The sequence below is a fragment of the Cibotium barometz genome, chromosome 30 (genome assembly GCF_041138505.1).
Source record: "Cibotium barometz isolate CiBa-2024 chromosome 30, ASM4113850v1, whole genome shotgun sequence".
NCBI lineage: Eukaryota > Viridiplantae > Streptophyta > Polypodiopsida > Cyatheales > Cibotiaceae > Cibotium > Cibotium barometz.
This window is the reverse complement of record NC_141075.1, coordinates 37,293,884-37,582,241: the sequence shown is the minus strand read 5'-3', so window position 1 is coordinate 37,582,241 and position 288,358 is coordinate 37,293,884. Positions and strand designations below refer to the sequence as shown.

The following is a 288,358-nucleotide window of genomic DNA, read 5'->3' as shown; positions in this document are numbered from 1 at the left end:
AAAAAGCGAACTCCAATTGAAGCGTCGTAGAAGAATTCCTCTTGCATGCACGAAAATCGAGAAGAAATCACCACTCGAGTCGTCAATCAACACATGCATGCAAAAAAGTGTGTTGCATGTAGCATGTTGTTGAAGATCCGTCCACCAAAAACTTCCAAACTTGGAGCATAGAAAACTCCTCTCACAAATTGAAAGAAGGAAAGTTGAAGGTGAAAAGGTCACTTTCCTTGTAGTTTGTGTCCTCCCTTGAAAGAATAAGTAGAGTTCTTTTGAAGAGAAGAACAACACAAGTGAAAAGGTGAAGTAGCTAGCACACTTGCCTTGGAGCTTGAGGTGGTGGGTTCAAAACCCTTCACTCCTTGGATGGTGAAGCCTCCCCCTTGTGCCACTCAAGTAAGGGAGAATTCTCGCGCGCTCGCCAACGGCGCGCCAACGATCGCTCACCGATCGCCTTCTAGGACTGCCGGACTGCCTTGGTCGCCGCCTTAGGCGTCCGTTGTTGTGGCGGCGGGCGTACACATCGACCACGCACACATCGACCAAACCCTAACGCCCATTAACCCCTGAACCCCGCTAGCACTAATAATACTCTCGAGACTCCGAAAGCTATTAACTTATGCTAGGGCTCGACTTCCGTAGGACCATAGTCCTGACACAAGCTCATACAATATCCTATTAGATCTTCTAACTAAGCAACTAAGAGCCATTTTGAGATCACTTAACATATCTTTGAGCTCATGTATGTGTGTGTATGTGTATGTGTGTGTGTGTGTACATTACATATATATATATATATATATATATATATATATAATTACTTATATGTATCTACCCCTATTTGGAGCATTGCATATATATGTGTGTGCGTGTGTGTGTATGTATGTGTGTGTGTGTGTGTGTGTGTGTGTGTGTGTGTGAGAGAGAGAGAGAGAGAGAGAGAGAGTGAGTGACATGTCCATGATTTCCTAGGAGACTAAGAGATCTCATGGAAACTCTTAAGAATCCTTACACGAACTCGCAATTTATCTTAAATGATCTTTAAAGGGTTCTGAGTGGCTCATCTAAAAGATCTTAAAGGATATCGTATGAGCTTGTTCTAGTGTATATGAGCTTATACAAGCTTTTAACATGTTTGGGTCTTATGAGGGCTTATGAGCTATGTAAGAGTTCATAAAACCTTATAAGAAGAGGTCATACAAGATCCGTGCTCTCCTATGAGCCTAGAAGATTTCGAGAGCCTATACACGCGCGCGCATATACCAACAGTTGCCAAAAGCTGAGCTCCCTTTAACAAGGTTCAATCAAATGGTAAGATGCAGCAATCTGATGATCAGAGAGTTTCTATGAGCCAGGGAACTATATTCATGAGCTTGGGCGGTGTTTACTTCAAGATGGGGCTAATCTCGGTGCTTGTGTTGATGGCTTTGTTAGCCAGTTTCCAAAGCATGTCACTTTGCCTTTTTAAGGGGAAGCTAAGCCCAGGATCTTATCAAATACAGACTTCAATCTTCTAGCTTTTATTGTAGTTGGAATTCTAGATTTTTCTAGCTTTGAGACTTGAAAACTTTGTTTGATTAAGGTGGCTACTATACACAAAGCGTGCATCAGCAGCAACTTGGAAGTTCTATGTATTCATGTACATTATATTGCTTTGTTGCGTTTTTTCTTTGGTTTGTTGTAAATGTTTCACCCGGCTAAAAGATAGAGGCTACTTTATACATAGAAACTTTAGACTTAGAAACTTTATACATGTGCATGTGTATACATAGTTCACTTATGTAGCATGCATGTATCTATGCATCAGATTGATGAGGGATGGAATATTTCAGTAGCACCATTAGCCTTGATGTGGACAACATCTAGGATCTTCGACAGAGTAGCATCACAGCATACATCTAATGCCATTGGATGAGGTTTGTAGATGGGAAGATTGGTGGAGAGGAGGGATTGTGTGAGCCATGTATATTCAAGAGATGGTAAGGGCATATTAGATGGAGCGGGTATGTGATTATAGTCATCATGATGAGGCATGCCTAGTGAGCATCTAGTTCATACAATTCATGGACTAAGCACTTGCAGATGCATGTGAACATCATAGGTAGCATGGGATGGGCCAATAGAGGGGGTTTGGTTTCCTACAGCTTGGTCTCCATATAGAGGACTTGCCATCAGAGTCAAGGTGTAGGAGGTAGGTTATTTAACCCATGGCTGGGTGTCCATAAATGGGTATACTTAGCTCCTACAAAAACAAAAATCAGATCAAAGTGTAGTAGTAGGCTATTGAACCCATAGCCACCCACAAATGGAGATAACTAGCTATTGCAAACAGAAAGCGGGTCATCCTTCAAAGGTTGGGGTAGGATATAGAGTAAGGCTAATGGTTTAAAGGATGGCCAAGAAAGTGGAGTATCAAGGAAAATCTGTTGAACATCAAGGGTATCTACTGCTGGCGATATGGTGATACAAAGTCATCATGATTAATGATGCAAAAAATATTAAGAACATTTTTATGGATTTTGAAATGTTTATTGAATGTTTGGCATGTAGTATATTAACAAGATTCATAGATAGATATATCTATCTATGAAGGTAAGCTTCTAAGCAATCCTTACATAGTGCTACAATGTATTCAGCATATAATTTCCTAAGTACAAAGAAGGATAATTATAAAAAGTGTAAACTAGGGAAAATGGAACACTTTTCTTTATAGGTAAACTACATGAAATTTTCCTATATAGAGAAATCCATGCACTGTATATTTCCTAGTTAGCTTATCTAAGAGAGTGTTCCATTTTCCCTAGTTTCCACTTTTCCTAGGTATGTTCATTTATATCTAAGAAATTATCTAGTGAATATTTTTTGTTTTCTATGTAGAGAATGAACAAAAGCTCTTTGTGTATTACTTAGTGTAGTTGCTAGCCTATGAATCTGGAAGGAGCTATGTTGGATCACACATTTATTTTCCACAAAAATGCCTTCTTTCACTCCATCACAAACATAGATATTATAACATTTAAATAATAGATAATGATTCTCGACCAAAGAATTTAAAATATATGTCATCCCTCTCAATGGGAGAAAAATTTGCATTAAAAACATCTGACAAGACCCATAGTTAGTAATAGTATAAAAAATGAGCATCATTGTATCATAAGATGGTTGACGAACCAGAACCCCTGCCCCAAACATTCTTCTACATTAGACAAATCACCATTTGAGAGCCAAACCTTGAAAATTAATCTAAGTCGATGATAAAAGTGCTAATATGTTAACGCATGTGATGCTCTCACAACAATGCTCAATCAAGTACAATCCCAAACATCTCTTGCAACAGCAATGTGTAATCACCCATGTATCTCATAGTAGAATGGGCATTTGCATATGAAATGCTCCTACTCCTTAACACCTCTAGTTTTGCATACCCATGTCTCTCCTCAGCTTTCCTAGACTCAATCTAAAGGCGGTGGGAGGATATGCTAAACTAGATGATGGTGATCCTCATCACATAGGACGTGTGTCTCTAGAGATCCTATAGTGCCTCAATGAAGCCATCCTTAGGAACCCTCGAGAAGTTCTCTATAGAACTAGGGCTTCATATTAGGCTATGGTAGGGAAGCCCAAGTCCAATTCATGAGAAGCATCTCTCTCACTTTGGGGAGAGAGATGCTTCTCTTTCCTTTGTAGTTTGGAACAGGTGTTGTCAAAGTGACAAAGCTCCTTTACCTTAAATATCTTTCCACGAATACACTCATTGTGTATTTTAAAATGTATGTATGTACTCTCTCTCTCTCTCTCTCTCTCTCTCTCTCTCTCTCTCTCATTCACTATTTTCTCATTTATTACTCTGGTTCAACACTGATAAAGATCACTCATCACTCATCACCTTGGAAAAATTAGGTGTTCCTTTTTGCGTCAAAATTCAAAGATGGAATTTCAAACCCATCTCTCTTCTATATCTTCTTTTTCTTTACGAATGTAGGTACTCCATTGGATGAGCATGTGGTGTTGTGTAGCTGAGAGAAAGAATCGAGTCATATGTGAAGTGGCAAGGGCAATGCTCAATGAAAAGAGCATGCCAGATTACTATTGGGCAGAAGCATGTGCTACTGCAGTGTATATCCTGAACAAAACACCTACAGCAGCCATTCATGGAAGCATGCCAGAGATGCGGCTTACAGGTTACAGGCCAGACATTGCAAACAAGCACACTTTTTTTGCTTGTATGGTACACAAACTATTAACACCACTCATTGTACAACTTAAGGGAGGGGGGGGGGGGGTGTGGTTGGAACATTCTACTATGCACAAAATGTTTGAGCTGTGTGGAGCATGACAACCAATATACATGTGTGGCATATGGCATATACAATAGCTCAAGCTTTGTTAGGCTCCTCTGCACCAATACAAACAAAGCCTCAAGTGAACCTCTCAGTTGAGCAACTGACCAAGAACCTTCAAAGTTCCTGTTTTTCACTTTATCCATAACCATCAATACAAATTAGTATGACAGGAGCCAGTAAATGATTTCACAGCCCCCTTCGTGTAAATGCCAACTGGAAATGCACTGATTTGCTCGGAAGGACTCAGGTGCCAGAAGCTTCAAGGTCAGCCTTTCGAATCTCTTGGCCCCAGGCCCAGGTTTGAGCACACTAGGATCTCCTCTCTCTGCACAGGGATCTCTATTGTCTTCATTGCCACCAACACACCAACCTCCAGGTGTGAAGTGGTCACGATGACGCCCAAGAAGTTCTCTGTCAATCTTGTCAAGCACTGGATTATCCCTCTCAAATTTCCTTGCAAATGGAGCACCACTATTCTTCATTTTACCAAAATCTTTCAAGCTCAAGGAGAGTGGGTGCTGCTTGGGAGGGGTATCCCATGCAAGTCATGATTGACTGTAGTATTTCTATATTCTCTTGCATTGCAGATAACCGTGTGAAAGTAACCTTCAGGAGATGACACAACATTTGCATAGTACATTAAAACTGTTCGGGGGAGGTTATCCCAACCCCATATACAATATTCAATAAAACTACGTGTCAAAACAACCCAAGCTGACCCTGTAAAGTAAACAGATCCAATGCTTAGAATTCAAAAGGCAACCCTTGAGGAACAAATCTTAACAACAAACAGGCATGCATTGGAACAGCGAAAACAGTAAACAAGACCATCTTTGCTTGCGGATGTGTATATGCAAATTCCCAACCTCAATACCCACCTCTGACCTTGCAGGTACAACGCTCTGGACAGCTATTTCCTTCCCCCTTGCACCCCCCTAGGATTGCTGGGATAAAGTAGAAAGCAGCCCCTACTTGATTCCCACACTGCATGGATAGAGCAAAGAGCAGCCCCTACTTGATTTTTACAGTGCAGGACAATTTCCCACGTCTTCTTTAGTAGGTTTTAAATAAGCCCACATTTTGCATGCTGGTTGAGATACTCATGACGTCCTTTTTCTTACAATTAATATTAATTTGCTTGCTGAAGTTTAACGCTTACGCTTTCACCAACATGGGTTCACACTCCATGCACCCATATGTCAGCTCCCTATCCAAATGCCATCCAACCTACCTTACTCGGATGCTATTTGACCAGCTTGCACCCTTTCCAACCTGCATGAGCTTTGTCCAGACCTGGTCCATCTTGCACATGCACAAAGCACTGAACACTTTGTTCTTGGGCAGCCTGTTCCTTTGTGAGGCTGCTTGTCGTTTCTGACCCGTTTCCTGTGACCGGGCGCCTAAAATATGCCTTTATCTGAACGGTTTGGACATTGTCTGAGGCAAAATGCATCACACTAAGACTGCGTCTGGCCTCAGTTTGCTTAGCTTCCAGAGGGCACTCAACAATAGAATTGACAAACTCAAATCTGTTAGGTACTTCATGCCTGAAGATCTGCATTGAAGCTATGTCTCCCTTTGTGAAGCAATTGCACACTGGCACAGTCAACACAAGAACCTGCAGTTGTATCTCCCAATAGCACCTGATCGTGCACCTCGTAATGAAGTACCTGCCATGGATAAGAATCCTTCTCTACAAGCACGTGTTGGAAAACCTCTTTCAGAAACTCTTCTAATAGACTCCATTCTAGAGTCACTAAATCACTAATGCAAATGCTTAGAAGGATCTCAAAAACTCCCTGTACAGAATCCAAAGAGGTCCTGCTGATGAAATTCCCAAAACTGGAGATGCCCCCCTCAGAACCTCGCAGTAGAAAATGCAGCCACCTGTACTCCCTTTGCTATGCATGCGCAGATCAAATTCCATCAACTCCTCTCTAGATTCAAAAAGTTGGTACTTACTTCTATGGAACATAATCAAGGAAATAAAGTCAATTACATACAAGCAACCACTGCCTTAACAGCTTCTCAAATAACCATGCTCCTGTCTATGGTGAGGATACATTGGTGAGCATGTCTTGTTTTGCTGCAATTGCTGAAGAGAGCACCAATGATGTCGAAAACTCTCCTCCAATCTACAAAACACTAAAGCATACACATCCACTAATGCAAATGCTTAGATGGATCTCAAAAATTCCCTGTACAGGATCCAAAGAAGTCCTTCCAATGAACTGGAGATGCCCCCCTCAGAACCTCTCAGTGGAAAATGCAACCTCCTGTACTCCCTTCGCTATGCATGCGCAGATCAACTTCCACCAACTCCTCTCTAGAATCAAAAAGTTGGTACTTTCCAAAAAGACTTCTATGGAACATAATCAAGGAAATAAAGTCCATTTCATACAAGCAGCCTGCCTTAACAGCTTCTCCAATAACCATGCTCCTGTCGATGGTGAAGATACATTGGCGAGCATGTCTTGTTTTTCTGCAGTTGCTGAAGACAGCACCAATGATGTCAAAAATCCCCTCCATTCTAAAAGGCACTAAAGCATTACTAATGCCAATGCTTAGATGGATCTCAAAAACTCCCTGTACAGGATTCAAAGAAGTCCTGCCAATGCAATATATATATATATATACCTAGATGAATCCAAGAACATGCCCAAATTCACCTCTTAGGAACCAAATTCCCAAAACTAGTGATGGCCCTCCTTGGAACTCTCAGCAGAAAATGCAGCCACCTGTACTCCCTTTGCTATGCATGCGCAGATCAACTTCCACCAACTCCTATCTAGATTCAAAAAGTTGGTACTTCCCAAAGAGACACTTCTATGGAACATAATCAAGGAAATAAAGTCCATAACATACAAGCAGCAACTGCCTTAACATCTTCTCCAATAACCATGCCCCTGTCCATGGTGAAAATACATTGGTGAGCATGTCTCATTATGCTGCAATTGCCGAAGAAAGCACCAATGATGTCAAGAACTCTCCTCCATTCTAAAAGTCACTGAAGCATACCCATCCACTAATGCAAATGCTTAGACGGATCTCAAAAACTCCCTGTACAGGATCCAAAGAAGTCCTGCCGCTGAAATTCCCAAAACTGGAGATGCCACCCCTCAGAAGCACAGTGTGGAAAATGCAGCCTCCTTTGCTATGCATGCACCGATCAACTTCCACCAACTCCTCTCTAGATTCAAAAATTTGGTACTTCCCAAAGAGACTTCTATGGAACATAATCAAGGAAATAAAGTCAGCAGCCACTACCTTAACAGCTTCTCCAATAACCAATACAAATGTCCAATAATAATAAACGTGTCCACACTGGGCTGCCCTTTCCAACACCTAGACAAATACCATGGAATGGATAAAACGCCCCAAATTTGCCAAAATTGAGCACGAACACGCCCTTTGAAGTGGCTAAATGCTAGAGACGTGGCCAAGTCACACCGTTGGAAGGTGTGCACTTGACATCCCCTCTTGCTTGATGGTTTAGGGTTAGGGTTTACATAGGTGCACCTAAGCTAAGGTGGATAGAAGATATCCATGGTGAATGTAGTGTCACGGGCATCCGTGCAAGACTTAGAGTGGTAACTCACCCTTTGTGAGCCCTTGTCCAACACATGTCAGCCAAGGATCCACTGTAGAGGGTCATGGTCATGTGTGCATGTCCCGCACATGAGGTCAGTGTATGTCCCGCACATCTGTAACCCTCTAGAATGATGTAGAGGTGTACCGAGCATTTATTAGGCTTCCAACCGGATGCACGAGCACTAGTTTAGGTCACGAGATAGTCTGTAGGAGTCTACGTCATGGACAGCCATGCAATGCCTATCCAAGAGCCACCAAGGCCTTAGGCCAGCCCTTAAGTACATGGGACAGCCCTATGACAGCTTTGAAGTGTTGTCGGCCAGCAAACACTCACACCTGTGAAATGCTTCATTAAATGTTGTTTTACTCAGTCGTAAGCAGGCCAAGAGCACCAGCAGATGTAGGGCATATATAAGCGATGGGCAGCAATAAGCATAAATCATCTCATTATCTCTGCAAGTGCTGAAGTCCAAGGCCTAGAGCAAGCCAAGAAAGGGCCAAGCAAGGTGGAAAGTGTAGATCAAGGGACTATCTTCAGGCTGAAGCTATCTCAGCCAAGGGAAGGTATCCAAGTCAATTCAGTCCTAGTTATTTACAGCCAGCACCATGTCAGTCTACTCATTCAATAAAGAAAATACACCATACGTGGTGGGGCCCTTCAAAGGGTTCTTGGGACCCAATAATGTGTATTTGTCTCTCCTCTCTCTCTCTCTACACTATTATCTTCTCTACATTGTGCTATTCATCTTCAAGAACCAAGGGCTGAAAGTATTTATCAAAGTATAATCCTTTTCTGTAAGCTTACGCATGTTACATGTAGAGAGACATGGCCAAGTCACACCATTGGAGGGTGTGCACTTGACAAATCCTCCTCTTGATTGTTTAGGGTTAGGGTTTACACAGGTGCACCTAAGCTAAAGGTGGATGGAGGATATTCATGGTGTGTGTAGAGAGAGAGATTAGGCCTCTTCATGTCAGGCTCAGAATTGTGCAATCCATAGTGATGTCTTATGTTCAGTTCTATTTGCCTTTATTGCATTGGTCCTCCAGGGATATTTCAGCCTTTATGTCTCAAGCTATGGAGATATTATGGAAGACAAAATCTGCTGTTAAAGCTTTGAGACTGATGAAGATGGAAATGGTGTGTTCCCCAAGGATGCATGGTGGACTCAATATTCTCAATATAAGATATCATGTACTTGCAAGGAAGGCTACTATGTTGCACACTTTCTTCTGCCAACAACAGCCATGGACTTGTATGTTAGCGTCCATGTGTGTCAACATGAGGACTTCAGCTTATGGTCATTGGATTACGGATCATTGGGAGGTTGTTATTGGGAGATTTCAAGGCAGGATACCTGGCTGTCCTTTTTCCACTACCTTAATACTTGACTGGAAACAAGTTCTCTCTAAGTTCAAATGGGCTCCTCGTAATTGCTTGGGGATGAACTCCATGAGGAAGGAAAGTATTCATTGGAGTGCCATTTTTGACACTCCACTTGCCTTGCAGGAACCTGTTCGGGCATACAATCTTATGAAACTGGGAATTAGGTACATACATGATGTGGTGGATGATCGAGGATATGTCTTATCCTTTCCTCGGGCCACTGCTACCTATGCATTGGGAATGCATCATAGGCCAATATGGAAGAAAATTGCTGATATATTGCTTCCTTTTTTACCTATTCCAACTATGGCTGACACAGACAGGCTCATGGATTGGCAATTGTGCTCATCTACTGCAAGCACTCATCCTGTTCCCCTTCCAGCCTTGACCTCCATCAAAGCTTACAGGCTTTTTCAGCCTCCCCCATGGATTCAGCAACATGCCAATTCTTTGTGGCATATGAGAAAGCCTCTCTCTTGGTGGCGGAAGAATCTCCACATGTTATGGAAGTGTAAAATGCCACTGAAGCAAAGACTCTTTCTTTGGAGATGTTTGACAGGCACATTATCAGTTCTCTCTCTAGCTTTTTGGGAAGTGTGCAAGCTCTCATGCGTGGAAGAGAGGAGAAGTCGACTGCATATGTGGGCTGCTGGTTTTTGGCTGCGCACAGAAGAGCCCGTGTGGATCTGTGCGATTGCAGTACAGTGTACGGCTGCTGCAGGTACAGTGTACGGCTACTGCAGGTACAGGCGGCGCAGGCAGGAACAGCTACAGGTATAGTCCACGAGTTCAGCTGTACGACTGCAGATTCAGGTGTACGACTGTACGACTACAGGCATATGTGTACGGATAGGTCTGGCTTGTACAGGATTCTTCTGTACGACAGCTGATACAGGAGACAGCTGCACACTATTTGGTACGGGTGGCTGCTAGTGTTGACCTGTTCGGATAGGTGGCTGCAGGCGTGTGCTTTTTTGAAGAACGCCGTGTTTTTGCAGAAAGGAGGGGCTGGTTTTTCATGAACATAGACATCATGTCGATGGCGTTCAACTGATGGAACTTTCAGCTTCTCTTTGCTTTGGTTCGGGACTGTTTTGGAAAGGGTTTATGGACTGTTTCATAGCAGTGCATGTGGCTATGAACATGAGCAATGCTCGGGACTGTTTTGAGATTGTTTATGGGCTGTTTTTGTTTGGCTGCAAATTCAGCTATTTTTTTGGGTTTCTGGCTGCAAGTACAGGTCACTTGGTTATGTTTCTTGGCATGGGAGTGATGCAAGCTCGCATGGCTGTGTGCTCATGGAGCAGATTGTTTTCTTCCTGCTAGAAAGGAACAGAGGGACCTACAGTTATGGGCATCTATGTTTCCAGATGTTTCATGAGGGAACACGTAACTAGATGTATGCTGTTGTTGGCACTGTTGTTGAATGGTGCCATGAATGGTTCTGTATGAAAACAAGACAGAAGTTTCAAAGGGAAACAAGCCTAAGGAGGAAACATGTTTTTGGGTTTCTCCAGGAGATAGGTCACATGCAGGCAGAAGGTACAGGAATGGACACATGTTTGGTACAGCCTTGCTACTGATTGGGCAAGGGTCAGGGAATCCATGACAGAGATGGATAGTACCCTTGGAAGGTTGGTACAAGTGTGTCGACTGCATGGTATGCTGTGCTGTGATGCGAGTTCTCTTTTGAGAGACAGTTTGGGAGTCTGTGTTGTGATGCAGAAGCACTGGATGTGTCAGGGTGTGATGCTGTTCATAGTGTGAGAGGCTATGGATGGTTGTGGCAGCCCTGATCATAGGAGAAAGCTTCTGTATGCAGACTCAATGTGTGAGAGTCTTTTGAGGTGAAGAATGGCTGGACTTGTTTGTGGATGCCGAGTGGACAAGAAGCCATGATGCAGATTCTTTGCAGGCTACAGGGGTTCTACTATGACGGCTGAGTTCCCAGCCTTATTGTAATCAAAGCTCTTATAATCAATTAAAGAAATACTGCAAGGGACACCACTGCGTTTTGGGGCCAATCGGTGTCTGTGTACTGTTTGCAGGAGCACTCTAGCTCCGCTTGTTTGTTTTGCTTTTCTAGGTCCTCAATGGCGTTTAAGTGTTTTATGTGCGAGTGTTTGTTTCACCGCCCGTCAGGCCGGTTTCAAGGTTCCGTTGCCGGGACATCGTCGACTTTCTCAAGGAGGCGAGCCCGTGGTTGTCACATGAAAAGCTTCAACATGAGGAAGTGAAAAGGAAGTGCAGGAGACAGTGCAGGGTTGTGTGTCTTTGCCTATATGAGGTGAAGAGCAAGAGCTGAAGATGAAGCTCAGGAGAAAAGACACCAAGGACAAGAAGTAGTCGGCCAGGAACAAGAAGCAATTGAAGTGTTATGGTGCAAAACATTCAATAGTTTGTCACCGGCAAAACATTCAATAGTTTGTCACCGGTGGTATCTTCACGGAGGCTTCATGGGTTCGGAAGACAGTTACAGGGTAAAGTTTCCCGTTGCTATCCTATGAAGTTCAAGAGCTGTTCACTGATGGATGCGAAGTGGATGGAGGAGGTTCACTGATGGATGCGAAGTGGATGGAGAAGGGTGACTTAGCAGATTCACCTCAGGATTTGCAGCTTTATCTTGATGCCTTAGAGTTGGAGTCGACTCTTGTTACGGCTCATTCAGGTTCAGCAGAGCATAGGTCTGGAGCATTGCCTGATGCTCAAGAGGGGGGTAGCACCTCCGCTCCCTTGTTACAGACAGGCTCAGTTGTTATCTAGGAGTCGCTTGGTGACATCTTTGTATTCACCCGAAGGTACTGAGGCTGACAGTACATCTGCTTATGGGACTTCTATGATCTTGTGTTCTAGACACATGAGATGATGGTTGAGTATGGTTCACAGTCGCGCGCCCCTTGAACTATAACTGCAACTATGGATAACTCTATGGAGGGCATAAGTCTTGCGAGCAGTCCTAGAGTTGATTTGGTTCATATATGGATTGAACTCTATTTGTGCATGTATGCATACACTTTTTGTGGTATTATTGTATTCTGGTGCCATTGGATCCTGGTACCATTGAGAATACATTGGGTAATACTTTGGATTGTGTCGTGTGCTGCATGTATATTGGTATGATACATCAAGTGCTTTATTATGTTCATGGATGCACCACTCGATGTGACTCCTGCGGGATGGCCATGAGACATATGTGGGAAGTACTTAGTGGATGTAGTGTTTGGATGCATTGAGTGCTTTCATATGCTCATGTTGTATCATCAGTCCTGGGTCCTGCGGGATGCCCATGGGCGTAAGGCTTGCGAGCAGCCCTTAGACTGTTACTTTAGAGTAGGTAGAGCAACTTGAGGAGCATATTGTTTCCAAATGCATGTGTGTGTCATGCATATGTGTGCCATATGTAGAATGATGCATGGTTTTGTTTTTGGCTAACACAGTTAACGTGTTTCCACTTGGTTTTAGACTTTTGCTACAGGTTCTGAAGGAACAAGCAAGAGTGGTGTGTCACTTTGATGTGACAGTGTGGCCTATTGTGCAGGATGATTGTTTTATCATCCAAATGCATTGGAGGACCATTGTCTTTGCCATATGGGGTGTCTTTGCTCATAAGATGCCTTACTGTGCCATTGAGTGCAATCGAGGACGCTTGCCATTTTTCAAGAGGGGGGTATGTCACGACCCTGTGTTTTTCTCTAGACAGTATGCAGGTGTGCACGGGGACATGGTGGACAGTGTGAATGGCATCAGGTTGGAGTCAAAAAGGAAGCCCATGTGTGGACAACCCCAAGTGTGAAGGGGGCAAAGATACTTTAATTTAAAAAGGTTTTATAACCTTTGGTGGGCAAAAAAAATTTAAAGTATTAAAGGTTTTAAAACCTTGGGAGGCCCCTAAGCAATTTATAGAGGCTACTCCACTTTTGGAGGCCCACAACTCTCTTCTTTCTCTCTCTCTCTAGCTTTTTGGGAAGTGTGCAAGCTCTCATGCGTGGAAGAGAGGAGAAGTCGACTGCATATGTGGGCTGCTGGTTTTTGGCTGCGCACAGAAGAGCCCGTGTGGATCTGTGCGATTGCAGTACAGTGTACGGCTGCTGCAGGTACAGTGTACGACTACTGCAGGTACAGGCGGCGCAGGCAGGAACAGCTACAGGTATAGTCCACGAGTTCAGCTGTACGACTGCAGATTCAGGTGTACGACTGTACGACTGCAGGCATATGTGTACGGGCAGGTCTGGCTGGTACAGGCGGCTGCTGTACGACAGCTGATACAGGAGACAGCTGCACACTATTTGGTACGGGTGGCTGCTAGTGTTGACCTGTTCGGATAGGTGGCTGCAGGCGTGTGCTTTTTTGAAGAACGCCGTGTTTTTGCAGAAAGGAGGGGCTGGTTTTTCATGAACATAGACATCATGTCGATGGCGTTCAACTGATGGAACTTTCAGCTTCTCTTTGCTTTGGTTCGGGACTGTTTTGGAAAGGGTTTATGGACAGTTTCGTAGCAGTGCATGTGGCTATGAACATGAGCAATGCTCGGGACTGTTTTGAGATTGTTTATGGGCTGTTTTTGTTTGGCTGCAAATTCAGCTATGTACTTGGGTTTCTGGCTGCAAGTACAGGTCACTTGGTTATGTTTCTTGGCATGGGAGTGATGCAAGCTCGCATGGCTGCGTGCTCATGGAGCAGATTGTTTTCTTCCTGCTAGAAAGGAACAGAGGGACCTACAATTATGGGCATCTATGTAACTAGATGTATGCTGTTGTTGGCACTGTTGTTGAATGGTGCCATGAATGGTTCTGTATGAAAACAAGACAGAAGTTTCAAAGGGAAACAGGCCTAAGGGTTTCATGTGGAAACAGGTTGTAGGTTTCTTGAGGAAACATGTTTTTGGGTTTCTCCAGGAGATAGGTCACATGCAGGCAGAAGGTACAGAAATGGACACATGTTTGGTACAGCCTTGCTACTGATTGGGTAAGGGTCAGGGAATCCATGACAGAGATGGATAGTACCCTTGGAAGGTTGGTACAGGTGTGTCGACTGTATGGTATGCTGTGCTGTGATGCGAGTTCTCTTTTGAGAGACAGTTTGGGAGTCTGTGTTGTGATGCAGAAGCACTGGGTGTGTCAGGGTGTGATGCTGTTCATAGTGTGAGAGGCTATGGATGGTTGTGGCAGCCCTGATCATAGGAGAAAGCTTCTGTATGCAGACTCAATGTGTGAGAGTCTTTTGAGGTGAAGAATGGCTGGACTTGTTTGTGGATGCCAAGTGGACAAGAAGCCATGATGCAGATTCTTTGCAGGCTTCAGGGGTTCTACTGTGACGGCTGAGTTCACAGCCTTATTGTAATCAAAGCTCTTATAATCAATTAAAGAAATACCGCAAGGGGCGCCACTGCGTTTTGGGGCCAATCGGTGTCCGTGTACTGTTTGCAGGAGCACTCTAGCTCCCCTTGTTTGTTTTCCTTTTCTAGGTCCTCAATGGCATTGAAGTGTTTTATGTGCGAGTGTTTGTTTCATCGCCCGTCAGGCCGGTTTCAGCACGAGCTACGTAGGTCAGTATCTGAGGCTTAGAGGTCTCAATCAAGTGTCAGTCCTCTTAACCCACTTCGAGAAAGCATCATTCAAAAGCATGTAGTTGTCAGCCATAGTCGTAGTTGCATTGTCAGATCATTTCACATAGAAGGGAGCTAGCCCTAAGGCTAGCCCAAGGCAGCCCAACATGGGCTAGCCTTTGCCATGTACATAATAGGCCATGCCACAGCCCTTTGGTGGGCCTAGCATCCAGTCGGCTAGCATAAGCACCCAGTCCGGCAGCAGTACCAGTCGGCCAACAAATAGCACAGTCGGCCAGCATTCAGTCAGCCAGGATCATGGGAAAAGCATGCGCAGCATTTAATGCTCAGAATTTGCAGCTTTTGTCCAATGATAGCAGGCTGACAGCCCCCTTTCTGGCCAACCAGCACACTGAAGGCATATATAAGCAAATGCTTCAGTCATCAATTAGTCATTCAGGTATTCAGCGAAGTACACACAGTTTCCAGCATCCAGTCAACTCCAAGCTAAGGAACGAAGGTCCTCTTCACATTTAGCCAACATATGTGCAGTCCTACAGCTATCTGGACTTGCATCAGTGGCCAAGGAGAGTCTTCAGCAGAGCCTCGGACTAGGTGGATACTCAGCCGACGTACGCTCTTCCTCGTCCTTGCGTTGGGCATTCATATCTCTTGTGCTCAGCATTGTACAGCATTTCTCCAAAGAATAATATATGCGAATACTTCTGCTTGCAGGGGGGGTATTGGGACCCAATATTGTGTGGTCTTCTACATTCTCATTCTCTCTCTCTACTCTCTAAAGTTGATACTAAAGATTCTCACCACATAAAGGTATAAAGGCAGCCCTGTTGTGCGTTATCACGATCAAGCCCAGTGGCATGTAACACCCAAAGCGTTTAAACCTTAAAGGATTAATTGGCCACATGGCAAGCGTTGGGCAAGGGGGTGGTGACTTGTCATGCGCAAACACGTGCATGGCTAACTATCCAAGGCTAGAGGCAGCAAAACAGACAGTGTAGCAGCTGTTTAGGATTTAGACCAGCACCCAAGAACCGAAGGCATAAGCAGGAGTTCAGCCTGCATCAATTCAGGTCCACACATGTAAGGCCAGCGCTATTTAATGCTGATTTTCTAGGTCGCTTTCAAGCTGGCCGACTTGGTAAGCATGGTGCTATATAAGCAACCCTGAGCATAGACTATTATTCATTCATTCCTTGTGGGGATTGGATCATAGATTAGGACTCTTTGGAATCAAGACTACCTTTTCAAGGGCATGCCTATGGTTGCCAGAGTTATGTACTTTTTGTACTATATGAATATACTGAAAATACAGCTCTCTCTCTCTCTCTCTCTCTCTCTCTCTCTCCTCTCCATCTCTTCTTTCCGTTTTGCATCATGATGTTCCTATGAAAGGTGCTTAGGGTTGAAACAAGGCACAAAGCTTCCGCGCATGTGACATGGCTTGTCACATGAAAGTAGCAATATTGTAGGAAATACCAACTATGGTCCGGAAAGTGTCATGCATGTAGAAGCCATACGAAGGCTGAGAGGTGAATGAAGGAAGCAAGCCCTCTTTTGAGTTAGGGTATCGGATGTTTATGCATCTTTGCATAGTTACGAATCGCTACAATTAGGGTATCACATACAGAAGAACTGCCTGTATTAAGAATTGTGTGAAACACAAAGATAACAAAGAAGAGAGAGAGATGTTGCTGTGACAGTGTTTTCAGTATACATGTATCAATATGTACAATAGATCCAAGCCAACATGACCTCCAAAGGGAAAACACCTAAGTCTATGACCTCTCCCACAAACCTGGGATCAGATGACTAATATACTAGGCCTTGTTATTTATAGGCTCCTAGAATTGCCCCTACAACCACCCAACTGTTGTTGGCCAAGTACTTGGACAGATAAATACCAAATTTCCCATAAAAAGCTGGTCAATGCCTAAAAAGGTTCCTAAACATAGCCAAAATAGGAGATTACACATGTCCACATGTTGTGCATGTGACATCCCCTCCTGCTAAGCTTGATGACGGGAATCCAACTGATCTTGGATGACTGACATCATCCCTTTACTCCATGTGGACTCCATCCTTGGCATCCTGCTTCCAAAACCTGAGGCAATCTTGACCACTTGGATCTTGTCTTGAAAACCTTCTACCGCAACCTTGGATTGCTTCAATTTCTGATGCTTTGTTTTGCGTTGAGGAACGTGCACCTATCTTTCTTATCCCGTCCTTGGACTGAAGACCTATACCTTTTCTTGGGTTGAGAGTTTGATACCTTCTTACACCTACAACTTCTTATTCCTCCCCACATCCTTGTACCATGGCTAGTCCAGCTTAGCATATGGGGGCTTCATACCCCATGATACCCATCTGGGGGCTCTATACCCCATGGCTGCCCTCATTATGGCACCACCGGGATGCCTGATGTTGAAGAACCACTTGGGGCTGCATTCTCTTGCCGGACCAAAAACAGCCACCTTTGTATCATGTGTTTTCCAAATATGCACCAATTCAGCACCTCTAGGACGTCTGCCAGGCTCTGATACCAATGTCACATGCCGAAGAACTGCCTATAACAGTGTTTTCTGTATATATGTTTTAATATGTACATAGATCCTAGCCTAGACCATCTACTCATCAACTCTAAATTTGAGACATTCTCCGGCACCACTGAGCGGCTACCCTCCAGACAGTGGACATTGCTACCACATACACAGTAGTCATCAAAGAGGATGGCACATGACAAGTCCAAACACATGATTTTTTTATGCCGACTCCATCATATACACAAGGCACTCACCCTCTTTTTCTTTTGGCATGTTGGTTTTCTTTTTCATGTTGTCTTGACAATCAGTCTACTCACGAATCATATGTTTAACTTCTTTAGGCTTCATAGACCCTTCAGGTCTTTTGTAGATGTTTAATATAGGAGACATGGAGTGGCCAACTCTCAAGAAAGTGTAAAGCATAGCATGAAGCCACATGAGCAAAGGGATATATCCCACATTGATGTACAAGCCCAAGGGTGTAACTCCTCATATAAAAGGGGGTCATTTCAAGCAATGAAATCATATCACTTGTACTTATCTCAAGTCTCTTTATGTATCCAAGCTAATTCATCTTAGTGTCTAATTGTACTTGAGTGCATCTTAATTAGCACACACTCATTATGAGTTATGTTCATTTCTATCCACCTTATATTAGTATAGGATTAGTTAATGATTAGGTAGATATCTTGAAATTAGGAAAGCTCGATCCATATATCTCAACATGGTGTCAAAGTTTAGGTCTAGCTCTCCTAGCTTAGCAGTTTTCTAGCAAGTAATTATCTTAAGATTAGAGAGTATTTAATGATGAGATTAAAGATTATTGAGCTAGATCATATTTTTTTGCTAGCTTAGTGTTTAGAGTTAGCACATGTATCTTTGAGAGAGAGAAAGAGAGGTTCTTGAGAGAGCAATGAAAAAAGCCTGCAACTAGTACATCAAGAAGGCCTTTGACAAGCTTAGGTAGCAACAAACTCGTGGTGGCTACATAGAAAGTTCCAGGCAACCCCCAATACCTGCAACAACCGACAACTGGCCTCGGCACCAAGCGGCCTTTCTTCCACGTTGTACTGGTTTGAGATGAGAGAGGGTAATCGAGCACTGGGAACATTTGCTGTGTTTATAAAATACAAGAACCCTCTGTGCTCATTTATAGATAGAAAGAAGTATAAAAAGCCATCTTGGATGAGAGGTGTCGTAGATAACTCTTTCATGGCCGTGCACGAAATGGTGATGCAATCACCAAGCGTCTTGAGCATTAGATGGGTTCGGCAAGACAAGCGCAAACTAGTTTCAGGAGGAGACCTAGTCTTAGCCGCCGTCAATAGCACGTTCAGTGGCCAAGTTATGGAGCACGTGAAAGAGTGAGATATGTCGGCCTCATTTCCACCAGCTCAAGCTTATTTTTGGACTTGGACTTCAAGGCTCGCTTACTCAACTGTGAAGAGTCGGAAGGACGCAGCCGCGGCCGAAGAAGGCCCTGCTCAGCTATTACAAAAGAAAGATGAGGATAAGATGGGATCTGCGGGTGGGAGACGCTACCAAGTTTTTTCCAGATGTATAACAATCCCTAGACGAGATAAGATTGTAAAATAGTAATTTTAAAAATTTTAAAAAAAATGACCTAAGGGTTAAAACCTTCTCTTAAAAGTGTAGTGTAAAAGGACCCTCTATGAGCATTTCACATGGAATTTAAAAGCTAGCATGGATTTTACCAAATGGGCTTCCGCAAGATAAATCATCAATGTTCATCAAACGCTATTATCTAAACCTTGTTGTAAAAGCGATCAAATGAGTACGCTAATGTTTGTATGTGTGAAAAAGAAGTGTACAATTTATGTAAAAATGCCACAACCAAATAAGTAGACGAGAGTATATAAGCAAAGCATAATTAGCAAAGAGCAAGAAGATCTCAAGCAAGCAGGAGCTACCAACCACTACCCTAACCTAGATGATATGTTGTAAAGACCACCAAATGAGTAGGCCAAAAATCATTTGTTATGTGTATCTACCCGACCACCTGAGAGTAGCTAATTAAGCACCTAGGGAGGTAATGATTGTTATAACCCTACTATATAGAAGAGACCTCTAGACCTTAAAGATAGGTCAAGTCTCTATCAAAGGGGAGACCTCACTCTTAGAGATAACCTCTAGGCCTCAAAGATAGGTTAAGTCACCATCAAAGAGGGATGAAAATATGTTGTAAAACCTCGCATCCGATCACCTTGAGTAGCCCAAAGATTTAGCACCAAGGAGGGTATTGAGAAATGTGGTGCCAAAGAGCACAAGGAAGAGGTAAGAAGTGAGTTAAGTGGCCAAGAAAATACAAAGCATAGTATGAAGCCAAGTGAGCAAAGGGATATATCCCACATTGATATACAAGCCCAAGGGTGTACCTCCTCATATAAAAGGGGACCATTTCAAACAATGAAATCATATCACTCACACTTATCTCAAGTCTCTTTTATGTATCCAAGTTAATTCATCTTGGTTTCTAATGGTACTTGAGTGCATGTTAATTAGCACACACTCATTATGAGTTATCTTCATTTCTATCCACCTTAGATTAGTGTTGTCATTAGTATAAGATTAGTTAATGGTTAGGTAGATATCTCGATTCATACTTCTCAACATAATGTACCTTTCTTTGCTAAGATAAGAAACTGTACAATTCTGCTAGCATCAAGATAAAAAAATCTATAAGTTACATTGAGTGCCAATTTTTATTGAAGTCTCATGCCACTTTGGGAGAAATTTTATAGCTTTAGGGGCAGCAACATTACACATATAAAAACAATGATGTACTAGAAAACCCTGGCATAACATGAGCATCATCAGACTTCACCCACAAGACTGCATATAGGTCCTCCATCACATGGCTTCACAGTGGAAACTTTTAATTGGTCACTAGTTCCACTGTACAATATATCTGGTAGGCTATGCCACATGTACAACAAGACCGCTTACAACCCACCCGCAATGTCAGTGACCAGTAAGATGATAATAAATATAACATAAAAGAAAGATGATCTAGCCAAACTTAAGCATATTCTTTAAGTACTGCAAAAATTTTCATCACCCTTTCCAAAGAAACCTTGTGGATATGAGATGTGCTTGAGAATACCTAGTAACAACTTGAATGCACCGGGTATGACTCATGAGATGTGCTTGTGGATATGAGATGTGCTTGAGAATACCTAGAAACAACTTGAATGCATTGGGTACTGCCCTCCGCTGAGTGGCCCAAGAAATGTCGGTCTTCTTTGCCAGGTACAAGCCAGGGTCTATGATAATAGGCTTGACCCTCTGAAATCTGTGTAAGTATACACAAGGTTAAAGTAAGTAGTCAACTCATCAAATATAAAGTCAGATATAACCTACTAAACTTGATTGCAATAAAAAGCTGCAATTCTAGACATTTACGTACTCTTTCCAACCAAGGTCACTGGTGTGCTCGATAAAGTTGAGGTCCCTTGGCAGGTATGAGAGAACATGAAGCAAATCTGCATAAAAAGACCAGGTTGCAAGGCATAGTAAAGAAGACAAGTGAAAACAATCGCGCACATTTTTACCTCACATTAAACAGGGCCTGTTAAGACAAGTAAAGAAGACAAGTGAAAACAATCGCCCACATTTTTACCTCACATTAAACAGGGCCTGTTATTCAGGATGCATTGAAGAGCAGCCAAGGCTTTTGATGGTATCCACCCATACTTTGTAACAATATTGGGCATCGCCCATGCATTGGATTGGTAGTCAACATAGATCAGCCATAATTCATATACTGACTCATAATTCAACACAAACAATTTTATTTTACTCTTTGAATGCACTGATCATCACCCATACAAGGATATAAAACATCACACATTTGGGATGCTTTCAGATGGACTTGCAAATCACCATACAAACATGCAAAGATATCAAACATCGCCAATCTTGCGCATCACCATACAATGCATGCTATAATCACCCATACATGTAAGGATATCAAACATCACAGATGGACTTGGCCATCACCATACATAAAAGTTATAATCACCCATACATATATTGAACCAACTCAACAAAATTTAGGCAGAGAAAAACACAAATAAATGGACAAGCCAGCACACCATCTTGGGTCACTAAAGGTTAATCAGATGCACTGATGTTGATGAACCAGTCCCATTTGCAGCCCTTCTTGAGCAGGATCGCAGCAGCATGTAGGGTACATGCCGTCATGGTGGGCCCTCTGTATGTGACAAGGTTGGCCTTGCCGATGACATCAACATTAGCCACGTCTACGAATGTAGGGTGCAGTTTGACATATCTGGCAAGATCAATCCTTTCCGTTGGGGGGGCGTCAAGGTCCAGGTGCAAAATGTACTGGTTGTTGGGATGATAAACAGCTTGCAAACCTCTCTTCATTCTATGGCCATCCCCTTTCGTCCCAGAAATCAAATGAGCTAAACTTGATGTAGCAGGCATGGATGGAGTGGGTATTTGCCCTAACTCTGCTTCTATGTAAAAATCTGGCTTTTCATCAATGTTACTGCTTCTTAGACCCACTAGATGATCAAACAGAGATGACTTAGCCCTCTGAGATGCCCCAGAACTCACTGTTGCTGCCAAAATTAGGGCTAGTGACACCAGAGAGCTTGCCAAAAAGGGCAACAGCCATTTCCTCTCTGTCACTGAGATTAGGGTTCTTATCTTCATACCCAAATGAATATTTGCAGATTGCTTATTTGATGATTAGAAAACCCTATGTGGGACTATGGCAAAAGCGGGAAGCCCTCCTCTGTGAATCGTATTTACTTACAGCTCATGGAAACCGTCGCTGTGTTTCATCTTTGAGAGCTCTCAAGTTATGGCCAAACAGTACAACGCAAGCTCTGGCTATGGCGAATGCTAACGGGTGTGAAAACTGTGAACAGTTTTTTTAGTTCAATTCATCGAGGAATAAACTGTCGGGAACATTCTCTAAAATCTTAAGTGGACATTGAAGTGTGTCATTCGATAGTCTTTCATGACTATATAATGAGGCTTCAAACATACTCGGAAGGGACTCCTAACCCTTGGCTTGATGTTGCAGATGAGTTTATGTGAAGGATGGAAATGCATATTACCCAGATTTGGACCTAGAACTAAAAGGTGGTACAGGTGAGTTTCTGTGAAGGATGGAAATGCAGATTACCCAGATTTGGACCTAGAACTAAAAGGTGGTACTTCAAGGAAAAACAAACTGATCACACATTTGTTGCTTTTATAGAGAACTCGTTGGGAACTAGACTCAGTGAAAATATGGTCAAAGAAAAGGCTAGAAAAACAGTCGCCAAGACGCTACACTACTAATGCAATGATGGAAGCTTGTATCATGCTTGGATATCAGATTTCTTGGGAGCACTCCAGCTTTCTATTGGAAGAAGAAAGATGGTCTTTGTTGTGTAAACTTTTAAATGAAGTCAAGTTTGAAATGTAAGGGAATGCAGGGAAAATTTAGAACTTTTTGTCATTAAGTGTACTTGATCTTTTCAGTTTATATATATAAATACTTATTATTGATCCCAAAAGAAAAAAAGTCTTTCATGAAAAAAGGATATATAATCTTCATAAGGACACTACCATAGCATCATGAATCAATGATTTATTGAGTATTTTAAGGCCCTTTCATCCACTTTGCTTTCCAAGCAAGTTGTAAGCCTTGTTGTGTAACCTTTCATGATAAAAGATCTCACAAGCTCATATTTCTAAGATCTTAAGTGCGCATTGAAGTGTCTCATTATTGTCTTCATAAGGACACTACCATAGCATCATGAATCGCATCATGAATCAATAATTAATTGAATATTTTATGGCTCCTGTTAACCTATGGCGAACATTGAGACGTATTTAAGTATTCTGAGTCATGGACCAGGCTTGTCGGCACCACATGTAAAGGATAAAGGGATTGGGTGATCGCCGATGAGAGGCGCACCTCGAATGTCATCAGGATAAGTGTTAGGATCGGCCGGCCATGTGTGGGCGTCCATGTGTGAACGGCTAGGTCACATATAAGAGTCAAATATAACCCTAAAACCTCTCATTCTCAATGTGTTGAATACAAGGAGTGCTCTTGCCTTATCTTCTTCATCCCCTTCTCCTGTGTGTGTGTGTGTGTGTGTGTGTGTGTGTGTGTGTGTGTGAGAGAGAGAGAGAGAGAGATAGCGATCGAGCACTGCATGGCGGCACGGCGGCGGCGCGAGAATCCTTCGCGATGGCGGTCTGAGCGGTGAGTAACACACCTTTGCTCCCTATTTGAGCTTGCTAGTTTTTGGTTGTATGCTTGCAGCCATTCGTGGCTCGCTTACGGTGCCTTGCTCCGACACGTGCGTCAAAAGCGTACATTTTTGGCGTCATTGCCGGGGACATGCCCTGCACCAAGCTCCAAATGCAGCTCGGGCTGCTGCTTGAAGTGAAATTTATATAGTAGGAAAGGCATAGAGAGGTGTGATTGTGTGTATGGTGTTCACATTTTCGTTTCCTACAATTCATTTTCTGCAATTCTATTTTACCCGCTCATTTCTCCGTTTTGCGCGCAGTGTGTGTGTGCTCTGTTCTCTACGCTGTGTACGTGTGTGTGAAAACGGACGAAGTGCTTCTCTCTCAGTTCTGAGCATCGCGTGGGCGCGTGCGTGTGAACACGGAGGGCAAACCTAAAACATTTTCCCAAAAAAAAAAAAATTTTACGAAAACGAAAACGAAACCCGTGTGGAGCGAAAAGAGAAATTTTTTATTTGAAAAAAAAAATTGAAAAGAAAAAACCCCCAATTGACCCCGGCCTCGATCTCGATCTTTTGATATATATATATATATAGGAGAGTGAGCCTCCATAGTTTTCTTTCAAGTGAAAGCCTAAGGGGAGTAAAGTTCTATATGTAGTCTACCTACCAAAGAGTGGAGTGGGCATGTGGGATAAAGCCTTCACCTTTCCCCCCACAAGCAAATAGAGTGTTCTGATAAGGACCACGGGAGCTCCGGATAGGCGAACACTATGCTGTAAAGCACGCTAGGACCCCTTGAACGATATGCTCTTGAGCTATCACACGCCCTAGTCCAGGTTCGACCATAAGTAAGGGGGTAAAAAATGGATTGAAAACAAGACAAAAACAAGTAAAAACGGGGTGCGAAACACCTGAGAAACCACTTGGGTGGGCTTCAAGGGTAGTTACTAACGCCCATAGGGTATCCACGTCACATGCATCTACGCTCTGGTCGGGTGCTAGAGTCTCAGCAAACTAGAAAGCGTTTTAGTTTATGCAGGCTCACACCATCCCTCCACGTTAGCATCTTGGCCTTCAAGTGGAACCCAAGGAAGTGCAACCCAAGATCCACGGATGACTTGTCCTCTGACTCTGAAGTCAGGGAAGGGCACCCTACCAAGAACTTTGAGGAATCAAGCTAAAACGTGCCAGTTTGGGCCTCACAACCCGGATCTAGCATGTTTAGTCGTCTAATAGAGACCTTTAGTAGAGCTACACGCTCTGAACATGCGATAAGTGAAGTAAACGAAGGAGGAGGGGAAGTAGATTCGCCATTCACATCTCATGTAGACCCTACCCTCCCAAAGAGTGTCCATGTGGATATTCTACCCACTTCGTTTAATGAAGGCCCTATTGAGCTACCACCTTCTGATGCTCTTCCTAAAGTAGAGGTCCCTTAGAAGTCAATCCATAAGAAGTGACATTGCGTCCACTTCAAGAGAACCTTTTGGCACGCCAAGTTTAGATGGGATATTTCTCAATGAAAATTGGGAATATGATCTACACACGGAGACTCTGACTGACCTATACACGGGTTACACATACCATGTAGGTTGCTTAGAAGTCATACGATCTACATCTAGTGCCACCAATCTAGATGAACAACAACAAATGATATGTGAAGTTATCCATAGAATTATCCAATTTGAGAGGTAGAATAGGGGAGTGAACCTGGTTTCCACTGGCCCTATGAGGATTTTGGATTTTGGATACGGGCAAGGCTAAACAACCAACCCTGTCGCAATTGGAGACTCCCTCGGGAGTGAACCTGGTTTCCACTGGCCCTATGAGGATTTTGGATACGGGCAAGGCTAAACAACCAACCCTGTCGCAATTGGAGACTCCCTCGGTGAGTCCCGTAGATCCTTCGTATGTTGTTTTGCGTGGAGTCTCAATGCAGGTTAAGCCCACGAGCAGTAACTTTAGTTTTCCAACTTTGGCTCAACTTTCCATTAGGGAATCCACAATGCCTACTTCGATGAGCATGACGGAAAGTGCACCCGTCTACTGTAGTTAGTACAACACCGCTACCTACTACTAGTGGTACAGTACCTACAACAGTGCGTACTAGTGCATATCGACCATATGTACCTATCGCTACTCATGCTCATGTAGCTCCTACGCCTTCTGTTATACCAATGGCGTATGCTCCACGAATGCCTTATCACAACCCTTATCCAAGAGGAGCTATGCCTAGTCACATATCATATCCTATGAGACAGCTGCATACATATCAAGACCAATGCCAACTCCTGTCAACCATGCCATCCCAGAAGTGCCTCCACCAGCTATGCCTGCTCACTTAGGTGATCTAGTAGCGTTTGCTCAAGCGATCTAATGATTTATTACGAAAAACATGTGTGGCATGCCTGAGGCAGAGCCTAGAAGAAGCAAGGCGGTACAAGTTGCCAAGCTCACTCAGAACTTCAGTGGTAACGAAGATGTTAGGAAGCACATTGAAGTTTTTGAACACGTGTGTGATTCCTTGGAAGAGCACAATGAGCTACATAAATGTAAAGCCTTAGGCTTAACCTTGAGTGGAAAAGCCGGAGATTGGGATCGAACTTTAAGGATTGAAGAGCGTACTCACTATCCCACTCTCAAGAGATTGTTCTTGAAAGAATACATATGTGAGGGTGTGCTTTGGGGAGTAGCATCTCAACTCCAAAAAGCTTAACGTTAGGAAGGAGAGTCAGTGAGAGACTTTATTAGTCGACTAAAGCATCTAAATTCTCGTTGTACTCCTAATGAGCGCTTCAATAACAACCAACTTCTTGATAGATTCATCCGAGGACTGCGCCACGAGGACATATACAATGGCCTAGTCATTAGAGGTCTTACGACGTGGGAAGTAGTCACTGCCAATGCAATCCAATTAGAAGACAACTTGATGATTGCAAGTAAAAAGGTGTCTTCGGAGACAAAGTCTATCAGTTCGCAAGTATATGGGCACAAGCTAATGACTATAAAACCTATTGCCAAGGAGCCCAATATATCCGAAATGTCTATAGCTGGCCTTACTAAGGCTCTCCAAGAATACTTTAGGGGTAATCGAGCTCCTCAAAATAGCCATATGTACCAAGACGAGAGCAACAGTGGTGTTTGGTTTGCTTAGGACCACATAGCACAAGTGAATGTCCCACATTCAGAGTTAAATTCAATGGGACTTGCAATGCATGTGGTAAGTATGGCCATCAATCTAAGGATTGCCTACTAGTACTTAAGCGTATGTTAGCAAATTAGGCACCACTAGCCTGGTCAAACACACCTCAAGTACCCGCACTGATGATTGCACCACCTGTCGAGCAACCTTCACACAACACATAGTTCCAAGGAACCCAAATTTAGTCCAACCTGTGCCGTTACCACCGCCAATGCTCGGACCACAGCCTCCACATCCAAGGATTACCCCTATAAACCAAATGGGTTGTGAGTCACATAGTGTGTGGGGATTATGAAGAGGATATAGACCCCACTGTTCCATATGGGATTGATACGTTTGAAATGACTCCCCAGTACTACATGGAGGATCATTTCGGGCAAGTCAAGCCTGTATATCAAGCGGCTACTCTCGCTACGAGAGGGCAAAACCTTAATACCGTGGCTAGGAGACCACCTATTCAATGCTATGATTGTGGTGGACCACATCGTGCTGCGGAGTTTCCTAATAGGCTACAGAAGATCGCTACTCAAATGCAACCAAATCAAGGAAGCACATCGGGAATGCAACCAAATCAAGGGAGCACATCGGGAATGCCGGTACTTACATGTAATCGTTGTGGCATAGATCATTTGATTGCTCAATGTCCACATAATCCGAGTGCACCCAAGATTACGCCATTGAATTTGGTTGAGGTCACCAATAAGGCACTAAGAACCACACCTGTTGTACCCGCGAATGTAGTCACACGATCAATGCTTCAAAATCAAAACTACATTCTTGAAGAGAGGGATACTGCATCAATTGCTCGAGCAAAGAAAAAGAAAACGTGACGGAAGAGATCGCTTAATGCCACAAGCTCCAAACCTAGTTCAAAGAGGAGACGGCCCGGTGTATATGAATGATCCTGAAGATGATTCTGATTCAATAGAAACCATGGGGACCAAAGCCACTACTTTAAGGGAGGAACCCACTCGGGAGCTCAATGAAGGAGAATCAAGCGAATACATAAATCAAGGGAAACAAAGGGAAACTCCTCCGGCCCCACAACCAAGTTAGCTAATGCCCTCTCGGCTACCCAAACTGACTGAGACTCCCAAAGATAAGCCACATGGGCCAAAAACCCTCAGGAAAAATATTGGAACTTACCCAAACCCAGTTGAGGAGATTGAACAAGTGCAACACTTAAGGGGTTTGGTGGAAGAAACACAAAGAGAACTGGAGACAGCAGACCCTAGAAGAATCAAAATTCCAGACATAGTGTTTCCTACACAAGTTCAGCCTCACAGGAGCCATAAACCGTTAGCTATACCTAGTATCATTCGGGAAGAAAGTGAGGATAGGACATCAAGAAGTGGGCAGACACCCTTCTTGCTTGAAAGAATGTTTAATGAGGGAATGGCTGACCCCATCGCGAAGAGGAAGTGATTCCATCTTCACCAGTCCCTAGTCAGGGGCCGACATCTCGAAAAGTACCGTTGAATGTGTCCAAACTAATAGATTTCATGTCCTTTGAAATCAGAACCACGATCATATCCAAGTTATACGGAGATCTTGAGCTATTCTTAGCTCTTTGGGCATTTCTCGATGGAGAACTGAAGGCGGGGTTACCACAATTTGTAATATATGGATAGACTCGACACGCTTCAAGATGAGGAGGAACATTTGGATATACAGTCCAACCTAGATAAAGACTCAGTCGTTGAAATACCTGTTAACAAGTTGGGACAATACTTTGAAGGTGACGAATCTAATGCAACCCTCCCCATTACTACCAAGGTGACAAATCTAATGCAACCCTCCCCATTACTACCAAGGGATTGACTCTAAAGGGAATCCTTGATGGTGGTGCTGGAGTGAGCATTGTGACTAAAAATTGTTGGGAATCTATGGGAAGACCTCACCTAGAAGTCACAAACATAGTGGTTAAGATGGCATATGGAACTATAGCTAAACCTATCGGGATGTAAAGGGACCTTAAGATCAAGGTTCTAGGATACAAGGTAAGACATACCTTCATTGTAATGGATTTCTCTAAGCATCCTATGTCATATCAAATGATCTTAGGACGCCCCTTCATGAGGGAAGCACAAATGGTACATGACTGGTCGAAAAACCATGTCTACCTACAATTCCAAGACTTTGTCATTCGGTTTGATCTTGAGAATGGTCGCACGCATCCTTTAGGAAGCAAGGTTATCATTGATAATCGATCGGATACCACTATTCACTCAGCCCCATTAAAGTATTGCTATACATGCAAAAAAGAGACTGATGATGGGAAAGATTCTCCTTATATGGATGTCCTACCGGGTATGACTGAGTCGGATAACGTGGATTGGGTACACCTAGCGGCAACCATAGACACATGGGGAAATAGAGGCACAAGTTGGGTAATGCCTAAGGGGCAAGATATGCCACCATTAGTGCCAGTAAACATGTTAGGTGTTATGCACTTGACTCCTGATGGCAAGAAGATGGCAAACTCCCTTGACACTGAAAGTAGCGAAGACTCTGACCAATGCGACTCCGAGTCTGAATCTCAAGAAGAAACTGACTCTGAGCGTGATAGGGGGTATGAATCAAATATTCACCCAAGTGTGGAAACAACGTGCTCAAGGCCTAGGACAATGACCTCTTGCAGTTCATCCGAGAGTGAGGGGGACACAAGTGAAGATTGACCAAGTGAGTTTGAATCTGATAGAAACAAAAATCAAAAACTAGGTAAGAAGAAAACAAGACATAAGCGACAACGCTATCGAGCTAATGTACAAACTAGAATAAACAAAGAGAGATCCACTGCAGAATGGCTTAGTTATGTAGGAGCATATGATGCTGATCGGAAGTTAGCGGATAATTGGAGACAATACCTGACGTTCATGACAATAGAAACACTGAAGTGTTTGATTAACTGCTTCCTGAGTAGTTTCTACCCTTTGGACTGTTTCTGTTTGGTGTACGGGAGATGGAGGTTTTGAGTCAATTGTGAATGAAGCGGGACACTTTTTAGTATCATGGTCAAAGGTTTTACAATGTATGTAGTATAGAGGAACAGGTGCCTTGTATGCACAATGAGGATTGGGATAGTCGTAGTGATTGCATTCAACACAAGGCATTTCGTTCCTCACTTTTAAAGACATTAAGAATGTCTGGTTTTGAAGGTTTTCATTCTCTCTTAGAGATGTTGGCTGCATAAAATTCTGGGAATGTCAATTCCAAGATCGATCTTTCTTTTGCCATTGCTTCACTTGGTTTAGATGAGAAACACCTCATAGCATGATCATCTTCTAGCATGTTGTCATCTGAACATATTGCTTCTTTACAACATTGATCGAATGTTTCCGGATTGGTTACAATGATCAAGTTGTGTAAGCTGTTATTCTTTAAGTCCATCATGAAACATCTCTTCAATTGAACATCGTTTAATTTTTCCCATGACTCACAACATGAGTCCAAGAGTTTTATCCTAAGGATAAAATTTCTAATGGATTCATTTGGTTGACGCTCAATTGAATAGAGTTCTGTTACTGCACTCCATCGATCACCTTGTCTGGAAAAGCCATGTATAAAGGCTGATTTCAAGGTTTTGAAGTTGGTCTTGATCGCTGCTGGCATCAATGCGATGAACCCATTGTGACTAGCTTTTCCCTCTAAGCATAAGTTTAACGCATGTACCTTAGTGGGGCAGTTGGGATTTCCAAAGGTTTCACATCTCTGTTTAAACATTTTGAATGAATTGAATAGGGTCTGTTGTTCCGTCATATTTTGGAAATTTGTATGGCCGTATTTTTGTATGAGTCACTGAGGCCATATGTGAGTGCTCTTATTGGAAGAGACTCATTGAGTCCTTGGGCCACCCCCCTTCCTAGACTAGTTAGTATGTCCAAGGTGTGGGCATCCAGGAAAGGGTTGGTACTTATAGGATTTACGGGAATGTTAGGTAAGGAGCCAAAGCCCGGTGGGATGGAAGTAATAGGGGTGTAAAACATGATGACACGCTTGTTATAGGTATGGCAAGTGGCATTGGGAGGTGAATTTTTGGCATAGATCTCAATGGCTCGAAGATGTCAGCCATTGGGTTTAGTCTTTGTGTGATCCCTAGCAATCCCTCTATCATGGCCATGTCAAAGTGCCTAAATGCTCCTTAATAAGCAATCATAGTTTTTTTTTGTTTGCTTTTTATACTTTTCCACAGCCCATTATAGCCTTAAGAGGCTTGGCGTACTCTTCGTTGGATCAAACGGGTGTTCATTTGCCCTAATAAGCTTAGGCACTATACGCACGTGAACGACAGAGATATTTTTTTTGAAAAAAGCGTATGCTAGGAACTTCCCAGATGGAAGAGGAGGTCCTAAAACCTATTTTCCATCACTGTCTCAAGACGAAAAAAAATTTTGAGATTTTTTTTTCTTGTTTTGCAGCTCGTTTTTTAGGGTGTTCCAAGAAATTTTAAAAAACTCTGTAGGGAGTTGTAGTATTTTTGGAGTATTACAACTTTGTTTCCCTAAGTCGTCCATGATTTTGTCGTTTAGACCCTCAAAAAGTAGCTCGAATCGTCGTCATTTTTGCGCTAATTTTTATGATTTTTCATAGTTTTTGGGTTGTTTTTTGCCTTGATTTTCGAGTCGAATTTTGAGGCTGTTGCTTGGAGGCCAAAATGGTTGATTTTGACTTCGGACGACGTTCAAAGTCGAAGAGCACGATGTCAGCTTTTCTATGAGCCCTAGAGTGCCTTCATCGGATATATGGTTTAGGAGATACGGGCCTCCAAAGTTTCATGCAGTGAAACTTTAAATTCACGTCGTGAATCGGACCACGGAAAATTCTTTTTTTTTATAACGCCAGATTTTTCACTGTCGAAATTTTTTTTTCACACCCAGAGTTTTTTGGCGGAATTTCCTTCACGGCCGAAATTTTCTTTTACGCCCGATTTTTTTTCCACCAGAATTTCTTTCACGACCCAATTTTTTTTGCCGAAGTTTCTTTCACGGGGCCGGAATTTTTTTGTCAGAATTTTCTTTCACGGCCAGAATTTTTTTGTTGGAATTTTCTTTCATCGGAATTTCTTTCACGACCGGAATTTATTTCACGGTCGAAATTTCTTTCACGACCGGAATTTTTTTTGCCGGAATTCCTTTCTCGGTCGGAATTTCTTTCATGGCTAAAAATTTTTTGCCAGAATTTTTTTACGGTCGGAATTTTCACGTCGAAATTTTTTCCACATATGGAATTTTTTCACTGAATTTATTCTTTCATGGCCGGATTTTTTCCACAAGAATTTCTTTCACAAGCCGAAATTTTTCACCGGATTTTTTTTCACGACGGTCAATTTTTAAATTTTTTTTTGGAGTCTAGTGAGATATACGAATTTCCTTTTTTGGGGGAGGAATATTTTTTGAATTTAAAATGAAAGGGGTATGGGCATTTTTCCAAAAAGGTATGTGGGAATAAAAAAAGTCAACCTTTTAATAACACCCCTTACACCCTTCATAAATGACTCCAAAATGGACAATTTTGATAACTCATGAGCATCTATTCATTGAATGCTCATTAGTCTTAATGAGTTATGTAAAAAAGTGATTAAGAATTAGTCTAAGATTAATCTTTTTACTAATTATTTCCTCTTTTATACTAATCAAGGACTCTAATTAACCACTAATCTCTAATTAATTCACACAATTGAGCACATCATTGGATAGAGCAAGGGAATGCTAATCTTTGTGCATCAATAATTGTGTAAATTAATCTAAAATAGGAGATTAATTAGACTCTTAATTATGGTCTCCTCTTTTAAGGTAAAATTAACCAAAGAGAGTCAAATTTCTCTAATTAATGAAAAAATTGATGTGATTAGGCGTTTTGATGCAACTAGATGCTCTCAAAACACTCAAAAACACCAATTTCGACTACTCATATGATCAATTTCGATCCCAATTAACACATTTTCTAATTTTTTGGCCTCTTGAACAAGATTATCACCCTTAATGACAAAAACTAGTCCATTAAGAGAAATTAGTCAAATTCAAGGATTTTTTGATGGTTTTAAGATTTTTTTGAAAGATTAAGCTACTCTTAATGCTTGCTAACACTCTAATCTAAACAATTTCAACAACAAATACATAATTAAACTAAAATTAATGCTCTTAGTTCTATGTTTTAACTAAAGAGAGCTAACATTCACTAAGAATTGCATTCTATTGCATTGTTTAATACAATGGATGCAAATTAAGCCTAATACAAACTATGTGCAAGCCCTAAGAATACAAAAAACCACAAAAACAACAACAAAAACACAAATTAATCTAAAAATTAAGTAAAAAACATTCTTAAAAAAGAGAGAGAGCTATTCTACACCAAATCTCACACAAATCACCATCAAATCCACATCTTTTTCATGGGAAATCATTAATCAAGATAATGGCAATGGGTTATGCATAGATTATAGGCAAAACGATGGAAAAAGCCAAGGGATGGCTCCTCGGCCGGCAGCGGTGCAAAAAATGTTATGGCTCACCCTAACCCTCCTTGGAACACATCCAAAAAGAGATTACCTGGAGAACCCCAACTGTCATAAGGATCTTTCCAATGGCTGAGCTCGTAACCCTTGAGGTCTCCAAGGACTACAACTCCTTGAGAAGCAATTCCACCGCGTCTCTCGCCGCGAGCGTTGTCACACCGCCGCATTGCACTACGGGTCCTCGTCCCTCCTCTCACCTCACTTCACTCACACACACTCACTAGCATACATTAGGGAGAGAGATTAGCAAGAGGATTAGCAAGAGCAAGACTCAATTACACAATGGGAGAGTCTATTGTATTATGAGAGAAATTCACTTATATACATGGCCATAAGTGTTCACACTCACTTAAATTGTGGCCGGTTGGGCACTTTAGGCTCATAAGAGGCCTAATGCTATTACAAGACTCAATTTGTGAGATCCCTCTGCCCCCTCTGCGCGTCGGACTCCTGGTAGCTGAAACAGCGGAAGCAGCCCTCTCATGCGCAGGGCAGGGTTTCTCACTCGGGGCCTGGCCCTCGAATGTCCGGGCACGAGACTAGGCTGGTGGTCACTCCAAAAACCAAAACCGGGAAAAATTCCCATGCCCGGAAAGCGGGGATGCTTCCACCTTTATGATTTTTATTTTTATTTTTTTTAAACGAATTTTTCTAACGTGATCAATTCTAAGCTATTCCTCAACTGAATAAACTAGATAGAAAGAAACTATCACTGATATAATTTGATCATTTTAGTAAATTCAACGCTTTTTTCCTGATCCAGGCCAGGCACAGCCGTTGATCCACTTATTGAAAAATTTATTAGGGAATTGTCTAATTACTCGAATCTTAGCGTAATCCTAAGATTTTACAGTTTGATTATTAAAACTCCACTGATTCCAGCCTAACCCCATCCGGCCCATGGGTTAGCCACCACCCTACCACTGGAATCGGTGGAACCAAACAAGTACTCACCCACCCATAATTGAATTACCTTTCTTAACTTTAGCTTTAGAAAACAGATACGCACACACTCCTCTTTATTAAAACTTTAATAAAAACAACCCTTGATAAACAATTTACGGTTTATACATGTCATACTTCAAAATTTTCATTGAGTCCTTGTTTCTCAACAAAATGGTATCACTCTGGACTCTCCGTTGAGACCAATAAGTCAACAACGAGATCCAGTGATAGATTATAAAAACATAGGTCCATCATATAATATCTTCCTCGACATACGCATGGATGTCCTCGACACCGCAAGCCCGTGCATCACCTGGTCAGAACCCTCCAAGATCCTCCTTAGGTGTCCTGGCACTTCACTCAGGGACCGCTTCGTCGGCCCTCGTCCATCGTATCGAAAGCGCACCATTTTAACCATACTGAGGCTGGTCAAGACCTCGGGAGGTTTTGCCGCGTGAGCTGTCCCTCGAACACTCCCCGCCAGCTGTTGCAACCGAACTTCCCTTAGATAAACATATATGCCAAATGCTCCCTCCAGCATTCTGGCGTAAGATAGTCTTTTAAGAAGGCAGGGTTTCTATGCAAGTTTACAGTTTTGATTTTTGTTTGAATACCATGAGTATATCGTAAATCCCTATCTCAATACTTCTAGATCCAATTTTCAATTCCAAACAAAATTCTTCAAATTCTGTTAACTTGATCCTTAGATCAAAGTCACAAGTCTTAACTTAGTTTCAGATTCAATGGGTGATTGAATACATTTTCCCTGAACTGGGCACATCGTCATTGATTAAAACTAACGAAGGAATTAGGTCTTGGTCAATAGTCTGAGTCAGAGTTTAGGTCTGAAAGGTTCTTTCTAAAATTATCTTCTCGAAAGGTACTATCTCAGTTTCTCTTTTTCTAAAATTTCTTTCTACGAATATTTATTTACAAATTCAAAAACATGGATTTCTCGAGGAATATTCATTTATGTCGATCTCCGATTAAAATTTATCTTTTATGTATACCTCTATACATTAAAATTGATTATGATAAAAATAACAATTTTATAATAAAAATATATCTTTATGCATACTCCTATGCATGAAAATAAAAATGATAAAAGTAACACTTTTGATATAAAAATTTATCATTATGCATACTCCTATGCATGAAAATAAAAATGATAAAAGTAACACTTTTGATATAAAAATTTATCTTTATGCATACTCCTATGCATGAAAATAAAAATGATAAAAGTAACACTTTTGATATAAAAATTTATCATTATGCATACTCCTATGCATGAAAATAAAAATGATAAAAGTAACACTTTTGATATAAAATTTATCATTATGCATACTCCTATGCATGAAAATAAAAATGATAAAAGTAACACTTTTGATATAAAAATTTATCATTATGCATACTCCTATGCATGAAAATAAAAATTTATCATTATGCATACTCCTATGCATGAAAATAAAAATGATAAAAGTAACACTTTTGATATAAAAATTTATCTTTATGCATACTCCTATGCATAAAAATAATACTTGGAATATAGAAACCCTAAAGATTAAAGAAGAATTTTGTTTCACTAATTTCAACAAATTTCGCCATAACCTCTGTTGTAGGGTTGACCATTTTTCAACTTTCTAAGTCTAAAAAAATAGCTAGAAGTATTAGATTTATCCTAAAGTAAACAATTTCCTAAAACAACATTATAAAAAAAAGCTTGATAATTTATCATTAACCAATTACCAAGGATAGAGAATGGTTGGCTTTGCTAGAGAAGAGAGGGGAATGCCTTTCTGTAATGAGCCATAACATTTTTAGAGAAGACATAAAGCATAAAAATCATTTAAACCATAAAAACCATGAAATAATTGAAAAAAAAGAAGAGTCACTAACTTACTAAAGACTTTAATAGCTTTCCTTTGGATTGAGGGTTTGAGGGTTCAACTCTTGATTGAACAAGAGTGGCCACCTATCTTTGGAAGAGGGAAATGTCAAAAACTAGTGAATTATTAATGAATTCACAGTTCTTGGCTTGGGTGGAATAGAGTAACAATGCATAAACATTATTGAGTTTCAACAAAGGGGAAGGCCTCTATTTATAGGAAAAAGTGAGCTCCTAACTAAACAAACTGATTCTAGAATTTTCCAATTCAGTTTGGTCAATTTTTGACCATTTTTAGGTCAGTTGAGCTAACTTTTTGCAACTAGACTTGAATTAGGAGAGAGGAGAGATGAAATATCTGAATTTATGATGATTTAAAACTCAATTAATCATGTGAAGTAGGTGCCTCATGAAATGCTCTCCCCCTTCCTTACATATGTGTCAAAATGGCATCATTATACCCAAATTATCTTATATTTTGATATTACTCATAGCTTTTTTACTAATAAACCTTGTACATATTCAACTCTTCACCTTATGTGAGCATTGAAGGGACTCCCCTTCCTTACATATGTGTCAAAATAGAATCATTATACCCAAAATATCTCATATTTTTAATATTACTCATAGTTTTTTTACTAATAAACCTTGTACATATTCAACTCTTCACCTTATGTGAGCATTTACTCATTTTTGGGTATTTCCTTTTACAAATTGAATTTATCTCCTCCTCACACATGGATTGATCCTATTGGCCTACAGAAACCTTAATTGGACCATAGTCCATAAATTTCTGAAAATCTAGACCCTTAGGCTAAGGTCCTTTATACCCAAGTCCAATAAATTCCAGTTGCCTCGTCTCATACCAAAAATTTATATATTATTAAATTTTTTGAAAGAGAATTGACCACAGTTTTCTCGTCTCATACCAAAAATTTATATATTATTAAATTTTTTTTGATTGACATTATCCACGAGATCCTAGGACTTAAGAGTTTCGGAAAACAATTTCTTAAACAAGACAATGATCTCATTGGAGGTCTATGACATATGTCCGATAACGGATTTTTTTCTTTATCAGATCGTCTATAAGTAATCACTTATACAACAGGGAATTTTTCTTCAGAAAACCTTCTTATATAAAAGTTGCAAATTATACATAGAGCAGCTTGGCTCCAAAATTCAAAATCTCCTCGGGAGATGCATAAGAGGACCGTACTGGGCCATAGTCATATCCTGTTACATAAGTTCTCTAACTCTGAAGGGAGCTATTATTTTCTCATTAGGGATAAATCGACTAAGGAGTCTATAAATTCGGTATGAAAGTCTGAAATTTCGAGGTGTTGAATGATATAGAATGACACCACGTGTCATTTTCAGCTTTAACAGAATCATAGCCAATGAGAGGTTCTCCCACAGCATTGCACGGCGGTCGCAAGGGGCGTTGACATATTGCCCTGCAAACCACTTATGTAGTCTCGCCACTAGGTTAGGAAAATATAACTCCTCGAAATGGCGTGCGAGTCTTGCTCGGCTTGCTCGAGTAGAAGCGGAAGAGATGAGATGCTCGAAGGCGAACGCAGTAATATCTTGAGACTGGGTGAGGTCGGGAATACCAGATAAATAGGGGACTTCCATCTATAAAAACAATTTCTTTGATTAAAAATTCTTCCTTAAAGAAGCCTACGGAATGAAATACATTAAAAAAAAGCTTTTTCTGAGTTCTTATTTATCAATTTCAGATAAGAATTTATTTATCCTTATTAGCTTTCAATTTGGCTCTGATACCAACTGTGAGATCCCTCTGCCCCCTCCGCGCGCCGGACTCCCGGTAGTAGCTGAAACAGCGGAAGCAGCCCCCTCATGCGCGGGGCAGGGTTTCTCACTCGGGGCCTGGCCCTCGAATGCCCGGGCACGAGACTAGGCTGGTGGTCACTCCAAAAACCAAAACCGAGAAAAATTCCCATGCCCGGAAAGCGGGGACGCTTCCACCTTTATGATTTTTTTTATTTTTTTAATGAATTTTTCTAACGTGATCAATTCTAAGCTATCCTTCAACTGAATAAACTAGATAGAAGGAAACTATCACTGATATAATTTGATCATTTTAGTAAATTCAACGCTTTTTTCCTGATCCAGGTCAGGCATAGCTGTTGATCCACTTATTGAAAAATTTATCAGGGAATTATCTAATTACTCGAATCTTAGCGTAATCCTAAGATTTTACAGTTTGATTATTAAAACTCCACTAATTCCAGCCTAACCCCATCCGGCCCATGGGTTAGCCACTGTGAGGTGAAAAAAAGAAACAAACACCCAGCCTCTATAGCCTTCCACCTCGCAACTTTGGAATACAACAACAATATGGGGGCACCAAAGAGGATATCACACACGTCTCACTACACTCAACTCACTCTCAACCTATGGGAACGGCCAGGTCATCGAGGCCGGAGCTCGACAGCTCAACGTATCCTCTCCTGCAGCCGAAACCATAGACAATGGGGCACCACAATCCCCAACACAACACACTTTCTTCACACTTCACCCTTCCCAAACCACCCACAAAATCACTCCTTCCATTAAACACATAGACAAGAGCCCACACAAGTTGCCATCCAAAATTAAACTCACACACATACCCGCAACGTGCCTCTTCTCTGCTTTAGCACCTTCACATGTTGGCACCACAGTCCTCGCAGCCCCCACAGCTAGCTCAAAATTCATGAACCTTGCACACCCAGCTTTTCCTTTACCAGCCCGTCGCCAAGGCCTCTAACTGCGCTCCTCTGTCTTCGCCTCTGTTCTGCTCTGCTGCAACAGTACTCGCTCGGCGATCCACTCCTACGAGGCGGCCTCTCTTTTGACTGTCTTCAGCAGCCACAGCTACCCAAGCAACCTTACCCAGGGCTCCTTCTCATCTTGTCACCAGCAGCAGTTGGCAGTCAACCCCAACTATCGCCAGCACCAACTACGTCAAAACCACCTGCTCGCCAGCTTACTCCTCTCCGTCGCCAGTCACCGCAGGTCTATTAGCAGCATGAAGGCGACTCCCACGCCAGTCGCCTGCCACCAGCCAACACCCAAAAACCTATGCTGTATCCCCAGCCCAACACCACTGAAAGGAGACGGCGACCCCTTCTGCTTCAGTCAACGCCAGCAGAGCAGCCCTCTCTTTTGTGCCTGTCAGTAGAAAACACCCACGGCCACTTCATCATCGGCTCTCCTCGCCGTTTGCTGCTGCTCAACCACCCTTCGCCTCTCTCTCACAAGGCCTGTCGAATCACCTTGGTCCCCCCGTCTGCAGAATCCCCAGCCCTCTACAAGGCGGCTGCCACCTTCTCTGTTCCTCGCCTCAGCACCCAGTGCTTCACACACGCAGCTTCGCCAGCTCCTTCGCCTCTCTCTCACAATCACTGTCGAGGCGACCACCAGAGAGCGACCACTCCACTCTTCACGCCCGTCTGCCTGCAGCGCCTCTTCAAGGCAGTCTCTCTTACACTCCCGGCTCTGTCTGCACAAGCGCCCAGCCAGCTCTACCTGCGCACCTTGAGGCCCCCAGCTAGCCCAAGGCCACGCATAGCACACCTCTTCTGCAGCTCTCCTGCGCGCATGTGTACTCACACGCCCCGTTCCTTTTTTTCGTAGAATCACCAGCTGGGCTTCTTCTCATCAGGCGGTTAGCACCTCCTCGAATCTTCGCCAGCCTCTAGAGGGAACCCGCTGGCAGCTACAAAACCTTCCATGTGGACCCTATTCACATTGGCCACCTTGTATAGTATATTTATTATTATTTTTTTTAAAGCTTCAAAATGATGGCCACACACTGCTACAAGGGCCCCTCCTTCTCCTTAAACTTCAGGTTAACACGGCGCGCCCACGACCTTCCAAAATTATGCGAGAGCTGCCCACACAAAAATCGGCCGCATCATAACTTACCAAACATGACAGTTACCATCACAGTCGGTGCCATGCATTTGGCAACCACCCGCACACCACACTGTTGCAATATAAAACTTCCAAATCTCCAGCATCTGCTCCAAAAAAAAACCGACATGTATACCAGCTCACTGCGAAACCATTCAGCCTGTACATTTGCCAGGGCATTCACAGCAAAGCTTATTCACACACCACGCATCCCATATGTACACAGACTCAAAATATCTTTCAGATTTTTGCCTGACACCACCACCCTACCACTGGAATCGGTGGAACCAAACAAGTACTCACCCACCCATAATTGAATTACCTTTCTTAACTTTAGCTTTAGAAAACAGATACGCACACACTCCTCTTTATTAAAACTTTAATAAAAACAACCCTTGATAAACAATTTACGGTTTATACATGTCATACTTCAAAATTTTCATTGAGTCCTTGTTTCTCAACAAAACGGTATCACTCTGGACTCTCCGTTGAGACCAACAAGTCAACAACGAGATCCAGTGATAGATTATAAAAACATAGGTCCATCATATAATATCTTCCTCGATATACGCATGGATGTCCTCAACACTGCGAGCCCGTGCATCACCTGGTCAGAACCCTCCAAGATCCTCCTTAGGTGTCCTGGCACTTCACTCAGGGACCGCTTCGTCGGCCCTCGTCCATCGTATCGAAAGCGCACCATTTTAACCATACTGAGGCTGGTCAAGACCTCGGCAGGTTTTGCGCGTGAGCTGTCACTCGAACACTCCCCGCCAGCTGTTGCAACCGAACTTCCCTTAGATAAACATATATGCCAAATGCTCCCTCCAGCATTCTGGCGTAAGACAGTCTTTTAAGAAGGCAGGGTTTCTATGCAAGTTTACAGTTTTGATTTTTGTTTGAATACCATGAGTATATCGTAAATCCCTATCTCAATACTTCTAGATCCAATTTTCAATTCCAAACAGAATTCTTTAAATTATGTTAACTTGGTCCTTAGATCAAAGTCACGTCTTAACTTAGTTTCAGATTCGGTGGGTGATTGAATATATTTTCCCTGAACTGGACACATCGTCATTGATTGAAACTGACGAAGGAATTAGGTCTTGGTCAATAGTCTGAGTCAAAGTTTAGGTCTGAAAGGTTCTTTCTAAAATTATCTTCTCGAAAGGTACTATCTTAGTTTCTCTTTTTCTAAAATTTCTTTCGATGAATATTTATTTACAAATTCAAAAACATGGATTTCTCGAGGAATATTCATTTATGTCGATCTCCGATTAAAATTTATCTTTTATGCATACCTCTATACATTAAAATTGATTATGACAAAAATAACAATTTTATAATAAATATATATCTTTATGCATACTCCTATGCATGAAAATAAAAATGATAAAAGTAACACTTTTGATATAAAAATTTATCATTATGCATACTCCTATCCATGAAAATAAAAATGATAAAAGTAACACTTTTGATATAAAAATTTATCTTTATGCATACTCCTATGCATGAAAATAAAAATGATAAAAGTAACACTTTTGATATAAAAATTTATCATTATGCATACTCCTATGCATGAAAATAAAAATGATAAAAGTAACACTTTTGATATAAAAATTTATCTTTATGCATACTCCTATGCATGAAAATAAAAATGATAAAAGTAACACTTTTGATATAAAAATTTATCATTATGCATACTCCTATGCATGAAAATAAAAATGATAAAAGTAACACTTTTGATATAAAATTTATCATTATGCATTCTCCTATGCATGAAAATAAAAATGATAAAAGTAACACTTTTGATATAAAAATTTATCATTATGCATACTCCTATGCATGAAAATAAAAATGATAAAAGTAACACTTTTGATATAAAAATTTATCATTATGCATACTCCTATGCATGAAAATAAAAATGATAAAAGTAACACTTTTGATATAAAAATTTATCTTTATGCATACTCCTATGCATAAAAATAATACTTGGAATATAGAAACCCCAAAGATTAAAGAAGAATTGTATTTCACTAATTTCAACAAATTTTGCCATAACCTCCTTTGTATGGCTGATCATTTTTCAACTTTCTAAGTCTAAAAAAATAGCTAGAAGTATTAGATTTATCCAAAAGTAAACAATTTCCTAAAACAACATTATAAAAAAAACTTGATAATTTATCATTAACCAATTACCAAGGATAGAGAATGGTTGGTTTTGCTAAAGAAGAGAGGGGAATGCCTTTCTGTAATGAGGAATAACATTTTTAGAGAAGACATAAAGCATAAAAATCATTTAAACCATAAAAACCATGAAATAATTGAAAAAAAAGAAGAGTCACCAACTTACTAAAGACTTTAATAGCTTTCCTTTGGCTTGAGGGTTTGAGGGTTCAACTCTTGATTGAACAAGAGTGGCCACCTATCTTTGGAAGAGGGAAATGTCAAAAACTAGTGAATTATTAATGAATTCACAGTTCTTGGCTTGGGTGGAATAGAGTAACAATGCATAAACATTATTGAGTTTCAACAAAGGGGAAGGCCTCTATTTATAGGAAAAAGTGAGCTCCTAACTAAACAAACTGATTCTAGAATTTTCCAATTCAGTTTGGTCAATTTTTGACCATTTTTAGGTCAGTTGAGCTAACTTTTTTGCAACTAGACTTGAATTAGGAGAGAGGAGAGATGAAATATCTGAATTTATGATGATTTAAAACTCAATTAATCATGTGAAGTAGGCGCCTCATCAAATGCTCTCCCCCTTCCTTACATATGTGTCGAAATGGCATCATTATACCCAAATTATCTCATATTTTGATATTACTCATAGCTTTTTTACTAATAAACCTTGTACATATTCAACTCTTCACCTTATGTGAGCATTGAAGGGAATCCCCTTCCTTACATATGTGTCAAAATAGAATCATTATACCCAAAATATCTCATATTTTTAATATTACTCAGTTTTTTTACTAATAAACCTTGTACATATTCAACTCTTCACCTTATGTGAGCATTTACTCATTTTTGGGTATTTCCTTTTACAAATTGGATTTATCTCCTCATCACACATGGATTGATCCTATTGGCCCACAGAAACCTTAATTGGACCATAGTCCATAAATTTTTGAAAATCTAGACCCTTAGGCTAAGGTCCTTTATACCCAATTCCAATAAATTCCAGTTGCACATTGGAAGTTCTTTTTGAATTTCTGTTTCAGGGGAACTTATTTTAAGAAGATGAGATATTTTTCTATCCAAAAATATTAAAAATCTGAATATTCTCTCTCTAAAATATTTTCTCTCTCTAGACTAAAACAGTTAGAAACAAGATCTTTTATATTTCTAAGGAGGGATTTGATTACACGGGAAGATGCTGGACATTTTGAGAGGCTGGGGAGGAATCTTACACAATTGCACAATGGGAGAGTCTATTGTCTTATGAGAGAAATTCACTTATATACATGGCCATAAGTGTTCACACTCACTTAAATTGTGGCCGGTTGGGCACTTTAGGCTCATAAGAGGCCTAATGCTATTACAATGACTACTCTCATAATATATCCGTGAAGTACATCACTTAGGACTTCATCCTATCTTGCTACCATACGCTCTTGAAGCGGGAATCATCATAAATACTCCATCACACCATTACGGGCGCTCCTTTAAGTTGTAGCTTTAGACACTATTGCTTTATATCTTGAATGTACGACCCTTTGGTGTATGTACCGTGACTCCTTGATGTAAGATAATAGCGGTAGCTCTTATTAATCTTAGAATTAGATTAACAATATGCAAGCTCTATAGGTTTACCAAAGTTCAAAGTTGATGGAATGCACATAGTATGTGAAGCATGCCAATTGGCAAGCATCCTAAGATGCATTTACACATAATAAGTATGTAAGTCAAATACCCTTAGATGTGTGTATTCTAATGTTTGGGGAGACCAATAAAGAAGACATTAATATAAGGATGCCATTATTATATATCTTTTATTGATAACCACACTAGGAAAGTGTGGGTGTATTTCATGAAAGAAGACATCAATAAGATGCCATTATTATATATCTTTCATTGATAACCACACTAGGAAAGTGTGGGTGTATTTCACAAAAGAAAAATGTAAAGTGTCTACTTACTTTCAAAGCTTCAAAGCTATGGTAGAGAAGCACAAAGGCATGTGTGTACTCACTTTCAAAGCTTCAAATCTATGGTAGAGAAACACAAAGCATGTATATAATGCCTAACGCCAGATGGTGGGAGAGAATATTTCTCTAGAGGGTGTGAGATAAGGAGGAAATTTACATGTAAGTACATCCCACATCAAAATGGGTTTGTAGAAAGGGAAAACAAGTATATTGCAAAAGTTTCACGTGCATTAATAAATGAAAAAGGGATACCTCATTATTTTTTGCTAAAGAAGTAGTAGCAATTGAAGTTTATATCATGAATAAGATGCTTACTATAGTAGTTCATGGCATGACACCCACTGGTAACATTTTACGGCATGATGCCTAAACAAAAATTTATTCGTATAGAAAATTAGATTTGTTACACTTGAAAGCGTTTAGGTGCATTGCTTATATACGTGTACCAAATAAGGTGAGAAGTAATCTGAATCCCAAAAGGTAGAAAACTGTATATTCAATGGTTATTTCCTTGAGTAGAAAAATTATAGATGCTATAATCCCAGTACGTGTGAGATACAAGTTGAGCAGGGATTTTGTGTTTGATGAGATGAGTAGTTGGGTATATGGCTAGTGATGGATTCTATAGAGACTATTAGATGGGTGCCTTTAATGTTGAGAAGTAATCACTCAAACACTTAGTATTGAGGAAAAATGTCAGGCATTCTAATGTGTCATGTGGTGGCACTACCGATGTTAAAAATTCAATGAGTGTGACATGTACTATGTAAGGGAAAAGAAAAGGTGAATTGGCCTTTTATAATGCATAATATTTCAGCAGGTCACCTCTTTGATGTGATGCACATAGAGTGACTTAGAAAGAGTCTTGAGTGGATGAGGACTTTAGGATCCCAGGTATTGTTACACCTGGTGTACAAAGAGCTAAAGCAATGTTGAGAACATTGCTAGTAGTAATCTGGTAGTGATCCAGGAGGACAACCATTTTGTGAGCGCAATCCCATGAGTGGGTCGAGTGATGGAAAAAAAACTAGTCACTTTTTTTAAAAACACACCAAAAACTAAGCATTAACCAAAATATATTTCATTAAGAAAATAGAAAAACACAATTCTACAAGATCCTAGATAACTTTCCTTGGTCTTAATAGTAGTCAAAATCATATTTGCATGTAAATACAAAGTTCCTCTATATATTTTGGAGGTTTAATATAGCAGCCAAAGATCTGCTTTAAAAGCAAGCCCAAAAATACAAGACTATACTCGCAATTATTAAATTTAATGTTGTAGTACTGAACACCCAATTGTGCTCAGACAAAAAATTTCATCAAAAGATGAAAGGATCAAAATTTCAACCTATAAGCCTAAGTTCTTAATGGAGTTCTCTTTTAGTCCATGTTGCTTCGTGAAAGAAGCTTTTGGTGGACCACATCCTACCCAAGTTGTTTCGCGTAGACAAAGTAAAGATGTTTATAAGGCCTATATTTTTTACCCTCTCGAACATGCTTCTAAAAGTCACAAGTGTAGGAAGGAAAAGTAGACATGTTAACCACATTGGTTAACATTATTTTTTAAGTGTGGCTACACTTCTTGTAATTCATTATTATGTAACCATGCTAAGTGCTTCATGTAAATGATGAATGGGATGACCGAGCTTATGACATGTGTAATGTTGGCCATAAGAAGAACCCTAGGTGTACATAGAGCTAGGAAATTAGTTTTGGGTCCCCAATTGTTAAATGGGAGGCCGGCCATTGTAAAAAAGTGAGCTCATGCCATATAAGTGACTTATGAAATATGAAAGGGGGACAATCCCATTATCATAATTGAGTTTGCCTTCTCTCTCTCTCACTCTCTTGTAGATATGTTGGTAGGCTTGTGTGTGTTCATGCTTGCTTACTTGATTGTGGTTATGTGCATGTAGGTGATGGTTCTTGTCTTGCTTCCTCTTCTCCCTCTTTTTTTCTTTTTCTTGATATCACTCTTGTACATACAAAGGCATAGAGTAGAGGTTAAACTCTCCATAGCTCCCTTCCTCTTTGCTCACTACCTAGCTTGTGGGGAAGCTCCATTTGAGTGATACAAGTGGAGGTGGAGTGAGCCCCTAGTAGCCTCACATAGGGGAGTTAACCCTCGTTAGGGTTGGCTAAGTGCTAGCCCCTGGACCACCGACCCTTGCATGGTCTTCCTTCTCTTTCTCTCTCCCTCTCTTCCTCTCTCTTCCTCTCTTCCTCTCTCCCTCTCTTGTGCAAGGTAGCATGTTAGATTTGGTTAACAAGACACCAATACCAAATAGGTCTCTTCATTTTTCTTGCTTCCTTCAGTTGATAAAGTAAATTCCACATGCTCATTTGAACCACCAAATTATAGCCATGAATTGTGCACATCAACTCTACAGCCCTATTGATTCTTGCCTAGTCACCACCCTAGTCACCACCACTACCTTACCATCACGCTGTGTGAGGTGCACATCAACATCACCAATAGTGTGCAATGCAACTATCCTTGCCTATTGTTGTGGTTTGGTTTCAATATTTTGTAGATCAAAGCATGCATCTTACAATGCTTCTCTTTCTACAAAATTCAAGGATGTCCCAGTTATAATTGGCCATAAACATGACGTCTTGCAGGCCTCTCCTTCATAATTTCTATCGTCTCCCATGTATGATCAATGTTGCTACCACAAACCACACAAATTATTATTTTTGGACTTGAAGGGATTTTAATGTGACCCTTAAAACAGGGGGCTGGTACCCCTATTAATCCCCCTATGCCCTTTTTATCAATTAGCACATTGCATTTTCTTTCCTCGTTATGTAAGTACCCTCGACACCGCACTCCACTACCTAGTTTTGTCCTTCAAATAGTCCACCTCCACCTTTCCTCTTCTTCCATCCAAGCTATGACAAGGGTTTGGTTAGTGTGAAGTTTGTGTAACATACTCAAATTCAAGCCGATGTGAATCTCCATCTCTAATAGGAGTCCGAAACCCCCCTTGTCATAATTGCCTCACTATCCTTGCATCACCATCTATTGAAAGCCTTTTGTTTGTAGCATTGAGCTCCATAGTTGCCTCATTAGTAAGGTCCACCACATGTTTATGTGCTCCATCTTTTTTAAATTTTCTCAATGCTTGGACCACATCCAAGGTGTTTTCCCTTAAACTAGGAGTCACACTTTGATTGTTATATGAGTTGTCATAAGATCACCATAGCAGACACTATATAAAGAATATATTTAACCCCATCAGTAGAGGCCATCTAGGTGCCATGCATAGACTCTGATTAGTTTGCTTGTGGCATCAGGTACGTCCAAAGCCTATAAAATGTTTATTTATTAAATTATTTCAATTGAGATTATCTTCATTGATTTACCTTGATCATGTATTCACACTAATGTGTAACTCTAGCATGCCACCACACACAGGCCATGTCTCAAGGATAGAGATTTTGGACAATAGTAGCACTAGAATCCTCATGTTCTTCTTGGCCTTTGTTGTAGATAATGGAACTGGGTTGCTCTAGTTTCCATCTCCCATCTAGTGCATTGGGATGATAGATAGTTGTGATACAACTTCTAATTGCATCTCCCATCTAGTGCATTGGGATAGATAGTTGTGATGCAACTTCTGATTGCTTTGATTTCTACTGCTATCAAACCTTGGAGTTTTAATAAGCATTTATAGAATTTGTAGATGTGCCACAAACATCATAATACTTGGTGAGCTTGTAGTATTCCTTAGTGTGGCCGTGATTTGAACACTTGGTGCAACATAGATTCGGGGGGGGGGGGGGGGACCCCCAAACTTCATGCAGCACTGCTAGTTATCTTGGAAAAAGCGACTATTAAACTAATCCTTGGTTTTCTTGTCAGCCATTTTCTTGTCCTTCTTCCTTTGGGACTTTGCTTGTACAAATCAGATTCAACATCATTATCTTCATTAGAGTTAGAAGAATTGGATTTCTATGAGTATTGTTGCCTTTTCTTCCTCTTCTTCCCTTCACTATTAAGTCATGAGAGAGATCCAAGATGTATTACAATCAAATTGCTGCTACCACAACCTACTCAAAAGTTTTGTAGGAAAACTCCTTAAAGACAATAGAGACTGTGAAAGATTTTTGAAGGCCCTGAACAAATCATTCTGCTAAAATATATTCATCGATAGGCCAAAAATTGATATCTAGGCAATTTGAATCATCCAGACCTTTGTATTAGATATTTCTTAATTGTCACATATTTTTTTTAAAACAGACTAGACTATAATTTCTAAAGTAGCTACGTAGTGGTTTTATTTATCTACACACTATCCAAAATGCAATTTCAAAATTATCAAAAGTGGTGAAATGAGTAGATCCATGTATTAAGTATACAAATACATTGTAGCCTGTTTAAGTGTGGGTAGTAACTATTCCAACTTCACTATGTCCATTACCATTTGATTAGCATGCATACTATTAGGAATGTTGCAATATGCATATCTAAATCCTCATGGCCTCTGGCTCACCACCTAGCCATAGAGGAAGAATGAAGATTGCCCCTCATCCCCCAGGCTATATGGTGTGTGGCCCCCCCTTAAGAAGAGTTTTCGTCCTCGAAAACAAACTGGGAAAACCTCTTGGAAATCGCACTACGGCGTTCCCAAGTAGCTGCCTCCTCATCCCTGTCTGTCCATTTAACAAGTACCTCCTGGTACACTTTATATCGGGTTTGTCTGTCATGATACTCTAGAATCTTTTGAGGTTCATGTGGTATCCTTGGTGGCTCTATCAAGTCCACCAAAATCTCTGGAGAAACTACGTTCTCTCTAACCAGTGAACTGATTTCTTCAGTTTACTGACATGGAAGACAGGATGGACTTGAGAACTCTCCGGTAACTCAAGTTTATATGCTACATCCCCAATGTTCTTAAGGATTTTAAAAGGACCACAATATCTCGGAGAAAGTTTATCACACTTTCTCATTTTCATGGTTTCTGACTGTGCAGGAACCTTAAGGAATACAAAGTCACCTTCTGCAAAGGTCACCTTTCTACGTCCTTTATCCGCATAAGTTTTAGCGCGATCCTGAGCGCTACGAATGCTCTCACGTGCGGCTTTGAGCATATCATTCATATCTTCAAGGAAATCCTTGACAGATTGAATCTTCTCCTTTTCTAGGTCTACAGCCATCAGAGATCTTGGCTGAAATCCATACATTAACATGAATGGTGTAAATCCAGTCGTCGTTGAGTGTTTGGAGCTGTTATAGGCACTCCAATAAGGGCAAGTACTCTTCCCAATTAGATTGCTTCTTACTAACATAAGAATGCAACATATCCTCTAAAATTTGGTTCTCTTTCAGTTTGACCATCAGACTCCGGATGATCTGTTGTACTCATACTCAGAGTAGTATCCAACTTTTTGAAGACTTCCCTCCAAAAATGACTGTTGAACTTTCTATCTCTATCCGACACTATATCTGCGGGCTGGTCATATAGCCTGTAGAGATGTTCAATAAAGAGTTTTGCCAACTCTGGCGTTTTGACAGTTTTCTTCGTGGCGATAAACTTTGCCATTTTAGATAACATGTCCACTACCACCCACACCGAGTCATTCCCTCGACTAGTCTTGGGTAAACCGGTAATGAAATCCATGGAAATGCTTTCCCATTTTCCCTGAGGAATCTTCAGCGGATGGAGTAGTCCTCCAACCTTAAGACGTTTGTGTTTATTGACCTGGAACTTACTACATTTCAGCACATAAGTCTGGACGTCCTTAAACAAACTAGGCCAATAAAACTGTCTTTTTACTAGTGCATAGGTCTTCTGAATCCCGGGATGACCCGCACTTGGACTATCATGACTTTCTTTAAGAATTTGGGTCCGAAAGTCACCAATAGTTGGTACACATATTCTACCCTTGTAGAGTAAGTACCCGTCGTCAATGGAGTAATTAGCATATTTCTCCCCCCGACGAAGTTTATCACTCCCCTTTGGAGCTGTGGCAGTCAAAGGTGATGAAGGGCCTATGCCAGAGCTCTCCGGCTGCAAACTATACCCAGAAGACACGGCTAGTCTCTCCGGACTAACTCTTGCTTCCCTTCCCATTGCACCTTCGGCCAGTCTCTCTGGACTAGCAATCCGTGCCAACGAGGGAGGTGGTCGCGTCTATGAAGAAGTGCGTACGCGTACAGCGCGCCCGACCTATGTAAAAGCTGGATCGTGTGCTCACATAAACCACGTAGTGACTCCAAGAAATCATTCTTGAAGACTTTGAAACTAGGTTCATTAATCTGTGGCATGCGACTAAGTGCATCTGCCACCACGTTATACTTACCTTTTTGGTAACGTATCTGAAGGTCAAACTCCTGTAGAATCTCCACCCACCGAGCTTTTCTACCTTTCAGTTCATTTTGACTTGAAAGCCATTTCAGACTTTCATGGTCCGTTCGGACCTCAAAAGAAGCACCATATAAATAGTGTCTCCACTTTTTCAATGCATGAACTATTGCTAGTAACTCGCTCGTAAGTCGAGTAGTTACGCTGCGCACGATCTAACTTTTTACTTTCAAATGCAATTGGGCGTCCCCTTTGCATAAGTACGGCCCCAATGGCCTCATTACTAGCATCTGTTTCCAAGACAAACGGCTCATTTGGATCGACAATAGTCAAAACAGGTGCAGCTGCTACGGTCACCTTGAGCTTATCAAAGCTCTTCTGTTGGGCTTCCCCCCAACTAATGTTTTTAGTTTTTAACCTTAATTGGTCAGTCAACGAGACTGCGATCTTCGCGTAGTCCTTCACATATTCTTGGTGGAACCCCGACATGCCAAGAAAAATCTGCAGTTCCTCGAGATTCTTCGGCGCTGGCCATTTAAGAATAGCCTCTACTTTTTCTGGCTCCATCCGCGTACCATCGGTGGATATAATATGGCCAAGGTAGTGAATTTTTTTTAAAAAAAATTCACACTTGCTCTTCTTTGCAAATAGTTTGTGCTCTCGCAAACAACTCGAACACTAGACGCAAATGCTCTATGTATTCTTCTTGTGTCTTACTGTACACAAGAATATCATCTAGAAAAACTACTACGAATTTTCCCAGATATGGACGTAAAATGCTGTCCATCAGCGTCATAAACGTCACTGGAGCATTGGTTAGCCCAAATGGCATAACCAAAAACTCAAAATGTCCAAAACGGGTCCTAAATGCTGTCTTCGCAACATCTTCTACTTTAATTCTAACCTGATGATACTCTGATCTCAGGTCTACTTTTGTAAAGTATCTCGATCCATAGAGTTGATCAAACAACTCATCCATGCATGGCATTGGATACTTGTTCTTAATCGTTATCTGATTAAGAGCCCTATAGTCTATGCACATCTGCATAGGTCCGTCTTTCTTCTTTACCAGAAGAATAGGCGATGCCCACGGACTTGAACTAGGCCGAATGAATCCTTTGTTCAATTATTCCGTCAATTGTTTTTCCACCTCTTGTGCCTCAGAGTGGCTTAATCTATAAGCAGGTTTGCTTATAATTTTGATGCCATGGTCTACTTCTCTAGATGGTGATAAGCCATCTGGCAAATCATTAGGAAAAACATCCTGAAATTTCTCTAATAAATTCATTAAAGTATCTACGTGCTTTTTCTTTAATGTCTCTTTCACCTTGGATGTTTTCTTGTTTGAATCGCATGCATGCTAAACAAGGTTTTCAAATAGTGGGTCTCGTCCAAGGCTATTTTGTTTTCCTTGTTTGTCTACGTAAACATCATTTATAGTTTCATCTACGGAAATAGAATTTAAAAGAGGGTAATAAGCATATACCTCTGCTATCTGGTCTCTGCGGACCATTGTGCACAGCTCTCCATCATCAATAAAAACTGTGACTCTACGGCCACCTATTGTGCCATACATGCGCACCATGTCATGCGGACCTACAGTAGGCTGCCACATCGCTGGTGTCACCGAACAAGCGTGATGCTCATCACAATGACACACTGTCACCTCTCTGAACTCTGCAGAACTGAGAGGGAGTCTCTACACTGTATGCAACTGCCTAGAGGATTTACCATCTCTTTTGGACTCGTTGCCACTCATGCTGGATTTAGGCTTTAGACACTTAGCCTTCGTGTGCCCTACCTTGTTGCAATTAAAGCAGCGATTTTTCTTTCGCGCTTTAATATACTGCTCTTTCTTTTGGACTTCGCTGTCTCTTTTCTTCCTGGAGGATGGTCGCAGTTTTTTAGACCTGACCACCCTGTCCTTCCTGGTCCATCCTATTCCCCTACTTATCACTGTGGAACCCTTTTCTTTTAAGTCATGACCTCCTCTACTCACTACTCTCGGCCCTGCTCGAACCACTACGTGCACTACGGCGCTTGATGTCATCAAATATCTGCGCATACTTAAATTGCCTCTGCTAAGTCTTTAGGCTGTAAGGGCTCTACGTACGCAAGGTAATCATCTTTGAGGCTAGCCTTGCAATGTCTTGAATGCATCGATCTCCTTTAGCTTGAGTACTATCTCCCTATAGTCTGAGATGTACTGAGTCAGAGATTTGTTCTCCATCGAGCACTTGTCCCATAACTCCCAGCTTCTCTCTACCTCATTAACAAGCAAAAACTCTTTTTGGAACATCGTTTCAAACTCCGTCCAAGTGGGAGGATGAGTTGTCAAACTCATCCACCACTTGTACGCTTTGCCGCGGTTAATGAGAGGCTAGCCTGTAGTACAAGCTATGTCCGGCTAGGCTGCTGTCGCAGCGCGTGCAAATCTAACCACTTCGCTAGAAACATGTTGACTGAGTCCTTGTTTCTCTCCTTCTCCTCGCCACCAAAACTAGGCGGCTTTAAGTCTTTCAATAACGACGAAGCTGTCTCTACTACGGACGGTCCCGCAGGTGCATCGGCCTGTACTCCTGCAACCACTGGCGAGGCTACGCTCACCTGTGCCGCAGGAGCTCGGCTACCATGAGGAGTCAGAGTACTAGCTGAGGCGGCTCTCAGTGCATCTAACCGTGTGGAGATGCTCTATAGCATCGTGACTAAGTCAGCCTGGACTTTACCCATATTGTTCAGTTTTGCATTAAGATATTTAAAAAGTCCACTAGAGAGCTCCGTCTCTGTCAGGACGTCAGCAGGGTCCAATAGGTCATAATCGTCGTCATCATATTCCAAGAGGTCCTTCTCGGTCCCCTTGGCGACGTCGGTGTTCATGTCATCTGGCTCATCGGCCAGAAAGGGGTCATCTGCTGCTGCGGTGGCCGCTGCGGTCTCGCTGGGTCCTAAGGCAGGGTCAACAGACGAGGAGGGCGCTGGCGGATCACGCGAGCGCACTCGTTATAAACTAAAAAGTGTAAAGTATTATTTTGTTTATATTTTAAGCTAACATGGTTTATGTTAACTTAGAGGTTCATGTGGCTGACATCTTAACGAAGGCATCGGGTATAAATAAGCTTCAGAGGTTTAGAGTGTACGGTATGGAGTTGATCTTGAGGAGGAGTATTGATATATCAAGCTTAACGTAGAGGATCAGGTGGCTAACATCTAGAGAAGCTTCACAAGTTTAGAATGTAGGGTACGAAGCTAATCTTGAGAAGGAGCATTGAGATATTAAGCTCAACTAGTATACACCTAGATGATAGCTCTATACTTATGCCAGTAGCATGGTTGGTGAGATTATGGTTGATATGTTGCTAGTAGTGGTTTAGAGTTATGGCATAATTATAGCGTTAGCTCATATAGTTGGGTTTACACTATGGTTTGTTGTATGTTTTAATGGCAAAGGACTTTCCCTTGTAGTATGGATCAATCTCACACAAGTTGTGTTGGAGACAACACATGTTCTTCTGCTGTTTATCATTGTAGGGGTTCCAATGTTAGAGGGCAGCGTATAGCCATAGCGTGTGAACACTACTTATGAATGTAGTAGCTTATTTATGTGTGAATAGTGTCTTAGGCTTGGATAAGATATTATGCAAGTGTGCAAGTGTGTAGGATGCTTCCTTGGGAAGAACCAGTCCAAGTTTGATAAAGTTAAAAGATAAGGCTTTATGCCTATAAAAGTATGTATTTGGTGGGAGTTTGAATATCAATCAATCACTCATTGAGAGAGAGAGAGAGAGAGAGATGTAACAAAGCTTTGTCTCTCTTCACCACACAGTAGCTATGGATCTCTCCGAGCCTCCATAGGTGAAAACAATTAATGCTACCTCCTCCTAGTAGTGTTCTCAATTGGTATCATAACTATACCGTTGCTAGGAGTCCGTTGGAATACTATGAGAGAACCTATGCCTAGTTACGACCATCTATCACAGTAAACGTTGCTTATGCTGCCAACATCGCCTGCTGTCACCTCCAATAGAATTCCCAACCCATTGTACCCAATGCTGGTGCCTTGACTGGACCTCATTCATCCTCGCTTGCTCATCACCAGCCCCCTGTTGTTGTGCGGCGTACAAGCAGCGAACAGCACCCCAACAGCTGCATCCAAACAGCTGCTATTGGTATCACGTGACTATATACTTCGCTGGTCGCTTTGACCCCCTTCTTCCCTACAGCCACCTGTCACTCTACTAATGCGAACCTAGCCGCCACACCGGCCTACTTTGTGCCCATGTCTCCACCTGTTGCTCACCACTACCTGCTCTACCTGCTGGCATTGCCCATGCGCACATCTGTAGAGAGCAGCCGGTCAATGGTGATCACAAAGCCATCTCAGCAGAACCAGACATCCGTTTGTTGCTCCCTCTGACCCACACGATGCCACCTGGACCAGCCACCGACATACCACCGCCTCCAACGATCACGAGGAGTTGGCGGCTGGAAGCGAACGATCAGGAGTTGGCGGCTGGAAGCGAACGATCAGGAGTCGTCGGCGGGCGGGCTGTAAGCAAGCGACATCTTCTAGATAAGGTTTTTTATCTTCTATTTTTTTTAAGGAAAAGAGTGTTAAAAAAGAAAAAAAAGAAAAAATGAAGAGAATTAAACACCTTCACAAGGATCTTAAAAAAAGAAAAGAGAATTAAAAAGCCTCACAAGACTCACTACAGGACATTCTACGAGGAAGAAATTTTGACATGCATTAATTTTGGGCTAAAAGATTTTTATCTTTAATATTTTAAGTTGCTCTTTCATGTGAACAGGATATACATTGGCTATCATTGGCTAAGACTCCCGTATTATCTTATGAGTACTTCAAGCTAAAAGTAAGACCCATCCTCTTCATTAATCATGGCTTCTCAAGTAAAATTCGATAAATTTGAAGGAGAAGACTTCCATACCTCGTAAACAAAGGTCGAATTCACCCTTATGAGAAAAGGGATATTCAATGTGGTAAATGGAAAAGAAAAAAGAAATGAACAACTCGAGACAGAGAAATTGCTTGGCTAGTTAAAGATGAGAAGGCCCTTGCTATCATAGCCTTAGGATTAAGTGACTCATTCATCTAATATATTGATGGGTGCGATACATCACATGAGGGTTGGATACATTTTGAATCCGTGTGTGGTGCACAAGGAAAGTGCTCCAAGTTTAGCTTGCTAATAAAGTTTTATCAAAAGCATGCTAACACAATTGGCAAGCATCAAAGCTGCCATAGGACGAAGACATCATAATTGGAGTCTTACTAAAAGTCTTCGAGATGAAGAGAAGGTAATATTGTTACCACTTTGACAAATCTACCAACATTAAAATTGGTGGATATTGAAGCTTCTCAGTTAGAAGAGGAAATAAAGATCAAGAAAAGAAATTCCAGCTCCAACTACAATGAGGGGGGAGGGGGGAGGGAGGGAGGAAGGGGCTTACTTCTTGAAGTAGAAGCAAAAGGGGTACACCAACACTAGGAATCTCTCCAAGGGCTTCACCAATAAAACCAATAATGGATATGGATTTTGTGATAAGAAGAATCAGAAGAAAAAAAATTGTTTCTTGAAGCAAAAAACCAAAGCTTTGATTGTTGAAGATAATCAAGAAGAAGATGATGAAGTGGAGGCCTCACCAGAAGAGGCCAATCTTATGGTTGACTTAGATTGGGATTTTAGGCTACTTTTACTACGGAAGACCTCTTGGCCTGACATTTGACAAGCAACCTCCAACCAAGATTTGTATAAACCTATGGGCATTAGATCCCTAATGTATCTAGATATGTATCACTTGATACAACATTTGTGTATCTAGGCACTAGGACATCTGTTGTTGTAGGGGGGATGTTGGAGACAACACATGTTCTTCTTCTATTTATCATTGTACGGGTTCCAATGTCATAGGGTAGCATATAGCCATAGTGTGTGAACACTCCTTATTATGAGTGTAGTAGCTTATTTATGTATGAATAGTCTCTTAGGCTTGGATAAGATATTATGCAAGTGTGCAAGTGTGTAGTAGGATGCTTCCTTGGGAAGAACTAGTTCAATTTTAATTGAGGCAAAAGATAAGGCTTTATGCCTATAAAAGTATGTGTTTGGTAAAGGTTTGAATATCAATCAATCACTCATTGAATCGTGCAAATCCTCTCTTTTTTGAAGCTTTGTTAAATCTCTCTCTCTCTCTCTCTCTTCACACTGTAGCTATGGATCTCTTTGAGGCTCCATAGGTGACAACAATTCTTGCTGCCTCTTCCTAGTGTTCTCAAGTTGAAAGAAAGAGGGAAAGCTCATGCACGAGCGATATTACAACCAATCCTATCCAAGCATGCATCCAAAGAAAATATAGATTCGAATAAATACAAGAAGAGGAAAGAGAGGGGAATGATTATGTATTCCTTAATGTCAAAATTACCTTTTATACAAGTGGCTATTTGCACACTTGGCTGGTCATAACTTAAAAAATAGTCCATTGCTACTATGTATAGCATTAAGTAAGTACATGCACAAATTCATAGACACCCCCCCATTTGGCATTAAGCCTAGAGTAAGGCTGCTTCATATATTCAAGCAGAGATACGTTTCCCATACAACAAGGTAAGATGGCAAAGCACCTTTACAAATTTAGGATAGGTGAGGATCTATTGATCAGAAAGGTTAACATATCCCCTTCCTAAAGGTGAACATGTCCTCATGTCACCAAGCACAGGTGGAGAAGATGATGCTCTAGTTGTTTAAACGATTGTGTAGTTCCTCTTTGCTTGAGTGCTTGTGGAAGAATCTGCCCATGCCATAGAATTTGATCAAATTTTTCCAAAAAATTCCTTTGTTGAGGTCAAAGACCATGCTTTCTTGATTATACCATTGGTTGTTTTGAGTAGAAGGATAATGAGGTTTGGTGGGGGGGGGTGTTGGCTCTTGAGTGAAGGCGGTCCACTACTCTCAATTCTTGCTTAATCATTGGGGGTGGTGCTGGCTCTTAAGTGGAGAGGTAGAGCAACATTGTTCTATTCTTGCTTAATATTTGAGGGGCATCGGCGGATGCAAAGAATGGAGCAATGTTGCTCCATTCTTGCTTAATCTTTGAGGGGAATCGGATGCAAAGCTTTGGGTCTCCATTGGTACTTGATGGAATCTTTGGAATCTTTGAAATGTTGTGGAGCTTATAAGAGGGTTCCTTAAGACCTCGATATGGGGGATCCTTTCATAGAAGCAGCTTCCAATAGCTTTATTTGAGAACCATCCAAATAGGGTGTTGCTTGGAATGGAGCTAAGGTCTCAGGCTTCCTCGACTTTCTATATGATCCATTATACTCTAATGACTTGCTAATTTGAGAGCCAATAAATGTGTGGGACAATGATCAATGTAGGACAAGGCATAAGCATTGACAAACATACATACACATAAATTCTAGTGATAATATACAATAAGATCCTTCGACTCAATGAGGCCGTGGATGATTGCTCTTTTAGTGGGAGAGGGGTAATCTCCTAACGACAAATCTATGACAAAGCCCTGAGATTTTAAAGGCAAAACCTAGAGCACGTTGGGACATAGATCGTAGTGGGATTGAGCAAAAAAAAAGTGTCAATGGCTGATATCCAACATGAAAAGATTAACATATTAATCAAACAATATACAGACAAATAGATAGGCTATCAATTATCATCATATCATAAACAAGAGAATGTAGATAAAGGTTATGCGGATTGTGAACATCCATATCTCTGTGTCTTCATATATGTACGTTTGCACTTTATGCTTTCAAAGATATATCCTAGGTGATACAAGATGTCATGTGATTAACTCGGTGCAAATGTTAATAGCTAAAATAGTAATGATAAAGCTATGACTAAGGTATAAACTGAAAAGTGTAAAGTATTATCATGGATTATATTCAAAGCTAAAATTTTAATAAGAAATCTACGACTAAGTTATAAACTAAAAAGTGTAAAGTATTATTTTGTTTATATTTTAAGCTAACATGGTTTATGTCAACTTAGAGGTTCATGTGGCTGACATCTTCACGAAGGCATCGGGTATAGATAAGCTTTAGAGGTTTAGAGTGTAGGGTATGGAGTTGATCTTGAGGAGGAGTATTGATATATCAAGCTTAACGTAGAGGATCAGGTGGCTGACATCTCCACGATGGAATTGGGTATAGAGAAGCTTCACAAGTTTAGATTGTAGGGTACGAAGCTAATCTTGAGAAGGAGCATTGAGATATCAAGCTCAACTAGTATACACCTAGATGATAGCCCTATACTTATGCCAGTAGCATGGTTGGTGAGATTATGGTTGATATGTTACTAGTGGTTTAGAGTTATGGCATAATTATAGCGTTAGCTCATATAGTTGGGTTTACACTATGGTTTGTTGTATGTTTTAATGGCAAAGGACTTTCCCTTGTAGTATGTATTCTTATTTTTATGTTATGGTTTAGGGATATATGAAGAAGATAGCGGAAAATTCAGCCATCCATATTGCTTATCTATTCTTATGTATGTGTGAAGAAGAAATCTTGCAAACATGTTTTGTTTGGGAACTTTGCAATAGAGCTGTAATGAAACTTTACATGGTTGTGGGTGTGGTAGGCTATTGTCTAGATTCTCACTTCATTGTCACACTAGAGGGCTCCATATCCATGGGTGTGTGGAGGAAGAGCTTGAACCACCTTGATGGATGTGAGAAGGTTTCCCACACTATGGATCAATCTCACACAAGTTGTGTTAGAGACAACACAACTTGTTCTTCTGCTATTTATCATTGTAAGGGTTCCAATGTCAAAGGGCAGCGTAAAGCCATAGCGTGTGAACACTACGGATCAATCTCACACAAGTTGTGTTAGAGACAACACAACTTGTTCTTCTGCTATTTATCATTGTAAGGGTTCCAATGTCAAAGGGCAGCGTAAAGCCATAGCGTAAAGCCATAGCGTGTGAACACTCCTTTATGAATGTAGTAGCTTGAATCGTGTGGGCAAAAAAATAAAATAAACTTAAAAAAAATTGAAATTTAATTTTCGCGTGAAGTCCGGTTCATGTGTGAAAACCGTTTCACGACAAAAATTAAACGATATTCAATTGAGGAGATGTTTCATGATGGGCTTACAGGATAACAGCTTACATAACTTGATCATTGTATTCAATCCGAAAACATTCGATCAATGTTGTAAAGAAGCAATACATTTAGATGACAACATGCTAGAAGATGATCATGCTATGAGGTGTTCCTCATCTAAACCAAGTGAAGTAATGGCAAAAGAAAGATCGATCTCAGAATTGACATTCCCAAAATTTTATGCAGCCTTGCTTAAAACATTATAGCAGACATCTATAAGACAGGATGAAAACCTTCAAAACGAGACATCCTTAATTCCTCTAATAGTGAGGAGTGAAATGCCTTGTGTTGAATGCAATCAATACGACCATCCCAATCCTCATTGTGCATACAAGGCACCTGTTCTTCTATACTGCATATATTGTAAAACCTTTTGACCATGATGGTAAAAAGTGTCCCGCTTCATCCACAATGGACTCAAAACCTCTATCTCCCATGCACCAAACAAAAATAGTCCAAAGGGTAGAAACTTCTCAGGAAGTAGTTAATCGGACACTTTAGTGTTTCTATTGTCGTGGACCTCACAAGGTGGTAGATTGCACAGTTTGGAGTACTTCCATGCCCATAGTCACTGACAACTTGCGACCAATGTGTGAACGATGTGGCATCGATCACATGTTCCAAGATTGCCCAAGGTGAGTTGCTTCAATGCAATTTGTCTCACAAAATATAACTCTTAATATCTTAAGCATACAAAATGGGAAACTGGCCACATTGCCATTGAATGTGCTTACACGTTTATAAGCCAAGGCACGACAAACAGTCAAAAAGAACGTAAAAGACAATACCTCAACATGGGTAGAAGAACATGCTTTAAAACAGAACGCAAAAGAGAAAACAAAACCTTCTAAACGCAAGAAAAACAAAAGACAACAAATTAATGAAACCAAGGTCGAATTAAAAGACAAGGAAAAGGAGTCTGTGAATGGACATAAACCCAAAAGGGGACATAAACATGAAAGAGCCAAAAGGGGACATAAACATGAAAGAGCCAAAAGCTATACAGGATGCAGAAGCATCCACATCAAATACCACCACACAAACCTTCTAAACCCAAGAACTCAAAAGAGACAACAAAACCTTCTAAACAAGCCCAAGAAAAACAAAAGACAATAAATTGTCGAAACCAAGGTCGAATTAAAAGACAGGGAAAAGGAGTCTGTGAATGGACATAAACCCAAAAGGGGACATAAACACGAAAGAGCCAAAAGCTATACAGGATGCAGAAGCATCCACATCAAATACCACCACACAAACCTCAACACCCATATGTACGACACAAGATACAAAAACCCAAAAGAAAATTTGATCTCGTTGCATGGGTAAGCCTGGGTAAACATAATAAAAAACTGACAAATCAAAGAAAGTCAGAGAATGAAACAAGTTCTAGTACATCGCTAGAGGATGAAACAAGTTCTTACTCTTCTCTTAGTGCACCACATAGACCAATCAAGAAACTAGAACCCACCCAACCACCCCAAATGGATAATGATGATCACATGGTAAACATATGGGAACGCAAAAAGCAAGCTCAGGAGAGCATGCTTAGCTTGGTTGAATGTCTTACAGGGTCACCGGTTGTGATTGAGGCTCATAATGCCAAACCTAAAAAACAGCAACCAAGATACAAAGCCTAGAGGAGTACCGCATTCCCTTTCAAGAGGAAGACATACTCTCTACAGAAGAGTCATTTGAAACAGACTGTACGAACTATAGACTTGAGAGAAAGCACGTGAGGAATTCAATAATTCTCTTACAAGATTAAAACAGTCTCTCAAAACCTCATTCGAAGGAATGCTCTTCTCTCATGATAAAGCCAACATCACATCAACACTTGCACCTTTAATGGCTCAACCTGAGTTATACAAGGACATAATGAACTACATAAAACAGGAATGTTACGATTCACACGTTTCCAAAGAGTCCTCATTAAGAATTGTCAGAGAGCCAAGTGTGCCATTGTACGCATTGGGTACTCTTGAAAAAGATGAGATCCAAACAGAGGATGAAAGTGAATGGGAATATGAAACAGACACAGGATCTGAAAGCTGAAACAATAACTGAAACACGCATGGTTCCTTTGGAAGATTCTATCATGGTATGGTTGGATTTTCCTAAAGGCAATGATGTTCAGCGCAAACGTGCATTGATTAGCCCTCGAGCAAGTCATAACATCGTGACAATTGGGACAACCTAAACTCACCCCGACAAGCAATAGTCTTGCAAAAGGAACCAATGAACAAAACATTAAAGTTTCAGGTTACTTTAGATACACTACTCGAACAATCGATGGCGATATGGAATTTACATTTCATGTTACCCTAGATTCCTTTGAGTATGATGTCATCATTGGCGAACCTTGGATAAGTGAATCGTTGTATTCACTAGATGAATCCATGCAAATAGTCACCTTGAACACTCCTGCATGCAATGTACAATTGCTATTACGGGAGGAAGAAACCTTGCAGGAGCTGGAACTTCCAATATATCTTACTGAAAAGATCCCGAGGATTTTGGTTGGATTAGAAATTGCAAATAAAATCACCATAGCTCAAGCACAGCTTTATCCAACACGAGAACACAATCTCATGACCCTCGAGCTATGGGATTTGTTAGGTTAACCAACACTTACGGCACATCCTGAAAGGATTACCTCTACACAAGCCTTGAACATGCCAGGTCTGGGGTACTTTGAACATACAATGTTTATTGAAACTAACCCCCTCACTTGCAAGTTTTTTGTGGTTGAGTATGTGTTGGAAGCAAATTTAATCTTGGGACATAAATGGACTGTTGTTGCCCAAGCACCACTGTGCTTTGCTAGCGATAGAGTCATCATGATGGTCAACGACAAAAAGTTGACAATACCATACTACTAGGAAGAGAATCCAACTTTAAGGGATCTATGATGCTGAATGCACGAGGATACAAGCCTCTTCCACAAAAGCCCCTCTACACAATGACCTACCATATGTGTCAGCAACAACCAACTCCGATAAAGCCTCTACTCCTTCAACCCCATCCTCACCTACGAAGTTCGATGACAAAACCTCGCAATGAGAAGCTATTCCTGAAGAAGTTCCCATAGCCAAACCATCTATCTCTAACTAGGAACTCAAAAGGAAAGACCCCGGAGCCTATGTATCTTCATCAACAAACCTCACCAATGGAGATAACCACATGCTTAAAGGCCTCGTCAAATCGACAACCACTCCACAAGAGACTCTAACCTCATCATCAATAATGCCAATGAGTCTCAAACCTACAGTCTCAGCGCCAACAAAAGTCAAGGAGGGCCCCAAACCTTCCACATCAGCCCTAAAGAAAACTCCACCAAGACTCCCACAATCACGATATCTTAATAGTATCAAAATGTGGTTGGAGAAGCAGTTACTTGTAGCTCAAGGCTACTATGAAGGTGCTAATCAAATTTGGGTAACTCGATAGTCAAAACCTCTTCCTCAAAACGAAGCACTCGAAAGCCAAGGAAGAAGAAGAGTACTCCCTACAACACCGTCCACAAAAGCCTATGCGAGTTCCTCAAAGAACTCAACCAATGCAACAAGTGTGGGTACTAAAAACATTGCTGCAAGCACAAGGGTTCTACCAAAGAAATACTAAAGCTTAGGTCCCCAAGCGTATCACAAAGTCCCCTAAGTTTGCACAAAGACAAAAGCCTCAGCAGCACCAAGTACATCGGCTACCAAATTACAGTGTTTGTCTCACAGATGGGTACCTGTGCATGTACTTCAACAACAAGGATACTATGATGGTAATTCTCTCATATGGTTGCCACAATCGAACAATGTGAAGAAAACCTCACCACCGACTTCAACCCCAACAACTTCACCTATAGTTCGACAATAATGGAGGCCCAAACAACAACAAGCAAATTTTTCCTTGACTACTCTCATGCATCCATCACCAAAACAAGAGCTTGTCTATTCAAGCAAACAATCAGTAGTCTTTCCTACTGCCTCAACATCATTTTAGCAACAAATTCAAGATCAAATATATAGAGACTCGAGAGTACATCAAGAACAAAATAACAATGCTCTTGTCTTTTGGCTAAATTAATGTAGCAGCTGTTCCATGAGTACAAATCCATACTCATGCACTGGAAAACATTTGCACCAAAGCCTCACTATCAACAACTTCCAAGTACATCTCTGGATATGGGGGGGCCATGGTGGGCGAAAGCCTGGTTAATGGTACAACCCATCACCACCTGGAATTTTCCTTCAAATTACAAATCTCTCCAAATGATGCCACCATCTTCACAAATCAATGATCTTCAATCCTTAGTCAAGATATCTATATTAGCCTCGCAAGTCGACGTAATTCTTTTAATCCTCAGCAACAAGTGGCTACTTCAACACAGAGTAGTTCAATAAGAGTCTATATGACTCAATTCTTGTACTTCATGAAAATGTGCTTCTAAGAGCACTTAAATATGCATAAAAACATAAAAGCACATGGGTAGAAGAAGACAGGATTAGGTCCTATTCAATAACATTTGACAAGAATCCTGCCACACAAAGGGACATCATCACAAGCCAATTACTTCAAATGATGTATGTCGATGAATCAAATGAGGAACTAAGAATCACCATCTCGTTCTGATGATTAAGCTACGTCCCTCCGGATCCTTCTCTCTCATCTCTCCCATTATTAACATCTCTTAGTGTCCCCCCACTAACAAAAATCACATGTAACTTTGTAGATGATTGCCAAAAACAAAGTGGGCCAAAAACAAAACGGGGCTCACACAAATATAAAAATGCAATCAAATCAAATGAGGAACTAAGAATCACCATTTCGTTCTGATGATTAAGCTACGTCCCTCCGGATCCTTCTCTCTCATCTCTCCCATTATTAACATCTCTTAGTGTCCCCACTAACAAAAATCCAATGTAACTTTGTAGATGATTGCTAAAAACAAAGTGGGCCAAAAACAAAAAGGGGCTCACACAAATATAAAAATGCAATCATTTGCAAGAACCCCCCACCCCGTTAGGAATTCTCCCAATACACCACTAACCTCTTCATTCATTAAATAGCTTTTCTTATTCCTTCCGGAGGAGGAACAAAGACCATTTAACATCATTCAACATCAAAGCCATCGACAAAGCTTGTTCATTCTCCCCACACAAAGGTCTTCACTCAACGCGATCACGTGGATGCGATTGTCATCTCAGCACAGGAAGGGGGGAATGTTAATCCAATTCTAGGATTAACAAGAGCTACTGCCATTATCTTACATCAAAGTAGTCATGGTAGATACACCAAAGGGTCATACATTCAAGATATGAAGCAATAGTGTCCAAAGCTACTGTCCAAAGCTACAACTTAGACGGGTGCCCGTAATGGTGTGACGGAGTATTTATGGCAATTCTCGCTTCAAGAGCGTGTGGTAGCAAGTTAGGATGAAGTCCTAAGTGATGTACTTCATGGATATATTATGCGAGTAGTCATTGTAATAGCGTTAGCCCTCTTATGAGCCTAAAGTGCTCGGTCGGCCACAGTTTAAGTGAGTGTGAACACTTATGGCCATGGATATAAGTGAATTGAGTCTTGCTCTTGCTAATCTCTCTCCCTAAGGCATGCTAGTGAGTGTGTGTGAGTGAAGTGAGGTGAGAGGAGGGACGAGGGCCCGTAGTGCAATGTGGCAGCGTGACAACGCTCGCGGGAGACGCGGTGGAATTGCTTCTCAAGGAGTTGTAGAGCTTGGAGACCTCAAGGGTTATGAGCTCGGCCATTGGAAAGATCCTCAACGAGAGTTACGGTTCACCAGGTAATCTCTTTTTGGATGTGTTTCAAGGAGGGTTAGGGTGAACCATAACAGGAACAAATGAGTATCAAGAACATTCTCCGTTTGAAATTTCACAAAGGTATCAAAGGTGATCGGCATAAACATGCACACGTGCACAAATCCCTTTCTCACTATGATGTTGAAGTTGAATTTACAAAAAATCAGCAATGCCAACAAGTATGTGTAACCTCTTCCTTGGTGGCATCAAGTGACCAAGATGCCCCTTTCACCTCCTTCCAAATCCCACTCACCAAAGCCTCTACCAACCCTCAAACTTCATCTTCCACTGGGCAACAACCCATCACTTACTCCTTCCAAATCCCACCCACCAAAGCCTCTACCAACCCTCAAGCTTCATCTTCCACTGGGCAATCATCTACGACCACATTCATCAACACCACCCTTCTACCTCACCGTAATCATCTCATCACCAAGATCCACAAGCCCCCCTAGCATGAAGGGCCTGACCTTAATGAGGCACCACCACCAAACCCACCAGGAAGAGCCCATTGAGGATGATGGCAAGGACCTAGCATTGTCCTTGCCTATCCACCATGAGCATTAGTTATCATATCCACCATATTCCTAGGAACTAATAACTTCCTCGACACTCTTAATAGCCTCTTTGATACAACAAAGTCTACTTTGGTAACTCAATACAAGATGGATATATGTGAAATGGAAAACCAAGAATACCAAAGGCACCTGGCATTATATAGATCCATATGGTACTATAAAGTAAATGATCATATAGAAGTACAACCCGATGGTGGTAAAAGCCCTACCTCTTAAACCATTATGAGATGTGGGAGGAGTACACAATCATGCTAAAAGAAGTTTGGTTCGGCCCAATGTTCATGCCCATCAAGAGAAGGTGGTCTTGGCATAAGTTCCTTAAATAAATGGCAAGGGCCCTTCTACAACTTACCTTACTTCATCTATGGGACCACACCACTTACCACAACAAAGGTGCCTGATCACCAAGGTCCACAACATCCCTGTGTGCCTCGCTAGTTGGAAAAAGGCAAAGGCTCAACAAGTGAACCAATGAAGTCACCAGACATGGTATCGAAACTTTTTTTGTGGGATGAGCAAGAGATTTTCCTCCATCGCTCATTAACCTCAGTGTGTAACCCTCCAAAGTCCATGCTTCACTTGTATATATATGTAACGTAGCCACCCACCATCAAAGTGTACAAACAATATATACTTGGGAAAGATTCAACCCCCCTGCTTCTACAACGCCACCACCCGGCATATTCTTAAGAAGCCTATGGTGGAAAAGTTCTTGAACATTGCCTCCTTATGGAAAGTTTTTATGGATTGCATCAAAGTGGGATGCAAGTAAGCACGTGTCCTTGGCATGGCCATCTCCATCTCCATCTCCATCTCCATCTCATGTGCGAGGAGAATTACAAGTTCAGTGTGGCACTTGTGTAGCTAGTTTCTCTCTTATGCAAGAAGAAGAATAATGTCAACGACATACTAGCAGCTTCTCCATGAGGTGTATTCTCTATGAGGCATCTGTAACTTGCACCATCTATATCTATCTCTCTCTTCACCCCCATGAGGTACCATGACTCACACCATGACCGTCTCACTAATGGTGGCCAGCATTCGGGGCCAAAGTTGTACAATTAGCAAGATGAAACACCTAAGCTGAAATGTTTGAGCTATCATTTTTAAGAATCTTGCAACACAAATATTTTTCCACTAAATGATAATTTTATTAGCAAGTCCAAGCACATTGGTAGATGATAAAGAAGAAGAATTGCATACATAAACCAATGAAGAGTTTCAAGAGAGTAATTTCATTTATAAATCAAGACTTTGTGAATATCAAAATGTAAATGACATAGCCACAAATGAGACTTTGTGAATATCACAAGCCAAATGACATAGACACAAACCATGAAGTAAATATCTTATCTTGATGGAAAAGAGCACGTGGCATAGTAAATAGACATAGACATAAACCATGAAGTAAATATCTTATCTTGATGGAAAAGAGCACATGGCATATTCACAAATGAGACTGTGAATATCACAAGCCAAATGACATAGACACAAACCATAAAGTAAATATCTTATCTTGATGGAAAAGAGCACGTGGCATAGTAGGTTGCTTATGGCATAAGATGGCATAAGTAGGAAGGGGCTCTCGACATGCCATGAATATTTTCAAATAGCCACAAGGCTTGAGGGTCTCTACACGCCATAACATTTTCAAATAGCCACATGGTTTGAGCGTCTCAACATACCGCTATGTGGGGGGGAGGGGTCCATGCCCCCCAATGGGTGGGAGGGCATGGGGGCCTCCCAAACCACACCATCTCAGCCACTTAGCCACACCTTACAAGTTCTCATCTCACTCTTAATCAGGTAAGTGCCTATGTTTCTTATTGCTAACTAGTACTATGACTGCTAACTAGCTTGTGCTAGGCACATGGAATCCTGGGTATCTATCCCACTCTTTTTCACACTAGATACACTTTGGTTCTTACTACTAACTATTATTGTGATAAATAACTAGCTATGTGACTGGCACTATAATTATAGTGACTAAGACATCACAAAGAAATCATCAAGAAGCTTTCCACCAAAGGCTATAAAGAGTTACAATGATCAGAAACATGTGTCATAAAATTTGCTTCATGTTTGGTCTTATCTAGATCTTTTATTTTATTGTTCTTTGAGGAGCCTTTGTTGTTGTTGTTGTTGGATTCTTCTTTGTCCTTCTTCCAACAATCCTTCTTTGTCATAAAATTTGCTTCATGTTTGGTCTTATCTAGATCTTTTATTTTATTGTTCTTTGAGGAGCCTTTGTTGTTGTTGTTGGATTCTTCTTTGTCCTTCTTCTTCTTCCAACAATCCTTGATGACATGTCCCTTATTCTTGAAATAGTAGCAAGGCTTTGGAACCTTTGTCTCCTCCTTCTTCTCCTTCTCTCTGTAGCTAAGAAAGAATTATCTTCTTCCATCTGTGATGGAGGAGAGGAAGCTTTGCTAGATTCCAATCATGTATCCTTCTAAATGAGTGAATATGCATATGAGGTGAGTGTAAGAATAGGTTGATTAACAATAGGCAACGCACATTGTTCATACTTGGTGGCATACTCATAAGCAAAACCTCATTAATGTTAACATGACAATAGCACTTTGATCACATCTCACATTGCAACACTCACATTATTTGCTTTCTCTACTCTACATAGCTTCTTCCTTAAAAAGAGACAATGAGTTGAATTGGTTTGCCCAAAAATAGACTTGACTCTAAGCCAAGCCTGTCTAGAGCCCTTATCCAAGCTCAACTAGTGAATTTGATTACCCCAAAGGCTAAAAATGATCATAGACATTGCCTTGGTGAGTTGGGGGCATTACTTTGGTGAGTTGGGGACATGTGGTATCTTTGGCACCTAATAATCCCATATTCGAGGGTGAAAAGGTTCGTGCACCACCCTGTAAGAGTAGGGATTATAGTAGTACTTTAGTATCTCCCTTGGACATTGACTTTTTGATGGGGGGTGATGGGGGAGAGTAGTAGATTGGACCAGGAGCCCAATCTTGTAAAGCTACCTAGTGCTCATTCTTGTGGATGGAAGTCACCATGTTACCTAGTCCCATTCATGTGGATGGGAGTCACCGTGCTACCCGATGATTTCCAACATGGTTATGGGTCCACACATACATTCCATTACCAGTCCTTATAAAATGGGATGTTGACTATGTTTGTTGGGAAGCCTCTTGTATTGGACACTGTGGTCACATTTACGATGGGCATGATATGATTGAAGGTCCTAGGATATCCATGTGGTCATCAAGGAGCCATTGGTGGTTGCACTTTTGGTGGGAAATGTTGGGGGCAAGCATCCCACCTCCTAGGTAGCTATGATATACGTGGCAGTTTGAAGCCTGCCTTTGCAAGGCAACAGATGTCATCTCTCTCTATTTTAGACAACTCTAACTCCTAGCGAATGCACTAGAACTAGTATGTACAAGTAGTTTGAGTCTTCTCAATTTTGATCCAACTTTTCGTTTAAATATTAGATTCATTCAACTAACCTTGATTGCTTCTCAAAATTGATGATGGTATCAAAGCAATCCCTATGTCTTTGAGGTAAGAATTACAATTCCTAGCTCATGTCCATTCCTCTACTCATCTGGGCGAGAGAGATTCATTTATTAAAGGGAAATTGAGAGAAAGAAAGTGAGCCTTAGATAGCCTATTATTCTAGCTCATGTCCATTCCTCCACTAGTCTTTGAGGTTAGAATTACAATTCCTAGCTCATGTCCAGTCCTTCTTATCAAAGGGAAATTGAGAGAAAGAAAGTGAGTCTTAGATAGCCTATTATTCTACAATGGCCTCGAATGAAATTCTCCCTTCTTAGTGATTCAAGCAAGATCAACAAGAAACAACTTCAATGCATGGAAGTTCAAGACACAAACATTGATAATGATCAAGAACATGTGGAAGATTGTGAATGGTGACAATCGATGTTGTGGATAACAAAGGATTGAATGGGATAGAAGAGTAAGCTAAGCATAAACCATCAATGTCAATGAGGTCATAGCTAGATATATTCGGTTTGCTACAAGTGCATAGGAAGCATCTAGAAAACATGTTTGAAGGTAAGAACATCATAAGAGCTATGCATTTAAAAGCATAGCTCAATGATACTACAAAGAGGCAAAATGTCAACTTCACAGGCATAAATGAAAGAGGTAGAGCTTAACTCGACTTTAACAATTTAAGGAGCCCAAATCAAGATGCAACTTTAACACAAATGCAACTTTATCAACACACTTTCAAAGAGAAAGCGAGAGCAAAAAAGGATCTAGAGGAAGAGCATGTGGAAAAATAAAACCATGTGTATGCAACTTTTATGAGATTCTCGGCCATTGGGAAAGAGGCTGTAGGAAGAACATGACTAAAATGAGTCAAGCTACCAATGCAAGGCTTCAAATTACAAATGTACTAGCCAATGCCCAAAGCTCTAATTATATAGCTTCAACTTAAAACAAACCCGATGATGAAGCTTCAACTTCTCATTCAATTTTTTATATTTTCTACGTGCATGATGGCATATATACTACATGTATGATGTCCAAAGCTCTAATAATGTAGCTTCAACTTAAAACAAACCCAATGATGAAGCTTTAACTTCTCAGTCAAATTTTGATATTTCTACATGCAGGATGGCACATATACAACAAAAGTTGCAAGATTATTTGTATGTTGACTTGGGAGATTTAAACCATATGACTCTTCACTTTGATTAGTTTAAATTAGTTTAGCCTAAACAAAAGAATGCATTACAAGAGGTGATTCTCAAAATGCTATTGAGTTAAGATGTTGTTTTTGTTCATACACGATAGATCAAGCCAAGTGAAGTGTGTTAGAAAATACAGTGTTACATATTTATGTAATCGAGGAGGCATATTGAAAGTAAAATTTGGGTAATAGTAATACTATAATGTTGGAAAGATAAGCACATGGGTAGGTGCTATCTTAGAAAGGTGACAACTCATGGATAACGATGCCACATGACAAAGAGTCTTGGCTAGAGGCTATCTTTATTAAAAGCCTCTTATTTGTATGGTTGATAACATATTGCAATACATTATGCTTAGTGTGATCATAGGTGTTCGAGTTTCTTAATCATAAATTATCTTGATTATTTTGAGCCTTTCAAAACTAATCTCTCTCGTTTTGTGCATCTCTCTACTAAGCCTATCCCTAACACCTTAGATTCTCCATACAGTATTAGAGCCATGTTAGGTTATTAGGATTTGGTAAAGAGTTTAGAGTAGATTGCTTATTAGTTCATTTGATTAGGATTTTATGTTTAAAAATAAAAAATAAAAAATTAGCACATTCATTATCTTAGGAAGAGATTATTGTGAGATTGCCAAAGGAAGGATTGGAGGTTTCGGAAAGCTACCCATGGAGTAAGGAAGTAAAGATTTTAGCAATATAAAGATTATCCTCAATTTGTGCCTCAATAGAGGTTGGTTTTGTGCTTTTTTGCCTCACGAAGAAGAGTTGGTTTGAGCATAGATTATGCTCAATGTGAAGAAGGGATGCTATGTGATGGGATGTTTTATTCCCATGGTTCTTTACATTTGGCAAGGAATGAGAAGAGGTGCAAGCTTGTGTAAGTAAGGGACAAGGATGCAGCTCATCTTGAGCACACCAAAATGAGGAATGTATTAGTTAAGTGGTTGTGGGCTAAGGATGCAAACCATCTTGAGCACATTGAACAGAGGGATGTGGATGTACTTGTTAAGTTTGCTCATGAAAGATGAGCAAAATGGTGTGAAGGGGGTTGTGGGCTAACGATAAAGCCCATCTTGAGACACTGAAAGGAGAGACATGTTGGTTAAGTTTTCTCATGAAAGATGAGCAAAATGGTGTGAAGCCTTTCATATCGGTTTTACACCCACATGGTTTCTCAAAAGAAACCTATGAAGAGCACCCTTGAAGATTTGGCATGAAAAGAGCAGAAGCATGCACGTAATGAGAACCCTAGTTGTTGTAGCAAAGAAGAAGAACTCACGACCAGAAGGAAAAAAGGAAGTAGCTTGCCCAGCTCATCATCATCATCATCAATAGTCCCAACACAGGGAGATAGCACAGTGGTGGAGATGGTCAGAGATGACGAAGAAGACCCATACTTAGGGTATCCACCAGTGAAGGCTTGTTGCAAGAGACGGATGGGAAACCGCTGCCCCCACAGCTAGCAAGACTAGAATCAGCAATGCGAAGCGAGCCATGGTAACTCTACCACCTCCACTACCCTAAGACTACCCGCCAAAAGAGAAGACAGTGAAGTAGTAGGCTATGACCGCCACTGCAACAGCGCAGAAACAAGCGTCGGCGGCATCGTCCAACAATCCGCAACGGCAGAATCCTCATAAGCGAAGAGCTCAGTTCAGACCCCGGGATTAAAAACCCTAAAAGATAAGTTTTTTAAAAAAACCCTAGGATTGTACCTCATAGGCGAAGAGCTCAGTTCAGACCCCGGGATTAAAAACCCTAAAAGATAAGTTTTTAAAAAAAACAAAACCCTAGGATTTACAATCGTTGGTGTGAAAAGGCCCCAATAAGAGGTAGTTCACATGCCGTTGATAAAAAAAATGTATGTGGTGTCATATTTGCTCAAAGATGCCCAAGGAGGTATGTTTTTGTTTTTTTTGTGGTCATACAGAACCACATGTAGCGTTGATATATTTTTCAACTTTTCTTTGGTGATTAAGTGGAGTCACATGGAAGATGTGGCGACCATGGGAGTCATTAGCGAGGTGCAACCATTTCGATAGAACCTTTTGAAATTGAAGTTGATGAAGAAACTAATGAATTTTGTATATAAATTGTGGATGTGTTGCTCCTCTCATTCTTCCCAGTGAACATTAATTTAATTACTTTTAGATAATAATATATAGAAATGACACTTGTGACGAGCGATATCGGAACTGATGGGTACGAACAACGATACGAGCCAAGAGTTCGAGATTCCTCTTGAAAACATAATCCTAGCGGCAATTTATCAGTTATGGGAGTATGTGATCCTAGCGAAGCTAAGATCACAGCGCGTGATTAAGCATGGGAGCTCGTTGCCCACTACTTCATACTATTTTGTGACCATGTTGAGCAAACATTTTTGACAAGCCGAGTGGAGCCCGAGATTTCGTGCTCGTAATGTGGCACAAAATGGATAAGAGATCCATATTGTTGTGTTTGCCCTAGTTGAGACATTGATGTATTGTATATGAGGGTGCTCTACGAAAAGCCTTAAAATGGAAATTTTCCCAATAGAGGCATATATGTGTATATGAGCCATGAGAGAGGCACGTGTAGTTCTTGTAAGCATAGGGGAGTGTCCAATTACACCAAGGGTGAGTGCTGAAGAATATGGTGTTACATAGTCTCTTTTGGGATTAATGAAGTGTTTGCATATTCATGAAATGTGACATCAAGGGGGAGTGTTATAAATAAAATATTTTGTCACATATTTATGTAATTGAGGGGGACTATTGGAAATATAATTTGGGAAATATCAATTGTATAATGGAATGTGACATCAAGGGGGGAATGTTAGAGAATATGGTGTCACATATTTATGTAATTGAGGGGGAGCGTTGGAAATATAATTTGGGAAATATCAATTGTATAATGTTGGAAGGATAAGCACATGGGTAGGTGCTATCTTGGAAAGGTGACAACTCATGGATAAGGATGCCACATGGTAAAGAATCTTGGCTAGGGGCTATCTATATTAGAAGCCTAACATTGTATGGTTAATAACATATTGCAGTACATTGTGTTGAGTGTGCTCATTGGTGTTCACATTCTTTATAATGGATTACCTTGATTATTCTTACCCTCCCTAAACTAGTCTCTCTCTTTTTATACATCACTCTACCAAGCCTATTCCTAGCACCTTAGATTCTCTACAAAGTACTTGTTGGTAAATGTTCTTTTTGTTTCGGCATTACTGAAAAACCAATTTTTGTGGTCAAATTGTAAAGCAATGTATACAAATATAGTTTAATGAAAATGGTTATTTTATTGAAGAGTTTAAAGATAATGGGGAAAACTTTTGCTCAAGAAGAAAGAGTTGGAAGACTCTTTAAGCTACATTATGCAAATTTCTCACATAGATTACTTACATGATGGCATAAGAGATTAGGACATGTGAATTGTAATAGCATTAAGAGGTGGTCTTTTAGTAGGGTTGACATTGGAACAGTTTAATGAGGTCTTAAGAAGCTACATGACCATCTTGTCTATCTAGGAAGCAACAAAGAACCAGGTACAACAAGGGTACTTATAGAGCAAACAAAAGGTTAGAGATTTTATATATACAGATTTATGGGGATCACGTTAAGCAACTTCTATTGGATGATCTCACTACTTCATGACATTTGTGGATGATATGATAAGCAAGGTATTGGAAGTACTTACTACTTCATCACATTAGTGGATGATATAACAAGCAAGGTGTATGGAACTTACTACTTCATGACATTTGTGGATGATATAACAAGCAAGGTGTATGGGTTTACTTTCTTAAGAAAAAATATGATGCTTTTTTATTTTTAGGAATTCAAAGCTTTAGTAGAGAAAGTTCACGCATCAAAAATCTAAGGGGGGAGAGTACATGTTAAAGGAGTTTGAAGAATTTTATTGGCATTCATGGAATACACTCCACAATAAAATGGGATAGCAAAAAGGCAAAACAAGCTAATTGTGTTGAGCATGCTGGGGCTATGCTAAATAAAGAAAAGCTTCTAAATCACTATTGGGGTTGAAGTAGTTAGCACATTAATATATCTTATGCATAGAATTCCACAAAAGCTCTCATCAACCTCACTCTAGATACAAGGAGAAAGACAAACATATCTCTTGAAAGTCTTTGGTTGTATTGCATGTCTCATATGAGAAGAGAAATAAACTAGTGCAAAGCCTTAAAGATGAATATTCATTGGTTATGAATCACACATGCCAAAGGTTATCAATTATATCATCTAAGTTTAAAATAACTTTTTATAGAGATGTTGCATGAGCATGACATGTGATTTAAAATCAGACCCAATAAAACAAGAGTGGATTTCAATAATGAACACATCAGCACTCATCCTTGGTAACTTGCACATTTGCGCCAAGGTAAGAAGATTATTAGATATAAGTGGGTCTATGAAGTGAAGGTCAATACAAATGGTTCTCTTAGATATAAAGCTAAGGTTATGTGCCCAATATTTTTCCCAAACATATGGTGATGACTATGATGACAACTATTAGATGTGTGTTTATATTATGAGCTCACTATGGATGACCACTTTATTAAATACATTTCAAAAATGCTTTTTCGAATGGAGATTTGTAAGAGGAGGTGTATATGTAGCAACCCCCTAGTTATGTTGATGCTACCTTTCCAAACAAAGTATGTAGGCTCAAAAAATTACTTTATGGCCTCAAACAAGCTCCAAGGGCATGGTACAAACAACATCAACAAGTTTCTCACAAAATATGGCTTTCATAGTCGCACATCCTCCTTCCTTTACATCAAGCATGAAGGTATCATCATTTTATATGTTAATGATCTAATACTCATTATTAGCAACTTTGAAAGTTTGAATGCAATCAAGAAATAGTCTTTAGAGAGCTCCATTATTTTCTAGAATTAAAGTGTTAAAGATTCAGATAAGATTATTCTCTTACTATAGAAGTGTGATCATGATATCTTAAAAAGTTTTAATATGCTTTGATGTAAACTTGCCATTACTCCCATTGAAGCTAACTTGAAGCTTTATTAAAGATGATGATTCAAAATTGCAAACTTATACAGGTAATTAGTCAAATATTTGATCTATCTCACAATCACAAGATCAATCATTGTTTTTGAGTATTATGAGTTAATTTATGGGGGTACAAAACCCTAAGCTTTGCAAACAAGATACAAGAAGAGGATGACTGTTATGCTCGAGAAGCCCTCAGATCTGATAGAGTACAAAACATCACCAGAGGTGCTTGATGATAGCTTGCAGTATGAGTTATCGAAAAAGCATGTAGCTTATATAAATAAATAAATTTAGATAATATAAAAAAGAGTTAACAAAATGCCTTTTTAAAAACATGAAGTCAAATAATGTAGATGAAGACAAGGACAAAGATAATATAGGAAGAAAGGGCAAGGGCAAGGGCAAGGACAAAGAAGGCAAGCATAATGAGGATGCAAGGTAACAAGGCTTACAAAAAGGTTAAGAATGGAGTGAAAAATGGCAAGCTCAGTGCATGAGTTATCAAAAAATCATGTAGCTTACCTAAACGAAGATTAGATAAGATAAAATGGAGTTAACAAAATGCCTCTTTAAAAACATGAAGCCAAATGATGTGATGAAGATAAGGATGAGGATAAATTTGGACGAAAGGACAAGGCCAAGGCCAAGGCCAAAGAAAGCAAGTTTGACAAGGATGCAAGGTGATAAGCCTTACGACAAGACTAAAAATAGAGTGAAAGACGGAAAGCTATGTACATCTAACCAACCCTTACCCTCTACTTTAACACGTATCCTCTTAGTTTCACTGTGGGCTGTGTATATTGTAGAGCTAAAAGATGAAGTATATGCATTGGCCTTAGGGGAGTCACTACACACATCAGACAACACCATTGAATAGGTTGGAGCTAAGTTCTTAGAGCTCCTAAAGGAAATCCATCCTTGGTCAATGAGATTGAAGAATAGCACCAAGCTACTAGCATGCTTTTTGTGCATGGAAGTGTTGATGTGGAAATGGTAGTGCAAGAGACAACCATAGAGCCAAGAGAATAAGATAAGATCGACCCTCCACATGGAAGTGGTACAACCCCACTCAACAAAGGAGGTCCTTAGAAGTTTAGAGACATAGTAGAGGGACCGATTAAAACTTGGTATCCAAGATTTTGGAGTCATGATTGTAGCCAAGGACATCATAAGGTTCTTCTTATAATGGATGCATAGACATCTAAAAGAGGAAAGAGGGACTATCATAAACCCAATTGCTTCTTGGATGTGGTGATAACAGATGTAGATGTGGCAGGCACATGTGAAAATTCCAAATTCTTTGAAAATGATGATCTTCCAAGATCTCTCATGCCTTTTGTGCTATTGAGTTTAAGATCACTATCCATATCCATACTTCTACAGTTAAGTTTCATTAAAACTTATTGATTGTCCACAAGAGCCCCCACTATTGTTTATTCATATATGGAAAGATATTATTATAATCATGATAAGATCATTCACATATGCAAATATTAATGAAAAGGCTAGTTACAAGGTCTTGATATACACATTCGTCATGTGATTCTTGCCCAGTGGAGCCAGATGAAGCCCCATCACACAAATCTATAACCTCAAGCAAGAGAAGAGTGAAACAATGCGAGACTTTATTCACCTATAGGGAGATAATATTATAATCATAATAAGGTCATTCACCTATGCAAACAACAATTTAGAACATGGCATCCATGACATAAAAAGGCCAGCTATGCTGTCTTAAGACAAACATTCATCATGGGATTCTCACCCAGTGGTACCAAATGGAGACCCATCGCATAGATCGATAACCTTCGAGGGTAAAACAATGCGGGACATGAGATGTAGCTCCCACGAGAGACTAGATGACTTATCGTTCATTGATTGATTTATGATTGGTCTCAAGAGCAAGATGATGCTTCATGACCATCTCTATAGGTCTAGACACATCATCTTTGATGGGTGTTGCTGTGAGGCAATAGACCTAGTAGACAATCTCCAAGAAAAGGATGTAGAAATCGTCCACCTCGATCCATGATGACACGAAACCATATCCACCTATATTATTGCTCGATTTATGATCTGTCTCAAGAGCTTATTTATCGATTTATGATTGGTCTCAAGAGCAAGAGGCTTCATGACCATATTTACAAGTCTACACAATACATCTTTGATGAGTGTTATAGTGAGGCAATGGACCTCGTAGACAACCTCCAAGATAAGGATGTAGAAGTCCTCCACCTCGAACTAAGATGACACAAAACCTTACCCACCTGTGGATAAGCATACCTCACCTCAATAGGTCAACAAGATCCATTACCCCTAAATATGATAAGGATTAAAGAGATTGTGCTAATACTTTTTATTTAAAAAAAGCACAAGCATGAATGAATATAATTCTTGTCTCTCTCTAACTGATAATCTTACTATATACAAAAGTAAGAATAATTTTTTGGTCATAATTAAAAAAGGTCGTGAGTTATTCAATCATAATGTAGGTAACCATGATACAATGTAGTGGTTTTGCTAGTGTCAATAGGCATAAAACAATGGCCTAGTGATAAGTGCACCACTTGTTGTGCAACTAATTACTGCAAATGTAGCCCGAGCCATGCCAACCCAATGCAATGAGGCATTCTAAGGGTTCTAGAAGTATCCCTACCTCGACCAGTCATAGTTGCTAGCTCCACTCCTATGAAAAAGGTGGCTAGAAGATGTAATACCCAATGCAATGTGGCATTCTAAGGGTTCTAGAAGTATCCCTACCTCCACTAGTCATAGTTGGCCAACTCCAGCCCTATAAACTAGGTGGCTATTAGAAGAGATGTAATACGAAGAGGTAACAAACTATAAGTACCATAACATTCTTAAGACAAAGATATTACGTTATTCTTTGGTAGCAGGGGGTGCACAATCAAAGGAAAGGGACATTAATAGCATGGCAAGGTGGCAACCACTATTGTGCTAACATTTCCAAGGGTTTTTTAGAGTGGAAAAATGCCTTGCCAAGCACATGCTCACCACTCTAACTCCAAATGTATCTCCCTTAAACCCATGGATGCGAAAATGGCCACCTCTACAAGGGCTTTTTAGAGTGGAAAAATGCCTTGCCAAGCACATGCTCACCACTCTTAAAAGCCTTGCCAAGCACATGCTCACCACTCCAAATGTATCTAACCCATGGATGCAAAAGTGGCCACCTCTACAAGTACAACACCCAACATGTAGTGCCGCACCCAATTTAATGCCAAAATGACTAAGCTTGAACTTACATTATACATAGCGTCTAGCATGTGTACATTATGACCATACCTTTGAATGTGGTCACAAGGCTGCATCTAAGAGAAGGGTAGCTGCACAAACAACGAGTGAAAACTTTTGACTTTGAAAGAAGCAAAAGCTCAAGGACCAGCTTAGGGTTCAACCTAAATCGAAGCAAAGTGCACTGAAGTACCTACAGTCAAGAAGCCTAGCAGGAATGCCGAGAGGCAAAGAGCAAGGCACATATGCAAAGGCATCAAAGTCACACATAGAGCTAGGGAAGACAGAAAACGAGTTAATAACCTTGCTTTTAGGACTATTTTGCCTGGAAGTATACAAACATGAAGGAACTAACCCCATAAGGGGTCAAACACATGATTCCTATCATGGAGAGAGCATGACCCATAAAGCAGTGATCATATCCAATCAATCTCAAATACTCATTATCAAAGATAATGTGCAAAAGTTAACAACATAAAATTCACATATAAAATTGAACACACTAAGTGGGTCTCACCAATTGGGATCATCCCCAAAAAGAATAGAACAGGGTGTATATACTTACAAGGTCATGCCATTTAGCCTATGTAATGCCCTTCGTAACCTTCCAATGCCTAATGAGCATTATGTGCAATGACTACCTTCAAGAGTTTCTTGATAGTTCCTTGATGATCTATGCACAATTTAAAGTTTGAAATATCACCTAGCATGTTTGTGTAAGGTGTCTAGGAGGCTACAGCCAGCATGTTACCTCCATCAGAGCATCACAATTGTCAAATCACCCTCCTCCCACTAGCACATGAGCACCATGATGACAAATTTACATCTATTATCTTCACTTTAATACTCAAGGGTAATGTACCTATCTTTGCTATCAAGAATAGCAGATTTCCATTTTTTATAAAAGGGCCATCTGATGATGGCGAAAAGTGTACACTAGATTTTACACATGGATGAAGGGCACATGCGGAAAAACATCTGTGAATGCATTACTGAAAAGGACCAAATCATGCATATTTTAGTGCATTGCTCCTTTGGAGTCTAAAATCCCAACATTTTGTTTCAAGGTGATGCACCCTTCAAGCAAGCAAAGCATAACTGCAGACATGTTGCAAACACCAAATGCAAGAAAAGTAGAATTTGCAGACGAAGGCACATCAAACCTAGTAATGCATCAAAACAATTCTTCTACCTAAGAATTCTACCAGACAAACGCGCGGTAACAATTGCTGGCGCTTGGACACCAGAAAAACTCTAAACCTGATGGCTACTCATCTTCAACAGGTAAGAAGCCACGACTCCTTTTTTCTCTGCACATCACTTCCTTTGTGTGGTTTCTTAACCAATCATGCCATGCCTACTCAGACAATCAAATAGCAAGTAACAAGCTTACTTCCCACAGCCTGATGATGGTCTCACTTTCTATCAACTTCATATCAGCATTGCATGCAGCCCCAATCAAATGCTTGATCAATCTGCTTGCAATCCCACCAAAACAATTGCACAATTTGGTAACAGAGCTGCTGGCATGTGATGCCATCAAAATACCCCAAACAAACACCGATCCGACCTGTGATTTGAGAGCTTAATCTGTTTTATGACTAGAGTCGTCTGCTCCTAAGGTAACACTAGTATTAGCACAGCCACTACTGTAAAAGCTCAAGGTTTAACAGAACCCCCTACATCCACATTAAAGATAACATGTAAGGCACAGATGTAGCAAGGCAACTGCAGGGAACTACCACAAATTTAACAATATCCCATTCCACTGAGGGCACTCATGGCATCTTGCAAATAAGGATGGAATATGCAAATATAACACCAGCATTTTACGCTACGCACAGATGAGATCTTGTCAAACAAGACTACCAAATGATAGCCAGTGTTAACAGAACCCCCTACATTCACATTAAAGAGAACATATACGGCACAGATGTAGATCTTGTCAAACAAGACTACCAAATGATAACCAGTGTTAACAGAACCCCCTACATTCACATTAAAGACAACATATAAGGCACAGATGTAGCAAGGTGACAGCAGGGAACCACCACAAATTTACCAATATCCCATTTCAGTGAGGGCACTCATGGCATCCAGCAAATGGGACAAGTACAGTACGCACAGATGAGATCTTGCCAAACAAGACTACCAAATGATAAATGGGAGCAGGGAGGAGAGTGGAGGGGAGGGGGGGGGGGAAGATTAATTTTGAGCATGATAAGTTGAAGACCATGAAAAGAATGTAAATCAAGGACTCTGGATCTGTATTCATTAAGATCTTAACACGCCTGAAACATGAAAAACTGGAGATAGAGAATCACAAAAGGCCAAGAAGATAAGGCAGAAAAAGGTGCAACTTAATCTACCAGGTAAACAACATCGAATAGAACTTCTAAGCATTATATTAGATTCTTTTATGATGCTTGCCAAACGCTGACTTGTAAATTTGGAACCACCAAAAAGGTAGATATGGTTAGTCTTACCGATCTAAATATCCAGCAGTAGTAGTGCAAAGCCAATCTGGCTAGACCTTTCAAGCTTGGGAATCCATCTTCCCTCCCACATGCTTGCCCTCTTCATCTCCCTCCCTGGATTGTTCAAGCAACCTTCCGGCTTCCTCGTCGGCCTCAGGATCCTTCTTTTGTGCTTCCTTTGCCTTAAGCCCTTGAAGCTTGCAGTGATTGTAATAGCACACTGCCAGGAAAGCCAACCCATAACCAATCAAATTGATGGTGGTTACCCTGTCCTTGATCACTGACCATGAGAAGGCAATGAGCAGCCAGTCTTTCACCACTCCAGCAACATTCATTGTCAGGGCAGAGGTCTTGCCAATGAGAAGAAAGACAGCCAAATTGAGGGCAAAAGCACATGCTGAATTTGTTCCAAAAACCATGTAATCCAGGTTCAACGATGATGTGGCTGCAAGGGTAGGGTACTCCACAATGACCCACGGGATGGAGAGAAAGGCAAAGCAGCATGGGGCTATGTAATACAAGGATGTGATGGGGTTGAGCGTGATGCCTTTGGATGTGAGGAGAATTTGGATCAGCACAAGGCGAGTTGCTTCAAATACCACAGCACCGAGCTGCAGTATAACCCCCCATGCATTGAACAGGGCCTCACCATAGGCAGCAATGGCGACGCCAACAGAGATGGCCAGCATGTTGATCATAGTCTCTGACTTGAAGCCCTCTCTTTTCATGAGGACTCCAATGGAATAGACAGCCACAGGCATGAGGGCTTTAAGCATTTGTATAAACGAGACAGACAAGTAGATATATGCAGAATTGGAAAGCCATAGGCTAAGGGAGTAGAGGGCACCTATGGGGACGATGGATGACATGTACATCTCCTTGGACATGCCCACAGGCTCGACGAGCTTGAGCACACGGACAAGTATGAAAGCAAGGGCGGAGCAAAAGCCCATGTGGATCATGGTGAGGCTAATGGGGTAAGGCCAGTCATACATCTTCCTGTCCAGGATATACTTGTTGAAGACAATCACAGTGAAGCTCAAGAAGATCCAGATGGCAACATAGAGGTAGCTGAGCAAGATCTTTTTGATAAGGCCGGAGCTTCCTGCTTGCCCAAGACCCATGGTACCCTTCCCCATGAGAAATTGTATGTGTACGGCAAAATGTGGGGAAGAAAACCCTCTTGAGGGCTCGCTCTGTGCTGCAAATTGACCTCTCTGGAGCTCCCTCTCTGTGCTGCAAAATGTGCAGAAGAAGAAGCCTTAACGGGCTGATCTAGCACTGCCGGGTCCTGTTAATGCAGAAGACTGAGGAGAAGGGTTCACAAGAAGAGCCGTGTTTGGGAGAGAGGATTGCTATGGTTTTGACAAGCAAAGAGGAGAAGGGAAAGCCAAGAAATGGTCCAAGAGAGTGACCCTTAAGCTTGGCTAAGTCTCGACTCAAACGTTCTTGGATCCATTCATTATAAGTCAAGGTTTTGAAACTTGGAGGTGTGTGAGCATGTTTTACTTTTTGGCCTGCCTTTAGGCTTTGTAAACAGTGTTCCAAAAAAAGTAATTTCCAAAAAGTGGAAAACCATTTATAAAAGAAAATTTTGAAATGTAAAGGTTTTTGTTCTATAACTTCTCAAAATTTGCAAGTATTTGTACCTTCGAGTTTTAAATTTGAAGGTATTTTTCAAAATATGTAGCTGCAAACTACACTAAATTGTCCCCAAGGTTGTCACCTACTTTGGACTATCTACGGGAGGTCTTGGGTTTAAATCCACTTCGGGACATCAAATACTAAGGGTATGTTCCCGTGCAAGCGGGCATGTAGGCAGCCATCCACACTCCTTACGCTGTCAGTGTTCGATCGCCATGGCACTTGCTTCCACCTTCCTCTTCCGCGATCCTACGAGCGGTGACAATAGTGTGCAATGCTTGCCCTTCAAGCTCACGCTCTGGATCAGGGACAATGGTTTCCATGGACATCAAAGATTGTGACTCGACTTACGACGCCTAGTTCTACTAAAGCTGTGTAGGGTGTTCACTCCATTCAGTCAAGCGACTAACTTGTGGGGTTCGTCCCTTAGCTTGTCCACTGCCTACTATAAAGTTGCCAAGGGTGGTACCCCTTGTGGTACTCGGGTATGTGTGGTTAGTATGGTGTGTGTGTAGCCATGTGAAATTCCAATGCACAACTAGGAATGGAATAAGACCTTATGAAAACAAAAACTACACTAAACTCAAGTTTTTTTCGAACACTGTTTGTAAAAGGTAGATTTACGAGGGTTTTCCTGTGGGCATAGTTAACTGTGCTGCAAACAAGGGGGCCAGTTATTAATGCAAGCTTTCCTAAGATTGTGGCCAAGTGCACAACTTACAAGTGATTTTTCAATTGTGCTAGAATTGGCCAAGTTTTGCACTTAATGCTAATTAACTATACCTTTTGGGAAAAGCATGTAGTAAGTGGTGGTTTTTATTTAGTATTGAAAATAATTACTCTAACATACGAAACCCATATTTAGTATTATCCTGTCTCTCTCTCTCTCTCTCTCTCTCTCTCTCTCTCTCTCGTCATGATTTTACACGAGTCTTTGGGTCCCATGGACCATATTTAGCCTCTATAGACATTAATAATGTCATCATCATCATCATCCTCTCTCTCTCTCTCTCTCTCTCTCTCTCTCTCTCTCTCTCTCTCTCTCTCTCTCTCATGGACGTTAATAAAGTCATCAGCATCACCATCATCTCTCTCTCTCTCTCTCTCTCTCTCTCTCTCTCTCTCTCATGGACGTTAATAAAGTCATCATCATCACCATCATCTCTCTCTCTCATGGACGTTAATAAATTCATCATCATCATCACCATCTCTCTCTCTCTCTCTCTCTCGTCAACAAAGGCACGTACCCCTAAAGAAATTCTTTTCTTGTTTAAAAGGAGGGTATTAGCTGTATGTTTTCCAAGAGACATGCCTTTGATTAAATAATTGTTATCCTACTCTCAACTTGCCCACTATCATTTCCATCACTAGCAATCTTTCACACTTTCTCTTGGGGGGACGTTTTATACATAAGCATCTCAGGAAAGGTTAAAACCATATCAAGAAGGGCTAAACACAACTACCTAGAATGTGACTCAACACCTTTTTCTAAATGCATCAAAAAGTGTTTCATCCTAGCTAGTGAGTAATTTCTTCTTCTCTACTGTAGTAAACTAATAGTGATCATCCTTCCTCTACAAACTCATTGCTCCATCATTGTTATTCATTATTACAAACTCCTAGACATTTCTCTATACATATAAATCCTAGCTTCTACCAGAAGTTACCTCCAAACATATTATTCCTATAGAAACACATCACTATTCCTTAATATTTTTACCAATATTCCTCAATATAGTTCTCATTATAGTTCCCTATTATCTCCCTATTTCTTGTTATTCCCATCCATATACTTATAATTTTCTTGCATTTGAGGAGTGAAAGACTTGAACTAATGATGCATAGTCTTTACACTATCATATAGTGATGGAGCTACAAAAAGTTGCTAGCCCAATATGGTACCTTTTCACATCTCAAGAAGTCACAAACCTTGGTATACCCCCTTGGAAACCTATAAATAAAGGAGGTGGAGAGCTCATTTGACACACCATACCTACACGTGATAGCCTCGTAGAGCCATAAGTCTAGTTGCTCTCCCTCAATATTCAATCATTAATCATCATCAATGATGAGGTTAGTGATAATCCTCCTCTTGAAGACATGCAAGTAAAGTTAAAGTTTTAAGACAAAGACTTTTAAAGAGCATTGAAGACTAAAAGTCAAAGTTTTAAACATGAGATCTTCAAGTGAATCAAAGTTATGAATGATTCCTTTGGAATTATACCAAGGACCACACATAGGAGCTATTCCCAACCATAGTTATGAATGATTCCTTGGAGCTATTCCCACCCAAATTACAATTGGAAATGTGAATGATCATCCCGTGAATGTTCTCCCACTCCTAATCTTCAAAGGTGAGTAAAATGAAGACCACCCCAATATTCATGTGGCAAAGTTCCTCATAGCAAGAATAGCTACCCCTACGCATTAGCTACTCATATTCCCCACCATCCTAAAAGGCATGGCATTTCAATGGTATGAGAGACATAATGATGGAAGATTTGAGAACTAGGATGATTTAAATCAGGAGGATTCGTGGTGGATAGGATGAGGGATGAGTTCATAAACCTAGTACAACTAGAAGGAGAGAGGGTAGAATCTTATGGAATCAATCTTGAAGAGATGGGGAAATCACAATCTTGATGAGGGAATCCAAAAGGGAGTGTTCTTAAGAGGATTGAACCCAATGATCAAGAAGTTTGTAGAATTAGAAAGGACTTGCACTCTACAAGATTGGACCCAGTGATTAGGAAGTTTGTAGAATTAGAAAGGCATTGCAGTCTACAGGAGGTAGAACAAGAATTAGAAAGGCATTGCACTCTACAGGAGGTAGAACAACCACTCGGCTATATGATGAAGTTAAGACAAGAATCTCCCAATCAAGAGGAAGAGGAGTGTTACCCACACCTACCAATGAAACAATAACTCTTGGCCCCCCCAATCCAAAAGCCAACCTTCTTTAACATCACTTCATAGTTGGAAAACCCATCCAATCACCTGTAGCTTCATAGTAGCTACAATGGAATCAACCTTCTTGGAATCAACAACAAAGTCCTTTAACCTAACAAAGTAAAATGCCAAGGAACTCTCCTACATGCCGTCCAGTTTATGTAGTGAAATAGAGAACCCCCAGGTTTCAACCCCCAATACCCCTCAGGAGAACCCCCAAGTTTCAACCCCCAATACCCTACAAGAGAACATCAAGGATTACCTAGCAGAGAACATCAAGGATTACCTAGCAACTTCCTTATATCCCTAGTACCCCACAAGAGAACATCAAGGATTACTTAGCAACTTCCTTATCCCCAATACCCCATAGGAGAACATCAAGGATTATTAGCAATATCCTTATCCCCAGTACCCCATAGGAGAACATCAAGGATTACCTAGCAGCTTCCTTATCTAACATGAAGAAGGACCTAATGGTGGGTACGATGATGGATCAAATGATTCATGAAGTGGTAACAATGCCACTTCCTTGAACCCATCTAGACGAGTTGGAGACACACCCTAAGGGCTAACACATGGTGTGAGAAATGTCAGGAAAGCAAGACACTTAGCCACATAATATACCAGGAAGCTGACTATTCTAGGAGCCTTTTGTTCTTATTTCTTAAGAAAGAACCACGCTTAAGAAATTTGTTCTTTGAAGCAGATGCATGAAAGAAGAAAGAATGAGGAAGATCAACGGTTCAACTTTCTTAAATAAAAAATGATAACACAGGATATTGGCCCCAAGCAGTGACTCGAGAAGGTACCCTCAAAAACACCTAAGCCAAAGGAGACTCACACAATCTCGTTTCCAGGATCTTCCATGGGAAGAACCTCTCCAAATATCTCTTCCTTCCAAAGAGCATCATGTCTTTGTTCCACCCTTGAAAAACTCCCAAGTCATCAAAGTAGGAGTGGCTCCCTTTCCAAAAGGTTGGAGCAACCTATAGAGCAAGTCATCAAAGAGTATGATCTTGTCAGAGACTTGGATACTTTCCAACCCAACATCACCTTTAGGCAACTTTTCATCTTGTCTCCACGCAGGAAGAGGTTCAAAGCTCTTCTCTCTAAATGAAGAGGTTTTAGATCAAGAATGACCTCACCTCCAGAGAACCCTTCCAAGATGGACAAGAGGTTTAAAGCTCTTCTCTCCAAACAGAGAGGTTTGAGACCAACCATGACCTCACCTCCAGAGAAACCTTCCAAGATGGACGAGTACTTTAAATATCTTCTCTCCAAATGGAGATGATTGAGACCAAACCTGACCTCACCTCCTGAGAGGAAGTTCGTGAAGTTGATGCCTTCATTGACCTAGACCCTGTAAAAGTGGGAGTATGGATTGAAGGATGTTACATTCCAAATGCCTTGGTGGATGGAGGGTCAGCAGTGGACATAATGATAGATAAGACAATAAAGGATTAAGGTTTGGAAGGATCATAGCAACAAACCAATTAGCTTATTCGAATGGCCGACCAAAGCATAATAAAACCCTTAAGTATCCTACCCAATGTGAAAACACCATGGCATGAAAGGATTATTAGCTTGTGTATTTCGTGGTTCATCCAATATCATATGGAACTTCCAATCCTCTCTTTTTTGGAAGACTGTGTCTATGCCAAGCAAGAGGAAGGACAGATCGGTATAAAGGCACTCATATGGTACTTCCTATCCTCTCTTTTTTGGAAGACCGTGGCTGGCTATTCTGAGAAAGAGGAAGGACAAATTGGTATAAAGGCACTCTTACCATTAGAAAAGGAATAGAAAGAGTGATCTTAAGACTCTATAGAGGAAACCTTGGAATATTCAACATGTCACCCCAAGTGACACCTCCAATGAAGATCAAAGAGTGAAGTGGATGCTGTCGAAATTCCATTCACAAGTGAGATGGTCTCTTATTGGATTCAGAGATTCAAGGTAACTCCACCTTCCTAGGGGGGTACCTTGCCCCCATAGGAAATAATGAAACCTTTGAAGTAGCATCAAGCCAGGACATTGAGGAGTGGATGAATCCCAAATTCTCTTATGTCACTGAAAGTGATTCCTCCTCTTTTACCATAAGTGAGAAAGATATAATAACTCCGCAAGAAGGACATATTCAGGAAGAACTTTCCCCCAACTTTAAATCAAGAGAACCATCCACCAAAGGATAAGAAGTGGAAGAAGAAGAAGTGAAAGATCTAGAAGAAGAACAAGACTCAATGTGGAAGAAACATGCCCTCCTCCTAAGGAGCATAAACTAAAACCATCACCTATTAAAGGTACCTTCATCGAAGAGCTAACTTTAAAGGCCAAAGATGGGCAAGAAAGAATTCTCAAGGTGGGTAAACCTCTAACTCAAGAAGAAACACAGGGGTTTAAGGAAGTCTTAGAAAGAGACTTGGATGTGTTTGCTTGGTCATATGGAGATCTGAAAGGAATATCCTTAGACATATGTCAACACCATATTGACTTAGAGGCAGATACCAAGCCAGTAAGGTAGAGACAAAGAGACTTGGATGTGTTTGCTTGGTCATATGGAGATCTGAAAGGAATATCCTTAGACATTTGTCAACACCATATTGACTTAGAGGCAGATACCAAGCTAGTAAGGTAGAGACAAAGAAGGATGAACCCTAATTACTATACCTTAGTCAAACCCAAACTCCTTAAACTACTAGACAAGTTTCATATATCTAGTGGGTGGGTTGCACCTATTGCGGTAGTACCAAAAAAGAATAGGAAGTTAAGAATATATGAGTTTTTAGTTTTGGTATTTGTGTATTTTATGTTCTAGTTAGTTCATTGTCAATGCATCATAGATCTGACATGTTTTTGCAAAATACCTTTTATAAATTTGGTGCTTGACATGATGAATTATTCCTAAAGTGATTCCCCATTCAAATATATGAGTGGTGTTTTTCTAAATCCAATACATGCAAGGCATTTTTTCAAACAACACATGTACTATAGGGAAGGTTATAGGGAGTTTGAAATATGGTGCAAATTATAGTGAGGGTTATGGAATATATTGGATATTATAGTGAGCTTATGAGGAAATATTTGTGAATGTAGGATTGTGAATATAGTGATGACTATTTTCTCGCTATAGTGATGACTGTAGTGAGAAAATAATGAAATGATAGTGTAGAATAGTCTATGGTACTTAGATTTTTGAGATTATTTTGATTCTATTGGAATACAAAAAGTATATTTTTATAGACATGTTTTAGAGGAAATTATGTTTTTCATGGCAATAAAACAAAAGAAAAGGGGTGTGTAATTATGTGTATTTATGGCATTAACATGCCTTCAAGGAAAAGTGTGAAAGAACATATCTTGGTGGGATCATCAATCCTCCCCATGGCCTTGCAAATCTGATTTTATTTTGGGAATGGCATGAATGATTAACATTTTATCATAATGGTTTTTATAATGTATAACAATAATTTAATAGTATTTTTTTAAGTTTTCTTAAAAAGCTATAAGTTGATTATAATTGTCTTTTGGGAATGCTATAAACAACCAATGAATAATTTGTTGTAAATGGTTATGTAATACGGAGTGGTACTTAATTATTTTTATTTTGAAGTTATCTTAAAATGTTGCAAGATTTTATTATCTTTACTAAATTAACATAATCAATTATGGAAGCAAGGGTGCTTAGATAGAGCGACTTTTTATCATCATGACTTTAAGAATTTTGCACATTTAATAGTTGTTGCATGGGTAATAACCTATCATAAATAATTTATCATCTCTTCCTAGCACATCACTAGGTGTATCTAATTGGGACATTTCCTTTGTAAAAAGTCTACATTTCTATACTTTTGGCAGTAATAAACTTGCATATGTAAAGGATAGTGGTTTCTAAAAATCCTCTCAAAAAATCTTACCATGTTTAACTTTGTGATAGAAAATCTTGCAAGGAAATGATCGCCAAAAAATTAAACCCTATAAAATTACATGGTCTCACTTTGCCAAAAATGCCTAGAATTTTGCCCAAGTTGTTGTCCTTGCTGCCCTTGGGGTTTCTTTTGCACTATGATACTTGGGTTTTATACTTTCCAAGTTCCTAAAAAATATTCCTTCTTCTTAGATGGGTTTAGTGGGTACAACCAAGCCCCAATAGTTGAAGAAGATAGAGAGAAGACTACCTTAAGCACTGAATGGGGCACTTATGCTTACAAGGTGATGCCTTTTGGCTTATACAATGCTCTAGCTTCCAAATAGTAATGATGGCTCCCTTCCAAACCTTTCTCCATCACATCATTGAAGTTTACTTGGGTGATTTTTACATCTTTGATAAGAAAAATACTTGCAAAACAACAATTCTTTGATAAGTTTAGGGAGTATGGGATTTCTCTTAACCCAGAGAAGTGTGTTTTTGGAGAATCCTTGATAATCCTTTTAAGCCATGTGGCCTCTAATCAAGGTATAGTAAATGTCCTAGCTAAGGTGGAGAAGATAACAAGTTCCAACCTCAGTAGCTTAGAGGTTTCCTGGGCCACATGGATTATTATAGGAGATTTATAGAACGAAGGCCAATCCTCTTCATAAGTTTCTAAGAAAGGAATCCCAGTATTGGCGGACACCTAAATGCAAAAAAGCTTTCTTGGAACTTAAAGAATGCATAGCAAAGGCACCTATCCTTGTACCTCGAAATTGGACTAAGGAATTCCAGGTACATACAAATGCATCCATTGAAGGACTAGGAGTAGTCCTCTGTCAGCTGGCACTTTCCAAGGTATATCAACCTATCTTTTATGCCAATAGAGTTTATGACCGCAAATTGAATTACACCATTATTGAGCTGGAGTGCTACCATTACCTTCTCGCCATGCACTTCAAGTTCCTTGTGGATCATGATGCATTTCAAGTTCCTTGTGGATCATGAAGCCTTAACCTTTCTTCTCAATAAACCAAATGTCAAGGGCTGTGCAATGAGATGGATAGTCTTGTTTCAAGAGTTTGACTTTGAAATGGTCACAAAGCCAGCAAAAAATGCTCATGTTCTTGTCGACCACTTATCTCGAATTCCCCAAGATGATGAAGAGGATATTATGAATCCACTCTCTTTTTGGTAGCAACCAACATCCCATGGTATGCCATTATTGCTAACTTGCTACCTAACAATTCCCCAAGTAGCTACAATGACAAATCCCTTCCCACTACCATTTACAAGTTCCCTACTATGGATGTAGTAGTGGGTCATGAGATGTACTCTTTTCTTGATGCATTCCAAGCGTACCTCCAAACCAAGTGAGCACGAATATCACTCAAGAAACATAATAAGCCTTACAACGTTCTTGTCCTTGGAAGTTTGAGTTTTAATAAGTTCTCTTTTACAAGGAAATTCTCAACTTTGAAGAGACTTATCCAATTGGATGACTGGGAATTTGACACTTAAACCTAAAGAGGAGGAGACGAGTCGTGCCACATTGAACACCCTCCCTTCATATCCAAAATGAAGGGAAAACCAAAAGTGCCCATGAACAAGCTGGGACACTATTTTGAAATTTGCAGTCTTCACAAGTATCTCCATCCAGGTCCAAAGTTTCCAAAAAGAGAGGGCTTTCCAAATCTCCTATAGCAGTTACAAAATCATCTAAGAAAGTGAAGGAAACAAGCCAACTCTCTCCAACAAAGCCTACTAGGTCCTCAATACTTTCCCTTAGTGCACTAGATACCCAATCAAAGTCTAGTGTATCCAAAGCACGTGGAAGGATTACAAAGTCTCCTATAGCATCAAAAAAGTTTAAGTCATCACCCAAGGCTTCTGGTCTTTCTGAGATAGTAGAGCTGTCTCCTACAGAGAGAATGTTGGATTTTCTTATTGAAAGTGGAATTGAGACCTCTTTCTTTCCAGTTGCTAAGGATATTTTTAAAAGCGATGAAATAAATGATGTGTTTTACCCATTGTTTATAAAGGAACAACAATCTCGACAATCTTGGATGGTGGTGCTAATCACCAAGGATTGCTAGGAGGCCTGGGGAACTCCACCACTCGTAGGCACAAGCCTCGTGGTTAAGCTCAAAGCCTCGTGGTTAAGCTCACCGATGGGAATCCTCGAAATTCATCTCGTGGAAGGCATTCGTCATCCTCTGCCTTCTGGATCCACTCTTCCACGTAAAGAACTAAGATGTGCCTGCCACCACAGCATTCAGGATCCGACCACTAAAAGCACCGAACCAGAGGTCAGCGGCGGCAACGCCTGCACTAGTTGTGATCAGAACTTGCCTAGAGGCTAAAAGGCATCTAACATTCTGGAAGACGACAACCTTGTGGGTTCGAGTCCTCGGATTGGAAATCCGACCCACTGAGTGTGCTAAGTGTTAGCCGTAGGCTAGCCTGAGCGCAGGGGCACCGCCAGCAGGCAACCAGACAACCAAATGTCAGAGCCAACCAAATGGTAGCTAGAGTACTTTATTACAAGAATGACGCTTCCTTAACACCCAACCTGCGCATCTTATCACAATACTGGTAGAGACTACAAGCAGGCAGTATAAAACGATGGATCCTAAGATTTGTAAAGGTTCGCTATCGATTGTATCATTTTACTTTTTGGGTTAATGTAAGCAATACCGCTTTGGGCATCCTTGATAACGGAAAAATTAAGACCTTTGAGCTATAAGCTTCCACCACATATTTGTGGTGATGAAGAGGTCATACACCATTATTCTTGGAAGGCCTTACATTAGAGATGCAAGGATGGTTCACAATTGGGAAACCAATCACATTTACATATGCAAAGGTGGTTGTTCACAATTCGAAAACCAATCACTTTTACACAAGCATTAAATGCTTATGCCCATATTTTCTTTATCTCCCCAACGTTCATGACATAGAGCTTATCTAATTTGCATAACTCGTTCTACCTTGTAAAGGCCCATTTAGAAGCAACCATGGTTGAGCACTGCTGTACTTGGCTCCCAAGTTTTGACACCACACAAGGCCATGTGACATGGATAGTCATGCAATCTTTGTTAAGGTCTAGCTCATGGAAAGATGGGTAGCATACATCGTTGGGCTAGTGCTTAATACAAAGAACATGTTCAAGTATATACTACATTCAAGGGCCATAAGGCCTATACTATCCCAAATGAGGTCAAGAAGCCTACCAATGCAACTTTAGGCATTTTATGGAGAATATTTTTGGTTGTATGAGCCTACCCCGTATTTTGGAGGTTGACCAAAATACCCAACTTGGCTACTAGAGGACCTATTTAACAACCCTGCATTTCGGAGGTTAACCAAAATACCCACCTTGACCACTTGGGGGCCTATATAAGGACCCCTTATTCCCTGATTTGCCCTCCATATCTACAAGTTCAACAAAACCATCATTTTGCTGCTGCTTTTTTAAATCTCCTTGTTAATGTGTAACCTTTCTTTCAATCCATCTTTTAAATGCATGCTTTTGTATTGTGTTTACAACCAAAAAACATTGATAATGCAAGCCACTTGTTGAATAAACTGAGCCATAAATGAACATCAACACAAATATGTATTGTATGGCAACTCCTTTTTTTTCCCCACAATTTTTGATGGAAACAATGTACACAAGCTGGCCACACCAATAAGGGATTCCAACGAGCACGTTTAACACATAAGATCACAAGCGAGCACAAATGACTAACGTTTGAAGTAAATGCAGACATAGTAGGCGGAGAGACCATGTATCTTATATCTCCATAAGGAGCAATTATCAATCACAGGTGTGATGGTACAATTAAACTGCTCTCTATGAGCACAACACAATCACCCACTACTAACGAACTTGACCTTGTCCCTGTTTATGAAATCTGCAAGCAATTGTTACCAACTCTCACACGTAGAGTTGATACACGTAATTTGGATCATTTAGATGTGATCCTTACATGAAATTTATGTCTAATTGCATGTGTATTCACTTGCTTTTGTACAATAGAAATTCCTCTTCCTTTTTAGTCCTTTTTTATCTTTTTGCAAGTGACAGGTAACTATTGAGATATTCCTTGTATGAATCCTTCTTGTCACCATTTTGAAGGAGAATGAGACTTTCTTATTACAGTCATGGGCTGCTTTTCTCACTGGCATATCTGGAACACATGGAAGTATACTCTTGAAGGTGCACTTTCCTCCATTCCTGTAAAGATAAACGTGTTGATGTAAGTCCTGGATAATAACAAAACCATCTCTCTCTCTCTCTCTCCATGATGCCACACGGTCTGTGGGACCGCAGATTGATTGCACACCCATTGCACAGCTGTTGGCTGTTGGAGTTGCCAAGGCAAGCTATGGTCAGAGACATACAAAGGAATTTTACACAGACACGAGAGTGAGAGAGGGGACTACTAATAGTTACTTGATATGTTAGGCCTCAACATTGCAGCAATAGATATACACATCTGATGGAGTTCAAGGTTTAGGGGCTGTTGCCATGTTCTTCATATCGCTTGAAGTTTGTGTCTCTAGTGAAGAGGGAGCCGAAGCACAGTACGTGTGGGTGAAATAGAGGAGAATCTCAGCCAGTATTTGTAGTCATGCGTAATTTCCAACCCAATGGATCATCTTATATGAGTCAAGCACACTACATGAGGACGTTATAGATTTTTCACTAAGGGATGTCCTTCAACATTCTCTGATAAGTGGATAGAATAAGTGTGCCACGTGTCTTCTAGTGTGTATACACACACCATTGATATCTATAGCATGCTAGACAGTGACTGCATAGTGAGCTGCATATGACTAGGATTAGCTTTTCATTTCAGTTTTTCTTTCCATGATACTCAGGACCTGGACCTGTATACAGATTTGTCTCATAGGCCAATTTGGCCTTCCGTAGACGTTATATATCGTTTCTTTTCTTTTCTTTTCTTTTCTCTCTCTCTCTCTCTCTCTCTCTCTCTACACACACACACACACACACACACACACACACACACACATCATGGATATCCTCCATCCACCATAGCCTTTTAGCAAACCTTAATACCATCAAATGGTATCAGAGCCTGCTATCTCAGCCACCACCATCGCCCTCTACCTCTACCCATGCTCCCACCTCCTTTGCTGCAGCCACCATCACCTGCTACCTCACGTCTCTAGCGAAGCAGTTACTTGGTGGCAATAGGCTACATGTAGACCCAACCACAAGGGCTCCTCAATATGTGTGGAACACCTTCATTTGCGACCTCAAAAAAGGTTTCTTCCTCCCCAATACATGACCAACCTTGAGGATGAGTTCTACAGACTCCCAAAATGGGTCTCCAATATTGACATACTCTAACAAAGTTATCCTATTAGTAGCAATTGGGGATATTTGAGGAGGATAAATTGAAATAGTTCAATAGGGGGTTGGATACAAACATTAGGTTCATCGTATGTAGTTTTGCACCACAATCATATGATAGGGCTCTTACGCTCGCTTGGAATCAGGAAATAATGTTGAACGGAGGTAAGTCCAAGGAGATCCAGGCTAGCTCCAAACCCCAAGAGGAATTATCTACCACCCAACAGTCATCATCCCATTCGGGGAAGGGAGCTCACAATAGCAAGGATACAAAGAAAGATTCCCAAAGCACCTAAGGAGGCAAGAAAACACCCGAGGAAAAGGCCAAGGAGGGCTTTATTGGTGGATATCTCCAACCAAATGAGCAAACGCAGTACAAGGGGGAGAATCCAAGGTTTCTTTTGCCACACTGTGGGGCATGGTAAGCAAGATTGTACCAAGTGGCATGCTACACAAGCTTGCAAGATGGTATTTGACGATAAGCAAGAGGGTGATGTTGAGGGGCAAAAGAAAGCCCTCGTTCGTGCCTATGACATGGTGAAGGGACAACAATTCATTGTCCTCTTCGATATGGGCAGCTCTAAGGATGCCTTTTCTCCTCAGTTGGCTAAAAAGATGAGTTGTACACTTGTACCCCATTGTCTGGACGTAGACGAGTTCACATCCAGTCTTTGCACTCACATTTCCCATTAGGATTAGCACTTTGGATTCAAAGTTCAATAGGCCACATTTCAGAAGGACTTCATCGTCTCACTTGTTTTAGGGTGTGTTGGATCTTTACGACTGACATTCCAAAAACAATATCTAGGATTGAATGTGGCCACTGAGTTTGTGGTGGTGCCATTCAGACTCCGCGAAGTTTAACAAGATGATGTCTACGGTTTTTCATAGTAAAGTGTGTGTTCATCTTTTTAGATGATATATTCATCTTTTCTACTACTACAAAGCAGCATGAGCAAGATGTTGAAAAGGTCTGGCAACTATTGAATGACATAGAGATGAATTAAGTAGTGTATGAAAAAAAGTTACTGGGGGTGATGACAACTCTTAAGCATTGGAAACCTTTCCTTTATGGGAGGGAGTACACAGTTAAGACAGATCATCAGGCACTTGAATGGCTGCAAACCATGCCTAGTGCCCAATGGAGTGATAGACAAGCCAGATGGAGTCAAATCTTCTAGCAGTTTGGAGGTATGATTGAATACATCCCTGGCAAGAATAACCCCATTGCTGATGCTCTAGGTCGCAAAGGTACCATTCAGACTCTGTAGGAGATTCTTTGGAATTCGGGACTCAGTATAGCTTGGCCCTTCAAATAGAACCAGATCACTATACCATTCAAGATGGCTGGTTGTTTTACAAGAACCGGCTATGCATACTAAGGAAAAAGTGACATATACTTCTTCACGATGCCCATGACTCTCTTGTCGGAGGTCATCGTGGCATCAACAGTACATCGGAGAAGTTAGAGCATTCATTTTATTCGCCATAAATGAGAAGGGATGTCTATCAAGATATCCAATCATGTTAGATTTGCCAAAAGGTGGTTTCTCATATACCAAGCAAACAAGGTTACTACAGCCTTTGCAGTTTCAGAAGGACCTTTCCAGGACATCGACATAGACTTTGCAGGACCTCCTCCAGCAACATTTGGATCTAGGAACAAACAATGCATGACTATTGTTGACTGATTCCAGTAAGTTTTGCATGCTCATTCCATGCAAGCAAACGGCCACAACAGAGGATATCGTTGGCTTGTTTCTTCGTCTTTGTTATTCTGTATGTGGTTTGCTAAGGACAATTATATCTAACAAGAATCCAAAGTTTATTTCACATTTCTAGAGAATATTATTCGACAAATTTGGAACCAAGTTACAGTTGTCAGCACATTCCATTCTCAAACAAATGGCCAGATAGAGATATATAATCAACTGGCATTTGATGTTGTTAAGTCGCATTGCCATGATCTGCAATCGAAGTGGAAATGTTATCTTCCTTTGGTACTCGCAATCCTACACGATGCTCACTCATCCTATATTGGTTGGACTCCTTATGAGGTAGCATTTGGCCGCCGGTTCTTGTCACTTCTTATGAGGATAGTGTCACCTTCCTTGGAGGCCAACAAGACCACATAAACATTTTCAAAAATCATTGAGTCAGTAAAGGAGCACCTCACCAAAGCTCAACAAGTTTAGACGAGATGTCAACTACAAAGAAGGGGATTGGGTGTATCTCCGGATCATGAGACCGAGATTGAAGCAAGTGGGCAAGCATTGTCCCATGCTCTTGTTTCGAAGCTTTGGCCCTTTTTTGATCTTCCAAAAGATTAGTGATGTCTCCATGAAGCTAAAGCTACCAGACAGTGGGTCTATGCATAATGTCTTCCATGTTTCTTGGTTGAAACCCTATGTTGGACCACCATTGCAAGTGGTTTCAGATGAGCGATAGCATGAGATGGTTGTGATGAAGCTGAAGTCATCAAGCCCGATAAGATTCTCCTCCACAAATGGAAGCATGATTCCGGTCACAGACAAAGACAATTCTATACGAAGTTCAAGGTCCAAGGTACTCGTTAAGCCTCATGGCTAGACGAACAATTCTTCTAGGAGTACTTACAGATATTGTCGGACTACTTGGAAGCCATGAACCTGCCACCAAGCTAAGTAGGAGGGAATGTCTCATGCACCCTCCACCCTGGTGCTATGTGACACACTAGCTCAGCATTTTATGTAACTTCATATAGTATTAAAACCCTTTTTTAGGATTATTTGTCGTATGTCATGGCCCCATTGTGAGCCCCAATCTAGGACATGTCAGGCATGAGCTATGTACGTCATTCTCCCAGCCATAGGTGTCAGGGTCAATTCCTTAACCCACTTAGAGAATAGGAGCATGTAGAGTCATCTTAGGTTAGGGCATGTCAAAGTCAGTCCATAGATGCATTACACAAGCATATAAGAAGCAAGTAGATGTAGATGAACATGGGCCAGCCCATGGGGCTATTAAAGGCATGTATATGCCTTAGCATATCGTGACAAGCATCATATGGGAACCCATTTACCTATCGGCCAGCATTGAGGGTTGATCATAGGCATTTTCCAGCACACAGTCGACCAGCACTAGATGTCAGTCGGCCAACATCTCATGTCATGTCGGCCAGCAGGCATAGCATTTAGTGCTAAAAACCACAAGTCGTGGGCTGTAAAAACTGACCGACAGCAGCATATTAGAACCGACCCAGCAGCACCTCACTCATATATAAGCAGCCCATAACCCCTTGCATAAATCACTTCATTCATCAGACTTCAGCAAAGAAGTTCAAGAGAACATGTGTGCTTGAGATCCCCGATGGTTCTTGGAGCATACAGTCAGCCTCAAGCACTCAGTCCAAGGCAGCATAGAAGATCCTCTCATCTTCAGCCAGCACATGTACCACTGCACACGTGATATCAAAAGATCACAGTGAGCAACGCCTAGGCTTGCATGCCAGGCCTGATACGGGGCTTGACCACACATGATATATGTCAGCCATCCTAAACTAGGGATAAATTGAAGTATTAGAGCCTTTTATAACGCAACGCAATTACAAACACACAATCATGTTTTGGGGGACACGTCAGGCACAGAACCCTTATTGACACTCTTTTAACACTTAGTAGGCCGAATCAATATCTATCTCTGAAGAGGACCAATCGGGATCAAAGTCAGAGATCTTTGCTCGCTGAAGCTCCCGCCCCTCCCTGCTCGCGCTACCTGCACACCTGCGCCCCCCCGCCTACCTGCCTGCTCGCCCCCTCGCGCCCCCCTCATCCTTCGCGCCCCCCCTTGCCCCCCCCCGCCTGCCTTCGCTACTGCGCCGCCCGCCCCCCTCCCTCGCTGCACTGCCCGCCGCCCCTCCTCGCCTTCACGCCCCCCCCTCTTCTCGCGCACCTCCCCTCTGCAGCGCCCGACCCCCCCCCCCCTCCGCCAGCTCTTTCTCCCCCCCACCCCTCTTGCGCGCAGCTCCCGCACCCCGCCGCCCCCCCCCCCCCCCCCCCAGGGTTACTCCTTCGCCGCTTCGCCCCCCCCCCTCCCTTTTCTTGCTGATTTCCGCCCCCAGGGGGGTTTTTTCCTTTTTTCTCCGGCTTTCGTCTTCCGCCTCTCTGTGTGCAGCTCGGTTCTTGCAGGATCTCCGCTTTCGCCTCGCCTTCGCCATAGCTTCAGACTCTGATGGAGGCTCCTCCCGCCCTGCCTCAGAGGGACTCCCCCGCAGCCCCCTCGCCCGCCCCTGAGGACACCCCCATCAGGCTTTCTCTTTCGCTGGAAGAGGAAGCGAGCCTCACCGCAGAGGTGGAACGCCTCCAGGCTCATTCCACCATCTGCCGTATAGTCGGCACTCGCCCCAGTAGAGGGGAGATCCGGGATCTTCTCCAGGCCCGCCTTCTTGCAGATGTGGGCAAGATCCTGGACGTACAGCTACTAGGCCGTGCACATTACTAGATTGAGTTCGAGACCGCCCAGAGCGTGGCCAAGGTCCTAGCCATGAGTCCCCTTGACATCAGGGGTGCTCGGGCTTTCTTCAGACCTTGGCAGCACGGCTTTGACCCAGCAGCGGCTGAGCAGGGAGAGCGCCTTTTCCATGTTACAGTTTGCTTCCCTGGACTCCGCCGGGAGTATCTTCCGCTCCTCTCGAGGCTAGGAGCATTGGTGGGCTCGGTACCAGAGACTGGCCCCACAGCAGCTTCAGTGGTGGCCAGAGCAGCTGGGCTACCGTCGGTCAGAGTTTTGGTGTCTGACATCTCCTCCCTTCCTAAGGTCATTCAGCTACCTAGGATAGGGGGGGGATGGATTGATCAGAGAGTGGAGTTTTCGGGGCTCCCGAACCAGTGCTTCATTTGCAGGCAAGTCGGTCATCTGGCCAAGGCCTGCCCTCGCAGGAGACCCCGACCCTCACCACAGCAGTAGGCCCCTGATGGCCCGCCCACAGATGCGGCTCGGCAGGCTGCCTCCGGGACACCTGCTCAGGCCACAGAGACCTCGGAGTGGCAGCCTGGACAGGGGCGCCGTCGAGGGAGACAGCCACAGCAGCACGCCCAGAGACCGCTGCAGGCAGCAGTAGCCACAGTCTCAGCATCACTGGGTTCCCGTGAGGAACAGCTTTGCTCCCCTCCAAGAGGAGACCCCTGCGACGACTGAGGACCAGGAGATGCCAGCACCCTCTCTTTCACCCCCCCCACCCCCGTCCCCTCCCACCGCCTCGCTTCCACCTTCGCCTCCTCCCGTCCCCGCTCCGGTTTCGGCAGCGGCTCCCTCTCCACCCCCCTCGCCCCCCCCCTCCTCCCCCCCCGCCCACTTCACCTTCCCGGGAGGCCCTGGCAGTCCCCTGGCGTTCACCTGCAGTCCGGAGGGCGCTGAGCACCGACCTCGCTCGAGCACCACCGAGGAGACCTACCATGCCGATTCGGGCTTCACGGATATCATCTATCCGCAGTCGGCTGAGTCGTCTTGGCATTAGACAGCGCTCGGAGGCTTTTGATTACGCCTTCACACGGGTTTTTGGAGCAGAGGGCCCCCATGAGCCAGCACCCATCCGAGTTCATGTAGTGATACCTCCGGCCCGCGGGGAGGAGGCACTTGATTCAGCGGTGGCCTTCTCGTTCCCTCTCTGTGGCCCATGCGACCGGGAGTGGACTCTAGAGCTCGCTCTTAGCACTTTGAAGACTCAGGCAGTTGAGTTTTCTCATCATGTGAGCGATCTGGAGGTGACAGATGTGATAGGCCGACTATGGGAGTTGGCTCATTTTTTCTTGGATCCCGGGAGTGTGGATGCCTCAGGGATTCGTCATTTGGGCGTTCGCATAGTGGCAGACTTGGCAGAGCACATTTTATACGCTATCGTGGATGCTTGAGGCAGGAGCTTCAGAGATGCCTGGTTGGTGGCAGCATTGATATTTTGATGATGCAGGAGCACCACTTGGGTGAGAGCAGGATCCGGAGATATGGTTCGGTGCTGCCTGGTAGATGGGACACCTTTTGGTCTGCAGGGTTTGGTCCTTTGGGTGGACAGGGAGGAGTATGCATGGTCATTGCAGATGTATGGCGGCAGGCCATTGTGGATCGTGGGATCATTGTGCCTGGTAGAGCACAGTATGTCATTCTGAGGATACATGATGAGCTATTGGGCGTGCTCAACGTCTATGCGCCTAACCATGCTAGTGCCAGAGCAGAGTTCTGGACCCAGGTTACGGATGCATTGCCAGAGGCCGCACATTGGTGTGTCGGGGGAGACTTCAACATGCTTGAGGACCCGGCCAATAGGGTGGGAGGCAGTCATGTTACAGTGCACGGCACGGAGCTTGCAGCTTGGGACCGGTTTTGCATGTCACTGAGGATCACTGATGCATGGCAGCATGGGGCCTTCTCCCGCTCTCAGGACAGTCTTAGTTTCTCTCGGTCGGATCACTGGCAGGGAGGGACTAATCTATCACGGATTGATCGCTTTTATGTGGGCGACTGGTTAGGGGAGCAAGGGGGCTCCGTCGGCATTCTCGCTGGCACCTCATTTTCAGATCATGCGCCAGTTATCTTGACATTGGAGGAGAGGACACGGGAGCCCAGCTTGCAGTTGAGGATCCCAGAGAGGGTACTTACAGATCCCAGTCTCGCTGAGGACATTGAGAGGATCTGGCATGATAGTCAGTGCTCTGACCAGGATGCAGCAGGCCAGTGTGCCCAGGGACTCATTAAGCTTAGCTCTTTTTTACACGCTGCAGCTTTAACACGGCTGGGAGAGATTCGCGAGCGGGAGCATCGGCTAAGACGCAGCCTTGCTTCGCTTCAGCGCCTTCAGGAGCAGCAGCCTGCATGTGAGTGGGTGGTGTCCCAGCTGAGCCAGGCACGCCAAGAGGTTAGAGAGGCAGAGGAGCAGAGACATGAGATTTACTATCGTCGTCAGGCCTCTCAGTGGACGCAGCTTGGTGATAGAGTGACTGGGGAGTTTTTTGAGATCACTGGACCCCGCCATGCTCGGGCAGGAGTCCGTCAGCTTGGTAGGCCGGATGGATCGGTAGCTACTGAGCCCGGGGAGATCAGAGCCATTGCCACTGCATTCTATAAAGACTTGCTTTCAGCGGAGCCAGCCACTGAGGATCGGGATGCTTGCAGACAGACTGTGTGGGCCCATGTGCAGAGGAGGGTCACAGATCGTATGCGTACAGTTCTTGGTGCGCCTCTTTTAGAGATTGAGCTTGCCGAGGCCTTGAGGGTCCTGCCGCGACATAGTTGCCCAGGGGAGGACGACGGACTGACGCCGGCCTTTTTTATGCGCTATTGGGACCTTTTGGGACCAGGCCTCCGCAGGGGCTTTCAGTATGTTTTGGACACTGGGGTGATGCCACAGAGCTTTTCAGAGGGCTTGATCTTTCTTATCCCCAAGGGGGAGGGAGTATCAGATGATATTCGGCATTGGAGACCTATTACGATCCTCAATACTGTCTACAAGGTCTTAGCCAAGGCCTTGAGTTTGAGGATCCAGCCCTTCCTGGGGGAGTTGATTCATGCTACCCAGATAGGATTCGTCAAGGAGCGCAGTATCCTTGACAACATCTTTACTTTCTGGGAGGCGACGACCCGAGCTAGATTTCTTGGTGAGGACTTGGTCGTGATGCTTCTCGATTTTGAGAAGGCATACGATAGAGTTGATTGGGGTTTCTTAGAGGGCACCATGCTTCGCCTGGGCTTTGAGCCAGGCTGGATTAGAGGGGTGGCGGCTCTGTATTCCACAGGTCGTAGCCAGGTGTTGATTGCAGGAGGACGTTGGCCGAGTTTTGAGCTGACCAGATCAGTCCGTCAGGGGTGTCCCCTTGTCCCTTTTCTTTTTCTCTTCTTTGCGGAGGCTATGAGCATGTATTTGACGGCAGAGGAGGTTGGTTTGAGAGGACTCCAGCTCCCAGTCCGGGGGGAGGACTTGCTCGATGCTGAGTTTGCTGACGACACGGGCTTATTTTTGCATGGCCAAGAGGCCAATCTTCTTCGGGCAGAGCAGTCGCTCCAGGTTTTTAGTGCAGCTTCGGGAGCATTGATCAATTGGCGCAAGACAGTGGCCTTTTGGATCTGCAGCGCTCCCACTCCGGCATGGAGCCCGGACCCCGGTTTTAGATGGATTCCTCCTGGCACAGCAGTGCGGTATTTGGGATGCCAGATTGGACTAGATTTGTCACCTGAGCAGCAGATTGCCCCGCTTCTTCTGAGCATTCGGAAGAAGCTTTTGTATTGGAGTACAGCTCGACTATCCTTGGCTAGGAGGGTGGTGGTGGCAAATCAGGTGCTGTTAGCGACCATGTGGTACATTACGTCTTGCTGGATCTTTTCGAGCTCTTGTATCAGCCAGGTGCAGAGGCTGATCAAGAACTTTCTTTGGTTTGGGCGGGACGGTCAGCCAGCCCGGGCAAAGGTTGCATGGGCAATTATTACACTTCCGCTGGCTCAGGGAGGCTTGGGCATTATAGATCCAGTCGATCAGAGTAGAGCCTTATTGGGGAAGCTTATTGTTCGGGGGCTGCTTCCAGGCGCAGAGCTGTGGAAAGAGCTTCTCTTGCAGCGGCTGTAGGCTCGGGCCCCCCCAACAGGGGGCACTTGGGCACCAGAGATTCGCTGGATCTTCATAGAGATGAGGAGGACAGGCCTCAGTAGAGGATGGGAGGACAGAATTTGCTTTGAGCATCCTGAGAGCTTGGGAGCTGCTGAGACCGGGGCTCTCTCAGCGACCTCCTTCTTGTGTTGAGGAGCGGGCCAGACAGCCGCTCATCTGGAGCCCAGCGGTTCGCACAGAGCAGGGTCATATGCTGGGTTCTCGGCCTCGTCTAGCCTGGGGACCTTTAGCGGCAGGCCCAGCACGTAGTTTTGGAGACTGGCAGGCCTTCTACAGTCTCCCAGAGGAGATCCAGGTGGAGAGGCTGAGTCACTTCAGAGGGGGGTTGATTATGAGGGATGATATTTAGGAGGCACTCACAGAGGAGTGGTTCACGCCTTTCGTGATAGTGGCCCCACGGTGGATGGGAGCCTTTACACAGTTGGACATCCTGATTGCTGTCAAAGCTTGCACTGAGGATGGCAGATGCCTCTACTATGAGATTCAAGATGAGGGCAGACTTCAGAGAGTGGAGGTGGAGTCGCCTTTGGTTGCAGAGTGCACCTTTCAGAGGATACGGGTAGTGGCCGCCGCTTCTCGGAAGTGGCATATTGACGCCGACCCTGCAGATGTGCTCCTGGATTGGCGCATATGGGCATATGCAGCGCGCCCCTTGGCCCAGCTACAGTGGGACCCTGGGGAGTACGAGTGGCATGATCCTTATGCATCCCTTGAGGCCACAGAGATCACCTTTTTCCAGTATACTGTTCGGCTGGGGCGGCATATTTTGACGGCGAGGAGGATGGTATCTCCAGCTGCAGCGGGGCACTGGCGGCTACAGGGACTCTCACAGGAGTTCCTGGAGGATTTTTGGGCTCGGCTTTGGGCTAGTCGACAGGCCCGCAGGATCTCGACTTTCCAGTGGCTGGTTGCCCATGTTGGGTGTTGGACTCACACACTCACACACACAAACCTGCACATTAGGGTTAGGTGCAGGGTAGACAAGCTCACACACAGAAATGAGAGAGAGAGAGAGAGAGAGAGAGAGAGAGAGAGCCAAAAGTGTGGTATCCACAAAATGCAAGTCAACCCTTGCATGTGTGCCACATCCATATAATATAGAAGTACAAAATATTATATGTTAGAGTGTCCTTTCACACTTGATGTCCAAGGGGAAAAACCACATGTCCAAGGGGAAAAACCACATGGGAAAAAGTGCCCTTGGTTAAGCCCTGTTCACACATAGCACTACCATAAGTGAGCATATGCCTACAAATCCCCCCTGTAGTGGAAGTGTGAACCTGTACAAGGTAGCAGATCACTCTCTGTATGAGAGTAAGCCCAAAGCTTTGCGGAAAGCTTCAAACTTTTCTCGAGGTAAAGCCTTTGTGAATAGATCTGCAACATTATCCTGTGTAGGGCAATAAGATAAACTGATCTCCCCTGCATGTAGCCTCTCTCTGACATAGTGATAATGAATCTCTATGTGCTTGGTACGTGCATGAAATACTGGATTTCGTGCCACGGCCATAGCACTCTGGCTATCAGTGAGAATGGTGGTGGGTGTCTGCTGACACTCATGAAGATCAGTCAATAGTCTCCTCAACCATACACAATCTACTGTAGCTGTAAAGACTGCCCTGTACTCAGCCTCACAAGTAGATGTAGCAACAGTGGGTTGCTTTTTACTCAACCAAGATATGCATGAGCTGCCAAGAAAAAAACAATTCTCACTGGTGGATTGCCTGGTATCATAATCACCAGCCCAATCTGAATCACTGTATGCATAAAGCTGCAAGCTGCCCCCCCTGGGATAGAACAAACCAAGATCCAGGGTACCCTTAAGATATCGAAAAATGCGTTTGACTGCTTGCCAATGCTTTGTGCCTGGGCTGTGCATGAATTTGCTCAACAAAGACACCCCAAAAGATATGTCTGGCCTCGTGTTACACAAGTAAATGAGGCATCCCACTGCCTGGCTATAAAGGCCGGCCTCAAAAGGCTCTCCAATATCATGCATAGTAAGCCGTACACCTGATTCTACCGGAGTAGAAATGGGCTTACATTCATCCATGTGAAACCTTTTTAGCAAACTTTTTATGTACTTAGTTTGCTGCATAACAATGCCATCATCTGTATGCATAAACTGTATGCCGAGATAGTAGTGTAAAGGCCCCAAATCTGACATATCAAATTCAGCTTTCAAATCAGCTTTGAAATCTGAAATTTGTGCTTTGCTTGTACCTGTAATGAGCATGTCATCTACATACAAGATGACTATGAGAATATCGGCATCGGTTTTCTTCACATACAATGTGCTTTCAGCTGGACTATTCTCATAACCTTGGCTGGTTAGATGAGCATGTATCTTATCATACCAAGCTCTTGGAGCTTGTTTTAACCCATACAATGCTTTGTGCAACCTACATACTTTATGTTCCTCACCAGGAACTACAAAACCAATGGGCTGATTTACATATACTTCCTCCTGCAAATCCCCATTTAAGAATGCAGTTTTGATATCCAATTGATGCACTTTCCATCCTTTATGGGCAGCCAATGCAATCACTGATCTTATTGTGGTCATTCTCGAAATAGGAGCAAACGTCTCTTCATAATCTATTCCCTTTTTTTGGGAGTAGCCTTTAGCCACAAGTCTTGCTTTGTACCTGTCAATAGTACCATCTGACTTTCTTTTGACTTTGTACACCCACTTTTTTCCAATTACATGCTTGCCTTTAGGCAATTCCACAAGATCCCATGTATTGTTCTTCATGATAGAAGAAATTTCAGCTTGCATAGCTTGCAACCAATGCTCATTCTCATGTGCTTCTTCATAAGAAGAAGGCTCTTCTGAATCAAAGAGACCACCCATTGCGAATGCAGACTCCCCACAATATACATTCAAAGCATGGCTGGAACTAGCCCTTGTTCTACCTGTGAGTGGAGCTGCAAGTTTGCTTTCTTGCAAAGTTTTCAGCAACCATCTTGGCACTGACTTGGCTGTGTCTATGGCTGTTTGCTCTTCCCTGACAAGATCTTCCACTTCTTCCACAGAAGGGGGCTGAATGGCTGGCTGTTCCACATGTTCTACATGTGGATTTTCTTGTGTAGGGGCTGGCTGATCTGAATCCCCCCTAATTGCAATGGGTAAAAGTCCATCAAACATGTCCTGTAAGCCTGTATCATTGCTTTTATACAAGTTGACCATGGGCTGTTCTGAATTTTCAGCAAATACCACATCTCTACTCACAAAAATCCTTCGTGTAGTTGGATTATAAAGACGGTATCCTTTGCTTTCATTGCTGTAGCCCACAAAAATGCATTTAATTGCTTTGTCATCTAGCTTTGTTCGGAGTTGTTCTGGCACATGTGCATATGCCAAACACCCAAATGTACGCATATAATCCACTGTGGGCTTTCGGTTATACCAAGCCTCAAATGGTGTTATGGTTTTCAAAGCTTTTGTTGGACACCTGTTCAACACATGAGTTGCACACATTATAGCTTCCATCCAAAATTTGTGAGGCAACTTTTGTGCTTTCACCATGCATCTGGCCATCTCCATGAGAGATCTATTTTTCCTTTCAGCTACACCATTCTGCTGCGGTGTATAAGGCACAGTACATTGGTGTTTGATGCCCTTTTGAAGCATATAATCCTTGAATGCATTTGACATGTATTCTCCACCTCTATCTGAGCGGAGTGTTTGGACTTTACATGCACACATATTTTTCAGCCATTGCTACAAAGTGTCGAAAGCATGTAAACACATCTGCTTTTGCTTTCAAAGGGTAAGCCCAAGCAAACCTGGAGTAGTCATCAATGAATGTGACGAAGTAAAGATGCCCCCCTATGGATGGTGTCCGCATTGGACCACATACATCACTATGTATGAGCTGTAATTTACTTTTAGCTCTAACAGCTCCATCTTTGGGGAATGGTTTTCGTTGCATCTTTCCCAAAATACACCCCTCACATACATGTCTTGGTGGAGACTCAAGAGGCGGCATATTATCAACCATATGATGCTTCTGCAAAAGCATCAAACTCTGAAAATTTACATGCCCAAAACGAGCATGCCAGAGCTCTGCATCATGCATAGCAAGAGTGTGGGCAGCCACTGTATTTACATCATAAGTGCGCTTGTCATAGCTGTCCAGCTTATACAAGCCTTTGTATCGTGTTCCAGAAGTGACTATTTCATAACCCTTTGATGGGTCTTTTACCAAACACTTCCCGTCTTCAAATTCAACCTTGAAACCTTGGTCGTTTATGGCTGAGACGGAGAGCAGATTTTTCTTTATCCCTGGAACATACAATACATTTTTCATACATATATTGGCACCATTGGCTGCAATAAGTATGACATTACCAATTCCCTTTACTGGATATGTGGTATGATCTGCACATGATACAGTGCGCCCATTTGAAGCATAAACCAAGTGCTGAAATACATCTTTGCATGAAGTGATGTGGCTCGAAGCACCACTATCAAAATACCATGATGCATTCTGTCTGTCAGATGCAATGCAAGACATATCAGTGTCTGAAGCACCTGGTGTGTCACTAGTGCATGTGACCAAAAATGTGTACTCTTCCTGGATTACATTAGCTGATTGCTGTGCTTTGTCATCCGAAGAGTCTGCTACTGCATTGCCTGCTTCTTTCTTTTTCTCTTTTGCAATCCTTTTCCTACATTCACTGATGTAGTGTCCAAGCTTATGGCAGTAGTGACATTTGCCCTTCTTTTTGGGCTTGTTTGCATCCCCTTTGTCAGACTTTTCACCACTAGAAGAGGGCTGTCCATGACCAGCCTTGCTAGACTTTTGTCCCCCATGCTTAAAGCTCTTTGCTTTACCCTTATCCTTGGCTGTAAATGCCTTTTCTCCACCACGGTTGCTCGATATGTTTGCTCTTGTTTGCTCTTCCCGCAAGAGTAAACCCACGAGCTCTTCAAAAGTGACGGGATCACCACCTCCTCTCATCGAGAGGTTGAGAGAGGTGTGAAAGCCCAAGTAGGAAGGCGGTAAAGAATGAAGAGTGTTGGTGACCATCTGTCTGTTTGGGATAACCTCATCAATGTTGAGCAATTGTTCCTGCAAATCTTTCACTTTGGTGAGATGATCTGCCATAGAGTCACCCTCATCCATAGAAAGAAGATCCAATTGCCTCTTCAAGTAGGCAACTCTTGCCTCGTTGCGTACCTGATACATTGCTTCCAATGTGTCCCATGCAAGTTTCGATGTCTTGCATGAACGAATGTGCGGAATAATAGTCCTTTTCACTGAAAGGGCTATCAATGACATGGCCTGTGCATCTCTAGAGTCCCATCTCTTTTGCTCTTGTGTGGGAGCAGGATCTACATCAGGAGCTCTTTGAGCACCTCCCCTTTGAGGCGTGGCTGGCTGAATGGTATGTGGGCGTGTGTCATCACAACACACGATGCCCCAAAGCCCTTTGGCTACCAGCAAATTACGGATCATAAAACTCCAGAGGGAGTAGTTAGATCCATCCAGCTTGTCCTCCTGGGTGAGCACACCAAATACATCTGTAGCATTCTGTGCCATGTCAACAAAGTATAACTGCAAGCAAACCAAGCACCAATGTGCACTGCCAGGCAACCAAATGGCCTGTGCAAATGTATGCCTGCAAACCAAAGCAAGTGTAAACCTGCACCAAATTGTCCAATTACACACAATGTGTATACATACGCGACAAATCGCAGCTGTAATGCCCAATTACATGCTCCAATCAGAAAATCCCCAATTTTTATGCACTCCAATCGCTTCAATGTGCATCTAATTGGCCAATTTTCACAAAAGCCCCAAATTTCTGCAAATGTAAGAGCTCCAATTTGCCAATTTTGACCTCAATTTTGAAAACCCCCAAATTTCTGCAAATAAGAGAGGTTCAATTAGCTGATTTTGACCTCAATTTCAAAACCCCCCAAATTGCAGGCAAAGCAAAATGCCCAATTTTTTCAATTTGTCCAGAAATTGATAAATCCCCCAAATTTCTTGACTCCTGTACCACCTGCAAATTCAAATCTTCCTGGCAAACCCCCAAAATTTGTTGAATCTGCCTACCTTATTTTGTTTACTGAAACAAAGGTACCTGGGCAGCAATGTTGCACAGCCGGGGAGACGTTGCAGGTGGAGACTCAACAATGAGGACGACACGAAGATGGAGGCTGCTGCGTGTAGCTGGCAGCAAGGTGGAGGCGGAACCGTGCAGGTGTCGAGGAGAGCTGCAGTGGTCGAGGTTTTGTAGAGCATGGGCCTTGAGCAGTCGAACAAGTGGGAGGTGTGCAGGTGTCGTGCGAGCAGAACGGCGGAAGCAGCACGGCGCCTAGGCGCTTAGGCGTCGGGCGAGCAGCACGGCACTGAAGGTGACGGGGCCCAACTGCAGGTGTCGAGCGAGCAAACACCCGCCTGCAGCTCGTTAAGGCTGGTGCGAACAGCACAGGCGATTGGAGTCGGGCAGGGTGTGCCGGCGGGCTGGGACCAGCGCGGATGCGTGGAGTCGACGGTGGAGGCCAAGGCAGAGCAGAGACGGCCGGCGGGCCTTGGACCAGCGCGGGTGCCTGAAGTCGACTGGTGCCGGTCGAGACGGAGCAGGACCGGCGAGCGAGCGAGCCGGTGGGTCGAGATGGCCTGAACGTAGACGTCGGCCCCGTCGGCTGGTGTGACGGAGCGCAAGGCGGCGACTGTAACGGAGACGGGAGCAGATGGCGGCGACTGTAACGGAGACGGGAGCAGATGGCGGCGACTGTAACGGAGACGGGAGCAGATGGCGGCTGGAACGAAGACGCCTGACGTCGACGGCCGGAAGGGAGCACCGGCGGGGACGGAGCGTTGCTCTGGGCGGTGGCAGAAGCGAGCGCCGACTGGAGATGGAAGAACCGCCCGCGAGCTGGGCGAAGGTGGTGGGCTCCCCACTAGTGCCGCCCGTACTTGGCGGCCGGACGGTGGAGCACCTGGACGGAACGGGCAGACGGAAGCCACGGACGGACGGACGTCGACGGAAAAACGCAGCGTCGACGGAAATTTGCAGTCGACGGAAAAAACACAGCGTCGACGGAATTTCACAGAATTTTCTGCAGATTCTGCACAGCCACCACTCCAGGGCCAGCTCCCAGCTCTGATACCAAATGTTGGGTGTTGGACTCACACACTCACACACACAAACCTGCACATTAGGGTTAGGTGCAGGGTAGACAAGCTCACACACAGAAATGTGAGAGAGAGAGAGAGAGAGAGAGAGAGAGCCAAAAGTGTGGTATCCACAAAATGCAAGTCAACCCTTGCATGTGTGCCACATCCATATAATATAGAAGTACAAAATATTATATGTTAGAGTGTCCTTTCACACTTGATGTCCAAGGGAAGTGCCCTTGGTTAAGCCCTGTTCACACATAGCACTACCATAAGTGAGCATATGCCTACAGCCCACAGGGGCTCAGCAGTTGGCTCCTGGCTTGTTTACAGCGGTCTTCCGGCGGCCTGCGTCCGATGCGGCCACCCTATGGAGACACAGAGACATTGCCTATGGGATTGCCCTCAGGCACAGCAGATTTGGCTGCGGACGCTACGTATTCTGGTCCCCCTCTCTCCAGAGGGTATTTTTACGTGGGGTGCCGCTGCTTGGTCGACTTCGTCAGGGCCTGCTATGGGCTATGAGATGGAGCAGGATAGTCAGGCCATCAGATTCATTAGGGGCCAGCCTCGCCTGGTTCCGTCACTGGATTTCTTGTCCTCCAGCTGGACACAGGAGAGGGATTTACAATGGGAGCTCCTCAGCAGCCTTACCATCTGGTTCACCTGGAGGGCCCGGTGTTTCACGGCCTTTGAGGGGAGACTGGAGCCACCAGCAGAGACTGTACGGGGGATTTGGCAGGAGTTGATCCACACCCTGCAAGGACAGTATGACCGCATCCGGGGCGACTCGGATGAGGCGATCTTGCGGCACCAGGCCTTTCACACCACCTGGCGCAGCGGCCCCTTCTATACCTTACACACGGGATCCCCCCGTTGGCATTACAGGCCACCTGTTTGGCTGTCCCCCCCTCCTATTGTATGATTTAGCCCCTCAATCCTTTGTACTGATGTTTGTATTTTGTAGCACCCAAGGAGAGTCTCCCGGGCTGCCTTGCTGTATTCACTGCTCTGTTTCTCTTATGAGCAGGAGAGATCTTTTGTAGCCCTACGGGCGTTTTTATATAACTAATGAAAGGATCTTTTCTTGGAAAAAAAAAATATCTATCTTTGAAAGAGATAGATCAAAGAATGTGGCAGTGAAGCATTTTTCAAGTGCTGAAGTAGAGGTTTCTGGTGCATCTTCAAACTCTTCCAGCAAGTTGGAAGTTGACCTGGCATCAGCAGGTTAGAAGCTAACGACATGGCATCAGTAAGTCGAAAGATGACAAAATATTTTTTCCTAAAAAATAAATGTATTTATTTCTTGGGCAGAATGGGATCTTTAAGCATGAAAATTTAGTCTAAAATCAAAACATAAGCAATGCTCGTATTAAATATTTTGAGTGGAAGAATGAATGCCACAGGAGATGAAACAAAGCATAGACCCATACCTCATAATCCCAATCCCCAAAAAGCTTGTCATCATCCATATTAGCCCAAACATACACATAAGACGGCCGCTTACAGCACTCCTCTCCTTCAGTTGGTGGGCATTTAAACCCATTCTGTTTCAGCACAATGATCGATTAAGATAACTCAAGGAAAATATATAAGGCAAAGTAGACCAATGTAGTGTGTTGAGGACAATAATTACAAAATTTCAAATGCATATATTGATGCTAGAGACCTAGAGTGTGAATGAGAAGACAACTCCTGGATATAGCCATGTTACCTTTGGGCACGGATCAAGAATAGAACATGGAAAAATAGAAATGGAGACTAACTCGTGTGGTGTAGCATGCAACCGATATGATTGTGTGACACACAGCAAGGACTTCTTTATAACCTTATGGTTTGCAATCCACTTTAAGAGAGACAGCTGTAGAGATAGAAGATGGAGAGTCTACACTAGATTGGGTCCCAAACTACCCAACGAAGGCCCCCCTCCCGCAAGCAGGAGTATTACTTTGGAGAACTTCTTTGCAATGCAGACTTTACCAAGAACTTACTGATGACGGTTGACTGAGGAATGCCAAACGCAAGGACGAGGTAGACCAAACGTTGGCTGAACCATAACTGGTTTGTAGACAACTTAGAAGCACTTTGAGAGCCAATATGCACACCCAGATCTGCTGAGGGGTGCAGGACTGATGGCTGAATGCTGATGATAACTTTTGGCTGCCTTGGACTGTAGCACACAGAGGTGCTCTGTACAAAGAAAAGCACAAGTCAGAAGACTCAAGCATAAGAATGAGATGATTTTGGATGGGGCTGAGGGGCTGCTTATATATGCACCCCTTACTGCAAGTCGGTTTTCCTACATGCTGTCGGCCTGTTTATATTGCCCATGACATGCTGAAAATAGTCTTTAATGCAAGCGCCTTTTACACGTGTGAATTGTGGGCTTCTCCTGCTGGCTGCAGGGGCTGCTGCTGACTGGCAGCTGCTCTCCCATGTTTGGCCATGCTGGTCAACTGTGCCAAGGGCTAAGCCAGACATCATTGTCTTGGATTTGAACAAGTTCCAATTCTTGAACTTTTGCAAGTATCCACCATGAAAGACATATCAGCCCAAAGCTTCTATAACTAAAAATAAAAAATGTAATCTTTTTTCACATCACAGGTGTTGGGGGATCAACTCTAATCTCCAAAGAATCACTACCATACTCGAGATATGTTATTGGAAACCAAAAATAAAAACACTACAATGTATTGACAAGTTATCACCGCAATTAATCCTAGGGATGATAACTTATCACTATATTCGTTTAAGTCAATGCTTGAGTTCCCGGGTTTGTTTTCTCTTTCTCTTTTGCAAGTTTACACCTCCTATCATGTCTGTCTACGTTTGTGGCCATGTTTAGCATACAATTAGTGTAAGTGGTTATCCTATTAACACATATTTCAAAAGAAAAAAGGGTCTCTCCGTAAGTATGCTTAGTAGCATGCCTATTTTGGTGTACCTTTAATCCGAAGAGTCTTTTCATGGTGTCGGGCTAACTTATTAAACTAAAAGAACAAGTGACCATTGTTTCCTACATTGGCACCGAGTGTTCTGTCTACAGATAGATCAGGTATAGGGTCATTATTCATGGCAGCGTCTCTGGCTGTAACCACAATTTATGGATGCACCCTACAAACTCACATGGTCTGCAGATAGATCAGGTATAGGGTCATTTTTTATGGGAGCATCTCTGGCCGTAACCACAATTTATGGATGTAAATCTGTCCAATGTCATCTCTGATGACTCTATTGAGTACTTGCCTCAATAATGCATGGTGTGTCTAAGATACTGAAATGTTGGCAAAGCATGTATAGAAAGACCACTGTTATCATCCACTTCGTAGTTCTCGTATACCAACAATTCTCAGCCCCTTGCAATAAGAATGCATAAATGAGGATAGGGCTAGCCACAAGGGAGTCGTCTACCAGGTGTCATGGTTTTGAACTTGCATACCCTCCCTCTGTATGTAAGTAATCAACCCAAATGAGGCATCTATGTGGAGATAGCAGGTTGCAAACTTTACTAGAAGGATGTGGTGCAAAATGGAGGATTTATTAACTATGAGTCACGAGAGCATCATGGCATGTAGTCTCTCTATTTAAAGAGAGAGGGAGGGAGCAGTCCACATTATAAATGCAACTCAACCCTAATCTTCATGCATCCAACCACTGTAACTCTTGTGTCGATTTAACTCCCTCATTTATCGTGGGTGGAGTTTACTATTTGTCTACACAATTATCTCTTTAATATTTGCACAAGATCCATTGGTGTCTCCACAGGTTCACCTAGGAATATGTAAGATTTGATACGAGATTTTTTCGGTATACTTTCCTTTTGAAGAGATTTTGTCACATGCACTCATGCAGTGAGATGCAGTGTGACAAGAGCATTCATTTGCATAGTTGCGGTGAGAGTGTAGAGACCGCTTAGCTCCCCGAACCTTGGCCTGCGCCCCTCTGCCTCTGTGCCTGTTTCGCCCCCATCCTTCCTCCGCCTCCCATCCTTCCTCCACCGCTGTTCGCCCCTGCCTCTGCCCGCCCTTCTTCCTCCCGCTGTTGTCTCCTGTTTGCGCTGATTCGCCTCCCCTCCTTCCTCCGCCTCATCCCTCTGCGCAGCCCTTGTTGTGCTGCCTATCCCCGCCTCCCCTCCTTCCTCCGCCTCATCCCTCTGTGCAGCCCTTGTTGTGCTGCCCTTCCCCCGCCCAACTTCGCCTGTGTGTCCAGGCTTCCCTTTCCTTTTTGCTTTTCCCTTTTCCACCCTCCCTTCCTTTCCTCTGCCTCTTTACCTGCCTCTTCCCCTTGGTTCGGATTGCTCCTCATCCGGGTTCAAGTCGGCCTTTTTCTTCAATTAGCATCATGGCTAATCATTCTCCCTCGGCGGCCGGGCAAACTTTGTTTTTTCTGAAGCCGAGCTTGCAGTCCTCTTCGCCGAAATCGAGAAAGACTCCAAAACGACCCTCATTGCCAGAATCTTTGGATCTCACCCTTCCCGACTCCAAGCTCGGGATTGGGTCCTGGTTGGCGGCTCTGCCTTCCGACCTCGCTCCACACTTTCGAGATGTCAGGTTGCTTGGAAGAGGTTTCTTCCAAGTGGATTTTGATTCTGAGGATGCAGCCTCAGAGGTTTTGAAGGGCAGCCCTTTGCCATTGGGCCGGAGGAAGGTTTTTTTTCTTCCCTACTCTAGCTATTTTGACCCTATTGAGGAAGACTGGAACCGTTTCCCAATTACTCTCAGATTCCCAAGTCTTCCTCGCGCATATTGGCCTCTGCTAGAGGCCATCGGGTCCGCCTTTGGGCTGGTTCTTCAAGTGCCCCCCCTCTACGCCTTGCCGACATCTTCTGCCCCGGTGGTCACTGCCTCGGCGGATGCTGTCCCCAGGGTCATGGTTCTTGCCTGTGACAGTGAGCTCTTTGAGGACTATGTTTTGCTTCCGGGCCCTAGTGGTCCTTTGAAGCAACGTATGGAGATTGCAGGTAAACCCGATCAGTGCCGGGTATGTCACCAATAGGGCACTTTGCTCGAGATTGCCCTCGGGCTCGGGGTCGCAGGAGGCCTCGCAAGTGTGCTTCTCAAGCGCCACCTCCCTTGGATCCTTCCCATCCTACAGTCCGCCAGGTGTGGCGAGCGGTCTCTCACGCCCACCCCCCTAGTGCGATTGATGGGAAGACCTCCTCGGATCTTGTACCTCAGATAGATGATGTTTCTAGGTAGAGGGATGTATCAACTCATGCATCTTTGAAGGGAGATGATATATCAGATCAGGATGATTTTGTTGAGTCCTCTCTACTTGGAGGGGGCGATATGCAGGATGTTCAGCGCACTGGGGATCATGTATTGCAGGATTTTCAGCATGATGCCATTGCCCTTGATGCCCCGCAGGGCGCACAGGTTTCTCGTACATATGCAGGTACTGTGCAGGGCCTCGGACAAGGGCATGTCAGTGGACTTTGCCCCGTGGATTATCCCGTCCTCCAACATTATGAGAGGCGTCCTCAGGCTGCCCATCGTCTTTTTAGATCGGGGGTCAAACCCTCTTCTCTTCCATGAGAATCGTCTCATGGAATGTTCAGGGCCTTGGAGGAATTCCCACCCGTGGTAGGAAGCGCCTTCTGAAGGACCAGCTTCACCCTGTTGTTACAGGAGGGTCTATGGATATACTTTTGTTGCAAGAACACAAATTGGATAGATCTCAGTGTGGCAAAACTGGTAAGATGCTTTCTGGCCACACCTTCTGGTCCTCGGCTGTTGGGACTAGAGGGGGTGTTTGCATTTCAGTGGCAGCATCTCTTATGCCTCATGTTATTGGGCACGGTGTTATCATCCCTGCTAGAGCGCAATGAATCTTGATCATGCATGAGGGTCAGAAATCGGGAATCTTGAGTATCTATGCACCTAACGTGAGAGGTGAAAGGGTGGCCTTTTGGGACACCATTACAAATGTCATTCCCTAGGTTGATCATTGGATAGTGGGAGGAGACTTCAATATGGTTGAGTAACCTTCTGGCAAGAAGGGTGGACGCGAAGGGGGTTTACACCCTTTGGAGCGAACCTCATGGGAGAGGTTCACACTTTCTTTTTTTGGCAGGGATTGCTGGACTGAGGATGACTTCCAGAGAAGGCCAAACTCCTTACCTTTCTCTTGGCATAACCGCAGGAGCGGGGATGAGAGCATCTTTGCACGTCTGGACAGATTTTATGTGGATGATTGGTCCCCGGACACAGGAGGCACAATTGCTATTATGCGTGGCACCACCAAATCCGATCATTGTCCTGTCGTTTTGTGTCTCGGGGAGCCTTGGGCTCGCTCGGCCTCTCCCCGTGTCCGTATCCCTGACTCTCTTTATCTAGATGCTGACATCTCCCTCGAGATCAGAGAGATACGGAGATCTTGTAACGGTCCTGATCCTCGTCATAATATTGCGCTGGCGCTTGAGAGGACCAACCATCATTATCATAGCGCTGCCTTGTCCAAGAAGGAGGCTCTGGACAAGGAGAGAGCTATTTGGCCTACGATTGCTGCTGTTCAGAGGGAACATGAAAAGCATCCACATGCGTCGTGGATTACAGACCTCTTGACCACCACTAGAGCAGAGCTGCAGTTGGCCATGGACAGGAGGGCTGAGTTCCCGTTTCATGCAAACGAGGCTTTTTGGACTCAGATGGGTGGCAAATGCAACAAAGAGTTTTTTTCAGCGCACAGGCCTTCCCATAGCAGGGATTCTGTGAGGTACTTGCAGGATTCACAGGGTGAGGTTCAGATTGAGCCTGATAAGGTAAGGGGTATTGCTTCAGATTTTTATCGGTCTTTGTTGACTGCAGAGGTGCCCTCTCCTCCGAGAGATGTGGCACGGCAGAAAGTTTGGGAGTGCATGCCCACGCTCATTACAGATGCTATATGTTCTTCCTTGGATGCCCCTTTCTTTAAGGATGAATTCCTTCACGCACTACATGCTCTTTCCAGTGGTTCATGCCCAGGGGATGATGGTCTTTCTCCCGCCTTCTTTATTCTTTTTTGGGATCATATTGGAGATGCTATCACTATTGCCCTTCAAGAAATGTGGCTGTCGGATATGATGCTGCCATACCTCACGGAGGGGCTGATTCACCTTATCCCCAAGAGTGGGGACAAGACTGACATCAAGCAATGGAGGCCCATCACTCTCCTTGGATCTGCATATAAGATCTTAGCTAAAGCCTTGAGTATAAGGTTGCAGCCGATTCTCCAAAGGACTATCCATAATACACAGAATGGGTTCCTCCAAGGAAGGAGTATATTTGATAACATCTTTTCTTTCTGGGAAGCTGTCGAGTGGGCAAAGTCTAGTCAGCAGCCTCTTGCCATTCTTTTGCTTGATTTTAAAAAAGCTTATGACAAAGTGGATTGGGATTTTTTGGAGGGCACTATGGCACACATGGGGTTTTCCCAAAACTGGATCAGAGGGGTGTCCTGCCTATACAGGGAGGCTCATAGCACTGTAGGGGCTTTCTTCCAAGCACTGAGCTGTGGAAGGACTTTCTCATGCAGCAGATCACGAAGTGTGCCCCTATTCGCGAAGGTGGCTGGACTCTCAGATCACGCTTTATTTTTTCAAATGCAGTTCACCGCTCCGCTTCGTCCCCCCTGGTTAGGTCCCTCCTACGGGCCTGGGACTGCTTGAGGAGTTTTTTGGTACACATTCCCCCGCGTTCAGCGGAGGAAGCTAACCGGTGTCAGGTATAAATTTGAAAGGTGTTTTGGGCTTGTGTACATATGGGATGCATGGCATGTGAAAAAGCTTTGCCCTGAATGCCCTGGCAAATGTACAGAGTGGGTGGTTTTATGTTTTTTTTATGAGCTCTTGGTGATGCCTTCACGTGAAAGTATTACGGGAACCCCGAATGTGATGATGGTTGGTCAATCTAGGGCTGATTCTGGATGCAGAGATGGCGCTCCATTTTTAGCATGAATGTGATGATGACCGGCAGTGCATGGCACCGACTGCAATAGTCATGTTTTGGTAAATTATGATGCAGCTGATTGAAGACGTGTGGGCAGTTCTTGCATTTGTTTTGGAAAGTCGTGGGCGCCCCATGTTAAGGTGAAGCATAAGGAAGCAAGGGGCCCTCTAAGCATTGTGGCCATCCTTGAGGCTTTAAAGAAAAAAAAATATATATATATACACTATCAAAAAAGAGTCCACGTGGCCAGCAAAAAAGAGTCCACCTGGCCGCTTGCCTTTCTGCCAGCAACTTCGCAAACACAACGCAGTCGCCTAGAAGGTTGGCGAAGAGGGAGAAGCGCAGGGAAGAAGGGTGGCGTTGTTTTTTGGGGTCTTTGGTCCGCCAGAGGAGCTGAAGCAAAGGACTCTGTGTGTGTGTGGCCGCCTCAGGAGAGGGAGGATTGACAGAGAGAGCAAGAGTGACTGGCGACGTGGAGGAGACCGCCTGCAAGGAGTTGCCGCCTTGGGTTAGCTGGCGCGTTGGTGGCTGGCGACTGGCTGGAGTGGAGCCAGGCGAGCAGATGGATTGGTGCAACTGCTGGCGTCGATTGCAGACGGCTGATAGGCTGGGAAGCGGGCGTTAACAGAGCCGGTGGGCTGGTTTTGCCTTGAGGCTGGTTGGGTTTTGCTGGGAGGCAATGGCTGGCGATGACAGAGAGGGCTGGCGACTAGCGAATGGCTGGGGAAGTCGCCCAGGAAAAGGTGTTGCGCTGGTTTTGGGTCTGGGCTAGCTGTGGCTGCTGAAGACAGGTGGACAGGGACGTCGAGGGTCTCTGGTTTTGAGGCCGCTAGTGGTAGCTGAAGCAAGGAGAGAGGGAGCCGCCAGGGAGAGAAGCGAGCAAGAGTATTCGCTGTATTGCTGGCTGGGGAGTGCCTTGCTCTTGCCCCGGACGCTACTGGTGGCTTCGCCGTCAGTTTTCTGAGCAGGTGATGCGAGAGGGTACAAGAGGTGTGAGCTGTGGTGGAGCTTTTGGTGAGTTGAAGAAGCTTTTTTGGTGTGGAAAAAGCTTGTTTGAGCGGGCTGTTTTGGAGCAAGCGGTGGAAAGAGAAAGCACAAGGTGCTGAAGCCGAGAGAGGAAGCTTTTGGAAGGAAGTTTTTTTGGGAGTGAAGGAAGCCGAGTGAAGCCTGCTGATTTGTGGAGGAATTTTTGTATTATTGTGGATAAGTATGCGGTCTTTGATTATCTTGTGGAGTACAGAGTTTTGAGGTATCTCTATGTGGTGTTTCGTGTTGGTTACTGGTACCCCTTTGTGCTGTCTTTCTGGTGTGGGTGGTGTGGTGAACTGTGAGAAGTGTTCCAGCCGGTGGCTGGTGGTGCCCCCTTTTGTAGTCGTTGTATCCAAAGTTTGGGAGGTGAAGGGCTATAGAGGTATGGTCTTTCTTCTTTGTTTTCACCTCACACCTTTCTGGTGTCCCCACTGAGGATAGCTCAGGTATATTTCTCTTGCCTACGAGGGTGTATGCCCCAGAGTAAGAGATTGAAGGAAGGTGTTTCCAGTTTTTTTCTTTGGTTTGAAGGTGAAGCTTGGAGATCAAAATGATGTCGTATCCAGAGTTTTTTGGTGGTCCTAATGAAGATGTAGCAGATTTTCTTGAAAGAATGGAGGTTGCGTGCATAAGCAACCACATCAATGAGCCGGTACAGGTATTGCGGTTGCTGAATATATGTTTGAAGGGAGATGCGAGGGCATGGTCCAGAACTTTTGAAGAGTCGTTAAAGGATGCTGAGCCACGCATTCCAATGACGGAGGATGGATTGAAGACTGCACTTTTGAACAGGTTCAAGAAGATTGAGGATCCAGACAAAGTTAGGCATGAAGTGCAGGGGTTGACACAGGGCGAATTGGAGCCAATTGATGATTATGTGAGGAAATTCTCTTTGTTGTGGGAGACCTTGTGCAGGGCTTTGGGGGAGGATCAAGTACCTCCGGACATGATGAAGAAGGATCGTTTTGTTGCAGGCACATTTGATCATCCAACTCCAACTCGGGTTCCTCATCCTGCAGACTTTCTATATCCCACTCATCCCACAAAGGTACATCATCCAAAGACTCAAAAGCATACTCTTTCACATCACATGCATACCTTTGCTCATGATTCACTTGTACCTTAACCATAGCATCCAAAGGAAGTACATCAGGATCTTGAGGGAAATCTGCCTCAAAAAACATATACTCTTCAAGGGCATCCTCTGTAATAAAATCAGTCCTCGCTACTTCCTCGCATTCTTCCTGTATGGCCTCTTCTTTTTGGGCAACCTCATCACTAAGCACTTCCTCATCACTAAGCACTTCCTCATCAATAACCAGGGCAGCCATGTCTGCATCCTCCTCAACACTGGATGAAGTGTCATCTGTTCCCTCACTAGTAGTAGTGCTACTAGTCGTATCATCAACACTCAAATCAGCTTCATTTTTCCCTTCATCAAACAACAGGCTTCTGATTATCCATATTAAACTGCTTTTTATCCCCTTGAAAGGAGGCATTCGCTGGAAGGTGGAATTAAAGAAGCCCAAATCTTATGAGGATGCAGTGGAGATTGCCAAATCAAAGGATTGGAAGTTGCAACGGATGAACCAGCTGGGGATGGTTCCAGTGGCAGTGAGGCCTGAAATTAGAAGGGTAGAAGCGGTACCGATGAGAACCATGCTGGAAAGAGTGCAACCGGCAGAAGCTCAAATGAATAATGTCACACCACAGGGGACAAAGGTGGCACCCACAACTGTTACAGCTTCTGATGAAGGGCTTCAACAGGACATGAGGCAAATAGTGGATTGTATGAAGAATCTGAGCTTAAAAATGATGGGGAACACAGGTGGTGGACGTGGTCGAGGCAGAGGTTATAATTAGGAAGGAGTTGAAGGTCAGACAGCAGGCTATGTACGTGGCCGTGGTTTTGGCAGGGATAGACGGTTTATTCCTACATGTTGGAATTGTGGTGAATTGGGGCATATAAGTCCTGACTGTGATAAGCCTCAGCGACTGGGGGGTGATATGTATCCCTTACCCTCTCAGATTCCCAATAGGGCAAATGATTATGGAATTGAAATTAAAGGTGAAGCAGGGACCAGTGGGTTGACAAATGAGGAGAAAGGTAAAACTAAGGTGATAGATGTGGTCACCCTTGAGAAGACGAAGGAGACAGAAGCTGATGTAATGCCTTTGGGGAAACGGACGCCACAGGAAAGAGAAAGCAAGGATGCTGTAGGGCCTAGCAAGAAGAAAGGTAAAGTGAAGGAAGGAGGGGATGTAAAGGTCAAGCGGAAGCAAAAGTCTCGTAGGAAGTTTCAAGTGACTGATTTTCCACTAGGGGTTGGGCAGGATAACTACAATTTACAGGAGGACATGGCTGGAAGGAAAGCTGATATTACTTTTGGGCAATTGATAGAGTTAGCTCCCAAATTGAAATGTCAGTGGAAAAGACTTGTGAACCCGAGAGAGAAGGAGCCTACCAGAGGGATAGTGACTGTTTTATCTGTTGAGGAATTGCCTGATATATGTCTTGTGGTGGATGTATGGTACAAAGGGAAGAATCTGGGAGAGGCATATATAGATGGTGGTGCACAAATTTGTGTAATCACACTAGCAGCTGTGGAAAGGCTTGGTCTTAATATTACTGAAGCGTCTGGTTTCCGTATTCGGTTGGCCAATCACCAGAAGGTCAAATGCTTAGGTGTGATCAAGAAGTTAGAATTGCAGGCTTTTGATGTAAAGGTGCTTGTGGACTGTCATGTTATGCCGGCAGGAATGGGTGCATTCCCCATCATTTTGGGAAGACCATGGCTGAGAGCGGTGAAGGCTGTTCAAGATTAGAGGAAAGGGGTCATTACTCTGTATGACAGAGGAGGGGATAAAAAGCAGTTTAATATGGATAATCAGAAGCCTGTTGATGATGAAGAGGAAAGTGAAGCTGATTCAAGTGTTGATGATATGACTAGTAGCACCACTACTAGTGAGGGAACAGATGACACTTCATCCAGTGAGGAGGATGCAGAGATGGCTGCCCTGGCTATTGATGAGGAAGTGCTTGGTGATGAGGTTGCCCAACAAGAAGAGGCCATACAGGAAGAATGCGTGGAAGTACAAGTGAATCATGAGCAAAGGTATGCATGTGATGTGAAAAAGTATGCTTTTGAGTCTTTGGATGATGAACCTTTGTGGGATGAGTGGGATATAGAAAGTCTGCAGGATGATGAACCTGAGTTGGAGTTAGGTGATCAGATGTGCATTAATGTTAAGAAAGCCACAAGCAGAATTGATGCTATGAAGGAGGAGCAACACCAGAAGTCTATGAATGATGTTGATGCTATGGATGAGACTATGGATGCTGTGATAGATGAATTTCTTATTGGCCTTGATAAAGGTGAGCATACAGGAACTGAGGTGGATGCTTTGGCAATGGTGCCTTCAGAAGGGAGGTTTGTTTTGCCTGTAGTGGTTGGCTTTGATGATGATGTGTCTTATGTTAATGGACAAGAGAGTGCTTGGGATGTGCACAGCAGGTCTTTCTTGATGAAGCTTTCATCAGTTATTACCCTCAGCAGGAATTGTTCTCCAATATTAGTGTTGACCACATCAGTGATTTTGGAATTGAGATGAGGCAGGATGCTATGTATGTCAAGAGCTTTGTTTCAAAAAGTTCTTATGTTATGTTGTGGGATGTGGGATGGCAAACTATGTCTTTGGAAGATGACAATGCTTCCTCGAACACATGGAATAGAGATGTTTTGGTTACCTTGTATGATGCTCAAAGGATTTACGGAGGGAAACGTGGTCGTATGCTTTTTGTTGCTGATCATAAATGATTTAGCAGGCTAGGGGTTGGGCAAAGTATGTCAGGTAAAAATTTGAAAGGTGTTTTTCGGGACCCTATTGGCAGCACAGGGTTCCTGATTGGTTGAGATCTCCACCTTGCTTGGTGTGAAATCTCCATTTTGTAAAAAAATTTCATACTTAATAGAAGTCTCCTTTCTGGAGAGAGATGCAGTGTGACGCACTGGCTCATCATCAGTGATACACTTATACAAAAATAGTACCTTTTTAAGGAACATTTGTCGTGCCGTGACCCCATTGTGAGCCCTAGTCCAAAAACATGTCAGGCACGAGCTACATGGGTCCTGTAGGTGTCAGTGTCTGTCACTTAACCAACCTGGAGAACAGCCACTCATATAGATTATCCTAGCATAGCAGGCATTTAGGAGCATACAACAAAGCATTTAGAAACATAGAGAGCAGCAAGAATTGGCCAAGTCTTGGGCTTACGCATAGCTTTGGTGTCTAATTGGCCAGCCCTAGGAAGGCCAGATCCAGTCGGCCAGCATTGGCAGCTTAGGACAGCAGTCGGTTAGTTCTAACAACACTCGGCCAGCATCTTTCAGCAGGCGCACCACACATGTGAAGCCAAGATGTGATTTTGAGCATTTAAAGCTAATATTCAGCAGCCGTGAGAATCTCCTACTGGCCGACCAGCAGCCTAGATGCAGACCAGCAGCCTGGATAAAGGGGTGGTCTTCTCGGGTTTCCATTGGGCTTGACCATGATTTCTATCCTCAAGACTCAAAATACCACAAGACCAAGCAAACTACAAATCCATCATTGCAAGCCATGCTGTAGTTAAGATCATTGTCTCAATACTCCATACTCCAGTCCACGGTGAGCACTTTTATGGAGGTCTTGCTAAAGGCAGGCTGGTTCTAGACATAACTACTCCATTTTGGATCACCTTTACACTCTAAGGTTATAGGAAGCACGCGATAGGTCTGAGAAAGCTTATTGATGACCAGCTACAGTGGTATCTCACTCTCAAAATTTGTCCACATGCATATGGTCTTGATAAACTCCCATATAGTATCTACAAGGGATTTGTGGAGGTGTCCTTCATAAAATCATCTCATAAATTCATACTTTTCAGCAGTTCTTCTTGCACAACCTCTGTCTCGTGCATAGATCATTCTCAGCCAAGCACCTTGGTGCTTCAGTCCCAAGGCAGCCCAAACCTTGCTTCAACATTCATCCTTCACTAGTGCATCTCCCTCAACACATCTGGGTGGGCATAAGGCTCTCCGAAGTGGCTTCAAAGTTGTCTTCAACCTGCAGACGTTTGGTCTACATCGTTCATGTTGCCATCTTATGAGGCCTTGCAAGATGTGTAGCAGGATTTAGGTCACGTTGTCCCGCAGGTCACCCATGCATTGCACATGTATGCAGAGGCTGTGCAGAGTCCAGGACAGAGTGAACATGCTGGCATTGGACTTTGCTCCAAGGATTTCATCTCCCATCATAGCAGGACCTCATGCCAGCTCAGTTTTACCACCTTGAGCACCATGTCACAATGGCCCATGAGGGATGCATTAGGGTCATATGAGAGCTCTCTGCTCATGTATCTAGATCAGATTTTATAGTTCTAGATTTTTGTTATCTTTCTTTATTACTATTTTGTATCTAGGATGATGTACCTCATGGATATGATGTAACCTTTTGGTCTCATAGGTCATTTTGGCCTTTTGAAGACATTAATACAACTTTCTTTCTTTCTGGACACACTTTTTGGTCGGGTGCACAAGGGACCAAAGGTTTGGGTATGCATTCCAATGTCAGAATCACTTTTGCCTCATGTTATTGGCCATGGTGTTATCATACCTGCTAGGGTATAGTGGATTATGGTTATGCAGGAGGGACTGAAGCTGGGTATCTTGAATATATAAGCGCCTAATGTACAAGGAGAGAGGGTGGCCCTCTGGGGCACCATCACAGATCTACTAACCCTGGCTGATCTTTGGATTGTTGGAGGAGACTTCAACATGGTTGAGCAGCCATTGGACAAAAAGAACGGCCGTGAGGGTAGAACACACCCCTTGGAGAGAGCCTCCTAGGAGAGATTTATTCTTTCCTTCTATGGCAAGGATTGTTGGACAGAGGATGATTTCCAAAGGAGGCCTAATTCCTTATCTTCCTCATGGCATAACCGTAGAGGTGGGGATGGATGCATCTTTGCACGGTTGGATAGATTTTATGTGGATGATTGATGCTTGGATAGAGGAGGCTCTATTGCCATCTTGCCACATACTACCAAATCAGATCATTGTCCAGTTATCTTGTGCATAAGGGAACTTAGGAGCCAGAAGGGTGTAGCGCGTGCCCGCATCCCAGACTCTCTCTATCACAATGCAGAGACCTCCCTGGAGGTTAGAGAGATTTGGAGACTTTGTGATCATCCTAACCCCCGGGAGAGGCTTGTTTTGGCCCTAGGACTACCTTGGCCAAGAAAGAAGAGGCTCTAGACAAGGACCGAACTACCAGATGCAGGTTGGCTACGGTTTAGAGGGAACACGAGAAGCATCTTGCTTCCTATTGGATCCCAGACCTTTTGTCCACTGTTAGAGCTGAGTTATAGGTGGCCATGGATAGGTGGGCTGAGTTTGCGTTTCATGCTAATCACGCATTTTGGACACAGATGGGTTGTAGATGCAGCAAACCGTTTTTCTCAGCACGCACAATAGGGACAGTATGAGATGTTTGCAGGATTCTCAGGGAGAATTTCATACTGATCCAAATAAGGTGAGGAGTATTACCTCAGACTTTTATCAGACCTTGCTCTTCGCAAAGGCCCACTCTTTGGACAGAGATACTACACAACAGATAGTTTGGGAGCGCATGCCCAAGCTTATTACAGATGGTATGTGTGCCTCTTTGGATGGCCCCTTTGCAAAGGATGAACTCACACATGCTTTGCACGCCTTCTCGAAAGGAAAATGCCCAGGGGATGATGGCCTCTCTCCATCCTTCCTCTTGCAGTTTTGGGATTACATTGGTGATAATGTTACTAGTGCTCCTGTAGGAGATGTGGTGTACTGGTATGACTTATCCACCTTGTCCCGAAAGGTGGGGATAAGGCCAATATTAGACAGTGGAGACCCATTACTTTACTTGGTTCTGCTTACAAATCTTAGCAAAGGTAGTTAGTATGAGGCTTCAGCCTGTTTTCAGATGGTTATTCATGATACACATAATGGTATCCTCCAAGGAAGGAGTATTTCTGATAACATCTTTTCATTCTGGGAAGCTGAGTGGGCTAAATCTAGCTTGCCATTCTTTTGCTAGACTTTGAAAAAGCTTATGACAGAGTGGATTGGCACTTCTTGGAAGGCACGATGGCACGGATGGGTTTCTCCCAGGAGTGGATCAGAGGAGTTTCATGTATGTATAGGGAGGCCCATAGTACAATTTTAGCCTGCGGCAAGCGTGGTGACCACTTTCAGATCTCCCGCTCGGTGAGGCAGGGATGCCCTTTAGTTCCAGTACTCTTATCTTTTAGTAGCAGAGGCTATGAGCCGGTTTCTCAGAGTTACCCCAGGGATCTCGGGCCTTAGGCTGCCTCTTCGCAGGACTTTGAGTTAGCAGATGATACTGCTATGTTTTTGGAGGCTTCAGAGGCTTGCCTCTGTGTTTTCTGCACTACTTTGGAGACGTTTTGGAGACTTGAGAGACTTGCCTCTGTGTGTTCCACACTGGTTTGGAGACATTTTGTTTGGCAGCAAGCGCCTCCATTAATTGGCACAAATCAGCGGGATTTTGGATTAGTGACTCTCCACAGACAGATTGGGGTTTGGATGTGGGGTTTACTTGGATTGAGAGAGGATGCACTAGGAAGGTGGGGGACTAGCCCTTCAGGTCTCTCACCTTCGCATCTCGACAGTGCTAGTCCCAGCCCCATCTACTAGTCACTCGACTCCTTGTTCGAGCCAGAGATGGGAGATTTGTAGCAGCATTGCCACATGGCACATCTGGAGAGCTTGAAGCAGTGAAGCCATCGAAGGCATCCACACTCCGCCTCTGCAGAGTCCATCAGGAGCATCTGACTCTACATCATTCATACCCTCTACGGCCAGTGGGGGAAGGTTCAGGGTGGTCTTGACAGTATGCGGAAGCATCGGGAAGCCTTCCTGAGACTCTGGCAACTTGGTCCTTTTCTCACAGATAGTGGTAGTGAGCCCACTTGGCACTACAAACCACCTGTGTGGTTATTCCCTCCCCCACCCCTTGTATGAGATAGCCTTCTCCTCATAGAGCGGCCAGTCGGAGGAGAAGTGCATACTTTCCCCTTTGATCCTCACTCCGTACATGGAGGCGAGTTTGTATCTAGCCTTTTGAGGCTTTTTTTTGGTTAACTAATAGAAGAATCTTGTTTCTGGATTTTTTTTTAAAAAATTACTTTGCCATAAACAATCTCAAATGGGGCCTTTCTCACGGATGCGCGTACCATGTTGTTGTAGGCAAATTCTACAAGTGGTTGGTAACATAGCACTTCAAAAGATCCAACACAACTGAATTTGCAGCCTCACTTTGGCCATCTGTTTGTGGACAATAAGCCGATGAAAAATCCAATTTTGTACCCATGTTATCCTATCCCCCTCAAAGGACTTCGGCAGACCATGATGCTTGAACACTTGTGCAAGAAAGACCTTCACCATATGCGCACGTTTGATGGTCTTCTTGACAGGCAAGAAATGTGCTTGCTTGCTAAACCTACCCACAATTGTCCAAATAGTATCATTACCTTGTGGGATCCTTGGCAAATCCATCATCACTCCCATAAGCAATGATAAATTGTCTTTGAAGCTCCTGAACATGTTGGACAGGCTGGGCTAGCGCCAATGACCAATCTCCACTGGTTGGTGGCACATGTAGAGAAAGCCAAATAAAAGAGGAAATCTTCGTTTCCATGTACGAGTGCCATAACCTCCACCAAAAAGCTCCCTGAATGTGAACGGTGATCCCATAAACCTCCTAATGAGGTGTAGAAGTAGGGACTCTCTAGATTTGTCCCAGAACAAAGTGTCTGGCGTTCCACATAATGTAACCGAAGAAGGGCATGCTTTTCATGGGGTTAAAAGCATCCCTCCACTCCCACTCACCAGGGTCCCAATGCAAGTATTTGATAGGACACCCATCATATAACCAAAGGCTCCACATCCAAGATCAAGTCATTCCACACAGTAGGCTGCTTGTAAGCCTCCTCAACTGACCATGGAGGAATATGAATCAAGAAGCTCCTCATGCAATCCCAGGCTCGCAGAAGAGATCTCACCAAGGGGGAAGAAGGTGGTTGGTGCTCCGCATGCATCCGAGAAGATAAACTGTAAATCCAATCACCTCCCCTAATAGGAAAGCACCTCGTAATTTGCTGCATAAGAAAGTCCTTCCAAGGCTCACTCCTGCTAGGAAGAAATCCTCTTGACTACCATCTTACAAAGTAAAGCCTTACACTGCACCTCCGGGTCAATGATGTTCAATCCTCCCTCTTGCTTAGGCATAATAATGGTATCCCAAGCCACTCTCGCCCTGGTGTGTACAGTGCCATCTAATCCTCACCAGTCACCAAAGAAAGTTCCCAATAATCCGACGAGGCTGACCAATGCATCCCTTATGAAACACCCAACATGACATGCCAACCCAAGCAATCGCCAACAGCACTTGGTTAGCTACCAAGGCTCTAGAGGCCAAATCAAGCTTCCTGCTACTCCAATGCTGAAGTTTGCTTTTAATGTTCATGAGCATAGGGGCGAACTATTGTGTAGGCGAGAGGTCAATGCCAACATGACAGCCAAGGTATCTAGTCCTCATCATAAGCCATGACAACCTCGGCCTCAGTGGCCCAAGCGACAGTGCCCCATATAATAGTATGGAAAGAGGTCTTGCCCATAGTGAAGATGCGGAGAATCTGCTACCAAACCTGTTGAGCCTTCGGGCAATCCCAAAGACAATGTCACTAAGACTCCCGAGGATGGCCACATCTTGGACATGCTGTTGGTCTACCTCCAATGGCCAATCACATGCCAACCACCAAACTCCTATGTGCCAACAGCCACAAAAAGAGAGTGATCTTCCGAGGTCCAAAACTGTCCGAGAGCCTCTTCTAGAAATCTGAGAGAAAGCGCAATGAGAGGCCCTGAGACTACCAGTGTCCTTCTGCTACCAGAGTGCCCTCGACCTCGGGCATCTAGATCCTATGGCCAAGCCGTGCGGGGTATGCAAAAAATGGGGTACCCGGAGTCTCCTCTCTGTCTACAGGATCACACCAAGTCCACTGCCCCGGGTCCCACTCGAGGTGCTTGATGGGCTTGCTCTCCCAAATCCATAAACGTCAGTCTCTCCCTGGCCACCTTGGCCGGTGGTGGGTCAATGTGCCACTCATGTGCATGGAATCCGATCACCCTCACCCTCTATAACATGCAAAGTCCTCCAAGGGGGGCTTTCATCTCCCTAATTTGCCATGAAGTCCAATCGAAAAGGTGAGCAAGGCGGAGCTCTCATCCGCCCCATGAACTGCCACGAGAATATCATGCTTGGTAAACACTCCCAACCACTGTGGGGGAGTAGGGTCAATGTCACGTGCACACCCTCAACATGAACATCAGTAATCCCTGATTAATCATCAATTAAGTCAGCATTTAGGTCATCAGCAGTAGCATGATTACCATCAGTATTAGATTCATCATCATTAGCATTAACATCATCATCTTCAGCATCAGCATCAGCAGCACCATCATCATCAGCCACAGCATCAACATCATTGAGGGCTTGGAGTTCCAGTCAGCAGCCTCCATACAGAAGTCGGCAGCCAGCTAGGACCTCTAGCATCCACTCGGCCAGCAGGTAGTGGAAGGCTAGCACATGGACAAAGGCAATAATGAAAGCGCCACATTTAATGAAGATATGAATCATGTCCAGCAGCAGGCCGACAGCAGGGCAGCAGGCAGACCTGAACTTCAGCAGCATATATAAAAATGAAGGCATAAATCAGTTCCATTAAGTCATTCATTCATCATTCATCTACCATAGAAGTCAGTAGACATCATGTAGGGGCTAGAGGTCAACCCATTTAGGGCTGACCAAGGGCCTAATCATGCACATACATTTTTTTTTTTCAGAACGAGACTTCTATTAAGTATGAAAAAAACATACAACAATCACAGCTATAAGCCGGAAAAGAATAGAATCACCCCAATATGTAAGGTGATTCAACCATTGAGGAGCATCATGATGCCATGTAAGACCTGTGGTACTAGAGGAAAAGAAGATGCCATGGTCCCATTCCCACATAAATATCACGCGTTTCGCCTGCGCAGAACGAGAGGGCCCCTGAATGCGAGCCCAAGTAGTCATAAGAGTATGGATGATATAACCCCATATAGTACTAATGCACTGAGACCCAAAAATCTGGACACCCTCAATAGCCTCCGTGCATGTAGCTCTCCAGATGTGCCATGCTGTAATACTAGCAACAATCTCCCAACTGGTGTCAATCCTCTATCTGGGGGGTGTATAATCAGAGTGAGAAACATCCTGCAATAAACCATGTTGGGCAATACCTCTACGAATGAAAATAGTAGAATCTGTACCATTTCCCTCATAAAAAAGCTGCGGACCAGACTGGGAGAGCCAAGCAATTGCCCCCCAAGTCACATGCATGGCTCGGCCACTCAATTTGCCCATAAGTTGGGCTACAGAACCCCAAATCTGCTGTGCAGTGCTGCATCCCCATGAACAATGTTGTACAGTCTCAGAATCTGCCGCACACCTAGGACACGAAGGTGCTACACCGAAAACCAATCTCCACTGATTGGTGGGGAGACCACCATGTAAGAATAACCAAAAGAAATGAGAGATCTGGCTCCTTCTGTATGAGTGCCAAAGTCTATGCCAATATCTGTGCTGTATCACTGGAGAAATATCATAGCTCTCCCAATGAGGCCTAAGAGTAGGGATCCTATACATCTGTCGAGTGAGGAGAAACCTGGCATTCCAAACAGTGAAATTGAAAAAAGGAAGGCTTTTCAAAGGATCAAAGGCATCAATCCACTCCCACTCTCTCCTGGATCCCACTGAAGATATCTGATAGGACTGCCACCATATAACCACAAACACTAAGAGCCATGAGTCACTATCTGAGGAGAAGGGTCAATAAACCAATGCTTCCCCGAACGACCAACAATTCTCACTGGACTAAGCCTAGTATCTGGGATGATCTCCTCCATACTACATCTCCTCAATCTCCCTGCAGGCATGATAGAGTAAATGATGCAATCTGTAGCCTCCTGGCCCGGGAGAGCAATGACCTGCAAAGGTATGCGTATCCTCGAAAAAACTCCCAGCCAACTCGGATGATAGTCTCCGTGAAAGGTCCCAGAAAGCCACTCATGCAGAATAGCTGCATCAATCTGACCAATACGAATACGAGAGCCCCTAAGATGCTGAATGGATGCAGCTCTCCGATCCTCCGGAAGACTCTTAAAGGTCTTCCAAGCAAGAACTGTGTATGCACATCTCTCCCATCCTGACCACTGCATATAACGAGATGCACTAAGTGGCCGACCAGCCTCATCCCTAATGAGCTCGTTCCACATAATAGGTTGTCGGTCAACCTCATCCAAAGACCTAGGAAGCCTTTGTCGTAAAAAAGATCTCATGCTTCTCCATGCTCTGACAATGGTTGAAATAAGAGGGAAAGATGGTGCCCTGATATCAGCCTCTGTGAACAAAAATCATGTGTTGGGCATCTAGTCTCTCCCGACCTTGGGTGTACATCCGGAAATTTGAGACAAGAAAAAATCCTTCCAAGGCTTAGTGCCTGGTAGGAAACCTCTGACCACAAGTTTGCAAAGCAACGCCCTACACTGAACATCTGGATCGATAATATTCAAGCCCCCCTCTCATTTGGGCTGAATAACTGTGAGCCAAGCTACCCTGGCACGCGTGTCTGAGGTGCCATCCAAACCCGACCAGAGAAAACTGTGGATCAATCTCCGTAATTGGTCAATGCATGCACGGGCGAAGCACCAACAAGAGGCAATAAACCAAGCTGAGTCAAGCAATACCTGATTAACCACCAAAGCTCTGGAAGCTAAATCTAATCTCTTGGAGCTCCAATGGAGGAGCTTCTTCCGGATACTTATAAGGACCGAAGCAAACTGTTGTGCACGAGAAATATCAATCCCAACTTGGCATCCCAAATATCTAGCAGTGCATCCTTTGCTAATCCAAGTAAAACCAAGCTCTGCACCCCAAGCAACTTTCGGTGAATCTGTTGGATGTTGGACTCACACACTCACACACACAAACCTGCACATTAGGGTTAGGTGCAGGGTAGAGAAGCTCACACACAGAAATGAGAGAGAGAGAGAGAGAGAGAGAGAGAGCCAAAAGTGTGGTATCCACAAAATGCAAGTCAACCCTTGCATGTGTGCCAAATCCATATAATATAGAAGTACAAAATATTATATGTTAAGAGTGTCCTTTCACACTTGATGTCCAAGGGAAAAAACCACATGGGAAAAAGTGCCCTTGGTTAAGCCCTGTTCACACATAGCACTACCATAAGTGAGCATATGCCTACAAATCCCCCCTATAGTGGAAGTGTGAACCTGTACAAGGTAGCAGATCACTCTCTGTATGAGAGTAAGCCCAAAGCTTTGCGAAAAGCTTCAAACTTTCCTCGAGGTAAAGCCTTTGTGAATAGATCTGCAACATTATCCTGTGTAGGGCAATAAGATAAACTGATCTCCCCTGCATGTAGCCTCTCTCTGACATAGTGATAATGAATCTCTATGTGCTTGGTACGTACATGAAATACTGGATTTCGTGCCACGTCCATAGCACTCTGGCTATCAGTGAGAATGGTGGTGGGTGTCTGCTGACACTCACGAAGATCAGCCAATAGTCTCCTCAACCATACACAATCTACTGTAGCTGTAAAGACTGCCCTGTACTCAGCCTCACAAGTAGATGTAGCAACAGTGGGTTGCTTTTTACTCAACCAAGATATGCATGAGCTGCCAAGAAAAAACCAATTCCCACTGGTGGATTGCCTGGTATCATAATCACCAGCCCAATCTGAATCACTGTATGCATAAAGCTGCAAGCTGCCCCCCCGGGATAGAACAAACCAAGATCCAGGGTACCCTTAGGATAACGAAAAATGCGTTTGACTGCTTGCCAATGCTTTGTGCCTGGGCTGTGCATGAATTTGCTCAACAAAGACACCCCAAAAGATATGTCTCGCCTCGTGTTACACAAGTAAATGAGGCATCCCACTGCCTGGCTGTAAATGCCGGCCTCAAAAGGCTCTCCAATATTATGCATAGTAAGCCGTACACCTGGTTCTACCGGAGTAGAAATGGGCTTACATTCATCCATGTGAAACCTTTTTAGCAAACTTTTTATGTATTTAGTTTCCTGCATAACAATGCCATCATCTGTATGCATAAACTGTATGCCGAGATAGTAGTGTAATGGCCCCAAATCTGACATATCAAATTCAGCTTTCAAATCAGCTTTGAAATCTGAAATTTGTGCTTTGCTTGTACCTGTAATGAGCATGTCATCTACATACAAGATGACTATGAGAATATCGGCATCGGTTTTCTTCACATACAATGTGCTTTCAGCTGGACTATTCTCATAACCTTGGCTGGTTAGATGAGCATGTATCTTATCATACCAAGCTCTTGGAGCTTGCTTTAACCCATACAATGCTTTGTGCAACCTGCATACTTTATGTTCCTCACCAGGAACTACAAAACCAATGGGCTGATTTACATATACTTCCTCCTGTAAATCCCCATTTAAGAATGCAGTTTTGATATCCAATTGATGCACTTTCCATCCTTTATGGGCAGCCAATGCAATCACTGATCTTATTGTGGTCATTCTCGAAGTAGGAGCAAAAGTCTCTTCATAATCTATTCCCTTTTTCTGGGAGTAGCCTTTAGCCACAAGTCTTGCTTTGTACCTGTCAAAAGTACCATCAGACTTTCTTTTGACTTTGTACACCCACTTTGTTCCAATTACATGCTTGCCTTTAGGCAATTCCACAAGATCCCATGTATTGTTCTTCATGATAGAAGAAATTTCAGCTTGCATAGCTTGCAACCAATGCTCATTCTCATGTGCTTCTTCATAAGAAGAAGGCTCTTCTGAATCAAAGAGACCACCCATTGCGAATGCAGACTCCCCACGATGTACATTCAAAGCATGGCTGGAACTAGCCCTTAATCTACCTGTGAGTGGAGCTGCAAGTTTGCTTTCTTGCAAAGTTTTCAGCAACCATCTTGGCACTGACTTGGCTGTGTCTATGGCTGTTTGCTCTTCCCTGACAAGATCTTCCACTTCTTCCACAGAAGGGGGCTGAATGGCTGGCTGTTCCACATGTTCTACATGTGGATTTTCTTGTGTAGGGGCTGGCTGATCTGAATCCCCCCTAATTGCAATGGGTAAAAGTCCATCAAACATGTCCTGTAAGCCTGTATCATTGCTTTTATACAAGCTGACCATGGGCTGTTCTGAATTTTCAGCAAATACCACATCTCTACTCACAAAAATCCTTTGTGTAGTTGGATTATAAAGACGGTATCCTTTGCTTTCATTGCTGTAGCCCACAAAAATGCATTTAATTGCTTTGTCATCAAGCTTTGTTCGGAGTTGTTCTGGCACATGTGCATATGCCAAACACCCAAATGTACGCATATAATCCACTGTTGGCTTTCGGCTATACCAAGCCTCAAATGGTGTTATGGTTTTCAAAGCTTTTGTTGTTTAACACATGAGTTGCACACATTATAGCTTCCATCCAAAATTTGTGAGGCAACTTTTGTGCTTTCACCATGCATCTTGCCATTTCCATGAGAGATCTATTTTTCCTTTCAGCTACACCATTCTGCTGCGGTGTATAAGGCACAGTACATTGGTGTTTGCTGCCCTTTTGAAGCATATAATCCTTGAATGCATTTGACATGTATTCTCCACCTCCATCTGAGCGGAGTGTTTGGATTTTACATCCACACATATTTTCAGCCATTGTTACAAAGTGTCGAAAGCATGTAAACACATCTGCTTTCGCTTTCAAAGGGTAAGCCCAAGCAAACCTGGAGTAGTCATCAATGAATGTGACAAAGTAAAGATGCCCCCCTATGGATGGTGTCCGCATTGGACCACATACATCACTATGTATGAGCTGTAATTTACTTTCAGCTCTAACAGCTCCATCTTTGGGGAATGGTTTTCGTTGCATCTTTCCCAAAATACACCCCTCACATACATGTCTTGGTGGAGACTCAAGAGGCGGCATATTATCAACCATATGATGCTTCTGCAAAAGCATCAAACTCTGAAAATTTACATGCCCAAAACGAGCATGCCATAGCTCTGCATCATGCATAGCAGGAGTGTGGGCAGCCACTGTATTTGCATCATAAGTGCGCTTGTCATAGCTGTCCAGCTTATACAAGCCTTTGTATCGTGTTCCAGAAGTGACTATTTCATAACCCTTTGATGGGTCTTTCACCAAACACTTCCCCTCTTCAAATTCAACCTTTAAACCTTGGTCGTTTATGGCTGAGACGGAGAGCAGATTTTTCTTTATTCCTGGAACATACAATACATTTTTCATACATATATTGGCACCATTGGCTGCAATAAGTATGACATTACCAATTCCCTTTACTGGATATGTGGTATGATCTGCACATGATACAGTGCGCCCATTTGAAGCATAAACCAAGTGCTGAAATACATCTTTGCATGAAGTGATGTGGCTCGAAGCACCACTATCAAAATACCATGATGCATTCTGTCTGTCAGATGCAATGCAAGACATATCAGTGTCTGAAGCACCTGGTGTGTCACTAGTGCATGTGACCAAAAAAGTGTACTCTTCCTGGATTACATTAGCTGATTGCTGTGCTTTGTCATCCGAAGAGTCTGCTACTGCATTGCCTGCTTCTTTCTTTTTCTCTTTTGCAATCCTTTTCCTACATTCACTGATGTAGTGTCCAGGCTTATGGCAGTAGTGACATTTTCCCTTCTTTTTGGGCTTGTTTGCATCCCCTTTGTCAGACTTTTCACCACTAGAAGAGGGCTGTCCATGACCAGCCTTGCTAGACTGTTGTCCCCCATGCTTAAAGCTCTTTGCTTTACCCTTATCCTTGGCTGTAAATGCCTTTTCTCCACCACGGTTGCTCGATAAGTTTGCTCTTGTTTGCTCTTCCTGCAAGAGTAAACCCACGAGCTCTTCAAAAGTGACAGGATCACCACCTCCTCTCATCGAGAGGTTGAGAGAGGTGTGAAAGCCCAAGTAGGAAGGCGGTAAAGAATGAAGAGTGTTGGTGACTATCTGTCTGTCTGGGATAACCTCATCAATGTTGAGCAATTGTTCCTGCAAATCTTTCACTTTGGTGAGATGATCTGCCATGGAGTCACCCTCATCCATAGAAAGAAGATCCAATTGCCTCTTCAAGTAGGCAACTCTTGCCTCGTTGCGTACCTGATACATTGCTTCCAATGTGTCCCATGCAAGCTTCGATGTCTTGCATGAACGAATGTGCGGAATAATAGTCCTTTTCACTGAAAGGGCTATCAATGACATGGCCTGTGCATCTCTAGAGTCCCATCTCTTCTGCTCTTGTGTGGGAGCAGGATCTACATCAGGAGCTCTTTGAGCACCTCCCCTTTGAGGCGTGGCTGGCTGTATGGTAAGTGGGCGTGTGTCATCACCACACCGATGCCCCAAAGCCCTTTGGCTACCAGCAAATTACGGATCATGAAACTCCAGAGGGAGTAGTTAGATCCATCCAGCTTGTCCTCCTGGGTGAGCACACCAAATACATCTGTAGCATTCTGTGCCATGTCAACAGAGTATAACTGCAAGCAAACCAAGCACCAATGTGCACTGCCAGGCAACCAAATGTCCTGTGCAAATGTATGCCTGCAAACCAAAGCAAGTGTAAACCTGCACCAAATTGTCCAATTACACTCAATGTGTATACATATGCAACAAATTGCAGCTGTAATGCCCAATTACATGCTCCAATCAGAAAATCCCCAATTTTTATGCACTCCAATCGCTTCAATGTGCATCTAATTGGCCAATTTTCACAAAAGCCCCAAATTTCTGCAAATGAGAGAGGTTCAATTTGCTGATTTTTACCTCAATTTTGAAAACCCCCAAATTGCAGGCAAAGCAAAATGCCCAATTTTTTCAATTTGTCCTGAAATTGGTAAATTCCCCAAATTGGACCTGCAATTTTCCTGTGAATTTGATTTGCACAAAAGTGTCTGCTAAATCTGCATATGACCTGCACTGGAATGGCTGCAAATTTTGTATTTGGGTTTGATAAAAAATGTGTACTAGAAATACCTCATACTTGCAGAGTGTAGGCGGGGAAGCACACAGTTGAGTGTTGCAGAGAAGGCATGAGGAGGGCGAGCGGATGGCTGTGGGCAGCCGACGGGCCAGTCATAGGCGAGCAGCAGGCAGATGTGCAGGGAGGCCTGGAACGATGAGGAGTTGTCGGACCCAGCTGCAGGTGTCGGGCGAGCAGGTCAGGAGTGGAAGCCGTTGTAGTCGCTGGAGTCGGCTTGTCAAGCAGGCGAGAGCCGTTACGAGGGCTAGCGAGGAGGTAAGCGTTGTCGTCGGCTAGGCGTGCTGGAGTCGTGGGCTAGCGCGGGGAGCGCTGGGTGTGAACAGAGGGCGCTTGGAGTCGCCGACGTAGGACGTTCGGAGCAGGAACGACAACGGGTGCCGGTGGAGACGGAACAGCAGAACAGACGAGGTCAGGCTGGAGCGGGAGGTATGGACCGTCGACGTAGCAGAGACGGCCTGGACGGAATGGCAGGGCGACACAACGGTGGGCCGGCGGCTGCTTCGACGGGTCGGAGGCACACCTGGGCGTTGTCAAAGCTGGGCGACGGCGGTCGGGGTGCGGAGCAGAACGGCTGTCGACGGGGACCCAGCGAAACGAGCGTGCTCAACGGATGGAGCGCTGACGGGCCAGGCTGCCCGGATGCGTGACGAAGCTGGGCGGCGCCGGTGCTAGGTCGCCGACTGCTGCAGAGGAGGTGCCGCCCGGGAGGCTAGGCAGAGGTGGTGGGCTCCCCACTAGTGCCGCCCGTCTCTGGCGGCCGGACGGCTGAGCTCCGACGGACGGAAACACAGCGGCGACGGAATCCGACGAACGGAAACACAACGACGACGGAAAAACACAGTGGCGACGGAATTTCGCAGGAATTTTTCCAGCAACAGGATATCAGGGCCAGCTCCCTGCTCTGATACCAAATGTTGGGTGTTGGACTCACACACTCACACACACAAACCTGCACATTAGGGTTAGGTGCAGGGTAGAGAAGCTCACACATAGAAATGAGAGAGAGAGAGAGAGAGCCAAAAGTATGGTATCCACAAAATGCAAGTCAACCCTTGCATGTGTGCCACATCCATATAATATAGAAGTACAAAATATTGTGTCCTTTCACACTTGATGTCCAAGGGGAAAAACCACATGGGAAAAAGTGCCCTTGGTTAAGCCCTGTTCACACATAGCACTACCATAAGTGAGCATATGCCTACAGAATCACTAACCCAAAAACCAACAGATTTGTGCCAATTAATGAGTGCCCCTGTTGCCAAACAAAACTCCTCGTGCTACCCGGAAGGAACATAAGCATATATGTGGAGCCTTCAAGAACATGGCTGTGTCATCAGCTAACTCAGAGTTAACCAATTCCTCTTGACTACGAAGAGGCAACCTCAATCCCGAAATACCAGCAGAGGAGCAGAGAAAGATGCTCATGGCCTCTGCAACTATGATATATAATAATGGGGCTAAAGGGCAGCCCTGCCGTACTAAAAGCGAGAAATCTGAAACCGCTTTCCTCACCACAAGCGAGCACTCTACTGTGGGCGTCACGATACATGCATGATACTCCCTTGATCCATCTCTGAGAGAGAAGCCCATATGGCTAAGAGTACCCTCAAGTAAGTCCCAATCCACTCTATCATGGCCTTCTCAAAATCCAAGAGCAGAATGGCTAAGGGTTGATTGCTCGCTTTAGCCCATTCGACGGCCTCCCAAAACGAGAAAATGTTATCAAAGATGCTCCTGCCGTGTAAGAATCCATTCCCATTCTGAGTATCATGAACGACATCCTGCAAAATTGGCTGCAATATGATGCTCACTGCCTTAGCAAGAATCTTATAGGCAGTCCCAAGTAAGGTGATAGGTCTCCATTGGCCAATCAATGTCTTATCCGCACTCTTAGGAGTAAGATAAATAAGCCCCTTAGTGAGAGAAGAAGGCATAGAACCTATGTCCCACATCTCCTACAGAGCCAATGTGATCGCAACCCCAATCTCATCCCAAAAAGTAATGAAAAAAACAGGGGAGAGGCCATCCTCCCCTGGACACTTACCATGAGGTAAGGCATGAAGAGCATGACCGAACTCCTACATAGAAAAAGGGGCATCCAAAGCGGCACACAGTGATCAAATGTGGCAATGCATTCCAAACCTTCCTCTGTGTCCTGTGTCTCAAATTAGAGTGCGGCTCAGCACTCGAAGCTGACGATAGATATCAGTGGCAATATGTCTAACCATAAGAGGATCTAAGTGAAGAGTGCCATGTGAATCTTGCAACTGCCTGACACTATCTCTGGCATGAGATGTGCCGTAAGTAGCAAAGAAATGTTTGTTACATCTGCCACCCATCTTTGTCCAAAAGGATTCTTGGGCATGGAAATGGTACTCTGCGCGCTGCTCAAGAGAGTGATGAAGTTTTGCCCTAACAATACATAAAGAATCTACAACCCATTGAGCATGACGATGTTTCTTGTGCTCTTTCTGCAAGGTAGCCAATCTATGTCTAATAGCCCTTTCTAAATCCAAGGCCTCTTGCCTCTTAGACAGGGCACATGTGTGATGAAAGTCACTAATATCACAGAGAGCAGAGGCCAAGCTTTGAGAGGCCTGGAAGAAATCATGAGATCTCCAAATATCAAGCATACGACGCGATAGCTCTGCATCTGAGATTAGGGATGCGTACATGGGGTGTTGATCCATGGCAATTCGGATCTCTAATACATAAAACCACTCGGCAATGATCCGATTTAGAGGTGCTTATAGCAATAAAAGTATGCCCACCACTGTCAAGCACCCAATCATATCCACATAAAATCTGTCTAACCGTGCATAAATACATCCTGCATCTCTTCTCGTGTTAGACCATGAATAAAGAAGAGTGGATGGACTCCTCAAAATGTCATCCTCATGCCATGAATGGAGAGTATAAACCTCTCCCAAGACGCTCTTTCAAGAGGATGCACCAAGCCCTCATGTCCACCTCTTTTATTCGTTGGCATCTCAACCATGTTAAAATCCCCACCAATAATCCAATGGTCAGCAAGAGGCATCAGTGTAGTGAGAGATTTCCAAAAGGCAATCCTCTCACCTCTATGGTTTAGGAGCATAGAGGTTGAGAATACCAATGTGTGTAGTACCCTGCATAAGAAGGATCCACTGCGCTCTCGCAGGCAAAATGACACCATGCCCAATGATGCAAGGCAAGATCAAAGCTGAAACAGAGATACAGACACCACCCTTGGTACCAACAACTGGTGACTAAAAGGTGTGTCCCGAGAGAAGCTTGCCTGATCTCCCACACTGGCTAGCATCCAATTTATGCTCTTGCAAGAGCAATACATCCATAGGTCCACCTGTGACTGCACAATGAAGCTGGGTTTTTACAATTTGTTTTCGCTGACGCGGAAAAAAACCCCCAAGACTCTAAATGTTCCAAGAGACAATCCTCATAAAGACTCAGCGTAGGAACGACCAGATCTCGTGGTCAATGAAGGACCCCTTTAGAGGCGGAAGTACGTCTCGCATAGGTAAGGGAGGGAAAATCTGACGATGTAAACCTTACCTCTCTCTCCCACTCCGGAGAAAAGCCAGGGCTAGTTGAAACTCGCGGCGGGTGCCCGGGGGACTATGGCCTTTTACACACTTGTTGATACCATCAATGCATATTAAAACATTTAAACATGGCCACAGCCTTAACACATATCCATCATCACTTTGCATAAAACATAAAGCTGGACAAAACATCCACAAATGCTGAAAATGGAGCTTGCACGTGTGACACCGCATAGAGGCCGCAATGGGCCGACCCCCCCCTTGGAGTATTTTATTACCCAAGGAGAATAATATCATGTACAAGCTTTGAGGGGCTTACTCTCCCCACGGGAAATGCCGGATTATCCATATACAAATGCCATAACACAACCCAACACGAGGCAACCAAGCCGGAAGTTGGAACATAGGCTGTAGAAATGCCGAGCCAACAATATAATCCATATACCTCCGTGTGGGTACTGATTCTTCCCCAAAAACCACGGGTCTTCATGCAATAGAGAGGGTACAGCAAGTACAACTCTCCATTCAGCCGATACAGTAGGTACAATGGCTGGTACAGCCGGTACAGTGGCTGGAACAACAGGTACAATGGCTGGTACAGCCGGTATGGTGGCTGGTACAGCAGGTACAAGTACAAAAGCTGGTACAGCCGGTACAATGGGTGGTACAACAAGTACAGAAGCTGGTACAGCCAGTACAAGGGCTGGTCCAGCAGGTACAGTGGCTGGTACAGCCGGTACGGTGGCTGGTACAGCAGGTACAGCAAGTACAGAAGCTGGTACAGCCGGTACAATGGGTGGTATAGCAAGTAAAGAAGCTGGTACAGCCAGTACAAGGGCTGGTACAGCAAGTACAAATGCTGGTACAACAAGTACAATGGCTAGAAATCATAATAAATGATTAAATACCCTTGCCTTCAGTATTTCTTCGCGATGGAAGCCTCCAAAACAGTCCCCAACAGCCGGTATTCTTCATGGGCAGCCTTCAAGTGAGAGAGAAAGAGAGTAGCCATCATTAGGGCAACCTGTAACGGTGGTAGAGGCTAGTGTGGAGCAAGAGAGCCTCTCTTAATGAAGAGAGAGGGCTCCAATTTATAGATTTGGGCCTCCCATGAGCTAAAATGGCAAGAGAAGGTTACGATGACAAGTGGAGAGCCACACAATAGCTGAAGTGACAAGTGTGAGGCCACTTGTCTCACTTTGATCCTTTTTCTAACAAATGTCAGGCCACTTGTCTCACTTTGGTCCACTTTCTTGCCACATGTCCCAATCTAAGAGATGGGTCCTTCCATAATCTTTACCTCTAAAAATATCCCAGCTGGTAGACATTCTGTCATAGACACTTTGCCAACTCTTGGTATCTGCTCAATTCCAGATGTAATGACGCGAACAGAATTTCCATCGGAGTCGGGCCAAAAATAGCAACTCTCCTAAATTTTAGGAGTGTGGTCCTTTGTATTCTAGGATAATCCCCCATTCCCAAAGCTTGTACTTTCCAAATATTTAAACATCCTGGAGTCCACCAGACCCCTTTCAGACTGGGAAATGTCCAGGCTGGTGACATCCTCCCCAGCTTCTTAAAAGTTGTCCGCAACTGTAAGCTTGAAGCCAAGATATAATCATGTTCCATCGAGTCGGCGAGACGAGACAGTCTCAAAAATCCAATATAACTGAAGAATCCATGTCCCAAAGAAATGGGCGAGACTAAATAAGTCTCCATAATACCAATATTAAAATCATGTCCCAAGATAAATGGGCGAGACAATTAACAGTCCCATAAGTCCAGATATCATAATCCATGTCCCAAGTAAATGGGCGAGACAAAATAAGTCTCCTGCCAACAAGACATCGGTCCACATGACCGTTGGCATAGACATAAGTCCCGTCATGTCCACTTTACCACTTGCACTCCGTGTTGGTACTCTGACCACACACCTTGGATGAGAGGTGGGCTCAAGTAACAAGATAAAACAATCACTCGCAGGCATAGATAACCTGGTGTTCCATAAGCATTTCTGCTACACATAGTTTATAGGCATTTCGGCCACCAACTCACACTACCCTCTCAAGTGCCCATGTTCCCTTCCATCTGCTCTCTATTGTTCCACCCACACATGGTAGAAACAATCTTCAAGAGAGCACGTAAGACAAGAGAACACTACACAGGGTATGTTGTGCTTGTCACTACCCTTTGAAGTGCCCATGTTCCCTTCCATCTGCTCTCTATTGTTCCACCCTCACATGGTAGAAACAATCTTCAAGAGAGCACGTAGGACAAGAGAACACTACACAGGGTATGTTGTGCTTGTCACTACCCTTTGAAGTGCCCATGTTCCGTTCCATCTGCTCTCTATTGTTCCACCCTCACATGGTAGAAACAATCTTCAAGAGAGCACGTAGGACAAGAGAACACTACACAGGGTATGTGAATCATGAGTTTCATAAGTCCAATGCATCCCAGATAAAGGGAGCCAAAAAGAATAATCCATCCCAGCAAAAGGGAGCCATAAACATAATCCATAAACCTGAGGATGGAACCAAATCCCTAGAAAAGAAGTCCAAGAATCCATAAACCTGTATACCATAATCCTTGTATACCATAACTCTTACCACATACTCCATGCTAACCACACACCTTGGAGTAGAGGTGGTGGACTTTATCCATAAAAGCATCATATCCATGAGATAACCAAAGATTTCTTCTCTATAAACTCAGACAGATTCGTCCATAGAAATTGCTTGTTAAGCCCAATATCTATATAAATCTCGTCCAAGAAAGCAATCTCCATAGATATATTCCATCCCAATAAAGGGAGCCATGAAAAGAATTCATCCCAATAAAGGGAGCCATGAAAAGAATTCATCCCATTAAAGGGAGCCATAAACAATGTTTTCCTGAAACCATCGCAAGGCAAACAACAACACCTTTCTCCTTGCATAGCTATACAAGGGTTAGTGAACATCAAAAACACTTCATAGCAAAAGCACTAACTTTGCAAACTCAAAGTATACTTAGCTTTTCTTTGCCAGGTTGGTCATGAAGCCAGAAGAAATATCTCGTCACCATATCCTTAAGATATCCTAAGATATATCTCCATATAGCTTGCCTGTAAGCTTGATAATATAATCCATAATATCCATATGGAAAGAGTGCTAAACGTGTGCACATAAAGCCAACTCTATACTTCCAAGATAAATTTTGTGAATTCATAAATCCTTAGACCAAGCTGTCTATTGCTCATGCTCTTGCTTCATAGGCTCTGAAGTGGCTGGCCATGCTTAATAGCAATGATGGTAAGTGTGGTCCCCACTCCAGATCTTTTCTCTTCCTTATTGATAGAAGGAAGCCTCCGCTTCCAAGAAAGCCTATGCTCTGATACCAATGAAACTCGCGGCGGGTGCCCGGGGGACTAGGGCCTTTTACACACTTGTTGATACCATCAATGCATATTAAAACATTTAAACATGGCCACAGCCTTAACACATATCCATCATCACTTTGCATAAAACATAAAGCTGGACAAAATATCCACAAATGCTGAAAATGGAGCTTGCACGTGTGACACCACATAGAGGCCGGAATGGGCCGACCCCCCCCCCCCCCCCCCCCCCCTTGGAGTATTTTATTACCCAAGGAGAATAATATCATGTACAAGCTTTGAGGGGCTTACTCTCCCCACGGGAGATGCCGGATTATCCATATACAAATGCCATAACACAGCCCAACACGAGGCAACCAAGCCGGAAGTTGGAACATAGGCTGTAGAAATGCCGAGCCAACAATATAATCCATATACCTCCGTGTGGGTACTGATGCTTCCCCGAAAACCACGGGTCTTTATGCAATAGAGAGGGTACAGCAAGTACAACTCTCCATTCAGCCGGTACAATAGGTACAATGGCTGGTACAGCTGGTACAGTGGCTGGAACAGCAGGTACAGTGGCTGGTACAGCCGGTATGGTGGCTGGTACAGCAGGTACAACAAGTACAGAAGCTGGTACAGCCGGTACAATGGGTGGTACAGCAAGTACAGAAGCTGGTACAGCCAGTACAAGGGCTGGTCCAGCAGGTACAGTGGCTGGTACAGCCGGTACGGTGGCTGGTACAGCAGGTACAGCAAGTACAGAAGCTGGTACAGCCGGTACAATGGGTGGTATAGCAAGTAAAGAAGCTGGTACAGCCAGTACAAGGGCTGGTACAGCAAGTACAAATGCTGGTACAACAAGTACAATGGCTAGAAATCATAATAAATGATTAAATACCCTTGCCTTCAGTATTTCTTCGCGATGGAAGCCTCCAAAACAGTCCCCAACAGCCGGTATTCTTCATGGGCAGCCTTCAAGTGAGAGAGAAAGAGAGTAGCCATCATTAGGGCAACCTGTAACCGTGGTAGAGGCTAGTGTGGAGCAAGAGAGCCTCTCTTAATGAAGAGAGAGGGCTCCAATTTATAGATTTGGGCCTCCCATGAGCTAAAATGGCAAGAGAAGGTTACGATGACAAGTGGAGAGCCACACAATAGCTGAAGTGACAAGTGTGAGGCCACTTGTCTCACTTTGATCCTTTTTCTAACAAATGTCAGGCCACTTGTCTCACTTTGGTCCACTTTCTTGCCACATGTCCCAATCTAAGAGATGGGTCCTTCCATAATCTTTACCTCTAAAAATATCCCAGCTGGTAGACATTCTGTCATAGACACTTTGCCAACTCTTGGTATCTGCTCAATTCCAGATGTAATGACGCGAACAGAATTTCCATCGGAGTCGGGCCAAAAATAGCAACTCTCCTAAATTTTAGGAGTGTGGTCCTTTGTATTCTAGGATAATCCCCCATTCCCAAAGCTTGTACTTTCCAAATATTTAAACATCCTGGAGTCCACCAGACCCCTTTCAGACTGGGAAATGTCCAGGCTGGTGACACTAGTCCTCAGAACTGGAGAGGTACCATGACAATGCAAATGCGCAACATCATCCTCAAGGGTACAATCATCCTGTAACTGTAATGCAGCATCCTCCTGTGAAGGATCCAGATCATGTGCTTGCAAAGCCTCATCCTCCAAAGAAGGATCAACATCCTGTGAGGCAAGAGCTGCATAGGGGTTAGGGTGCTCCACAAGGGGTGTGGGTGAAGGGGCAGGTACGGGGGTCCGAGGGTGCCTGCCATCCCCAACCACAACCCAACGCTGTGTGGTCTGCTGTGGCAAAGGAGCAACTGGAGTTTTGGCAACTGCAGCAGGCCTCTGATGGGCAGGACCACACCGCCTCCTAGCATGCACATACATTTAGTAACCATGTACATGCATTTAAGCAACCTTTTTGTACTATATTAAATACACAAAAACCTTGACACCAATCTCTCTCTCTTCTTCTCTCTCCTCTGTCTTAGTCATGTTTAAATCAACATCTTGTTCTTAATCAAGCTTAGGGCTGTGGATCATTAGAGCAAGGCTTCCGCACATGCAACAGTAGTATCAGAGCATTCAGGCTCAGCCCACTAAGCATAGTCCCAAGGAACATGCACAATTCTAGTAGAAGAATGCAGCTAGGTAGCAGATGGAGTGGTCTGCAAAACAGGACAAGCTAGAGGAAGCATTCCTTAAGGGTATGTACGCATAACCAGTACATCATTAAGCTCTCAGATCAGTCCCAAAGGCATAGCAACAAGCATGATCAGTTCTGGCAGGTGACCCACCGTTGTGCTAAGGGTAAGGGAAAAGCAGGCATGGGGACAACAGTGGAACAGATGCTCAGTTCTTCAACAAGACTTGGAGGTGGAGATCAGAAGTGGAAGGTGTTCAGACAAAAATATGTCGAAGGAGTCAAAGTCAACACTAGAAGTTTAAGGTAAGTAGTCCAAGGAGGACGGATGACAAAGTGTCCACCCCATCATCAAGTTTCGCAGGAGGGGAAGTCACGTGCCAACCTAAACCTCAGGAGGGCAGCAGGCCCTCACCAGCATATATAAGCATGAACGCATAAATCAGTTCCATTAAGTCATTCATTCATCATTCATCTACCATAGAAGTCAGTAGACATCATGTAGGGGCCAGAGGTCAACCCCTTTGGGGCTGACCACGGGCCTAATCATGCACATACATTCAGTAACCATGTACAGGCATTAAAGCAACCTTTGTCTACCATATTAATTACACAAAAACCCTGACACCAATCTCTCTCTCCTATGTCTTAATCATGTTTAAATCAACATCTTGTTCTTAATCAGGCTTAGGGTTGTGGATTAGTACAGCAAGGCTTCCGTGCATGCAACAATCAGGGATCGGGGTCAGCCACTCCAGAGGAAATGGCAGAGTCGATGTCAAGGCTGCACTAGGGGAAGCTGTCTGAATGCAAGCCAATCTCCAAGGGACCTAGCACGGCCCGTGCTCAAAGCTCCCCAGGCTACATGAGGCCGAGCCCCTAGCATGTGACCACTAGGTAAGCAGATCAAGGGGTTCCAAATCAAGGGTTGTCAGATACGCTCCTCGGAGGCTACCGGTGGGGCCAACCTAAGGTGGTCTCAAGCTCATAATAGACTCGCAGCAAATCTGTCGTCAAAAGCTAGGCTAAAGCCACGAGCCCGCATCTCCGTGAAGATCCATCTAGTGCTCTCCGGCCAAGGGCTCTCGACTCGGTGTATGGGCGGATATCCTAGCCAAGAGGAAATCCTTCCATGGCTTGCCGCCTGGAAGTAGTCCTCTAAAAATTAGCTTGCCAAGAAGGGCACAGCTCTGAATGGCGAGGTCGATGATGCCCAAGGCTATATGATCACTCTCCAGGCCACCTTGGCCCAGGTAGGCCTCCCGTCTCACTGCTAGCCCACAGAAATTTGTGGATCAACTATTGAACCTGACCAATGCAGGCCCATGAGAAGGCCCAGCAAGAAGCAATATACCACATGGTGGCAAGAAGAACCTGGTTCACCATCACCACTCGACCGGCTAAGAAAAGCCTCGTTGAACTCCAATATAGAATCTTCTTCCGAATGCTCAAGAAGAAGAGGAGCTAACTGTTGCTTTGGGGAGATATTGATGCCCACCTGGCATCTAAGATAACGGACTGGGGTGCCCCTCGAGATCCACTCGAAAGCCTCAACTGGACACCAAGTCAGGGCAGGCACAAAGCCAACCCAAAATCTAGATGACTTGTGCGAGTTAATCTGCGCTCCTGATGCGCGACAGAAGATCTCTATCACCTCTGCAAATCTCTGAAGATTCCCCACGTCTCCTGATAAGTATGTTGCTATGTCATCTGTGAACTCTGAGTCTAGCGGCTTCTCCTATGCACAGATGGGAAGACGCAATCCCTGGAGCCCAGTCTCCTGAGCTAAGGGAAAATGCTCACGGCCTCGGCAACAAATAGAAAGAGATAGGGTGCTAGAGGGCAACACTGCCGAACCGAGCGAGAAGGGGGAAATCTATCATCTCTGGCTCCCTGAATGAGAACCTGACTGTGAGAGGCCAAGTAAAGTCCAGAAACACCACGGATCCACTCCTCTGGAGAACCCATCCCGCACATCCTCCCCTCCAGAAAGCCCCAATCAACTCTATCATAGGCTTTCTCTCGAAATCCAGAAGGAGCACAATGAGATCCTACTGGCACATCTTGGCCGAAGCTATCGCCTCCCTGAGAGTGAAGATGTTGTCCAAAATGCTCCGATCCCGAACAAAACCTATTTGAGTATCATGAATCAAGTCAAGGAGGAAGGGCTGAAGTCTCCAGCTGATGGCCTTGGCCAAAATCTTGTAGGCGGTCCCGAGGAGGGTGATAGATCTCCACTGCCCAATCTCCAAATTATCTCATTGAAGGCTGCTCTAAGGCCGCCTTCCATGAGATCCTAGTGATGAATAAAAAAGGAGACTGGAAGCCCGTCCGCTCCCGGGCATTTGGCCCTAGGGAGTGCCATCAAGACCTCCATCAGCTCCTAAGGTGTGAAGGGAATCAATTGGAAAGTCCGGAGAACAGGGGAAACTACCTCTCTCGTGTGCAGCCAAACCCGCTCTCGCACATCCACCACCTGTGAGGATGGGTCAGAAACGATAGATCCATCTTGGCCTCGCAACCTACGCATAACATCTCTCTGCCTATGGAGGCCTGCAATCTCAAAGAAATCCCCAATGATCCTATCTCCCGCCTGGGTCCAGAAGGAAGCTCTGGCATGGTATCTGTACTCCACCCTCCGGTCCTCTATGGATATGGTATCTGTACTCCACCCTCCGCTCCTCTATGGATATGAGCTCTGTAGGGGCGGCAGTCAGCTAACCCTCAATCCATGGGCTATCTGGGGAGCTCTCCTAATGTCGCTGAAGAGAAGCAAGTGCTCCTCTCCTGCTCACGAAATACAATCAATATGCTATGTGCTACCTCCTGCATCCAAGGTGCCTGCGGACGTAGATCCTGAGATAAAATCCAGCCCCTTCCATATCTACTCTATCCTGCTGCATATCTCGGAGTCCTAAATGAGGCTGTCAAGGATCCAAGTGCTCAAGTGTCTATCATGCCTCTAGGGATCCTCTAGAGACAATATAACTGGAGCGTGATCAAAGAAAGTAGTGCTTGCCAAAATACCAATCATGCCCCCACGATTGCAAGCCCACTCATCCACATAGAATCTATCAAGTCTAGGAAAGGTTCGGGCCGGTGCTCCTCCTGTCAGACCTCGAGAAGCACAGATTCCCTGGGCTGCATCCAAACTCTGCCAAGGGTCCTATCCCCTAAGAGCCAAGATCAGCTCCTCTCAACAAGGAAAGTACTCTGAGCTAGAAACAGTAGCCATGACTCCTCCAAGTCCAAGTCTATCCTCTACTGACTCTATCATGTTAAAGTCCCCACCCATGCACCAAACATCGCCCTGTGGAGGGGACTTGTGAACTGTACTCCAGAAGGTGGCTTTGCCTGCAACAGCATTAGGAGCATATACATTTAAAAAGCCCACACAATCCTCGCAAATCCTGATGGTCACCCACTGAGCCCGACCTCTGTCAATGATGCCTGAGCCAACTACTACCGGCAAGAGCTGCTCGCTAAGTGAAAATTTTCTGGCAGATATAGGCAGATTTTCTTGCAAAGAAATCTCTACAGGTTTTTTTGCAAGGTTTTGGGTGCAGTAATTTTGGGCATTTTGGCACTGTGTAAGCCATTTTTGCTGCTCTACTCAGTCAATGGTGCATTGTTTTGCACATTCAGAGGATTGAGAGTGCAGGCATATTTGGGTTAGCTGTATTCAGTGGAGTACAGTTGCTTTCAGGGTTCTTGCTATTGGGTTTTTTTGATACACAGGTACAACATTGTGCATTAGCATAATGGCAAATCAACAACAGAGTAATGTATTCACGTATTTGTCTAAGGAAGACAAGTTGGATGGCATGAACTACTCCTTGTGGAGGTTTATGTTGAGAAATGTGCTCGTGGCAAAAGGTCTTTGGGATTTTGTTAGTGGTGATAAACCACGTCCAAGTCCATTGGCTCTAGAGACTCCTCCCCAAGGGGGTGCTCGTGGACGAGGACAACAGGTACAGGCACCAGGTCAGCCATTGCCTCTTCAAAGAACAAGAAAGGTGATGGACAGCCCAAGAAGAAGGGCAGATGCCATTACTGTAAGAAGCCAGGTCACTACATCACAGAGTGTAGAAAGAGGATTGCCAAAGAGAAGGCAAAGGAATCTGGGATGTCTGTAAATGATGCCTCTAAAGCTCCTCCGGAGACTGCTTCTTTTGTTGAGGACAGGGATTACTGTTTCTACACATGCAGCTATGATGCCTCTTGGTCTTCACAGGCACTCAGTATGACAGAGCATGCATGTACTTGGTATTTTGATAGTGGTGCTTCAAAGCATATCACATCTCGCATGGATTTGTTTTGTCATGTAGGCCCTGCTCCTGTTGGCAAAACTGTTCAGTGTGCCAATAATGCTTCATATCCAGTTCGTGGCATTGGGGAGATTCAGCTCACAGCCATTGATGGCTCTATTCTTCGCCTGACAGATGCCTTATATGTACCAGGGATAAAGAAGAATTTGTTGTCCATTTCTTCTTTAGCACACTGTGGTATGCAAGTCCACTTTGATGATGACAAATGGATGGTCAGAGACAAAGCTAATGCTTTGACCTTGATGCTTACTGGTACATTATGTCATGGACTTTATCAGTTGGATGCATTTCAGCCAGTGGATCAGTCTGCTTATAATGCATTCACTCTTACTCCAGCTATGGATGATGCGGAGTTATAGCATGCTCGCATGGGACATGTAAATTTTGGTAGTCTTATGCTTATGCAGCGACATAACATGTTCACAGATCTACCTCTTTTGGAGAAGCCTCCAGATCACATATGTGAAGGATGTATTTTGGGAAAAATGCATCGGTTTTCCTTCCCACGTGATCAGGCTGTACGAGCAACTGCAAAGTTGCAGCTTATACATAGTGATCCTTGTGGTCCCATGCAGATGAAGTCATTAGGAGGTATTTTGCTACATTTATTGATGACTTCTCTCGTATACGCTGGGTCTATCCGTTGACACAAAAATCACAGGTATATGATGCATTTTTAGCCTTTGTAGCACTTGCTGAAACAGAGTCAGGATGTAAGGTCAAGACTCTCCGTTCTGACCGAGGGGGGGAATATATGTCACACATGTTGAATTCCTTTCTTGAGAGTAGAGGTATCAAACATCAGTATACTACTCCTTATACTCCATAGCAGAATGGGGTTGCAGAAAGGAAGAATCGGTCACTCATGGAGATGGCCAGATGTATGTTAAAGGCAAAGAAGCTACCACATATCTTTTGGGTGGAAGCTGTCATGTGTGCTTGTCATATTTTGAATCGATGTCCCACAAAGGCATTGGTTTCCATTACTCCTTTTGAGGCTTGGCATGGCCGCAAGCCTTCGGTATCACATTTTCGTACTTTTGGGTGTCTTGCATATGCACACATACCCAAAGAGTTGAGGAGGAAGTTGGATGATAAAGCCACAAAATGCATTTTTGTTGGGTATAGCCGTGAGAGCAAGGGCTACCGGTTATATGACCCACTATCCAAGAAGATATTCACTAGTCGGGATGTGATTTTTGATGAAAAATCAGAAATATCCATGGCTGGTTATGATGCGAATCAGGCTGAAAATGATGTGTTTGAAGGTCTACTACCTATGGAGTTTCATTCCACAGTTGGTGATCCAATCCATGAGGGTACAGAACAGCCAGCTAATCATGAAGAAGGTGCAGAAATTCAGCAGCAAATTGAGCCAGAAGTTGAGCCAAATATGGGGCATCAGGCACCACAGGTCAGACACATACCTAGATGGTATTTGAGGACATTACAGGACAGCCATCTAGAGGGTCCTCTTGCTGGTCGTACTCGTAGGGAGACAAGGACCAATGAGCATGCACACATCATGGATTTGAATATGGTTATGGCAGCCAGTTTACAGGATGATGATGAGCCTGATTCATTTGTGGATGCACGAGACAATGTGCATTGGAACAAAGCCATGCAGGATGAGCTTGATTCTATTAAAAGGAATCAAACATGGGATTTGGTTGATCTGCCCAAAGGCAAGAAAGCAATTGGTACTAAGTGGGTCTATAAGTTGAAAAGACATGCAGATGGATCCATTGACAGGTACAAAGCCCGTCTAGTTGCAAAGGGCTATGCACAGAAGAAGGGCATTGATTATGAGGAGACATTTGCTCCTACATCCCGTATGTCGACACTTAGGTGTGTCATTGCATTGGCCGCACATCGTGGTTGGGTTGTTCACCAGTTGGACATCAAGCTTGCTTTCCTACATGGGGACCTCGAGGAGGAAGTTTATGTATATCAGCCCATAGGTTTTGCAGAACATGGTCATGAAGGGAAAGTATGCAGGCTGAAAAAGGCCTTGTATGGTTTGAAACAAGCTCGATGCTTTCCTACTCACTCAAGGCTTTGTGAACAGTCCATCCAAAGCCACTTTGTATGTAAAGAAAGAAGAGAAAGATCTGCTGGTCATCAGTCTTTATGTAGATGATCTTTTGCTCATGGGATCAAATGATGACAAAATTGCAGCTTTTAAAGAGATACTGCAAACAACAGACATTTGACATGTCTGATTTGAGGCTCGTACACTACTATTTGGGCATACAGTTTGTGCAGGATATCAGAGGCATTGGGTTGTTGCAATCTCGGTATGTTGCTAAACTTCTGGAGAAGTTTAAATTTCAGGATTGCAAGCCTATTAGTACTCCTATGGAACCTGGGATGAAACTGTCATTACAAGATGACAGTATTTCTTTTGATGCCACTACATATGCTCAGGCTGTTGGGTGCCTTATCTATTTGTGTACTACACGGCCAGATATTCAGTATGCCGTATCTCAGATGTCACATTGGCAAGCTGTGAAGCGTGTATTCCGGTATTTGCAGGGTACCTTGTCTCTTGGATTGCTTTATCCTGAGGGGGGTGACATGCAGTTATATGCTTACAGTGATTTAGATTGGGATGGTGATTTTGATACCAGACATTCAACTAGTGGCTCTTCATGTATTTCTTGGCTAAGCAAGAAACAGACCACAGTGGCCACTTCGTCTTGTGAGGCAGAGTACAGAGCAGCCTACACTACTACCGTTGAGTGTGTCTGGCTACGTTGTCTCATGACTGATATGGATATTTTAGTGGAGGAGCCTACACCTATCTATACTGATAGTCAGAGTGCCATTGCTGTGGCCAGGAATCCTGTGTTTCATGCTCACACGAAACACATTGAGATTCACTATCATTTTGTTCGGGAGAGACTCCAGGCAGGTGATATCAGTCTGATCTACTGTCCTACAGATCAGAATGTGGCAGACATCTTCACCAAGGCATTACCACGTCCGAAATTCGAAGCATTCCGCACTGCTTTGAATTTGTTTCCGTTTGGTGGATGATGTACAGTGATCACATATCACTCCAGGGGAGTTTGTTGGGTTTTATGCTGTGTATTAACCCAGAGGAGTACTGGTGATCATCAGTAGATTACTGGGGCACTTTTTACTTCAGTTAGTGGAGGTTTTTTCCCCCAGTTTTAGCTTAGTTTCACTTATAATAGTTTATAAGTGATTTGCTCCACCTAGCACACTTTATGGCCGGACCATGTGAACACATCTATTAGGTCAATTCATTATGTGGCTATTGTACTTCACTTTATCACTACTGAATACAAGTGAGTAGTCGTGTTCCTTCCTCTGCCTCTCACGTTTCTGTTTGAAGTACCTCCATATCCTAACCCTAACTGCTGAGCACCTTCATTCCATTCATTTTAAGTGCTGTTAATCACTAGACGGTGCCCAATAGGTGCTCACACCCAACGGAGTGAATTACAAAAGTCGGTGGGCAAGCGTTTTTCCAAGCTCTCTTTCCGAAGCCTTGGCCCGTTTCATATTCGAAAGAAACGGAGTGATGTCTCCATGAAGTTGAAGTTCCCGATAGTTGGACTATGCATGATGTCTTCCACATTTCATGGTTAAAGTTGTATGTTGGACCATCATTACAAGAGGTTCCAAATGAGCACCACCCTGAAGTGGTCAGTCGACAAACTAGAAATCATCAAGCCCAGGCAGATTCACCTCCATAAGTGGAAGCATGGTTCCAATTGAAGAATTAGACAGTTCTACACAAAGTTCAAACACCAAGGCACCTTTGGCTTGATGAGGAATTCTTCCAAGAGTACCCACAGTTATTGGCGGACTACTTGGAGGCCATGTAACTGCCACCAAGCTAAGCAGGAGGGAATGTGACATTCCCCCATGCATTGAGGTGCAATGTGGCACACTGGCTCATCATCAGTGCTATACTTATAGAGAAAGAGTACCTTTTTCACGAGCATTTGTCGTATGTCGTGACCCCATTGTGAGCCCTAGTCCAGGGACATATCAGACACGAGCTACATAGATCATTCCAAGCCGTAGGTGTCAATGTATGTCACTTAACCCACTTGGAGAACGCTCATTCACAACTACATACCCTTAGCTTTACCACAACATCAATCACGAGGTTGTAAAATTTGAGATAAACAAACTACGCAATTACAAAATGTTTCATTTCTGGCTAAAGTTGAAAACCACTTCAACAGATTACTAGTACTAGAAAAACTACTAGATAAAAGTAATAATTGTATTGCAAAGGCTTACCAGAAGAATGGGCTCAACAAGCTCCCGTGTATATTCAACATCTTCAAAATCATCCAGCACTTCCAATTCTTCATTAGTAATGTCAAAAAGCACCTGTGATACAAGAAAATGAATCATGCAAGTAGTAAATGTCTAAGTACTTTTCAATCTCGATAAAATTCATGTAAATGCTAAAATGTTGAAAAAGATGCAAAGCAAGGTTTGCCCGATTATCTAAAATTTACAACCGTAAAGGTTTCCAATGTTTCAATTCCTGATGAGAGTGTAAGAGAAACAAGGGGAAGAGAGTATCGCGTTCCAGCTCGTCCCCCCCCTCCTGCAATTCTGCTTGTGCCCCCCCCCCCCCCCTGCATTCGCCTACGCCCCCTCATCCTACCTCACCTCCCTTCGCTTCCCCCTCCCTGCTCCAGCTTTCCCCCTATTTTCGCCTCTTTCCCCACCTTGCGCTGTTGCGTGTGCCCCCCTCCTTTCGTTGTTGTGTCTACCCCCCCTTCCTTCACTGCTCCCCCCCCCTCCTCAGCGCCCCCCCCCCCCCCCCACCCCCCCCCCCCTTTTCCGCCTGCCCCTCCACCACACCCGCCCCCTCTTGCTTGCTAGCTAGCTTGCCCTGCCCTTTCCCCTCCCTCCTGCCTTCAACCTATGCACGCCCCCCTCCCGTGTCTCCCCCTTCCATCTCGGTAGTCTCTCCTCCGCTTCATTTGCCACCTCCATCATCTCCATGCAATTCTCTAAGTTCTCGCGGCTTTCTCCTATCGGCAAGTCTCAGCTTTTTTTGGTCTTCACCCTCAGGAGGACTCCATGGCAGCCACTCCATCAAACCCGACCAAGGCCGCCATTACTCGCTTATCTTTTTCTGAAGTAGACCTTCAGCTTCTTGCTACGACTGTTGCATCATTAGAGGCCTCCACTCTGGTATGCAAGATTGTCGGTAGCCGCCCAACGCGCAAACAACTCAGAGATCTTTTGCAGGCGAGCCTCATCGGTGGGCCTGCAAAGATCATAGACATTCATCCTCTGGGGTGTGGCTACTATCAGGTGGAGTTCAACTCGTTTTAGCGGTGTCAAATCGAGTCATGCAGCTGAGCCCCGTTGCACTGCGTACGGCCCAGGCCCTCTTTGCACGATGGCAACACCGGAATCGGTGGAGCCATAGGGAGAGGCCAAGATTCCTTCCCTTCGCATTTAAATCATCTCGCCGGAGACAGTGCCTCGCGTCATATCTATCCCATGCCACGTTCAGCGAGTGGAGTACTCAGGCCACCCAGGCCAATGTTTCATTTGCAGGCAGATGGGCCACCTTGCTAGAGCTTGCCCCCGGTGCCAATCCAAGAGTCCAAGAGACCGCCTCCAGTGGTCCCCCCCGGTCGCCGTTTAGATCCTTGCTAGGGGCTAGAGAGAGAGGTAGGCTCTCAGGCACCAGAGCCCTAGGATCTGGGCGTGGATGACCCTGCTGCCGAAGAGTGGCGGACGGTTGGTGTCACTAGTAGGGAACCTGGAGCGATAGACCAACACTTCAAATAACAGACAGAGCATGAAAAACACAACCGAAGAACCATAAACAATATAAAAACACCGCAGTGAGCCGGAACGGCTGGCTCCTTGTAGGAACTTGTTTATTCAGAGAGAAGCTTTTGCAATAAACCAAGGTGCGGGTGTGAAATACACCAGATTTTCCACAAAGCATGAGCAAATCTCTTGCCCTTTTATCTATCCAGTGCCAAGATAAAACACAGCACCAAAAGTCATGCGACAATTGCCTCAAAGCAGTCCCATGAATCAGCTCATGAACAGTCCATGAAACAGCCTGAGCCAAAAACAGCCCCAAAACAGAGCCTCAAATCAGCCCCTATAGAGCTCTCAAAACTGTCCCAGATTCCATCAAAACAGCCCCATAATAGAGCCTCAACTCAGCCCCAGTAGAGCTCTCAAAACTTTCCCAAATTCCTCCATAACAGTCCAAAATCGACCCATAACAAGGCCAGGACTGAGAGTGCAGAACACTAGAAGAAAACCACACATGTGGCTGCTGTCTACGGCCAGCTCCTGAGATAGAAAGAACTGACGGCTGCTGTACCAGCTGTACGGCCAGCGTACAGGGGAGATGGAACGATGTTGTACGTCCAGCGCTGAGAGAGGAGAGAGAAAGCTGCAGTCGGCCAGATGAGATAAGTGCTTGATGATAAAAACAGCCCCACTCAGCTTTTTATAAAGTTTACGTGCTCTATATTTGAAGTGCTTTTCCCTTTTTGCCAAAAATAACTGGACTTGCCCCAAAAATATCAACTCTATGCTTTTCCCAGGCTTGTAGCCCAAGTTTGCTCTAGGCGCCTTCTTCTGTCCACATATACATGCCCAAAATAATAATAAGTCCAGCCCTTCATTAATGATGTGTGAACACACTAACTTATAAGCATTATAAGTCACTTTAAATGATAGAAATTCCATGGTGCTCATGCTGTGTGGCCATCTTTCAAGCCAAACTTCGCCAGTGAATGCTTCAGCTATCTTTTGTGGAAGATCCCCGTTCACATCTTGGTTCCGCTCAATGTGTGAAACACTGATCAAGACTGGTGAAGGGACCAAATGGTGATAGCTGGCCCGGTGGCGAGTCTTGGAAGGACTTCCTCTTGACCTGGATTTCAGCCCGCACCCAGAGTCTAGGGGCCCTCGGCAGCCATTGGCCTGGAACCCCCACATGCATTTACCCAATGACCACATGTTGGGGGCCCGACCTCATGTATCCTGGGGAGCATTGAGCATAGGACCTGCCAAGTCCCTTGGAGATTGGATTGCACATAGGCAGTTACCCCCGGACGTGCAGGAGAGAAGCCTTATAGGGATCCGGGATAGAGACAGAATCAGCATCGACATCCACTCTGCTATTCCTCAGAAGTGGCTGACTCCTATCCCAAACTCTCGACTCCCCCACTGTGGCTAGAAGTGTTTACCCAACAGCATGATATTCTGGTGGCAGTCCACAGAGCGGATGAGGGCAGTGGTTTGCTCTAGAGAGATCCGAGCCCCCTGGGAGGATTTCAGTGGCTGCACCTTACAGAGGGTGAGGGTGATTGAATTTCAAGCATGGGAGTGGCACGTTATACATAGACCCACCACCGGCCAAGGTGGCCATGGAGAGATTCTGGCGGCTATGGATATGGGAGTGCCGACCTCACGCGCTTCCAGTGGGACTTGGGCAAGTGGACTTGGCATGACCCCGCTGATTGGGAGGAGACTCTGGATGCCCCCTTCTTTGCGTACACAGTGCGGCTAGGGCGCAGAATTCAAATGCCAGAGATTGATGGCACCCCGACAGCAGTGGTACATTGGCAGTCACACAGGGCCTCTCACAGCGCTTCCTATCAGATTTTTGGAAGAGGCTCTGGGACAATTTTCGGCCTCGGAAGATCGCCCTCTTTCCATGGGTGATGGCGCACAGGAGCTTGGCAATGGGCACGTGGTTGGCAGTTGGAGGTCGACTAGCAACTTGCACAAGGTGCAGCCACCCTCAGGAGTCTCAACGACATTGCCTTTGGGACTGCCCGAAGACTCAGCAAGTTTGGCAGCGGATTCCCCACATCTTCATGATGGATAGAGCCTCGACCCGGATCATTACTTGGGGCACCATCGCTTGGGCCAGACAAGCTAAGGGTTGTCAGCGATTATGAGGGTGGTGGTGGGGGGCTTTACCTTCAGGTTTCTCACCTCCGCATTTTGGCAGTACTAGTCACAGCCCCATCTATTAACCTCTTGAGACCGGGCCCGGGCTCATGTCAAAGATGGGAGATTTGCAGTAGCATTGTAGCCTGGCACATATGGCGAGCTAGATGTAGCGAAGCGTCGAGGGTACCCACACTCCGCCTACAGAGTCCATCAGGAGCATTTGGCTCGACATCATTCATACCCTCCGCAGTTAGTGGGGGAAGTTGCAGGGAGGCTCCCACTGCATGCGGAAGCGGTGGGAAGCTTTCTTGAGGCTCTGGTGGCCTAGCCCTTTTCTCACCAATAGAGGTGGTGATTAAGAATAGCCTTTAGCTACAAGGCAAGCTTTGTGATTATCTAAAGTACCATCAGATTTATACTTAGTTTGAAAACCTACTTTACACCAGTAACTTTTACCTGGCCTTGGAACAAGTTCCCAATTCTTGTTCTTCTCGATGAACAATAGCTCACTCTTCATGGCATCCCTCCATTCCTTCTGTGCCCATGCATCCTAGATAGTTATTGGCTCTGCAATCTTCATTTCAAGGCATAGTTGACCAAATGACCCTCCTGAGTCTGTTGTCCAAATTGTCTCTCCAAGAGACGCCTTGATCTTTCGGGTTCATTGCTTGTCTCCGGCAATTCCAACACTCGTGACTCTTTCAAAGTTTGATAGAGCCACCTGAGACTAGGCTTTTGCTTTTCACCGGGTTCCTCCTCCTCCTCCGGAAGATCAACCTGATCACAGGTTCTTTGCCTTTGTTTTTCTCAATTGGCAGAAGTCTCAGGAAGAGAGAATCTCTCCCCCTCCAAAGTGGAAATAGGGTGCTCTTGGAAGACCACATCCTTGCTTACAATGACCTACTTGTCTTGATCGAATAGTTTGTAGCCCTTGGTCTTTATGTTGTACCCAATGAAGATATATTTCTTCAACTTGGGTTTTAGTTTTGTCCGCTTCTTCTCTAGCACATGCACAAAAGCATCATATCCAAAGACTCTAAAATAAGCAACAGATTGCTTGATATCTGATAGGCCCCTCCTAGTGTGTTGCTAATCATAGACAAAGTTGGGGAGCGATTGAGAATGTGCACTAATATGGCAACCGCCTCCGCCCAAAACTTGTAAGGGTGGCCTTCATTGTGAAACATGGCATTAGCCATCTCTACTTATGACATGTTCTTTCGTTCAGCCACACCATTTTGGGATGGTGTATAGGAAGCGGCCAATTGCCTTTGAATACCATGCTGCTTGCAGAATTCGTCAAACTCTGTTGAGGTGTATCCACCACCTCTGTTAGACCTTTTGACTTTATGCTCAGGCTGATTTTCTACTTCAATATTTCATTCTTTAAATGCCTTAAAAGCTTCACTTTTCCTTTTTAGGAAATACACCCAACTATTTCTGGAGAGATCATCAATAAACAAAAGAAAATAAATAGCCCCAGTAAGGGACTCATTTCTCATCCGACCACAAACGCTTCCTTTTAAAAAGCTTCTCTGTGTTGCTTACCCTTCATTGCATGGTCCTCAAGGCTATCCGTAGACTACGTAATGGGCAGGTTCAAGATCACGCGAAACTCGCATGCACTATCCTACATGTTCAAAAGAGCCCTTTGTGAAGGATTTCCACCCTCTTGGTCCGCTAATACCATCACCCCCATCCTCAAAGTCGAAGATCCACTTGATCCTAATAATTATAGGAGGATCATGATTTTGGATATTTCGGAGTCTCTTGTGTCTTGTATGCCCACCACGTATACCTATCAATATGTGTGTAACCATTTATATGTGTTTGTGTAGGTGTGAACACCCCATCCCATGTATGTGTAACCATTTATATGTGTTTGTGTAGGTGTGAACACCCCATCCTATGTATGTGTAAGTGTGCCTATATGTGTGTTAACAACCTCTTATCTAGATAAGTGTGTACCATGTGTCATGTCCTCATATGTGAGTGTGATTTGTGCAACTCAAAAGATAAGGTTTGCAACCTATAAAAGCATTCACTTGGTGTACTTCAAATCATATTACTAATCCAATACTCATTGAGTCGTGCATACACTTGAGCATTGTTTTCCTCTCTCTCTTTGCCGACTATGCCACACAGAGGCTGAGATGGAGGAGCATTACATATGCCGCTGCCCAATATACTATGAGAACCGCGGGAGGTTTCACACTGTCTATTTTGTGAGGGATTTGGTCCACTCTCCAGGATCATTGACTTCGAGGACCAGCGTTGCCTAGGCCTCTTCCTGCTTGAGCTTCGCAGACACAGGGACACCTTCTTGAGAGAGCTTCGGCCCCAGCCACCCCGCCCCCTCCCTCACCAGCCAACCGTCACCAGTTTCTTCCGGACCCAAGAGGTGGAGGACACCGACATAGTGGATCTTGTGGACCCTCTACAATCTGCTCTTGACCTACCTCGCCCCAGAGGAGTTACCTCGGACCGAGCCTCTGCACTCCAGCCTGCCCGACGCCCTCGGCCCCCCCGTCGGCCATGATCACCTCATCAGCTCCAGATCCAGGACATGCTCCACCGCCATCGAGCTACCTTTCCAAGTGACATAGCCGAGGGAGACCTCTTGGCCATACTCATTAGCCCCATGCTTGATATTTTGGAGAGTGGTATACCATCTACTCGGAGCTGATGTTGCTCTCGTGTTTCTATGTTCTTAGTATTCCATGATGAGTTTCCATGGACAGTTTTGTATCACCCCAGTGAGATAGCTATGTTTATGTTTTCTTTCTGTTTTATTTTCCATTCCATGATGAGATATGCCATGGACATTATTGTATCACTTTGGTCTCATAGGCCCATTGGGTCTTTAGTAGACGCTTAATATATCTTTCTTTCTCTCTCTATCTCATCGATGAACTGAAGTGAAGAGATCCTCTCTCCCTCTAGTGATGGCCGTCATCTGTGCACAGCTTAATTGTTGGGTTTTATGCTGTGTATGCACCTAGAGGAGTGCTAGTGATCATCAGTAGATTACTGGGGCACTTTTTACTTCAGCTAGTGGAGGTTTTTTCCCCCAGTTTCGCATAGTTTCACTTATAAACAGTTTATAAGTGTTTTGGTCCACCCGGCACATTTTATGGCCGGACATGTGAACACTTCTTTTAGGTCACTTTATTATGTGGCTATTGTACTTCACATTATCAACTGAATACACAACAAGAGTCGTGTTCTCTCTCTGCTTCCCCACGTTTGTGTTTGCAGCACCTCCAAACCCTAACCCTAACAGCTGAAAGCCTTCATTTGGTATCAGAGCCATCCGTACAGGCCATAGCCACCAGCCACCCTCGCCGTCAGCTGCCCGTACGAATTCGTTGACACCTACTGTCCTTCGCCGTACAATTCTGTCTGCCCGTACTGTTCCACCTCTGCGCAGCAAGACAGGTGCTTCCGTACAGTCAGCGCCGCCTTCAATACCGTACTGTACCTGCTTCAGTACAGTACCACGACTGCAGCTGCCGTGTACCTGCTCGCCCAGCTCCGGACAGCACTAGTCGACTGTTTCCGTACTGTACTTGTTACGAGTACCTGCAGCTACCTACGACGAGAACCTGCTGTATACCTGTTCGCAGTGCTCAGTACAGTGCCCCGTACAGTACCAAGACTGCAGCAGTGTACATCCGCCGTACAGTCATCGTACCTGCAGTCTGCTCCTTACAGTCATCTGTACCTGCACAGTACAGTCGACTGTACTACTGCTCAGCACAGTAGTGGTAAGCATTACATATTTTGAATTTTGGGCATTTTTATTTTCTCTGTGAAAATCTTCAGGCAGATACAGGCAGACTTTCTTGCAAAGAAAACTCTACAGGTTTCTTGCAAGGTTTTGGGTGCAGTAACTTTGCGCATTTTTGGGCATTTTTGGCACTGTGTAAGCCATTTTTGCTGCTCTACTCAGTCAGTGGTGCATTGTGTTGCACATTCAGAGGATTGAGAGTGCAGGCATATTTGGGTTAACTGTATTCAATGGAGTATAGTTGCTTTCAGGGTTCTTGCTATTGGGTTTTTTGATACACAGGTACAACATTGTGCATTGGCATAATGGCAAATCAACAGCAGAGTGATGTATTCACGTATTTGTCTAAGGAAGACAAATTGGACGGCACGAACTACTCCTTGTGGAGTTTTATGCTGAAAAATGTGCTTGTGGCAAAAGGTCTTTGGGATTTTATTAGTGGTGATGAACCACGTCCAAGTCCATTGGCTCCAGAGACTCCTCCCCAAAGGGGTACTCGTGGACGAGGACAACAGGTAGAGGCTCCAGGTCAGCCATTGCCTGTTCAAAGAACAAATGCTCAAAAGACATGGGATGCCAGAGATGCACAAGCCTTGTCACTCATTGCATTGTCAGTACAGAGGTCTATTATACCTCATATTCGTTCAGCTGGCTCTTCACAAAATGCATGGGTGACTTTGGAGCAGATGTATGCTGCTCGTAATGAGGCTCGGATCTCGTTTTTGAAAAGAGAGCTGGAAAATCAGAAAATGAATGAAGGAGATGATATGTCTAGTCACTTGAACAGGCTGCAGGATTTGAGAGAGCAACTCATCAATGTGGATGAGATTATTCCTGAAACACAGCTTGTGTCCACCATCTTGCACTCTTTGCCAAGATCTTACTTGGCTTTTCATACCTCTTTGAACCTCAATATGAGGAATGCTGTTGAACCCCTCAAGTATCAAGAACTTGTTGCTCTCTTGCTACAAGAAGAGCAAATGAGGAAGAATATGACTATGAACACAAAGGCTGAACAAGCATTTACTACAGGTCAAAAGGGGAAAGGCAAATCTCAGCCAAAGAGTTCAAATCAGAATTCAGGTGATGGTGGTTCATCTCACGATACCAAGGGAGGTGATGGACAGCCCAAGAAGAAGGGCAAATGCCGTTACTGTAAGAAGCCAGGTCACTACATCACAGAGTGTAGAAAGAGGATTGCCAAAGATAAGGCAAAGGAATCTGGGATGTCTGTAAATGATGCCTCTAAAGCTCCTCCAGAGACTGCTTCTTTTGTTGAGGACAGGGATTACTGTTTCTATACATGCAGCTATGATGCCTCTTGGTCTTCACAGGCACTCAGTATGACAGAGCATGCATGTACTTGGTATTTTGATAGTGGTGCTTCAAAGCATATCACATCTCGCAGGGATTTGTTTTGTCATGTAGGCCCTGCCCCTGTTGGCAAAACTGTGCAGTGTGCCAACAATGCTTCATATCCGGTTCGTGGCATTGGGGAGATTCAGCTCACAGCCATTGATGGCTCTATTCTTCGCCTTACAGATGCCTTATATGTACTAGGAATAAAGAAGACTTTGTTGTCCATTTCTTCTTTAGCACATTGTGGTATGCAAGTCCACTTTGATGATGATAAATGCATGGTCAGAGACAAAGCTAATGCTTTGACCTTAATGCTTACTGGTACATTATGTCATGGACTTTATCAGTTGGATGCATTTCAGCCAATGGATCAGTCTGCTTATAATGCATTCACTCTTACTCCAGCTATGGTTGATGCGGAGTTATGGCATGCTCGCATGGGGCATGTAAATTTTGGTAGTCTTATGCTTATGCAGCGACATAACATGTTTACAGACCTACCTCTTATGGAGAGGCCTCCAGATCACATTTGTGAAGGATGTATTTTGCATCGGTTTTCCTTAGCACGTGATCAGGCTCTCCCATGCAGACGAAGTCATTAGGAGGTTGCTTCTATTTTGCTACATTTATTGATGACTTCTCTCGTATATGCTGGGTCTATCCTTTGACACAGAAATCACAGGTATATGATGCATTTTTGGCCTTTGTAGCACTTGCTGAGACAGAGTCAGGATGCAAGGTTAAGACTCTCCGTTCTGACCGAGGGGGGGAATATATGTCACACATGTTGAATTCCTTTCTTGAGAGTAGAGGTATAAAACATCAGTTTACCACTCCTTATACTCCACAGCAGAATGGGGTTGCAGAAAGGAAGAATCGGTCACTCATGGAGATGGCCAGATGTATGCTAAAAGCAAAGAGGCTACCACATATCTTTTGGGTGGAAGCTATCATGGGTGCTTGTCATATTTTGAATCGATGTCCCACAAAGGCATTGGTTTCCATTACTCCTTTTGAGGCTTGGCATGGCCGCAAGCCTTCGGTATCACATTTTCGTATTTTTGGGTGTCCACATACCCAAAGAGTTGAGGAGGAAGTTGGATGATAAAGCCACAAAATGCATCTTTGTTGGGTATAGCCGTGAGAGCAGGGGCTACAGGTTATATGACCCACTATCCAGGAAGATATTCACTAGTCGGGATGTGATTTTTGATGAAAAATCAGAAATATCCATGGCTGGTTATGCTGCAAATCAGGCTGAAAATGATGTGTTTGAAGGTCTACTACCTATGGAGTTTCATTCCACAGTTGGTGATCCAACTCATGAGGGTAGAGGACAGCCAGCAAATCATGAAGGTGGTGCAGAAATTCAGCAGCAAATTGAGCCAGAAGCTGAACCAAATATGGGGCAGCAGGCACCACAGGTCAGACACATACCTAGATGGTATTTGAGGACATTACAGGACAGCCATCTAGAGGGTCCTCTTGCTGGTCGTACTCGTAGGGAGACACGGACCAATGGGCATGCACACATCATGGATTTGAACATGGTTATGGCAGCCAGTTTACAGGATGATAATGAGCCTGATTCATTTGTGGATGCACGAGACAATGTGCATTGGAACAAAGCCATGCAGGATGAGCTTGATTCTATTAAAAGGAATCAAACATGGGATTTGGTTGATCTGCCCAAAGGCAAGAAAGCAATTGGTACTAAGTGGGTCTATAAGTTGAAAAGACATGCAGATGGATCCACTGACAGGTACAAAGCCCGTCTAGTTGCAAAGGGCTATGCACAGAAGAAGGGCATTGATTATGAGGAGACATTTGCTCCTACATCCCGTATGTCGACACTTAGGTGTGTCATTGCATTGGCTGCACATCGTGCTTGGGTTGTTCACCAGTTGGACATAAAGACTGCTTTCCTACATGGGGACCTCGAGGAGGAAGTTTATGTATATCAGCCCATAGGCTTTGCAGAACATGGTCATGAAGGGAAAGTATGTAGGCTGAAAAAGGCCTTGTATGGTTTGAAACAAGCTCCACGAGCTTGGTATGCAAAGATAGAAGCTTTCCTACTCACTCAAGGATTTGTGAACAGTCCATCAGAACCCACCTTGTATGTAAAGAAAGAAAAGAAAGATCTACTGGTCATCAGTCTTTATGTAGATGATCTCTTGCTCATGGGATCAAATGATGACAAAATTGCAGCTTTTAAAGAGATACTGCAACAGACATTTGACATGTCTGATTTGGGACTCGTACACTACTATTTGGGCATACAGTTTGTGCAGGATAGCAGAGGCATTGGGTTGTTGCAATCTCGGTATGTTGCTAAACTTCTGGAGAAGTTTAAATTTCAGGATTGCAAGCCTATTAGCACTCCTATGGAGCAAGGGATGAAACTGTCACTACAAGATGACAGTATTTCCTTTGATGCCACTACATATGCTCAGGCTGTTGGGTGCCTTATTTACTTGTGTACTACACGGCCAGATATTCAGTATGCAGTCTCTCAGTTGAGCAGATTCATGCACAACCCGCGGTTGTCACATTGGCAAGCTGTGAAGCGTGTATTCCGATATTTGCAGGGTACCTTGTCTCTTGGATTGCTTTATCCTGAGGGGGGTGATATGCAGTTATACGCTTACAGTGATTCAGATTGGGCTGGTGATTTTGATACCAGACATTCCACTAGTGGAAATTGTTTCTTTCTTGGCTCTCCATGCATTTCTTGGCTCTTCATGCATTTCTTGGCTAAGCAAGAAACAGACCACAGTGGCCACTTCGTCTTGTGCGGCAGAGTACAGAGCAGCCTACACTACTACTGTTGAGTGTGTTTGGCTGCGTCGTCTCATGACTGATATGGATATTTCAGTGGAGGAGCCTACACCTATCTATACTGATAGTCAGAGTGCCATTGCTATGGCCAGGAATCCTGTGTTTCATGCTCGCACGAAACACATTGAGATTCACTATCATTTTGTTCGGGAGAGACTCCAGGCAGGTGATATCAGTCTGATCTACTGTCCTACAGATTAGAATGTGGCAGACATCTTCACCAAGGCATTACCACGTCCGAAATTTGAAGCATTCCGCACTGCTTTGAATTTGTTTCCTTTTGGTGGATGATGTACAGTGATCACATATCACTCCAGGGGGGTTTGTTGGGTTTTATGCTGTGCATGCACCCAGAGGAGTGCTAGTGATCATCAGTAGATTACTAGGGCACTTTTTACTTCAGCTAGTGGAGGTTTTTTCCCCCAGTTTCGCTTAGTTTCACTTATAAACAGTTTATAAGTGTTTTGGTCCACCCGGCACATTTTATGGCCAAACATGTGAACACTTCTTTTAGGTCACTTTATTATGTGGCTATTGTACTTCACATTATCAACCGAATACACAACAAGAGTCGTGTTCTCTCTCTGCTTCCCCACGTTTGTGTTTGCAACACCTCCAAACCCTAACCCTAACAGCTGAAAGCCTTCATTAATCACCTCTCCAAACCTGCCCGCCACTTCTCCATACCCTAATCCTATGCAAACCCTAGCTCTCTCTCTCGCCGCCACCTTCTGTTCGCTCTGTTTACCGCCTTCTGTTCGCTCTGTTCGCGCCTATGTGCGTAGTCGCCGCCTTCGCTCCTGCCTCCTGCACACGCTCAACTCTCTCTCTCTCTCTCTTCCCCGCCACACTCTCTCTCTGCCCGCCCGCCAGTTCGCCATCTCACCAGTTCGCCATCTGCCTGCCAGTTCGCCCTTTCCCCAGTTCGCCATCTCACCAGTTCGCATCTCTGCCCGCCCGCCATCTCACCAGTTCGCCTCTGCCTGCCAGTTCGCCATCTCACTAGTTCGCATCTCTGCCCGCCAGCCAGTTCGCCATCTCACCAGTTCGCCATCTGCCTGCCAGTTCGCCCTTTCCCGAGTTCGCCATCTCACCAGTTCGCATCTCTGCCCGCCCGCCAGTTCGCCAGTTCGCCTTAGGTCTGGCTAGCCTTTGCCCACCCACCCTTGCTCAGGCCCCCAAGGCAGCAACATAACTCTCTCTCTCTCTCTCTCCTCCCTGCCTGTGGGAAGGACTGCAGAGTGATTTGGAGGAATGGCCCCGAGTCTCCAAGAGAAACTCGAGGCCCTCGAGATGGCAATGAAGGCACTAATCAAGGAGAACAAGAAGACATCCGATTCCAACCTCAATGAGGTGGAAAACAAACTACACAGGCACATCATAGCTCTCGAAGCACGGGTCACGAACCTCGAACAAGAGAACACGGCACTCAAGGAGGAGGTGAGTGCATTGAAAGTGGAAATGGTAGCCATCAAGAATGCTGAGAAGGAAGAAGGGGAGATCAATGAAAACACTCTCACGGCCATCAAAGAAGAGATCTCCAAGGAGATCACAAAGGACATGGAGGGAAAGCTCGAAGCCAAGCAATCAAGATGGGTCGAGGTGGTGAAGAAGAACATCCGTAAAGAAGTGAGGGAGGAGACTCAAAGGGAAGAAAACCAAATCATTCACACCACCATTGAGGAGGAGAAGATGAGGCATGCTCGCCGCCTCAACATTCGAGTCACAGGTATAGCCGAGACACCCGACTCCACTCCCGAGAAAGATGGACAGCTTCTATGCATGAAGCTCGGCTACAAGGAAGAGCACCCTCTCCCCTTCACCAAAGCATGGAGAGCCGGGAAAGACTCAACACGCAAGCGAGCCCTCATCCTACAATTTGCAGGAGAGACGGAGAGGGTCACCTTCATGAGGAAGAGGGTCATACTACGGGGTTTAGAGGGAGCTCCCATTTTCTTGGATGATGATCTCACGAGGATGCAGCTTGAGCATAGGAGAACTTGCATGCCACGAGTCTTACACGCGAGGAGAGAAGGCAAGAAGGCCTTCTATCGAGATGGTCGGGTCATCATTGATGGCCGGCCCATGGATTAGCGGTTTGGGGCCTATGGGACACAGACCAGGCCACTGACAGAGATACACATAGCAGTGTGGAACTGTAATGGTTCACTATGGGTGCAGCCTGGACGACTGGAGCATGTTATGGTGGGGAGAGACATCATACTTTTGACAGAGACACATGAGAGCCCAGAGAGAGGGCTACCTCGAGTAGAGGGATTCCAGTGGGAGTCAGCATACAGGAGGACCACACGCCAGGGTACCTCGAGAGGGTCGGGGGGAGTAGCAGTCCTATTCAGACGGGAGCTACAGGGGAGACTGAGAGTGGTAGCACAGGATCCAGAGGCCAGATACATGTGGATCAGCTTACAGCTCTCACAGGACAGGGTTATCTACATAGCTCTATGTTACTTTTCTCCATCAGGATCCTCCTATGTCATTACAGAGGACATGCCACAGGAGGAGGAGACAGGAGCCTCGCCATACACTTGTCTGTCAGAGGAGATTATGCATTATTCTACACTAGGGGAAGTATTTCTTACGGGCGACTTCAATGCCCACACACAGAGCAGACAGTGTGAGGTGTATGACTATGATGACATGGAGATCCTCCACCCTGTGGATCCAGAGGAGATAGGGGCTAGTCGGGCATCAGAGGACACTGGACCAGACAGAGGACATTATGGGGACCACTTACTAGAGTTGGGAGCCAGGCATCGTCTCGTTATTTATAACGGGATGCTACAGTGGCCGGGATCAGGAGGGCTGACATGCTTCCCACATGGGGGTCATACACGGACCGGAGGCACGGTGGTAGACTACATTTTGGGGTCTTTGGAGGCATCACAGCTTGTCACCTCATTCTCCATTCCACCTCGTCCTATTGGGGCAGATCATACATACTTGGCATTTTCACTAGCCGGATCACCAGTATCACCAGCCCCCCACATACCGACGCCACACACTACCATCTACTTCACACATGACATGGCAGACATATACACTGGCAGAGTAGAGGATGGGCTCCTACTCATGGATCCCCTGGCATCTATGGATACCATTACAGCCCAGCTCGCATCACTCCTACACACGGCTGCATTACAGAGCTTCCCACATCGTGTACACTCAGGAGAGCCTGCGAGACCTGGGACTATGCCCCAGAACAAATGGTATGATGACGAGTGCAGAGCCCTATACTCACGGCTCCGCATACAGAGAGCCTTGGGAGCCATCACAGAGCAGGAGTCGAGGAGAGAGATGAGGAGACTTACTCGCCGCAAAAGGCGGGCCTTCGCAGAGACACAGGAGCTAGAGATCTTTCATTTCTTCATGAGCAGAGATAGCCCTGTCTCATGGCGGCACTTTAGAGAGCCCCGGACCCCGACACCTATTGCAGACCCACAGACATGGCACACATATGCAGAGGGTCTATACCATGCCCCACAGCAGCCACCTATACCTCAGCCACAGGAGCCTCGACCTACCACAGCTAGCTTCTTTACCCACTCGATGGTACAGGAAGCTATCCGCCGCCTACAGCATGGACGGGCCGCCGACCATATGGGCCTGCAGGGTGAGCATCTCATATATGCAGTAGATTCTTTAGCTCCTTTTCTTGCACACCTGTTTAACAGGGCACTAGCAGAGGGTTTGCCTGCGGAGTGGACGATGCACACCATTGTGCCGATTCACAAAACAGGGGATATGCTCGATCCGAGCAACTACAGGACGGTTATGGTAGGCCACGTGCTGGCCAAACTCTATGGTGCAGTGCTGGAGCAAGAGCTTAGCTTATATGCTGAGCGAGCAGGTTTACGCTCATCAGGGCAGGCAGGCTTCAGGAGAGCTTTCTCTACCACTGACCATGTATTCACTTTGAGATGTATGATTGATCAGGCCAGAGTGAGGAAGAGAAAGCTCTATTGCTGCTTTGTGGATTTCCGCAAGGCATTTGACACGGTACCACGAGAGAGGCTCTTTCAGCGCCTGCAGTCTCTTGGCATACCAGCAGATATGACATGGGGCATCTATGCATTATATGAGCAGGTTTTTGGGCGACTCAGATGTCCAGGAGGTATGTCCGAGACTATTGCTAGCACCATTGGTGTGAAGCAAGGATGCCCACTTTCCCCCACGCTATTTGGGTTGTACATTGATGAGGTGGCTGACTTCATTACACGGGGAGGCGGAGATGGAGTTGATTTAGCAGGTACCTCAGTACATATTATGCTCTATGCTGATGATATTGTATTAGTGTCTGAGTCCCCAAGTGGTCTACAGCAGCATCTACATGCACTCGATGATTTCTGCACACAGAGGGGTCTTACTGTGAACCTTGGGAAAACCAAGGTTATGGTCTTTCATACATCGAGACAGGGCAGGAGTCAGCTGACATTCAGTCTCGCAGGATGCCCGGTGGAGGTGGTGACATCATACGTGTACCTAGGGGTTACCTTCTCTGCAGCAACCACACGCTTTACCATGGGTTCAGCAGCCAGAGCTAGATTGACACGGGGATATGCAGCATTGGCTATGCTAGAGAGACAGTGCCACCAGGCGCATTTTCAGGAGCCCCGGACGAAGGGGTGGCTATTTGACACATTAGTCACACCGGCATTGATGTATGGAGCAGCAGTATGGGCACCAGGCCTCGCTACCCATTGGTGGACACAGATAGAGAGACCACAGGCCCTCATGATGGCACGCATGATACGCAGCAAACCGTCAGTACCTCATGACATTATCCGAGCAGAGTTTGCTGCGCCTCCTATGATGGTAGAGGCCATATTTCAGACTATATGCCTGCTAGACAGATTCAGAGAGATGCCACAGGACAGATTATCATACAGAGCTTTTCAGGCATCTAGACAGTTGGCTGAGGCAGGAGACAGAGGATCATGGTATGCACAGGTCACACATTGGTTCTCACAGCATGGCCTAGACATGGATCATCTACCACCATTCCAGTATGACAGGGATGCACCACATATCCGTCTCTCTCATAGTGAGAGGAACAGAGTATTGAGACAGGATCTATGGCAGCTCTATACACGAGAGACATGGATATCGCCTGCACAGCCTCTTCTACCGAAGATGCTATACTACAGAGATCACTTCATGAGTATCACTGATGATGGATTCATAGAGAGGCCTAGATACATGGAGGGCTTTTTACCACACGGCTCCCGAGTGGCTATTGGTCAGCTCAGAGTTTCATCACACCGATTGGAGATTGAGACTGGCAGAGCAGCACGGATCCCCCGAGAGGAGAGGGTATGCAGATTGTGCAGAGAGGAGGTGGAGAGTGAGGAGCATTATGTATGCAGATGCAGAGCATATACAGCCATCAGAGAGAGATATCCCATTTTATTCAGAGAGCCACATTCCCTACGCCAGATCTTTGAGGCAGCAGACCAGCGCATACTGGGGAGATACATTCTAGACATACAGCGCCACAGAGAGACATTATTACAGGCTCAGACAGCTCCAGAGGGGGGGCGACAGACACAGATTACTACATTTTTTCAGAGATCCACACCCCTCCCAGCCCCTACACGGCAGGGAATTACTCTCCAGAGAGCAGAGACACTTAGAGCCCGCAGGAGACAGAGGACACCTGGCTTTCGGACACCACGCCTATACCAGAGAGAGATGACAGAGATCAGAGCTCAGTTTCACAGAGAGGGTGCGGAGCGAATGGCTCGCTTCAGAGCACACCCAGGCATGTTCTTCAGGGAGCTGTGGACACCCCCTTCACTGATGTATACCATTTTATATCCCCAGTATGGTACAGGATGGAGCTAGCTAGGTTGCATATCATGATTGTATACTCCATGCATATAGCTTTGCATTCTCCTAGTAGTAGAGCTCCATCCCCTGCACACCCAGATTCAGCTTTTTTATTCAGTACTTTTTCATTTTGTTGGGATGACAGAGGATACTCCATACAGGTACTCCGATTTGTCTCATAGGCCGAGTTCGGTCTTTTGGAAGACGTTAATAAAATCTTTCTTTCTTTCTTTCTTTCTTTCTCTCTCTCTTCAAGTCAGGGGATCCCATGCTTCCTGGGAATTATCGTACCATCATGATTGGTCACACATTGGCTAGATTATATGCATCTATTCTTGAGCAGGAGTTGAGTAGATGGGCCATACGTGCATCAGGGCAAGCAGGGTTCAGGAGAGGTTTCTCCACTCTTGACCATATCTTGACACTCAGAGCTATTATTGAGGAGGGCAGATTATATGGCAGGAGGATTTATTGTTGCTTTGTGGATTTCCGCAAAGCTTTTGACACAGTACCGAGAGCCAGACTGATGCGCAGACTACAGGAGATGGGAGTGCCCCCAGAGCTGATTTGGGGAATCATGGCTTTATACAGGACAGTTGTGGGGCAGGTACGTACTACTCAGGGTATATCTGAGATGGTTCACTCCACTATTGGGGTGAAACAGAGCTGCCCCCTTTCTCCCACGGTCCACCTTATTTGGGATGTATGTGGATGAGGTTTCGGACTATGTAGAGCGGGAGGGTGACAGAGGAGCACAGCTAGCAGGGACATGGATTCCGCTGTTATTGTATGCTGATGATAGTGTGCTGATCTCAAATTCTCCAGAGGGGATGCAGCGTCATTTGGATGCATTGCACACATTTGCAGAGGACAGTGGATTGTCTGTTAACCTTGGTAAAACCAAGGTGATGGTGTTTAACACCACAGCACAGTGGGTTAGGAGGTCAATACCCACCTTTACATATGGTCAGGAGACAGTGGAGTATACAGATGCATATACTTACCTTGGTGTGGTTTTTAGTGGCCCACTATTTTCCTTGAGGAGAGCAGCGGAGACCAGATTGACCAGAGCTTATGCAGCATTGGGGAGACTAGAGAGGATGTGTTCGCTCGCAGGTTCAGTTTCAGGAACCTCGAACAAAGCTCTGGCTCTTTGACACTTTGGTCACTTCAGCCATGCTGTATGGAGTGGAGATATGGGGACCCTCAGTGGATCACCACAGCCGAGCTGGTAGCACCGATGGATGGAGACGTATGGAGAGGTCCTTGGTTTCTATGATTTCCCGGATGATTAGGGCCAAGGCCTCCGTACCACATGATATTATCCGTGCAGAGATGGCTGCCCCCCCATTGGTAGTAGAGGCACTCACTCGATCAGTCTCCTTTATACATAGCACTTGGGCTCTCCCTATAGACAGATATGCTCGCTTAGCCCTGGAGTCTTCACGACAGTTGGCATCACAGGGAGACGGATCATGTTGGTATGCACAGATGACAGCTTGGTTCCAACTGCATGGCTTTAGTATGGACAGGCTACCTCCATTTCAGTACTCCCTGGATGCACCCTCCCTCTCTCTCACACCAGAGATTACCAGACTTATCAGGCAGGACTTGACTCAGCTGGACACTAGGAGGACATGGATACAGCCGACACACGAGCTTGGTACGAAGATGGCTTTCTATAGAGATCATCTTCTCCAGCTCACGGAGGATGGGTTTGTGATTAGACCCAGCTACATGGATACTCATCTTTCTCATGGGGTACGGTGTGCTATTGGTCAGATGCGCACATCCTCACACCAGCTAGAGATTGAGACTGGCAGATTCAGAGGAGTACCAGCTGAGGCCAGGATTTGTCAGCTGTGCCAGATGGAGCCAGAGACAGAGTTACATTACATATGTCACTGTCCAGTATATTATGAGATACGAGGCCGCTTTCACTGCCTGTTCAGAGAGGGCTTCGGACCACTTTCTAGAGTCACGAGATACCAAGATCAGAGATGCCTCGGATTGTACTTGCTGGAGCTGCGTAGACATAGAGAGGGTCTCCTGAGAGGGAGAGGATTAGAGAGGGAGAGACACCTACAGAGGCAGATTACAGACTTCTTTCGACCAGAGATTGAGCAATCAGGCCAGCAGGCATTGCAGCTAGCCCCAGAGTACAGCCGCACCAGAGGTACACTGATTGATCGGGCTATAGAGCTGGGGCGGTCCAGGCGCCCCAAGATGAGAGGCCCATCTCGACACCAACGGAGACTACAACAGAGGATCAGGACCATACTAGCACGGCATGGGAGACGTCCAGTCAGGGTACTCACCATGGAGGACATTGAGGATATCCGCCATCGACCGATGAGAGACATCTTTGGATAGTGATGTGTATGATGCTTACCTTTGTTGCTGGAGTTTTCCTCCCAGATGTTATCCATTAGGAGCTCCTAGTACCGTACTTTTCCTCATAGTTGTTTCAGTTTCAGTTAGTTGTTTAGTTGTTTTTAGTTTTCCTTACACAGACATTGTATCAGATCCACCAATTGTTGTAACCTTTTTGGTCTCATAGGTCATTTTGGCCTTCTGAAGACGTTAATATATCATTTCATTTCATTTCATTTCTCTCTCTCTCCCTCTCTTTCTCTCTACATTAAGCGGTCTCGTCTCGTCTCGTCTCTCTCTCTCTCGCGCGAGCGCCACTGTTCTCGCCGCCGCCTTCCCTTCGCTACTGTTCGCGCCCCTGCTCGCCGCCCTCTCTCCCGCTTGGGCTGGCTCTGTTCTGTCTGGACCCGCTATGCTATTATGTTCGCCTCGCTGCCCTGCTTGCGCTATGTTGGCCCGTCTCCCTGTCCGCTAGTCCCTTCGCATGGCTTTTCCCACCCACCCTTCCTCAGGCCCCCAAGGCAGCAACAAAACTCTCTCTCTCTCTCTCTCTCTCTCTCTCTCTCTCTCTCCTGTGGGAAGGGCTGCAGAGTAATCTCGAGGAATGGCTTTGAGTCTCCAAGAGAGAAGGCACTAATCAAGGAGAACAAGAAGACATCCGATTCCAACCTCAATGAGGTGGAGAACAAACTACACCGGCACATCATGGCCCTCGAAGCATGGATCACGGACCTTGAACAAGAGAACACGACACTCAAGAAGGACGTGAGTGCATTGAAAGTGGAATTGGTAGCCGTCAAGAACACCGAGAAGGAAGAAGGGGAGATCAATGAAAACACTCTCACGGCCATCAAAGAAGAGATCTCCAAGGAGATCACAAAGGACATGGAGGGAAAACTCGAAGCCAAGCAGTCAGGATAGGTTGAGGTGGTGAAGAAGAACATCCGTAAAGAAGTGAGGGAGGAGACTCAAATGGGAAGAACACCAAATCATTCACATGACCATTGAGGAGGAGAAGATGAGGCATGCCCGCCGCCTCAACATTCGAGTCACGGGTATAGCCGAGACACCCGACTCCACTCCCGAGAAAGATGGACAGCTTCTATGCATGAAGCTCGGCTACAGGGAAAAGGACCCTCTCCCCTTCACCAAAGCATGGAGAGCCGGGAAAGACTCAACACGCAAGCGAGCCCTCATCCTACAGTTTGCAGGAGAGACGGAGAGGGTCACCTTCATGAGGAAGAGGGTGATTCTACGAGGATTACAGGGAGATCCCATCTATTTGGATGACGACCTTACAAGGATGCAGATAGAACACAGGCAAACATGCATGCCGAGAGTCCTACAGGCCAGGAAAGAGGGCAAGAGAGCATTCTATCGCGATGGCCGTGTCATCATTGATGGCAAGGCCACCGATTAGCGCTAGGCGGCCTATGGGACATCGGCCATGGAGGATCCAGATTCACAGATACACATAGCAGTTTGGAACTGCAATGGAGCACTTTGGACACATCCTGGGAGGATGGAGGAGGTCATGGAGGGACGGGACATCATACTACTTACAAAGACGCACCAGAGCCCAGAGAGGGGGCTACCCAAAGTAGAGGACTATCAGTGGGAGTTTACATACAGAGGATCTGGAGGTATAGGAGCGCCTACAGGTGGTATCACGTGACCAGGAGGTTAGATACATGTGGATTAGACTGCAACTCTCAGCAGACAGGGTGTTATACATTGCTCTATGCTACTTCTCTCCTAGAGGATCGAGATATGCCATGACAGCAGAGGATGAGAGTAGAGGCGAGGAGGAGGACACAGGGCCATTGAGAGAGTCACCATATGCAGCCCTTTCAGATGAGATCATACACTACTCCAACCTCGGGGAAGTCCTCCTTATGGGGGACTTCAATGAACGGACACAGAGCCAACAGTGCAACATTTATGATTTCAAGCACCCCGAGGTGATGCACACACTAGAGGTGGAGGACACGGGAGCTTGCACGGTGTCAAAGGACATGGGGCCGGATAACACCAGATATGGTCATCACTTACTTGAGCTGGGAGCGCGACACCATCTCGTTATTTATAACGGGATGAGACAGTGGCAAGATTCAGGAGCACTGACATGCTTTCCACGATCAAGGGGGGTAAGCACAGTGGACTACATCATGGGGTCCATGGAGACCACACAGGCAGTGACATCTTTCACCATCCCCCCCTGTCCTATTGGTACGGATCACACGTACCTCTTATTGTCACTGGTGCGCTCCACACCAGCACCCACACAGCCCACACAGGCATCGCATACAACTTTCTACTTCACCCATGACTTGGCAGACATATATGAGCATCATGTATATGACGGGCTATTCCAGATGGATCCCCTGTCACATCTAGACACACTCACCACCCAGCTAATCATCTCTACTACATACGGCCGCCACCCGCAGCTTCCCCCATCATACACACATTGCACACACAGATAGATCTGGGAGCATGCCCCAGAATCAGTGGTATGATGATGAGTGCAGAGAGCTATATAGACACCTCCGTGCCCAGAGAGCACTAGGGACCATTACAAAGAGACAGGTGAGCCGACATATGAGGATCCTCACACGCCGTAAGAGGCGTGCATATGAGGAGGCACACTACTGGGATATATACCACCTACTCATGAGCAGAGATGCAGCCACTGCATGGCGCAAGATGAGAGAGCCTCGCCCTCGTACCCCGATTGAGGATCCACACACATGGCACACATATGCAAAGACCCTCTACCATATCCCTCAGCAGCAGCCGCCCATACCACAGCAACAGGAATCCCGCCCTACCACCTCTACTTTCTTTACCGCCTCGATGGTAGAGAGAGCTATCCACTGGTTACAGCATGGGAGATCAGCTGACCACATAGGTGTACAGAGTGAGCATCTTATTTGTGCAGCTGACACACTGGGACCCTCTGTTGCTCACCTCTTTAATAGGGCACTAGTGGAGGGCCTACCAGCTGAGTGGACTATGCACACCATCGTGCCTCTCCACAAAGCGGGAGACATGCTAGACCCCAGCAACTACAGGACTATCATGATTGGTCATACATTGGCCAAACTTTATGGCGCAGTCTCGAGGCAGAGTTGAGTTCATATGCAGAGGAGGGACTACAAGCACGAGGGCAGGCTGGATTCCAACGAGCTTTCTCCACTATTGACCATATATTCACTCTGAGATGTCTGATTGACCAGGCTCGGGCACGGGAGAACAGATTATACTGCTGCTTTGTGGATTTCCGCAAAGCATTTGACACGATGCCACGAGAGAGACTCCTCCAGCGCCTACAGTCATTGGGGATCCCATCAGAGATGGTTTGGGGCATCTATGCTTTATATGAGCAGGTCTTTGGGCGCATACGATGCCCCGAGGGGCTATCTGATGTTATTGCTAGCACCATAGGTGTGAAGCAAGGATGCCCACTCTCTCCTACACTATTTGGGCTATACATCGATGAGGTGGCTGACTTCATTGGTCACGGTGGTGGGGACGGGGTAGACATCTCAGGTACCACAGTCCACATTATGCTATATGCAGATGATATTATTCTGGTCTCTGAGTCGCGGATGGGACTACAGCACCATCTCCATGCACTCGATGACTTCTGCACACAGAGGGGGCTTACAGTGAACCATGGGAAAACCAAGGCCATGGTTTTCCACACCTCAGGGCCGGTTCGACGACAAGCCATCTTCACACTAGAAAGAGGACAGTAAGAGGTGGTAGACTCATATGTGTACCTGGGGATTACATTTACGACTCCACTAGGAAGATTTACTATGGCACAGGGGCAGCCAGGGATAGACTCACACAAGGGTATGCAGCTCTGGCCATGCTAGAGAGACAATGACACCAGGCACACTTCCAGGAGCCCCGCACGAAGGGGTCGTTGTTTGACACACTAGTCACCCCTGCTTTGATGTATGCTGCAGCAGTACGGGCACCTGGGCTCGCCACCTCCACATGGTCTCAGATAGAGAGGCTTCAGATTCTCATGCTCTCACGGATGATCCACAGCAAACCCTCCGTCCCACGTGACATTGTCCGGACGGAGTTTGCTGCACCTCCTATGCTAGTAGAGGCCCTCTTCCAGACGATTTGCTTCATAGAGGATCAGAGATATGCCATCAGATCGACTCTCACATAGAGCTTTTGAGGCGTCCAGGCAGCTCGCAGAGTGGAGATAGGAGATCATGGTATTCACAGATGATATAGTGGCTCACTCAGCATGGTCTTGACATAGATCACCTGCCACCTTTCCAGTATGATATACATGCACCACACATCCAGCTCTCTCATAGTAAGAGGAACACAGTCCTTCGGTAGGATTTATGGCAGCGATACACTCAAGAGACTTGGATTACACCCAATCAGCCTCTACTGCCGAAGATGCTATACTACAGAGATCAGTTTATGCGTATCTCAGCGGATGGATTCATACAGAGACCTGGATACATGGATGTGTACATGCCTCACAGTGCCTGAGTGGTGATTGGCCAGCTCAGAGTGTCACCACACCAGCTTGAGATTGAGGCAGGTAGAGCAGCACGGATCCCCAGAGCAGAGAGGATATGCAGACTATGCCAAGAGGAGGTTGAGAGTGAGGAACATTATGTATGCAGATGCAGAGCATATAGTGTCATTAGAGAGAGATACACCACCATCTTCAGTGGACATCCCTCACTCTACCACATCATGGAGTCCGTAGACCAGCGCAGATTTGGCCAGTTCTTGCTAGAGACACAGTGCCACAGAGAGACACTGCTACGGACTCATACCATAGGGAGAGGTGGGCGACAGCTCCAGCTCACTGATTTCTTCCACAGATCTATCCCAGTGCCTACCCAAACACAGGAGGGGGTTACACTTCAGCGCGTTGCGGACCTCCGAGCCAGACGGAGACCAAGAGCACCAGGCTACCATACTCCCAGACTACATCAGAGGGAGATCACAGAGATACGGGCTCGACATCAGCACCATATCAAGGAGCGGCTAGCTCACTTACACTCACACCCGGAGATCATGCTCCGAGGTATTTTTGCCTCGCCATCGCCTATGTATCACATATTACACCCCCATTATGGTACTGGTTGGAGCTAGACAGATTTGCATTGCATTCTTGTATACCCTGCGCATATAGGTTGCATACTGAGCCTCTAGCAGTAGTGCTCCATCCATCACACCCCCCCACTAGCTCAGTTATATCCACTAAAACCATCCAAAAAGCTGTAGAGGGCATGCCCGGCAACATCCTCTAAGACCTAAATCCCGATCCATGAATGGAAGGGGAAACCCATCCTTGATAGTAGCTTTGTTGAGAGAGCGGAAGTCCACACAGACACGGATCTTATTGGTCTTTTTCTTTGGAGAGATCACCATGGGGAAGAGCCATTCAAATTGTTCCACTGGAGAAATGATGTGGGTGTCCTCCATCTTTTCCAGCTCCACTTTGATAGCCTCTATATACTTTGGGTTGAGCTTGTATGCGTGCCCACAAATGGGTCGAGTACCCTCTTGGAGAGGAATGGTGTGGACACCAATAGCTGTTGGAACGCCTTCCAAGTCCTTGTATGTCCATGCAAAGATGTCCTTATATGAGCGGAAGAAGGCAACACCTTGGTCAAGGAGGGTGGGGTGATCCCACCACCAAGAGGCGAAGAGGATGGGACGAGGTGCCTTAGAAGTGCCGAGGTTGAACTCCTAGACAGGGTCTTGGCAAGATGGCAGGTCGACCGGTTCCCTATCTCAGCTGCTTTGGAGAGGAGGTCAGGGTTGTGTGCGGGCTGGTGGTAGATTGGGAAGGTGGAGTTTGTGGAAGAGTTGCTAGAGTTGGTGTGGAGAGCTATTCCGCCTTGCGGAGAGATTTGGCCATCTTACTGCCTCTGTGGCGATCCGTGACTTGTTCTCCTAGGCCTTAAGCCTCATAGTGCTCAGAGGAGAGTTGGGTGGAAGCCTGTTATATCTCTGTGATGTCCACCATGTAGGATGTCAGGCCTTCCATCATCCATGGCCTGGAGCCAGTCAAGGAGTTCAGACTCATCACCATGGGGAACAAGGCCTGAAGTGGTTGTCCGAGAGTTGGAAGAAGCGTAAGGTGAGTGGCGTGCGTTGGATCTTCAAATTGAAGTTTCGAGCTGATGGCAGCTTGGACAAGCACAAGGCGAGGTTGGTTGCCAAGGATTATGCTCAGCGCCCAGGAGTCGACTTCGATGAGACCTTCGCTCCGACTACCCGGATGACTATCATTCGCACCGTTCTTACTCTTGCAGGACATCATAGATGGCCCGGTTTCCAGATGGACGTCAAGTCGGCTTTCCCGAATGGAGAGCTTACACAGGGGGTTTATGTTGATCAGCCACCGGGATTTGTTGTTCCAGGCAAACAAGATCAGGTGTACCGGCTGAATAAGGCTTTATATGGTCTGAAGCAGGCTCCGCAGGCTTGGTACCAGCAGATTGATGAGTTCTTTCAGAAGCTCAGCCTGTGCCGTTCTCATGCAGATTCGAACCTTTATATCCTCCTTGAGAGGGGGTTGATTGTTATCATTGTGGTCTATGTTGATGACCTAATCTTTACAGGTTCTTATTCTGTGAGGATCCGTTCAATCATGGATGCTTTGGAGATAGAGTTTGAGATGACGGATCTTGGCCTTCTGCGTTATTTTCTTGGCTTTGAGATTTGGCAGACCTCGAAGGGCATTTTCTTCTCTCAGCAGAAGTACACACGGGAGATTCTTGACAGATTTCAGATGACTGGATGCAAACCAGTATCTTCTCCTATGGATACTAGTGAGAAGCTTTCTCTACTTGATGCTTCTCCAGGGATTGATCAAAGACAGTATCGGGTTCTTGTCGGTTGTTTGGTTTGGTTGACCTACTCTCGATTGGACATATGTTTCGCAGTCAGTTTATTGAGTTCTTTTTCATCCAAACCCCGTCAGCAGCATTGGCGGTATGCTATCATAGTTCTTCGGTACTTGCGTGGTGCTCTAGACTTTGGCATCTTCTATGGCCAAGGATGCACTCTTGTTGGATGGTCTGATTCAGATTGGGTTGGAGATCCAGATACTCGACATTCGACCATTGGTTGTGTTTTTTCACTCGGGTCTGGAGCCATTTCATGGAGCAGTAAAAAGCAGCCTACTGTGGCGCTTTCCTCTACAGAGGCGTAGTATCATGCGGTTTGTTATGCTGCATGTGAGGCAATTTGGTTGCGAAGATTATTGGAGGAGCTTGGCTGTCCTCCTAAGAGATCTACTCTTCTTTCGTGTGACAATCAGAGTTGCATCGCCATCGCCAAGAACCCTGTGTTACATGCTCGTACGAAACACATTGAGATACAGTATCACTATGTTCGTGAACGGGTTCTTGCTGGAGATTTGCGTTTGGAGTATTGTGCTTCAGCGGAGAATGCTGCAGATTTGTTCACCAAGCCGGTTTCTCAGGCTTCCTTGGCTCCTCATCTTCGGCTTCTCGAAGTTTGTTCAACATCTGGTGCTGAGAGGGGGTATTAGCACATTCATCCCCAATTTCTGCCCATGTCTGGTGTCCTTTGGTCCCTTTTGCATGGCCCTTGATTGTGGGCTGGCCACCCTTATTTTATATATTTTTCTGGGATTGTTCCTAGCCTGGATGCCTTTTCTCCAGTCGGCCAGCTACAGATGTGCAGTCGGCCAGCTTATGCAGTTCCAGTCGGCTAGCTCTCCCCACCTATAAATAGGTGGGCTGGCCTCTCACTTTTTCATCTTGCCTAGTCTATCTTTTGCTCCCTCACTTATGAGACTACTTCTATCTCTTGCTTGGGACTGTATCACTTCAGTATATTCAGCATAGTTGCTCCATATCTCTCTCTCTTGCACTCTCTACTCAGCACACTCTAGTGCTTATTTGCTTCCGCTCTGTGCTGGACACCCGAAGACTGGGAGAGGGAGGTTGGCAAGTGGGTGGGGGATGTCCTAATGATGGAGTATGGCCTATAGATACTAAGTGGGTGGTGGGAGCCGGAAATGTGAAGTCGGAGGATGTGGATGCCCTTTGCTTAGGGCAGTCCCAGGTATAATGATTTTTGGATTCTGGACAATGCCGGCAGGGCGGAGCACCTTGACGAAGAAGGAAGCGGCTCTGGTAGTGACCGTATTCCCCACATCTATAGCAAAGAACGGGACGATTGCGAGGTTGAGGAGGGCGAATAGGACGGTTCACGAGGGTTGTTGCCATGGTGGTTGGTGTAGGAGGGTTAGGGATGAGCGGTGGAAGGTAGGTCACATGGGGAGAGGGTGGGCAAGGGGGAGGGGTAGCAGCATGGAAACGTTGTGGAACGGCAACAGCAACTGTAGCATATATGCAAGATTGGGGACTGTAGAGGCGGGGTGAGGAGGTTGTTGTTGGTGGAGTTGACGGAACCCCTTGAGGTAGTAGCAATCTTTATCTTCATGTCCTCCTTTTTCACAAAAGGAGAAGTACTTGCTTTTTGAACATTCCTGGATGGTGTGTCCAGTACTTCCTTTTTGGACATTCCTAGACAGTGTCTCCAAGTGATTGGCATATGGCACACCACAGCCCCTTCTTGGATTCGTGCTGGGTCTTCAATCTCCCTTTTGAGTTGAAGCAAGGTACTTTCCTCGCTAGGAGATTTCTGGCTCACTTTGAGTGCCTCCAATTCCCGCTTCAGTTGAGCCACCGGGTCATCCGATTGTGTTGCTGTTGGATTGACACGATTGTGTTGCTGTTGGATTAACAGAGCCGACATCACGCTCACACATGAGGCGTGCATTTTCAAGTTGGGATGCTAGCTCCTGGAATTCCAACAATGTTGTTGGTGTGGGCCGACTCTCCCGAATCTTCTGCTGGGTGGACCTGGGTAAGGCTTGTGTTACCCACTGAAGCACCATGAAGTCACCAGTGTAAGTTGATAGGCGGGCCACTAGCATTGTGGTCTGTGTCATGAGTTCCGACACTCTCTCTCCTGGTAGCAATTAGAGCTTCCCTAGCTCTTGGAGAATGCGGTCCTCATAGTTACCAGGACGGAAGGTCCAGAGGAAGGTGTCCTTCAGAGTGGTCCAGTCTGTAAAGTGGTCGATTGGAAACTGACTGAACCACTTGTCTATAGAACCTTGAAGAGTGGATGGAAAGAGCACCAAAAAGGCATCCTCCCACTTTACAAATGGCAATGAACCGTCAGATGTGGTCATCCAAATCCTCAGTGGATGATCCTTTGAAGGTGGAAAGCTTGACATTGACTCGGCCCAGCACCGTGGAAAGGGGTTCTGTGCCAGGAGGATGGGCTGCACCAAGAGGGTTGGCTTGGCCTCCCACATTGCCAAGGGCGGGGTTACCAAGGTTAGCCGCCATAGGAAGGGGTGGAGGAGGTTCCCTAGATGGCAAGTGGCTGAACCTCTTCCGATTGTAGCAGCGTATTGAAAGAGGACTTTTGGATGGACTCACCGGACTACCACGGGAGCATGTATTGGGCATGCAGAGAGGACGCAACACGGGAAGATGACGCAATACAACACGGGAAGAGGACACAACAAAAAGGATGCAACGCGAAAGAAAAGGTGAGCTATCAGGACTCCCAGTTTGGAGAGTCCCACCGGGCGTGACAAATTTTAGTGTACCTGTAGCACGGTTGGTTGCCCGGTATACACTGTGGTGGCTCTTCTCTGGACAGTATGTCCAGAGTCGTCCTCTATTCTCACAGTGTATCACATAAGCTCACAGCGCAACACACAAGACCCTACGTTGCAAACACAACAAAAAGAGACGAGACGAGACTACGGAAGGAACAGAATGCTTGCACTAATCGGAGAACACCTGATACAGGTCCCTCACTGTGCCGTGCACACTCAGCAGAGGTCACAGTGAAGAGGACGACACAGCTCAAAGACTGATGACTAACACAGAGGTACAAGTGGTATGATAGAGGTACAAGTCGTATGGGGGAAGAGTATAAGGATGTCCTTCAAGGTGAGAGGATGATGCCAAGAATAAGGATGTCCTCTATGGTGGGACAAGGGCCATATATGCCTGAGGTCGAGGCGGTGGCATCTCCTATCCTTAGTGGATGCCTTGGGTGGCAGCATAGCCTCTGGTGGAATCTCCTATCTCTGGAGATGTGGTGGAGTGTCAATCGGTGCCATTGGAGCCTTCAATGTACCTCCTTGTGTGGTGGTGCATCTCCACTTGATGATCCATGCTTGGCGCCTCCGTTGACTCGCCAATCACGCTTTGCGGTGGACAGTCCAGGTTACATCTTGGTGGACACTCCAGGTTTGTGGACACCCTTGGTGGCTACATATATTAACATCTACAAAAAACCAAAAAGTAAATGAGAGTGTACAATGAATCCATGCACTGTATCATGGAGAGAGGAATTCTATCATGGATTGCTCTCAGCACACGGTGCCTGCTGTCTTTCAAAAGGAAGCCACCCTGTTGACACTCCTTGCATTTTTCTTTCTGAGAGCTGGGGCAGTTTTTGGCCTTCGAAAGACGTCAAGTGAGATTTATTTCTTGCAATAATATCAGTGCTCTCCTCTGCATTCTCATCCTCTCTCCTATCCAATTATCCTCTTCTACTAGTGCAGCATTATGCAATTTTATTGAGAAAGAAAATCAAAATAGCAGCCACATATAAAGTCTGGTCCCCCTCCACTTATTAACATATCCACTGATTAGTGTGTATGACACATTGATAGTACTAAAAAGCCACACCTCATACTAACCTTTCCATTCACTTTGTCCCCTTTTGCTGGAAGTATTGCTGGGTATACTCGACACTTTATACTGTATCGATGGCTGCACATATCAGAGCTGATATAAGTTCACGCATTCCCAAAATAATTGAAAAGAATTTGTTTAAAAACAAGATGTAGTGTCTTTGAATACAGGACAAAACTTAAAACAAGTTCATTGTGGCTGTCCATCTAGTTTGTGATACTGCCCGGAAGAGAGGCTTGTGACAAGAACAATATCATGAGACCAGAGAAACAGAAAGTAAGCTTGTTTGTGCCTAACGTAAACCACAAATGCCTCTGAGAGTGTGAATAAAACCTGCCCAAAAACAAGCAAGAGATTCACTTAGGTATTAGGATGCCCTCACTGTAGGTAACCGCTTGCTTCTCATATGCCACACCGCTATGCTAGCTATTCTAAAATCTCCCAGGCTATGTCTTTCTTGTGAAAAGGCACAAAATTGTGAGTGCTACTGAGGCCAAGGTGATGGGAAAGTCAAACTTCCCTCTGCTTTGAAAGCTACCTCTCCAATCTTCCCTCACAGAATAAATTAGAACCTTAGCATCACATCCATGCACAACTGCTTCAAATTGAATATAAGAGTAACTTCATTCAAAAAACTATTGTCCACCATGAACGATGCTGATCAGTCTCTATACAAAGGTTGCATGTGAGGGAAACAGGTGAGACACATCAAACTTGTGAGACTAATGTCCTATTATTGGTGGACATGCCACAATTTACATGTAAACAGCAGAAGTGAGTGATTCTTCCTATGTTTTTTTTTCCCAAAGATCCTTCTATTAGTTAGCAAAAAAAAACAGCCTCGAGAGTCGAAGGGCTAAATGCAACCACGAAGGGCTAGATACAGACTCGCCTCCCTGTACAGGACAGGAATCAAAGAATCAAAAGGTGGAGAGAGATGCACTTCTCCTCCGGCTGGCCACTCTATGAGGAGAAGGCCAACTCATACAAGGGGAGGGGGAGGAGAAGGGAATAACCACATAGGTGTCCTGTAGTGCCAAGTGGGATCACCACCTCTATCTGTGAGAAAAGGACCAGGCCACCAGAGCCTCAAGAAAGCTTCCCGCTGCTTCCGCATGCGGTCAAAGCCACCCTGCAGCTTCCCCCACTAACCGTGGAGGGTATGGATGATGTCAAGCCAAATGCTCTTGATGGACTCCCTAGGCGGAGTGTGGGAGCCCTCAATGGCTTCGCTGCATCGAGCTCTCTAGATGTGCCATGCTGCAATGCTGCTACAAATCTCCCATCTCTGGCACGATCCCGGAGTCCAATGATCAGTAGATGGGGCTAGGACTAGAACTGTTGAAATGCGAAGGTGAGAGACTTGAAGGGCTAGCCCCCACCTTCGTCCTCATAAGCCATGACAACCTCAGCCTCTATGGGCCAAGTGATAATGCCCCATGAAATGATACGGGTCAAGATCATGTCCATCGCGAAAATGTGGCGAATCCGCTACCAAACCTACTGAGCCTTCTGGCAATCCCAAAGAAAATGTCGCTAAGACTCCTAAGGGTGGCCGCACCTCGGACAAGCTGTTGGTCGATCGCCAATGGCCAACCACGAGCCAACCACCGAACTCCTATGTCCAACAGCCAAAGAAAGAGGGTGATCTTTTGAGACCAAAAACTGCCCCATAGCCTCTTCCAAAAATCTGACAAAAACCGCCATGAGAGGCCCTGTGTCTACCAATGTACTACAACTGCCGGGGTGCCCTCAACCTCGGGCATCTGAAGCCTACGGCCTAGCCACGCAGTGTTTGCGAAGAACAAGGTGTCCAATGTCTCCTCTCGGTCAATAGGATCATGCCAAGTCCACTCCCCTGGGTCCCACTGGAGGCCCATGAGGGGCCGGCTCTCCCAAATCCATAACCACCAAAGTCTCTCCCATAACCACCAAAGTCTCTCCCTAGCCACCTTGGCCAGCGGGGGGTCAACATGCTCATGTGCCTGAAATCCGAGCACCCTCGCTCTCTGTAAGGCATAGCCACTGAAATCATCCAGAGGGGGCTCTGATCTCTCAAGTCTACCATGGGGTCCAATAGAAAAAGTGAGCAAAGCACAGCTCTCATCTGCGCCATGGACTGCCAAGAGAATACATTGCCTAGGAAACACATCCAGCCACTACGGGGGGGTTGGGTCTGGGATAGGGGTCAGCCACTCCTCCGAAATAGTAGAGTCAATGTCGAGGCTAAGTCCATCTCTACCCAGGATCCCAGCCAAGCCTCTCTCCTAAGCCTCCGGAGAAAGCTATCTAAATGCAAGCCAATCTCCAAGGGACTTTGCAGGTCCTATGCTGAATGCTCCCCATGATACATGAGGTCGGGCCCCCAATATGTGGCCACTGCTCGGTAAAACGGATCAGGGGGTTCCAAATCAAGGGCTGCCCGAAGACGCTCCTCTGAGGCTACAAGAGCTTACTGCTCAAGAGCCAGCCTAAGGTGATCCCAAGCTCGGAGTAGGCTAGCTGCAAATCTGTCCTCAAAAGCTGGGCTAAAGCCATGGGCCCACATCTCTATGAAGATCCATCTGGTGCTCTGCAGCCAAGGGCCCCCCGGACTCAGAGTACGGGCTGAAATCCGGGCCAAGAGGAAGTCCTTCCAAGGCTCCATAGTCACAAAGAAACACATTTCTAGGCTGAGAAACTCTGAAACCCCGAAACAGCTTAAATGCCAGAAACACGTTTCAAAAACGGGGATTTTTTTCGTTTCTTAAAAAAAACAAATTGTCTTTTTTAAAAATTTTGTGTAAGTGTTTTTTTTAATGTTGGGCTCTCTCTCTCTCTCTCTCTCTCTCTCTCTCTCTCTCTCTCTCTCTCTCTCTCTCTCTCTCTCTCCACGCCAGTTTCTTCCGGACCCAAGAGGTGGAGGACACCGACATAGTGGATCTTGTGGACCCTCCACGAGCTGCTCTGGACCTACCTCGCCCGAGAGGAGTTACCTCGGACCGAGCCTCTGCACTCCAGCGTGCCCGACGCCCTCGACCCCCCCGTCGGCCACGATCACCTCATCAGCTCCAAATCCAAGACATGTTCCACCGCCATTGAGCTGCCTTTGCACGTGACATAGCTGAGGGAGACCTCTCGGCCATACTCGTCAACCCCACGCTTGACATTTTGGAGTGGTATACCATCTACTCGGAGCTGATGTTGCTCCCATGTTTTTATGTTTTTAGTATTCCATGACGAGTTTCCATGGACAATTTTGTATCACCCCAGTGAGATAGCTATATTTATGTTTTCATTCTGTTGTATTTTCCATTCCATGATGAGATATGCCATGGACATTATTGTACCACTTTGGTCTCATAGGTCCATTGGGTCTTTAGTAGACGCTTAATACAAGAAACCCAAGAAGGCATTAGCAAGCGCACCCATCCTAAGATCCCCCAATTGGGATTTAATCTTTCATGTGCATATAGACGCTTCAGCCTTTGCTATTGGATGTGTGCTAGCACAGTCAAGGGAGCACAACATGCACTTCCCTGTGACCTTTGCTAGCCGTCAACTTAATGACGCTAAGCGCGACTACACCACCACTGAAAGAGAGGGATTAGCCATGGTATATGCCATGAAGAAGTACATGCATTACCTACTAGCTACCAAATTTGTGTTCTTTGTCAACCATCAAGCATTGGTGTATTTGGTGAACAAGCCTTGCGCCAAAGGGCGCATCACCAGATGGTTGCATATTTTTCTAGAGTTCTATTTCACCATCATGGTGCGAAAGAGGGTTTGTGCATGTCCATTCCGACCACCTTTCCAAAATTTTGAATGGAGAACCCCCTTTATGGGTGGAAGATGATCTTCCCGACGCTCCACTGTTCCACATTGACCACGTACCGGAATGGAATGAAGACATTGCCCACTTCTTGGCCAATTGACCGCCCCATCAAAAAACATAGAGCTAGACGCCTCATTAGAAAGGTAGCCCCCTATCAATTGATAGCGGAAATGGTTTACAAGAAGGATCAAGATGGCATCATAAGGAAATGTGTTTATGAAGATGACTTTGTTGCCATTTTTGAACAAGCCCATTCTGGCATAGGTGGAGGACACTTTGCCAAGCACACAACTGCCCATAACGTTCTCCAGGCCAAACTTTGGTGACCTACACTCTTCGAAGATGCGGTTGAGTTTGTCAAGCGCTGCGACGAATTCCAAAGGTTCGCCATCGTCCACGAGAAGGACCAAATACCCCTAACCCCAATAGTTTTGGAACAACCCTTTGCAAATTGGGTTTTAGATTTTGTTGGTCCCATTAGCCCTACTACTAAGGGAACCCAAGCGTGTTTCATCATCGTCGCCACACAGACTATTTCACAAAATGGGCGGAGCCCAAAGCAACGCAAAAAGCTGACACGAGAGCTACCGCACAGCTCCTCTATAAGAATGTGACTACCCCTTTCGGTTGCCTACTAGAAATAGTGAGCAATCGTGGTACACATTTTATCAATGAAGTGGTGGAGTTCTTGCTCAAGGAATTCCTTGTGGTGCACAGAAAGTCAACAATTAACTATCCACAAGCAAACAGCCAGGCCAAAACCACAAACAAAACTCACCAAGACAATAGAAGCATCGAGGAGCGATTGGGAGCCCAAGCTGCACTTGGCTCTATGGGCCTACCGCATGGCATACAAGGTGGCTGTCAATAGCACATCTTTCCAGCTTGCATTCAGGCTTGATGCAGTCATGCTAATGGAACACTTGGTTCCAAGCCTCCGAATTGCAGTAAGACATAACCTCAAGGGAAACCCTCTCACAGAGAGGTTAGTTGCCTTGGAGCAACTTAGTGAGCAAAGACTGTGATTCGCTTACAGATTGATGGTTGAAAAACTGAGGTGCAAGCAGTAGTTTGATGACCACCTCAAGGAGACATGGTGCTAATGTACAATGTCAAGAACACTAAACAAAACCTTAAGTACAGAGGCCAAGGTCGTCCCTGCCGAGTAACAGAGATTGCTCCTCAAGGCACAATAAACATAGAGTCCCTAGAAGGGATTGAAATGAAGGTTACTTCAATGGTAGCAAGCACCCTCTAGAGGGGATGGATCACGGGCCACAGATTGCATCATCAGCTTGCAAAGGAAGACCACGACGCTCGAGCTCCCCTTCAGAATGGTTAACGTACCCGCGGTGGATGAGGGCATCCCCAAACTATCAACATCCCAAGCCTCATCCTCCACTTCCAAACCACCACCTCAACACTAAACAACCCTCTCATCTCGCCGCATTAGCAACCTCCTCAAACCATTCTGGAGATCCAAAATCCCGCCGACAAAGACAAAGACCACCCCCAAACCTCAACCTCAGCAACTCTTCAAGGAGATCACCAAGAAAGAATGGATATCCAAGAGTACCCTGGCGATGAGCCAGGGCAAGCACGACGCCCATGCAAGTTCATGGAAGCCACTGTTTGGCCCAAAGCCCAACTATGAGAGGAGACCTACCAAGAAGCAGGCACCCCAAACGATAGAATTTTACCCAAACCCCGAGCCCCACTAAATCCCCGTCAAGTTGCTAGAAGCCCAGGGCCTCTACAAAGGGAACACGTCTATTTGGGTGTTCCAATGTCATGTGCATGCTCATTTCCAGGGCTGATCCTTGCAGGGCAAGGATAAGAACCAGTTTTGGACCAAACTCATGAGCTTGTGTTGTTTGTATGGGCAGGAAAGGCTTGTGGAGAGAACCAAGTGGCTGTTAGCCAACGCATGAAAAGGCCTTTCTTCCGTCGGTTGTAGGAAATGGACAATTATTTGTCTAGGACCTAGCCAGTCCATGAGGTTGTCCCAAGGCCTATATAAGGCACTGAAAGAAAGAGCATCACATGTTGTAGGCCCAAAGCACAAATTGTAGAATGGAAACAGTTGATTATTGCTGAAAATGAGCACGATGGAAGCCCGTAGGTGCTTACAAGCATAAGAGACTATTGCAACAGCCAATGACCTCTAGCAGATATGCAAGAATGAGATGAAAAGTGAGGGGAAGGGTGAGCACCTTTCTATATCCCTCCAGAGAGCTGGTCAGCCAACTGTAGCAGGCCGACAACTGTCTAGTAGCATAAAATGCTATTAAATGTCTTAAAAATGGTAGAAAAATGCCTAAATACCAATGCAGGGTCTCATAAAATGACCAGTACAAGCATGAAAAGGTGATGTAGACTCTAATGAACTCATGAGATGAATTCCTTGTTCAATACAATAGTCATCGAAGAGATTTGAAATATATTCTCCACCATTGTCACTACGGAGAGTCTTGATAGAGCGACCAATATGAAGTTCAACTGCTTTCTGATATTGCTTGAATATGGATAAGGCTTCAAACTTATCCCTCAAGAGAAAAGCATATGTGAAACGAGAGAAATCATCAATAAAGGTAATGAAAAAACGATAGTGAGATTTGGAGGGAGGAAAAGGTCCACAAATATCCATATGAATGAGATATAAAAGGGCATGTGAACGTGTAGAGGTAGAGATATGAAAATGTTTTCGATGATGCTTGCCCAAGAGCATTTGGAGATGATATAAAATCCAACACCTCCTCTTCAGGGCCAAAGGGGCAGTCCAATACCAGCACGTTGAAGTAACACCTCCAAAGCAGCTCTTGGAAGTGGTTTGGTGAAGAGATCAGCCACATTGTCCTTGGTAGAACAATAGGCCAATCAAAGAAGTCCCAACTTGATCTAGTCGCGCACAAAATGATAATGCACAATATGCTTGGATCGTCCCCGTATCACAAGATTCTGAGCTAGAGCAATAGCACTCTGAGAATCCGAGAAGATGGTAACTGGGGAAGTGTCGGCACAGCACAAATGCTCCAGAGAATCTGATGAATCCAAGTGGAGGAGAGAAGGTAGGATTTATACTCAACCTCGGTGAAAGAAGCAGAAACAATCCTCTGCTTTTGAGACTTCCAAGAAATCAATCCAGTACCAAGCATGAAGCAATATCCAGATGTAGACCTCCGAGTATCAATGCAGCCCACCCACTCAGAATTTGTGAAACCAACCAAATCAGCACCACTGGAATAGGTGATGCCATAATCTGAAGTACCTCGAAGATAACGAAGAACTATCAAGGCTACTTACCAATGAGAGCTTCGAGCGGCTGATGAGAACTGGCTGAGAACACTCATAGCATAGGAGATATCTGGACGGGTGTTGGCTAGGTAAAGCAATAAGCCAACAATCTGCCGATATTCTGTGGAATCCACCAAGGGTGTATAATCCTCGAATAACTTGGCATTGGGATCCATGGGACGAGAGAGGTATACAATCTAACAACCCATAAAGTGAGAGTAGCTTCTTCGCATACTTCTAATGAAGATACAGTCATCTTTCTGCCAAACTTCTAGCCCAAGAAAATAATAAAGAAGGCCAAGATCAGTCATCTCAAATGTCTCTGAAAGCTTGGACTGAACCTGTGTGACCAACTCAGTATCTGAGCCAGAAAGGATGAGGTCATCAACATACAAAACAATGACACAAATATCCCCATCAAAAAGAAGCACATAGATATTGTTGTCAGCATATGCCCTCTCAAAGCCAAGAGATAACAAGAAGGCATCAATCTTCTGATACCAAGCACGGGGCACCTATTTGAGACCATAAAGAGCCTTCTGCAGAAGATACACATGGGTGTCCTATCCCTGAATCACAAAACCAAGAGGCTGCTCAACATGAACTTCCTCCTCTAAATCTACATTCAGAAAAGCGGATTTGACATCCATCTGGAACACGGGCCATCTGAAGTGTGTAGCCACAGCCAAAACAATCCTGATGGTGGTATACCTAGCAGTAGGAGCAAATGTCTCATCAAAGTCTTCACCTGCCTTCTAAGCATATCCTCGAGCAACAAGGCGGACTTTGTACTTCTCCAAAGTACCATTTGCATGAAACTTGACTTTGAAAATCCATTTCACACACACGATGATGTAAAGGTCATGGCACCAAAGACCAAGTGTGATTCCTCTCAATAGAGGACATCTCTGCTTCCATGTCTTGCCCCGTCACTGTGGCTATGAAAGAGCCTCTTCTGGACTCTCAAGCTCATCGATCTCCTAGAGAGAACTCATGAGAGCATAATTCACTCTATAATGAGATGTGGAAGCCCGAGATAAACAGCGAGGTCCAGGGGTGGTGGTAGAGATCTAGTTATGGAGCTGTGCATCAGTGAGACCAGAATCTCTAAAGAGTTGCTGAACCCACCGAGGTAGGCCAGCCTTCCTCTCAAAGCATGAAGAAGAAGAAGATCCAACTGCCGTAGAGGACTCATCCGATGCTGTTGGGAGAGGTGATGAAGTAAGCACTAGTGGGGGGTAATCCCGGAGTCAAAGCAAGACTCGTAGAGGGATTGGGAGCTCCAAAAGTTGATGCCATAAGAACTGGTGGCTGTAAAGTAGCAGTTGTCACTAAAGTTGCAGCAGGAGGAGGAGGAGGAGGAGAAGGAGGAGTTGGAAGTGAAAGAGGTATAAGATCACTAACATCCGCCGAGAATGGATCTTCCAAAAAATCTATAGATGCATCAGGTGGTGAGGAGTCAATGCCAAACAAGCTATCATCAAACCGAGTATCAAAAGAAATGATGATGTCATCAACCTCCGGATCCCAAAAGCGATACCCTTTGGATCTCAAACTGTAGCCTGTGAAGATCATCCTCTTTGACTTCGGTGCGAGAGTGGTCCTCTTCTGATCTAGAACATGCACATAAGAAACACAACGAAAACACGTAGATGAGAAACAGAAGGCTTGTGTCCTGTATAAGCCTCCTCCGGAGTCATTGTCAAAACCCCATAGCATCTCCTCGTAGAACGTTCCTGGTACAAGACTCGAAACCTGCAAACAAAACAAACAAACAAGAAGGGGGTGCAGGCCTGACTCACGTCCCAACCATGACAGCCGTGGGCAAGCCCACAGACTTGGCTGTCCCCACCGAGCCACGAGCTGAGCTAACTAGATGGACGTACCGACCAATCTCTACCTTGTGACGTCCCATACCGCCACGAAGCTACCCTCGCGGGCCTCGAGACTGCTGCCGGCCTCGGCTGCATGAAGCAGGCGCACGTCTGCACTAGATCCAGGCTCCTGACCATAGAGCTCTCACATAACGCGAGACTCTATATGACTAATGACTAACCTTGGCCACCCTTTTATAGGCTCTTGGCCGGTCATCGAGCGTCCACACTTGGGTGCCCGCCCGTTAGTCTATCTCTAACTCAGCTCGTCAATCAACCTGCCTAGCTCCAAGCTTCCCCAAACCTCAAAGCTAGTCTTGTGTGTGTGTAGCACACGGTAGATACACACTGTGCACATGACATACTCCCCTTCCTCTAAGAGCTCACTCCTGAGCTCACTAAAAAGCCAGGGTAATCTCTATGAAGAGTAGTCAATGTCTCCCATGTAGCGTCCTCCTCAACACGATCCTTCCACTTGATCTTGTATTCCGTGATAAGCGTATTACGCAATCTTCTTTCACGAAATCCAAGAATCTTTTCAAGTTCGTGTGGAACAAATGTCATGTCCTCGACGTCTATGATTTCTTGAGGAGTAACTAACTGGTCTGTTCCACCCAGTACTTCCTTAAGTCTACTGACATGAAATACAGGATGAACTTTCACATGAGAAGGCAAATCCAATTCATATGCAACTGAACCAATTCGTCGTGTAATACGAAATGGTCCATAGTATCTAGGGGATAATTTCGGAGATCGACCTGTCCGTAAAGTCTCGGAATCTTTCGGAACTCACAAATACACCATCGTTCCTTCAGAGAACTCTCTGGGTGAACGATGTCTATTAGAATAAAATCTGTCTCGGTCTTGAGCACTTCTAATAGATTCCTTTGCAACTTGTAACATTTCTTGCATATCCTGCAAAAAATTATGTGCTGCATCATGTTGAAGTCCTAAGAATCCCACTGTAACAGGTGATCTAGGTTGAAACCCATACTACATAAGCATGAAAGGACTAAAACCTGTACTCGTATACTTAGTACTGATATATGCAAATTCTAACATAGGAAGATAATCCTCCCATGAACTCTGCCTTTTGGATACATATGCTCGAAGCATATCCTCCAAAATCTGATTCACTCTTTCAATCTGGCCATCAGATTGAGGATGATCTGAGGAACTCAAATTCAAAGTTGTTTCCAACTTCTCAAAAACAAGTTTCCAAAAATCACTCGTAAACTTAGAGTCCCTATCACTGACTATGTCCTGCGATAACCCGTATAGTCTAAACAATTGTTCGATATACTGCCGTGCTAATTGCGTAGCTGTAATAGTCTTCCGGGTCCGTAAAAATCTAGCCATTTTTGTCAAGCGATCTTCCACAACCCAAATAGAATCGTGGCCTTGTTGTGTTCTTGGCAATCCGGTAATAAAATTCATGGAAATACTTTCCCATTTATTACCTGGGATTTGCAAAGGATGCAACAACCCAGCCTCTCTAAAGCGTTGAGCTTTATTTGCTTGACAAATTTGACACTTGAGAACATAATCTTCCACATACCCTTTCATCTTTGGCCAATAAAAAGTGTGTTTCACTAACGATAATGTCTTGTGTACCCCAGGGTGTCCAGCAAAAGGGGCGTCGTGACACTCCTTAAGAATCTTGGACCGAATGTCCGGGATCTCTGGTACACAAATTTTGTCATTACGGAATAGTAAACCATTCCGAATCATCCACTGGCCTCCTACAGCAGCCTGAATAGTAGGCTGTTCAGTCATCGAGTCTTGGTCAATCAAAGAGCTCCCGTCTTGGATCTTCTGCCAAAATGGACCAAAATAACTATCAGTCCTATAAAGCCCTCCCAATGACTGAAATAAGTTAGTAGAAATCTCGGTGAACGACAAAGTATTCACCTCTCTAATTCGAATAAGCGCATCTGCAACACTATTCATAGACCCTTTTCGATAACGAATCTCAAAATCAAAATCTTGCATTAACTCAGCCCAACGAGCTTTCCTTCCTCTCAAATCATCCGCATCACACACGTACTTGATTGACTGATGATCAGTTAATACCACAAACTTGGAGCCATATAAATAATGTCTCCAAACCTTGAGAGCGTGAATCACAACATAAAGCTCCTTCTCAAGGGTTGGCCAACGAGATTGAGTGTCGTCTAGCTTTACTTTCAAAAGCAACAGGTCTACCATCTTGAAATAAAGCAGCCCCGATAGCATAATCACTGGCATCAGTTTCAAGAACATAAGGCGGACTAGGATCGGGTAATGCTAAGATAGGTGCTTCCTTGACTTTATCTTTCAAAAGTCTGAAGGCCGTATCCAGATCATTATTCCAAGTGATAGGCTGATTTGATTTACGTCCACGACCTTTCAACAAGTCGGTCATCAGTAGTGTGAGCTGAGAGTACTCCCGCACAGATTTTCGAAGAAAAACAACAAAACCGAGAAAAGAACGAAGTTGTCTCACTGTTCGTGGTATAGGCTAGTCCAGAACCTTCTGAACTCGGTCATAGTCAATGCTCAATCCATCTCTAGTGATCTTGTATCCCAAGTAAATGATGTCTGTCATGAAAAACTCACATTTACTTAATTTAGCATATAGTCGATTCTGTCTTAAAATAGTTAAGACAATCGTGAGATGTCTAACATGATCCTCAAGAGTACGACTATATATCAAAACATCATCCAGGAACACAACCACAAATTTTCCCAAATGTTCACGAAAAAGATCGTTCATCATTTGCTGGAAAGTGGCTGAAGCATTGGTTAACCCTGTTTAGCCAACTCATCTTCCTCAGCTTGGCTCATCCTATAAGGTGGAATTCTGACAGGATGAGCACCAGCGAGATCAAGTCAATACGATGATCTACTGCCCTTTCAGGTGGTAAACCCGATGACAGTTCTTTAGGAAATACATCTTGAAACGAATCAAGTATCTTCTGTAATTCTTTGCTTTCAAATACACTTAATTCATTGATATCCATAGAAGGTATGAGAAATGAAGAAAGTGGAATCAATACACAATGGAAAGCGGTATACAAAGAAGAATCCATTATATTTCCAAAATCAACTGTATTTGCAAGAGGTCCCTGAGAGGGATGTATACAATCACCTAAGATACTAAATCGGGTGTTCCTATGTTGAAAAGAAAAAATATGACTAGACCAATCTATCTGGACTTGAAGAGTCTTAAACCACTCAATCCCTAATAACAAGTCTACATGTTCTAGGTGCATAATATAGCATTCCAGATTATCTTTGTAGTCCTGAATCCGGATTGGTAGCATCTCCACCTTTCAATCCCATACTTGCTGACCCGCAGGTAGGCGTACATCATAGGTATGATCGTTGGGTGTCGTATCAAGACCCAATTTCTGCACAAGTTTGTAGTTAACAAAGTTGTGTGAGCTGCCAGGGTCTGAGTTCCTTCCACCAAAGCAAAGCTTTGCCTGAGAGGAAACCTACTGCTAACTGGATCTTTTTTCCATCATCATATGGATGGAACTGAAAATGGACTTGCCTATGTAGCCAAGTGTCCACTATCTCCTTGGTACGCTGCTTGTGCTCGCCCCCGAACTGTTCCGGAGTAATGTTGGGGCCTAAAGCAGAGGCCAAGGTATCCATACCCGAAAGAGTAGATAGGTCAAAAGAGAGATGGAGTTCTGCAAAGCCTGCATCTGCGCGGCAATTTGTGCTTGACGTTCCAAAGAAGAAGCTTCGAGGAGCAACTTTAAACTCTTGGAAATCTAATTTCAACACATAATCGTCGAAAAGATCGGCATCGGTGTCTTCCGTAGCCGGTAGGCCTTTACATTCGATAAGGGGCTCCAACTTGGATTCTTGGGTCGACATCTTGAAGAGGGCAAGAGGAGAGAAAATTCGATCTTGCACAAGAAAAGTGCTAGAGAACTTGAGAGCTTGAGAGCTTGAAAACTTGAGAGATGTGTGGCAAGAAGCCCGCTTAAGGGGTTTATATAAGCTTCCCCAAAAGCAAACTTGAGCTTTATATGTATGTATATATATATATATATATATATATATATATATATATATATATATTCTATTTTCTTTAAAAAAACACCTTTAAGCTTTAAATGGGTCTTTAACCCTTTTAATAAGGTTTAATCCAAAAAAACGAAAGCAAAGCGTATGTTTTGTTTTTGTTTTTTTTTTATACAAAAGCTAAAATCGACGCTTGAATGCCGTCGTGTTTTCTTTTTCTTCGCCCACCTAGATTTAGCGCCAACTTCGCCGGCGTGGACCTGACGTCGCCTGCATCTGCGCATGTGCTTTCCGCCGGCGCATAGGCCTGGCCGCCTGCCTGCGTAGGCCTAGCCGCCTGCCTGCCTAGGCCTGGCCGCCTGCCTGCCTAGGCCTGGCCGCCTGCCTGCCTAGGCCTGGCCGCCCGCCTTCCTAGGCTTAGGCACCTGCCAGCCTATGCTGCCCACGCCGACAGTTTACATGCGCTTGCGCCCCTTACACCCGCACCCACAGTCAGTGCAAGACCCGGCCAACTATACCCTACGCATACAACAGCCGGCGTTCCTTTCTCTCACTCTCTCTCTCTTTCTCTTACAACAATAGCCGACTAGCTTTTTTTGCCTTTTTTTTTCTCTCACAACAGTTCATACGACTGCAAAACACATCTAACCTTCTTCTTGTTAAACAAATCGACCCTTCCTAGACCACCATCTCCATCATCACGGGTTTCTTCGATGAAGAAACAACATACTAATCTGAAAAAACAGCAGTATGCATAAACAAAACAGCAAGCTTCTTGAACACATACCTATCTTCGACCTCATCTTCTCTACCTACTGACTTGCTAGTTCACGAGGCACGCTCTAATACCATTGTCAAAACCCCATAGGATCTCCTCGTAGAACGTTCCTGGTACAAGACTCGAAACCTGCAAACAAAACAAACAAACAAGAAGGGGGTGCAGGCCTGACTCACCTCCCAACCATGACAGCCGTGGGCAAGTCCATAGACTTGGTTGTCCCACCGAGCCACGGGCTGAGCTAACTAGATGGACGTACCGACCAATCTCTACCTCGTGACGTCCCATACCACCACGAAGCTACCCTCGCGGGCCTCGAGACTACTACCGGCCTCGGCTGCATCATGAAGCAGGTGCACGTCTGTACTAGATCCAGGCTCCTGACCATAGAGCTCTCACAAATAACGCGAGACTCTATGTGACTAATGACTAACCTTGGCCACCCTTTTATAGGCTCTTGGCCGGTCATCGGGCCTCCACACTTGGGTGCCCGCCCGTCCATACTTGGGTGCCCGCTCGTTAGTCTATCCCTAACTCAACTCGTCAATCAGCCTGCCTAGCTCCAAGCTTCCCCAAACCTCGAAGCTAGTCTTGTGTGTGTGTAGCACACGGTAGATACACACTGTGCACATGACAGTCATCCCCTCAACCGCTTTTGTGAGACAGCGGTTAATGAGCTAAAGTGAGGTAGCCATAGCTCCACCCTAGAAAGCAAAGGGAGACCTACATGATGCAACAAAGAACGAGCCATCTCTCTCATAGTCCAGTTCTTCCGTTCATTTTGCGGAGGAGTGTAAGGAACTGTGGTTTGTCGGTGAATGCTCTTTGACGCAAGGAAGTTATCAAACGGTATAAACTCGCCACCATTATTAGTCCAGAGAAAAGAAACTGCACCCCCAGACTAATTTTCCACCATCGCGATCCAAGTCCTGAAACTGGCAAAAGCATCTAACTTGCGAGCCAGAAAACATACCCAGACTTTGCGAGTGAAATCATCCACAAGAAGAAGAAAATATCGAGCCCCTCCAAGAGACTCAACCTCCATGGGTCCAGCAAGATCTGCATGTATAAGCTCCAATCTTCAGGTTGCTCGATGAGTGGCCTCCTCTGGAAATGCATCTCAATGATGCTTGCCCATTATGTAGGATGAGCAGTTGTGTGAAAGAGACCTGACGTGAGATAGTCCACTGACAACTTGTTGAGAATGGAACTACTGTAAGGCACCAATAGGTACATGACCGAAGCGATAATGCCACAAAGAAGCACCAATAGGTACATGACCTGACCTGAGATAGTCCACTGACAACTTGTTGAGAATGGAACTACTGTAAGGCACCAATAGGCACCAATAGGTACATGACCGAAGCGAGAATGCCACAAAGAAGTATCTACCTCAGAAACCAAAGCCATCAAGGGGAAGAAAAGCTGATAAATATGTGAGTCAGTGCGAGGGATCTCGAAAGAAAAGTTGGTGATCTTGTAGAGACTCCCATCATGGACTCCATTGGCAACAACCGAGAGAGTCTTTATGTCGATCACTTCACTGACCTCATCATCAAAGTACACACCAAGTTCCTTCTGAGAAGCTTTGTACACTAAAAACAGATTTTTGGAAATCCGTGGTACATATAAAACATCATGTAAGGTGGCAGAGGAACCCAAAGAAACATTACCAACACCGGTGACAAGAAAGCGAAGAGTTGTTGCCGATACCAACTGAAGAAGAGAGAGTCTAGTAGTCCTCCAAGATATGGGCTTGATTGGTCATGTCGGCAGAAGCACCACTATCACCAACCCATTCCACCGCTTCAAGTGTGTCACTAACCTCGTCTGAAGAAGTCATCGCTGTGATCACGAGGAGTGAATCCTGTGAAGAAGTAGATGAATCTGTGACCCCCATGTATGCAACTTTGGCCGATCCCTACTCTGAAACTTTCTCCTTGCCCTTCTCTTTGGTGTTGTCACAAATACGGAAGCGTGTACACAAAAAACCTTATCCCATACATAACATCACGGCATCATACATAGCATCTGACAGCATCATCAACTGAAACAACAATACTTTGGTACCACCCAAACAACAGTATAAAAAATCTGCACAAAGACAGCACTAGGGGCTGAAGTTGGGCCAGAACCCCCCCCCCCCCCCCTGCCCCGAGGCAGAGTGTTCCAGTACAAGAGAACGGGTGCCAGAGAGTAAACACGCTTCAAACTGGAACCAGATACATCCAGAATAAGATGAAAACAAATCAAACAGTAGCCTGAGTACTAAATCTCAAGCTTTCAAGAGTCTCTCGGGCACAGCCACACTCTAGTACGTGATCACACCCTCTAGCAGTGATGCTGTCCCGAATAACCAGCCATGAAAACCTTGGCTCTGGCCACCCTAAGGTTCCACCCTTAGAGCCACAGGCCTCATGCAAGTTCAGAGACTGTATACCTTCAATTCTGTCACGAAGAACCTTGCTGAATTGGACTGCACAGCCCTGTTTTCAGCCCACAAACATGCTGTAAAAGTCACCCCAAGAGATGAAATGCGTGCTCTGTGGTTTGCCGTGGATCCCGAGCCTTCAGAGCATCAATAACCAGCCAAAAGACCTGCTGTACAGCAGTCGACCAGCCCTGTAGAGGGGCCAAGCATGGTCGCCTGCTTCAAGACAGAGAGAGAGAAGAATCACTTTTTGCTGTCCCAACTATGGAGGCAGTCCCCCAGCTATAAAACAGCCTTGCTCAGGGTCGACCAGCTCTCTCTCTAGTTCCCTTGCATGTCTTCTTCACAACTGGCCAAGCCCTACATGCTCTACAACCAAAAACAGTTGGAAAAAGAGGCACCTAGCTGATTTTGGCCCTCCTCCCCCAAAATAGCAACTTGTGGAGCTTTTCTTAGCTTGAGGGCTGCCCACTTTTGAGTATTGGCCAAGCTTTGTTAAAAATTGGTCCCTTTTGATGTGAACACCTTAAAAATTGTCCACCCGAACATAAGTGTGTGTGAACACTTTATAAGTTGTCCGCCCAAATTTAAGTGTATGTGAACACCTGCACTCATAAACCTTAGTATAATAAAATATAAGCTGTAAATTGAGTTTGGGGTCACTTACCACCTGCAAAACACATAAGACCACCGCCTTAGTCCCAAACAGGTGTGCACACACGCATCCACAAGGTTTCTAGGCGTCCCCGGAGCCCATGGACAATCACAGGCAGAAATACCAAGCATTGTCCACGCAATCAAGACAAGTCATTCATGCATGTCAGCACACACACAAATGCTTTATGCATAATATTCTGGATTCCATCTCCCAACTTATTCATCTTGTACCGAACCCTTCTCGGGCACTGCCCATACAGGTATAAAGAATGCTCACCAAGGTGTCCACCCTTCCATGAGACTTAATTAGCATGCCAGGAACTCTCACCAGGGTATCCACCCTTCCATAAAGCCCTTCCACATGTACTGAGTCATGCCAGGAACTCACACCAGGATATCAATCCTTCCATGGAGCCGTTCCACATGTAACCAATCATGCCAGGAGCTCACACCAAGATCTCAATCCTTCCATGGAGTCCTTCCACGTGTATTAAACCATGCCTGGAACACACACATTTGCATAGTCAGAAATATGTCATGTTGTCCTTGTCAGATGCTTTGGAAGCATCCTGGGCTTTATATTTGGCTTTGGCTGCTCGAGAGTCGTCACAACGAGCAAAGCAACGAGCCTCAATATGACCTGTCCTGCCACAGTAATCACATTCATTGCTTTTGTCCTTGGACTCCTTTGAATCATGTTTACCCTTGCCTTTGCCTTTGTTTTTGTTGTTGTTGTTGTTGTTGTTGGAGGTCCCTTTCCCACCTTTGCCTTTGCCCTTGTCAGAGGCAACAAAAGCGAACTTCAACTTGCCTTTTCCACGAAGCATGCACTTGTCGTGGAGATAACTCACAACTTCCTCAAAAGGAGGGAGAGAATCACAGAAATAAATATTATCCTTAAAAGAATCAAAGGAAGCAGGCAATTTACCAAGAAGTTTATGGATGGGATTGTTGATGGTGCTCCCATACTCCTCAAGCTGCAGCTTGATATGGGTGAACTCTCCAATCTTCTCAATCAAGTTATCTGACTCAATGATTGTGAGCTTCTCCAGATCTGACTCCAATTTGGCAATCTTCCCTGTCGAAACAATCCCATACCTCCTCTGGATCTCTGTCCACATCTGATGAGCATTACTTTGGGTAGAGACAAATTGTGCCCGTATAGATGGAGTCATGCAATGGATGATGATAAGATGAGCACGAGTGTCACAAAGCAAGCACATGCAATACACAAAACCAATGGCTCAAATCACAGCATACATTCAACATGCATCACAACATGAGCATGAATCAATAGATCCACAGACATCATAAGTCACATACACATCCTGCAACCACATAAGATAATCTTGCACATGACAAAGCACTAGGGGCTGAAGTTGGGCCAACCCCCCCCTAGGTATCTTTATTATGAAGAGAGTGTTCTCTTATACAAGATGCGGGTGCCCGGGAGTTCCACTCCTCAGCCAGCACCAGATTCATCCAAATCTGTGGAAAACAAACAATTCAAGCTCTTGGTCACCAACTAGAGCAAGGCAATCACCAACTACCCAATAGAGAAAACAAATCCTTGGTCACTAACCAAGGCCAAAGCAGCCACCAACTGTTGTCCAGATAAATCCAACCCTCGGTCACCAACCAGGGCCAAAGCAGTCACCAACTACAGTCCCAAGAAACCAAGCCATTGATCACCAACATGGGCTTACATAGTCACCAATTGTTCCTTAGTTTCACGGCTGTCCACATGATTGTGCAATTCACCAGCTCCAAACAGGCCCAATACAGCACTTAGGCCAATCGTTTTGCTTCCCTTGAAGCTGTGTTGAAGCCAGGCACAACCTGTATCTGCTCCATCTCAAAGAAACCCTTAGAGTATTGTTGAAATCTGCTGTAAATCAGCACAACCAGCGAAAAGAGAAAGCAGTAGAGGAAGTAGACCAGCTTTAGGGAGCAATTAAGCAACTCGACTAGCCCTCTATGGATTGTGGAAACCCGACCAGCAATAGAAGAGAGAGAAAACATTGTCGGCCAGCCTTGTAACCTGTTTTTCAACAGCCAACCACCCTTATTGATCCTGTTCCATAAGTCAACCAGCCTTGTAGCTCTTGTGCATGGAGTCGGCCAGCTTTACCACACTTCCTACTACTGTCAACAGCCCATATACCCTCTACAGAAGAAGTCAATCTGCTGCATCTGGCTGCCCTTGGCTTGCTCCGTGCCCCAAACTCGTGTCTAGCAAAAATAGCCCCTAGGGTCACTTTTAGCAACTCGTGGGTTTCTAGTCCATGCCCGGGTGCCCAAACCTAAAAATTGGTCCCGGTTCATTAAAATAGTCCAACCCGATGTGAACTCTCTTATAAATTATAAGTTTGTCCGCCCAAACTTTAATGAATGTGAACCTGCAACCATAGACTTTAGTAAACAAAGAAATAATAATTAAATAAGGTTGAGTGTGCACACTTACCACCTGCAAAACACATAAAATTCACCACCTTAGTCCCTAACAGGTGTGCACACGCTCATTGACAGGGTGTCCAAGCGTCCCCAATGCCCGTGGACATTCACAAGCAAAATACCATGCAATGTCGAAGCACACAAAACAAGTCACACATGCAAGTGCACTTCACAGGCAAATGCTTGTCCACGATGATTTGGATTAAATCTCCCAATGCGGAAGGAAATTCCTAGGGCATGACGGATTCACTATGTAAGAGCTGGTGACTTTAATGAGTGATTAGAGTTGGTGACTCTAGGTCAGTAAGAAGAGTTGGGGACTATGACTACTATAGTTATGCATTCATGCAAGGGTTGGTGACCCTAGTGTCTGCATAAACTCATGAAAGAGTTGGTGACTCTATTCAATGAGTATGTTAACTCATAAAAGGGTTGGTGATCCTGATGAGTTAGCTAGGCTGATGCAAGGGCAATGGCTCTAGTGAGTACAACATTTGGATCCAGCATGGGTGGTGCCCATGGTCGCGATAGCTTTTGTGTACAAGACGGCAAGTGGCACAGATCTCTGGAGGATTGTGACATCCCCCTCGGCTTCTAATCAGTTGTCCTCAACTGAAAAGCGTCCATATATGCTCTAAGGAGATCCAATTAGTCCTTAAAGTATTCTTCATCAACCCACTTCGCATCAAGTGCGGGGTAGTTTTTGAATTTAACTAGATATCTACGAACAAGCTTGCCACGAGGCGCTTTTCGTTCCTTGTGGAAGACAATCTACTCAGGCTGCAAGATTTCTTCCAATTCATCAATCTCCGGTCCTCCAGTACCGGTTCCAAAGGATCTGGATTCTAGACGAACATATGGTTTCAAGAGACTAACATGAAAAGCATTATGTAGCCGCCAATGATCTGGTAACACTAATCGAAAAGCTACATCAATGATCTGCTCCAAGATCTGAAATGGTCCATAATACCTGCAAGATAGCTTGGGATACATTTTCTCTTTACATGTCTTCTTACGGAGGCTAGCTTTTTGGAATTTCAATAAAACCTAATCACACTCCTTGAATTGCAACTATTTCCGATGATTATCTACGGCTTTCTTATGCTTTTCCTTGGATCATTGTATGGCTGTCCTGACCTGTGAGAAGGCAGTATCCAAATCCCTAACATACTCATCTATTGCAAATATTTCATCCTCGGTGCGTAGTATAGAAGGCAAAACTACTTTGCCATACACAATTTCGAAGGGTGCCTTACCTGTGAAGTATGGACTGTATTGTTGTAGGCAAACTCAACAAGTGGTAAATACTTCTCCCAGTCTGATTTGAGGTCAGAAACATAAGATTTCAGCAAATCAAGCACTGGTGAATTTGCAATTTCACTATGCCTATCCGTCTCTGGATGATATGCCAAAGAAAAATTCGGCTTGGTTCCCATTTTTTTTTCCGGGAAAAAGATCCTTCAATTAGTTGATGAGAAAAACAGCCACAAAGGGCTAAGTACAACCACAAAGGGCTAAATACAAACTTGCCTCATACAAGGGCGGGAAACAAGTAATCATAAGGGGGAGAGATGCTTCTCCTCCGGCTGGCTGCTCTATGAGGAGAACGCTAACTCATACAAGGGGAGGGAGGGGTGACAACCACATAGGTGGTCTGTAGTGCCAAATGGGGTCACCGCCTCTATCTATGAGAAAAGGGCCAGGCCTCCAAAGTCTCAAGAAGGCTTCTCGCCGCTTTCGCATGCGGTCAAAACCTCCCTGCAGCTTCCCCCACTGACCATGGAGGGTATGAATGATATCGAGCCATATACTCCTGATGGTCTCAGCCAGCGGAGTGTGGGTACCCTCGATGGCCTCGCTACATCTAGCACGCCAGAAGTGCCAGGCTGCTATGCTACTGCAAATCTCCCAACGCTGGCATGAGCCTGGTCGCCAAACACCTGCAGGTGGGACTGTGAGTGGAACTACTACAATACGATGGTGGGAGACCTGAAGGGCATGGCCTCCCCCATCCTCCTCGTAAGTCCTGACCACTCTAGCTTCGGTGGCCCAAGCGACAGTACCCCAAGTGATAATCCGAGTCGATGCCCTATCCATAGCAAAGATGCAGAGAATCCGCTACCAAATCTACTGAGCCTTCGGGCAATCCCAAAGGCAATGTCGCTGAGACTCCTGGGGGTGGCCGTCCCTCACTTACGAGGTTCTCCCCTCTTGCTCTGATACCATGATAGAATGTGCAGCTAAAGAAGGGAAAGTGGAAACACAGGAGAGAGAGTGAGGGAGAGAGATGGAGAGGAAAAACAGGTGAGAACCTGCTCTCAATATCATCACCAAAAGGAATACATGTCCCGAGCAAGAGGGGAGAACCTCGTAAGTGAGGGACTGCAGCTAGACAAGCTAGGCAAGCAATGCAAGCAGTGAAACATGAGGGAGACATGCCGGCTATATATACCTCTACATGAAGGCAGCCGACTGGTGATAAATATCTCCACGACTGGGAAAAATACCAGGACAATAAATGGGGAATAAATATGGGTAAAATATGAGTGAGGGGTGACCAGCCCGCCCCTCTGACTAACATGGTCAGCCCTAGAGGCTAAAATAGGACACCAAATAGGAAGCCAGCAAGTAGGGGATGATATCTACCAGGCCGCACCTCGGGCAAGCTGCTGGCCGCCCTCCGACTGCCAGCCAAGTACCCGCTGCCAAACTCTTGTGTGCCGTCAACCAGAGGAAGAGAGTGATCTTCCTCGATCGAAAGCTGTCCCAAAGCCTCTTCCAGAAATCTGAAAGGAAGCGTTGTTAGGCCTTGAGACTGCCAGTGTGCTGATGTTGCCGTTGTGCCATCTATCTCCGACATCTGGATCCTGGCCTCGCTGTATATGCAAAGAAAGGGGCATCCAGAGTCTCCACCCGGTCTATGGGATCATGCCACGTCCACTCTCCAAAGTCCCACTACAACCGCGTAAGAGGTCAGCGCTCCCAAATCCATAACCACCAAAATCTCTCCCTGGCCACCTTGGCCGGTGCTGGATCTATGTGCCACGCACATGCCCGAAAACCAATCAGCCTCACCCTCTGCAAGGTGCAGCCTCTAAAATCCTCCAAGGAGTGCTCTAATCTCTCTAATCTGCCATGTAATCCAATAGAAAAAGTGAGCAAACAACTGTCCTCATCTGCTCCATAGACCGCCACGAGATTATCGTGTCTAGTGAACACGCCTAGCCACATCGGGGGGGTCGGGTCTGGAATAGGAGTCAGCCACTCCGGAGGAACAGCTGAGTCAATGTCAATGCTGAGCCTGTCTCTACCCCGGATCCCTGTCAGGCCTCTCTCCTGCTCTCTTGAGGTAACTGCCTGTGTGCAACCCAATCTCCAAGAGACCTGGCTGGTCCCATGCTCAAGGCGCCCCAGGATATGTGTGGTTGGGCCCCTAGCATGTGGCCACTGGGTAAACGGATCAGGGGGTTCCAGATCAAAGGCTGTCGAAGATGCTCCTCTGAGGCCATTGGAACAATTTGTCTGAGGGCTGGCCTGAGATGATCCCAAGCACGAAGTAGACTAGCTGCAAATCTGTCCTCAAAGGCAGGACTAAAACCACGGGCTCTCATCTTTGTGAAGATCCATCTAGTACTCTACGGCCATGGGCCTCCAAGGCTCGGAGTGCAAGCTGAAATCCGGGCCAAGAGGAAATCCTTCCAAAGCTCACCACCGGGTTGGAGTCCTCTCACAATCAACTTGCCCAATAGGGCACGGCTCTGTATAGCAGGATCAATGAGACCCAGCCCCCCTCTGCTACGTGGCTGAATGATCACTCTCCATGCCACCTTGGCCCTGGCTAGCCTCCCATCACTTCCAGCCCACAAGAAGTTTCGAATCAAATGCTGTACCTGGCCCATACGAGCCCGAGAAAAGGCCCAGTACGAGGTGATGTACCACATGGTGGCAAGTAGTACCTGGTTCGCCACCACCACTCTGCCTGCTAGGGATAGCCTCGCCGAGCTCCAGTATAGAAGCTTCTTCCGAATACTCTAATGAAGCAAAGCGAGCTGCTGCTCGGAAGAGATATCAATGCCAACCTAGCAACTGAGGTATCGGACTGGAGTGCCCCTCGAGATCCACTGGAAAGACTCAATTGGTCGCCAAGTCGGGGTGGGTGCTGAGCCTATCCAAAAACCACATGACTTGTGCCAGCTGATCTGTGCTCCTCATGCACGGTAGAAAATCTCTATCGCCTCCACGAATCTTTGGAGATTCCCAACATCTCTAGCAAGGTAGGCTGCTGTGTCATCTGCAAACTCTGAGTCAAGCAACTCCTCCTGTGTGCGGAGGGGAAGCCGCAATCCCTGAAGTCCAATGATCAATCTCCTGGGCGGAGAGAAAACTACTCATGGCCTCAACGACAAATAGAAAGAGGTACGGTGCCAGAGGACAACCCTGTTGAACCGAGTGGGAAAGGGGGAATCTGTCGCCTCAAGCTCCCCGAATGAGAACCTGGCTGTGAGATGCTGAATAAAGTCCTGAGACTCTGCGAATCCACTCCATGGGGAATCCTATCCGGCTCATTGTGCCCTCTAGAAAGCTCCAATCCACCCTATCATAAGCTTTCTTAAAGTCAAGGAGAAGCACAATGAGGTCATGTTGTCGCATCTTGGCCGAAGCTGTCGCCTCCCAAAAGGTAAGGATGTTGTCCAAAATACTCCAATCCTGAACAAAACCAGTCTGAGTGTCATGGATCAAGTCTGGAAGGGAAGGCTGAAGTCACGTGCTGATGGCCTTCGCCAAAATCTTGTAGGCCGTCCCTAGAAGGGTGATGGGTCTCCACTGCCGGATCTCCAATCTATCACCACCCTCCTTGGGAATCAAATGTATCAAGCCCTCTGTGAGCCTCTCTAGCATGACACCTGTGAGCATAATCTCATTTAAGGCAACACGAAGGCCACCTTCCATGAGGTCGCAATGGTGAAGAAAGAAAAAGTAGGAAGCCCATCCGCCCCCGGGCATTTGCCCCTGGGTAATGCCTTCACCGCCTCCACCATCTCCTCTGGTCAATTTGAAAGACCAAAGAGTGGGGGGAACCACCTCTCTCGTGTGTCTCCAGACTCTCTCACGCGCATCCATCACCTGTGGGGATAATGGGGCACTAGTGAGAAGAGACCGAAAGAAATCCGTGGCGATGGCTCCCACTCGTCCACATAAAACCTGTCCAGCCGAGAGAGGTTGGGGCCAGTGCTCCGCCTATCCGATCGAGAAAAGCTAAGACTCCCAGGGCTGCGCCCAAACTCTGGAAGATGCCAAGGGTCCTATCCCCTAAGAATCAGTATCATCTCCTCCCATGCAGAGTACTCCACCACTGAGACAGTGGTCGTGCCACGTCCAAGTCTGTCCTCTGCTGCCTCTATCATGTTGAAGTCACCGCCCATGCACCAAAAATCAACCTGGGGAAGGGCCTGTCGGACAGTGCTCCAAAAGATAGCTCTACCTGCAGCCGCATTCGGGGCGTAAATGTTGAGGAAGCCAACGCTATCCTCTCCAATCAGAATGGTAACCCACTGAACACGTCCTGGAACTATGACTTCTGATACTGTCAGAGACGGCCGAAGCTGCTCACTAACAGAGAGACACCCTCCTCCTTGCGTCCTTGAAGGGCCAAAGGATGGAGACCGAAAAGTATGACTCCTACCTCGTAGTATCTTCCCGCAGCAGCGGGTACGCCCCTTAGTAAGATGGTGCTCCTGAAGAAAAAGAATGTCGATAGATCCCCCCACCATAGCTCGATGCAACTCTCCTCTAAGGACGCCTCGTCTCTGAAAGCACTGAGGCCCCCCTAAGCCCTGAATGTTCCATGAGACAATCCTCGTATCAATCTCGGTGTGAGGCGGAACTATCGGAACTACCCTCCACTCGAAGAGTCTTGGGCGCGGGCTTCGACGGGGAATAGTCACAATCTATCCTAGTGCAGTGTAACATGCGGAAGCTTCAGAGAAGATCGGTAACTTTAATGCTCAGAAATCAGCACACTTTTCGCGACGAAATTAACGCACAAAACTGAATGAAGATGTGCAGAAAATAGAGAGAAAGAAAGAAAGAAAGAAAGCTGTATTAACGTCTACTAGAGGCCGAACTCGACCTATGAGACAAATCAATTTACAACTGTCAATGTAGGGAGAGATGGAGAGGACACAGTGTTGGGTCCCAAATACCCTCTGTAGGGTCCCCCACCACGGATGGTGTATTTGCTTTATTAGAATGATGTGAATCTGAAAAGAAATACAGAATTCTTGACCTTTCTTGGCTAAGAAATCTCTGCCCTTGACCTGCAGTCCTCCACCCCTTTGCTTAGCAACTTCTTTGGCTGTCCTAGCCCTTGTATGCTTGAGCTCTTGGTGAAAAATGAGATAAAACAATGGGATTGTAACTCATCTATTTATACTACTCCGAGATGAGCAGTCGGCCAGCATTAATCCAGGCGGCCAGTTCACTTTCTGCCCACGACTGTAAAATCAGCATTAAATGCTGAAAATAACATATAAAAAGCTGCGCTTCATTCCCTAGATGGCTGGGCATCATACGCCTGAATTCCAAGAGGCTGGGCACTGATTTTGCAAGTACCCTGGGGCTGGGCAGCCTGTATGGGCTGCCCCACACCTGCCCTACAGCCATATAATTGCTTCATGTACTGTCGGCTACCCCTGGCATGCCCCTGGGGCTGTCCCACAGCCCCTCCATGGCTGGTGGGTTCAGCCAGAGCCTTCCTGGCCCTCATGGGGGTGGTTTTACACCATCCCCATGCCCACACTAAGACTTGGGGTAGCCCTATGGGCTGGCCTCTTGTTCTAAAAGCAAACCCTATCTATCTACACAATGATCTGGCATCCGGTACCATACCAGATACACAGAATCACTGACATCATTCCAGAGGGAGACTTACAAAGCGAACTGGCACTGTTTCATGTGCAGGACAGTGCACACCTGACCTTGGACTCATGTGCAGAACAATGCACACCTGACCTCGAACGACTGAGATGGATCCCTGGCTGACTCGTCCCGTACTGGGCTCACATGGGACCAGTTCACCATCCCAGGACCTGCACCTTCTGTACAGATATGTCTACATGGCATCCAAGTGCGGGATGCACGTGACATGCAGAGTCAAGCCAAGCGGGCGTGGATCCTGCCCTCCATGTACTGCCACTCTGCCCGAGCGCGAGAGTATGCATACTCCGTGCTCCATCGATCACAATGGAGGTATCTGTAAGAAGGGGGGGAGAGGTATTGCGAGAGAGGTATGCATGAACACAAAAAGCAGCACCTCCAGGCTAGAGGTCACCATCTCCCCTCCCTGGTCTCTGTGTGCTGATCCACCAAGCTCCATCCTGGCCAAAGGACATAGATGAGTAAGAACATCGGTGATCCAGAGATCCTGCAGATGATGCGATAGCTCAACTGCTTGATCCTGTATGGTAGCGGCCACCGACTCTAGATCCCACTCTATCTCGAGGGCTGCGCTTAAGGGGAAAGAGAAGATCATCGTGCCATTCTCTGGCGTAGAGGGTCTGGAGTGGTGGAAGACCACACATACTCGAATAGGGGCTACGGTCTCCTCACACCTGTCTGTCCCTTCCGTTGGAAGACACTGAAAGAAACTATAATCCACAGGTTGCCCCAAGATCCTGGGGGCCCGCCTGGAGACTCAACTGGGAAAGCCCTCACTGGTGAGGCCGCAATGGTCATCTCCACCGGCTCTGAGAAACGATGAATCAGGTGGCGAACAATACTCGCCGGTTGTCTCCTCTCCGGGTCAAGGGCTGCAAGGGGCCGACGGGAATGCTCTGGAGAGGCGGAGGGGAGGGGGATCGTAGGCATGGAGGAAGAGGAAGGGGCAAATGGAGCAACTGCAGGGAGAGTCGAAGGCGATGGTGGGGGAGGGGGGGGAGGCGGCAAGGGAGGAGGCGAGGGGGAGTGGGAAGGCGGAGAGGCTGGAGAGGAATGCTGCTGAGAGGTATCCATCGGAGAGGAAGGCTGCTGGGGAAGGCTTGACGAAGCGAGGGTGGGGTCAACCTACCCCACTGGGCACTGAAGGCCAGAGAAGAAGTCGTGACAAGGAATCGGCCGACACCTCAACCGGGGGGGGGGGGGGGGGGGCCCTCTCCATGACTGGAGGGGGCCTGCCATCTGTGTGCTATGATAGGTGCTCGAAATGGTTCTCTGACAGAATCGAATCCTCCTGCGTGTTGCCAGCCTGGTGCGCACGACGGCGACGCTCAGCTCTAGTGCTCAACTGGCGACCGGGGCAGGGGCCAACCGTCTGCCACTCTCCGGCTGATGGGTCACCCATGGTCGGAACCTGGTGCTCTGCGGCCTGGGAACCTGCTCCTCCCTCGGCCCCCTCGTGAGGATCTAAGTGGGAAGTAGGAGGGGGAACCACCGGGCCTTCTTCTCAAAACAAGCCAACTAATGTCTAACAAGTTTCACAGCAAACTTCCCAACATAAAACTCGCTCTCGCCACTCTCTTCTTCAACACAATGCTCTCATACATACCAACTTTCTCTCTTTTTCCGCCTCTTCACGCAATGCGCTCTATCCCCATGCATACCTCAACTACTCTACCCAATCTTGTCAGCTATTCTCCATGCAACAATCCTCCCTCTACTTAACAGCAGTAAATAACAGCTAGTTTACGAATGCGCAGATATCCATGCAACAATCTCCTACCTCCTAAGGTTCCTAACGATACCCAATTTGTTATTTTTTCCTCTTGGGGTTGGGGTGGATACCTCCATTGAGCATATTCCTTGGAAAAATCCTATCAACGTGATCTTAGATTTGCGACCCCAAAGCTGCGTGTAGAGAGAGAGGACGTGATCGTAGGTCTGCGAGAGGAGAGAGAACACGTGATCGTAGATCCGCAGCTATGGGAGGAGAGAAAACACGTGATCGTAAATCGGGAGATGCCCTGACAAGCACCAATCTGCCTTGGACTGCATGTTGAGAGAGAGGACTTTGTGTGATGAGTGATGTTTGAGTCGGCATCATCTAACCCTTCAAATAGGGGTTCAAGGGTACAAGAAGCGACAGCTTGGGACATGGCGAGAGATCAAAACCCCGCCAAAGCTTAAAGGGGGAAACGAAGATCTTTGTAGGTACGTTTAGGGTTTGAAATTTTAGCAGAGTTGTAAGGAGGAGGGCTTTTGATCTCTAAATCCATCTTGGCTTGGCACCGCCTCTTCGAGCTCGACGTCAGCAAAAATCTCTTCTCCGGCTTTTCCGACAGTGGCTCTGTACTTACCCAACCTCGCGTTTCTTGACTTTCACTTCAATCATTTTTCTGAATGAGCTTTTCGATAGGCTGCTAGATGCAATCTTCAACGCAAAGCAGAGATATGCACAAGCAGCAAGAGCAAGGAAGACTCTGCTACTTGTTAAGGTTAGGGAGAGCGGTGGGCCAACAAAGGACATCTCGCATCCACGCCCTTCTGCGTGTGCTTCATAGCACTCCTGTTTGTATGGTGAGCTTTATCCTGGATGCAGCCTTAGGTAGTGGTGCTACACCCCTGACGAGATGTTGGTCAGCGTCTACCATGGCTTCTCATTTGGACAAATTCGACAGTCTCTCCAGTGCAGAATGAAGGTCCAAGGCATCTCCCTCTGCAGCCAAACTGTCAAATCCCCACCAGATCTCCTCGTGATCGTTTCTGGTACGAGACTCAAATCCTGCAAACAACACAAACAAACAAGAAGGGGGTGCAAGCCTGACTCACCTCCCAACCATGACAGCCGTGGGCAAGCCCACAGTCTTGGCTGTCCCCACCGAGCCACGAGCTGAGCTAACTAGGTTGACGTACCGACCAATCTTCTCCTCGCGACGTCCCATACCGCCACGAAGCTACCCTCGCGGGCCTCAAGATTGCTGCCGGCCTCGGCTGCAATCTCGACCAATCTCCTCCTCGCGACGTCCCATACCGCCACGAAGCTACCCTCGCGGGCCTTGAGATTGCTACCGGCCTCGAGATTGCTGCCGGCCTCGGCTGCGTAAAGCAGGTGCACGTCTGCACTAGATCCAGGCTCCAAGACCATAGAGCTCTCACAAACTCGCGAGACTCTCTATATGACTAATGACTAACCTTGGCCACCCTTTCATAGGCTCTTGGCCGGTCATCGGGCGTCCACACATGGACGCCCGCCCGTCCATACTTGGGTGCCCGCCCGTTAGTCTAGCCCTAACTCAGCTCGCCAATCAGCCTGCCTAGCTCCAAGCTTCCCCAAACCTCAAAGCTAGTCTTGTGTGCGTGTAGCACACGGTAGATACACACTGTGCACATGACATACTCCCCTTCCTCTAAGAGCTCACTCCTGAGCTCACTAAAAAGCCAGGGTAATCTCTATGAAGAGTAGTCAATGTCTCCCATGTAGCGTCCTCCTCAACACGATCCTTCCACTTGATCTTGTATTCCGTGATAAGCGTATTACGCAATCTTCTTTCACGAAATCCAAGAATCTTTTCAGGTTCGTGCGGAACAAATGTCATGTCCTCGACATCTATAATTTCTTGAGGAGTACCTAGCTGACCTGTTCCACCCAGTACTTCCTTAAGTCTACTGACATGAAATACAGGATGAACTTTCACATGAGAAGGCAAATCCAATTCATATGCAACTGAACCAATCCGTCATGTAATACGAAATGGTCCAGAGTATCCAGGAGATAATTTCCGAGATCGACCTATCCGTAAAGTCTCGTAATCTTTCCGAACTCGCAAATACACCATCGTTCCTTCAGAGACCTCTCTGGGTGAACGATGTCTATTAGAATAAAATCTGTCTCGGTCTTGAGCACTTCTAATAGATTCCTTCGCAACTTGTAACATTTCCTGCATATCTTGCAAAAAATTACGTGCTGCATCATGTTGAAGTCCTGAGAATCCTACTGTAACAAGTGATCTAGGTTGAAAACCATACAGAAGCATGAAAGGACTAAAACCTGTACTCGTATGCTTAGTACTGTTATATGCAAATTCTAACATAGGAAGATAATCCTCCCATGAACTCTGTCTTTTGGATACATATGCTCAAAGCATATCCTCCAAAATCTGATTCACTCTTTCAGTCTGGCCATCAGATTGAGGATGATCAGAGGAACTCAAATTCAAAGTTGTTTCCAACTTCTCAAAAACAAGTTTCCAAAAATCACTCGTAAACTTAGAGTCCCTATCACTGACTATGTCCTGCGGTAACCCGTACAGTCTAAACAATTGCTCGATAAACTGCCGTGCTAATTGCGTAGCTGTAATAGTCTTCCGGGTCGGTAAAAATCTAGCCATTTTTGTCAAGCGATCTACCACAACCCAAATAGAATCGTGGCGTTGATGTGTTCTTGGCAATCCGGTAATAAAATCCATGGAAATACTTTCCCATTTATTACCTGGGACTTGCAAAGGATGCAACAACCCAGCCTGTCTAAAGCGTTTAGCTTTATTTGCCTGACAAATTTGACACTTGAGAACATAATCTTCCACATACCCTTTCATCTTTGGCCAATAAAAAGTGTGTTTCACTAACGATAGTGTCTTGTGTACCCCAGGGTATCCAGCAAAAGGGGCGTCGTGACACTCCTTAGGAATCTTGGACCTAATGTCCGGGATTTGTGGTACACAAATTTTGTCATTACGGAATAGTAAACCATTCCGAATCATCCACTGGCCTCCTGCAGCCTGAATGGTAGACTGCTCAGTCATTGAGTCTTGGTCAATCAATGAGTTCCCTTCCTGGATCTTCTGCCAAAATGGACCAAAATAACTATTAGTCCTGCAAAGCCCTCTCAATGACTGAAATAAGTCAGTAGAAATCTCGGTGAACGACAAAAAATTCACCTCTCGAATTCGACTAAGCGCATCTGCAACACTATTCATGGACCCTTTTCGATAACGGATCTCAAAATCAAAATCTTGCATTAACTCAGCCCAACGAGCTTTCCTTCCTCTCAAATCATCCGCATCACACACATACTTGATTGACTAATAATCAGTCAATACCACAAACTTGGAGCCATATAAATAATATCTCCAAACCTTGAGAGCATGAATCACAGCATAAAGCTCCTTCTCAAGGGTTGGCCAACGAGATTGAGTGTCATCTAGCTTTTTACTTTCAAAAGCAACCGGTCTACCATCTTGAAATAGAGCAGCCCCGATAGCATAGTCACTGGCATCAGTTTCAAGAACATAAGGCCGACTAGGATCGGGTAATGCTAAGATAGGTGCTTCCTTGACTTTATCTTTCAAAAGTCTGAAGGCCATATCCAAATCGTTATGCCAAGTGATAGGCTGATTTGACTTACGTCCACGACCTTTCAATAAGTCGGTCATCAGTAGTGTGAGCTGAGAGTACTCCCGCACAGATTTCTGAAGAAAAACAACAAAACCGAGAAAAGAACGAAGTTGTTTCACTGTTCACGGTATAGACCAGTCTAGAACCTTCTGAACTCGGTCATAGTCAATGCTCAATCCATCTCGAGTGATCTTGATGATGTCGGTCATAAAGAACTCACATTTACTTAATTTAGCATATAGTCGATTCTGTCTTAAAATAGATAAGACAATCATGAGGTGTCTAACATGATCCTCAAGAGTACCACTATATATCAAAATATCATCCAGGAACACCACCACAAATTTCCCCAAATGTTCACGAAAAAGATCGTTCATCATTTGCTGGAAAGTGGCTGGAGCATTGGTTAACCCAAAAGGTAATACGAGAAACTCGTAATGGCCATACCTAGTCCGAAAGGCGGTTCTTTCGACATGCCTTTCATGAATACGTATCTGATGATAGCCAGTACGTAAATCTATCTTCGTGAAATATTTCGCTCCTGCTAACCGGTCAATCATGTCATCTGATCTAGGGAGAGGATAACGGTTCTTAATTGTCAGCTTGTTCAATCTCTTGTAATCTATACACATTCTCCAGGTATTGTCCTTCTTTCTCCTAAGCAACACAGGTGCACCCCAAGGTGATTTACTTGGACGGATCTGGCCCATCCTCAAATAATCTTCGAGTTGTTTAGCCAACTCATCTTCCTCAGCTTGGCTCATCCTGTAAGGTGGAATATGTTGGACCGATGCGGGAGCGGAGCAAGCACACACGAGAGAGAAAGAGAGGGAGAAGGAGGAGAGCAGACACGAGAGATGGGGGGTGGAGCTATCCACTGTCTCAACCAAGAGAGAGTGAGCCCCTTATTCACTAACTAAAAGAATAAGGAGATGTGTGTACATAAGTGGGCGGCCGGACACTGGGTGCAGGCACACTGCCTTTACCCAACATTCTCCCACTAAAGACTATGTGTCGATAAGTGGAGAGAAAAACTAGCCTACAACTAGTATATACAAGAGGTGAGAGAAGACGGCTCTCAACCTACGCCCACTAGCTCACTCCAAGTACGTGCATGCACCTGTATGCGCTCTAGCGACCACTCAGAGTGCGCAACACTGCTAGAGCGTACATGCACCTCATGCAGGTATCTAGTAAGGACCTGCAAAGCTCCACAATGCACAATGCCAGTGTCAACCACCGAACGGCTAACAACTCCCACTGCAAATGCACCAACCGCATAAGCAAGATCAGGTCTCCAGACCAAAAGGTCAGACATGAGAGACCCGAAAGCTGACGAAACCTGCACTATCTCAGCCAACCTATCACTGTCAGCAACCTCACTGCCATATGCATCCTCAGGATCTACCTGTCCATGCATCACAGTGTCAGCATCATCTGGCAAAGGCATATAAGACGAGAATGACTGCAAAACCGAAGAATCAGCACCACTGCAATCATTCGGCCACTGTATGGCCTCTCCGATACTCTGCTGTGACTCACTAGCGCAAAGACGCTCTACCTGTCTATCCATAGACGTATCATGCACAACTGACTCTACCTGCTCGACCAATGTCAAAGAACTCTAAGTCACTCATCTCCGTCAAAGGAGGCATCTCCGTCCTAGGAGGAATAATCTGCTGTGCCTCACTAGAGCACTCCCGCTCTACATGTCCGCACACAAACATGTCCTGCACAGTTAGATCTCCCTGCTCGACTAACGTGTGAGCATCCTGCTCAATCAATGTCTGAGCATCCTGCAGCGCATTTGCAAAAGAGACACGTCTCGTCTCTCGCTTTCCACATGGCTGCAATATCACAGAGACTACACCGTCTCCAAAATGAGAAACATGCAAAGGGTATACCACGCCACTCCTGGCACCTCTCGCAATAACCAGCGAACCCAAATGCATCTGGAAAGACCGCTCTCTAAGCAGTACCTGACAACCAGTGTCTCTCAACTGTCTCACTGAAATGAGACTCTGTCCTCCCAAATCTGGAACATAGCGCACATGACTAAGTGTGTACAGAACACCACTAGGCAATGACAAGCATATGTCTCCTGCACCTGCGATCTCATACACTGAGCCATGTAGATGCATACAACCAAGTCTCCCACTAGAAAATGTGCTAAACCACTCACAATGAGACGTGACGTGAAACATAGCATCTGCATCTAGCAACCAACGTGGAGAAAGTGAGCATCCATCAAAGTATGCAGGAGGAACACTAGAGGCAAAGGTGACATCACCGTCACTGGCGTACTCAGTCACTGTAGCTGCCTCTCTCACCTGTGTCAAAGGAGTCTGTGCATCATGCATACATCTCCGTCTCTGTTGCCTTATACGCCTGAAGCAACGACGCCTAATGTGCCCTGTGTGGCCACAATGCCAACAGCGCATATGATGGGAAGAACGAGAATGATGTGTACGAGACCTCAACGTCTCAACCTCTGGCAACAATGATTGCTCATCTGTATCAGGAACACGGACAACAAAATGCTGGACGGAATCCAGAGCCATGTGTGTGCAAGGAAACACTGAACAACAAGACAAGCAACCAATGCGCACAACTCTATGTGGCGGATGCGGAATCCTCGACGCAATCCAAACCACAAGATGCCTGCCAACAAGAATAACCTGCAAACCTCGCAGCAAACCACTGTGCTACTTGCACCAAACTGTGCTCAACACTGCAAGTCCAATAGCAATATCAAGGCATCAAAACAAGCTAGCTGTATACACTGCCAAAACCTCTGTGAGCAACGAATGCTCGAGAATACCACAATCTCCCACTCGAGAGCAAGCGTAGCGAAATACACGCTACCAATCAATGGCACAAAGAGGCATCACATAGCTGCAAATTTTGACAAAATTTCGGCAACATAACGGCAGTAAATGGCCAAAAAACCAAAATAACCAGCCAAGGCAAAAATAGCCCAAAACTAAAGGTGTAAAGCTCTCAAAAGAGCACAACCAAGTCTCAACGCAAAGTATCACTGCGGAGAATCACACTGCATCTGACATAGGTGACCAGACACTATGCATGGGTCCTATGGTGCTCGCGGGATCGCTCCAGTACCTGTATCACCGAAAGGATCCCGGACATGGGTATCCCCCAGCTCAATGAAAACCTCACTCGACCCTCAACAATGGCTGCAATCCAATCAGCTGACTAAATAGTACGTGTCCTAAATGACCATACATAGGGCTATCCACAATGCCAAAGAGCTATCACAGCTCACAAATGCGTATGGCAAAGCCCAAAACTGTCAGCACACACAATGCCAAGCACGGAAACAAGCAACCAAAGAGGCAAACACTGCCAACATCAAGTGTACCAAGGCATGAGCTGTCAAGGCATATAACTAAGCATATGTCCCACTGAGCATAGAATGCCAAACACGGCAACTCTAACCCAAAGTCTGTCACTCACTCCAACAACGGCACCTGTGCTCGTAGGAGACAACAAAGCTATGGTCATGCACGAGAAAAACTCAACTCGCTGTAAGAGGAGCATGCATAAAGACCACAAATAACTCCACCTGCAAGCCTGCAACACGCTCAAAAGCGAGACCCACAATAGGCATACATCTCTACCAGTAATCGTGTCCTGTCAACCTGCCAGAAAATGCGCAATACGGCCACGCTACACAACCTGTAGCTCAAAGACAAGACCTGGCGAGATACCTGCAACCTGTCAATGCTCATAAAAGAGCACACAAAACCTGTTTCACGCAATCAGCATACATGTCCTGCAAATCATTGCTCTAAGCATACATATCTTGTGCGAAGAGCATCATCGCTCATGCATGAGCGGAATCCAAAGCTCACCACATTTCACGTACATGAGCACTGGAGCAAATCAGCCCCAAAGCTACAAAACATAGTACCAGGAACCTGTGAAAAACATCAAAATTGGAGATCCGAAATGCACACAGCTGCTGCAGAAAATTCTGTGATCAGAATAAGGTCAAATGAACACCACCATTGCGTTCGGAACGTGCCAAAACCCCAAAAAAGACTCTTGGGTTGCGCAGATCTGAGTTCGTATGAGGGATTTATGGCCAAAAAAGTGATTTTCGGGCCAAAAAATGCACCTGCGGAAATCTGTTTCTGCATACACACCTACTAATCGATCTTTCAAGCTTAGGGATGGCCCTCAAGCTTTCTCTGTCCCCGAAGCTCTCTCTCAAGCTTCCATGGCCGAGCTCCGTACTCGAGGCCAAAAGCTCCACCGCACACCGCAAGCGCGCACACGAGGCACGCACACCGCGACTCTCCTTTCCGTCCCGCAGTCAATCAATAGGATCAAACTTCTACCATAATCTAAAACTTGCTCTCTATTTTGGGCCGGGAATCCAGAGCGTAGCGATAGGGCAGTTCCTTCAGTCTTCCTTCAGTCGGCAAATACCAAGATCTGTAATTCTCCCGGATCACTATGGCCGACCTTCGTCTCTGTCCGACAAGTAAGTCTTACAGTAAGTTGTTGGACCGATGCGGGAGCGGAGCAAGCACACACGAGAGAGAAAGAGAGGGAGAAGGAGGAGAGCAGACACGAGAGATGGGGGGTGGAGCTATCCACTGTCTCAACCAAGAGAGAGTGAGCCCCTTATTCACTAACTAAAAGAATAAGGAGATGTGTGTACATAAGTGGGCGGCCGGACACTGGGTGCAAGCACACTGCCTTTACCCAACAGAACACTGATAGGATGAGCACCAGGGATCAAGTCAATACGATGATCTACGGCCCGTTCAGATGGTAAACTCGATGGCAGTTCCTTAGGAAATACGTCTTGAAACGAATCAAGTATCTTCTGTAATTCTTTGCTTTCAAACACACTTAATTCATTGACATCCATGGAAGGGATGAGAAAGGAAGAAAGTGGAATCAATACACAATGGAAAGCGGTATACAAAGAAGAATCCATTATATTTCCAAAATCAATTGTATTTACAAGAGGTCCCTGAGAGGGATGAATACAATCACCTAAAATACTATACTGGGTGTCCCTATGCTGAAAAGAAAAAATATGACTAGACCAATCTATCTGGACTTGAAGAGTCTTAAACCACTCAATCCCTAATAACAAGTCTACATTTTCTAGGTACATAACATAGCATTCCACAGTATCTTTGTAGTCCTGAATCTGGATTGGAAGCATCTCCATCTTTCAATCCCATACTTGCCTTCCCGCAGGTAGGCGTACCTCATAGGTATGATCGCTGGGTGTCGTATCAAGACTTAATTTCTGCACAAGTTTGTAGTTAACAAAGTTGTGTGAGCTGCCAGAGTCTAGAAGAATGTGAATCTTATGGCTATTCACTTCTCCATAAACGCGGAGAAGATCATGTAAGCCAAAGACTTTAGAGTTGAACAGAACAAGTACTAGGACGAGAGAAAGTACAGTAATTGACGTACCTGTCAAAGACAACTGGTTAGCTGCCTTTGGCTTGGGTCCTGCGTTGGTCTTTGCACCCTTTTGCTTTGGGCACTCGTTACGCATGTGTCCTTTTTCTTCGCAGATAAAACAACGTCCTTCCTTCTTGAGCTTTAAAGCCCTAAGGAGTCGTTTCTTCTTCGTTGGTGTCGAACTTGAATTCTTCGAAGGTTGGTCCGAAGACTTTCCTTCAGTCGTGTTAGCCATAGGTGCAGAGAACTTTCGTTTATGCTTGTTCCCCTGCTCGGTAACGGGTTTCGACTTGGAAGAGACCATTGTATCATCATAGATACGTGCTGAATGAATGGCTTCATCCAATGTTTTGCATTTGTTATTTTTAACTTGTAAACGGTATGAGTCTGGTAAACCAGCTACGAAGAATCCCAAAAGAGTAGTGGGATCCATCTTTGTAGCTTTCATCTGCAAGTCCCTAAACTTCTGGAGGTAGACCTCATAAGTGAGGTGCTGCGAGGTCACGGTCAAACCTGAAAACCGGGCAACAACATCATAATCATCCTCTTTCTTGAGAAATTCTTTCTTGAAGACGTCTTCGAATTGTGCCCAAGTTGTTGGCTTAGAGTTGAGTTCCTTCCACCAAAGCAAAGCTTTGCCTGAGAGGAAACCTGCTGCTAACTGGATCTTTTTTCCATCATCATATGGATGAAACTGAAAATAGACCTGTTACTTATGTAGCCATGTGTCCACGATCTCCTTGGTACGCTGTTTTTGCTCGCCCCCGAACGGTTCCGGAGTAATGTTGGGGCCTAAAGCAGAGGCCAAGGTATCCATAGCCGAAAGAGTAGAGAGGATAGTGGTCAAAAGAGCGATGGAGTTCTGCAAAGCTTGCATCTGGGCTGCGATTTGTGCCTGACGTTCCGACGAAGAAGCTTCGAGAGCTACTTTGAACTCTTGGAAATCTGATTTTGACACATAATCGTCAAAAAGATCGGCATCGGTATCTTCCGTAGCCGGCAAGCCTTCGCGTTCGACAAGGGGCTCCAACTCTGATTCTTGGGTCGACATCGTGAAGAGGATAAGTGGAGAGAAAATTCGATCTTTGCACAAGAAAAGTGCAAGGGAACTTGAGAGCTTGAGAGCTTGAAAACTTGAGAGATGTGTGGCAAGAAGCCCACTTAAGGGGTTTATAAAGCCTGCCCCAAAAGCTACTTGAGCTTTTGCTTTTGTGTTTTTTTTTTCATATATATATATATATATTCTGCTTTCTTAAAAAAAAACAAACACCTTTAAACCTTGGAGGGGACTTTTAAAACTTTAAAAAAAAATTAAACTAAAAAAAAACGAAAGCAGGCCCAAATCGGCGAGTGCTTTCCTTGATTTTTTTTTTTCTCTTCCCTCCTGGATTAGCGCCGCCGGCTACCTGTCTGCAGACGTCACCATGCTGCTGTCGCCTCACGTACTGCCGACGCCGCTTGTATGAAGGTCGGCGTAGCTGTCTACGCCAGCTTGCCTACGTAGGCCTAGCCAGAAGGCGGCGTAGGCCTGGGCGCCTGCCGGCCTGGCCTGGGCGCCTGCCGGCCTGGCCTGGGCGCCTGCATAGGCCTGGCCTGGGCGACTGCCCAGGCGCCTAGCCTACTACATGCATGCGCCTCCAACCAGCACGAGTATGCGACCCCGCAGAGTCAACTGAATACATCTCTCGCTCTCTCTCTCGTTCTCGTTCAACCCAAAAGCAACCATGCTTTTTTTTTTCTATTTTCTCTCTGCTGAAACTGTTTATACAGTTCAAAACCATCTTTCCTCTTCTTTGCAAGGCGGCAAACATCCCTTCTTAGACCACCATCTCCATCATCATGGGTTTCTTTGATGAAAAAAAACACATACTGAATCTGAAAACAGCAGTATGCACAGAAAAAACAGCAAGCTTTTTTGAACACATACCATTCTTCAACCTCATCTTCTCTACCTACTGACTTGCTCGTTCACGAGGCATGCTCTGATACCACTGTCAAATCCCCACCGGATCTCCTCATGATCGTTTCTAGTACGAGACTCGAATCCTGCAAACAACACAAACAAACAAGAAGGGGGTGCAGGCCTGACTCACCTCCCAACCATGACAGCTGTGGGCAAGCCCACAGTCTTGGCTATCCCCACCGAGCCACGAGCTGAGCTAACTAGGTTGACGTACCGACCAATCTCCTCCTCGCGACGTCCCATACCGCCACAAAGCTACCCTCGCGGGCCTCGAGATTGCTGCCGGCCTCGGCTGCGTAAAGCAGGTGCACGTCTGCACTAGATCCAGGCTCCAAGACCATAGAGCTCTCACAAACTCGCGAGACTCTCTATATGACTAATGACTAACCTTGGCCACCGGCTCTTGGCCGGTCGTCGGGCGTCCACACTTGGGCGCCCGCCCGTCCATACTTGCGTGCCCGCCCGTTAGTCTATCCCTAACTCAGCTCGCCAATCAGCCTGCCTAGCTCCAAGCTTCCCCAAACCTCGAAGCTAGTCTTGTGTGCATGTAGCACATGGTAGATACACACTGTGCACATGACACCAACCATCCTCGGTGTATCAAAAGCCATAAACATCTCCATGGTCATGGCCAACGGTCTTGTAGAGTCTGTTGCTCCTAGGATATGCTAAACATAGGCATGATGTAGAGCGACTCATGTGCTTCAGGTGTGTGCAAGTTCAGGGGTGTCTCTGGACATGTTCTCGCATACACATGCAACTTCGGTGCTTGTGGCAAAGTCAAGGGCTGAGGTTGCTGAGGAAGGATTGTTTAAGGATACCTTATCGTGGGCATGCCATTACATGTATGCCAAATGTGGCACACGAACTAAAGCATGGTAAGTGTTTTACAAGTTTTCTTTTCAAGAGTGATGCTATTGTGGAGTGCGCTGTGTGCAGGATAAGGATACGCAACTTGAGGGAGTCCCTCTAGAAGCTTGCACCTCGGAGGATTGTGGCAGCATAGGAGTTAGAGACAAGGACCATGAAGTACAGGTTTTCAGGTCACTCGAGTGCTAGCGGAACAAGAAGCATGCTTGTTGCTAGTCTCTTACATTATTGACAAGTTTTGTTGGTGAGATCGCCAAAGATAAAGCAAGTGATCTCTTCAAAGTCCCCAGATATTTTTGCAGCTTGAGTGCTTGTGACTGGATAGAAGACAATGTGACATAATCGGAGAGTGGGCATTTATATCCTGCAATGCACTATCTTCAAGCACATGCACAACGGTTTACTAACACCATATTCTTAAGGTCAGTGTGATGGTCAAGCTTTTGCAGGTTCAGGTAGGGGCCGGCTTCCCCATCCTTTTCCTTGACATAAACCCCATCTCTCAGCCAACCACACCACACAAACCATCGGGTCTTTCCAACCACCGGCCAAGCACCAAGGCCACACTGCCATGGGCACGAAGCTATCGGCGCATAAATGCTTTCATTCGGCCATTACCGACATTCCAGCAAGTAACCCTTAACGCAACGCCGGTGTCCGCGTTCTTCCTGACAACCCGGTAAGTGCAGGTGACCCCTTCACCCTCCTTAAACTGCTTTTATTGACTCCCCATGGAGTGGGTAGAGCACTCCCCACGGAGGGTTGAGCTGGTACAAATGGGATTGTTTGCAAGTACATCGTCGGACAGCCCCATCACTAAACCACCCGCAAACTCCAAAGAAAATCCCGATACCACCAAACCCAAGCCTATTTCCCCTTCCAACCAAACCCTTGCAAGTTTCCGGTTTGCAATCAATCCTCTTCACTCATCCATTCATCACCGGCACTTAAGCACATAGCACCGGACCATCCTTCCTACGTTGTGGTCTATCTGGCACCAATCCACGTACTTATGTCTTCCGCCAATTTCACTCGATGGTCTAAACTATCGTCCAACACTAGATCCAATTTTTGCACGCAGCATCCATACCCTGTGCCAACACTTTGCATGCTTGCCTTTAATCTGGTTTTCTTGTCTCATTTTCTTTCATTCAATCTTGTCTTGCATGGTTTAGCCCTTTTTACATCCATGCATGCAGCACATTTCCGACGTCTGCACACTCACAAGGACTACTAGCTTTTCATCTGCAACTTCATAAAGATGCACCAGCAAGCCTCCATCTTGCCCAATCACATGGGCATCCCAATCGCGGTCTATGAAGCCGTTGGATCCATGCACCCAAATGGCAATCTTCACACTCAACGGTGATTCCATCAAGCGCGCTCTACAGCTCCCCCCGAGGCACAAACCTTGCCTTCATCCGCGCTAATCAAGCAAGGTAGAGATTCCCAAAAGATCAAAGCGATGCCACATGTGCAAGGTCGGCAATGTCCGGCATTCCAACATTTCACCCCCAAGCTGCAACAATCCTATAATGCTTCCATTCTTCTCGCCAATATCACCATGCTTCTAGCAAGCGGACCGAAAAGCCATCAACACTTCAAAACGAGGCTCAAAAAACACCCGGATCCATTCGGCCATGTCCGGCAAGCCAACCATTGTTCGCAGCTTCCCAATGTCCCTGCCAAACAGGGTGTCCTCAATTCTTCCATTGTCACATACACTCTGCACTGTAGTGCATTGTGACAAGATGGCTCATCATCAGTGCATCATTGTACATCAATAGGACCCTTGAGGATATGATTTTGTCATATAACGTCGCCCCATTGTGAGCCCCAGTCCGCGACATGTCAGGCACGTGCTACGTAGAGCCATAAAGTGTCAGTCAGGTCAATCACTCAGTCAAAGTCCTCTTACCCACTTGAAGAGAATCATTCATGCATATAGAAGTCAGTAAGAGCCTTAGAGTTTGCATTAGAAGCATTTATTGCATTGCATGTGAACTTTAGCCATAGCATTAAAACATTGCATAAGCATTTAACCCTTTGCATAAGCATATAGTCTAGTCGGCAGCCTTATGAAATAGTCCGTAGCATTAAAAGCATTATAATCAGCATATTAAGCTTATTATCCAGTTGTGTATTATTAGGAAGTCGGCTGACTTGCTTCAGCAAACCGACCAGCCCCCTAGATGCATATAAATACCTAGCGTTTCAATAATTCAAGCATTCAATCATCAAGCGATCATCACCAAGGCAGAAAGCGCATACTTCTCTGCTCCTCGCTTGCAGAAAGCGCAGCTTCTTCCAGCATTCCTTCTCTTGCAAAAAATGCATCATTCACAGCCTGCATATACAGCCATCAATCGCATGCATCTACAGTCCCTCACAACCATAGAAACAGTCTCCAATTCAGCTTTTTTCTCAGCCACAGATTGCAGTCCTCCTACAGCCCCTTGGAAGAGTTTATTGGCATCGAGATTGGTCATCATTGGTGCTTTTACAGCAGCGTGCAATCAGCCCTACTCTTGGTCTTCTAAAGGTCTTGCGTTTGAGTCATCTACAGTCTCAAAGTCAATCTTGCAGTCATTCTCTTCAAAGAAATAAAGTAAATACTCCTAGCAATAGGAGGGGCCCTTCGGTGGTGGGTAATTGGGACCCCATACTGTGTACAAATCTCTCTCTCTCTCTCTCTCTCTCTTAAAGTTTGAAGTGATAAAGTGGATTGCTAAAGACTCACGAAACTCAGGATACAGAAGGTGGTGTGAGACTTTGTGTGATAGGATCCTTTCATCTACGCATAATTCCGCTCCATGTTACATTAGTATCAGATTCAGCTTATCCACATACACCACATCCTAGCATGAGTGTCAGCAAGACATGCACTAGCTAATCCCAAGGCTAATCTTGAAGAGGTAACAAGATAAAGAACCAAATTAGGAGCTTCTGTTACTAGTTTGGGGCAGGAGAACCTTGTGGAAAAGGACAAGAGGCTGTCAGCCAGGTGTGAAGGAGTTGCTCCGGTCGGCGAGGATTATTTGTCCTAGAGCTGGCCGACAGGAAGTCGGCCAGTCCACAAGGGGTTTTCAGCCCTCTAAAAGGGCACTTTGGCTCAATGCTTAGATCATTCAACTCTTTATGAGTTGGGTCTTAGATTTAGGACTAGAATACGGTTTCTACCTTTTCATGAAGGCATCCTGTAGCTATAAGATTTGTACTACCTTTCTGTACATTATGAAAATGCTGAATACTCAGCTCTCTCTCTCTCTCTCTCTCTCTCTCTCTCTCTCGCTTCTCTATCTTTTGTATGCGTTTTTGGCATTTGCATCAGCATGTTCCAGGATGGTATTTAGGGCTGAAAGAAGACTCCCAGAGCTTCCGCATATGACAGTGGTATCACAGCTTCAAGCTGGTTCTGAGATATTGTTGCTGCGCATGTCCGACGAATCTACCCACCCTTCCTTACCGCATCGCGCATGGATGACACCATCGCCCGTGTCTTAATCTTTTGGTGGTGTGGGGACCAGCTCTCCCAGAGCTTCCACATGCGACAAAGTGCATCCTTGGATGGTCCAACACGACCACCGACTTCAGCAACATGTCTACAGAGAAGAGTACACACCATCAGAAAGATGTCTCCCTTGAAGGAGACCATCCTCTTCCACCACCCGAAGATCCCTTCGCTCTTCTCAAAGCTCAGAACCAACTTCTCATGAAGTGTCTCCAACTCTTGGAGGCCACCACAGAAAAATCCACTCCAACAGCTACCCTCGACTTCATCTCTCTTTTCTTTTAGATGGAACAACAAACACGAGAAGATTAGGCCAGACGGTGGGAAGAGAAAGCTGAAGCAGAACCCCCCAATTCAACCCTTCTCTCAACCACACATTGCAGTCCTCCTACAGCCTTGGAAGAGTGCATTGGTATCGAGATTGGTCATCATTGGTGCTTCTACAGCAGCGTGCAATCAGCCCTACTCTTGGTCTTCTGAAGGTCTTGCGTTTGGATCATCTACAATCTCAAAGTCAGTCTTGCAGTCATTCTCTTCATAGAAATAAAGCAAATACTCCTAGCAATAGGAGGGGGCCCTTCAATGGGTAATTGGGACCCCATACTGTGTACAGATCTCTCTCTCTCTCTCTCTCTCTCTCTCTCTCTCTCTCTCTCTACTTGAAGTGATAAAGTGGATTGCCAAAGACTCACGAAACTCAAGATACAGAAGGCGGTGTGAGACTTTGTGTGACAGGATCCTTTCATCTACGCATAAACTACCAAATCCCTATCTCAAACCACGTGTAAGAGTCGAAGAAAGCAAACAAAAAAGAGTCGAAGAAAGTCATGTGTTGGAAGAAGCTTCTACACGCACTCACCTTTTGCCCAATGTCCATGCACGCTACTTTCAATATATCCACAGGCTCTGCATGTAATAGACACATAAGCACTATTCTTTCACGAACCTACGTTGAGCCTCATCATCGATAGTCATTAAAATATATTTCTGGATAGGGGGACCATGACGAGCGCAAGCCTAGTCCATAGTACAACCCATCGCCTGGACCTTCCCACAGTGAGCAAGACCTTTCGTGCCTCGTCTTCAACCACCCTACCCATTCAATCTACCCTACCTCTAGACCCAACACTCATTGACAACGCCGAGTCCATCAAGCCACATAGGCCACCCCGCTCCCTTGCAGTTGTAGACACCACCATGTGTAAATATGCTGCCATACCTCTAACAAGCTATTGATCTTGACTCCCCAAGAGGGGATGACAAGTAAATGTCGAAGAAACTAGCAAAAAGAGTCGAAGAAAGCAGTTGTGTTGGAGAAGTGCACCCACATGGACACGCTCGTTGCCCATGCACGTCACCTGCATATTTTACTATGGGTATCACTTTTTTTTTCACTTCTCACATCACGCACAAACACGTTCACCTTCACCTAACCTCGTCAACGCCAACCCTCCAGGTACATCTCTAGATGGGGGAACCATGGTGGGAGCAAGCCTAGCCCATGGTACAACCCATCACCTAGAGAACACTCGACCTTGCAGATATCTCGAACGAGCTTCCATACCTATATCCCCTACTTTGGCTCCAATTCACCGCCAACAAAACCTCGTCCTAGCAAACGTATTCGTCAAGCAAAGCCCCATCCGAGCATAATCTCCTATCGTGTCAAACTATCCAGGACCTCCATCTACCCATGCTCATTATTCCATGGGGTCCTAGCACTAACTCCACCACACAAAGGATGCGGACAACTTCTACCAACTACCTCCACACCACTTCCACAACCAACGGAAGCCCGTCACATGAAGAACCTCCATATCACCTATCACTTTCTATGCCACCTCGACAAGTTGCCTGCCATCAAGGAGGCGACCCAAAGCTTCCCATCACTTTGCCCTACATCTAGCTGCAGATCAGTCTCGAACTAACCACATAACGTCGGCCGCCAGTTCCATGGATATATCCTGAACCATCCACTTCTGGACATCAGCTTCACCACCGACTTGGGTGACATGAGGATGCGGTCACCATTAAGAAGGTGGATATGTTAATCTAATATAGTTTGGACGCTCGACCTAGCGTAAGGCACTCTGCCATCATACCTGCATGAACAGGTACTTATCTTTTGTAAGGTAGCACTGGAACATATAAAGCAACCTTACCTATGAGCTTACGGATGAGCTAGCACACCCACATGGAAAGTTGCATTTGCGGCTCAAAGCCAAGATCCAATGACACATGCTTCAATAAGGCTAAGGTAAGCTCTTGACTTGAACGACGATGTTCTAAAGTCACGGTGCAATGTTTTGTAGAATTGGTCGGCTGATCTAGGGCTAGTTGGTTGGTTGTCCTTCTAGTGAGACAACAACCCAATAAAGTGTGTTCACACTCTGGGCCAATTCACATTTGGGCATCTAGGCCGATCCCTTCTTGGCCTCCCAAAAAGTTCCAATTCGGCCTCTGAAGTTGCCTTTGATTCGCCTTTGATTCGGCTGATGTCTGGACGTTGCACTCATATCTACAATGCACGATGCACGTAACATAAAACTTGTTGGGAGTCGAATACGTCAGCATCTTGCGCTGCCAATCCTTGAGTTGAATAACTAACATCAAGGACACACTAGCAATCAACGAATCAGAACCATGCAGAGTGAGGTCTCGTCAGCGAACCTCCCATATCTTCCTATGCCATAACAGTCTTCAATAGAACCAAAACGTTCAAGTTGTCCCATGTTCAACATTTTCCTCAAATGGGTTCCATGACCTACCATAGCTGTGGCATGTTTTCTAAGTAAGATGAATCATATCATCATTGAGTCAAGAATATCACATAAGATACATCAAGTGCAGCTTACTGATGGCATGCATGTATGATGAAACAAATGAAATCTAAACTGCTAGGCACTCACAGAGTTGCATGAGTTTTGAATGGCATACTAAGACTTTGAAGTCTTTAGGAGAAGGTTTTTGTTAATTTCTAATCAAAACTGGTTTTTGTTACTTTCTAATCCAAACTCGACGATACTGGAGCTAGGATGGTGGGGGCTTACAAGTCGGGTAAGAGGGCGGGAGACGACTGGGGGACGCGCTGGAGGAGTATGGAGACAACCTCGTCGGCGAGGAGGGTGCCATACACGAAGACACTGTGTGCTGCAGCTGATGAAGTACCCATTCTACTCGTTGTGCGCGCTTGCTTTTTGCAGGCTATGGCTGTGTGTAAAAGACAACAGTCACTAGTACTACAATTAATAATTAAAAAATTTAAGATGGCCTGCCATAGAAAGAATGAAAATAAAGAAAGTATTAATATTAGTTTATGAAGAAAAGAGAGAAAGAGAAAGGAACAAAATCTTACACGACCTTAGATAGTCGAGACCATGCGAACTGAAGTCGCTAACTCCTTGCATGCCCTCGCCCGCTAGGGTTTATCAACGCCCCTTGTTGCGTCTGGCTCTTTTCGCGCAGCGGCCGGTTGTTGTCCTTCCTCTACATACCCTTTAGGTGCTATCGTCCCCCCCCTCGGGTGCATGGGCACCGAGTGGAGGGGAACCCCCACTCTTCTCAGAGCGCAGGGCGCTAGTTCCAACACAGTGGCTACTCTGAGCTCGCCTCCTATTAAAAGCACGCAAGCTCCAACTTACCAATAGTTCCCTCAGTGGCCCCCCTGCCATGGATGCGAATCGGGAAGCTCTGATGAAATACGACCAGGTGATAGAAGATTTATTGGACACTAAGAAACAACTGGAAGATTCCAGAGCCCGAGTAGAAGAATTGAATTTGCTGCTGCTGCTGCTGTGTTACAGAAACAATTAGAAGAAGATGCACAGACAACCAAGAAGTCTCCAGCAAAGGTCGCAGTTCCTTCAGGTAATCCTTCTTCCATTAAACCTCTGGTTTGCCTTCCACCAGATTTGGTTCAGTCTATGGAAAAGGGTTACACAGCCAGATGCCTGGTAGGACTGCTCTTTGGCCCTAGGCCCCCGTAGATTTCTTGAGGAGCTGGGTTAAAGACAATTGGTTAGCCATTGGAATTGAGGTAGACATCATCCAAGCGCTCCCCAATGGTTACTACCTTTTTCTATTCAAAGACCCAGGTATGGCTCTCAAAGTCCTGGAGTCAGGTCAATGGTTGGATGTACAAAAATACCCCCTTCTGCTTTTTCAGTTGGTCCAAAGACTTTAACCCCCAGGGTCCAAAGCCTTCAGCCTATCCCGTATGGGTGGAACTACCCAACCTACCTTTTTACTTATACCCATGGATCAAAAAAATTATGTCCCCCATAGGCAAAGTCCTAGGCATGAGATCGAAAATTAAGTACAAGCCAGCGTGGCATCCTTAAGTACTAGTGGAAGTGGATCTAGACAAGCCCTTAATAGATGAAATTGAAATTAATTGTGGTGAGTACTATAACATTCGGCAGAGTATTTTGTACAAGCACCTACCCAATGCTTGCTTCCACTATGGTAAGCAAGGGCATGTTATCAGAGAGTGTCCTTCCAAATACCCCAATCAGAGAGCCACTAGTTCTCCTATCCAACTTCCATCCAGCAACAACATGCCTTTACTTCCACTATGGTAAGCAAGGGCATGTTATCAGAGAGTGTCCTTCCAAATACCCCAATCAGAGAGCCACTAGTTCCCCTATCCAGCAACAAAGGTCAGCCCATGGGAGTAAGTTATAGTCAGACCGTGCCCCCCCCCAAGCTCCCTCTACTTCTAAAGACAAAGGAGAAAAGTTTACCATCCCCAACAAGAGGAAGGCTTTCATACATAATAGGTTTGGTATCCAAAGGGTATTGGCTAGCTCCTTTGCCTTGCTAGATAATATCTCGGACCCAGAAGACTCTATAAACTCCCAAGAGTTCATACGATGCACTCCCCTGGATAGATCCAGAATTTTGGCTTAAACAAACCAAATGGATCATGATCAGCTACTCCCTACTCATTCAGCTATGGTTGGACAACTGGGATAGGAGCAAGACAGGGATGGACAGTCTCTGTATGATACAGAAAATGGTATCCCCAAAGAAATGGAAATAGGTAAAGAACTCAAAAGAGTGCATGCCCTGGTTGGGTCAACCACACCACAAGCTGCCTCCAAAGTAGGACCTAAAAAGGTCAACACTCAGAAAAAAGTTTAATGAGATGCACTACTCTGAATGTTAAGGGTTTGACTGGCCCATCAAAAGTCTAGCTAGTGAAACATTGGCTAAGGAAACAAGGAAGACTTGACTTCATAGCTTTAACTGAAGTCAAAGTCAGTGGGGATGCGCTTGAGCAAAGGCTACACAGCATCTCTAACGACCACATTTGGATTTACACAGCCCACTGTCACACGGGTCTAGAAGGGTGGCCTTGGGTATGCATTTAGACCATCAGAATGAGCTGAAGGATGTGAGGATTGACATGTATGATCAATGGGCTACAATTGAAATGACTACCTTCTCCTTCATTAGTATCTATGCTAGAGGAGCTCAGGCAAACAGAATCAGAACTTGGGGTACTTTGAGAAGTGTCCCTGAACCTATCATCCTAATGGGGGATTTCAATATGGTGGAATCTAGAAATGACAAGTTCAAAGGCTAGGGACAAGTCATCAAAGGGGCTGAGCTTCAAGCATGGCAGTGCACTATTGACCATTTTCAGTTGTGTGACTTGGGGAATATTGGAGACTACACTTGGCAAAACTATGCCCAGGGGGAATTGACCAGGAAAGCTAGACTGGACAAAGGATATGTTAGCAAGACATTGGGTAACTCCTTCATCGGATGTGAATGCAGATCTGATGTCTCTACCTGCCTCTCGGATCATACCCCATTATTGGATAATCATGACAAAAAGGTGTCGAACTAGTGGTTCCACACTAATCCTACTCTATTCAAGATGCCTATTGTGCAGGAGGAAGTCAAAAGAATTTGGACTGAATTCTTCAGCTATGGTCTCACTCCGACCAGGGCCTGGAGTTTCGCCATCAAATCTACCCAATCTCTGTTGATATGCATCAGGAAAGAGGTGACTAGAATCAAGAAAAATAGAAGAGATATGATTTACCTTAAACTAAAGGAGTTGAAAGATACTACAAATAAGGAGGACCTTTCAGTTCAAAAGGTTGTCCTCAGTACAAGGGCTTAAATTAGGAGAGAGGAGGAGTTATCCTAGTAGCATGCCCTCCTATTCTTTAGAGATTGGTGGGCTGGGAAAGCTAACTTGCCTACTCTCGAGATGTTCAAAATGCTAAAAGTCAAACAATGTAAGGACACACTTCCTACTCTTCATGATCCTAGCAACCCTTTTGGGTCCTCTGAGGAAGGGAATAGAACAAGGGTCTTCAATCACTTTAACAACATCTTTAGCAATGGGGGAGAGATTGCTAAGGACTAGCTCAACTGTATTGCCATCATAAGACATGCCAGAAAACCAACTATTCCAGATAGCATCTCTAAATCACTAGAAAACAATATCTCCAAAGAGGAAATTGGTAAGGCCATTGACTATCTAAAGGTTTAAAAAATCCCAGGTGTTGATGGCATGCCCTTTGAATTCTACAAGACCTTTAAGGATATCTTGTTGTCCCCTTTACTAGTTGTGTGGCAGGAGGCTGTGTCTTTTGGGGCTCTTCCCCTTTCAATCAATGAGGGATGGATTAAACTTATTCACAAGAAAGTTGAGAAGGAAGATCTGAGCAATTAGAGGCCCATCACCATGTTAAACTATGCATATAAAATGTTTGCCAAGGCCTTAGCTCTGAGGCTATCTAGTCAGCTGAAGAACTGGATCAGACAGGAGCAGAATTCAAAGGAAGATACATCCTAGATGCCATAATCACTATGTGGGAGGGCATGGAGTAGAAGAATCTGAATAGGATTATATTTTTTTCAAAATTGATTTTGATAAAGCCTATGATAGGCTTAGTTTGCATTATGTATTGGAATCCCTTAAGCATATGGGTATGGGGGGACAACACTTCATTTAGACGGTGAGTACTCTTTTTGGCAATGCCACTGCTAGGATCGATGTTAATGGCGTGCTCTCTAATGCATTCTCCCTAATTAAATCTATCAGACAAGGTTGCCCTTTAGCCCCCCTCTTCTATGCTATTGCTACAAATGGTTTGAGTTGGCTTATTAAAGATAGGATGGACAAAGAGAAAATGAATGGCATTACTCTTCCCAATGGTAAGCAGTTACACCAATGCTATGGTTGCTAATAATGAGCAAAAAATAAGATGCTTATGGGAGTGTCTAGACATTTATTTTGCAGGGCCTTGGGATCTGTTATTAACCACAAGAAAACAAGTATCAAGACTCTTTTTGAAAAGCCTCCTAATTGGCTGAACCAAGCTAGATGCAATACCTTGGAAGATGGAGTGATCTTCACACTGCTGGGCATTTCTATGGGTTTCAAGGTCACCCTTAAATAGAGACGGCAATGGGTGTTAAACAGAGTAGAAGGCAAACTAGCCAGATGGCAGAAAATGCAACTAAACCTTGGAGGCAGGAATATGGTAATCAACCACTACATCATCCCTTCTGTCATCTACTTTCTCAGCTATTGGAGACCTCCTAAATCTAATTTATTGCAACTCAGAAGGCTGTGCAGGAACTATCATGGGGAGGGGACCCTTGGATTAGAAAAATCCCTAAAGTTAGGTGGGAATGGTGTTGTCTGGAAACTGGTAAAGGGGGCCTTGGTCTCAAAGATGTGTCCAACCTGGTTGATAGACTGGCAACCAAATGGGTGTTGAGAAGCTTTCTCCACCCCTCTGAAGATTGGGCTTGGTTGCTCATTAGGAACTATGACTAGATCCAACTCAAACGATTCCCTAAATGGAAGAGCCTCCTCCCACTCACAATCATGGCAAGCAAATTTCTGATAAAACTTACTGGTAGCCGGTTGGTCTCTTCTCTCTGGTCTGCTTGGAATGCTATTAAGATTGACCTTGTCCTATCTCAGAAATCAAGTTACATTTGGGGAATCCACGGGAGAGATTCCCTCTAGTCGCCATGCATTCCCCTTCCTCCAATTGATGATGCCCAGGCTGAGAGGGCTCTAAAGTTGCACGGATTGGCATATGTAGTTGGTGGGATATCTGGTACAGAGACAATAAGACTTGGATGTCCATAGCTGATTTGATTAGATACTATAATGTCTCCAATGCAGAGTTGGACCTTGTTGGGGAAAGGATCAGTTTGTTCCAGTTCTAGAGATTGTGGCACCTACTGGGTTCTTTTCTTCGTCCCCTTGTTTAGCTTGGGCTCGTGTTAGGACATTTAGTGACATGATGTTTTAAAGCTTCACACTTATGGTCCTGATAGTGGCCTGGTTAGAAGTGGAGGCAAAACCACTGGCACAATATGGGCAGTCTTTGATCAAATGATCAACCCCACACTTAGTACAAGTAAGTACTGGCATGTCATTATGCAGTGCTGCCATTGGCTAAGTTTGATGCGCATAAACCACATTCTTATTAGGACAGTTTGCTATTCGATGAGGTCCACCGAACCAAAACATTGTAGTGGCTCCCTTCTCATATTTAAGTTTACGTCTTTACCTTTCCACCGTGGTTTGGAACACTGGTATTGGCATGTTATTTTGTAAGATATAAAACTTTGGCGCAATCTCTGCGGCCTCCTCATAGTACTCACTATTGATTTCTACCTCACGCACCATATCACCCTCATCTGATGGCTCCTCAATCAACACTTGGTTGATTTTATCCTATGGTGGTTGTGGTGATAGAACAGGTGGTGGTAGAGGCGATGTGTCATGTATCCGGAACATCCCTCCTGGTAAATAGGATGGCTTTGGTTGGCCTGCAAAACCGCAGTGATTTGCACTGGTGGTGATGGTAAGGCCAGTGGCATTCTGAGTGCCTACAATTGTGCTACAGTTTGGAATCTCAGATACTTACACATGAAAGTGTCATGGTTCCCTAATTTCACACAATGAGCACAATAGAGTAGCAGTCTTACTCTTAATTGAGGACATTCGATAGTGGTGTGATTCATTCTGCACGTAGAACACCATACCAAATCTCTCTGAGGGTAGAGATGAGCATGCCCATGCCCTGATGCTTCTCTTCCATCCTTGACCTTCAATTTGTCTAGTATGGCATTACTGAGTTCATCCATGGTTATGTTCCCAACTTGCTTGCTCCGGGTTCCTGTGTTGATTAGTGACTCGAGACTCGTGATGTTGCTGCTGTATGAGCCTCCTTGACATCTTCAAGTTGTGGTAATTCAAGCATATTGTCTTCATATTCGATTGCCAACTTACAACATGCATCTAGAGTAGTCGGTCAGGCTAATACTAGATAATCATTCATTTTATGATCTCAGACTCCTCTTCGGAAGCAGGGCAATAACTGGTTCATCAGTTAGCCTCCTCGTAGCTTACATCTTAAATTCAAGTGCCGAGATGCATAGTCTTGTATAGACTCATTTTCTTTTTGTTTCATATTATGCAACTATGCCACATGACTGCATCTGTCCACCACTTTGGGCAAAGCTTGGCACACAGACATTCTTGAGCCGAGTGAAGTTGATCTTATCTTTTGGCTTTAGGGTTCAAAACCATTGATTAGTCTTTCCTTCTAAGGTCAATGAAAAAGCATGAATCATGGTCACGTCACTCAGTGGCCCACATGTTTTGCATGTGAATTCAAAGATCTCCTAAGAACTTTTGTATAAGCTTGGAAATGATGTGTGGCTTCATTTGGGATGTTCTAGATTCTAGAGCAGTTTCTCAGCCATATTAAGCAAATTTGCCCTTGTGGCCACGTTAAGATCTACATTTGGATCCGCCATTGGTCTTTGAGGAGCTACTACTCCCCCTACCTAGACCTCGTCCACTTCCTACATTGCCTCTTCTAGGCATTTCGAGTCTATGGGTAGGTCCCACCAACTTATCATGGCGTGGCTCATTATTAGCAGCCTTTGCCTGTCTTTGTTGAATTAAGAGCTCCATGTCCTGCAAGAACGTGGGATGATTGATCATTTGCTCTATGTCTTCCTTTGTGTATTGTGTATAGGCGGTTCTCAACTTCAACAGTTTCCCTGGTAAAATTATCCCCTTCACCTTGGGTATTAAATTCTTCCTCTGCTCTTAGCTCTTCATTAATGGGTTCTAGATTTGGGATTGCTCCCTCAGTCATACCTATTTCCATACCATCAGTGGCATTCCTAAACATTTCTGGTTCCTTACCACGTGATTAAAATGGATTTACATTTTCCATTTCCTTTTGCTCAACCCTTCTTCTTCGAGTATCGAGCTCTTGTTTCCTTAAGCTCAATACTTGCAAATGTCGCTCTACTTCAGCCCTCTTCAATTCTAATATTACTTCTTATGAGCTTGGGAATAAGACTTGACAGGTCCTGGTGACCGCACTTTCCTTGTCTCTCCTCACAGTAGGTGTTCTACTATACTGATCCTCACACTGTTAGACAACCTAGAACTCGAAGGTTGGGTTGGTACTTCCGATCTTGGAACTTGTCTGGCGTTGGTTGACAGGCCCATACCTGCAAATTACGCTTCATCTCATCATTGCTGGTTTGGAGACCCAAAAATCCCATGGCCATGTCAAATATACCACTGGATCTTGTAGTAGGAGAAGATGGTATTTCTTCCTCTCCAATCCCAGAGAATGGTAGCCCTTCTTCTATGGACTCTTCACTACTTGTATCAATGGTGGTTAGATTTCTTTGAGGCGAAACACTCAATTGAGTGTTCGTAGAGTGGCCTAAACCAACACTCTTTTGATAGGAAGATCCTGGGTGGTTTGATGCACTATCGTCTCGCGGCGGGAGTAAGGTCGTCTCCAATGAGTTTACCAACCCTCAAGTGCATGGGAATATGATTTGATAGGTTGAATCACTACCCCAAATGAATTTTCATAGGGTTGTGTTGATCTAAATTTTTAGGCCGTGAGATTGCAAATAGCAATTCACGCCATGAGATAGCAGGGAATGGTTCACGTTGCGAATCCGTAAATGGTTCACGTCGTAAACTATTTTATGCACTTTCATGTGTTCAAAAGTCACTTCAAATTTCAGGTCCGCGTTCGTCCTGGTCTGAGTTGGTTGGTCTCAATTTGTGTAATAGAGGCACTTTCCTAACTTTAATCTGACAATCCTCGGTTTGTGAATTAGATCCATCACTGATAGTTCATGCCGTGAAACAGCAAAAGTTAGCTTACATCATGAAGTATTGAATAGTTCACGCCGTGAAAAGGCAGGTGGTTCACGTCATGAAATCAAAATGGTTCATGCCGTGAAATGATGGACATATCACGTTATGAAGTACTAAATGGTTCACGCCATAAAAAAAGGTAGACAGTTCATGTCGTGAACTATTTTTTGCTAATTCATGATGGGATAAGATTCCGTAGGATCCGTTGTGTAAGAGGTGTCAGGATAAGTTACCCTATTTTTAGCAAGGTAATCCCGTAATTTGTGGCGCTGATTGCGAAAGCGGTTCACGCCGTGAGATAGCAGGGAATGATTCACGCCATGAACTATTTTCCTACACTTTCATGTGTTAATCTCCTGTGCGACAGAGTGAAGATTGGGTGTAAATTACCTATCCAAATGCTCCAAAATGGTTGTGCTAGTAGTAGTAAGAAGTGTAATGCAAGTTCAAAGCACAACCAATGGCTTCGTATTTTTGTGGATTTTTTGAAAAAACAAAAAATAGAGTATCACACCTGCTCATTCTCGCTAGCAAGTTTGGTGATACAAACATCAAAATTAAAAGAAAAAACGGTGTAGCTTTCCTCTAGGGTCACCCACACACAAAAAACAAACAATTTCTAACAAATCTTAACTTCCACTCAAATCTTATCCATTCATTCTTTACACAATGCACTTCTTGAATGCAAAGGAAATGATGAAACTTGTATAATGGAAGCTGAAACTCATGGGCTACCACACCTCCAAAGAGAGGACTCTAACATTCACCATTGGATGAAGCAATAGACAATAACCATCATTGGAGACTTACCAATGCTCCGAGCTCATGTCCCTTGAGGTCTCCAAGCCTGCTTCTGAAAGCTCCAATCCTCCAAGATCCACCTCCACGCTGTCACCGTAGAGTCACTTGCACCACCACACAAAGCAATCTCTTTCTCACTCTTCTACACATACATGCATAGAAAAGGCACATGCACTAGAGTACACTCTCACACACACAAGACAAGGCAAGAGCTCTCATAGCACAAGGGGGATTGTGTCCATTCATTATGAGAAAATGACTTATATACAACTGGCCCTTATTCACACTTAGGCGCCCAAATCTTACTAACTAAGGCCTTGGGTGGCCAACATCTCATAATGTTACAACTTTTATAGTGCCTTTGCATGACACTTATTAATGTCCTCAAATGGAGAAGCATAATTGTTGATAAAAAATGGGATTAACACATAATACTAGTTTCGAACGCAAAGCTGTCTAGCTTATTCCCATCCTTAATATCCGCTTAGAAATTTACTTCAAATACTTAGCAACCATAACTCGGGCTAGCTTGTGATAGCTAAAGATGTGAAAAATACATAGATTCACTAGGTTTGTGAAAGAATTTATGAGTAACAATGATGGTGCCACAATATTGCTCGGGACAAAGAGTTGCGACTATGTGAGGGCAAGTGAACCTCTTTATACAACCGGAAGGTACCACTGGGGGTACACAACTTGTTGCTTCTCTTATGACATTTTCCACATCCATAATACGAAAGATACTGCCAAGGGTACGTAGATTATGTTGGAAGATAATTCTGAGGATACGCCTATGGAGTACTTAGTTCCAATCCTGTAAATTGCGGTGCAAGAAAGGTTAACTGAAAATTCATTAGCCGAAAGATTAATTAATTTGGAGAAACTTGATGAAACCCAGCTAATTGCATCACATGGGCTTATGGTTGAGAAATTTCAAAGAAAGCGTTGGTTTGACCATAACATGAAACAAAAGGAACTAGAAACGGGGGACTTAGTCCTCATGTATGGTGTTGGAAGCACCAGGAAAAAGAAACTCAAGTACAAAGGGTTAGGACCATTTAAAGTGTCCGAAATCACCCCTCAAGGGTCGGTCCGAATTGAAACTATTGAGGGTGTGCAAATGGAAGGGTACATCAATGGAAGTAAATTTAAGAAATATTACGGATCAGTGACACAAGAGATGCTCATGCAAGAGCATCTATTGAAATAAAAGAAAGAGCTGGCCAAGGAAAAAATCAAGCAAGCTTAAGATGAAGCCAAGGCACGGGAAGCCAAGGCCAAAAAGAGACTCCATGAGAGAATATTGCATGTAAACATGGCTTCACTAACCCTCCTTGATGAGGATGTCCTGGACATTGAGCCATCACGGCTCAATGTAAAAGTCTCTATGACCGAAAGTCATGCAATAAGCATTGCATTAATTGATATACGGGATAAAGTCATAACTTAATCTCTTATGAAACATGGAAAGCACTAGACAAATCTCACCTTGAAGCCACCAATACACAAGTCCGAAGTGTGCGTTTGTCAACTACCAAAATTGTGGGATTTTTAAATGTTAATATTTCCATAAAAAATAATCCCTTGGTTGGAAAGGTATTTGTCATGCTTGCAGGATCTATGGAAGAAGAGATGATCCTTGGACGATCCTAGATTTGCACGAGTAATTGTAATATCCAGTGGGAAAAGAGGGCAGCACAACTCAATGAGGGCAAGGAGACCATTACCAAGCCATTATGAAGTCCATTAAATAAAGGAAAATAGGCAATGATAGATGACACGAAACCACCAACGCCACAACAACCAACTATCATACCAGAGGAGGCGTCAACGTCACAGCTCCCACACAAAAAACAATTAAAGTATCTAGTAATTTAGTAGTGGGTTCCTAAGGACCAACTTCGAGCCCACGAATACTATGATGCAAAAGGAGTAGCCAGGGAATCAAGGCAAAAAGTTCAAGCTATGAACAAAGGAAAGAGAAGGCCATCCAAAGACAACAAGTAGTATTCCAAGTAGAGCCACCACCCACAAAATGCTCAAAAGCAATTGGTTAGGAAGGATTTGCTAGCTGCACAGGGGTGTTACCAGGGCAATACATCAATATGGGTGCCCAAATCCTACCCGAGTTCCAATGCTACTGGCACTTTCAGAAGCTCGTGAAAGGACCATGAAGGCAAAGAGGACCAATTTAAAGTTACAGAGCAAATGTTAAGAAGACCCAAAAATTGGTCTTGAAGCCCATTCAACCCACTGAATGGAAAGGAGCAACATTGCCAACTCCACCTACCAAGGTGAATTAATTAAGTAAGGTTAAGGAGAAGGGAAAAGAAGACATGCACCCACAGGCACAAGGCATACAATAGGTTCAACAGAAATCAATGGATGCACTCTTCAATTGGATGGATAGCAAATCAAACACTCCCACTCTGAACTGAAGACGTTACAACAACAAATTTCCACAAGGGGCAAGGTACCAAATTGGTTTCTGTGGCAATAAGCAGAGAAGACGTACAAAAGGTATCCATTCCTCAACAATGGGTCCGAGAGGTAAAAGTGTATTTAACCCTTCTCTTAATGCATGATATGGGGAATTGAGTGTTTGAGCATGTAGGAATCATAGGGTATCAACCTTGCACGCACGAGAGTAGAACAGTTCATGTTGTGAAACACTAAGTGCTTCACGCCGTGAAATGGTCAGAAATAGTTCACGTCATGAAACACTTAGTGCTTCATGCCGTGAAATAATAAAAAATGGTTCACGTCGTGAACAGCCTTAGTGCTTCACGGCATGAAACGATCAAATACCATCCACCAATCGCAAGACGCCATATGGCTTGCTTCATGAAGTTAGTCACCGAGGCCGACAGCACAGCTGATTCATAAAATCAAATTCTTCTCTCTTTTGTGTATTTTTGCTTGTGCGATTTCTACATTTGAGCTTCCTCATCGTAATCGTGACTCCGATTCTAGGTGGGAGCTCATGCTTTAACCCTTTTTCTTTCCTTCTTTCCTTTGTAAAAACGTTGGTACACAATCGCATGTTATGATTCAATCTTGTGAAGTGTAACACTTCGTTGCATGTGCTCAATTCATGCTCTGCGAGTATGTTGTGTATATGTTCACCCATCATACGTCTTTATGTTGCTACCATGTTATGTATATGTGCATGAAATGTTTCACTCTTGTCGATGGATTTCCCCCGTGAAATAGCAGTCTGCTATTTCATAGCATCCACTCCAATCCTTAGGATGGATCTACACACTCTTGTATCTTTGTCCAAATATCTAAATCATGCCCTTGCTTACCCATAATATCATTTAAAAAAAATAAAAAAATCATTAAGGTAACGCTGCTAACTCATGGGTTAAAACCTGCTATCTCATGGGTTATAACCTTGCACCTTCACAGCTTAACCATCTCACAGGTTAAGCATCTCACGGGGCTTAACCATCTCACGAGTTAAGCATCTCACGTGCTAACAGTCTCATAGGCTAAAATCATGGAACTTCATGGGTTAAGATCCTGCACTCTCATGGCTTAAGCCTTCTAGCATGAATCCTCACGTATTCTACACCTTGTTATTGCTCACCCCACTAACACCCTTCTCATCAATAACACACACACACACACACACACTATCATCAAAAAAAAGAAGAAGGGAGAAGACCACATGCTCTCTCTAGTCATTATGACTGACTCTCTTATCACTACAGATGTTGTCCTCCGCAACCCCAGAACCGGAAGTTGAGGAGACTCCGGCCGTCACATAGGCAAGTACCATAGGTTCACCTATGGACAGAAGGAAAAGAGCACCGAGAGGTCCAAAGCTCAGTTAGTATGCACAGATGTACAAGGGCTCCATAATCAACAAGGATGTGCGGACAGTAATGGTAAGATAGCCCTACAATATCATAGCCCGGAATGCTTGCAGATTTTGGAGGATGCGGAAGTCAAAGATAAGTTGGAGAAGGTAGGGTTGGGAAGAATGGTTAAATACCTCCCCCGCACAATTAACATAGAATCATGTGTAGAGTATTTGAAATCCTATGAGGACAGGGCAACTAAGAGGGGATAGGTGACAAAGGCAGATGGCACCACTAAACAGGTCCTCCTCTGCAAAGAATTGATCTGTGAGGCTTTGCAGCTGCCACCACCAATCAAGATACATTCTCACAACTTTGAAAAGATGCCCTTAGATGCCATGCTTAAAAGGAGTTCATACAATTCGAATGGGACAAAATACGAGAATATATGAGATGAAGTGACAGAAAAAGCCTGCAGAGCAATGTCTTTAATTATGTAGGTCAAGCCAGTCGACAGGTACAAGAGAGTGCCTCTAAACAGAATAACCAAAGTGCATGAGGAGAAAGAAGATAACTGGGCTTGGTACATTCACAGACAAATGGAGAACTACTTGAAGGCACACCAATCCAAAGTATGCAATCCATACTTGCTTACCAAGGTGCTAAGTCATGTAGTAGATCTTCCGATTCTAGAAAGCATACCAAAGGAACAGGTATCACAAGCTGTAGTGCCGAAAAAACCACCATCACTTATCTCTGAAGAGCTCCAGGAAGGGCAACCACTTCTAAAGGACACAAAGGAAATTATGAAGGAACTATAGAAGAGTAGAAGAAGAAGATAGACAAAAAGATGAGGGGAATCATTCATGGAGTTGCTGAGGAATCACAACACTTGGAAGCGGAACTGGCCTAGGAGATTGCATCCTACCAGCAAGTAATGGAACAACAAGAAACACGAGGAATTGACCTTTCAAATGTACCAATGAGCACAGCCCCAGAGTTGCCTCAACAAACACCCCCTCCAAGCCCAATACATATGGTGTTTAAGAATCTTTCACCACTTCGGGATTCTGTTATCTCAGATCCACATACAACCAAAGATATTGGTGCAAAGAAAGCACCAAAAAAAGTAGTGATACAAGAGGATATGAGTCCCAAACATGAAGAAGCAACATCAACACACCAGGAGGCCATAGAAGAAAGCCATGAAGCCGAGAAAAGGAAGAGAGCCGAGAAGGCACCAAGCAACAACGGCTGGATGATGAAGACCAAATCTCGGTTGATTCCTTCTTGCATAATCTGGATGCTAACCACTTCCTAACAGAAACTATGGATAGCAGCTTGCGACAATTGCCACTACGTGGATTAGAGGGCCTAGCTTCCACAAGTGCTTCCATTTGGGAACAGGAACAAAGGGTATGGCCCTACCATTTGTTAACTACTCACATGCTCAATGACCGAAATGCTACCCTTTGGAGACAAGTCCAAGAAGCAAGTGACCATGTGCAAATGCTCCAAGAACAAATGGCAACACTAGCGGCTACACATAAAGATGTCATCCTCAAAGGCTTAAAGGCTGTAGAAGAATAGGAGGCAAGATACCAGGTTTTAGAAGGCAACAACCAAATACTCAACCAGAAAATTGTGTAAAGGATTAAGGAAAATATGGAGCTAAAGGCGCAAATAGAGCAAGCAAACGATCAACTTCAAAAAGAAGTCGCACACACTAAGGAAAAAGAGAGGCAACATGATCAACAACTTCAATGTGCTCATGAAACGTTCCATGCCAAAGAAGAATTCACAAGGAGGGCTGCCATCATTGAAGCCCTCGCTGATGCTTAAAAGAAAGTGCTTCACTTTCAGACCAAGCAGGAGCAGACAAACAAGATCCATGGAGAAAAAGTTAAGACTTTAAATGAGGTGCTAAATGCCAAGTCCTTGGAGATGGAACAGATGTCCACTAGTGCCAAACATGAAGTGGAACTCAACTGAAGGACACCCAATTATTGGTAGCAGAAAGGCTCAAGCAGATTGAAGAAGCTCAAGCTTTAGAAGCATCAGCAAGAAGGGCACAGGAAGCCGCCACACGCAGATATGAGGAATTAGATGTGGCTCGAATGGTTCATGAAATGGCCATCTCAGATCTTCTATCAGCCAAAGACTCAAGAATACATGAATTGGAGCACCAGCTGGCCATACGAGAGAAAGAAGTGAAAGATATGCGTCGTCGGACGAACTGCGACTACTTCTTGGGTTCATTGCCACAGTGACTCCTCGGGTCCCTCCTCAAACTTTCACTCTATTTTTGTCTACACTAACACTCTAACTACTTCAGTATGAAATTAACTTGTCTGAAGACCTAAGCCTAGGGGACTTAACACTAATCAAGCAAAATACGAAAAGGGATGCTGACCCAACTATTATCATGGGTATTTTTTGGGGGGACTTAGTACTAACAGAATCCAGTGATATAATCTTCTACCCCTTGCATCCAATTGTGTTAAACCTACATAGTTGGTGTCGGGTGTTGCAGCAATCAGACATCTTGGACAACAGTGTCAACAAACTTGGCCTGCATGTACTATATGATATCCCTAATACACCGGCCAACTACGAGGTTGTAGCACAAAGTTATCAATGGATAATTATTCATGGGTGATTAGAAGTCTATAACACACACCAACACTTAAATATAACTGAATCATCCCTTTATCACCCATATGGCATTCTAAAGCTTTATCACTATATACATAAACACTTAGAAGCCCATGATGATAACATTGATAGATAATTTTGAAAAATACATATTGAATATCCTGAAATAACTTTAGAAGATATCACAGAGCTTCAAGAATTTATGACAATAAACAAGCCCACCCACCCACCTCCTAGTTCCGGAGAGAGCCAAGAGGAAACACAAAGTTCTTCCACTCTTACTACTTATCCCGTGTTTTCTTCTATCGCTAGCAAATTGTTACATCCTTATCCGGCTGTTAATCCTACTAACAAATTTGAAGCGGACTACATCTTCTCTCATCTTCCTTCTATACCTATAGAATTTCCCACTAACACTCTCACCCCCGAGGAGTTGCTGGCACCCCACCCGTCTCCACCAAGGCCAATTCAAGAGGTACGTCAAATTCAACCTAGAGATGGCATTCAACCTTCTACTGACAACCCTGTTCTTGAGTCTTTATCCTGTGCAAAGTATGAAGGTTTAATCAAAGCTGGCAATCCATTATTGAACCCGAAGCTGATGTTCAAGGTGTTGATGCACATCACACCATTTGAACCCACTAGACGCATAATGCCAGAAGCTTACTTTGAAGTCACATCTACACAGAAAGCATATGTACCATATCCTCTCCAAGCACCCATTCCAGAATTGGAGGAGTTATTGCCAATGGTGGTAGGAGAAGGAACTCTATGGGCTAATGTAGAAAAGCATACAAAGCTAGCAAACCCTCATTTAGCCAATCTGCTAGACATAAGGATTATGACATTTATGATCAGCTACTGTTACCGCCGGTGGAGAAAGGCACATCCAGTACATACAAGAGGGGGTTATACCACCATTGTCACACATGATGAAAATCCCATAATTGAGGATTTTGGCATACACCAGAGTGGCGGGCGGAAGGAGAACTTGACCATTCCCGAATATAGCCAATAGTACCAGTGTTCACTGCCCACACAAAGAGTAGATCCACTGTACATGCCATTCAAGCAAAGGATGACACCATTGGAGTTCCAAGATGTAAAGTAGTAGGATTCTCATGTGTGCTACAGTTTTCCATTATTTGTCCTAGCACTTTTTTCAGATATAGCACAACAAAGACAGCAAATCCTGACCTGGATACGTGCGTGGTGCCGTATTTCGGATCCATCTATCATGGCCAGTGTCAAATTTTAGAAGTTGATCGTGGTGCTGATTGACCAACCAAAAGAAAGGTATGATGGCTTTGATGCATCTCAACTCCTCTTTGACATGAACCAAGGACCAAGTGAATGAGGCATGATGTTGTATTACCATTGCCCTCTCAGGTGTCTGCCAGGTTACATGCAAGTAACATTTGAAGACATGGTTGACACCGAGTTCTAGACTTCCCACTCCGCATTTTGAAGAACCCTTAAAAAACTTCAGTCTCGTTGAAACTTCTATCGTCTGAGTTCGGCGACCAAGTCTTTAGACCTAGGTAACAGGTTCTGAGGACGAAACCTACATCAGGTAGAGGGGGATGTTAATCCCATTTTGGATTAACAATTATGCTCCTCCATTTGAGGACATTAATAAGTGTCATGCAAAGGCACTATGAAAGTTGTAACATTATGAGATGCTAGCCACCCAAGGCACTATGAAAGTTGTAACATTATGAGATGCTAGCCACCCAAGGCCTTAGTTAATAAGTTTTGGGCACCCAAGTGTGAATAAGAGCCAGTTGTATATAAGTCATTTTCTCATAATGAATGGACACAATCCTCCTTGTGCTATGAGAGCTCTTGCCTTGTCTTGTGTATGTGAGAGAGAGTGTACTCTAGTGTATGTGCCTTTTCTATGCATGTATGTGTAGAAGAGAGAGAGATATTGCCATGTGTGGTGGTGCGAGCGACTCTACGGTGACTGCGTGGAGGTGGAGCTTGGAGGATTGGAGCTTTCGGAAGTGAGCTTGGAGACCTCAAGGGACATGAGCTCGGAGCATTGGTAAGTCCCCAACAATGGTTGTTGTCTATTGCTTCATCCAATGGTGAATGTTAGAGTTCTCTCTTTGGAGGTGTGGTCGCCCATAACAGTATGCCCATTATAACAAATCAAATTTTGGAATATGCCCAAATTATTCTCAAAAAAGTGTTCTTCTATTGGGGTAGGAATGAGAGGATACCCACCTCCTTATCGGGGCCCCTTTTACTTAATTATTGTAAATGAATGATTATGTTGTTTGTCTTAATAGGTTTTCAATGTTTGTAAAAATGAAAATACCATATAATCTTCCTCTCTCTCTCTCTCGCTGAGGAATGCTGAAAGACCCATGCTCGTCCCTACATCAGGAGATTACTTTGAGCTCCACTGCTCAATTAGAGTAAGTAGGCACGAGTGATCTTCAGGCACCTCATGTGGAGGAAAAAGCGTGCCTATTTAGCCACACTTCAATAGGAGCTATACCAGTTGTTTTTGGGATGGGACTCCAAGGAGGCTTGGAGGCTCTTCTAGAATCATCGCACACTGATTCCGATTACCTTGCTTGACACTTGGCATACCTATGCCACCTCCCTTTACCACATCGAGACCACATCCTCAGACAACCACCTCTCCCTCAACCACCTGAGCCTCCGCCCCCCCTCCATCCCATTCCTCCTTCTTCCACATGAGTATGGTTAGAGATGTCATTGATAGGATGCAAAATGGGAGAGCATTCACCTTTCCCCCCACAAGCAAATAGAGTGTTCGGAGGACCACGGGAGCTCCGGACAGGCGAACACTGTGCTGTAAAGTACGCTAGGACCCCTTGAGCGATACACTCGTTTTGAGCTATCACACGCCCTAGTCCAGGTTTGACTATAAGTAAGGGGGTAAAAAACGGGTTGAAAACAATATAAAAACAAGTAAAAACGGGGTGCGAAATACCTAAGAAACCACTTGTGTGGGCTTCAAGGGTAGTTACCAATGCCCGTAGGGTACCCACGTCATATGCATCTACGCTCTGGTCGGGTGCTAGAGTCTGAGCAACTAGAAAGCATTTCAGTTTACTCAGGCTCACACCATCCCTCCACGTTAGCATCTTGGCCTCTAGTTGGAACCCAAGGAAGTGCAACCCAAGATCCATGAATAGCGGCTAGTGACTCGTCCTCTGACTCTGAAGTCATGGAAGGGCACCCTACCAAGAACTCTGAGGAAGCAAGCCAAAACGTGCCAATTTGGGCCCCACAACTCGGATCTAGCATGTTTAGTCGTCTAATAGAGACCTTTAGTAGAGCTACACGCTCTGAACATGCGACAAGTGAAGTAAACGAAGGGGCAGGGGAAGTAGATTTGCCATTCACATCTCATGTTTACCCTACCCTCCCAAAGAGTGTCCATGTGGATATTCTACCCACTTCGTTTAATGAAGGCCCTACTGAGCTCCCACCTTCTAACGCTCTTCCTAAAGTAGAGGTCCCTAGAAGTCAATCCATAAGAAGTGACATTGCGTCCACTTCAAGAGAACCGTTTGGCACGCCAAGTTTAGCTGGGATATTTCTCAATGAAAATTGGGAATATGATATGCACACGGAGACTCTGACCGACCTATACACGGGTTACACATACCATGTAGGTTGGTTAGAAGTCATACGATCTACATCTAGTGCCACCAATCTAGATGAACAACAACAAATGATATGTGAGGTTATTCATAGAATTATCCAATTCGAGAGGCAGAATAGGGGAGTGAACCTAGTTTCCACTGGCCCTATGAGATTTTTGGATACGGGCAAGGCCAAACAACCAACCCTGTCACAATTGGAGACTCCCTCGGTGAGTCCCACCATAGATCCTTCGTATGTTGTTTCGCCTGGAGTCTCAATGCAGGTTGAGCCCACGAGCAGTAACTTTAGCTTTCCAACTTTGGCTCAACTTTCCATTAGGGAATCCACAATGCCTACTCCGATGATGAGCATGACGAAAAGTGCACCCGTTACCACTGTAGTTAGTATACAACACCGCTACCTAGTGGCACAGTACCTACAACAGTGCGTACCAGTGCATATCGACCATATGTACCTATTGCTACTCATGCTCATGTAGCTCCTACGCCTCTTGTTATGCCAATGGCGTATGCTCCACGATCACCTTATCACAACCCTTATCCAAGAGGAGCTAGGCCTAATCACATATCATATCCTACGTCAGCTGCATACATATCAAGACCACTGCCAACTCCTGTCAACCAGGCCATCCCAGAAGTGCCTCCACCAGCTATGCCTGCTCACTTAGGTGATCTAGCAGCGTTTGCTCAAAGGATCGGACGATCTATTCGGAAACATGCGTGGCATGCCTGAGAGAGAGTCGAGAAGCAAGGCGGTACAAGTTGCTAAGCTCACTCAGAACTTCAGTGGTAACGAAGATGTTAGGAAGCACATTGAAGTTTTTGAACACGTGTGTGATTCCTTGGAAGAGCACAATGAGCTACATAAAGGTAAAGCCTTAGGCTTAACCTTGAGTGGAAAAGCCAGAGATTGGTATCGAACTTTAAGGGTTGAAGAGCATATTCACTTTCCCACTCTCAAGAGATTGTTCTTGAAAGAATACATACGTGAGGGTGTGCTTTGGGGAGTAGCATCTCAACTCCAAAAAGCTGAACGGGAGGAAGGAGAGTCAGTGAGAGACTTTATTAGTCGACTAAAGCATCTAAATTCTTGTTGTACTCCCGATGAGCGCTTCAATAACAACTAACTTCTTGATAGATTCATCCGAGGATTGCGCCATGAGGACATATACAATGGCCTAGTCATTAGAGGTCTTACGACGTGGGAAGTAGTCATTGCCAAGATAAAAATTCAAAGATAAATCTGTTAATGCAATTCTACAAATTAGATATGAAGGAAAGTGAACCTTTAATCACACACTTGAATAGATATAAAAGCATTAAGCAACAACTGGCAACTATTGGCAAAAAGGTAGAAGATGATGAGGCACTAGCAGTGCTTCTGAAGAGTGTGGACAAAGGTGAATATGAAAATATTGTAGCAACACTAAAGAATGTACCTACATTGAAGCTAACGAGATAGAAGGAGCTCTACTAGAGCAAGAGAGCAGAGGCAAAGAGAAGAAATGGCTCGACTCAACAGCAGGAGAAGAAAAAGCATTCTTCACCCGAGGAGGATTCTCTTGAGGACGAGGACGAGGAAGAGGCAGAGTAGAAGGAAGGACCTTCACTTGCCACAACTGTGGAAAGCCAGGACACATGGCAAGAGACTGCTACAGCAAACCCAGTGGAGAAGAAACGACATCGACAAACTTCATGGAGGCTCCTAAGGAAGTGGAGTCGGATCATCTTTTGAGAGAGAGAGAGAGAGAGAGAGAGAGAGAGAGAGAGAGAGAAACCCCACAACCCAATGTAACCTGCCCCAACAAAGTAAAACCACCTCTGAGCCAATGATGTAGGCCATGTGGTAGATGTATGTGTGAGCACTTTAATCAAGGTCACGGGAACTTATAGTAGCCTTGGACACATAGAGAGAGAGAGTGTCAAGGACTATGAGTTTAGGGACTTGAGGCACTGGTCGCGGACTATCAAGTAAGAGGGAAACTTGGTATAGGGTCCAAGTGTGCTGGGAGTATTCACTTGAGGGGAGGTGTTGAAATATACAAGTGAATAGGGCGTGTGCGGGAACAAGCCCTTGGCTACAGGCTGTAAAAGAGAATTTATAAATGTGAGAGAACCTGTGAAAAGGTGAGAAGAATCTACCGGGAGAGAATAAAGGGTAGCATGAGGAGATTTAGGAGGTGTGGAGATATTCTGGGAGAGGTGGAGAGAATCAAGCAAAAGAGGTGGAGTGAATCAAGGAGAAATCAGTGGGATTAGATGCTTGGATGTAAACTCTATAAATTGAGGCATTGGCCTAATGAGAATTTGCTGGTTTTTGATTATCCATGCCTACACTAAGCTATCAGTTAATTGCTTACTAATCACATCTTAATTATCATCTAATCTCTTTGTTAATGATGTTGATTCTAGCATTTGATGCACCATAGCTCATCACATTGCTGTAATTTTAACAATATTATTGCATTGGCAGTGAGTGCATCAATTATGATGAGACCCTTGTCCCCATGTCTCGTATAACTACAATTTGTGAGACTACAATTCGATGTATTATTGCATGGCAGTGAGCGCATCATCATGGACAAAATATATACCAGTTAGATATCAAGACTGCCTTCTTGAATGATGATTTACATGTGGAAGTATATGTATCTCAGCCGTGTGCTTTTGTTTAGAAGAGACACACGGTTAAAGTATGTAGATTAAGACAGAGCATGGTACGAGAAGATAAATGCATACTTGGTTGTAAATGGTCCAACTAAGAGTACCGTCTTTGTTAAGAGGAGTAAGACTTATTTATTTATCATCGTTTTTTATATGTTGATCACATACTGCTCATAGGCCTTAATGAGGAGAAGATTTTAGCCTTAAAAGCTGAATTATATATGCTTTGAGATGACAGATTTGGGCTTGTTGCATTATCATTTGGGTATACAGTTTATGCAATGTGATGATGGTATTGTGATGTTGTAGTCAAAGAAAATAGAGAGACTAGTTACAATGGTTTGGTCTTGAAGAATGTAAGCTTGTTGCTACACCAATAGAGACATGTGCTAAGATCAGTCTCCAATATGACATGAAAAGCTCACTTTATGAGGTTGTTGGGTGCCTCATCTATCTATGCAATGCGAGGCTAGACATTCAATTTAGGGTCTCCCAGTTGAGGAGGTTTATTCCCACAGTCCCAAAAGTAAGCATTAACAATAAGATTCCAAGTAAGTATTCTAATACTTATAGGGCACTCAGTCCCTTGGGCTATTCTATGCTTAGGGGGGTGATATTTAGTTGTGACTCCAATTGATCTAGATATTATGACATGAGAGTGTCCATTTGTGGCTTTTTCTTTCATCTTGGTGATTCGTGTATATCATAGATCAACAAGCCGACGAGCTGTGAAGCTCATTAGGGTAGCTTGTATAGTGGTGGATTGTGTATGGCTCAAACACCCTTTGGCAGATCTTAGTGTTGAATATAGCAACTCCTCACCTCCATTGTCATTCATTGATAGAGATAGAGTAGATTGGTCATTGCAAGAAACCCATTGTTTCATGCTCGTACGTGTGAGTGTGTAAGTGACCTTATCATATCATGTCACTTCACTGATACTTCACTCATTCTCATCAATCTACTTTGAGTGTTGTGCTTCTATGTATCTATGCTTACTTGCTGCATGTGTGTGTGTGTGTGTGTGTGTTGCTGCCTTTGTCCCACTCCAACAAGGGGTTCGAGGACTCATACTAGTAACGAGATATGTTAAACCATGGTCAACATGCTTTTGCAACTATAGAGACATGTTAAACCATTTTCAACATACTATCTTTCATGCTAGTAATGAGATGGCACAGAGAACTATATCCCTTCATCTCCAAGCATGAACAAGGTTGGCATACATGGTTTCCATCTACATCCCTTGTTGGTGGGGGTTGAACATCAACACCAGTGACTGTATCCCAAAGAGCATAGGATAATCTTGAGCTTGAACTTCCAAAGAGGATAATTGGTGATGTTAAACTTTCCATCATAGCAACGAATGGTGATGGATGGGGTCTTATGAAAGATCCCATTTCTCGTAATAAGGGGTTGTTAGATAACTCATAAAAAGTAGGATCTTTCATAGTACAAAACTTTTAAACAAAAATTTCACAAAAACATAGAAAATAATATTTTAATGATACAATAAATGGCAAATCCCCACACCCATGTGCTCCTATGAAGGAAGCTTTAATGGTTGATCTTTGTAACTCCTAAGACAGAGGTTGTATGCTAGCAGAAGCAGGTTGTTCATATATCTATATAGGCTTGTATAAACAAGGCGACCATGACGTGACCATATATGTTTACGATCATAGTTGGTGCCACCATCCACAGTGTAGACTTGGCCTCCAATATGATGAACTATGCTATGCATTTTCCCCACCTCCCATGACTATCTAGGCTCATCTTAAGCCCCATTTAGGCCTTGTAGTGTTAGGTAGGGTGTCTAAGAGTAAAGTCTTATTTTATGTGTGGATCTTTATGAGTGAGTATACCATGTAGCATATTTGGTAGTGTACTAAATCTAATCCAAGCCATCTCTAAATATACATGGCCTCCTACGTATGGCCCAAATATGTGTGTTCAAATTAGGCACCCACAATTTATGGCTATATAGGGGGTGATAACTATTATTAAGTCATGTTTGGTGTTTACACACTTGTTTGTTGAGCTAATACATCTCTAAGTGCTTTGCTTCTTAGTCTATTAATCTAGGATTATTGGGCTTACTCTTTTTACATGTGGGATGACATTTAAGCCTGGCTATTGGGCTTACTCTTTTTACATGTGGGATGACATTTAAGCCTGGCTTGACATTTGGTGTTAGAGTTGGTTTAATTGATGGGAGCACGCCTTCTTAAAGACGTTTCCTTGTTCACTAGGAGGGTTTATGATTAGAAATCTTTAAAATTGTCAAAAAGAAAGAAAAAACCAATATAGCTATGCCTTTCTAGCCATAACTCCTCTCTAGAGCACCACCTAAAAAGACTCTTTTTGAATTTTTGCATGTGAAATATAGTGATGAGCTAGATAACCCATGGAGAGAAAACCTCTTAAAAAATGAGGAAGAAGATCAACGTTGTATAGATCCCTAGGTTGTTTGCTAGACATGTACTCTCTCTCTCTCTCTCTCTCTCTCTCTCTCTCTCTCTCATACAATGATCAAGGATACATAACTCTTTTTTGTGTTATCTAGAGTCATCATCTAAGAACTTCATACCCTTAAACCAACAGATCCATTTAACTACTCAAGCTGAATTGTGATTTTTTCATTTGTTTTTGTTTTGTTTTTTGTTCAGCAGCCATCAGTGTCTTGTATTTGGTTCCCATGGGTCATATTTGGTCCCCACAAATGTTGATATGACCTACTAGCTCTCTCTCTCTCTCTCTCTCTCACACACACACACACACACACACGTGTGCATATGCATGATCGCTCACAACTGCACACTTAGATGAACAAAGCTGTACACATGCACAAGCGAGTGTGTGCACAAGAACTCCAAATCCGCGCACGTGCATCTCAAAGTTCTATAGGACTATGTTTGATTAGGTCAAAAAAAAAAGTTCACATAACATAAGAAAATTCCATGCAATAGACCATGCATGATTCCACAAGGATTAAATATACATAGTTAGTTATACTCAAGCATATGGTTTTTCCTTTTAAAATATCCCCATATACCTCTGCTTGCAAGAACGCGAAAAAGCAAACATAAAGAAGTGCGAAGCGAGCTTCCCTTCTCCATAGCCATAACCTTCTGTGTCGAATTTGATTTTTCTTGTGCTTGTTCGCCATGGCTTCCCTGAATTCCCAACAGCAGGAGGACCTCGCCCTCTCTGCAGCTTACGAGGACGATACCCCCACGCCCTCGGGCTGGAAACGCAAGGTTTGGCATACTTATCTTCTTGTTTCCATGCAATTAAGCAATTGGGTTGAATCCCCTTGTTTATTCTCGATTAGAGCGGTAATCTCAGAAAGATTAAGGGTTTACCTGCCGAAATTACAGAAAAATTCAGGACAATTTCGCTTTCTTGATTCTTTCTTGTTCTTGGTTGCTTCTTGTAGAAGAAAATTCGTTCTTTAAAAAACCAAAAACCTATTTTAATGCGCCTGCGCTCAAGAATGCAGACAATTTATGAAATTATTTTGGTTATTTTCCGAATAACATCTCTGTATGCTAATGTACGTTTCTTGAGATCCTTCAGTGTAAAATTCAGAAATTCAAGGAAAATCCATGACACTTCACTGTAAATTCTCTTCTTGTTTTTGGAGTTTATTTACTTTTATTTATAGTGAAAATTTAGATATAAGGTCTTACCTTAGGGTTACATGCTGACATAGTTTCAGTTTTGATGTCAAATTAAGCTTTTAACCCTTTAAATGGGGTTTTTCTGGAAGTTAAACTAACCACCTTACCTTTTACTACATCCTACTTATGCATTTTGCCCTTCATATTAGCTGCTGCGAAATGGTAATTATAGCCTTTTAGATTGAAATTAATCTTAGTTCAATAAACCAGAATTTGCATACTGAAATTCTAAAAAGTTCCATGTTACCTTGCATGCATGCTGTAGTGGATACATCCATTAGAGAAGGGTTTTATGAGTGGTTTTACCGTGCATGCATGCAGTAGTGGATACATCCTTGTAAACACTTGACCAAGTGGCTTGAAAATCATTTATATACCAACTGTACAGCCATGAACACCCGCCCCCACAACCCCCCACAACCCCCCCCACGCCCACCACCCCCCTTCAACAGCTGCCCTGCTAGCCACAGCCCACAACACTGCCAAATTGTAAGGGATGCTATGTGCTCACTTGTCAAGGCCTTGAAAGCTCCTCTACTTCACGTGCACACGCATGTATGAACACATCAGACGTATGCTTTGATGAGCTAGGGTTTCTAGAAGGGTAGCCTCAACATTTACAATTAAGACTTACTACATGTACACTTGAGCACATATTTGCTACAGTCTGTTGGCCTGAGGCTGTGTTTCCAATGGAATGATCAATTTATTGGCAAACTGAAAGTTACATCATGCGTGAGCTGGTTTGTAGAGAAAGGAAAAAGGAGTGGTAAAGGTGCTTGACTAGGAGCAGGAGATCCTGGGTTCATAACCCCACAATGTGCGTGCTCGCTGGCTTGCCTACAGGTGGGTGCCTACGGGTGAAAAACAATAACTGCGGGAGGATCTTGGGCCTAAGGCTAGAAAGAAGAAGGAAAAAAAAGGGGGTAATGTCGCACATGGCCAGCACTCATTGTTTTAGGATGCTTGAGAAACTGCAAGCGGAAAACAAGAGTGTGTATAATAAGTATTAAGACAGCAGTGCCGAAGTGCTGCAATTAATTGATAATCTGTACTTATGTTGGTGACCTTTGCACACTTGCATATGCATTATTTTATGGACATTATTATTTTTCTGTTAGTAGTTTCAAATACAGCTGCTTTATTTCGTTTGTCGCTCTTAAACAAGAGTTTGACATGCATTAATGGTGCTATTTGCAAACAGCTTGTCCCACGCATTGGCAAGGACTTGACCCCAGCAAGGACTGATGTTATTTTCATTGCGCCTGATGGTGAAGAGTTCAAGTCCAAAGCCCAACTCCAACGGTATCTCAAAGCAAACAAAGGCAGCCCAGCCATATCAGAGTTCATCTGGATCGTAGGTAAATGTCTCCTCAAGTAGTAGGCACTCTTACTCTCCACATGCATTTGATAATTTTACTTCACCTTTTTTTTTCCTTATTGTTGCTGTTTGTAGACGAAACACCACGAAGGTCTACAAGGTTGACATCAGTGACTCCCATTAAATTCGTGAAAGTCAAGTCACCATCACAAGCTGTTAGCAAACGGAAGCCTGAAGCAGAAGTCCCTCTTGAAGAATCAAAAGCAAGCAAGCGTAAGCATACTGAAAAGGCAGAAAGCCCTGTAGAGGAGCTGAAAGTGGCGAAGGGCAAGCGTACAAAAAAGGTGGATAAGGTTGCCCCCATAGAAAGCAAAGATGAAGGCGGAATTTCCACTGGCTCTCCCTCAGCAAGTCGTAAGAAGAGGTCTATGAAAGATGTAAAGAAGACAAAGAACGCCCAAGCCGGGACTAAGTCTGTTAAAGCCAATGGTGGCACTCAGCTGAGCGAAAAGGAGGAGAATGCCAAGGAGGAAACAACAGAAGTGTCAATCTCTCATGAAGCAAGCAAGGAAGAACCTGCCAAAACTAATCATAGCCAAGGTGCAGACCTAAAAGGTGATAAAGATGAGGACCCTGAGGATGTCACGAATGAAACTACAGAAGATTTGGAAGGTTTGGAGGAGGTTGACGGTAGAGACGGGACTAAGGAGAGAGTGCTGGGATTTGATCCAGTTGCAGAAGTTACAGAGGCAGAGTCTGAAACCCTTGAAAGTGATGAGGAAGTAAGAGCTTTAGGTGATGTAGCCAACCATCATGCAGAGAAAGCTATTAGTGAAGACACGGCCCAGGACTTTGAGAAAGAGTCGAAGATGCATCAAGAGAATCATCTGGTGGAGGCCACTGTAGAGATGGCTAACTAGCTTTTTTTAAATGTATTTTGATAGAATTATAATGGGATTTAGAGTTCTGACCTTGCACAAGAACAGGATTTTGTAAGTTGGCACTTAGGTTTCTAACGCTCTCAAGGATGCTGCTTGTTATCCTTGTTGTGGGATGAGTCTCTCCACCATGATGAAGAGGTTTTTAGGTTAAGATATGCTGCTGCGGAACTCATACTCATAAGATGTTTGTAAACTAGGGATTCGAAGAGTACCTTCTGTTAATCCCACATTTGTAGTTACAATGTTTGCAGCCTTTAGTCACTCGTTGTAAAAAATGATTTCAATAAATATAATCCCATCCTTACAGATGTGTTGATTTACACATAGGAAGACCTGTTGCACCTTCTCACTCTTGCACATTTCTACTGATGCATTAGAGATTCCATGACTGACATTCGTTGCAACCATGCTTTATGAAGAAATCTGGTTCCAAAACTGGGCATCCGTAGAACTACCAAGTTCATGTATCATGCTCCTCAAATATGTGCCTGGAATTCCTAGTTCAGCTTTTTCCCCCCTAAATTCTCATATTTATTCAAAACTTTGTTATATGGCATGTTGTAGTATAGGCTTGTAGAAAATTGAGGTTGTGGCCATGCGTCAGTGACTGCATTTTCATTGTAATGCTCCCCACTTGACAAAAGTTCTATATTGTAATGCCCCCCATGTTTATTGTAATGCACCTCACTTGATAGAAGTTACATATTGTAATGCTTGTTGTTACAGCCATTCCATGCCTGCGCAGATTGGCCAGGAAGATGCAAGGCAGGTAATATTGTCAGGTTGAAATCGGTTGTGTAAAACGAGGCTTCTCGCCATTTAGAAATCTCATAGATTTCCAATTTGAATTTTAAAGGTTTGCAGGTCACCTTGCTGAACTGGAGGACTTGACAAGGAAGGGTACAAACAAGGGGATGCAATCACTACCCACGAATGTGGAGATTCTTTTTGAGAGGGAGGAATTACTGATCCATTTACATTTTGCACCTGGACGACCCATGAACCTTGACAAGGAAGGGTACAAACAAGGGGATGCAATTACTACCCACGAATGTGGAGACCCTTTTTGAGAGGGAGAAATTGCTGATCCATTTACATTTTAAACTTTTGGACCACCAAGCTAGAGAACTAAATGAGGAGGAGGAGATGCTGCTGCTAGACACCCTTGGATGACAAACACATCAAAGACCCAAAGCTCAGCAGAAGACACTACCCTCCATGCGACACCACACCCAGATGGGGACAAAGGATCATTAGCCATCCTTGAGGTCAGATCCCCCTCAAGTCTCTCACCAAATGAGGTCATTAGACAACTCTATCCATCACCGTCTTATTGATAGCGTCCATCTATTTTTCATTTATCTGATGTTTTGCTTAGTTTACAGGGGATGCCCTGCATCCCGCACCATAATGTGTATTATCGTTGGTCTCATTGGCACACTTTGGCCCCCCATAGAACAACTGTGTGCATGAGAGAGAGAGAGAGAGAGAGAGAGGTATCCAGAAGGCCAAAATGACCTGTGAGACAAATACATAATTGCAAGACCAATCTTGAGCTGAGTCTATGGTCCAGATAAGAAACACACAACAAAAACATCCTACGAATCTACCAGTAAATCTGCAATGTCAAGTATCAATTACAGTCATCTCCACTAAAAATCACATGGTATTGGTCTTTCTTGGGTTTTGGCTTGGTTTCTCTTTTCAGAAATCCTCAATGAGCGTTCTACCTTCACGATTAATTGACCATTTGCCATCTTTCTGAGCTGCCCAAACCTCGGCTAATTTTGTATTCTTGTGCTTGAGTTGCATGGGGTGAGTTCAGCAGCAATCCATCTTTGTACTCTTGAGTTTGTTTGATTGTTTTAGAACCTCAATCTTATTATATTTGTGGCGACAAAGTGATTCGTTAATGATTACCTTGTCTTTAAGCTAATGCAGATACTGTGGTTTTATTGTCGTCGTCAAAAGACCCAAAGGACCTATAAGACCAAAGGCAGTAAAGGGTTCCATGTGAGTTCAAGCCATGGAAAGACTAAATGAAGCATACAAAAGGATAGACTAGCTGTGTGTCTATCCCATCATCATCATCATCCTAAACATCATCATAGTAAGCATGTAGATACATGTATTAGTACAAAGGAGCACTCCTGTGTGGGGTATCATCCAACATCCAAAATATCCAGCATAGGGGAATCTATGAATGTCAAGAGGCTTGTCATCTTCCTAGAGCTGCTATGTAGAGGGCTGTCCCAGGGACGGGTTTTCTGTGGATATCGAAGACACTCTAGCTCATGCGAGCACTGTGTCCAAGGTGCCTCCAAGTGGTTGAGGTGGAATGTGGATCATTGCGGTATGGTGGTTGGTGCCCCTGGGTGGGTGTGCAGGCTCAGAAACCTCTCTGGGTCGCCAACAAGTGTTGCCATCCTAAGAAGCTCATAATGGTCAACTGTGAGGTGTCCCGAGGTTGGGCTCTCCCATCTGTAAGGAGTGAGTCTCTATGCCTACTGAGCTCTATCAAAGTAAAGTCCAAGGCATCGTTGGTCAAGTGATATTGGAGAATGAACTAAATCCCTCTCAAAGCAATCTCCTCTAGATCTCATAGTATGCTAGGCATCTACGTTACGTACCTAGTGCTAGTCCTCAGGATTAGTGGCCTCATCCGGAAAGGTTGGAGGAGCCCTAGGATTAGGAGAAAGCAGGCTAATACATGTAGCTAAGGTTATTATTACCATGTGTATCGGCTATGGTTATTTATAGCAACAATGGACGCTTTATAAGTGAAATATGGGTTTTTGTTTTGATAACCTCACTGTTTGCCATGTGCAAGACATGCACTGGCTGAACCCAGAGCTAATCCTGAGGAGAGCAACCATAATAAAGACAGATTAGAACCAGAGATTTTGGAGCATGATTTGCTAGTCTTGGCATGGAGTTGACTAGTGGTGGGCAGGGTTGCTGTCGGCCAGCCAAAGCATGAAGGAAAACACGTGTCGGCAGCATTATCTTTAGGACCTTGTCTAGGAAGCTGGCCGACCACAGCAGTCGGCCAGGTCATTATGTCAATTCCAGTCTATAAAAGGCAATTTGGCTCATCGTTTTCAAGATTCAGCCCCTTGTTTGGCTGGATCATAGGATTAGTCATAGACTAGGATTTGATTAGGTATTCTACCTTTTCCAAAAGGCAGCCTATGGCTTCAAGGACACTTGTACCTTTTTGTACATTATGAATATACTGAATACTCAGCTATATCTCTCTCTCTTCTCTCTCTTTTGCATGCGTTTTTGCATCAGCATGTTCCCAGATGGTGTCTAGGGCTGAAAGAAGACTCCGAGAGCTTTCCGCATGTAACATTGGTATTAGAGCTTCAGGCTGGTTCTGAGATATTGTTGCTACCCACGTCCCACCCACACTTATTGCATCACGCATGGATGAAACCATCACTTGTGCGTAGGTCCAAGGTACAGGAAAGTGCACAAGTGTGAGGCCCAAGGCAAGGAACACAAGACAGGGAAGAATTGCCAGGAGGTTGGTTGGTGGTGTTCCACAAAGTCCAAGGGGATGGCAGTCCTGTGAGTCGGGTGCCACTTGGGGCACACTAGGAAAGGCTTTCAGGCAATGGTTCCAAGGGAGGTTGATCCTCCAAGGGGTGGAGTGAGAGTGCCAGACTCATTTCTCAGGAAAGAAGACCAAAGACAGTGTTCAGGGAGACAGGGCCGGAACAGAATGGGGACTGGATGGAACAGATGCATAGATCTTCATTAGAGTTAAGAGTGGATTTGGAGACTGGGCCGGGTGTTCAGTGAAAAAGGTTGCAAGAGTAGGAAGGATGACAAAGGGACTCCGGGAATAGAATGGGATGATGACAGTCATCCAAGAAAAAAGATTGGAACCCCGTCATCAAGTTTAGGAGAGGGGGATTCCATGTGCAAGACATGCACTAGTTGAACTAAAAGCTAATCCTGAGGAGAGCAACCAGATAAAGACAGATCAGAACTAGGCTTTAGGAGCTTGTGCTATTGGTTTTGGGTAGGAGAACCTTGTGGAAAAAGGATAGGAGACTCTCAGCAAGGTGTGAAGGAGTTGCTCCTGTTGGCTTCAATAAAAAATAGGATTATTTGTCGTGGAGCTGGCTGACAGCAGGTCGGCCAGTCGACAAGGGGTTTTCAGCCCTATAAAAGGGCACTTTGGCTTATTGTTTAGAGGATTCAACTCTTTATGAGTTGGGTCTTAGACTTATGCATAGAATAGGTTTTCTACCTTTTTATGAAGGCAGCCTATGGCTGTAAAGATTGTACATCCTTTTTGTACCATATGAATATACTAAATTCTCAGCTATCTCTCTCTCCCTCATCTCTCTCTTTTGCATGCATTTTTGCATCAGCATGTTCCCAGATGGTGTTTAGGGCTGAAAGAAGACTCCCAGAGCTTCCGCTGTAATGGACACTTTATAAATGAAATATGGGTTTTTGTTATCATAACCTCACTATTGGTTAGAGTTTGACCAAGACTCCAGCCATGCATGTGGCAGAGCATAGATCGGCATGCTGAAGGTCATTATGGGTAGACTGCCATGGATCTGTGGGAGTTAGACTCAGACCTTAGCCCTTGGCTCAAGGGTAGTTTGAAGCATAGAAACCTATAGTTGGGAGGTGAACTATCCTACACCCCTCTTACTCGGTTTGTACTAAACACTTGTATTTTGTGTTTAGGAGATCCCTGGGGTTGTAACACTTGGTATCAAAGTAACCTAAACGCAGAAGTTATTGTTGGAAACATGAATCCTCCCACTTCCCAGGAGGTCACCCATCCCAGTTATGTTCCTGCGCAAGCGCGCTTAACAGAGGTGTTTCACAAATTGGTCTAGCCATCCAGAACCCAAAACCTTAAGGTGTTAGATGACCTCCGGTAATCCAATTTGTAGAAACCTCAACTTGCCAAGATTCAAACCCAGTCTCACCACGTGAGCTGGTTCTCTCTAGAAGTGTGGATTGCATCTCCAACACCTCCCCTCAAGCCACACTTTGGTTGAGGTCTTAGCTTCCAATATCACAACCTGGGCTCTGATACGTGATCCTCCCACCTCCCGAGAGGTCACCCATCCTAGTTGTGTTCCTGCGCAAGCGTGCTTAACGGAGGTGTTCCACAAATTAGTCTAGCCATCCAGACCCCAAAACCTTAAGGTGTTAGGTGACCTCCGGTAATCCAATTCGTAGAAACCTCAACTTGCCAAGATTCAAACCCAGTCTCACCGCGTGAGCTGGTTCTCTCTAGAAGTGTGGATTGCATCTCCAACAGTTATCACAATGCACGGAAGGTGGTCTGAGTATGGTTTTTCATTTTTGCTTTCCATGGTTAGCAAGAACCAGGTATTCTCTACCCTTTTATGCTAAGGTTGATTTGATGCATATTCTTTGAAGGTATCTCTATGCCATGCCTAAGTTTTCATCTCCAGAAAAAGTTTATGCTTTTTAGGGTTTCGCTAGCATGTTAGGTTACATGGATTTTGAGAGTGGGGTAGACCAGGGCAGCCAGTAAAGAGAGCAGCCAGGTCAAGTGTGTGCATGTACATGGGCACGTGGATTGTGCAGGGAGCTGTTAGAACAGGCCGCCAGGGAGAGGAAAGCGCAAGTTGCTATTTTTGATGCAATTTCTAAACCGAAAGCATGGGTGCTTGTTTTTTAGAAAAACCTTACAAATAGAGCAACTTTTGTTGTTTTTGGGATTCTAGAAGGGAGGTGCCTATATTTTTAAAAGAAAAAAGTAGTACAGGCATTTTTTTGGTGAAAAAAGCTAGAGATTGACTCCTTTGTTCAAGTGTGGGACAAAAGTGCTAGGAGACAAATTTCGCAATGCTCCTCTTGTGAAGAGTAAGTTTTTCCTCACCACTACTTTTAAATTTTCACGATTTAAGTGTGTATGTTCCTCCCGTTTTTTTTTGGGTGATTTGCAGATCAATCAGCATGTATTTTATTATAGCAGAAGGAAAGGATCCCTTATAGGCATGGGTTCAACAATCGTGGTCATGGTAGGAGCACATGTGTACACTATGGCACCTTCTTTCACCCCTCATACATCTGTGGGCGGAAGGTAGGGAAAAAGCGGCCTACTTTACTTTATCCGAACGGTCCAAAAAAGGCATCGCGATTTTGATCAATGCCATCCATTGATGTCACCTGACAAGGGTCTTGATTAATTAAGAAAAAGTAAAAAATCAATTAAGTATTGAAGCAATAATAAAAAAGATTATATATAAATTTAATAAAATGTAACATAAATAAGAGATAAATAATTTATAAATTATTATTTCAATCAAATTTTGACTTAAGCAATTTTTTTAAAGGTATAAAAGAGGATGTAATTTGCCTAGTAGCTCCTTTATGTTGCTCATGAAAAATTACTTCATCTCATGAATAAAACATTTACCATAAAATTACTTAAAAATGTAGAATTTCTTCAGTACATATAAGCAAATTTTTAACCCTCCTTGGGGCTTACCTCTCTTCTCAATGAAGAGAAAAGAATACACTGCCACACTAGAAGCCATTTGTTTAAATAACTATCCTAAAAATTTATCATACGATAGAATATATCGTACTATACATGCTATCGTGGAATAGAATCTATCATACAATACATTTTATTGTCTAATATGTCAAGCAAAAAATGAATTGTACCAACTTGATGCCGTTAATTTGATTCATTTGGAACCATGATAATCTACCAACATCTACTTAGAAGGATTTGAATATGATTGGAGAAGCAGAGGTGTTGTCATAACTTACATAGATTTTGGTGAACTATCCAGGACATTCTTATGAGAGTGATGATACGAATGCAACAATACTAGTATTACACAAGGGTTTTTAAGCTATGTCTATCCTAGATGGAGGAGCAGGAGTAGGTATCATTACCTCATTGCCAAACAATGCTAGGAAAAGTGAGGTAATTCGAACTTAGAGAAAATAAACCTAAAAATGACAAGTGGAATAGCAGAAAAACCCATGGGAGTTTTGCAAAATCTAAAGATTAAAATCTTCTCATTTCGATTTTGCCATACTTTGTGGTTATGAACTTTTCTAGCCAACTCGGATTTGCAAACCCTCAAGATTGATTTACTCTCGTGGATGGGGGCTTACTTGGAAATCATTCTAAACGAAGAAAGCTATGATCGTCTGACTTTGCGAGGCACTTAAAAAAATAGAGAAGAGTAAGGATGAAGACATGTTATATGATTCCCTGCTTTCAGATGATTTTGGTGAAAACTAGATGCATCTATTAGTAACCATAGGAGTAAGTGAGATCTCACCAATGTGAGAATGATAAGCCCATTGTTATCTTAAGACTTGATGAGCATGTTAGCACCTCAACTAACGATAGTTCTAGCAGTGAATTGAATGAAGCCACCACGAACCATGTATTGAATAAAAAGTGTACAAATGGTTAAAGAAGAAATGCTACTAGGCTAGACATAATGAGACCCTGCAAAGACAACCCAATGATGCTCAATGGCTAAGATATAGTGAGGCTATTGAGATTTATGAAGACTTATTTAAGAACTGGGGAGAAGAATTGAGTCAAGTAATGATACAAGAATGATGAGGTAATGCGAAAGGTTGAACCCATGAGAAAGCCTAAGTTATCCAGATCTGAAAGGTAGAAAAGGAACAAAGCCTTAGCAGAAGCTGAGAAGGAAGCCAAGAAAATTATGGATTAGAAGGATGATGAGGAAGATTTACATAAGGTTCGTAAACACTTCAAGACATTTAACATCAATGAGAGGAACGTAGTCCATTTTGAGAGCATCGCTCTTAAAAGATGGGTAGTTAGAATTCTAATACAATGGACCAATGGAAGTTAAGGAAATGGACATTATGGACCCTGGGGAGGATCCCAAACTAGTGTACATTAGCACTAACCTAACTTTAAAGTCATGCCATTCGGCCTTACCAATGCTTCTACAATATTTCAAGATGCATTCACCAATGGAAAGAGTGTTTGGAATGCCTATATTTCAAAGATAAATTATATCACATATCTTTGAATCCTTTGAAATGTCAATTTTGGGTAAAACATGGTGTCATCTTAGGACACATTATGTCAAAAAATGGAATTTCAATTAATGCTAGTAAAGTGAAGCTAATTATGGAATTGTCACCACCCACCAATCACAAAAATGTTAGCATGCATATGAAAATTTGAAAAAAGTGCTAGCCAGTGCATCCATTTTTAGACCACCTAATTAGGACATGATTTTTCGTGTTCACATAGATGCCTCCAACTTTGCAATGGGTTGTGTACTAGCATAACCTGGTGAATTCAAGTTGGAATACCCAGAGTGCAATGGGTTATGTACTAGCACAACATAGTAAATTCAAGTTGGATTACCTTGTGTGTATTTCAGTGGGGTTAGTGTGTACTGCATTCAAGGACTATTTACAAAAGTGGTTGGAAATATTTGTAGATGATGTCTATGTGCACCACCACTCACGATGGAAAGAGCATTTAGAATACCTGAAAAATATATTTCAAAGATGCCGATTATATTGCATATCTTTGAATCCTTTGATATGTTAATTTTGGGTAAACCATGATGTCATCTTGGGTAAACCATGATGTCATCTTGGGATACATTGTGTAAAAAAGGAAATTTTCATTGATGGTAGTAAAGTGAAGCTAATTCTGGAATTGCCATGCCACTTGTCGATTATAAGAAAATGCAATGATTCACAGTTCATGTAGCATATTATTGTATATGCATTGTATTTTACACGGAGATAGCTTACCCATTATACTTAAACTCCTTAAATGGACTAAGGAATGTCAGCAAGCATATGATGAATTCAAAAAAGAACTAGCTAGTGCACCCATTATAGACCACTGATTGGGATGTGCTTTTTCATGTTCACATACATACCTCCAACTTTGTAATTCGTTGTGGTGGCACAATCTGGTGAATTCAAGTTGGATTATGTAGTGTGCTATGTGAGTAGATAGTTGAGGCATTAATGAGCTATGCTACTATAGAGCATAAGGGATTCGCAATGGTTTATATGGTTAAGAAGTACATGCATTACCTTCTTGCCAATAGATTTGTGTTCTTTATAGATCATTAAGCCTTGTTGTACCTTGTCAACAAATTATGTATACTCGGGCGGATCACAAGATGGCAGCTTTTATTGATGGAATTTGGATTTATGATCACAGTTAGGAAAGGAAACAACATGTATTGGTAAACAATATGTCAAGGATTCTTCCCAACAACGGAGAACTTGCCGTGGATGTTGATGATAAAATACCAGATGCAACTTTGTTCAATCTAGACAATATGTCAAGGATTCTTCCCAATGGAGAACGTGCCATAGATGTTGATGATGAAATACCAGATGCAACTTTGTTCAAGCTAGACCTATTTATGAATTTTCAAACAATAAGGCCCTAAACAAGGATAGGATGGGATGACTTATATTAAGTTGGGAGCACCCTATCAATTAATAGCAAGATAATTGCATAAACTAGGGAAAGATAATGTGCTAAGGTGTTATGTAAGAGATAAATTTCTATCTATTCTAAAGGAAGCACATTGTGGAATTGTGGAGGGGACACTTTGCTAGATAAGTGATTGTTATACAAAGGTCCTACAAGATAATTGCATAAACTAGGGAAAGATAATGTGCTAAGGTGTTATGTAAGAGATAAGTTTCTATGGTGGTCCCAACTATGTTTGGAGACTTGATAGAATTTGTAAAGAGTTACGAAGAAATGCCAATGCTTTAACATGCCTCAAGAGAAGGGTAAAATGCCTCTAACCCCCGTAATTGCGCAACAACCATTTGAAAAGTGGGGGATAGATTTTGTTGGGCCCTTTAGCCCGATGACTTGTAGCAACTTGGTAGAGTTAAGCTCAATATATCATTATAGCCCATATTACTTCACAGCCCAGGTTACATAAAAGCTGACGCTCATTACGTCATTCTAATCTAGCTTAATTTGCACTTAATGCTTGTACAATAGCCAAATTCTTATACGAGCATATGATTTCAAGATTTGGTTGTTTCCCATTTTATTGGTCAACATTATGGGATCTTAATTCATTACTAAAGTGGTTGAACATCTTCTAATAGGTTTCTTAGTGATGCACAATAAATCTTCACCAAATTGCCCATAGGCCAATGGTCAAGCAAAAAGTACTAGCAATATTTTATGCTCCATAAATGACCAAATTGTGGAAGTTAGTTGAAGTGACTTGGAGTGTAAATTAATTGCTCTATGGGTATACTAAATTTTAAACAAGGTAGCCATTAGAAGAACATCTTTCAAACTTGCATACAGAGTGGAGGCAGTAATGCCCAATGCCAAGTTAAAGGGACAGATGGACTGAAAATCTAGTGGCTGAAACGATATTGGAATTGAAAAAAATGGATAAAACTTGCATGTTAGCCAAGCATGGTTGAGAAGTATAGATGCAAGTGATGGTTTGACCATAACCTTAAGTCAAACAAACTAAAGGAAGGGGATTTAGTGCTCATGTATGGAGGAGTTTGGCCAAACAAATGCAAAAAGCTCAAATTGCAAGGGATATGACCATTTAGAGTCACAAAGTTGACTCAACAAGGGCCATAGTATATCAAGACCATTTATGGAGTGGAAATGGAAGGCTTCATCAATGGTAGCAAACTAAAGAAGTATTATTCCTTTTTTATTGTAGATATGCTAGGTCAGCATAAAAGGAAAAAGGAACAAACAAACAACGAAAATCGTGAAAAAAGAGGCTCAGGAAGAAGCCAACAAGGCAAGGGAGGCCAAGGCGCAACAAAAATTATAACATCAAACCCTAAAAATGCTTACCTTGATAGAGATAGAGAATCTTGAAATTGAACCTCTAAGGTTAAAAGTAAGTGTGTCTATCTCAAGTAATTTCACAGCATTGATTGACACGGGAGCAAACCATAATCTACTCTTGTATGAAACCTGGGTAAAAATGCAACAATCTATGCTGGAGCTAATACGGGCTAGAATTCATGTTGCCTACACCTTAAGAAGATGCAAAGGGGATCCCTAGGACACCAGACCAAGGAAAAGAAGCTAAAAGGAGAATCCACTCAACTTGGTTAATCTTCAACTATCCTAAGGCGAAAATAATGGGTACCAAAAAAACTCTCAAGCAACTAAGGATATTATAAAGGATAAAGATAGCTATGGATTTCAAAACAATGTGGAGAAGTGAATACAGTTGCTAAGGAAAATTCTCAACAAAAGTGTTAAATTTGCAACAATGTGATGAGCTATGATGGATTAAATGCTAGAATGAACATCATTACCAAAGAGATTAGATGATAATTAAGACGTGATTAGTGAGCAATTAACTGATAGCTTAATGTAGGCATGGATAATCAAAAACCAGCAAATTCTCATTAGGCCAATGCCTCAATTTATAAAGTTTACATCCAAGCATCTAATCCCACTGATCTCTCCTTGATTCACTCCAACTCTTTTGCTTGATTCTCTCCACCTCTTCCTAAGAATATCTCCACACCTCCTAAATCTTCTCATGCTACCCTTTATTCTCTCCCAGTAGATACTTCTCACCTTTTCATAGCTTCTCACACTCATTTACAGATTCTCTTTTATAGCCTCTTGCTAAGGGCTTGTTCCCGCACACACCCTATTCACTTGTATATTTCAACACCTCCCCTCAAGTGAATAATCCTAGCACACCTAGACCCTATACCAAGTTTCCCTCTTACTTGGTACTCCGCGAGACGAGTGCCTCAAGTCCCTAAACTCATAGTCCTTGACACTCTCTCTCTCTACGTGTCCAAGGCTACTACAAGTGCCTGTGACCTTGACTAAAGTGCTCGCATATACATTTACCACATGGCCTACATCATCGGCGGTGGCTCAGAGGTGGTTTTACTCTGTTGGGGTAGGTTACATTGGGTTGTGGGGTTTCTCTCTCTCTCTCTCTCTCTCTCTCTCTCTCTCTCTCTCTCAGAAAAGATGATCTGACTCCACTTCCTTAGGAGCCTCCATGAAGTTTGCCGATGTCGTTCCTTCTCCACTGGGTTTGCTGTAGCAGTCTCTTGCCATGTGTCCTGGCTTTCCACAGTTGTGGCAAGTGAAGGTCCTTCCTCCTAGTCTGCCTCTTCCTCGTCCTCGTCCTCGAGAGAATCCTCCTTGGGTGAAGAATGCTTTTTCTTCTCCAGTTGTTGAGTTCAGCCATTTCTTCTCTTTGACCCTGGTCTCTTGCTCTAGTAGAGCTCCTTCTATCTCGTGTAGCTTCAATTCAGGTACATTCTTTAATGTTGCTACAATGTTTTCATATTCACCTTTGTCCACACTCTTCAGAAGCACTGCTGTTAGTGCCTCATCATCTTCTACCTTCTTTTTGCCAATGGCTCCAGTCGTTGCTTAATGCTTTTATATTTGTTCAAGTGTGATTAAAGGTTCACTTTCCTTCATATCCAGTTTGTAGAATTGCATTAACAGATTTATCTTTGAATTTTTTGCTCGAGTGCCAAATAATTTATTGAGTTCATCCCATGCATCTTTTGCCCATTGTATCCCTGTGATGTGATGAATGATTTCATCATTTAAACTGAGTGCGATAAGTCCTAATGCTTTCTCATTCCTGCTCTTTCACTCATTTTCCCCACTCACCTCCACGCATTCATCTCTTCCCTCAACTAGCCCCCACAGATTTTTCCTCATGAGCAAATACATGGTTTTTATTTGTCATGTATAAAACTGCTCTCCCCATTAAATTTGGCTATCTCTTGTGCCGTGCTCATGTGATGATGTGAAGGGGGTTTTACCTCTTGATCCAATTTAGATTCAAGGGCAGTGTCTACCCTTTTACAACTCAATCTGGTGTTTAGGTGATGATTACAACAGATTTATCAGCATAAATTCACCAGAAATTACATAAAACCAAGGGTAACAAATCTATACTTAATGGTTGGAGTATCAAACCATCTCCGAATTGCAATCTGAAGTTATAGGGATCTATATCAGATACCCAATGGTTAATTTGAACCCTCAATTGTACTAAAATATAGTGATTAGTACTGATTAATCACTGATTAGCAAATTAATCCTCTGTTTTGTGTGCAAAAAACAGTGTATGCGGGGAGTCCAATTCTGGGGCCTTAGAGTTCAAATGAGCTCAAATCCTTTCAAGGCCATCAATAGCAATTAGTCTAGTAGAGGAGGATTAAGCCAAAAAACACAAGATTTGACCAAACATTGAATGCTTAATCTCTATTTTAACAAAGTCACCTACAGATTTGATGGAGAGCTTGGACCTCATTATAGAATTGATCAAATCAAAAATTATCTTCACTAGCTTGTAGAGCACCCTTGAAAACCCCTAGGGCCAAGAGGAATTAGAGCAATGTATTCTGTGTAAGTGTAGATCTGCAGTTCTCTTCAGAAAACTAGCACTGGCGAATTCGCAAAAATCTGCAGTACTAGAAGGCAGTTTGACGATTCGTCTTGATGGGTTGAAGCTTGGGGCTTGTGGCTATGTGTGGCTAAAGGCTTGAAGCCTATTGTTAAGCCTGGAGGGAGATCCCCTCCACCAGCTGGGGGTACAGAAGCTCTTGAAGAAAAGAGGTTAAAACTTGACTAATCTTGATTAACTAGGTGATTAGCAAGATAATGGGCTCATAAATTTGATGGATTCTAAGCTAGGCTCTGATACCATGTTAAATTTGCAGCAATGTGATGAGCTATGGTGGATCAAATGCTAGAATCAACATCATTAACAAAGAGATTAGATGATGATTAAGACATGATTAGTGAACAATTAACTGATAGCTTAATGTAGGCATGGATAATAAAAAACTAACAAATTCTCATTAGGCCAATGCCTCAATTTATAGAGTTTACATCCAAGCATCTAATCCCACTAATCTCTCCTTGATTCACTCCACCTCTTTGCTTGATTCTCTCCACCTCTTCCCAGAATATCTCCACACCTCCTAAATTTTCTCATGCTACCCTTTATTCTCTCCTAGTAGATACTTCTCACCTTTTCACAGCTTCTCACTCATTTACAGATTCTCTTTTACAGCCTCTTGCTAAGGACTTGTTCCTCCCGGACACACCCTATTGACTTGTATATTTCAACAAAAACGACAACCGATCTAAGAGGCAAAACTAAATGAAAAAAGTGCACATTGTCAAAACCAGCACCACAAAAGGCAGATACTATTAAAAAGCTTAGAAGCCCAAGGATACTATTAAGAGAACAAAACTATTTGGGTTCCAAGGAATACAAAAGCCAAAAGCCAAAACAAGAGAACAAACCTCACAGGGTGAATATTTGAATGGTATGGTGGCGTAAAATTGTGCCCACCAAAAATAGTGTGACCGAAGAGCCACAAGGATCTATATCAAAGCCACAAAAACCTTCTCATGTGAAAATCACACTAGCCCCATGATGTGGACTAAAGTGTGAAATACCAATGGAAGCCTGCTCTAGGGGAAAGGAAAGGTTGGTAGAAACACTAGAACACAATCCGGAATGTGAATTATTATGATGAGAACTTGTTGATGTGTAAATGTGGAAATCTTAATAAAATGGATGGAATATGAACTTATGTGTCCTAAAGAGGACACCTAGTAGGTCTACAATAACACAACCCATCCATGTCTAGAACAACCTTAAGAGGTACTCTTGGGCATAACATGTGTGCTCATGACAAGTTGCTACCCCTCAAAGTAATAATTTCTTTCTAACTAACTGATGTTATGGAGAACCAACAAAACATGATGTGGAGACTGTGGTAAAACCTCCTTCCATATAAACCCACCATCATGATGTGGAGACTGTGCTAAAACCTCCTTCCATATAAACCCACCATCATGAAGTAAATCACCTTGGATTGTAAAGAACCACATGTTTAGGTTAGCCTTGGATCAACTCATTTAAAATGGAGCACATCCCATGACTACATAGTAACGCCATGTGTGCGCTATTGCCGCACAGGTCGTAGCTGGGGACTTGCCGAACACCGTATGCGAGCCACGAATGGCTGCAAGCATACAACCAGGGAAGCAAGCTCAAACAGAATGCATAAGGTGTGTCACTCACCGCTCAACCGCCGCCTTGAAGGATTCCCGCGTCGCAGCCGCCGTGAAGGAGGAGCCGCCGTCGCCGCTCTACCGCCTCTCCGCCGCCGTGCTGCTACACAGTGCTCGATCGCTCTCTCACTCTCTTTCTCTCTCTCACACACGCAGGAGAAGGAAACCAAAGAGATAAGGCAAGAGCACTCTTGTATTCACAACACATGAGAATGAAGATTTTAGGGTTACATTTGACTCTTATAGGTGACTTGGCCGTTCACACTTGGGCACCCATACATGGCCGGCCGATCCTAACCCTTATCCTACTAATATTCAAGGTGCGCCTCTCATCGACGATCACCCAATCCCTTCATCCTTAACATATGGTGCCGACAAGCCCGGCCCATGACTCAGAATATTTAAATTAATGACGTAAAACATAGTACGTCTCAATGTCCGTCTCATAGGTTAACATACCCCCCTTCCTGATGTAGATTCCGTCCTCGGAAGCTATGGTATGGTAAGCTCAAGAGGGTTGTTGTTGACTGTCTGCAAAACAGGGAAGTAGAGTGAAAGTATGCTGGAATTCAAAAGATATAAAGTGTATAAATTCAAGCATGCTAGACCACAATGGATGTTGCTATGAGAACTTAGTTTAAAGGTCACATGAATGAGCTAGTGTAGCAAATTAACAGGAGTTTAAAATTATTGAAAGTAAATCAAGAGTAAGCAAGGTGTCAAAGGTTAATCAAGGTTTATAACTGGCCTAAGTCAAGGAAAATAACCAAGCTTAATAAATAAACAGATGACCACACTGTGTCTACTCTAAGAACAAGTTAATACCACGAGTCTAGGGACACAAGAAACATTAGAGTTACAGGAGCCTTTTGCCTTTATTTTTTTATGCACGTGACAATTTTTACACACAATGGCGACCTTCCTAAGGTAAAACTAACATCGATCCTGGTACCATGTTTAACACAAGGCATTATCCAGGAATCTATTAGCTCACTTTAGGCAAGGCTACCCCCTACCAACCAAGGCATCGGTCTAGAGTAAAATACTCCTCGCCTACCAAGTATCAATAAGGCGATAGGCCAACATTAAAGCACATCATAGACTTGTATTGCCATTTATTGTAGGCTTTTTTTTAAATCTATTTCTTTTGATCTTTGCTCTTGAACTATAATTTGTCTTGCATCCATTCGACAAAGGGGTAATAGCTATGTCCTAGAGGTCAACACACACATGGCCAGGTGTCAAACATTAAGATGGTTTGACCCTAGACCTAAGACAATCGTATTCCAAGGTTAACTAAAGACGTCATGCATTCTCAGGAATATATCCAATAAGGTTAAGCTCATTAATGATTTACACTAGCACGTCAAGCAACTTCAAAAACTAAGTAGTACATTGACAATTTCCATGTGGTCATGCATTATAGTTTATGCAATTAATTTAACAGTCAAAACGAAAGAGAGTGGGTATGGAAGAATTACACCTATAATTGGAGATCTCCTTGATTTGACAAAACAGCTTGCAATTTGATGTAGATATATTTTGATGAACGTTGCAGCAGTCTCAGGACTTGAAAGCGAACCCACCTCAAACTTTTTAACCTGTATAATCAACTAACAAGCACTATACCTCGAGAGGCACATCAGTGTGAAAAATCAAAGACTCGTTTAAAGAATCCAAACTAGAAAAAACTTGAAAACACTAACCTACCTACCAGTCACCACACTACTACTGAGGATACGGTAAGAGGATGTTGTAGAGTCCTGGCTCTAGCCCTAAGGCTAAGCCTCTATCCGCATCATCCAAACAAATAAAGTCAACCTCAGTAGTGCCATGAGTTTCATCCGTCCATTCATCATTGTCAGATATTGCCTTTTCATTTTCCCATCCACATAAACTCATCAAGAATGTAACCATGCGAGGATAGTCATCTTGTGGAAAAGGAAAGCATTGGGCTATCGGGGATATGTCCTCTACGGAGTAGGGGTCAGTCATGGTCAATAGGCGAATTAGCCATTCTAATTCCTTAACATTTTCCTCTCTGGCTAGTACATCTATATGATCCCATTCAGTTTCAATTACAGGATAGCACATGTGGAATATCTGAGAAAGGTACAGATGATACCTCTCACCAAAGGTAGGAGTGGATGAAGTATATGATGATCGGGCATCTGCCATATCTACAAACACAGATATAGCATCAGTAGGTTTATGACAGGTCAATCTAGTTCTTGATTGTATACGGATATTTCTCTTGTTTTTGTGCTCTTGCTCTTTTTACTATTTTCTATTTTTCTTTTCTTTGTTTTTTTTAAAAAAAATGTATGAAGCTATATATATACATCCCCTTGAATTTGGCAATTACATGGTCAGGGGAGAAGGTTAAGGAGGAAGCATTAGAATGTCGAGCGTGAGTACATGCTCCCCCTTTCCTTGGGTAGATCATATTATTTGCAATGATGTTGCAGCTTCTTGGAACCAATTTGTCCAGCGGGTCATAGGTTGTGATGTGGGCAGATAGCTTTTTAAGACCCTTGTGGCTACATCCAATTGCAGAGATGGTAGTGTACGCTCCCATTGACAAATGGAGGAAATGGTTTCCGACGATACTATTACAAGGGGAGACGTAGACTCATCGGTTTTTTGTTGGGTGTTGATAAGAGTAGGTGTAGAGCATGTAGAAACTTCTATATGAGTGTGTGCCTGGCATGAGGAGCTAGAAGCTTCATGTGGCTCCCCCCTTCCTGAGCTAGGTGGTAATGATCGATATCGTTTGGGAATCCAAACTAACTCTGGAAGAAGTGGTGCGGAGCACTCTATTACCTTTCCCTTACCACGGTCTTGAATTGTCATTGGGGTGGCAACAATTGGTTTGCAAGGTTTTACAGGTGATGTAGAGGGATTCAGCTTATGTTTAGGGACCCAAATCTGGTCATTCCCCTCGTAGTACCCTTGGGCTACTAATAATTTTTTAGGGATCCATCGTGATGTTACATTGCCCTTTCTCGGGTGGGTAGCTGCTTTCCTTCTACGAGGCTTCTTGTCTGAATGAGATTGAGCAGGGGAAGTAGCTGTTAACGAAGCTTTAGGGACCCATTTGTATATACTCTTTGGCATAGTGAGCGGAGCCTTAGAGACCACACTGCCTGTTTCCACTCTTGGTGTTGAAGCATTAGAGGGGTGGCAAACAATCAAAGATGGTTTTGCCACTGGACTTTGTGATTTTTCATTATCTAGCATTTGAGTTGATGACTTAGGTGCGGGATTTTGAGCGGTCAGACTGAGTGTTGGTTCTTGCGTTGTGACTCGTTTGGTTGCCCAATCGATATTGCACTTGGTGGCCATCATCCATTTGCGCCCTAAGTTTACAGTCCCTTCCATGGTACCAGCAGGCATAACCAAAAAGCTTTGAATTACGGTCCCCTTGTCATAGGCAACCGGAGTGTGCAGAATTCCTGAGATAGGGGTTTTCTTCTTGTTGATTCCTTGAACTTGGATAGCACTCTTGGATAAAGGTGGTTTTCCAAGTTGACACCACACGCCATATGATAGCAAATTGTGTTGAGCTCCTGTATCCAATAATGCATTATACAGCACCTCCCCGTAAGGACTCTGTAACTCAATTGGGTATCTTAGAGGTGGGTCAGATTCCAGTGCATCCTCCTCTGCTTCCTCGTAAAATACTTGCGTAATTTCCAAATTGGCTTCTTGTTGTCGCCTAGCACGCTGTTGACGTTCTTTGGCTTCGACTCTCGCTTGTATCTTTTTAAGCTCAGCTTGTTCTTTAGCTGCCTTCTTTTGATGGATTGCATGTAACTCCTCCTGGCTCAGGGGGTCATAGTATCTTTTGAATTTACTCCCATTAAGGAATCCAATGGTTTCAACTCCGTCGAGAGTCTCCACTCTGATGGTACCTTGCGAGGTAATTTCACATACTCTATATGGTCCCTTACTAGCACATTTGAGCTTCTTCTTTTCGTTTTGCACTCCATACATTAGGACTTTATCCCCAACCTTGATGTCCTTGTCCTTTAGATGGCGATCAAACCATTTTTTCCTTCTATCCTTCTCCACAAGGGCATTGTATACAGCCAATTGTCTTTCTTTGTTTAGCCGCTCAAGGATATATAGACGCTCCACTAAGGGATTACCATCCCAACCCTCTTGAGTAGCAACACGAAGACTAGGAATGACAAATTCCCACGGCATGACTGCTTCTTGGCCATATACCATTTTGAATGGTGTGCTATTAGCCACTTTGTATGCAGTACGATAGGCCCATAAAGCTGTTGTAAGCTTTAGATCCCAATCCGTGCGATGAGCTTCAACTGTCTTTGTCAAAACAGAGATTAAAGTCTTGTTGGTACTCTCGGCTTGGCCATTCGCTTGCGGATAGTAAGGAGTAGATTTATGATGGGATATCATGAAATTTGTTGTGAGCTCCTTAATCACTTCATTTATAAAATGCGTACCATTGTCGCTCACAAGTTCAAAAGGACAACCGAATCGTGTGATTATATTTTCAAAGAGGAACTTGGCTGTTGTCCTCGCATCTGCCTTACGTGTTGCTTTCACTTCAGCCCATTTGGTCATATAGTCAGTGGCCACAATAATATAGCGAGATTGTGTGTTTCGGGCCACTGGGCTAATTGGACCTACAAAGTCTAAACCCCACTTTTCAAATGGTTGGTTTACTTTGATTGGATGTAGGGGCCTCTGATCTTTCCGTTGGGGTTTCTTGTATCGTTGGCATTCATCGCAACCCTTCACAAAGAGTGATGCATCTTGGAACATAGTGGGCCACCAATACCCTGATTGTAAGATCTTTCGCACAATTAAGTCTCCTGAGAAGTGACCACCAGCTACGCCCATATGTGCCTCTTGAAAAATGTATAGATACTTATCCTCTCGGGCACAACGCCTAAGAACGTCATCCTTTCCTCTTTTATAAAGAGTCCCTGCTATCAGGCAATAGGGTTTGCATTCTTTGATCAGCTTTCGAGCTAGATCTTTACGAAGCTCCTTGGGTGGAAAGCCATTAACCAAAAAGTTAACAATCTTCTCACTCCATTCAGGCATTGTCTCCACCATGAACAGGGAAGTGTCCGGTAAGTCATCATCAACCCCCGTAGGATCGTCACCATTAGGTATGCGAGACAAATGATCAGCCATAACATGTTTTTTGCCAGGTCTCACAACAACAGTGAAATCAAACTCAAGAAGAATCAATAGCCATCGTGTGATTCTTCCTGTGGAGTATGGTTTGTTTACCAGATACAACAATGCTTGATGATCCACATAGAAAACAAACTTGGTGGCAAGGAGGTAATAACAAAATTTCCTTACTGCATATATCATTGCCAACCCTTCTCGCTCCATAGTGGTGTAGTTCATCTCAGCATCGTTCAACTGGCGATTGGCAAAGCTAATGGGGTAGTCTAGCTTGTGTTCTCCGTAGTGGTGTAGTTCATCTCAGCATCGTTCAACTGGCGACTGGCAAAGCTAATGGGGTAGTCTAGCTTGTGTTCTCCAGGTTGAGTTAACACACACCCAATAGCAAAGTTTGATGCATCAATATGCACATGGAAGAGTAAATCCCAGTTAGGCATTCTCAAGATTGGAGCACTCGCCAAGGCCTTCTTTAATAGCTCATAGGCACGGTCACATTCTTCGGTCCAAATAAACTCGATGAGAAGCTTATACAATGGTCGAGCTATCTCGGCGAAGAAGAGAATAAACCTTCGATAATAACCAACGTGGCCCATAAAGCGTTGGACTCCCTTGTAGTTGGTGGGTGGGGGTAATTCCAGAATGACCTTGATTTTACTCTCGTCAGTGGAAATCCCATTTTTGGACACTATATGCCCTAAGATAACTCCGTGTTTAACCCAGAATTGGCATTTGAAAGGATTCAAGGAGATACAATATAATCTACACCTTTCAAATATTTTTCGTAAACACATCAAGTGCTCATCCCAAGAGGAATGAACACAAAGATCATCTAAGAAAGCTTCACAGAAGTCCCTTAGATATTCCTTAAAGGCCGTGTTTATCAATCATTGGAATGTTGCAGGTGCATTGGTCAAGCCAAAAGCCATGACACGAAAGGCAAACACTCCAAACTCCGTGATAAATGCTGTTTTAGCTTGGTCCTCGACTGCAATTGTGATCTGATTGTAACCCGAGTACCCATCTAAAAAGCTATATGCCTCCTTGCCTGCCACTCTTTCAAGCACATGTTCAGAATATGGCAAGGGGTAATGATCCCTTCTGGTGGCTGCATTAACCTTTTTGAGATCAACGCACACTCTGAGTTTCCCATTCTTCTTTGGTACGATGACTATCGGAGAAACCCATTCTGAGTGCTCAATAGGGTATATGAATCCACATTTTACAAGCTTTTCAATTTCCTCTTGTACAATCTTTGCGTACTTAGGATTCATTGGGTAGGGACGTTGCTGGACTGGTTTAGCAGTGCTAATCATTGGAATCATGTGTTGCACCACCGAGGGTGGAACACCCTTCATATCATGATATGTCCAAGCAAATATGTCCTTGAATTCTTTAAGAAGCTTCGTAAGTGCAGCTTCTTCCGCCTTGGTGAGGTCTTGAGCAATAAAAACTGGTTTAGACTCCTCACCCGGATCTGCTAAGTCTATCTCCTTAACTACCGCAGGGCCATCGTAGACACCGCTACTCCCATTGGTAGGCGTTCGTTGGGCTTTTGTGTAGACTACTTTACGTTCCCCTGTGGTGAATGATTTGAAATGCTCGGGTGCGGGGTGTAAGTCTACTACTGGTTCTTGTTGTGCTCGGTTTTTTTCTTTTAATTCCGCCTCCCTTTGTTGTTGAGCCAACTCTTTGTTTTGCCGCCTTCTTGCAGTACACGACTTAGTTTTGGCTTCTCTTTGATTTCTAATTGGGCGACGTCATGAGGTTGCGGAATACACCACATGACACTTTGGAGGTATTATCTCCAATTATCCGCTATCTTCCGATGAGCGTCAATGGCTCCTACATAACTAAGCCATTCTGCAGTGGATCTCTCCTTATTTATTGCAGTTCGTACATTAGCTCGATAGCGTTGGCGCTTATGTCTCATTTTCTTCTTACCAAGTTTTTGATTTTTGTTTCTATCAGATTCGGACTCACTTGGTCGATCTTCACTTTCGGATGAACTGCAGGAGGCCACTGTCCTAGGCCTTGAGCACCTTGCTTCCACATTTGGGTGAATATTTGATTCATTTTCCCCATCAGGCTCAGGGTCAGTTTCTTCTTGATATTCATACTCAGAGTTGCATTGGTCAGAGTCTTTGCTACTTTCAGTGTCGGTGGAGTTTGCCACGTTCTCGCCATCAGGAGTGAAGTGCATAACACCTATCATGTTTATTGGCACTAACGGTGGCATATCTTGCCCCTCAGCAGGTGTTACCCAACTTGTACCTCTATTTCCCCATGTGTCTATGGTTGCCGCTAGGTGTACCCAATCCACGTTATCCGACTCAGTCATACCCGGTAGGACATCCATATAAGGAGAATCTTTCCCATCATCAGTCTCTTTTTTGCATGTATAGCAATACCTTAATGGGGCGGAGTGAATAGTGGTATCCGATCGATTGTCAATGATAACCTTGCTTCCTAAAGGATGTACACGACCATTCTCAAGATCAACTCGAATGACAGAGTCCTGGAATTGTAGGTAGACATGGTTTTTCGACCAGTCATGCACCATTTGTGCTTCCCTCATGAAAGGACGTCCTAAGATCATTTGATATGACATAGGATGCTTGGAGAAATCCATTACAATGAAGGTATGTTTTACCTTGTATCCCAGGACCTTAATCTTAAGGTCCCTTAACATTCCAATAGGTTTAGCTATGGTTCCGTTTGCCATCTTAACCACTATGTTTGTGACTTCAAGGTGAGGTCTTCCCATGGATTCCCAACAGTTTTTAGTCACAATGCTCACTCCAGCACCACCATCAAGGATTCCCTTTAGAGTTAACCCCTTGGTAGTAATGGGGAGGGTGGCATTAGATTCATCCCCTTCAAAGTACTGACCCAACTTGTTCACAGGTATTTCAACGACCGAATCTTCATCTAGGTTGGGTTGTAGATCCCAATGTTCCCCTTCATCTTGAAGCGTGTCGGGTCTATCCATATTTGCAAATTGTGGTAGCCCCGCCTTTAGTTCTCCATTGAGAAATGCCCGAAGAGCTAAGAATAGCTCAGGATCTCCATATAATTTAGATATGATCGTGGTTCTGATCTCAGAGGACATGAAATCCATTAGCTTAGACACATTCAACGGTACTTTTCGAGACATCGCCCCTTGACTAGGGACTGGTGAAGATGGAATCACTTCCTCTTCAATGGGGTCAGGCATTCCCTCACTAAACATCCTTTCCAGCAAGAAGGGTGTTTGCCCACTTCCGGATGTCCTATCCTCACTTTCTTCCTGAATGATACTAGGTATAGCTAACGGTTTATGGTTCCGGTGAGGCTGAACTTGCGTAGGAAACACTGTGTCTGGAATTTTGATTTTTCTCGGGTTTGGCTCCAGTTCTCTTTGTGTTTCTTCCACCAAACCCCTTAAGTGTTGCACTTGTTCAATCTCCTCAACTGGGTTTGGGTAAGTACCAATCTTTTTCTTGAGGGTTTTTGGCCCACGTGGCTTGTCTTGGGGGAGTCTCAGTCAGTTTGGGTGGTCGAGAGGGCATTAACTAACTTGGTTGTGGGGCCGAGTAAATGAGTGTGTGCACGCGCATGTGTATGCACAATACAATATGTGTGTAGGTGAATGTGTGGGGTGCACATGCATAAGTGTGCATGTGTATTGTACGTGTGTGGGAATGTGTAAGTATGTGTGTGTATATGTGAGTGAATATGTGTGGGGGTGCATGTGTGTATGGATGTGCAAATGTGCATGCGTGTGTCGTGTGCATGTGTGGGAATGTGTATGTGTGCATGTGTGAGTGAATGTGTGTGGGGTGCACGTGTACACGGATGTGCAAATGTGTGTGCACAACACATTGGGTGTGCATGTGTAAATATGTAAGATTCTATGCACGTGTGTGGAGTGTAATGTATGCATGCACAAAGAGAATGGGAGTCTAGTTTAAATAATAGTAATACATGGGGAGGCAAGAGGCATGTTGATGTCTTTGACCTTATAAACAAATTTGGCTCTTTTTTAAGAGGATCATGCAAGAATGGCGAGAAAGCACCTCTATATATATATGTGGTGTATGTATGACTCTTCTACGTAAAGCAACCTACCCGGCTCAATGATTTGTGTGTGATTCTATAGCAGAAGGCGTTGATTTTCACTTTCTGTTACGGTGATGGAGAGGGTGGTCTCTGTGATAAGGAGGTGCAAGAGGTATAGATGGGTGATGGCGGTGTTGGCCGTGGCGATGTGGGTGGCAGCCGACCCCTTGTTGGGGATGGGTCCATTGGGAGAGTTTAGCGCTAAGTACAGTCCCATGAGCCACGTTTTGGCTTCTTACGACGAGGTAATGGGCGGCTGGCCGCGGGACGCCGCCAGCCGCCTGCAGGCCGCCACCCTCCACTCCAAAGGGGAGGTGCATGGCCCCGAGTCCCTCGAATTCGACGCCCAGGGCCGGGGCCCTTACACAGGTCTCGCTGACGGCCGTGTGATGCGCTTGTCGGACTCCACGGGCTGGCAGCTCTTCGCCTTGCCTTCCCAACGATGGTAAGAGGATACATCAGTTCGCTTTGCTTTTGCTTTTAGAGCCAGGATCTAACAGGGCTTTAGGGTGTGTCACCGGTCGATCTAACTGCACGGCTGTGTTGTCGGCGCCCGCGAGATCACCTAAGTGAGCAGGCATAGTTGGTGGAGGCACTTTTGGGATAGCCTGGCTCATAGGAGTTGGCATTGGTCTGAGTATGTTGGCAAATGACGTAGGATATGATATGTGACTAGGCCTAGCTCCTCTTGGATAAGGGTTGTTTTAAAGCGGTCGTGGAGCATACGCCATTGGCATACTAAGAGGCGTAGGAGCTACATGAGCATGAGTAGCGATAGGTACATATGGTTGATAGGCACCGGCACGCACTATTGTAGGTACTGTTCCACTAGCTAGCAGTGTCGTACTAACTACAGCGGTAATAGGTGCACTTTCAGCTATGCTCATCATTGGGGTAGGCATTGCGGATTCCCTAATGGAAAGTTGAGCCAAGGTTAGAAAGCTAAAGTTACTACTCGTGGACTCAACCTGCATTGAGACTCCAGGCGAAACAACATACGAAGGGTCTATGGGACTCACCGAGGGAGTCTCCAATTGTGATAGGGTTGGTTGTTTGGCCTTGCCCGTATCAAAAAATCTCATAGGGCCAGTGGAAACTAGGTTCACTCCCCTATTTCGCCTCTCAATTTGGATAATTCTATGAATAGCCTCACATATCATTTGTTGTTGCTCCTCTAGATTAGTGGCGCTAGATGTAGATCGTAGGACTTCTAACCAACCTACATGGTATGTGTAACCCGTGTATAGGTCCGTTAGAGTCTCTGTGTGTAGATCATATTCCCAATTTTCATTGAGAAATATCCCATCTAGACTTGGTGTGCCAAACGGTTCTCTTGAAGTGGACGCAATGTCACTTCTTATGGATTGGCTTCTAGGGACCTCTACTTTAGGAAGAGTATCGGAAGGTGGTAGCTCAGTAGGGCCCTCATTAAACGAAGTGGGTAGAATATCCACATGGACACTCTTTGGGAGGGTAGGGTCTACATAAGATGTGAATGGCGAATCCACTACCCCTCCTTCCTCATTTACTTCGCTTGTCGCATGTTCAGAGCGTGTAGCTCTACTAAAGGTCTCTATTAGACGACTAAACATGCTAGATCCGGGTTATGGGGCCCACACTGGCATGTTTTGGCTTGTCTCCTCAGGGTTCTTGGTAGGGTGTCCTTCCATGGCTTCTGAGTCAGAGGACGAGTCACTATCCACTATTCGTGGATCTTGGGTTGCACTCCCTTGGGTTCCAGCCGAAGGCCAATATGCCAACGTGGAGGGATGGTGTGAGCCTGCGTAAACTGAAACACTTTCTAGTGGTTCAGGCTCTAGCACCCGATCGGAACGTAGATGCATGTGACGTGGGTACCCTATGTGCGTTGGTAACTACCCTTGAAGCCCACACAAGTGGTTTTTTAGGTGTTTCGCACCCCATTTTTACTTGTTTTTAGATTGTTTTTAGATTGTTTTTAGATCGTTTTTGACCCCCTTACTTACGATCCAAATTGGACTAGGGCGTGTGACAGCTCGAAACGAGCGTATCGTTTAAAGGGTCCTAGCGTGCTTTACAGCACCGTGTTCGCCTATCCAAAGCTCCTGTGGTCCTCAAAACAGTCCGTTTCCCTATGGGGGAAGGGGCGAAAGCCTATTTACTTGTGGAGGAAAGGGTGAGGGCTTTATCCCACATGCTCAGTTTACTCCTTAGGGAGTGGGCTACATATAGGGCACAACTTTCCATAAGCTCTCACTTGAAAGAAAGCTATGGAGGCTCACTCTCCTATATATATATATCAAAAGACCGAGGCCGAGGCCGGGGTCGTGGGTCAATTGGGGTTCTTTCTTTTCAAAATTTTTTTCTCCAATTAAAATTTTTTTCCTCTCCACACGTTTGGTTTTTTCTTTTCAAAATAAAATTTAATTTTTAATTTTTTAATTTTTTAATTTTTTTTCAAAATTAATTTTTCCTTTTTTCTTTTTTTTGTTTGGGATAAGTTTTCTAGGGTTTCTATCTAGGGTTCAGCCTTGGCCGCGGTGCAATTCGCACACAGCACAGGTCTGGGGATTTAGAAATCCCCCCCTCACATGCAGAAAACCAGATAACAGAATGCACGCCCACACGCGGAGCGGAAAAATAACAAAAGAAACAGAAATGCAGAAGACAAATTGCAGAAACAGAGATTGAAAACCACAGAAACACCTCAACAGCAACACAGACGCCTTTCCTACAGTGTAAATTAAACTTCACGCAGCAGCTCGAGCTACAAACTGGAGCTTGGTGCAGGGCAACTCCCCGACAGCGGCGCCAAAAATTGCGCTATTGCCGCACAGGTCGTAGCTGGGAACTTGCCGAACACCGTATGCGAGCCACGAATGGCTGCAAGCATACAACCAGGGAAGCAAGCTCAAACAGAATGCATAAGGTGTGTCACTCACCGCTCAACCGCCGCCTTGAAGGATTCCTGCGTCGCAGTGAAGGAGGAGCCGCCGTCGCCGCTCTACCGCCTCTCCGCCGCCGTGCCGCTACACAGTGCTCGATCGCTCTCTCACTCTCTTTCTCTCTCTCATACACGCAGGAGAAGGAAACCAAAGAGATAAGGCAAGAGCACTCTTGTATTCACAACACATGAGAATGAA

At 44.4% G+C, this 288,358-nt stretch overlaps 4 protein-coding genes and 1 pseudogene across 6 annotated transcripts; 1 reads left to right on the top strand and 4 right to left on the bottom strand.

Annotated features, from left to right (window-relative positions):
• Window positions 1–4,304: 4,304 nt before the first annotated feature.
• LOC147621447 (beta-glucuronosyltransferase GlcAT14B-like) lies at window positions 4,305–22,383 on the bottom strand (annotated as a pseudogene). The gene is made up of 4 exons (XR_015269830.1): window positions 21,540–22,383; window positions 20,852–20,927; window positions 20,622–20,737; window positions 4,305–5,060 (listed from the first exon to the last, which is right to left on the bottom strand). The product of XR_015269830.1 is annotated as a beta-glucuronosyltransferase GlcAT14B-like (transcript).
• Window positions 22,384–81,359: 58,976 nt separating this feature from the next.
• On the bottom strand, window positions 81,360–83,082 carry LOC147621446 (putative sugar phosphate/phosphate translocator At5g25400). Its single transcript, XM_086824182.1, has one exon. The coding sequence runs from the start codon at window positions 82,727–82,729 to the stop codon at window positions 81,650–81,652; it is 1,080 nt and encodes a 359-aa protein (XP_086680308.1). The 5' UTR covers window positions 82,730–83,082; the 3' UTR covers window positions 81,360–81,649.
• A 10,743-nt stretch (window positions 83,083–93,825) lies between these two features.
• On the bottom strand, window positions 93,826–233,417 carry LOC147621444 (AIG2-like (avirulence induced gene) family protein). Of its 2 annotated transcripts, XM_086824181.1 has the most exons (6): window positions 233,223–233,359; window positions 186,894–187,058; window positions 186,731–186,803; window positions 156,093–156,185; window positions 112,675–112,788; window positions 93,826–94,330 (listed from the first exon to the last, which is right to left on the bottom strand). In XM_086824181.1, exons 2-6 carry the CDS (start codon window positions 186,929–186,931, stop codon window positions 94,256–94,258), a joined length of 393 nt encoding a protein of 130 aa, XP_086680307.1. In that variant the 5' UTR covers window positions 186,932–187,058; window positions 233,223–233,359; the 3' UTR covers window positions 93,826–94,255. The 2 variants fall into 2 exon arrangements, with proteins under 2 accessions (XP_086680307.1, XP_086680306.1); XM_086824180.1 differs by lacking the exon at window positions 186,894–187,058 and having other exon boundaries at window positions 233,223–233,417.
• LOC147621445 (uncharacterized) lies at window positions 219,958–228,036 on the bottom strand. The gene is made up of 5 exons (XM_086823733.1): window positions 227,887–228,036; window positions 222,264–222,315; window positions 222,008–222,143; window positions 221,056–221,108; window positions 219,958–220,955 (listed from the first exon to the last, which is right to left on the bottom strand). Exons 1-5 carry the CDS (start codon window positions 228,034–228,036, stop codon window positions 219,958–219,960), a joined length of 1,389 nt encoding a protein of 462 aa, XP_086679859.1.
• A 24,553-nt stretch (window positions 233,418–257,970) lies between the features above and the next one.
• LOC147621443 (uncharacterized) lies at window positions 257,971–261,184 on the top strand. Its single transcript, XM_086824179.1, has 3 exons — window positions 257,971–258,193; window positions 259,821–259,977; window positions 260,073–261,184. The coding sequence occupies exons 1-3, from the start codon at window positions 258,101–258,103 to the stop codon at window positions 260,855–260,857; spliced, it is 1,035 nt and encodes a 344-aa protein (XP_086680305.1). The 5' UTR covers window positions 257,971–258,100; the 3' UTR covers window positions 260,858–261,184.
• The last annotated feature ends 27,174 nt before the right edge of the window (window positions 261,185–288,358 follow it).

Excerpts from the sequence above, each read along its gene's own strand:
- LOC147621446 (XM_086824182.1), bottom strand. The coding sequence starts at position 82,729 with ATGGGGAAGGGTACCATGGGTCTTGGGCAAGCAGGAAGCTCCGGCCTT.
- LOC147621445 (XM_086823733.1), bottom strand. The coding sequence starts at position 228,036 with ATGGAATCACCGTTGAGTGTGAAGATTGCCATTTGGGTGCATGGATCC. Across the intron at positions 221,109-222,007 it reads ACACGATTACTGGTAGAGAT|TGTTGAGCACAGTTTGGTGC; the intron begins GTATGCCTATTG and ends TTGGACTTGCAG. Across the intron at positions 220,956-221,055 it reads GTTTGCTGCGAGGTTTGCAG|TGTTTCCTTGCACACACATG; the intron begins GTTATTCTTGTT and ends CTTGTTGTTCAG.
- LOC147621444 (XM_086824180.1), bottom strand. The coding sequence starts at position 233,344 with ATGGGTACTTCATCAGCTGCAGCACACAGTGTCTTCGTGTATGGCACC. Across the intron at positions 112,789-156,092 it reads TTGTTGAGCCCATTCTTCTG|AATGGGTTTAAATGCCCACC; the intron begins GTAAGCCTTTGC and ends GTGCTGAAACAG. Across the intron at positions 94,331-112,674 it reads TTGGGGATTGGGATTATGAG|GAATGGAGGAAAGTGCACCT; the intron begins GTATGGGTCTAT and ends TTATCTTTACAG.
- LOC147621443 (XM_086824179.1), top strand. The coding sequence starts at position 258,101 with ATGGCTTCCCTGAATTCCCAACAGCAGGAGGACCTCGCCCTCTCTGCA. Across the intron at positions 258,194-259,820 it reads CCTCGGGCTGGAAACGCAAG|CTTGTCCCACGCATTGGCAA; the intron begins GTTTGGCATACT and ends ATTTGCAAACAG. Across the intron at positions 259,978-260,072 it reads AGAGTTCATCTGGATCGTAG|ACGAAACACCACGAAGGTCT; the intron begins GTAAATGTCTCC and ends TGCTGTTTGTAG.